The sequence below is a fragment of the Saccopteryx bilineata genome, chromosome 5 (assembly GCF_036850765.1).
Source record: "Saccopteryx bilineata isolate mSacBil1 chromosome 5, mSacBil1_pri_phased_curated, whole genome shotgun sequence".
NCBI lineage: Eukaryota > Metazoa > Chordata > Mammalia > Chiroptera > Emballonuridae > Saccopteryx > Saccopteryx bilineata.
Window position 1 is genome coordinate 214,664,338 of NC_089494.1, and position 265,792 is coordinate 214,930,129.

General features: G+C 36.1%; 3 protein-coding genes across 5 annotated transcripts; all 3 read left to right on the forward strand.

The window, feature by feature from the left end:
- The first annotated feature begins 49,649 nt into the window (after positions 1 to 49,649).
- TMPRSS11F (transmembrane serine protease 11F) lies at positions 49,650 to 125,437 on the forward strand. The gene is made up of 10 exons (XM_066279759.1): positions 49,650 to 49,798; positions 76,416 to 76,573; positions 91,348 to 91,466; positions 109,043 to 109,107; positions 111,076 to 111,239; positions 113,841 to 113,879; positions 114,367 to 114,568; positions 118,531 to 118,790; positions 120,255 to 120,397; positions 123,266 to 125,437. Exons 1-10 carry the CDS (start codon positions 49,788 to 49,790, stop codon positions 123,422 to 123,424), a joined length of 1,320 nt encoding a protein of 439 aa, XP_066135856.1. The 5' UTR covers positions 49,650 to 49,787; the 3' UTR covers positions 123,425 to 125,437.
- Positions 125,438 to 140,959: 15,522 nt separating this feature from the next.
- On the forward strand, positions 140,960 to 168,819 carry LOC136306172 (transmembrane protease serine 11G-like). Its single transcript, XM_066232509.1, is given in 11 exon segments — positions 140,960 to 140,998; positions 141,000 to 141,046; positions 151,457 to 151,578; positions 152,145 to 152,263; positions 155,285 to 155,352; positions 155,990 to 156,150; positions 159,348 to 159,386; positions 161,086 to 161,257; positions 162,206 to 162,465; positions 165,450 to 165,592; positions 166,614 to 168,819. Coding segments are annotated over 11 exon segments (1,332 nt in total). The 3' UTR covers positions 166,776 to 168,819.
- Positions 168,820 to 176,361: 7,542 nt separating this feature from the next.
- On the forward strand, positions 176,362 to 235,726 carry TMPRSS11A (transmembrane serine protease 11A). Of its 3 annotated transcripts, none has more exons than XM_066279728.1 (10): positions 176,362 to 176,573; positions 188,006 to 188,127; positions 190,311 to 190,429; positions 211,109 to 211,176; positions 213,356 to 213,516; positions 218,221 to 218,259; positions 220,174 to 220,345; positions 225,406 to 225,665; positions 229,936 to 230,078; positions 232,137 to 235,726. In XM_066279728.1, exons 1-10 carry the CDS (start codon positions 176,563 to 176,565, stop codon positions 232,296 to 232,298), a joined length of 1,257 nt encoding a protein of 418 aa, XP_066135825.1. In that variant the 5' UTR covers positions 176,362 to 176,562; the 3' UTR covers positions 232,299 to 235,726. The 3 variants fall into 3 exon arrangements, with proteins under 3 accessions (XP_066135825.1, XP_066135824.1, XP_066135826.1); XM_066279727.1 differs by lacking the exon at positions 176,362 to 176,573 and adding an exon at positions 178,482 to 178,564; XM_066279729.1 differs by lacking the exons at positions 176,362 to 176,573; positions 218,221 to 218,259 and adding an exon at positions 178,491 to 178,564.
- The last annotated feature ends 30,066 nt before the right edge of the window (positions 235,727 to 265,792 follow it).

The following is a 265,792-nucleotide window of genomic DNA, read 5'->3' on the forward strand; positions in this document are numbered from 1 at the left end:
TAGAGCCAGGGTTGGGGCCCCACAGCTTGCGGAGGTCAGTCAGTCAGGTGGTCGCACATCCTCTTATGAGTGTCAGCTCTGGGTCTAGGAAGTGGTTTTCCAGAGGCAACAGAGATGAGGATCCATGCAGATAGAGCCCAGGATGTGCCTAATCTTCTGGGTGGAGCAGGGTTTCATGGTGTGCAGGTGCCGCCCCACTCATCTCAGGATGGCTTCTGAGCTTCCTGGAAAGGGCTTAGTTGTCGCGCTGGTTTTGCATCTTCAAGAGATGTAGGGTGCCCTGATTTCCCTCATCTAACTGGCAGAAGAAGTAGTGCAAATGGTCCAGGGCCTCGTGACCATGCATATGGGGGCCCAGAGAGAAGCAAGTAAGGGAGGCCTGCAGATTTAGGCTGAATGGGCTCTGATGGCCACCACTACATCAGAGGAAAATTTTGGCTGATTTGAGGGCTCATGATTCATTGGTGATTAGGAGCCAACCACACACACACACACACACACACACACACACACACACACACACACACAAATGGTATTCATCGGTCTCAGAAGTGGATGATGGAATGAACAGGAAGATGACCCTAGAAGCTGCACTGGGGGCTGAGGGGAAAGGAGGGTAATTGGAGACTGGAGAGCATCCTGACCTGACCAAAGACAGATATGCATGTTGTGCCTGTAGTTGACTGTTTTGTAGAGGAGACTTGTTAATTACTGGCCATATCCTTGGTCTCAGTTTGTGGAACTGAGCATGGAGTCCTGTTTTATGAACCATACAATCTTTATAAAGTGACTTTAGTTTGTAATATTCATCTTTGAAGAATAAAAATTTTTATCAGTCTTTACTGAGAATTTGACTCAGAATTTTCACAAAAATCCTTATACAGTATTTAAATTTTACTTAAGCTTCAACTTCATGGATTGAATATATGAGGAAATGTTTTAATTACTGAACTTTCTCCTCCCATAAAATATGAATTTTACTCTACTGATAAGCACTTTCCATGTATCAAAGATCTGGAATAAATACATATTACATACAACCCTATAATTTAGTTGTCCCTGAGTTTCATAAATTTGCTTTTAAATAGCAATTTTAAATTCTTTTCTATCATATATAATACCAGTTTTTAAAAATGTTCAGAGATCAAAGACTCTTAAAGTAGTCTTAGCATATTAAATTCAGTTATTAACTACCTTGATATTTAACCCATTTAGTTGTTTAACTAAATTAACATCCAATATTGTATTATTCATTGTCATAAGAAATTAAACAATAAAGTTCAAGATTTATTGAGTTCTTACTATGTATGAGACACAATTCTAATAACCTTATATGTATTATCCCAGTTAATTCTTGTGTTCTATAAAGTATACCACTATTATCCTAAGATTAAAGATAAGGAAACTGAGACAAATATTTTAACAACCTTGGCCAAGGATGCAGAATAACATTTATCCTACCTCATTCTGCCTCTCCAACCTACAGGAATTAAGTTAAACATATAGTGAGAACATAGAAGATAAGACAGATCAAAAAAGATAAAAGCCAGAAATGTGTCTAGAAATAGTCTCACATTTCTCCAGCTTTGATATACTTCAGATAAAAGACTATGAACATATGTCATATTTCTCAAGGCATCTTACTAGAGGAAAATCTAATATAAAGTTGAGATAGATATCTAAAGAAGTTATACATAAACCAAAATGACTAGACCCTCATTTGTATTCGGCCCGTAAAATTTGCAATGGTTTCTCCCAATAAAAATAATTATTTTCACTTTTCTTTGGTCATCTTATATTATCCTATTGCTCTGTACTTTAAGAAGATTTACAGAATATATGCAGGAATTCTTAACCATATCAATAGGAAGTAGACTTGAGTTTCATTGCCAGAACTCACCCAGTTACGGTGTACCCAAATGACTTCCCTTATAAGGAGAATAGTGATATAAAATCTCTTTATTTTGTTATTATTAATATCAAAAAGCTTTTTAGAAAAAACTAATTTTATATTCCCCTAGACATGATATTTGAAATTTACATAAAGTATAAGAATTCAATGTATTACTCAGTTACCTATTAATTATTCATTGGAAAAGAGGAATAAATTCAGGGTTCTAAAAGGATGGAATAGAAACTTAGTTACCCAGATGATTTTCTTTTGACTAGGAGCTGAGGGTCATGTGATGAAGCAAAGAAAGATAACACTCAGAAGTTTCAAAGGAACCTAATTTTCTTTTTAGAATGTAGGCTCACTGGAGTAGAAAAATAAGTCATACCAAGAAGTTACTCAAACACATATGAATAAAAAAGAATAATTCATTTTCAGAAACTGTCAAATCACCCTATTTTGGTCATGGTGACATGTGCATAATCTCTCTGACAATTGCTCCGATGAGCTGTTAAGAAAGAGGAAGAACAATAAATCTTTTTTCAGGAAGATTTAGAAAGAGTCAAATAGAGATTGAATACTTACTCATCCAGAGTGGGTGAAACGATTCAAGGATTTGATTTCTGAAGTGGTGGTAAGATTAGAAGTAGAAAACAGTGATACTAGTGACATTGATCTAATTTTAGTATAAGGCTGCTGAAGCGAGCACCAAATACCAATTCTAAATAACTATAGTTTGTCATTCTTTTAAAATAAAATGTTGTTTCATGACAAAAGTGGTGAGTTCAGCATGCAAATCATACAATTGTTCAAGTGCCTTCCTTCAGGACAGCCATTTTAATTCAATATGCAGCAAAAGTGCTTGTTATTTCTTATTTTGTCATTCACAATATTACTGAAGATATGTACTCAGCATGAAAAATTTGTACAGCTCATAGTTTTTAATGTTTCAACCTGAAAAATTTTAAATGGAACTAGGTTTTTTATCTCCGTGGATATGTGGCAGTGAAGAATACAATGATGCAATGACTCTTGGTATCGTTTGATTCCACTATCTTGATTTGCTAAGGTGCCAGCAGTTTTAGCCACAATTGCATTGCAGCATTGGTTTGATTTCACAGATCTCCTGAAAGGGTCTCAGAGACCCTCAGGGGTATGTAGACCAAAATTTTAAAACTACCGATCTATGCTATGTTCTAAAGGGAAGTAAGTGTATATTACCAACATCTACAAAAAAATTGCATCAATCCATAAATGTCCAATTGTCATTAAATCCTATAGTTATCTATGACCCAAGCATGTGGAAGAGGCAGCTAATCCAGAAAAGTGATGGGGGCAATCAGAGCTGAGATAAGATGAACAAGAGGAAGCCAGGAAAAGACTTCCTGGTGAAAGGGTGGAGGTGCTTGCATAGAGCATCCAAGAGACACATTGTCAAACACCATGACTGAATATAGCATCATGCATTAGTCAGGATAGACTAGATTATATTGTGGTAACACACACCTGAATCTCCATAGCTTAACACATCAACATTTATTTCTCACCCCCCTACCCCTGCCCCAACTAGGAAACTCTCCAAGACAGCTGCATCAGTAATCCAAGCTGCTTTTGTCTTGTTGCTATCCATGTGAATATGTGGCCTCCACAATGTCTATGGCAAGTGAAGAGAGAGCAGCTAGTAGAGCTATTAGCAGAACTGAAAATATAGCCACTAATGCTCCTAGACCACTCGTCAGAACTCCTGAAGCGGGCCCTTCTAACTTTAAGGAGGCTGAGTGATACAAAAAAAACACTTGGAAATGTAGAGAGGAATACATTTCTTTGTCCTACTCTAGTTCCTTAAAACAAATCCTAGGCACAAATTTCTTTTACCCATTTTTTTTTCTTTTTTCTGAAGCTGGAAATGGGGAGAGACAGACAGACTCCCGCATGCGCCCGACCGGGATCCACCCAGCACGCCCACCAGGGGCGAAGCTCTGCCCACCAGGGGGCGATGCTCTGCCCCTCTGGGGCATTGTTCTGCCGCGACCAGAGCCACTCTAGCGCCTGGGGCAGAGGCCAAGGAGCCATCCCCAGCGCCCGGGCCATGTTTGCTCCAATGGAGCCTTGGCTGCGGGAGGGGAAGAGAGAAACAGATAGGAAGGGGGGGGTGTGGAGAAGCAAATGGGCGCCTCTCCCATGTGCCCTGGCTGGGAATCGAATCCGGGTCCCCCACACGCCAGGCCGACGCTCTACCGCTGAGCCAACCTGCCAGGGCCTCTTTTACCCATTTTTGATTGGATTGTTCATCTTCCTGGAGTTGAGTTTTACAAGTTCTTTATAAATTTTGGTTATTAACCCCTTACCAGACGTATTGTCGAATATGTTCTCCCATTGTGTAGTTTTTCTTTTTATTCTGTTCTTATTGTTTTTAGCTGTGTAAAAGCTTTTTAGTTTGATATAGTCTCATTTGTTTATCCTGTCTTTTATTTCACTTGCCCGTGGAGATAAATCAGCAAATATATTGCTGCAAGATATGTCGGAGAGCTTACTGCCTATGTTTTCTTCTAAAACACTTATGGTTTCACGGCTTACATTTAAGTCTTCTATCCATTTTGAGTTTATTTTTGTGAATGGTGTAAGTTGGTGGTCTAGTTTCATTTTTTTGCAGGTAGATGTCCAATTTTCCCAACACCATTTGTTAAAGAGGCTGTCTTTACTCCATTGTATACTCTTACCTCCTTTGTCAAATATCAGTTGTCCATAAAGGTGTAGGTTTATTTCTGGGTTCTCTGTTCTGTTCCATTGATCTATATGGCTGTTCTTATGCCAGTACCAGGTTGTTTTGAGTACAATGGCCTTGTAGTATAACTTGATATCAGGAAGTGTGATACCTCCGCTTTATTCTTCCTTTTCAAGATTGCTGAGGCTATTTATGTTTTTGGTTCCATATAAATTTTTGGAATATTTTTTCTATATCTTTGAAGTATGTCATTGGTATTTTAATTGGTATTGCATTGAATTTATAAATTGCTTTGGGTAATATAGACATTTTAATGATGTTTATTCTTTCTAACCATGAGCACGGTATATGCTCCCACTTGTTTGTATCTTTCTTGATTTCTTTTATCAATGTTTTATAATTTTCCAAGTATAAGTCTTTATTCTCCTTGGTTAAATTTACTCCTAAGTACTTTATTTTTTTGGTTGCAATAGTGAAGGGGATTGTTTCCTTAATTTCTCTTTCTGACAGTTCATTGTTGGTGTATAAAAATGTCTCTGGTTTCTGAATATTAATTATATATCCTGTCACCTTGCTGAATTCATTTATCAGGTCCAGTATTTTTTTGACTGAGACTTTAGAGTTTTCTATATACAATATCATATCATCTGCAAATAATGATAGTTTTACTTCTTCTTTTCCAATTTCGATGCCTTTTATTTCTTCTTCTTGTCTGATTGCTGTGGCTAGGACTTCCGGAACTATGTTGAATAAGAGGGAGAAATGGGGTACCCCTGCCTTGTTCCTGATCTTAAGGGTATTGCTTTTAATTTTTGCCCATTGAGTATGATGTTGGCTGTGTATTTGTCATAGATGGCCTTTATCATGTAGAGGTATGTTCCCTGTATTCCCACTTTGCTGAGAGTTTTTATCATGAATGGGTGCTGGATTTTATTAAATGCCTTTTCTGTATCCATCAAAATTGTCATGTGGTTTTTCTCCTTTCTTTTGTTTATGTGATGAATTACATTGATTGATTTGCAAATATTGTACCAGCCTTGCCTCCCAAGAATAAATCCCACCTGATCATGATGTATGATTTTCTTCATATATTGTTGGATCCGGTTTGCTAATATTTTGTTGAGGATTTTAGCATCTAAATTCATCAGGGATATTGGCGTATAATTTTCTTTTTTGTGTGTTGTCTTTGCCTGGTTTTGGAATCGGAATTATGCTTGCCTCATAAAAGGAGCTTAGAAGTCTTCCTTCCTCTTGAATTTTATGAAATAGCTTGAGAAGGATAGGAGTTAGTTCTTTGAATATTTGGTAGAATTCACTTGTGAAGCTATCAGGCCCAGGACTTTTCTTTGTTGGGAATTTTTTGATAACTGTTTCAATCTCATTTGTTGTAATCGGTTTGTTTAGGTTTTCTGATTCTTCTAGATTAATTTTTGGAAGATAATATGTTTCAAGGAATTTGTCCATTTCATCTAAGTTGTCTAACCTGGCATACAGTTCTTCATAGTATTTTCTTATAATATTTTGTATTTCTGTTGTGTCAGGTGTTATTTCTCCACTCTCATTTCTAATTTTATTTATTTGTGTCTTCTCTCTTTTTCTTGGTGAGTCTGGTTAAAGGTTCATCAATCTTGTTTACCTTTTCAAAGAACCAGCTCCTGGTTTCATTGATCCTCTGTATTGTTTCTTTAGCCTCTATGTCATTTATTTTTGCTCTGATCTTTATTATTTCCTTCCTTCTACTAGCTCTGGCTTTACTTGCTGTTCTTTTTCTAGTTCTTTTAGATGCAGGGTCAAGTTGTTTATTTGAACTTTTTCTAGCTTCTTAAGGTATGCCTGTAATGCTATGAACTTCCCCCTCAGTATTGCTTTTGCTGTGTCCCATAAATTTTGAGTTGATGTATGCTCATTATCATTCATTTCTAGGAAGTTTTTAATTTCTTCTTTGATCTCATTGTTAACCCATTCATTATTTAATAATATGGTATTTAGTTTCCAAGTGTTTGACTATTTTTAAGTTTTTCTGTTGTGGTTGATTTCTAGTTTCATGCCTTTTTGATCAGAGAAAATGCTTGATATGATTTCAACCTTCTTAAGTTTGTTGAGTCCACTTTTGTGCCCTAACATGTGGTTTATTCTAGAGAATGTACCATAAGTACTTGAAAGAAATGTATATTCTGCTGCTTTAGGGTGAAAAGTTGTGAAGATATCTATTAAGTCCAGTTGATCTAGTCTGTCCTTTAAGTCTGCTGTTTGTTAATTTTCTTTCTTGAGGATCTATCTAGTGATGTTAGTGGGGTATTGAAATCCCCTACTATTATAGTATAGCTGCTGATTTCACCCTTTATATCCATCAAAGTCTGCTTTATATATTTAGGTGCTCCTATATTAGGTGCATAGATATTTATAATGGTTATATCTTCCTGTTGGATTGCACCCTTTATCATTATGTAGTGACCTTCTTTATCTCTTACTATAATTTTTGTTTTAAAGTCCATTTTTTCTGATATAAGTATTGCTACCCCAGCTCTTTTTTTTTTCATTTCCATTTGCATGAAATATTTTTTTTCCATCCTTTTCCCTTCAGTCTGTGCATCTTTTATTTTAAGGTGTGTCTCTTGTAGACAGCATATGTATGGGTCTTGTTTTCTTATCTATGAAGCTACCTTATGTCTTTTGATTGGATCATTTAAGCCATTTACATTTAAGGTTATTATTGATATGTAGTTGTTTATTGCCATTTTATTTTTTAAAGCTGTATTCCTCTTTTGCTATATTCTTTTTCCCCTTTTGATCTGTTTACCACAGGTCTCTTAGCATTTCTTGCAGCATTGGTTTGGTTGTACTAAATTCCTTGAGTTTTTTTTTTTTTTTTTTGTCTAGAAAGCTTTTTATTTCTCCTTCAATTTTAAACAATAACCTTGCTGGATAAAGTAGTCTTGGTTGTAGGCTCTTCCTCTGCACTACTTTGAATATTTCTTGTCGTTCCATTCTGGCCTCAAGTGTTTCTGTTGAAAAGTCGGATGTTATCCTTATGGGGACTCCTTTTTAGGTGATAGCTTTTTTTTCCTAGCAGCTTTTAATATTTTCTCTTTATTGCTTAGCTTTGGTATTTTAATTATGTGTCTTGGTGTAGATTTCTTTGGGTTTAATCTTTAATGGAGTTCTCTGTGCTTCTTGAACTTGTGAGAGTTTTTTATGCATTAATTTAGGGAAGTTTTCAGCTATGATATGATTGAACAAAGTCTCTATCCCTTGTTCTTTCTCTTCTTCTTCAGGAACCTCTATGATGCAGATGTTATTTCTCTTCATGTTGTCACAGAGCTCTCTTAGAGTTTCCTCAGACTTTTGGAGTCTCTTTTCTTTTTTCTGCTCTGCTCTGTGCCTTCATTTATCTTGTCCTCTAACTCACTGATTCGATCCTCAGCTTCATCCATCCTGTTTTTAATTCTTTCCATTGTGTTTTTAATTTCTGATATTGTATTTGTCATTTCTGACTGATTCTTTTTATTATTTCAATGTCCTTTTTATATTTGCTATGTCTTTGTTTAGGTGTTCATAATGACCATCTATTGTAGTTCTAAGACCTTTGAGCATCCTAACAATCGTTATTTTAAACTCTGCATCTGGTAAATTGGTTATATCTGACTCATTCAGGTCTTTTCTGGGGATATTTGTTGATTCATTTGTGTTGTATCTCTCTGCCTTCCCATTTTGTCTGTGTATAAGAAGGTTTTGGCCACTGCAGTCCACTGGGTGTGGCCTCTGTGTTCCCTAGGTGTGGTCTGTCTGCAGTCCTGCCACTTCTTCTGCTGCTGCTGCCTAGGGCATCTGGGTGTGGGCGTTGCGGGTCCCAGCCCGCTGGGGCTATCGCTTTGGTTTCTGCCTCTCCTTCCCCAGGAGGCGCTGTGATCACGTGCCCTGGTCTACAAGCCTGGTGGCCTCAGCCTTCTTCCCGCCTCCACAGGTGGGGTTATGTGCCGCACCCGGGCACAAACCTTGGCACCGCAGGCAGGGGTGAGTAACTTTGCTCAGTTGTAGGTCTACACCTGTTTCCAGGCTTTTGCCCTGCCCCCCCTTCCAGGAGCCTGCTCAGGTTGGTTGCAAGCCTGAGGGGCCAGGAGGGGCTGTGTACCCATTCTCAGTTGCAGGACTCTGCCTGTTCTGGGATTTCTCCCTAAGCCTGGGTTCCACGGGCCTGGCAAGGCTGCATACCCATGTGCCCTTGCACAGTGGGGGGTCTCTGCCCCTTCTGGGGCTCCCGCCCTTCCCCCGCAGGTGGGACTGCAGGCAGACGGGCCCGCAGCTGGGCCTGACAACTTTCTCAAGTCCCCTATGCCCCCACCAGGCAAGACTGAGCTCACACTGGGTCTCAGTTGTGGCCGGCCAGCTTCTGCTTTTGCCAAAGGAACCATGCCTCCATGGTCTGCCGCCACCAGCCCTCCAGTGAGCCCTCAGCTGTGTGGGTGGGGGCACTGCAGCTCAGACTCTAAGACTCACTACTGTAGTCCTGAAAGCTCCCTCTCCACTAAACTCACTTCCCACCACACAAGTTTTCTCCAAACTGCCCTTTGCTCCTGGGAGCTCGGCAGCTCTCTCCTTGTTTCTGCTTTTTCTGTAAGTCTCAGTGTGGCTTCTTCGGTGTTCCTTGGTTAAAGAATCCTCTTAGTTTAGTCCAAAGTTGGTTTGTCCAGATGATGGTCCTTAAAATTAAGTTGTAATCGACTTTGGTTCTGGGAGGTGGATGTTGGTACGTCTGCCTACTCCATCGCCATCTTGCTGCTCTCTCCTGCGGGTACTTTTTTATTTAAAAAAATAAAAATTTAAGTATATGTATCTATATCATATATACCATATGTATACATATTAACATATACACAAAACATTAATATTTAAACTGCATATAATTGTTGGCATTTTAACTTAAAAAAAGAGAAAACTTGCTGTGTATACATGCAAAACCTTGAGGTACTACTCTCAGATCTTAGGCAGGTCTTCGCAGAGCTTTGCTGATTTGTACATTTGTTTTCTTCACAAAATTCCATCTGTCATCCAGACTGATGGGAGCATTCCTGATGACGTACTGCAGTTATTACTTTTCAACCTTCTGTTTCTCCATGCCATCAAGGACTGTGCATTTTTGGGTTTATTCACCCTGTGATGCTACCTTAATAAACATTCTCTAATTCCCTTGACTTTTTTGGGTGGAGATGACCATTGTCTTCTCTCCTCTGAGGACTTTTTCTCTCTTAACAGAGTCTCTCTGACACTTCTGAATCTCTCTGCCCCTTCATCCCCCAAAACGCCACTCTGAAACTACATCCTGGTGGTCAATTGTGTGTGATATGTCATTGGTGGACTGAGAGCTGCCTTCCTCTAATACCCACTCATTTGTTCTAGCTTTGGCCTGAGGAATGCCACAGGATAGAATTGACTTCTCTTCTCTTGGTGGCTCATCAAGCAGCATTCACGTACCCTTCAAATTTTTCTTGCAAACAAATCCTAAGCATAATTTATAGCAGACATATCAGACAAAGAGACAACTAGCTAGTCAAAAGGGGAAAACTTAAGTTAATCTAATAGCTGTTTTGTTTTCACAAAGGAATAAAGTCAGTTTTCTTTTTTCACGTTCCCCCAAATTTGTTTATGAACACAGTTTATAAATTTAAAGATACAGAACTTTTCATAAAAATAATTGAAGAATCAGCTTGCATAGTATTGAACTTGACAAAAACAACTGTATTATCTCTTTGCCTTGGTTTTAGACTCTTTTCCAACACTTAGAACTGTTATACTTTAGTTATCTGGTATAAAATCATGTTTGCTCCTTGATATATTCATTCATTCTACAAACAGTTACTAAGGATCACCCTGTGCCCATGCTATGTGGTAAGTTTTCAAAAACATAAATAAGAAACAATCCACATTTTCTCTCCGCTTACATGGAGACAAATAAACAAATACATAATTCAAAATAAAATGATATGCTTTCTGTTAGGCAAACATGTGTGTAAAAAGCTTAGTTGCACATTAGGCTTAGTCGCATGTACTTTGCCTGATTGGTGCATGAGCACAGGGCAGCACTGTGTGTGTATAGTCTATGTAAGAAAGCACGGTTCTGTCGGCAAGAGCAGAAGCTAGCTGGCCTCAGGGTGGCAGATTATAAATTACAGATTGCCTGCTGCCATTGGGAGGGGCCCTTGCTTGCTATTAATTGCCAGAGAAAGGGTTTCCGCCCTTCCCCCAGCCTGTTTTGTTTGTGAGTCCTGAGAGGGAGAGAGAAGGAGAAGCAGTTTTTCCCCACCTGCCTGCTCATCTGCAGTACTTTTTGAATTTAGATGTGTTCAGAACAGTCAACATTGTTACTGAGTCTGGTCAAGAATCACAATGTAGATGGTCTTTCCCTATAAAATTGGGAAGTATAAACTAAAATACAGGGATGCACAAAATAGATATACAGTTTTGAGTACATGAAACAGAGAGTTTAATTATTATACTATTTATTATTATTCACCTGCTTTTGCCCACTCCTGTATATAAAATCCTAATAGACAAAGCAAGGCAGGACCAAGTAGGGAAGTGGACTTCCTGAAGCATTCGAAGAAGGTAAGATCAGATAAGATGGAATAATTGACCCAGAATGGTCTGGGAAGGCACACCAGAGTTGTAGTTTAAAGCATGGACACTGGAGTCATCAAACTTGTGTGGGAATCTTGTCCTTGCCATTGCCCAGCTATATGAACATAGGCAAGTTTCTTCAACTCCCCAAGTGCCCACATCCCTGTCTACAAAGCAGCAGTGATTATATATATAAAATAGTATCAAAGTTTGTTTGTAACACAATCCATATAAAGCATTTAATATGGTGCCTAGCACATACTAAACCCCCTCACCCCCCAGCCCAGGTGATCTGTTGTTACAGTAGCTAAGCCTTGATGAGAAGGAGAATCTGGACAAATCTGGACAGGTAGAGAGTTTGTGAAAAGGCTGGCATTTCAGATGAGGAGAATAATGAGCTGGAATTAAGCAATGAATATGGTACATTTGAGTTCACCAAGAAATAAGTGCACATGAAGGAGTGGAGGGATAGGATTGGGCATATTGGGTTGATCTAGCTGCTTCCCAGCTTTGCAGCCTTAAGGGAAGAAGTGAAATGTGTAGTTATCATAAGGAATCCTCATACCCATTAGTGTTCCAAACAATACTTTAAACTAAATATAAATTACTTTCCACCTTTTTTTTTATTCAGTAAGAGGAGGGGAGGCAGAGACAGATTCCTGCATGCACCCTGACTGAGATCCACTTGGCAATTCCACTAGGGGGCAATGCTCTGCCATCTGGGGTTCTTGCTCCATTGCTCAGCAATCAAGCTCTTCTTAGCACCTGAGGCAGAGGCCATGGAGCCATCCTCAGTGCCCACAGCCAACTCGCTCCAATTGAGCCATGGTTGCAAAAAGGGGAGAGAAAGAGAAAGAGAGAGAGAGAAGCAAGAGGGGTTGGGGTGGCGAAGCAGATGGTTGCTTCTCCTGTGTGCCTTGATTGGGAATTGAACCCAGGACATCTACATGCCAGGCTATGCTCCACCACTGAGCCAACTAGCCAGGGCCAACCTACCACTTTCAAATACATATAGTTGCTGTTGAAATTAATAAAATATAATTTTATTTAAGAGTCATTAAATTAATAACTTTAAAATTTTTCAAATAATTCTGTTCTTTGATTTCAACTTAAATTTCACATTTTTGGAGAGATATTTCTGTGTTTCAATACTTAAAATATGAGTGGCCCATGCCCACTCATTTGCTAATCCTTATTCTGTTTAATTTGCTTCCTAGCACCAAATGCAAGCTGCAATTGTAGTATGTATTTATTTGTATACTTCTTGTCTCCTCTCTCTGATTATAAACTGCTATGATGGAATTCACTATTTTCACTCTAGTATCTAGACCCAAGTCTCTAATATGTACATGGTGGACCTCCAATAAACATTTAATGAATAAATGAACACTTCTACAAAGTATAGCACTAGTTTTGTGTTCAAACAAGGCATATGAATTGATAATGTTATATGCAGTCATTTGTATTTTCTCAATGAATAATTTAAATTAGAAGAATATCAGAAGACCCTTCACTTCTTCTGTATGGTCCTCATTGACTCTTCGCTAAAATGAGAATTTTGTATTAATAAAAGAGATGTCACCGAAGACTTGCCCAATTATGAGACACATAAGAGGGAAATGAGTCATTGTTCTAAAAGGCTGTAGCTTAACATGTGGAAGAAAATTGCTTTTGCGATATAAATACATAGCATAGCTATTAATTTCAGTGTGCGAATGATAAAGACATTAATCAGAGTTTCCCGTAAACCCAGACAGGTTAAACCTCTAATCTATTACGTAAAATTAGGTAATGTGTTTTGTCACTTAGATACCTAGTCATCCAAGTGATGGTACATTCTGAACTCCTGAAACCTCAGCCATGAACATGTGTCATGAAGGTTACTTAAAGGTATAATAGAAACAAGGTCTGTGCTTATATATAGTAAGGAAGCAGGTCATCAATGGATATACTGAATATTTGGTGAGAGACTTGATGTGACCCAAAGTACTTAATAAAGACCATTATGTTAGGAGACATGTGAATTTTTAAAATCAATGTTACATTATTTGATCTACTGTCTTTACCTTTGATCTTTATGCTGATATTTATAGATACATATTGACCACTAATTATAGGACAAGAGTTGATAGCTCCACTAAAGTATTTTATGTATCTGAACTTTTTTTCCCAAGAGTTTGATGGAGTTGTCTTCACTTCATTTCCTTCCTATGGGAGGAATGGAAATAGTGGTCATACTGTGCTCTTTTTTTTTCTCCCATTTCAGGCTGTTATTTTTTAAACACAGTTCATTAACAAATTTGCTCTGGATATTTGGCCATGAATACAATGCATTAATATAGGCCCAGGCCGGTTGGCTCAGTGGTAAGGCATTGGCCTGGTGTGTGGATGTCCCGGGTTCGAGTCAGGCTAAATAGGAGAAGCAAATATTTGCTTCTCTACCCCTCCCCCTCTCGCTTCTCTCTCTCTCTCTTTCTCTTTCCCACCCACAGCCAAGGCTTGATTGGAGCGAGTTGTTCCCGGGGGCTGAGGATGGCTTATGACCTTCACATCAGATGCTAAGAATAGCTCAGTTGCAGAGCAATGGAGCAACACCCAATATGTAAGAGCATAACCCTGTAAAGGGCTTGCCAGGCAGAGGTGGATCCCAGTTGAAGTGCTAGTGAGAGTCTGTCTCTGCCTCCCCTCCTCTCACTTAAGAATAATATATGTATATATATATATAGTATTATTATCATGATAGTAAGAAACATAAGATACAAAAAGCTCAGATACATAAAACACTTTAGTGGAGCGATCAACTTTTGTCCTATAATTACTGGTCAATATGTATCTATAAATATCAGCGTAAAGATCAAAGGTAAAGACAGTGGATCAAATAATGTAATGTTGATATTAAAAATTCACATATATAAATATATATAAGTAAGTACATAAACAAGCACATGTAAAATAACCTGTTTATCTGTATAGTCATATATTGCTACATCAGAATTATTTCTGATATGTCTGTACCTAAAAATTCCTAAACTCCACCTCTTGCAAATCAAGTAAGATATTTTCAGTACTAGTGATTTGAATAGTTGCATGTATAACTCCTTTCCACCCACTATACCATCTGTTACCTATGAAGCACAGACATTAGTCAAAATATTATACTTATGATTCTCCTAGTGGGACAACCTCCTCTACTTTCTTGGAGCCCAGTAAATGATTCTCTCTTCTGTTTCTCTTTTGTCTCTCAATCAAGTAAGTATAATTAGGCCCCAAAATTTTCTGTTTCTAAAATTTAAAGCTATTGCCAATCTTTTCAAATAAGATGAATAGGATTTGACTCCAAGAAAAGAAGCTAATGGTGGGGTATCTTAAGATCACTAACTATCTTAGTCTAGATTTCTGAGAAAACAGAGCCTGAGGGTACTTACTTGTGAGGGTACAATTCTGGGGAAGAAGTAAAGAAGGAGCACCAATGGAATAAGAACAAATGGAGAACAAAAGCAAGGGTTAGGTTACCAATCTGGATGAATCTTTATATCAATCAAGCTAGGTGAAATATCTCCAGCAGTCTATATAAGCTATTGTGTTACTGAATAGTCTGACCAGGGAGAGAAAAGATGAATTTATCTTATCTTCCACTATCTGCCTGTGAACAAAGCTTAAACTATTATGAATCAACAATGACATGCTTTTAGGGTTTACCACTTGGCCTTCCAGCAGCCATGGGGAAGCTAAATTTCAAGACAGCAGTGACAGCACCCACAAGCAGCAGTCACATTGCACTGGGTGACCTAGTGAGCAGCAGCAAGTCAGTGATACGTCCCACTTGTCCACATATAGACTTCAGGCAAGCCAGTGTACCTCTCATGTGTCTCAGAGGCAAATGAAGAGCCCCAGGTGGAGAACAAGAGGTGCAGAGTAAAAATTGCTGTCAGGTTTTGCTTGAGATCCCATGAGGGACTAGGAGCAGACTTATCAGTGGAATGGGCTGGCCAAGCAGGTGGAGTGCCATAAAAACATAGCCCCCTCCATGAAGATATCAGCAAGCTTCCCTCCAATAAAGCCTGAGATTCTACTCCATGGTATACGCTTATGTGGTAGGTGCCAGGCAGTCATCTGAAGAATTTTCAGGAGCATCCTGCAGAAAATTACAATGTAGAATCCAAGGGATGAACAAAAACTGGGACCAGCCATGAACCAACAAAGCTGGAAGGGAGTAAGATTCTGATAGAAGTGGTTGTAGAAAATTATATATATAATATATATATATATATATTATATGTATGTATGTATGATGTACGTATATGTATATTTATGGAAATTCAGCTCATAAAATAAACAGGGAAATAACTTATTCTTAATCCTCCAGACAGAAGTGCTGAAAGAGGTCATTGTTCCTTTTCTGAGTCTTCCCCCCACAGAAAGCCATATCTGAGTCTCCATTATCCTGGTTAACATTGTTAGCTTTTCCCTTTTGATTGCAGGAGACCCCCCACCCACCCAACCCAAGCTTTTCCAGTAATGTTTTCATACAAACTGCCTGTCTCTGTTCATGATTTAAACTTTTTGGAACTCTCTCAAACAACCAACAGCTGGCTTTGACTCACAGTTTTACTTGCGTGTGGCAGGTAAAAACCAAGAGGGATATCTCAGCTTCAGAGGTCCCCCCCGAGAAGCAGTCAAATACCAGGCTTCAGTGGCGGGAAGATAAGTCCCATAACTTCTGGATGTAAAAACCAGCAGAGATTGTGGCTGAGTGGGATGGAGGGCTGCTGAAGTTCCAGGCATTCTCTTAAAGGGTCTGCACAGAGCCTTAGTCAGACTCACTCACTCTGAGCTCCAGCACTGGGCAGTCGTTCGAAAGGCACCAGGGGCATATGGAAAGGAACTGAATCATCTGGCATTAGGATGAAACTAAAGGGGCAGCCTTCCTCCAGACAGAAGTGCTGAAAGAGGTCATTTTTCCTTTTCTGAGTCCTCCTTCCACAAAGAGCCATATCTGAGTCTCCATGATCCTAGTTAACATTGTTAGCCTTTCCCTTTTGATTACATAAGACTCCCTACCCACCCAACCCAAGCTTTTCCAGTAATGTTTTCATACAAACTGTTCATGATTTAAACTTTTTGAAACTCTCTCAAACAACCAACAGCTGGCTTTGATTCACAGTTTGGCCTCTATGGGCACCTCCAAGCCCAGCAAAAGTAGTAGCCATCTGCAGATCACTTCGTAGCTCATGCCAAATGGCCCCAGGTAGAAACAGGTAGCAATTGCCCTTGGCCTTCATCTCCCAGTAGGCCCCAGAGCTTGTGCACCTGGCGTATAGCTTCAGATAATTAGAATCATCAACCAAACTCCTCCACAGGCAACACACTCAAAAGGAAGAATTAGTGGTCATCAGTATCACATTGAAGTAAGTCCTGCTCCATGGGGTCGGCCTATACACAGCTAATCCTCCACAGTGAGCACAGCCAGTCCTTGCAGCCAATCAGGCTAGCAGTAAACCCTTCCCTTTGAGGTTCCAAGATCAATCAAGGCTCTACAAACCAGAAGGGTGTACACAGCCCACATAGGGGGTACACCTGGAGTGCCGAGCTCAAGTGATTGAGAAGGCTGTACCACTGGACGCTACAGGGCTTCTACTGCATAAGGCCACTCACTCAAGCCAGGAAGATATAGCAGCTCTACTTAATACATAGAAACAAACACAGAAAAGGATTCAAAATGAGGAGACAAAATAAGATGTGCCAAGTAAAAGAACAAAACAAAACTTCAGAAAAAATAAACGAAGTGGAGGCAAAAGAATATACCAGGTAGAGTTCAAAACACTGGTTATAAGAATACTCAATGTACTTAGGGGAAGAGTAGATGAACTTAGTGAAAATTTCAACACAGAGAAAAGAAATATAAAATAGGAACTAGAAAACATAAGAAAGAACCAGTAAGACATGAACAACTGAAATGAAGTTTCACTAACTGAAATGAAGAATACATTATAAGTAATCAACAGCAGAGTAGATGAAGCAGAGGATCAAATCAGAGATTTGGGAAACAAAGACATGTAAAACATGCAATCAGAACAGCAAAGAGAAAAAAAAAGAATAAAAAAGTATGAGGATAGTATAAGGAACCCATGGGATATCTTCAGTAGTGCCAATTTTTGCATAATAGGGGTACTAGAAGGAAAATGAGAGAAAGCAAAGAATTGAAAATTTCTGTGAAAAAATAATGACGGAAAAATTTCTTAATTTGGTGAAGGAAATAGACACACAAGTCCCTAAAGTACAGAGAGTCCCAAACAACATGAACCCAAAAAGGCCCACACCAAGAGACATTATAATTAAAATGCAAAAGTTAAAGACAAAGAGAATCTTAAAAGCAGCAATAGGAAAGTAATTACCTACAAGGGAGCTTCCATAGACTTTCAGTTGATTTCTCAACAGAAAGTTTGCTGCCAGAAGGGAGTGGCAAGAAATATTTCAAGTGATAAAATGTAAGGATCTACAACCGAGATTACTCTACACAGATTAGCTATCATTTAGAATTGAAGGTCATATAAAGAGCTTCCTAGACAAGAACAATCATCACCACCAAACTAGTATTACAAGAAATGTTAATATAAATAATAAAGTGACAGTAAATACATATCTGTCAACAATTAATTTAAATGCAAATGAGTGAAATGCTCTAATAAAAAGGTATATAGAGCCCTGGCCAGTTGGTTCAGTGGTAGAGCATCACCCAACATATGGATGTCCTTGGTTCAATTCCCAGTCAGGGCACACAGGGGAAGTGATCATCTCTTTTTCCACCCCTTCCTCTTTCTCTCTCTCTTCCTGCAGCCATGGCTTGACTGGCTTGAGTGAGTTGGCCCAGGTGCTGAGGACGGCTCTATAGCCTCAGCCTCAGGTGCTAAAAATAATTCAGTTGCCAAGCAATGAAGCAATGCCTCAGATGGGCAGAGCATCACCCCATAGGGGGCTTGCCAGGATCCTGGTTGGGGTGCATGTGGGAGTATGTCCCTGTGCTTCCTCTCCTCTCACTTAATTAAAAAATAAGATATATGGAGGCTGAATGGATAAAAAATAAGACCATTACACATGAGACTCACTTCAGATTGAAAGACACACAAAGACTAAAAGTGAAGCGATGGAAAAATATATTTCATAAAAATGAAAGTGTTGGGCAAATGAGGTATAAAATCTGTATTTTCTGGTTTTGCTCACTCTTATTATTAAAGATGGCCACTGCTCACGTGAAGATGCTTTCATGTGATACAGCTAATTGCCTTTCTTCTTGGGAAGGGGCTTGGTTATGCTAATGTGTGCTGGGGGAGGGTTTTTGTGCTGAAAAGTTTTAAAAGGAGGAGCTAGGAGGCCATTTTGGGAGGAGAAACCATGTTGTTGTAGAAAAGGAGAGGTCATGTGGAGGAGAGGAGGCAGCCAAAATGGAGGCATGCAGAGGGGACTGAGTGAGGCTATGAGGCCTTTGATTCCAGCAAAAACTGGAGAAAGTCAGTGGCTTTGGGAGCCCTAAATGAAAAGGGAAGTGTTTTCCTGCTGTGTGTATTTTCTTGCCCCACCAGTTGCAAGCAGGAATAAAAGATGGCCCACCATCTTTTGGCTCCACTGTTTCTTTACCATCTGTCTGAATTCAATGAGAACCTGGAAGGGCCAAGCAGCTGTGATGATGGCCACGGCTACTGGCACTACAGGAAGCAACAAACAAAACAAAAAGGTGTAGTAGTAATATTGGTACCAGACAAAATAAACTTTAAAACAAATGTTATATAACAAGAGGCAAAGAAGGATCAGCAATTCCATTTCTGGGTATTTATCCAAAGAAACCAAAAACACTAAATCAAAAAGACCTACACATTCATATGTTCATTGCAGCATTATTTACAATAGCCAAGATATAAAAGCAACCTCAGTGTTTATCAATAGATGAATGGATAAAGAAATGTTGCATATATATACAATGGATTATGACTCAGTCATTAAAAATAAAATCTTGCTATCTGCAGAAAGATGGAATGGTGTGAGTGAAATAAGCCAGAGAGGGAGACAAAACCATGTGGTTTCACTTACATGTGGAATCTAAAAAACAAAATAAACAAAGAAGCTGAACAGAAACAGACTTATCTTAATTACAGTTTTCTTTTCAAAATAAATTTAAAATTAGAGAAAATCTGTAATTATAAGAACTTTTTTTTACATAATACGTAACATGCAGTTTACATGTCTAATCACCCTCACATACTGTAGTGTATATTTCTTACACAAATTGAAACATTATTCTAGTACAGTAAAACCACCAAAATCAGAAAGCTAACATAAATACAATACTACTTCCCAATCCAAAGACCATATTTCAGTGTCAACAGTTATTCTAATCACATTAGCTATAGCAAAGGGACACAAATCACCTGAAGACTGATTATTTGGTGAGTTTGGAAATTTACTTCTGATTCACTTCTATTTCTTCAGTTAAATTAGACTCCTTCAGTCTAGAAGAGTTCTCCATTCCTTCTTTGACTTTCCTGACCTTGACATTTTTTAAGACTATAGGCCATCTATTTTGCAGGTTATCTCTTCATATGAATTTTTGTATTTTTGGCAAAAATTTCAGAGAAATAATGCTCCATGTGATTGTTATCTTCTATCAAGTACGACACAATTTTGATTTGCCCCATTGCTGGTTATATCATTTGATAAATTAAAGTGTTTGCCGGGTCTCTCCACTGTAAGACTTTTTGTAACTAAGAAGTAAATTTGTGGGAGATATGTTGAGATTATACAAATATTGTTTTTAGATTTAGTATGTTTTTGGTTAAATGGATCACTGTTGTAATAGTTATCAAGAGGTAACTTTTCTAATTCTATCATTCTTTTTACATTCATAGGTAAACATTCCACTAAAAGGAAAAATTATTCTTTATTTATTTAGATATTTATAACAGAACTGTTTTGTAGCTTCATATTTTATTTAATAGATTATCATCTGGTACTATATTTATTTTTATACTAAATTATTCTAAATCTGGCCAATGACAACCCCTTTACACTGGCTTTTGTGCCTTTGACATCTTCCTGTTATTCTTTTATTACTTCCATACTTTCTAGGAAAACAAATGTTTCAAGTTCACCTTGTATTTTATGGGAGTCAGACTGGAAATCATCCATTTCTTAAAGAGCTTTGGTTACTTTAATAAAGAATACTATTTAGAAACCAAGACCTGAATGCTACCTGTAATCCTTACTATTTAGGTATTGCTTCTCCCAAGCTCTCTTAGTGAACAAAGCTAAAGAACGTATGTGCTTCTATATCTTTAATTATAATTATCTAAGTACATGTATATCATCTTTACATCTATATTTTCATATCACTATATTGAAAACTATGAATACATACCAATAACTTCATTTTAAATACAAAATCACATTTCACTCAAGCTTTCTGTCTTTTAATGTTTGGAACTTCCTTCTATTGTGAGAAATATGGCTCTTATTATCCTCCATACATTTATTTACTTAGTTGAGTTACCACTGAGTAATCAATCACCTGATCTTTTGATGAACTGCTGCTTCTGCCTACTACTCTCCATTCCTGAGCCTGTATATGGATACACTCTACTGGGCTTCAACCCTGAGTCAGGCTGCCGCCATTACGACCTCCCTGCATGAATGCCCTCATCCAGCCTGGACTCTCTCTAGGCTGTCACATATGACAACTACCTCACCCAGCCCCACTTAATGAATCTGGGAAGGAATTATGAAAGAAGGAAAGAAGAAAGCAACCAACGAAGGAGGGAGGAAAGCAAAGAAGAAAGGGAGGAACACAAGCTTAATAGATTTTAAAATCAAGATCTTGCTAACATTTCGAAGATGTAAGAAAAAAGTTAATGCCTCCCCCAGCAGTATCTGAGACTGTCTTCTCCCCATACCAGGGCTAAAATCTGGTATCAAAAGTTTTAGTAAATGCTCGTTTAATAGATGGAAATGATGTATCTCCTATTTAAATTCAAAGTTCCCTGATTTCTATTGAGGTTATATATTTTTCCTATGTTTATTGGTCAACTGTGTTTCTTTTTTTGGTATTATCTCTTTACTAGAAAGTGATAATTCTTCATAAACATTTTGCTCTAAAGTACAGTAGAAAAATGAGCCCATTGCTTAAAGAGGAGAAGGATTTTCTTTATTTCTCAAAAATAAGTTTATTTAACATGTTTGTGTGCTAAAAGGGACAATCCAGTACCAAGTAGAAAAAGGCTGATGCAGGAGAGAGGGGCTATCAATTGCTAAAGAGATATCCTTTGAGAGATTAGTGAAGACCAGCTCAAGGGGAATGGCCTTGGATAAAAACAGTTGAGTTGTGCATCCACAGAAAACAGAAGAGAGCATAATGTGTGAATTCAGACGAAGACTGATTATTTAGTGAGTTTGGAAATTTACTTCTGATTCACTTCTATTTCTTCAGTTAAATAAGTAATAAGGCCACCAGCCAAGTGTGAATGAGAAAGATGTATTTAAAAAGAACAGATGGTCTGAAATAATTGTCTAGGATAGTGTAAGAATGTAATAGATATGTATAGTAGAATTATTGAATAGTATCCAGGGGCCACTAGAGATTAGCTTCATGAATTTAAAGAGAGAAGAGAGTTAAGAGTGTATACAGAGAATGTTATAAAGAAGGGCCGTGCAGTTTATACCTTGGTAATGAAGGACATGAGACCTTTATGGGGGTGAACAACCCTGAAAAAGGAGGTAGGGCCAATAGATTAAAGATCCTAAGGGGGTCAAGAAATTGTTGGAATCAGGTTACAAAACAGAGTGAGTTGAAGATATAAGGAGTGAATGCAAAATGTGTGCATTTCTTCCTCCCTCTTAAATAATAATATATCTAGAAAATAAAGTTGTAGGTTCTGTTTTCTTATATACTACTCACAAAAATTAGGGGATATTTCAAAACGAATATGAAGCAATAAAAAAGAGAAGCATTTGATTTTTTTTTTTTTGTATTTTTCTGAAGCTGGAAACGGGGAGAGACAGTCAGACTCCCGCATGCACCCGACCGGGATCCACCCAGCACGCCCACCAGGGGCGAAGCTCTGCCCACCAGGGGGCGATGCTCTGCCCCTTCCGGGCGTAGCTCTGCCGCAACCAGAGCCACTCTAGCGCCCGGGCCATCTTTGCTCCAATGGAGCCTTGGCTGCGGGAGGGGAAGAGAGAGACAGAGAGGAAGGAGGTGGGGGTGGAGAAGCAAATGGGCGCTTCTCCTATGTGCTCTGGCCGGGAATCGAACCCAGGTCCCCCGCACGCCAGGCCGACGCTCTACCACTGAGCCAACCGGCCAGGGCCAATTTTTTTTTATTAAACAAGAACATCAGAAAATCAAATGACAAGTCAAAGAAAGTTGTCTGATTATGCAAATGAGATACAAAACCAACTTTTATTTCATTGGTGAAAATGCACTATACAAAAAGCTGAAAGTACTGGAGTATCTGCATGTACCCTGATCTTCTAAATTTTGTGAACAGTATATATTTTAAAGATATTACTCTTTTTTCCTCTTTTTGCATGTTATGTTTTTATTTGTTTGGGTATTTTTTCTAGCTATTCATATTCATAAATTTTACTGAAGTATTTTAAAGGAGGACTTAAAAAAACAGTTTATCATACTTTAAATTAAAAAAAAAAATTTTCATTTATTTTTAGGTGAAAGGAGAGGAGACAGTGGGGCAGACTCCAGCCTGTGTCCCAGCTGGGATCCACTGGGCAACCTCATCTGGGGCTGATGTCTGATTATAGAGCTTTTTTTAGCTACTGAGGCTGATGTGCTTGGCAATCAAGCTATGCTCATCCATGGCCCCTCTAACCAAAGCAGTCACTGGCTGTGGGAGAGTAAGATGAAGAAGGGGGAGAGGAAAAGAGAAAGAAGCAGATGGTCACTTCTCCTGTGTGCCTTGACCAGGAATAGAACCTCAGACTTCTGTATACTGGGCCAATGCTCTATTCATTGAGCCATGGGCCAGGGTCACTTTAAATTCTTTAGGCCTTTAATCTACAGATTTATGTCTTCAAGAATGTTTGACTTTTCTTCTAATATCGTCTCACTCCATTATTTTTAATTTTAATTTGTTTTTTAGTGAGAAAGAGAGAAAGAAAAAGAAACAGGAAGGGAGAGAGATAAGAAGCATTAACCCATAGTTGTGGTATTTTAGTTGTTCATTGATTGCTTCTCATACATGCTTTGATCAGGAAGCTCCAGCTGAGCCAGTGACCGCTTGCTCAAGCTAGTGGCCTTGGGCTCAAGCCAGCAACCATGGAGTCCTGTCTATGATCTTACACTCAAGCCAGTGAGCCTGTGCTTAAGCCTATGAGCCTGTGCTCAAGCTGCAGACCTTGGGGTTTTGAACCTGGGACTTCAGCATTCTGGGTCTATGCTCTATCCACTGTGACACCACTGGTCAGGCTCATTCTGTTATTTTCTTTCTTTCTGGTTTTTTTTTTTTGCTTGGTTTTTTTGCAAGCGAGACAGAGAGAGTAACAGATAGGAACAGACAGACAGGTAGATGAGAAGCATCAATTCTTCACTGTGGCACCTTAGTTGTTCATTGATTGCTTTCTCATATGTGCTTTGACTGAGGGGCTACAGCAGAGGGAGTGACCCTTTGCTCAAGCCAGTGACCTTGGACTCAAGCCAATGACCTTGGGCTTAAAGCCAGAGACCTTTGGGCTCAAGTCAGTGACCACAGGGTCTGTGATCCCATGCTCAAGCCAGCAACCCTGCGCTCAAGCTGGTGAGTCCACACTCAAGCTGGATTAGCTCTTGCTTAAGCCAGCAACCTTAGAGTTTCAAACCTGCGTCTTCTGCATCCCAGGCCAATGCTCTATCCACTGCACCAATGCCTAGTCAGGCTTTATTATTTTCTTACAAAACTTTTATGAAATATATTTTTTTATTTTATTCTGTGCCTTTATAAGTATTTTAGTAAACACTGTTGCCATTTCTAAACAAGCAATCTTTGTACCCAGAATTTTAACTACCATAGTTAAATGAATCTATTTGTTCTAGATATTTATCAATAGCATTACCTGGAGGTGTTCTTTAACTAGAGACTTTAAAAGATGAAAAAATACTAAACGAGACTACTTAAAATATTATAAAATACTTTTAAATGTACAATAAATTATATATAGTATGTTAAAAGTTCACTAGTTAGAGGCTGAATATACAAATAGGCAATGGCCAGAGCACACATAAAAATGTAATCCTGACCCATTACCTTCAGCAATCAGCCCAGAAAGCAATTCACTATTGCCAACAATCAGTTCAAGAGGCCAAACAAGAAAGCAGTCAGCCTCAAATGACTATGACTTGATTAATAATTTGGTTGATAACTGATACTTCTCTATTTGTTCCCCCCCCACCATGAATTCTAATTTAAGACCACCCAGAGAAAGCTAAATATGCACTTCCGGTTAGCTTTCCTACAGCTTTCCCATGCCTACAGTTTTCAATTAGGACACCACCTGAAGCCTTCCCTTTTTTACATGATAAAGCTTTCCCCCTGTTCTGCTGACCACTTTGCTATAGCTGAGTAAATAGCCTTTAACTGTTCTCATCTGGTTGGTTATGTTTATTAGTACCATATATATGGAAAATTTATAAATATTATGTAATTTGGTTTCAACATTAAATTCCAGTGGTTTATTATTAAGAAACTGTGCAAACCTTGGTCACAAGTAATAGTAGAGGAGCTGCTTCAAACATTAGGTTTTATGTATAATATTTATATACAAACCTTATGAATGAGCAATTGATTAATATGCCACTTCACCAGTATTTACAACTGTTGCACATACTAGACAAGCGCCTCTTATATGATATACATTTGAGCAGAGATGTGAGCGAAGTGAAGGAGCAAGATTGAAAGGATCTGCAGAAAACTTTCAAAGGAGAGAGAATAGAAATTATAAAGGCCAAGGACAACATAGCTGGAACTGAGAGGAGATGGGGTTGAAAAGATCAGAAGAGGTAACAGAGCAAGATTACATATGGTCTCATATGCTATCATAGGTCTCAATTTTATTCTGTGTTGAAAGGTGCTGGGGGTTTTATGCAAAGCAGCAACATAATCTGTCAAATAATTCAATAAGATTACTCGGACTGTTGTATGCATGATTGACTGAATGGGGCCAATTGTGAAAGAAATGAGTGATGCCAGTTAGGTGATTGATGATCAGATCACTGATTAGGATGGTATTGATGAAGATGGCAATAAGTGGCCAGATTTGAATTTACATTTTGAAGGTAGAAACTCTAGAATTTCTTAATGAAGTGAATGGGAAGAGGAGTCTAGGATTACTGCAGGGTTTTGTCATGACCAGCTCGGTGAAAAATGGTGCCACTTGCCACCTACTGAGTTTGGGAAGAGTGGAAAGAGCAGTTATGAGAATTAGGGAGAATTAATTTAGTTTTGGACATATGAAGTATAAGATGTCTATGTTAAAGACAAGTGAATATATTGGATAGAGATTTAGATATGCAAATCTGGGGTTCAGAGAAGAGATCAGGGCTGGAATGTGTAAATTTGAAAATCATGAACATATAAGTAGTATATTTGAAACAAAGGAAGTGGATGTGACTCAAAGAGGAAGTGTAATAGAGAAGATACATGAAGACAGCCCCGAGAATTTGCAAAATTTAATGTTTGGAAAGAGGTAGACAATTTAGCAAAAAGTTTCTAAGTTGTCCTTTAAAAGCACAGCATAGTGTATACTAGTCTGAACATACCTCTTTTGTTAATTAGTGATAAATTAAAGCCAAAATGTAGCTACAAATTACTTTTTTGGGGTATTTGTTCAATATCTTTGAAACATTAAATCTCTTTAATCAACTCTAAAGGTACTGTGAATAATTTAATTTAAATAATAAAAATGTCTGCTCAATTCTTTAAAAGTTTAGTGCCTAAAAGTGTATCTTAGAGTAGTAAGAATGAAATATATATTAATTCCATGCTTAATCTTTCATTGGAGAGATACTTAATAATCACAAAGGCATTTTATGTACAGCAAAGAACACTTTAAGAATTATTACTGTAGGGGATATTCCCCATTCATTTTCTTCAGCAGCATAAAGGAATCTGAATGAGAAAAAAAGGTATTTCTTAAAATAAGGAGCCCATATTCAAGTTCTTTCATCAATATTTTCACTTCTAACTTACTATGAGGCTTTAGTAAAGCTGCATAACCTTTGTATAGTACAATATGAGTATAATGTTTTCTCTTTTTACATGAAGCTGTAAGACCTGATAGTCTGTGTGCTGTCCTCAGGGCTCTCTGGACGACAGCCAGGGATAATGATAATGAAGATTACAGGTGTATTAAAAAATAACTCATTGATTAGCTGTTGATTTTTGAATGGCTTTATGATTGGCTAAAGAAAGATGGCATGTGACTACCTTCATAATGGCAAGAACCCTTGTGAAACCATGGTCCATGCCTGACACAGATTTAAGTCCTGGGAAGAGATTAACTCAGCCTTGTCTCTCATATGCCTTGGCTCTCAGAGGAAAGATTCCAAAATTTTATTCTAGGACCATTTTAACAGCTGCCAGACAAAGAAGTAGATGCCATCTAATGACGAAACCACTTCCAGATTATAAACTACAAGGTATGGAAAATAATAGGGGATTTATGCATATTGTTAAGTCTTTTTGTTTTCCTCCTTATGCTCTGTTATAGTTTCCTATGGCCTGATATATTTTTTAGTTTACTTCTTTTGCTTACATTTTAAATCTGTGCTGTTCAAATTTTATTCTCTCTACTGAACCTTAAGTGAGTGATTAGGCATTTAAATTTATTGCTTAGAAAGATATGTCCAGTTAATTTAAACATATCTCAGGAGATTTGTAAAAGCATTTGTTTAGTTTGAAAAGTTTACCTGGCCAGGTAGCTCAGTTGGTTAGAGTGTCATCTGAATATGCCAGGATTGTGGGTCGATCCCTGGTCAAGGCGCATACAAGAATCAACCAGTGAATGCATAGGTAAGTGGAATGACAAATCAATGTTTCTCTTTCTCTCTCACACCCTTCCTATCTCTCTCTAAAATCAATAAATAAGAAAAGAAAAAGAAAAAAAGAGAAAAGTTTAACTCAGTTTTTCTCAAGAACCATGGTCTCCTGTTGAGCCCTGAGATGTCATGGACTGCTGACATAAAAACTAAGATCTCATCTGCATTTTCACCATGTTAACATTTGCACTGATGGAGCAAAAGCAATATGGTCAAAACTGCTGGCACCTTAGTGTGAATCGAGGCAGTGGCACCAAACTGCACCAGGAGTCTTTATACTTTTTTCTTTCAAATACAACAGAAAAAAGAATTTCAGTTTCACTTAAGAATATTGTTGATGAAGTAGTAAAAACAGATTAATTTTATTAAATCTTGATTGTTAGACACAGATCTCCTTAAATATGGTAGTCAATAAAATGAAACATATATGTAAACACTCAGCTGCATACTGAAGTACAATGGTTGTCCTGAGGAATGTTTCAGACATTTGAGTTGAAAGCTGAAATATAAGTAGCTATTTTTTTTGTATTTATTTATTTTTCGAGAGAAGAGAGAGTGAATGAGAGAGAGAGGGAGAGAGAGAGAGAGAGAATGGGCGAGGAGCAGGAAGCATCAACTCGCATATGTGCCTTGACCAGGCAGGCCCAGGGTTTTGAACTAGCAACCTTAGTGTTCCAGGTCGATGTTTCTTCCACTGCGCCACCACAGGTCAGGCTAAGTAGCTATTTTTAACATATACCACCATGTTTATCTGATAGAGTGACTGACAAACTAATCATGGTTATTTAAACTTGGTTCTTTGGCAGACAGTTTATTAAAAATTAATGAAAAGAGCCAGTCTCTTTAAGGAAAACAACTACTGTAATAATTTGTTGTTTGTGATCAAATTTAAACTCACTAGTGAAAATAAGAATTTTGAAAAACTTGTATAGTCCCTTGTAAATCTGACAACTTCTCAAAGACTTTTCATAATGAGACTGGCTATGGAATATGATTTTTTGATATTGTATAATAAAATGTGTAAACATTTAGGACATCTGCATAACTATGTGAAATAAGTGAATTGATACTTTATACATAGTTAATGCACAATATTATAAAATTATATCAATAAAAGATTCACTCAGAGTATAACAGAGACTGATATGTTTTTACATAAAAAGTATGAAATTTCATTGATATCACTTCAGAGTCTACATTGCAATAACTAATCTCTTAGAAAATACCACTTTTCAAGTTTTGGTGTAAAGTCAAAAAAATATTTCCAATTATTTAACAAGGGTATCAAAATACTTCTTTCCAATTATATCTTTGTGTGAGACATAATTTTCCTAAAATATTTGCATCAAAACAACACACTGCAATATAGCAAGTTTCAAAGCACATAGACATAGAATGAGTTTCATAATTTTTTTGAAATATTATACATTTCCTAAAAAATGAAAATATTATTTTAAATGGCTTATTATTTTAAATAAATAAATATTTTAATTTTTTTACTTTTAATTACTAAGAAAGTAAATATTAATAGATAGCTCACATAAACCATAGCTGTTTAGGGTCCTCAATAATTTTTAAGGGTATGAAGTGTCCCTGAAACCAGAATGTCTGAGTACCTTTGATTTAATTCTTTGCAAGGGAGAAATCAGCCAGAACAGAACTATATATATAGTTATAGGGTATTAATTTATTAGCCTTGAAGCTGTGTTTTAAAAATATATAAGTCCACAAAAGTGTTATCTGTATTTTTTCATTAGCGAATCAGCCCACCATATATTTAACATAGTGATTATGAATCTAATGACTGTGTAGATCAGAAACTTTAAAAAGTATAATGCCACTGCTTAGGTGATACTTTTTTGTCTTAATGTTTATGTCCTGGCTCCTAGCATTTAACACAATCACTTTCACTGTCACAATAAAGATCTTTAACAATACATACTTTGATGATTAGAAATTTATTTGACCCTACTACAAATAATCAGGTTTGGCATAGTCATGTGATTAAAATCCTGGAATTATAATTATTTCAGAATTATAATGGCAGAAACAGAAATAGAGGCCCAGAGAAGAGTAGCTGACATATAAGGTTATTATTCTCAAACTAAAATCTGGGTTCTTAGTCAAACTCTCTTTTCAGTAAATTGTTGTTTATTCTCTACTGATCTTCACTTTCTGATAATGTGAAATCTTCTGCTTTTGAGTGCAAAACTTCGAATTACAATGTTCCAGCAGCAATTCCATAGACCTAAGCTGACGTTCTGTGAAATTTTCACCCAATCCCTCAGTCCACTAGGAGGACCCAATTTTATTACGTCAGTGTTCTGAGGTATTAAATGAGAGGTAGAAAGACAAAATACTGCAAATTAAATTTAGAATTTTAGCTTAATTTTCCAGGCATTACTGCCCTAGTTGCTGCTACCATATCTCTTTCATTTTTTAAAATTATTTACTGTGATGATTTGGGTAACACTGCCACACTGGAACCTCTGAGAGATTATAAATAAAAAGCATTTGAAGAGCCATGATCTGAGAACATTCTGAAGTTTATGCCAAAAGGAACACTTGAGCTTTGTAATCTTCAGAATTTCCTATGCTCCTTCTCTCACTTTTTTTCATTTTATATTGTTTTCTGCCTATTTTCTTCTTTTTCTCTACTCCTCCCTTTCCCCATCCTCAAATCTAAAATAAGTTTTCATATTTTAAAATAATGTTACATTTATGTAATAATTTTATGTGGCCAGTTTTTACATATAAAAATAATCTTAGTCTTCTATAAATGTGTCTCTTTTATAATATTTTTCTGCACATCTTTGAAGTTTTTTTTCTTTTTAAAATGTGTCTACATGAGTCTTAAGGCTATTACTAGTTTTATATATATATTTAATTTTATTTAGAAAATTAAAATTAACTGGGTGACTAGTTACATTTTATACTTTTTGCTTTTTAAAAATATTTTTAAAATTATTTTTTTTATTCATTGCAGAGAAGAGAGAGAGAGAGAGAGAGAGAAAGAAAGAAAGGAGGGAGGAGCAGGAAGCATCAACTCCCGTATGGGCCTTGATTGGGCAAACCCGGAGTTTTGAACCGGTGACCTCAGCATTCCAGGTGGATGTTTGATCCACTGTGCCACCACAGGTCAGGCTACTTTTTGCTTTTAAGAAAGAAATAATTTTATTATTTGCAGTAAGCTAATATTAATAAAGTTATTAAGTATGGCATATTTACTCTTTGAATCAAGTCAGTTTTTAAATCTTTATTAGTTTAGCAGTTTTCTCCTTAATTAGCTTGGGTATTCTATATAAAAATACTATTTTTGGATCAAAGACCTAAATATAAGATCAGAAATGATAAATTATGTGGAAAAAACACAGGTACTAAATTCATGAACCTTGGCTGAAGAGAACAATTTATGAATTTGATCCCAAAGGCAAGGAAAGTAAAGGCAAAAATAAATAAATGGGACTATATCAAACTAAAAAGCTTCTGTACAGTAAAAGAAACTGACAGCAAAACAAATAAACAGCCAACAAAATGGGAGATATTTGCAAACAACAACTCTGATAAGGGGTTCATAGCCAAAATACATAAAGAACTCAAAAAGCTCAGAAACAAACAAGCAAGCAATCCAGTTAAAAGAATGGGGAGAGGACCTGAACACACACTTCTCCCAAGAAGACACACAAGTGGCAAACAGATACATAAAAAAACGCTCATCTTCACTAGCAATTTGAGAAATGCATATCAAAAACTACAATGAGATGCCAGCTCACACCTATTGAATTGGCTGTTATCAACAAGACAGGTAATAAGAAGAGTTGGAGAGGCTGTGGAGAAAAAGGAACCCTCATTCACTGTTGGTGGGAATGTAAATAGTACAACCATTATGGAAGAAAGCATGGTGGTTTCTCAAAAAGTTAAGAATAGAATTACTATATGTCCCAGCAATCCCTCTAAGGGGTATATTCCCCCAAAACTCAGAAACATTGGTATGTAAAGATACATTCACTCCCATGTTCATTGCAGCATTGTTCACAGTGGCCAAGACATGGAAACAACCAAAGAACCCCTTGATAGAGAATTGGATAAAGAAGATGTGGTACATATATATATTATGGAGTACTACTCAGCCATAAGAAATGATGACATAATATCATTTATGACAACATAGATGAACCTTGAGAACATTATACTGAGTGAACTAAGTAAATTAGAAAAAGCTAAGAACTGTATAATTTCACACATTGATGGGATACCAAGCTGAGACTCACGGGCATAGATAAAAGTAGAGTGATTACCAGTGGGAGAAGGATGTGGGCGAGGGATAGTAGGGGTGGGGAAAGGGTGTAAAGAGGGACAAATAAAATATAAGGTGTCAAAAATGATTTAACTCTAGGTGATGGGTGTACAACATAATTGACTGTTTAAATGCTGTGGAGATACTTACCTGAAATCCATGTATTCTTGTTGATAAATGTCACTGTGTTAAATTTAATTTTCTAAATAAAAGAAAAAAATACTATATTTACTTACCAGCCTTTCAATAGTTAAATGTACTCTTACAATTTCTTGCCATATCATATCATCATGAACATAGAGAAAACTGTTAAAAAATATTTTAACCCTTCACTTCAACTATGATAAAAACATAGCTCAGAGAAAATAACCTATGTTAATACTAGCTGTTTAAAAAGATATACATATTAATCTATAACCAATTTCTAAAATCCCTATTGAAACAAATTTAAGGTAATCTTATCACTTACTGAATGATTACTCATATAGAACAAAAATAAGTCATCTTTTTTAAATTGTTGACAAGTGAATTTGATAAAATTTTAGTTGTTTACAATAAATTTCTAGAAATAGTATAATAACGATTAAATCTCTCTACAACTGGTATCTACCCTATACCAATAAGTAGATAAAAAGAATAACTTGTAATATTTGAGATGCTAATTAGACATCTAAAGTATAGCTTTCATGAGGAAGCCCAACCAGCCAACATTTCATCATAACTGATTTCATTTATGAATTATGGGAATAAAGAAACTCTTGCAGTGAGAAATACTTAAACTATGCATAGATGAGAGATAATCATGGAATTAGTACATTCACTGGAGATAAATGAAACATAACATGTGGTTTAAAAGAGATGGAGATTGATAAACTCCAGTGTTATGTGAATTTGAAATGTTATGAGAAATTGGCCTGAATTTAATGAGAATAATAAGTACATTTTTAGATAGGGCATGAGATTGGGGGAGAAGTGAGTTGGGGCTCAGGTAAGAGCCAGACTTGAGAAGATAAACTCCAAAGAATAAACATGGTAAGTCTTTGGGTGACACCTTCCCTTCAGCATGGATATTGGCTTTGAAGTACTATTATCTTTGTTGTCTCTGCCTACTAGTGTAGAGGTCAAAGAAAATAAATGAGTTCACTTAATTTCTATTTTACCACTTAATATCAGAAGTCTAGTTTAATTCCAATTTTTAAATTGTAGCTAATAGGACCCCTGGAAATAATTTATTTTAGAACAGTTTCTTGGTAATTCTAATTTAGATGGTTAAGGATCAAATTAGAGAGATTCTTTAAAAAAATCTGTGGCATTACCTGATGGTACTAAAGATGACTGTATTGTGACACATATGTATGTATTTGTGTGGGTAATCCTCAATAATAACCAGGAAAAATCTAATGCTCACAAAGATAACTTTAGAGCATGATATAAGAGGTAGGGTGGGAGTGGGGCATTAGTGGGAGGAATATTTCATCAATGATGTTTAGAATTGCCGGTGCATGGTGACAATGATAACCATACCAATTTCAATCAGATTCTTTTTGTTTTTAAATTCTTTACAGACAATGTACCCTCCTGTTTCTTGCATGTAGAACAAAGTGCTTATACAACTCCTGACTCCAGTCTTGGTGTGCCATTATTTAGTGGAAGTTCCAAGTTATTACATATCAAGTCTCTTTTGTCATTATCAATAGGCAATGAGCCATTTATGAATAAAATATAAGCCACTGCAAAACTTAGATCAGTTACTAATAAAGAAGAAAAGTATTTAGAGGAAATGGCTATTCTGATTTTTTTAAAATTGTAATTTATTAGAACATTTCTTTTTCTTAGCAGCTTAGGAAGACAGAATCCTTAAAAAGCTCTGGAAAGCTAACAATACAATTCTTACAGATAGATTTTTTTTTTTTACTTTTAAGATGAAAGAAAAAAAGAATGAAATATTATGATGCAATTCCAACTTCCAGAAGTTATATATAGGGTAAAAGTGAATCATAGTTTGGAATGGAATAAAACAAATCAGTCAGTGAATATTAGCCACTTATATCAGATACTAAAAAACATCTCAGAAGCAAAAGATCCAGTTTTTGGGTTTTAGAATTTAAATGTAGTTGAAGAGATGAAACTAGAATACCTAAGACAATAACAATGAGCACAAAACTGCATATTATTAAGGGATAAATTATGTGTCATAAGTTCTAAGTGTTAGAGAAGTTTAACGGAGGAGAAGCTTGAGTTCTGGAATAGTTTACTAACACTGCTAAACAATTCATGAGGATGATGAAGATGATGTAATGTTTATTGAAATATTTACTGAGTGATTACTTTTTTTAAGATACTTTTCCAGGTAATCTACAATCATTTTCTCATTTACTACTCACAACTATTCCAAAAGATAGATGCCATTTTCATTTTAACTGATGAAGAAACTGAGGCACAGTGAGATTAAGTGACTTCATTACAGTTATAAAGTTAGTGGCAGAACAAAAATTTGAATTAAAGCAGTTGGTACCTAGGAACTGCACTTTGAACTGCTATTGTAAACTACCACGGATTTCATTAAGGAAGTGGTAATGGGGTTAGGCTTTTACCAAGTGTCATATTTAACTGAGAGAAAAGAATAAGAAGAACAAGCCAGTGGAAAGGAGGTTGTGATCATAGAAAATTACAAAATCAGAATGAATATTACATGTTTTAGGGATGAGAAAGGTTGATGAGACTTAAACTTCATCATGTGACATCATGAGAAAGAAAGTCGGAATAAATTTTATTCTTAGAGGGTTTTTTGAATTTCACTGAGTACCTTCTTGATGAAGTAGAAAATTGTGAGCCACGAAAGGATATTTTAGTAGTCACATGATGGAAATTATGTTTTTGGACTATTAGTCTTTAATAAGCAGGAAGGTGAACTTGAAGAAAAAGAGAACAAGTCAGAGAGTTCAGATGTAAAGCTATTATAATCTAAGGTAGGTTAAGAAGAGAAAGAAATATATGGACCGAAAAGACAATTTGAACAAATAATTATCAGAGAATGAAATTGAGCACTGCGTTAAGAATACCTTTGAAGGCCCTGGTCGGTTGGCTCAGCAGTAGAGCGTCGGCCTAGCGTGCGGAGGACCCGGGTTCGATTCCCCGCCAGAGCACACAGGAGAAGCGCCCATTTGCTTCTCCACCCCTCCACCGCGCCTTCCTCTCTGTCTCTCTCTTCCCCTCCCACAGCCAAGGCTCCATTGGAGCAAAGATGGCCCGGGCGCTGGGGATGGCTCTGAGGCCTCTGCCTCAGGCGCTAGAGTGGCTCTGGTCGCCCCCTGGTGGGCAGAGCTTCGCCCCTGGTGGGCGTGCCGGGTGGATCCCACTCGGGCGCATGCGGGAGTCTGTCTGACTGTCTCTCCCTGTTTCCAGCTTCAGAAAAATGCAAAAAAAAAAAAAAAAAAAATACCTTTGAAATTTTGAGTGAAGCTGTTTGGGACACTGGGTGGTGCCACTGATAAAGACAGGGACCTTAGAGGCACAAAGAGTTGCTGGTTCTGAGCTACCTCACTAGACTGTAAAATTCTGAGAGCAAGGGGTATCATATTTACCATTTTAGACTTAGCGATGTAATAGGCATGGTGCCTGGCAAATATCAGGTGATTAAGAAAATATTTTTTATATATACTGGTTGTAATCACAGTAAGATAGTGAAGCAAAAACTTTGTAGGCATCTTTAGGACTAACTAAAACTTCAGTGAGGGAGTAAAGTGAGGACACAGATTTAGGAGTTGTCTGACTAGAAGAGAGTTCTATGAAGTTGTGAGAATGGATTAATATATGAAAGAGAAATTTGTTTTGAAAAAAAAAATCCAAAGGACCTAGTATAGAAACCATCTACTCAAGGTCTTACAGGACTTCTTTCAATTTAAATTATTTTAAAAAGAAATAAATGCTTATTTAGTGTTTGTGTCACAAAATAGTATATTTGGATTCAATCCTGCCTGGAGAGCTTGTGGTGTGTTGATTAGTTTGACCCATTTTTATTTTCAGTCAAACCCAATGAGATATAGCTAATATATCAATATAAGAGTGTAAAGTAGACTAGTCTGAAAAATATTAGTATGTCATAGTCATAGCTTATGCTTTCTCTTTTAGGGATAGTATGCACAAAAAAAGAAGGCAGTGGTCAACTCTGAGTGGTATGGAGACACAGAAGAAACTAAAGAGTTGGTATCAAACCAGGTAGTGATTAAAGTTTAATTATATTTTAGAAGGAGGTAGGATGTATGTATTATTTAAGGGTATGAGAAACAGAAGTTTACACTTGCTCTCATGCTCCTCTGAAAAAGGTAGTATCTCCCAACAGGTCAAATTTCTGTTTGTTTATTTACTATTTATACTCAATTCTTTCTATTTTATAATGAAAGTACAACTAAAACCAGATAATATTATTCATAAACAATTCACCTAAACAAATAAACATAAATTGCAATACAACAAATTATGATGAAAGCAAACCAATAAATGTCAGTATATGTCTATTGAACCCCTAGTCTTTCTTCAGGATATCTGGGATGCCATATGTAATATTATGACCTGACATCCAAGGCTGACTGAAGATTCAGTGTTAAAGTATCAAACATTAGTTATGCTTTGCTTCATTCTTAATATTCTTTAGATTAAAAAAAAATCATAAGCAATAAATTCTAGTAGTTTTCTCCCACACCTCTGCTGATGACCTTGTGCCTTTTTCCTCTCCTGGAGTGTAAGCCCTTTTCTTTGAAGATTATATCAAACTAGTCCAGATTCACTCTAAAGGTTAACAGTTGAAAGTAAATTGGTAAAACTCAAAGCTTGCTGTTGGGAATGGTTCTTCAAAAATTTCTGGCAACAGGAAATATTTCCTAGATGTTATCTTAAACAAAATCAACAGGGCTATGTGAGGAGGTGTTATCAGGACCAGTCACATTACCTTCTGGGATCTACACAGCTTAGGAAAACCAATCTTGGTTAGACCACAAAAACTGAGCTCTCTAAATATCATCATGATATTGATGACTTCATTCAACAAACTGACAGTAGAGGTAAATATTTTTTAAATTCTTTCCTCATTCCCAGATTGAATGTTTCAGACTATATCCTTCTATAGAATTTTTTTTTTTTGTATTTTTCTGAAGCTGGAAACAGGGAGACAGTCAGACAGACTCCCGCATGTGCCCGACCGGGATCCACCCTACTCGCCCACCAGGGGGGATGCTCTGCCCCTCCGGGGCATCGCTCTGTTGCGACCAGAGCCACTCTAGCGCCTGAGGCAGAGGCCAAGGAGCCATCCCTAGCGCCCAGGCCATCCTTGCTCCAATGGAGCCTTGGCTGCAGGAGGGGAAGAGAGAGACAGAAAGGAAGGAGAGGGGGGAGGGGTGGAGAAGCAGATGGGCGCTTCTCCTGTGTGCCCTGGCCGGGAATCGAACCCGGGACCCCCGCACGCCAGGCCGACGCTCCACCACTGAGCCAACTGGCCAGGGCCTCTATAGAATATTTTTAATAATAATAAAATATTAAGAGTAAAATTCAACTTTGAAAATATCTGATACTCCTCCAAGTTTTACTTCCAACTTTACCTTAATAACCTAAATAGACTAGACTCAGCCTCAGAAATTTGTTTATATATATCATTCAAAACTGCATTTTCCTACCCTGGCTGGTTGGCTCAGCGGTAGAGCATCGGTCTGGCGTGTGGAATTTTCCTTGAAACATAGTTTCCCTAATATCTACAAGCTTATGAGTGAGTGAAATAAGGCCATTTAATCACTTAATTTAAATTGCTAGTCAAAAGTTATACAGTAAAAAACAAACAAACAAACAAACAAACAAACAAAAAGCCTGACCAGGTGGTGGCGCAGTGGATAGAGCGTCAGACTGGGAAGCCGAAGGACCCAGGTTCGAGACCCCGAGGTCGCCAGCTTGAGCGCGGGCTCATCTGGCTTGAGCAAAGAGCAAACCAGCTTAGACCCAAGGTCCCTGGCTCCAGCAGGGGGTTACTCGGTCTGCTGAAGGCCCGCGGTCAAGGCACATGTGAGAAAGCAATCAATGAACAACTAAGAAGTCGCAACGCGCAACGAGAAACTGATGATTGATGCTTCTCATCTCTCTCCATTCCTGTCTGTCCCTGTCTATCTCTGCCTCTGTAAAAAAAAAAAAAAAAAAAAAAAAGTTATACAGTAAACTTGTAGTGATGTTACTCAGAAACAAATCACATTAGAATGTGAATGAGGTAGTTCACACACACACACAATCATTTGTAAAATATTAGAACACATTCAATTCACAAACAAATGAACAATTTTGGAAACAAATGACAAAGTTTTATACCTATTTTGTAAAATTCAACTGCAAGGGTTCAATTTAGGAGCAATTTTTAAATTCCATATTATTTATTTATTAAACCACAAAAAGATCAGAATGTTTCTTAATCTGATTACCATATCTTTGTAAATTTCTTCTTAGTATGGACTAAAAATTGCTAAAAATCATGAAATTTCATAGCAACACTTCTCTTCCTTCCCAACATAAGATGTTGAAGAAAAACAAAATCAAAATTACACCTGTTTTACCTTAGATAGCAGGAAGTTGAAATCTGTATTAGAATGATAAAATTTCTTTATCATAGTTATTAATAGTTATCAAAACTCTTGAGTTCAAGGTACTATAATGCCTGAAAGGAAATTAAATAATCACAAATTAAAAGAGTTTCAGGGAACAACACATAATTTGAAGCTATATATACAGTTGACACTAGAAAACTAAGTTTCTTTTTCTAATTCCTGCTATTAATCCTTTAACTTCTTTGTACCTAATATATAAAACAAAGCATTGAGTAAAAATTTCTATTCCTCTTTCATTCTTCATTACTAATTACTAAATTGAGCATGGGATCATAGACATAACCCCGTGGTTGCTGGCTTGAACAAGGGGTCACTAGCTCGGCTGGAACCCCATGGCCAAGGCACATGTGAAAAAGCAATCAATGAACAACTAAGGTGCTACAACTATGAGTAGATGCTTCTCATCTCCCTTTCCTCCTTCCTGTCTGTCTGTCCCTCACTTTCTCTCTCTTTCTTGCCAAAAATAATAAAAAGAATAAACTAGATTTGTCTTTAAAATACTGTACTCTATAGAGTTTTATATTCATATGTCTCACAAAGCTTTTTCAGAGATTACAGACTATTTAACCTGTCACAATATGAAATGCAAGGTCAGTTACACTTAAACTAATTCAAATACAGTATGAAATAAAACTGGATGTTTTTGTTGACAGGAAATGTTTCTTGTCTGTCTTCTCTGAATCCCGGAGACTTTATGGTAGTATTCAAGTACACTCCTGTAGGAAATTTTTCATTCGCTCTCACAACATAATTTACTATTATTTGCTTGACATTTATTTTCTTTGATGAACTGTAAGAACTTTACATATATAAATTAATCTTCTTTGCTATAGTGTGCTCAGCAATTAGCACACTGGCACATAGTACATGCTCAATAAACATCATTTAATGACAATGCATAAATAAATAAAAGAGTCCAATTCCTAGAAGGATTCTTAGTTTGGAAATTTTTAAAGATGACAAAGTGGTTTCATTATTTTTGATGAGCACATATTTTGGAACGAGAACCATACAGATATAACTACAGAATTATTTTTTTAAAAAGTGCAACCATATAAGATAAATAACAAAATTTTTATAAATATTTTTATTGTTGCCTTATTAAGGATATTGTAAAACTCTTAACTATATGGCCAAGAGAATATATCTGTTGTAATCTAGATTGAACTGTTTCTCCTTCTCTTGCTTTTCTTTTCTTTTTATACTTCCCTTTTCTGCTTATCTTTCTTTTCCTGCTTCTCCTTCTCTGTTTTCTCCTCTTTTTCTCTTGTCTCTCCTCTTCTTGCTTCTTCTCCTCTTGATATTTCTTCTAGAGTCTGAGACATTAATTTTTACTTACACAAGATAGTACAGTTGTATGTATAAGAAAAAAAAGGAAGATAACAGTATATGTGTATAAATATTACCAAGACAGTCCTGAGAATTTGGAAATAACTTTTTTGCACATAAAGAAATAAAGAAATAGTCTCCCCTATGTTATCTTTTTTTTTCAAGAGAGAGGACAGACAGGGACAGACAGACAGGAAGGGAGAGAGATGAGAAGCATCAACTTGTTGTATGTCCCTTGACTGGGGGTGGGTGGGGGGTTTCCACTGATTCAATGACCCCTTGCTCAAGCCAGCAACCATGGGGTCATATCTATGACCCCATGCTCAAGCTGGCAACCCTGAGCTCAAGCTGATGAGCCTGCACTCAAGCTGGTGATCTCAGGGTTTTGAACCTAGGTTCTCATTGTCTCAGTCCAATGCTCTATCCACTGTCCCACCACCTGGTCAGGCCCCTATGTACTTTTTCATGAGGCTTCCAGAGAAAAATAAATTGTCAAATAAATAACTATCAGAGCATTATAGTAGGGGCAGGTTGGGTCCTACACTTAGGACAATAGGAAATACTGATAATCAATCAACAGGACCTTAAAGATCATCTGTTTCAATAGTTCTTAATGTGTTTTATATTGCAAAACCTATGGTGAATATGAAGAAAATTTCCTTAGAATATGCACACACATAACATACAAAGAAATTGTATAGTAATTTAAGTAATTCTAACTGGAACATATCCATGGATTTAAGACCTAGTCCAAACTCTGAAATTTATCTCATCTCATTTCATCTTAGAATGTTTGTTTTTGCACATCTTTGTCATTTTCATAGATTTTCTTTTAAACAGTTACTTTCTTCTCTTTTAAAAACAAAGCTAGTGCCCTGGCCAGATAGTACAGTTAGTTGGAGCATAGTTCCAAAGCACAGAGGTTACCAGTTTGATTCCCCAGTCAGGGCACATACAGGAGCAGCTCAATGTCCCTGTCTCTCTCTCTCTCTCTCCCTGTCCCTCTCTCTCTGAAAAGAGAAAACAAAACAAACAAACAAAAACCTGTAAAAATAATCTAACTATGTGCCTATAAAAGATTGTTTCAGTTCACATGCCTGGTGAAGAAATATAGGATGCACTGGATCAGTGCTATAGAATTTCTGTGGTTATTTCCTATCGTTCTTTTCACCCCTTTGCTGACTCTCTTAAAGAAAACAGTTTTAGCTTCTCCATTTCCAAAGTGACCTCATAATATTTTCAAGTGAGAATATATCCTATATAAACAAGTTGATAGTATTATGCCACTAGTTAAGGTTAAACTAGTCCTACTATTAGTTAAACTCAAACTTGCTCTTGGAAACAGATTAATTGTGCCAAAGCATTTCGGCAATGCTCAGAATGGAACTTGTGCCAGCTGTCCTGCTGACAATTAGTCATGACTTGGAAAATTATCATGGTCCTAAGACAGAATGAATACCAATAAGGAGAATAAAAAACAATGATGACTTCTTTGGTTCAGGAAATGCATCAGTTCTTGGGGAAGAATATTCATGGACAACTGGATGCATTTACTTGTGAAATCATCAGAAAACTAGATGTGGATTCACAGTTATCAGTTTAATGTAAGGATATCACACTGGTGGAAGTATAATCTCACCTACAGTTATGAGCTATATGGCCTTCAGTTTTTTATAATAATGTCAAATATGCCATTCAGAAAGCTTAAAATTTTTTTTTCTGTTGCTGTTCATAATTTTGGCCATTCCTTATCCACTGGCCACTCAGTGATCCAGAGCATTAATTATCTGATCTTTGTGATGATGTTGTTGCAAAAGGCAATATTTTATTTTTTCTTATGGCTGAGTAGTATTCCATAGTATATATGTACATCTTCTTTATTCAGTATTCTATCAGAGGACACTTTGGTTGTCTCCATGACTTGAACACTATGAATAATACTTCAATGAACATAAGGGTTCATATATCTTTATGAATAAATGTTGTTGAGTTTTCCAGGTAGATATCCAAAGGAGGGATTTCTGGGTCATATGGCAATTCAATTCTTAATTTTTTGAGGAACCACCAGACTGTTATACATAGTGACTGTACCAGTGTACATTCCCACCAGCAGTAAATGAAGGTTCTTTTTTTCCACAACCTCTCCAACATGTCATAATATCATTTGTCTTGTTGATAATAGTCATTCTAATTGGGGGTGAGGTGGTATCCCATTGTAGTTTTTTTTTCTACAGATGCTTTTATTCATACTTTAATTTAATAAAAAATTTATTTCCTAAGTAAATCAGAAAAAACCAGGAACTGCATTATTCCATACGTAGGTGGGACATAAAAGTGAAACTAAGAGACATTGATAAGAGTGTGGTGGTTACGGGGGGGGGGAGGGGGGAATGGGAGAGGGAAAGGGGGTGGGGAGGGGCACAAAGAAAACAAGATAGAAGGTGACAGAGGACAATCTGACTTTGGGTGGTGGGTATGCAACATAATTGAATGACAAGATAACCTGGACTTGTTATCTTTGAATATATGTATCCTGATTTATTGATGTCACCCCATTAAAAAAATAAAATTATTAAAAAAAAATTTATTTCCTTTTCAGAGAATACGTATTTGAAGGAAAGATGACATTGGAGATTATGGAGGTGTAAAATTTCTCCTCCCCTTCCAAGTGTCCTTTTGGTATAGCTGTTGACCTTAAGAGACTGTTATGTATTTGTAACCTCTGTGATCCCTAGCATACTGCCTTACACACACACCATCAGTGCCTAATATGTTTGTTGAATAAATCATCAATCAATGGTCACTGTACCATCTTGCATCATTTTTCTTTGCCTCCTTTCCAATAAGAATTTAAGGTGTGTGTTTTCCCACTTGAAATTTATTCTCATACTAGTTATTTTCAATAAATAATCATTAAATACTCACCACTAAAATGGACACTGTTCTAAGAGCTGGGGGTACATCAATGATTAGGCAAAATTCCTGTCACCACAGTGCTTGCATTCCACAGTGTTGTATGTTTATTCAGAGATGAGATCATTATATAATAATTTTTACTTCTTAACTTATTATATGTGCGAGACCAAAAGTGTTCATCTGTACTTCAGCATCATTGTAGTTTTTATTTGAATTTCCCTAATAGCTAGTGAAGTTGAGCATCTTTTCATATATCAGCCGGTTGTTTGTCTTCTTGGAGAGGTGTCTGCTCAGGTCCTCTCCCCATTTTAAACTGGATTGTTTGGTGTTGAGTTTTATGAGTTCTTTTTATATTTTGGATATTAACCCCTTATCAGAGCTGTTATTAGTGAATATCATCTTCCATTCAGTTGGCTGTCTTTTGTTTTGTTGTTAGTTTCTTTTGTTGTGTAGAAACTTTTTGTTTGATAGAGTCCTATTTATTTATTTTTTCCTTTACTTTCCTTTCCTTTGAGATCAAATTCATAAATTGTTCTCTATAGTCAGGGTCCATGAGTTTAGTACCTATGTTTTCTTCTATGTAATTTATTGTTTCCAATCTATATATATTTAGGTCTTTGATCCATTTTGGATTAACTTTAAACACAAGGTCAAACTGTAACCTAGTTTCATCCTTTTGTCTGTGGCTTTCCAATATTTCCAGCACCACTTATTGAAGAGGCTTTCTTTTTTTTTTATTTTGGGGTTGTGGCTCCTTTGTCAAAAATTATTTTCTCAAAAATGTGATTTTATATCTGGGCTCTTGATTCTGTTCCGTTGGTCTGTGTGTCTGTTTTTCTGCCAATTAAATGATATTTTGATTATCATAGCTCTGTAGTATAATTTAAAGTCAGGTAGTATAATTCTTCCAGCTTCGTTCTTTTCTTTCCCTCTCATGGTTGCTTGAGCTATTTGGTGTCTTCTGTAGTTCTATACAAATCTGATGATTTTTTTTTTGTTCTACTTCTTGAAAAAAATAACATTGGAATTTTGATGGAGATAGCATTAAGTCTAGATATTGCTGTAGGTAATACTGACAATTTAACTATGTTGATTCTTCCAATTCATGAACATAAAATATCTTTCCCATTTATTGTGTCTTTTCCAGTCTCTTTTAATGATGTTTTGTAGTTTTTAATATATAGGTCCTTCACATTCTTTATTAAGTTTATTCCTAGGTATTTTATTCTTTTGGTTGCAAATGCAAAAAAAATTTTTTTATTTCTTTACTAAAATATTATTGTTAGTATATAGGAAAGCAGTAAATTTTTGTACATTGGTTTTGTATTTTGCAACTTTACTATATTTGTTTATTGTTCTATGGGTTGTTTTTTTTTTTTTTTTTGGTGGAGTCTTTATGTTGTTCTATATACAGAATCATGTCATCTGCAAAGAGGGATACTTTTACTTCTTCCGTCCCAATTTGAATGCCTTTTATTTACTTCTTTTGCCTGATTGCTCTCTCTGGCTAAGAGTCCCAAAACTATAATGAATAATAGTGGTGAGAGTGGGTGTCCATGCCTTGTTTCTTAGTTCAGAGAAAAACTTTCAGCTCTTCACCACTGAATATGATTTTGGATGAGGGTTTGTCATATATGGTCTTTATTATGTTGAGGTTCTTTTCTTCTATACCTATTTTATTGAGTGTTTTAATTATTAAATGGATGTTCTATTTTATCAAATGTGTTTTCTGCATCTATTGATAAGATATTATTTTTATCATTTGATTATTATTACATTGATCAATCGGCTTATGTTGAAACATCTATGTGTTCCTGGGATAAACCCAACTTGATCATGGTGTATTATTATTTTTAATGTATTGTTGTAATTTTTTTTTGAAGGAGAGAGAGAAAATGAGAGAGACAGGAAGTTAAGAGAAAGAGTGAGAAGCATCAACCTGTAATTGCTCTCACTTTTAGTTGTGCATTGATTGCTTCCGAGGGAAAAGAGGGAGTGAGAAGCACCAACTCATGGTTGCTTCCACTTTAGTTGTGCATTGATTGTTTCTTATTTGTGTCTTAACTGGGGCTGAGTCAATGTCCCCTCACTTAAGCCAGTCACCTTGGCTTTTCATGCCAGCTACCTTTGGGCTCAAAATGGCAAACTGGGATTGTATGGATAATCCCCTTCTCAATCCAGTCACCCTGTGGTGACAAGCCTTTGCTCAGAGCCAGCAATCTGAGGGTTTTAAACTGGCAACCTCAATATTTTGAGTCGATGCTTTTATCCACTGCACTACTACCAGTCAGACTGCATAGTTGCATTTGATTTTCTAGTATTTTATTTTGAATGTTTGCATCTGTAGTCATCAGAGATATTGGTCTGTAGTTTTCTTTTTGTGTGTTTTTCTTGCCTGATTCTGGTATCAGGATTATGTTGCCCTCATAAAATGTGTTAGAAAGTATCACCTCTTCTTTGAATGTTTGGTATAATTTAATAATAAAGCTGTCTTGTCTTGGAATTTTGGGGGAGGTTTTTGGTGGTTGTTTCAATTTTCTCACCATTTATCTAGATTTTCCAATTCTTCATGATTCAAACTAGGTAGGTTATATATTTCTAGAAACTTAACCATTTCTTTCAGGTTACTGAATTTGATGGTCTACAGTCTTTCATAGTATTCTAGTATGATCCTTTGCATATCTGTGATGACTGTAATAACTTCTTCTCTCTCAGCTCTGATTTTGTTTATATGATTCTTTTCTGCTTTTTTTAGTGAGTCTAGCGAGGGATTTGTCAATTTTATCAGTCTTGTCTCACAACCAGTTCTTTGTTGAACAAATTTTTTATACAGTCTTCAATTCTGCTCTAGTTTTTATTACTTCCTTTCTTTTGCTGATTTTGGACTGCCTTTATCCTTTTCTATGGTACTTCATCCCACTGGGAACTACTGGTTCCCACATGGAAAAAACCTACTCAAGACACAAACTTATGTCAAGAGGAAAAGAGAGGGAGCCCTGCTAAGGGAGGCAAAGACAGAGACTTCCTGTATCTCCTCCTTTAGCTTTTATTACCAGAAGCAGAACTGAGGTACCAGGATTATAAGGGAGGGAGATCAGGTGACAAGGAGAAGAATGATTAATGGCCATTTTGCTGACATGGAGAAAGGGCTAAATTGATCAGAATATTCATTTCTTTTGTTAATTAACAAGCACAAAGGAAGGGGCAATCCAGAACCTCTAGGATAACTTTCTAAAGCCTGTTCACATGTATTCCTTTGTGTTTGCACAAAGGTCACTCACTCACAGTTTCTTGGTGTTTGCATCCAAGAGACATTCATTCAGGGTTTTTTTTGTTTTGTTTTGTTTTTTGGTTTTTTTTTTGTATTTTTCTGAAGTTGGAAATGGGGAGGCAGTCAGACAGACTCCTGCATGCGCCCGACCGGGATCCACCCGGCATGCTCACCAGGGGGCGATGCTCTGCCCATCTGGGGCATCGCTCTGTTGCAACCAGAGCCATTCTAGCACCTGATGCAGAGGCCACAGAGCCATCCTCAGCACCCGGGCCACTTTGCTCCAATGGAGCCTTGGCTGCAGGAGGGAAAGAGAGAGACAAGAGAGGAAAGAGAGGGGGAAGGGTGGAGAAGCGGATGGGCGCTTCTCCTGTGTGCCTTGGCCAGGAATCGAACCCGGGACTCCTGTACGCCAGGCCAATGCACTACCACTGAGCCAACCGGCCAGGGCTCATTCAGGGTTTTTAACTAAAGTTCCCCAATCCAAGTCATAGAGGATTCAAGGTTAAGTGGGTGATTCCCTACACTTTTCCTCATTCTTTAAAATGTAATGTTCGGTTGTATACTTGGGATCTTTCTTGTTTCTAAGATAGACCTAGAATGATATAAATTTTCTTCTTATTACTGCTTTTGCTGCATTCTAGAAGTTTCTATATGTTGTATTTCATTCTCATTATCTCTATATATCTTTTGATTTCACCTTTTATTTATTCTTTGATTCTATCATTTTTTAGTAATATGTTATATAATTTCCATATTTTTGAGGTTTTTTTGCAATTGATTTCTAATTTCAAAGCATTTTAGGCAGAGAATATGCTTGTTATAATTTCAATCTTCTTGAATTTGTTGAGGGTAGGTTTTTGGCCCAACATTTGGTCTGTCCTTGAGAATGTTCCATGCACTGGAGAAGAATGTATAATCTGTTGTTCTGGGATGAAAGGCTCTGTAAATGTTAATTGTGTCTATTTGGAATAATGTGTCATGTAAAGCTGGTATTTCTTTATTTATTTTCTGTTTGGATGATCTATCTAGAACTATCAATAGAATATTAAGCTCCTCAACTATGATTGTGTTTTTGTTCATTTCTCCCTTTAGTTCTGTTAGTTGTTTTATATATTTCAATTTTCCCTGATTGGGTATATAAAGAAGTGTTAGGTCTTCTTAATGTAGTGTTCCCTTTATTATAAAATGTCCAACTTTTTCTCTCATTACCTTTGTTATCTTGAAATTGATTTTGTCAGATATAAGTATGGCTACACCTGCTTTTCTTGAAGAATCATTTTTTATGCTTTTACTTTGAGTCTTTTTGTTTTTGCCACTTAGATAGGTCTCCTGAAAACAACATATGGTTGAGTTTTGTTTTTTGGTGCAATATATTACTTTGTGCCTCTTTATTAGGGAAATCAGTCATTCATATTTAGGCTAATTATTTTGGGTACTGAAGAAGTACAATCAATTTGGAAGTATCTCAACTTTCCCCTTGATCACATGGTATAATGTCATCTTATTACTGACTTTTCCTCATTGACATTTTGCACCATACACTCATACTCATTGTCTTTGAAAGACAATAGAACAATCAATAGTGCAACAATAAGAACCAGTATTGTGCTTGCCCACATGTGGCTAAGGGTGCTGAAAATCAGTGAAATAAAATTTACATGTAGTAATTTTATTACTGATACAAATTACTAATGCTTGCTAACCTTCATAATTAACCAATAATTTTTCAGTCTTATAATGATTATTTAAAAATCTTCATATGCTACATTACTTAGAACATAATACATCAATGCTTTTATTTATTACAAGTAAATTAAAGGACTAGACACAATATGTTGTTGAAAAAATATATAGAGAGAAGAGTTTAAAAAATATTACTTTTGAAGTCTATTAAAAACAATGAGCAATATACTGCTAATCCTGTAGGAAAGGAGGAAATGAGAGTAGAGAGAGTAAAGTACCTAATATTTTTAGGGCTTTATTATGGACCAGGAACTATTTTAAATATTTTAAACTTATTATCTCATTTAAACTAGGTACAAGTATTATCCTCATTTTACAGAGAAAGAAACTGAAATGTAGAAGGTTCACACAGTTAGTTATTGAAAGCAGCAGGAATAGAGCCCTTGCATCTCGTCCAGGAACATGTTATCTTCCAGCATTCCACTCCCCCACAGATAATAAAAATGAATCATTTCATATATTCACTGAAAGTAAAATGAGGAGAGAAAACCAAATGTAAACAAAGAAACAGAATCTTTAAATCAAATAAAAGATAATTTGAAAGAATGGTGTAGTGAGAAAGGTTTCTATGGAAGATAGTTAAACTTCTATTTTTGAGTTTTTTTAAAAATAAGATAACTTCTACTGTAATTTTTTATTAATTAAATATTATTTTATCTTTAAATTCCTCCCCAACCCCCACCATATTATGATTCAGTATGAAAATCCTGATTTTTTTAAGTAGAAGAATAAATATCTTCATACTAGCTGTCTCATTCGAGAACCCTCAAAGCTGGTTCTTGTACTCACTTTGGATATTCTTCTTGTTAGTATAGTTTTTTTCCTTAAGCCACAGAGTATATTTTCTATTGTATTATTATTTATTAACTTAAAGAAGTGAGAATATTTTTATGAATTTTAACAAATACTAATGAAAGTGTTTATAAAAAATATTTTAATGTAACCATTAAAACAATTTTAAATGCATATTTGTACATTGGTAATTCCAAATTAGTACAAGTGCTACCAAATAGAGAATCAAACTAATAATCAGTCATAATCATAAACCAGAATAATAAGTTTTTAGGAACTTTTTTGTTAGATTTTTATTATTTTTTACTTTGGAGATAAATCAACCCTCCAGAGAATAAAGTTACTTTTTTTAAAGTAAGTTATTATTCTCAATTTAGATAAATAGTATGTTAAATTTTGTGAACTATTTATTCAGAATTTTTTTTTTCTTTTCAAAATAATGTCACATCTTTTTGTTAAATTGTTGATGACTATACATACTGAGAGTCTGCCTCAGTTTTTTCATTTGCAAAATATGTTAGGAAATGTAATTCATATTAGTGCTTTAGCAGAGTATTTTAATAAAATTTTAATATTTGATTAGTATTGTATTTGTAGCATTTTAAATAAAGGTATTCTGTGTAAACAATAAAATATATGTTTGTAGCTTTTTTTTCTTCTTCTTTAACACCTCCTGGCTCTAAGATTATAAAATTAACTCTTACAATCATGCATCATGCAGCTGTACTGATATTCTTTGGGAGTTCATGAATTCAGACTAAAATGAATGAATACATTATCTAAAGTGACTATATTCCGTATGTATAAAGGGAATTTGCATACACTAAGACTATAATATTTTTCATGGTGGGAAAGAAAAAAGAGGGTTATTTTTTTGCCATTTTGGGGGTAAATAAATTCTTACATTTAAATTTGGGGGGGAAATAAAATCCTTGTTCTTTTTAGAGCTAAAATGGATAGTATTAGAAAAAGCTAATCCAGCCCTGCCATTTTTCTTTCTGAGGAAGGTAAGTCCCAATGAGCTAAGCATCTCTCTTATGTGATATGAAAACAAGCACTCTGGCCTGTAGTCCAGGTCTTTCCTGCACCGTCATACCTCACGGCTCTCTTAAAGGGAAGAGACATACAATTCCAATGAAGAATAAATGCCATCAATGTATTCTAATGTTTTGTTGTTGTTTTTTGAAAACAAATTGGGGCCACACCTCAGTGCTGATCATACCTCCCCAACCGGAAAAGTATGACCTTATGAATCATCACCAGTTGCACGTTTTGTGCCCTTGACTGCTTGAGCTTCTCTGTAGGACCAGCTGTCACAACATTGATCATGTTCTTATCAGACTATATCTCAGCTGCAGACCTCAGTCACTAAACCTGTCAGACTTGTTGCCTTTCTTGTTGCCAATGACTGTCATTATTTTCCAGCTTCCCAGTCCTGACCTGGCTGATATAGATCAGATGGTGACTGGATAGAGGCTGCCCCAGTGCTGGGTCCATGATGTATGCGTAAGTACTCTTGAGGCTTTTCTCAGTCCGGGTTATCAACAGGGACAGAGGTTCACAACTCCTGCGGTAGGCTGGACAGATGTTGGCTGTTAGAAAGTGCTATAAAAATAAGAGTTTTTCATGTGTTGTTGTATTTTGTGTTAAAGTTTTATTTTGTTGTTTTTAAATGTAAGAGTTTTTTTTTAACAACAGAAACCAATGTAGTCAGTCCTTTCCTTCTAAGTAATAGAAATAAAAATTATATGCAGTAATAAATTAACTATATTATATTTAACCATTTAGAAAAACATGCTTCATAAAGTAAAATTTTTGATAGAATTTATTAAATTTTTCTAGCATAATAAATAGTTTGGTATAAATGTTTGTCATGTTATTTATGGAAACATTCTCAGAAAACTAAATATAAATGTAAGAGCAGAGTCTATTAGAATTTTTTTAAACTCTAATATAAAGTATGGTAGCAACAAGAATATTGTATATATCATGAGTGAAATGATAAAAACTAAAATTTTTTGTGGCTAAAAATTACTAAGTTAACAAAAATCTAGACTCTGTAACATTTATCATAATTGAATTTCAAGATAATTGATCAATTATGAATCTAAGGTAAAGAATTTGTATATATTTATATTTAGGCAATTTCAGGCTATTGTTTTACAGACTCGGAAATGAATAACATATTTGGTTAGAGTAATTTCATTCAAACTCCTGCTTAATCAAACATTGCTTCACAATGGGGTTCTTGACTTCTGAATAGACACAAATTTCCCATATGTTCTGCATTAATATGCCAAATTTATTCATGATTTTATGATAATTATAATTGTGCAATTATTTGATTTTGTCTTTAATTAAGTATAGTACTTGAAGCCTGTAGACTCTGACATTAAATGATGGGTGTTCTTGCCCTTTAAATAACAGCATGAGCCTGAGGAAGACTGGTGTCGTGGACAAAGCTTCCTCCTATGGACCCTTGCATGAGAGCATGATGTAGCATATTATCTAAAGTCCTTACTAAATACAAGCAAGTGTATTTCTTGTTTACCAAGACAAGGACAGAAAGTAAGATAAAGCATCCAGTGGAAAATACTACCTGTTATATTGAACAAATTTTCATACAAATATGATGGGCTAACAATTTTAGTTTAAAAAAAAATAGTGAGCAAAGAGCTTGAAGTTCTGTTGTTTTCATTCTTTTCAGATTTCTGCAGTATCGTTTTTCTATCAACCTGGTTCTTCTCTTCCCAATTTATGACATCATCTCTACTCATTCATTTTTCTACTCAAAGTATCATTGGAGACATGAAATTCCTGAATTCATCAGCTTTAATCCAGTTTATAGTTCTGAGAATTTTAAGTATACTTTTTAATTGCATTCCAAATCAGTATTATTTTTAGCACAGATAGTGTAAAAAACTATGGATTGTGCCATAGAGATAAGATTAAAAGATTATTAACTGAATTAATTAGTAAAGGTATTTTACCCAAGGGATATAGTCTTAAAGAGTAGGAGTTAGAAATGGAAACCTTCTTAGCAGACGTTATATCTTTCTTTGCACTGGCCGGTTTCTCAGTTTGTTAGAGCATCATCCTGATATGTCAAGGTTGTCAGTTCAATCTCTGGTCAGGGCACACACAAGATTCAACCAATGAATGTATAACAAAGTGGAACAACAAATTCATATTCTCTCTCTCTCTCTCTCCTTTCTCTCTCTCTTAATCTCTTTGTCTAAAAATCAATAGCTCTTTAAAAATGTTTTAAAAAGTTATGTTTTTCTCCTTGTGATATAGTGGAAGGAGTACTAGCATGAGATTTAGATGAGTTTAGATCCAGCTTTGCACTCTTTGTTTGAACAGGTTACCTCTCAAGACTTTATATTTTAGTCATAAAACTGGGAAGAGTTCACAATAAAATAACTAGGGGAGAGGTTGTCATCATTAATGGGACTTGAAATCATTTTTGTTGATAAGCACAAAGCTATTTTTGGTTTATTTGATACTATTAAATTTAGTTTTTATTTTTTGTGTATTTAATAATAATAAAATACTATCCAATATTGATTTTTGTTATATTTTTACTATATCCTAAGTACTAAAGCAGTAAGTGAAAGTATTATTTTGTGAAACTGTTGTTTCAGATATATGATTATGTGTGTGCTCTAAGCTGTGATATAGAACATTTTTATTGTGAGTCATGGTCAAAAATATTTCTTTTAACATTGCACTAGATAGCCTTAAAATTCTTTAGAAAATTTAAATTTCATGTTTTCTAAAGAGTTAATGGCTAGATAACATGAAGAACGTTAACTTTCTTAAGAAATCCTAGAGGAACATTTAAATTATGCCAGAGTATAATTTTTTTTTGTTTTTTGTTTTTTTACTAGTCCCAATATCTGATTCCCTCTACTGTGAGGCAGAGATAAGAAATGTGGTTACCAGCAAGTAGAGACCTCAGAGGCAAGAAGCAAATCAATAAGCACATGCTAATAAATGTAAAAAAAGAAGTATAAACAAGTGTTATGGAAGTGTCCACTTGATCTCATAAAAGCTTTTCTGAATACATAATTACTGAGTTAAGTTTTAAAAAGTAGAAATTAGAAGAATAAAGAAAGAAAGGGGTATTCTAGTCTTTGCAAAGGTCAAGAGACTTGAAATATACGCACAAATAGCTATTGGAAATTATCAGGTGAAACTGAAGTGATCAGTCAGATTAAGAAAGGCCTTTTAGGCCCTGGCCAGTTTGCTCAGTGCATAGCCTGTTGACCTAAAGTATAGATGTCCGAGGTTCGATTCCCAGTCAGAGCACACAAGAGAAGCAACCATCTGCTTCTCTTTCCCTCTCTCTTCCCCTTCTTTCCCATTTCTTCTCCTGTAGCCAGTAGCTTGATTGAGTCAAGCATTGGCCCCAGACAGGAGTTGCTGTGTGGATCTTGTCAGGATGCATGTGGGAGTCTATCTTACTCTCTCAGCAACTCTCACTTAAAATAAAAGCACAAATAGAGAAAGGTCTTTTATACCACATTAAAATCTTTGAACTACATTAGAAGAGTTGAGTGAAAGTTAAACAAAAGGAAGACATGATGAAATTTGTAATTTGGAACGATAGGATGGACCATCAAAGCAGATTGATGGTTTAGTTGCCTTCTGGGTACAGTTGCAGACCTAAAGGAATAGAGTGGCAGGAAGACCACCTATATATATACCTATATACAGTATATATATTCTGCCTACAGTGAACAGTCCTTCTCACATTCGGTAAGACACTATAATCATCCTTCAAGATTCTAATCAAAGTTAATTGTGAAAATTTTCTCCTACCTTCACATCTTGTACCTTAATTATTTCTTAAACCCAGCCATCCTATTCAAACCTACATAACACATTGTATATACTTCTGTTGGCACTATTCTGTATGGTTAATTATTTGTTTTCAATTATACCTTCTTAGCTAAGCAGAGTGCTTAATGTATGTATCCCCAGTGCCAAACACAATGCCTGGCCCCTTATAGACTCTCAACATTTGTGTGAAAATATTCAATAAAATATGCCTAGAGCCAAAAACCAGAAGATGAGGAAGAGGAAAGGTTAAGAGTAAATAAATAATTTAAGTTAATTTTTTACATATTTATTCAAGAAAGCCTATGATATATTTGAGGTGGAGTAATTCAGAAGGTAAATAAAAAGCTAAACAGTGGAGAGAATTCATTCCAAGTAAACATATAATGGGAATTTATTGTAGAAGTGATGAGAGCAGCAGATAAGTACTTATAGACTAGACTTTTAAGTTTCATTTATTCATTAATTCAACAAATGCTTATTATTCTAGCTGATAGTATACTGGTAGCACACCACATACACATAATTATTATATATACCTATATACATTATACATACATGTGTTGGGAATATATATTACATATGTATATATATACATATCATATGCACATAAATACACATATAGACACACATATAAATAAAACATATTCTCTACTTTTATGATGTTTACATTTTAAAGACAGAAACATAATAAATAACTAAACAAGCAAATGGATGTGAATTATAAATGTGATGCATAAAGTTTTTGTACTTTTTTCCAAAACCTTTTTTAATTCAATTCATTTATTTTATACTTGGATTTGATGATAATGCTGGTAGTGGTAACTAATGGCTGTGCTTTACAATAGGCTTTTAGTTTATATTATAACACTCTGCAGTGCACTTTTGTTTATCTGCAAGATAAATTTGTGAAATGTATTTTTTTTTTACCTCCTTTATTCTCCTGCTCCCTACCTCCATACCCCCTTTCCCTCTGGGAACTGCTACCCTGTTATCTGTATCTATATGTTATGTGTCTATAACTTGGCTAATTCCTTCACCTTCTTTTGATTCTATCCCCACATCCCTCTGACAGTTGTCCATCTGTTCCCTGCGACTCTGCCTCTGATTCTATTTAGTTCCTCAGTTTATTGTGTTCATTAGATTCCACATATAAATGAAATGTATTTTTAAAACACTAAATACTAAAAAAGTTTTCTATGGTGTTTAATAAGTCTTGTGAAGACCTAAAAAGAACCTCTTAAAACTATTCAACACATGTAGAAAGACAGCATGGAAACCAATATTTGACCAAGATAAGATTGCTTTGCTTCAAATAGTTATTTGCAGTAGTGTTTAAAAAGAATATTGTGTCTTGGAGTATTATGTGATTTGGGTTGTGTTGGTGAATGGGTATTTGGGGACTAAAAAGCAGAAAGTTTTCACATTGTTGAGTCATATAATCACTATATAAATTTATTATTTATTATGAAACATTTGAACCCTTAGCTTTTTAGTAATGCTTATATTCAAACTCCTGATTCAAAAACCAACTCAAAGACAAATCAGAAATATTTGCATTGGGTTCTGTACATTATATTTTCTTCCAACAATGTATATAAGTAAGCTTTAACTGTTACCTGACTCTCTACAGTTTCCAGTATTTAAAATATATTAACATGGCCCGACCTGTGGTGGCTCAGTGGATAAAGCGTCAACCTGGAAACGCTGAGGTCGCCGGTTCAAAACCCTGGGCTTGCCTGGTCAAGGCATATATGGGAGTTGATGCTTCCTGCTCCTCGCCCCTTCTCTCTCTCTCTCTCTCTCTCTCTCTCTCTCTCTCTCTCTCTCTTTCTCTCTCCCCCCCTCTATAATGAATACATAAAATCTTAATATATATATATATTAACATGTCTTGAAATCATACTGCAAAGTTTTTAAGATTTTATAATTAATTACTTATTATTGCTCAAAATTTGAAACGGGCTACTTTAAAAGATACAACATTTATACTACATTATCATTAGATAAAGAGAGCAGCCCACACCTTGGATATTTTATAGAACATAAAAATACATTAATTTAAAATATAACCATAGAAAATATACAGTAGCACAATCTACTAGTAGGACCATATGAAATCAATCTTTTTCAGGTTAAAATGGCTGAATACTAGAAATTTCATGTAGTTCAAAGTTATCAAGTCTGTTCCAGATACCGTTTTATTTATTCTAGAATATAATATATGGAATGACTAATGCAAGTTTCAAATAATATAATTTAAAAAACTATCAACGTAACATTTGAAAAATTCTTTGTACTATCTAAAATACAATGGCTTAAATACTAAAATGTCAACCAATCTTGAACACACATCCCAAAAGGTAAAATGTGGTAGAGTAGTTTTGCAAGAATTAACCTCTGAAAATAGAAAATAAATCCAATGCACAACAGGGTGTAGGGTGTGGCTAGATACTACTGAAGCAAAAATGGAAGGAAATCCAGTTAATTTTTTGATCTACATACAAGGTATCAAAAATTATCTTAACTGTTTTATCTGTCCCCTTAGACCCATTGAGAGATTCTTGTATAATCAGCCAATGAACAGTCTCAAGTATTTAAAATTATTGAGGCCTTTGTGTACTATGTAGTGTCAAATCTTAAGACAAATGATACAAAGTAAGGATCTACAGTTTCATCTTGATAAAACTTTCTAAAAATAGATTAAAAGTCAGGTCAGTTATGTTGCTCCTATTGTTCGCACTGAACTTATGGTTTCAGTCATGCGTGTAGACCTGAACAAGTTGTAGAGACATGTTAGAGATTGGAATTGACAATTTGCACAGACACCGCCTCGAAACTGCATCTTTTTACTAAGGTTATGAGGCATTTCCTGCCCCATTATGACCCTACTACTTACCTTCCCTACCACTTATCATTTTTACTTCCATTATCGTCTCTCTCCTTGATGCTAACTGGTCTCTGATTATACCTTCATTTTCAATATCAAACTTGGGTTGCTTTAGGTAGTATTAGTCTTTATTTTGCTATTGATAAGGTAGACAAAAGAGCAATTCTTTACTCATTGTTTATATATTGTATTACTTTTAAGAATATATTAACTCATGGGATATTATGATTGGGTACTTGAGATATTATCAGATAAAATGATTGAGACAAGTACCTTCACCTTTTCACATTTTTAGTTAACTCAAGTAATATGTCCTTAGAAGTAAACACATACTAATATTCCTTGCCTTTCATGAGTTATCTTTTTGAGGGCAACTACATTTTGCTTAAGACTGTTCCTGTGTTTTGAGTTTACCTCTTGGTTCAATAAAAGCAGCAAGAATTGCCTGACTAGGCAGTGGCACAGTGGATAGAGCATCAGATTGGGACATGGGGGACCCAGTTTAGGAACCTCGAGGTTGCTGGCTTGAGCACGGGGTCACTGGCTTGAGTGTGGGATCACTGACATGACCCCTGGCTTGAGCCCAAAGGTCACTGGCTTGAAGAAGTGGTCACTGGCTCTGCTGTAGCCCCCTGGTCAAGGCATGTATGAGAAAGTAATCAATGAATAACTAAGGTGCCACAACAAAGAATTGATGTTTCTCATCTTTCTCCCTTCCTGTCTGTCCCTCTCTCTGACTCTCTATGTAAAAAAAAAAAAAAAGGCAGCACAAATTTAGTCAGTATTTATTTCTTTAAAATTGGAAAAACAATTCATTTCTCATTCTTTCAGCTGGTCAGCTGCCATCATTCTCTTGCTGACAACAGCTTTTAAAAAACATTAAACACTACATATTACTAAATAGTAGTAACTTGGATGATATAGCTTATTAAACAAGAACTTCATTCATGAATTTATAAACTTTGAATCAAATTTTTAGCAGTGTTGTATCTATCCATTTGTGTTGTAGGGGATCTATTTGTCCTGACTCTTTCTGGACCCTCCATTAGTTGAAAATTTGAATGGTTTAGGTAGAGTTGCAGTTGATTTTCAAGGGAACATAGTAATGCTGAGTTCAGATTTAAACATCAAAAGAAATCTTCATGATTGCCTTTCTATAAGTGACTGAATACATTTTAAAAAGGATGTATTCATTCAACAGGTTATGTATTAGTAGTTCTCTGCTTCAATTATGTTATCTACACATTAGAATAAATAAATAAAGATTAGTTATAATGTAATCTACCTATTAGAATTATATTTTCTTTGATTCATATACTAATGCTGCATCTATAATATAACTACTTACCTGCAATGAGAATATACATGAAAATAGATTTCAAATCCCACAATATACCTAATGAAATATGACTATTATAATGAATATAGATTTAAGCTTTATTTCTGTAATTCCTTTTTAGAGTTTTTCTGTAGCCAGATATAATACTATATAGAAGTTAATTTCTGCTAATCTATTTATGGAAATAAAAGTAGGATCTAATAGAATAGGAAACTCAAAAATAAAATTGTAGGTATTCTTACAAATACAAAATTTAATACTTATGTTGCTCAAACTATACAAGTTGTAAGTATTCTGGAAAAGCTCAGAAGTTAAGATTCAATTATTCTATGTGATTTCATAGCTACATGGTACGACTTTTCAAACTTTTGGGAATTAGATGATTTTATTATAGCAATGAGTGAATCACTTAATATGTACTCAGATATTCAAAAAATAAAAAGAATTGCTGTTTGAAAAAATAATAAATCTAATGAAATAGCCATTGGGTTGCATATTTTCATTCATTAGTCAATGACAAAGCAATGCAGCCTTTGAGGGGAAAATTTCAAGAATGAAAAGCTCTTAAATTTCTTTGTATGCAGCACTCTAACCTACTCATTACTTCTTTTACATATGGCTCTTCAGCAATGTGACAAAGATTCTGGGACATGTTAATTTTGTTTATTTAATATGCAGATTATATCAGTTGTAAATGAGAACATTGTTGATCTCTTTCATCTAAGTCATTTATATCTTAATCATAGCTCCTCCCTTTTAACTGGATTGCAACATACCACTGAAATATAAACCTTTATACCAGTCGATCATACAGGAAGCTAAGAGAAAAATATTGGCTGCTTGCTGAAATAACTTCATTTTAAAATACATATTTATCCATTTAATTAATTAGTTTGCCAGAAACTGAATAATAATAGCACATTCTGTTTGGTATCTGCCATATACAGAGTTTAGCAAAAGTAGGTTTACAGAATGGAAAATAATACAAAAATAAACTGTGTTTTGCAAACTCACAACTATAAACCTACTGTATACATAAAATAGAGCTGGCATTTATTGAAGTTTAAATTTATTGTAATCAATAACACTTTGTATAGCTATTTGGTCTGTAAAAAGTAGACAAAATATTAAAGATATTTTTAGGGATGGCATGCCATAAATTTTAAGTCTGTTTTTGCCCCCTCATATATACTCTCAAACTCAGTGGCAACTATCAAAATGGAATTTCTCAAGAGGCATTTATGCTGTGTCGGATGAGAATGGTTTAGTTGAAAGAAAGGTACTTGAGTGAAAAAGAGAATTTATTCATATGCCACTGGGCTATCTCATAAAACTAAAAAAGAAAAAAGAAAGAAAGAATGGATATCGGAGGCATGGACCCAGTATGGATCCAGTCAGCTGGGTGTGTGAAACAAAAAGGGAATCATTTAGCATTTTCTTCTTCAATTTTTCTTATGTCAATATTTGAAGAGAGAATTCCTGGCTTTTTTTTTCTTTTTTTTTTTTTGTATTTTTCTGAAGTTGGAAACTGGGAGGCAGTCAGACAGACTCCCGCATGCGCCCGACTGGGATCCACCCAGTATGTCCACCAGGGGGCAATGCTCTGCCCATCTTGGGCATTGCTCTGTTGCAATCAGAGCCATTCTAGCGCCTGGGGCAGAGGCCATAGAGCCGTCCTCAGCGTCCGGGCCAACTTTGCTCCAATGAAGCCTTGGCTGCGGGAGGGGAAGAGTGAGACAGAGAGAAAGGAGAGGGGGAGGGGTAGAGAAGCAGATGGGCGCTTCTCCTGTGTGCCCTGGCTGGGAATTGAACCTGAGACTCCTGCACGCCAGGCCGACACTCTACCACTGAGTTAACCGGCCAGGGCCTGGCTCATTTTTGAGAAAAAAAATAAATGTCCTGCCCATTACCTGAGCTGCAGACCAAATATCTAATGGAAGTCTCATTTTCGTCTTTATCGTTAGACGGCATCTGTTACATTTGATCAGTCTCAGGGGATAAAATAAAACCTCAGACCCGAGATTCTTTGATTCTGGGAAGTTATTGTGGTTTTCTCTTAATTGTTGTTTGTCAAATGTTGTTTTCTGTTCTCCTTGATTTTGGGAAATGCTGGCAAGTTATGAATCTGAGGTACATTTTGGTTCATTTTCATAGTTAACATTTTTCAAGTCACAGAGATTCTCTGACTAACTGCTCTGCAAGGGTGTTTTGGAAAGGTAAGAAAAGAAGCAGAAGACAAACCACTGCCCTTCAGGAACTTACAATCTTAGAGAAGTGAACTTTACACACATAAGCAAACAATAAGTTAGCGTGCAGTTAAGGGTAATAAACTATATACTATATAGCACAGGTGAAAAGGACAGAAGAATGTTAACATGCCAGGGTGTTTATATATAATCACCACAGATAGTATCTGTATAATTTGTATATCTTTTGTCTGTATGGTATCCCTGTTAATATTAAGTATTTCGCCTGACCTGTGGTGGCACAGTGGATAAAGCGTCAACCTGGAAATGCTGAGGTTGCCGGTTCAAAACCCTGGGCTTGCCTGGTCAAGGCACATATGGGAGTTGATGCTTCCTGCTCCTTCCCCCCTTCTCTCTCTCTCTCTCTCCCCTCTCTATAATGAATAAATAAAATCTAAAAAAAAAATTAAAAAAAAATATTAAGTATTTCCAGGTTTCACAATTACTAGTTTTAAAAATATTCAGAGTAATGTGATAAAATTCTATATATTTACAATATTGTTCTTTAATAAACTTTATGTGATATGATATTGGCCAGATTTATAAAGCTAATTTTGCACATTTAGACACAAAAATTTTTGTGTGATTATTTTACATATCTCCTTGCCGTGACTTTGGGCTGTTCTCTTTCATGCTCATTGTTTCATCTACACTAGTCTTATTTCAATATATGAACTTGACAAGTTTCTACTCACCTAACACAGGCCGCATGCGTTGCTCCCTCTAAGCTTTACCTAATTAGATAATCCTTCATATTTTGGTTTAAATGTTCCCAGAGAAACTTTCCCTGATCTCTTTCTTTAGATAAGTTTTCCCCATTATATGCAACTTGCATTTTGCTAGCATTTCATAATAACTAACACATATTCTTATAATATTTTTAATGTCTGTATCTCCTCCTCGACTGTATACTCTAAGAGTAGTCTGATTAAACATTCTACTCTCAAACAGTAAAATTTTCAATAATTATTTTTAATGAATATATAAACATCAGAATTATTTTTTTTACCTAGCATAAAAGGAAGACCTGATTTCAAAAAAGTACTGGGAATCTTTTGTAATTAGCATATCATGCATATGTAATGGATGCTTCCAAAGTGCATGAAATATAGACAAAACTTTCTTCAGTGGGTTATAGTATTTTCTTTTTAAGTGTTTCTGTATGCATTTAATACCAAAGCAATACTGAGTTATAATATAGCTTGAATTAAATCTTCTTTGAGTTTCAAAAGAAATTTTTCATATTCTTGTTAGAAGCTATGTGATTAACATTTAAATATGTGCATTGGTTTGATTTTTAAAATTATGATGAACTAAAAACCCAGCCTCTAACTTACTGAAACAAACAAAAAATAATTTAATATAACAGTAAACCAAAGGCAGGGCTAGTCTCAGTGGTGTGTGATATAGCAGCTCAGTTGTATTATATAAGAACCAAGTTCTTTCTTTATCTCTACTTTGCTGTTCTTAATAAGTCAGCTTTTTTTCTCAGTCGGCTCCTCTCAGAGTTGCAGATGGCTAGAGCAGGGGACAAACAATGTCCAGAGGGAAAGAAAAGGAACCATTTCTTAGTTTAACTTATTTTAAAAGAAAGAAAACTATTTGCTAGCAGTGATCCCAACTGACTTTCCTTCTCAGATCACCAATGGCCAGGATTGAATGAATGGCTATTTTTGAACAACCATTTTCTAGGAAGGTGGAAGTATCAGGATTAACTGACATTAATTACCTGGGGGCTAAATATATGTAGAAATGTGATTTAATGGAACTTTTGTCCCTGTATCAATGATAATTAATATTTCTTTTTATAATTCAGTGAATTGATGATTGAGAATTCTAAGAGGCAAAACTAGCCAGAAAGTTATTTCAATTAAGGTGTACAACTTTCTAATTAAGATAATATTATATACCAGATCTAATTGGTTATTTTTTAATTAGGTGCTCAGATTTCTTTTTGGTGATATCTTTCTTTTTCTATTATTTCAGATAGCCATACAAAATTTCAAGAAGTTACCTTTACTCACTACCATGTTAGAATATTAATATAAAAAGACATTTGACTTTGTTCAGTCTGTGGACATGATCTTAACACTATTTCTTTTTCCCTTGAGAGAATAACTTCTTCCCATTTGATACTTAAGATAATTGAAAAATAAATATTCTAACTACAACTTCTATCGCCCAATTGGGAAAATGATAGGTTTCCTCTAGTCTCTAATAGAGACATTTCAAATTAATAAGCATTGAAAATTTCTTATACCATCGTGCAAGATTAAGATAAAGTATATTTTATGATTTTTCTCTCTCCTTGTTATAATTGCATCTGTGGAAATGGAATGGTCTAAGCCTTATTGAAACATTCAACTAGTGACAGTCTTACAGTGGTACCTTGACACACAAGTTTAATTCATTTCATGGCCAAGTTCATGACTCAATTTGCTCATGTGTCAAATCGAATTTCTCCATTTAAATTAATGGGAATGCAATTAATCCATTCTGGCCCCCCAAAACCACACAAATTCTTTGTTTTATATGCTTTTAAATAAGAAAATGTACTTTATAAATAATAAATACACATACATACACATATATATACATAATAAGAGAGAATGTAAAGAAATAAACTGGTTTATGAAGTGTATTTATCTTCGAGGTCAGGCAAAGATGCTGGCATAAGGGTAGGAGACATTAGCATAACAATGGCCCTTCCCAAGCAGGAAGGTAATTAGCAGTTTCACAGCTGCCCAGCACCATTCTTTTAAATACAGGGACAGATATAAAGTCAGAGGAGGGATAGATAGGGACAGTCAGACAAGAACGGAGAGAGATGAGAAGCATCAATCATCAGTTTTTTGACACCTTAGTTGTTCATTGATTGCTTTCTCATATGTGCCTTGACTGTGGGCCTTCAGCAGACCGAGTAATCCCTTGCTCGAGCCAATGACCTTGGGTCCAAGCTGGTGAGCTTTTGCTCAAACCAGATGAGCCTGCGATCAAGCTGTGACCCCAGGGTCTCAAACCTGGGTCTTCCACTGCGCCACCAGTCTGATGCTCTATCCACTGTGCCACTGCCTGGTCAGGCTGCCCAGCACCATTTTAACAATAAAAGTGAGCAAACTCAGAAAATACAAATTTTACAAACTCATGTGTCCAACAATCATCATTTCTTTACTGCCTTTTGGCTTTTTTGCCACATTTTCCTTGCTTTCACATAGAGGCCCTTTCAACAAAAACCTTACCATGGAAGTTTGTTTCTTCCTCCCTTTCAGAACGTTCAGCAGGCTAACTAGTGGAGGGTGGAGGAAGTTCATTATATGGCCAGTAGTCGTGGCTGTTGTGGCCATACATATTTAGGTTCCCATTAGATTCAGGCAAACAGTAAAGAAACAGTAGACCCAAAAAATGGTGGGCTATTCCTTTATTCAAGACTTGTACCTGCCAACGAGCAAATACACACAGGGCTCCCAAAGCCACTTATACCTTCTCTGGTTCCACAACCAGGAGAATCTCTGGTTTTTCCTAGAATCAAAAGCCCCCACTAGTCTCAGTCACCTCTGGTTCCCCATCTGCACACCTTCTCCCTTCTACTCTCTGCACAAACCGGCTTCTCCTTCAGCACCCTGCCATCTTGGCTCCTCCTTCAGCACTCTGCATCCTCTTTGCTATCATGGCTTCTTCTCTTTCTCCTTCTTCTCTCCTTTCTAAAACTTTTCTGGTGCCAAAACCTCTCCTCCAGCCAATATTAGCATAACAGTGGCCTTTCCCAAGCAGGAAAGTAATCTGCAATTTGCAATCAACTGTTCTGCTCCAAGGGCAAGCACACACGTGGCTGCCCAGCACCATTTTTAATAATAAAAGTGAGCAAACTCAAAAAACACAAATTTTACAAACTCATTTGCCCAACAGTCATGATTCAAATATCCGCTCATGACTTAAAGCAAAAAATCCCGTGAATGACCACTCATCTCTCAAATTGCTCGTGATTTTAAGTGCTCATGTGTCAAGGTACGACTGTACTAAGAAGAAAGGTTCTAGTTAGAAGAGAATCTTAACATGAAAAAGTATACACACGACTTTCCATAGAGATTTGTCATATATGCGTGGGCCCCACAAAAATACTTGTTACAGAAGAAAATTAGCTTTCCTTTTATTTATATAACTTATATTGAGGAAGGTTACATAAATAAAAGTTTTTCTTATATAAATCTTTTACAAATTTTTTTAGAGTAGTATTTAAGAATTTCATGCTTTTTTAATGCTGTTGTATATGGACCATTGTTGGTGATTTAATTCCATTGTGTCCTATGTCCGCGGCTGAACACTGAGTCTATGGATATTGCTGCCACTCAAAAGTTCCTTTGGGCATTCAAAACTGCATTTAAAACAAATGCTGTGTTTGTTTTCTGTTGCTACTTGTCTCCGTCTCCACTAGCACGTGTGTATCACTACCTGTGTGTTTGTTTCAAGGAAGGTTGTTAACCTCAGTTAACCCATGTCATTAAGAAGGTATTACTAATCACAGGCATTCCCAGAAATGAAGGCTTTTTGGCAAGAAGTAGGGAGAACTGTGCCCAAACAGAATATCTAATGTGTATCTGTGCTTCAGGTTGAACACAGATATGTTAAGACACATAAGAGATAAAAAGAATTTCCCCTGAGGGCTGCTGCCTGGATAACTGATTAGCATATAAATATTTATATTGCTCTTGGAGCAGTGTACCTCATTCACCTTCAGCTTGATTATTTACATTTCTTTAGTAGCAAGCATAGTCAGGTATTTAAATTCTCATCTTGATGGTATCATGTATCTGATGGATTCATTTCACCCACTTCAGATTAATTGTACAGGGTTTCCTTGTAACATTTTAATGACATTAAGAATGAGCACAGAAATGTTTCCAATGAGGAAGTCATGAGAGTGATAAAAATATTTGAATAATATTGGTCACAATTATTAAGGAATGCTATAGAGTCCTCACAAAATAACTTCTCTTTTGTACTTTAAACCTTTGGCCAACTCATTTTTCTTTTCTTTGTGTTACTTGGTCAAACCAATATATAACTTTCTTCTCATTGCTTCTTGGCCTTTTGGCTAAGCGTAAGTGTAATATATAACTTTCTTAAACATAAACTCTTGGCTTTCTGTTTCTAATTTTGAGAGGCATCACTTAGTTGATTGATCATATTATTTTTCATTAATTTTTTGTTCTTTTAAAAAATTTTTGTTATTTGATTTTAAAACAAAGCCATATCCTTAAATTCTGAGTGTAAAAAGCAGACTTATAGCCTGAGCAGGCGGTGGTGCAGTAGATAGAGCGTAGGACTGGGATGTGGATTACCCATGTTCGAGACCCTGAGGTCACCAGCTTGAGCGTGGGCTCATCTGGCTTGAGCAAAAGCTCATCAGCTTGGACCCAAGGTCGCTGGCTCAAGCAGGGGATTACTCAGTCTGCTGAAGGCCCACGGTCAAGGAACATATGAGAAAGCAATCAATGAACAACTAAGGTGTCAAAACGAAAAACTGATGATTGATGCTTCTCATCTCTCTCCGTTCCTGTCTGACTGTCCCTATCTCTCTCTCTCTCTAACTCTCTCTCTGTCTCTGTTAAAAAAAGAAAAAGTAAAAAGCAGACTTATGAAGTTCTCAGGGAGATGTATTAGCATTATTCATAGTCACCTGTTATATAATTCCTATTAATATTTTTCAATTCTTGGAAGAGATAAAGGAAATACTTTCTTAACATGTTCCTGACTGTTTTCCAATGACAGTAAGGGGATTTGGCTAACTGGTGGAAGGAACTGGAAATGTTCACATGATATTAGTTTATGTGACAACAGGTACCTAGATTTGTTCCTCAGTGAAGACACAGTGCCTATAATGGTGCTGGGTACACAGTAGGTGCTCAATAGGAACTTGTTGAATGAATACATGTGACAGAAGGGTTAGATTCATTTTGCATGATCCTAAGGAAATATAACTAGTGTAATAGATGTAAACTCTAGCAATGCATTCCTATAAACAATCATCAGGTTATTCAAAGGTGAGAGAAGTTTCCTCAGAAAGTAAGAAAGAAGGAATTTAAGAATAGGCTGGCCAACATTATAGTAGTGATATAATGAAGGGGATTTTAGCTTTGATGATTGAAAGGGATTGATTATAAGTTATATTTAATTATGAATCTGAGATTCTATATGGATTTCTGGGTAAAACCAAGAAAGAGGTCTTCAAATTCCTACCCTCATGTTTACAAATACATTTGGATCTGCAACCAATTTCAGAAGAAGTAGGTCCCTTTGTCAAAGACTATCTTCTCTAGATTTCAGCCTCTGCTACCTATTCTGAGGCTCTGGGACAGAGAGAAAATAAATGGCTCATGTCTATATGTACTGCGTGCCTGCTGGTTTCTTACTTATAGGTCAAAGCCTGCCCAGGAGTTTCCTTTGTAGACAAGACTTTTTAGAGGTGACATTTGAAAGATGAAAAGGTACCGCTTGGATGCGTGGCAGGTAAAGGCTGGAGGATAGACTGTAAGAGAGATCAGTAGAGGCTGTGTGGCAGACCAGGCTGCTGAGGGCTATATCATGAGGGACCATGGATGATGCTTAAGAGTTTGTATGTCAATTTAAAATTCAGCATTAATTCTTGCAAATGGGCCTCAGTGAGTGATTACATACTGGCAGAGTTCTGTACAGCCTCTCCATCCCAGAATAGCTCTGTTTTAAATTGATGTTATACATTCGAGTTCAATAAAAGCATTAATTTGAGAAAGGGGTTTTACCATCTCAAAAAATTGCTTTCCCTTGCTCTGGCTAAATACCTTGGAATCCTCCTCACCTCTTCTTTCATGTATTCTGCAACTAGTTTATCAGCAAAGTCTGTTACTTCTGCTTTCAAAATATATTCTGAATCCAATTATACATTCTAATGTTCTCAGTGTTACCATCCTAGTCCAAGCCATCATTTTCTCTCACCTGAACTGTTCTTACAATAGTTCCCTAACCGTTTCCCTGCCTCTGCTATACTTCATGCTACCCTCGCCGCTCACTACGGTGTATTCTCCACAAAGGGAGATTTTTAACAAGATGATTCCATTTCACTGATCAGAACTTTATAATGGCTTCCCTTTTCACACAAAATAACATAAAAAAGGTCCTTAATGTACCTGCTAGGTTATGATCTGGCTCATGACTCTGACCTATCTCTTCTTCCCATTTCTGCTTGTTCTCTGCACTCTGGCCACATTGACCTCACTCTTTTGCCAGCACACCAAGTCTGTTCCCACTTCAGAACACTTGGATTTATTGTTCCCTTTGCTTCTAGTACTTATCATTAAATATTTGCATTACTCCAGTCTTTACTTTGTTTATGTCTCTGTTTAGATGTCACCTCTGTAGAAAGGTTTTTCCTGATTCTCTTAACCCGATCACATGCCAACTCATTCTCCATCCCCTTACCTGACACTTTCCATTTACATATAGCTTTTTTTGCTGCTCACTATCTCCCCAATCAAAAAATGCAATGTCAAAGAATATATCCTCAGTCCTGCTATATTTCTACTGCATAAAATATAAAATAGTGTCTGAAACAAGTAGATGCTCAATGAACATACATTGAAATGAATGAAATTAAAGGTGTCTTATTAACAATATGCTTGGTAGTCATGGTAACCATAAAGTCTTCTTTAGGCAAAGGTTGTTGTTGTTTTTTTGTTGTTGTTGTTTTTTGCATTTGTCCGAAGCTGGAAACAGGGAGGCAGTCAGACAGACTCCTGCATGCGCCCGACCGGGATCCACCCGGAATGCCCACTAGGGGGCGATGCTCTGCCCATCTGGGGCGTTGCTCTGTTGCATCCAGAGCCATCCTAGCACCTGAGGCAGAGGCCACAGAGCCATCCTCAGTGCCCGGGCCATCTGTGCTCCAATGGAGCCTCGGCTGTGGGAGGGGAAGAGAGAGACAGAGAGGAAGGAGAGGGGGAGGGGTGGAGAAGCAGATGGGCGCTTCTCCTGTGTGCCCTGGCCAGGAATCGAACCTGGGACTCCTGCATGCCAGGCCGACACTCTACCACTGAGCCAACCGGCCAGGACCCTTCTAGATTGTTTTTTTTTAATACAATTGCAAGAGCCTGGTATGTTTTTGAAGGAAATGAGGAAACTATATAAATGTTATTCATATTTGTAGGAATTAAATTACTAAATATTGTTGCTTGTGTAGCTGTTTTCAGAGGTCAAGCTGACCTTGCTGATCTTATAGCCTGGGAGGAGGTTGTTTCCAGGTGCTTACAAGATGGCAACCATAGTTTTAAAATAAAGGTCAGCTATAAAGGGAGATAGAACTTGTGCTGGATATAGAATTAATAGGTCTAAAAATAGTTTTTAAAAAAATTTTTGGAAACCATGAAATTTTTATCACTAATAGCCGAAATGTCTTATATGCCTTTTACTATTATATTGCACTATGTAAATAGGCTTTAATAGAACTAATATTCCCTCTGCCCATCCCATCATGTAAAGAGTTATACACATTCATTAAAGAAGCAAGATGCTATGCAATTTCTGCCCACACTCTGCAACTTTGCTCTTCTCTATTGCTTGCCAAACTAGTCATGTCTAGCTGATAGGGAAGCTAATTTTGATGACTAACTCATATTTGAAATTTCCATTTCCTACCACTTTTTAAGTTCTTTATTCTTCTGTAGTCATATTATTGTTTTTAGAATATTCCCTGATGTACCTTTCAGACCAAATCATGGATATTTCTTGGCAGAGTCTTTGATTTGTGTTCCCAGTCTTGAAAATTCTCATTCTCAAATAATAGTATTTTTAGGACTTTATTTTGATGTGCCATTATTACTTAGACAGCTATATCATTTTAAATATTGCAACAACACACTCAGTTCCTCTCTTTTACTACACATCATTTGCCAGTGTTTCTGATTCACGTGTTCAAGAATTGCGGAAGTCTTCCCACAGAAAGGGATCTCCCCAAAAATTCCACTGCTATCAGTTGAACTAAATTAGACTGTGTAAATCATTAACATAGATTCCAAAATTCTCTTACACCTAATATTTCTCACTTTCTATCTAAAATATATAGTTTTATTTCTTTAGTTAATTGATTAATTTTTCTATTGAGTGAGCATCTTAAAAATGCTATTAGTCAAAATTTTTCTTTGACTTACAAATAAATTCATGGTCATATTCATGTTATGATAATGAGAAGTTGTTGTGCTTGTGAACAACAGGTCATAGGTGCAGGATATACTTAACCAGTATAACATACTGGGGAACTCCCTCTATCTTTCAAGGACTAGCTCAGCTGTCACATTGTCTGAGATGTCTTTTCTATACCCATTTCTGTCCCATTCCCAAACAACTTTCTTACTCAACCCTCCATGTTTTTTTATAGTAGTACTTGGTAAGCCTTTATTTTCCATGACACTACACTGATTCTATTATTTTATGTCTTTTTATTTAACATAAACCCCTGGGATACAAAATCTATGTTATTTTGTTTTTTAAATATTTTTGTATTCTGAGTGTTTAGAATATATTTGGCATATAAGAAAATGTTCTTAAGATGAATTAAATTAAGTATTAAAAAAGGACATGCAACAATCTAGCTGACCATAACACACATCATGTGGCTCTGAGTAGGTTCCAAGTTGAGTACGAGCTGAGTTTTGTCTAGAAATGGCACATTTACATTAATAAAACTATTGTCATATTATTAATATGTAGTTTGGGGGCCATTTTGCATGAACTCAATGGTCACATTGTAAAACTATGATGAAGGAAAATTACTGGTAAAACTCATAATCTGTTTGGAGTTCAGAAAAAGTAGATGATAGCCAAGATTACAAGGCTTAGACCAAGCTTTGCCTCTGTAACAACAAATGAAATACTGTAGTTTTAGTGATATTTATTATTAAATGGCTCTATTCTATATATACATATATGCATATAAAATATATCTATTAACAGCTTTGTTTTATAGATTCTCACATGAAGATTAATGATATAAAAATATACTTAAATTGAGGCCTGAGGGACTGGGATGTGTCCACATGATATTATATTTCACATATATTTATATGCTATATATTGTAAATGTATTTTTGTTATGAGATTTACACTTTTTCTTGAATTTATTGGGATTACATTGATTAATAATGTTATACAAGTTTCAAGTGCACAATTCTACAACACTTCATCAGTATATGGCATTGTGTGTCCACCACCCCAAGTCAAATCTCCCTCCATCACCAACTATTTCCTGTCTACCCTCCTCCACCTGTTTCCACCTCTTTCCCTCCTGCAATTCCCACAGATTAAGTATATTTTAATTTAACTCTTTAAGAGGAAACAAACAGATTAACTTTGGGAATTCTGGAATAAGACTCATTTAGGCATGAATAGGCTATCTTCATTATCATGATTTATTTGTAATTCATTATTCTCTAATCTGGTGAAAAGTACTATGATTTTTTATTTTCTTATTTCATTGAATTTTTGAATAGTTTTAATTCATGGATTCTCACATTAAGATCAGTAATCTAAATCATACACCTAGACTGAGGAACTGGGGCATATCTTAGTTATATATATAACAATCTCTCCATTGTGCCTAACATAAGAGAGACACTTGTGCTATTTAATGCACAAATATATGATGAAGGTAACTTACTTTTGCACACTTTAACTTAAACTACATAGTTAGAACTCCAATTAATTTGTCAAAAATATCTCTATTCTAAAAAAAATTCTATAAAAAAGAGCTATGCTAATTGCTCAAATAAACTTCTTAAAAGTTCAAGACTAAACTAGCCATAGCTTTTCTCTAATAAGCAATTGTCATATGTTCAACAATCAGCCATCTCTGATATACCAATATACTTATTACAGCTCATTACAACTAGTGCTATAGTTATTAGGAGGGGCCAGGCTTTTTAACCTATTTATTTAGGTATGATTACAGTGCATATCATTAAAGATGCTGCCTCTAAAGCTTAATTAATAATCTACACAGGTGGCACTTTGGAGGGGCAATATTACAGGTACAATAGCTCTCTTGAACAAATTATTGTAAGGCTGTCTAGAGAGAACGGTGTAAGACTGAGCTTTTTAATACATACAACTTTTTGGTCTATGATAATGTAGTTAGCTTACTGTATCTGGCCAAGTTAAGTCATATGAATGAAATAGTAGCTTAGACTCAGAAAAAATGTAAGCAGGGGCTACCTCTGTAGGAATATAGGAAGGATGTTTTCTGCTAAAGAAACTGAAATGTTTCTTTTAATAACAAAATTTTTAAGCCATGAAATATTCACTGGTTTATAGCTGCTTCTCCATAATAATGTTTTCAGTGACCAGTTCATCCAACAGGTCAAGTTATTTTTCAATGCAAGCACTTCGCACAATTTTCATATGCCAGGAACAGACTTGCAACCATCCTCCACATGTCAGATCTCTTCTTACTCTTCATGTATTGGCAAAAATGTTACCTTCACAGAAAGGACTTTCTTACCCAGTTGTAGAGCGTCGGCCTGGCGTGTAGAAGTCCCCGCCAGGGCACACAGGAGAAGCGCCCATCTGCTTCTCCACCCCTCCCCCTCTCCTTCCTCTCTGTCTCTCTCTTCCCCTCCCACAGCCGAGGCTTTACTGGAGCAAGGATGGCCCGGGCGCTGGGGATGGCTCCTTGGCCTCTGCCCCAGGCGCTAGAGTGGCTCTGGTCACAGCAGAGCGACGCCCCGGAGGGGCAGAGCATCGCCCCCTGGTGGGCAGAGCGTCGCCCCCTGGTGGGTGTGCCGGGTGGATCCCGGTCGGGCGCATGCGGGAGTCTGTCTGTCTCTCCCCGTTTCCGGCTTCAGAAAAATACAGAAGAAAAAAACAAAAACAAAAACAAAAAAGAAAAGACTTTCTTACCCACTTTTTCCAAGTAGACTTCTTTCCCAACCCAACCTATACCTTCTTGTTTTTGATCATGGACACCATATTCATCTGCTTCCTAGCTCTTACTACCAGTCATAAGAATCTCTATGTTTACTAGTTGTATCTGTCTCCCTTTTTTTTACTGTAAGCACTATGACAACAAGGACTATGTATTTATAGTTTATTTACTGTGTGTTCAATAACTATTAGTACCTAAAACATGGTGAATGTTTATGATACAAATTATTTGTTGAGTATTTAATAATAACACTTAGGTTTTAGAATTCTTTAACTTTTATATGAAAATTATTCTTCTAGATCTAGGATCTAGACCGCATTTTTAAAATTTATCATTCATCCATTTATTCCAAGAGCACCAAAATTTATTTAAGGAATTATGCTGGATATTAGAGTTGGATAAGAAGTGATAGAATAATCTGTTATTTTTTCTCAATGATATTTTTCTGACAATTTTTATTTCTATAATTTTTCAAAAATTATCAATTACCTCTACGTGATTTATAAAAAAGTTCTCACAACAACCTTGAGAAGTGAAGGATATTATTACCCAATTTTAACACACAAGGGTTTCTTAGAATTAAGATAACAGGGTCAGTATGTAATTACACAAGGTTTAATTCTTCAGATTTCTGATGCTGAATTTTGTTTCTTTTTTAAATTCTCTTTTCACTTGTACATCATTACTATAGCCATTATTTCAGTTCTATTTAAAATACCAAAAGTTTGAGTTACTGTTTTTTATTTTAATAGATTTCTTTAGAATGACATGGACTTCCAAACATTGACAGTTATTTTATCACTACACTAATGTAATATCATAGCAATGCCATTTTTATTTGATGTCTGCATTGAAGCATTAAATCATAAGGCATTTTCCTAGAATGTTATTAGAAAAAAAAGTTGTGGATTTTATTTTAGATATTTTGGGTTTCTTGTTTCAGGCTGAGCATTATGCTTTTATTTTAAATCTGCTGAATGGTTAGTATGTGGAACCAGTTGAACTAGTCTGAACATTTTTATACTGAAAACAAATAGATTTACATTCTCAATGTTTATGCATTTAGAAATAAGTTTATTATTAATTTTCAAATCTAGAAACAATGATTTTCATAAATATATAAAGAAAACACATGAGGCCTGACCAGGCAGTAGCACAGTAGATAGAGTGTTGGCCTGGAATGCTGAGAACCCAGGTTCAAAATTCCAAGGTTGTTGGCTTTAACATGGGCTTATCCAGCTTGAGCCTGGGCTCACCAGCTTGAGCAAGAGGTCACTGGCTAGAATGTGGGACCTTAGACATGACCCTATGTTTGCTGTTTTGAGCCAAAGGTTTCTAGCTTGAGCAGGGGTCACTGGCTTGGCTGGAGCAGCACCACCCCAGCCCATCAAGGCACCTATGAAAAAGCAATCAATGAACAACTAAGGTGCTACAATTATAAATTGATGCTTCTCATTTCTCTTCTTTACTGTCTGTCTGTCCCTGTCTATCCCTCTCTCTCTCTCTCTCACTAAAAAAAGCAACACATGAGTAACTTTGAAAGTAATTGTGTTGAATTACAGATAACTCTGGAGAAAATATGGAAATATACAATAAACTGTCAGATCATCTAAAGAATTATACTTATATTTTTTAATTACAGCTGATATTCACTATTATTTTATATTAGTTTCAGGGGTACTGCATAGATATTAGACAATTAAATAATTTGCAAAGTACTCCACTGACAATTTTAGTACTCACCTGACACCATACATAGTTATTACAATATTATTGACTATATTCCCTATGCTGTACTTTACATCCCTGTGACTCCTTTGTAACCACCAATTTTTTTTGAAGATTTTTTTTTAAAGACAAAACCCAAAATGGAACAAAATAGAGCAAAACAAAGCCATTAGCTTCTGTGAAGGCAACAAATAGGACTATCCTCTCATAGTTTATTTGTATTATTTATTTGTACTATTTTGGATCCTAACAAAGCCATAAAAGGTTTCTATTCCTCATTTCACAGATGAGAAAACTAACTAACTTGCTATTTTAGCAAAACCAGGATTAAACCCAGTTGATTTGTGTTTATTTCTGTAATAAAAAGGCAGTCACTGTCTAACACGCCATTTTCCATTTAACCTTGAAAAGGTTGCTTTAATGGAGGAATAAGTTTGAGTTGTCTTTTCCTTCTCCATTTAAATGTTTCTCCATTTTTATTTCCTTTATTAGGAAGAAAATAAAACAAGGCTAAACAGACAACATTTCGCCCAAAAAAAACTAAACACTAAAGAACTAACTTATGCTTCATGCTCTCCTTTATACAGAGTCAATGCAAGGTACTGTTAAAAAGTTCTATTTAGATTAGACTTATTCAGAATAAATGAATAAATAATTGTCCTGTACAAATCAGAAGAAACATATAGGACTATATAAAGAGGTTTTAAATATTATGAAAATAAAAAATATTTTTCAAAGTTTGAACCAGTTGCATACTTAAAATCATATTTCTAACTTATAGCCCAGTTCTGAAAGTTTATCACACACTTAAGACTGCCTTAAATTTTTATTTAGGGAAAACACCACGTCCTTTGCGCTTTGGTATCTGCTGTCTCCTCCTGCCAGCTATACTTTAAAGCACAGAAATGAATATTTGGTAAAACTTACTTCAACTTCCACATGAAACAACAGTCAACATTGCAGTATATCAAACTGAGAATAGTGAATTGGCAAACAAAACTCATTTTAAAATTAAATACGACCATGATGAAACCTCCTTTACAATGATCCAGTGTTATTATGATGTCATATGTGGTTATCATCCCCGTAACTATGACAGAATTTTATTTTTGTCATTCTTTACTTCTTGAAGGGTTTAGGATACAGCAATCAAATTGAAAAGACTTAGGAAAAAAAGAAAGTGAGGATTTAAACAAATTGCAGCAACCAAAATATTCACACAATAAATAATCAGAAAAACTTAATACCATTGCTTTTGGAAGTGGTAACATCACTTAGGTGAGAAGGTAGACACTGTACATGGGGGCATTAGAAACTTATTTGTTTTTTTCTGGGTCATGTGGCACTAGCTAACAGTTCATTAGGGTTATGCAAACAGGTGTCAGGTGTCAGAGACACAGCAAAAATAAAATAAATCAAGGACCATTGGCTCAGACCCAGGTGTAAGGACACAATCATTTACTTGGACATTGAAACAAAGGATCTATTAATTCTTGTCTTGTCACATAGATAGACAATCAGTCAACAAAACTCAAGGGCTGGAACTAAATTTTCTCCTTTCTACCCCACTGCGTCAGCCTCAGTTCTGGCCCTCACCATCTTTCTCTTGGATCTTCAAAATGACCTCTAAAACAGTCTTCCTGCCTGTACTTTGACTCTAATTCCCATCTTCATTCAGAGCTCTGCGATTATTCTAAATTCTCAGTCTTCTTAAAACTTTGTATTGGCTCTTTTCTCCTGCAGAGTCAATTTCAATCTCTTTACTTTGAGTTATGAGATTGCACATGATCTGGTCCAACCCAGCAGCCTTACCATGCCCTCTTTCTAGGACAGTGGTGCTATGAAAGACTTGCAACTGTGAGTGAACATACTTTAAGAGACCATGAAATCTTGGAAAACAATAGCCATTTTATGTACATATTCATATTTCCAGTGTTAATTATTTGTAATAAATGTTGTTTCACATTGTCAATTTCTGTGTTTTGGGTTTAGTTTTTGTTCCACATGCTATATTTTCTTTTTCTTTTTTCATACCTGAAGAACTTTTATCACTCAAAGTTTTAATTATGATGCCTTCTTGATGAAATATTTCAACACTTACAGATCTCCAAAAAGTAGTTTTCTTGTATAGAGCTTTATTTTGGTACAGTCTACACTATACATTAAATACTTGTTTCATTCAGCATCTGTATTTTTTTTTTGGAATTGTGGGTATCCTAGGATTAAAAAAGATATCTTAAAATCTTTATACCTCTAGGGCCCTTGAACAGTTTCTGAAACATTATTAAAATGTGGTAGGTACTATTCTAAAGACTTCCTGTTATCTCATTTAATGAATAAAGTTCATAAATAAATACTTAATAGATAACATTAAAAACAAGAATGCTTACAAAAATCTCACTTGCATAATATTAAATATTGAATATCATTTGAGGATTCAGAAAATAAGTAATACCAACTTTCAAGTTGGAGAAAAATAATGTAAATGGCTTAAAATATTTTGGGGTAGGCAGGTAGTGCATGAGTTAGTTGAAAGAGGTAAGAGTCAAGTAGAAATAAAATCTTTATAAGGACTGGAGTCTTATCAAGTACAATTCACAATTTGTGATTTCATGGGTAGGTGCTAATAAAATGTGAATAACCATGATCAAGTCTTCAAAAATAATGCTGCTACTTTTTAAAAAGGACATTACAAAAAATTTAAAAGTATTAAATTAAAAGTATTTATGTTAAAATCTTTTAATTTTAATCAAATAAAACTGATAAAATTATTATGTAACTTTGCTGCTAAAAACTCCTATATTAAAATATGAAAATATTATTTATATATTACCTTTCATATTTGTTTTTCACCACCCAAATTTCAAGTTGCCAATATATAACACAGAATGCAATGGAAAGATGGTCCCATTTTTATGTCAACATCAGAAAAGCTTTAACTAAAAGTAATACTGTGATTAGGATGTTGGGGAAGGGTATACAAATTAAAATCTGTGTTCTTTTCAATATCTAAGTATCCTATTATTATTTAGTAGTATGAACTATTTTCACAGAGGATTAAAGCAAGTAAACATACAGTACAGCCATATGAATACTATTTTTACTGTTTTTTTTTCTTTCCATTATCACAGACCAGTTGAATTTGAATTTTCAGAAGCTGATTATCCACCAGTTGAATATCAAAGAAAACAGCAATATTGGGACTCTATTCGGCTAGCTATTTTCACATTGGTAATTGTAGCAATCATAGGAATTACAATTGGTATTGTTGCTCATTTTGTTGTTGAGGGTAAGTATCCAGGTCACATTTCTATTGCTTAAGTGCTCTATGACTTAATATCTTGAGATTGTCAGTTATATAAAAAATTCAATTTGTATGATATCAACATTTTAATTAGTAATCCTTTACTGGTGTTAAATTATATTTTTCTCTGGTATTGAGCTCTGTGTTATATACTTCCAGCCAGTGAAGCTTAAAATATTGATAGACACATCTGAAAAACATACATATTTAAAAATAGAAATAAAGTAAAAGATAATTTTCAGAATAAAGAAAATTACATCATGTTTTGAGTTTAATATACTTTTAATCAAAATTCATATATTGAGTTGCCCCAAGAAAAGCTGATGATATGAGGAAAGTTACCTAAAACACATTTTTAAAGGGTTAAAGAGCAAACATTATTTCTGAAGGAAAAAGAGATTGTTTCATGACTGGGAAAGAAAAAAAACTTAGGTATAATTCAACATTATGTGCAAAAATGGATAGTTAATACCACAGTAAAACCAAGACACAATCAACCAAGATTCATTTAATATGTACATGTATAATCACATGCGACTGTAACTTTGCCTAAAATTTTACAGAATCATATGACTTATAACAATAAAACCATACTTGAAAGAACTCCCAGGAAGAGATGAATATTGTCTAGCATGTCCAGCTTAATTTTCTACCCACTTTTTGCTGGAATGATTATATCCATTTCTTAGACTCTCATAACATAAAAGGATAAACCAAGTTACCCTATCAATTGTGTTTTTGTTGTTAATTATCTTCTTTGTGTTAAAATGCAATAAACTAGTTTTGTTTTTAAAATGCTTTTCACCCCCCCAATATGGCAGGTATTCAAAAAAGTAAAAGTAAGAAGATAATAAAAATGATGGCAAAAAAGTATTTTACAAGATATCATAGAGGTTGTGGTATGCTGAATAATGCCCCTATCACAAATCATCTGTCTTATTTCTTACAATTTATCTTATATAGTAAAAGAGACTTTGTGGATGTGATGAAATTGAAGATTCTAAGAGAGAAAGAGTGAGAGAGAGATTATTCTGGATTTCCCAGATGAGCCATAAATGCAACCTAAATGTTTTTATAAGAAAGAGTCAAGAAGGTCAAAGGAGAATAAGGTCATGTGACAAAAGAAGCTGAGGGAGAAGAAGACAATGTGATGTGTGATTGCAGGCCAAGAAAGAAGGATAGTCTCTAAGAGCTGAAAAAGCCAGGGAAAAAGACATCCCCTTGGTACCTCCAGAAGGAACCAGCTCTACCAACATGTTTATTTTAGCCTTGTAAAATTCATCTCAGACTTTTGACTGCCAGAACTGTGAGAGAATTCATTTGTGTTGTTTTAAGCCACTGAATTTGTGCAAATTTGTTACAGCAGTAATAGGAAACTAATACAGAAGTTAGTACTCAAGAATTTAAGAAATCTATCATGTGATAGATTTCCATGCAGTTAATTATGCATGGCCTAATTATAGATGGAAATTTATTAAGACAAAGGAGAAGATAGTCTATGAGAAAGGATAAATAAGTGGAAGGGGATAAAATAGAGGTATCTAAGATGACACACACACCCAAAAAAGTAACTTACGTATTTTTATAGCATAAAACCAAGTCAATGTAGAAAATGCCATTGTAGTAACCAAGATAACATTAAGAAGAAGAAAAATAATTTAAAAATAGTAATTTTAAAGAGTGAAAAAGAGTAAAAATAATGAAGTATGTGAAATAATCAAAACAGAAGTATGGATTTTGGCAGATTTGATAAAATTTACATAATCAGAATTAAATTGTATTTGATGGAGTTATTTTTATTCTAAGGAGCTCAAAAACTATGAATGATCAGCTTTCATTGTATATAATTCTGACCAATTATTTACTGTCTGATATATAAGAAAATTTAAAATAAAGATCATAAAATAATACAATGATGTTTAGAATATTAACAGTTATCCTCCAACCAGTGACTATCAGGAACACATCTATAGTTGGAGTGATTACATGTTGCAGGGAAGGAAGGTATATGCACATGCCATGGGGAACCATGGGATAGGTTAGTCAGACATTGTTAGAAAAGACAGATTATGAGGTTTTTGACTTGTGGTAATTCTTTTGGGAGAGGCTTTTCTCTAGATTGAATGCTGTCAGGATGTTGGACTAATTCTATGATTTTATATCTTAATAAATCTTATCTATAAGGCAAAGGCATTGAAGTGAGGGTAAAATTTTAACTGTTAGAGAAGGAACAGTCACTCATAATAGCCAAGATAAGGAGATGTTCTATCGTCTTTGTTTGTTTGCTTGGATGGTGTTTTTGTTTGAGCTCAACATATCTGTGGAATGGTCTAGTGTTTGTCATTGTCTATTTTGTCACAGGGTTGCTTTGTCTAATATTGACATTCTATGAAACTGTTTATGTTCAAGGGGACAATACCAAGGCTTAGGTGATAGTAGTAGGCCAGCACCTGAATGTCAGGGGCCATGTTTTCTCTTTCTCAGGTTTTTTTTTTCTTTCTTTTCTTTCTTTCTCAGGTTTTATATTTACAAGTCCATATATTCTTGGATATCACTTGAAAAGATAGTTTCTATGTTACTAATTAAATACTCAGTACCAGGCATTAATATTTCTAATGTTTTTCCTTTTTATTCTTAGAATTTCCATCTGGATTTTCTTTTTTTATTTAATTGAAGGAAAATAAAATTTTTAAAATGAAATCTCATTAGAACATGAAATAAATGTAACAACATTATACATATTTTTGGAGACTTGTTTCTACTCAATAGTGTTGGAGTCATCTACTCTTTTGTAGGTAGATTTAGCTCATTTATCATATTTTTAATATTGACTATTAATATTCTGTTGTCTTAAACATGCCATAATTGACTCATCTCTTCAAATATTCATGGGCATTTGGGTGGTTACAAGTTTTAGACACTAAACAATACTGCTATGAACCTTCTTAAGTGTATATCTTGGTACACATGCACCATAGTTTGTCTAGGGGACATTTGCAAATATAGAATTGCTGGGTCCATGGGCATGTGCTTTTATAACCTTATAGATATTACCAAGTGATTTCTATCAGGGCTGTATAGGAGTTCCTGTTGCTTTAAATGTACACACTATCACTTGCTGTTGGCATTACTTTATATATTTGCTAATTTGGTGTACACTGTAGTGCTATCATTGTAATTTGAATTTTCCAGATTACCACTGATTTTGGACACCTATGCATGTATTAATTGATTATTTTAATTTTCTATTTTTTTTAATGGGGTGACATCAATAAATCAGGATACATATATTCAAAGATAACAAGTCCTGGTTATCTTGTCGTTCAATTATGTTGCATACCCACCACCCAAAGTCAGATTGTCCTCTGTCACCTTCTATCTTGTTTTCTTTGTGCCCCCCCCTCACCCCCTATCCCTCTCCCATACCCCCCTCCCCCCCGTAACCACCACACTCTTATCAATGTCTCTTAGTTTCACTATTATGTCCGACCTACGTATGGAATAATACAGTTCCTGTTTTTTTCTGATTTACTTATTTCGCTTTGTATCATGTTATCAAGATCCCACCATTTTGCTGTAAATGTTCCGATGTCATCATTTCTTATGGCTGAGTAGTATTCCATAGTGTATATGTGCCACATCTTCTTTATCCAGTCATCTATTGATGGGCTTTTTGGTTGTTTCCATGTCCTGGCCACTGTGAACAATGCTGCAATAAACATGGGGCTGCATGTGTCTTTATGTATCAATGTTTCTAAGTTTTGGGGATATATACCCAGTAGAGGGATTGCTGGGTCATAAGGTAATTCTATTTTCAGTTTTTTGAGGAACCACCATACTTTCTTCCATAATGGTTGTACTACTTTACATTCCCACCAACAGTGTATGAGGGTTCCTTTTTCTCCACAGCCTCTCCAACATTTGCTATTACCTGACTTGCTAATAACAGCTAATCGAACAGGTGTGAGGTGGTATCTCATTGCCGTTTTGATTTGCATTTCTCTAATAGCTAAAGAAGATGAGCATCTTTTCATATATCTGTTGGCCATTTGTATTTCTTCCTGGGAGAAGTGTCTATTCATATCCTCTTCCCATTTTTTTATTGGATTGTTTGTTTGTTTGTTGTTGAGTTTTATGAGTTCTTTGTATATTTTGGATATTAGGCCCTTATCTGAGCTGTTGTTTGAAAATATCATTTCCCATTTAGTTGGCTTTCTGTTTATTTTGTTATCAGTTTCTCTTGCTGAGCAAAAACTTCTTAGTCTGATGTAGTCCCATTCATTAATTTTTGCCTTCACTTCTCTTGCCATTGGAGTCAAATTCATAAAATGCTCTTTAAAACCCAGGTCCATGAGTTGAGTACCTATGTCTTCTTCTATGTACTTAATTGTTTCAGGTCTTATGTTTAGATCTTTGATCCATTTTGAGTTAATTTTTGTACAGGGGGAGAGACTGTAGTCCAGTTTCATTCTTTTGCATGTGGCTTTCCAGTTTTCCCAGCACCATTTATTGAAGAGGCTTTCTTTTCTCCATTGTGTGTTGTTGGCCCCTTTATCAAAAATTATTTGACTATATATATGTGGTTTTATTTCTGGACTTTCTATTCTGTTCCATTGGTCTGAGTGTCTATTTTTCTGCCAATACCATGCTGTTTTGATTGTCGTGGCCCTATAATAGAGTTTGAAGTCAGGTATTGTTATGCCCCCAGCTTCATTCTTTTTCTTTAGGATTGCTTTGGCTATTCGGGGTTTTTTATAGTTCCATATAAATCTGATGATTTTTTGCTCTATTTCTTTAAAAAATGTCATTGGAAGTTTGATGGGAATTGCATTAAATTTGTATATTGCTTTGGGTAATATAGCCATCTTGATTATATTTATTCTTCCTAGCCAAGAACAAGGTATATTCTTCCATCTCATAATATCTTTTTCGATTTCCCTTAACAATGGTTTATAGTTTTCATTATATAAGTCCTTTACATTCTTTGTTATGTTTATTCCTAAGTATTTTATTTTTTTTGTTGCAATCGTGAAGGGGATTATTCTTTTGAGTTCCTTCTCAGTTGTTTCATTGTTGGCATATAGAAAGGCTATTGACTTCTGTATGTTAATTTTGTATCCTGCGACCTTACTGTATTGGCTTATTGTTTCTAGTAGTCTTTTTGTGGATTCTTTGGGGTTTTCGATGTATAGGATCATATCATCTGCAAAAAGTGATACCTTTACTTCTTCTTTTCCGATATGGATACCTTTTATTTCTTTGTCTTGTCTGATTGCTCTGGCTAGAACCTCTAGTACCACATTAAATAAGAGTGGAGAGAGTGGACAACCCTGTCTTGTCCCTGATTTAAGGGGGAAAGCCTTCAGTTTAGTGCCATTTAATATGATGTTAGCTGATGGTTTATCATATATGGCCTTTATCATGTTGAGATATTTTCCTTCTATACCCATTTTGTTGAGAGTCTTAAACATAAAATTGTGTTGTATTTTATCAAAAGCCTTTTCTGCGTCTATTGATAAGATCATGTGGTTTTTGTTCTTTGTTTTGTTGATATAGTGTATTACATTAACCGTTTTATGTATGTTGAACCATCCTTGAGATTCTGGGATGAATCCCACTTGATCATGATGTATTATTTTTTTTTTAATATGTTGTTGTATTCGATTTGCTAGTATTTTGTTTAGTATTTTAGCATCTGTATTCATTAGAGATATTGGTCTGTAGTTTTCTTTTTTTGTGCCATCCTTGCCTGGTTTTGGTATGAGGGTTATGTTGGTCTCATAAAATGTGTTTGGAAGTATTGCTTCTTCTTCAATTTTTTGGAAGACTTTGAGTAGAATAGGAAACAAGTCTTCTTTGAATGTTTGATAAAATTCACTGGTATAGCCGTCAGGGCCTGGACTTTTATTTTTGGGGAGGTTTTTAATAGTTTTTTCTATTTCTTCTCTACTGATAGGTCTGTTTAGGCTTTCTGCTTCTTCTTGACTCAGTCTAGGAAGGTTGTATTGTTCTAGGAATTTATCCATTTCTTCTAGGTTGTTGAATTTAGTGGCATAAAGTTTTTCATAGTATTCTACAATAATTCTTTGTATATCTACGGTGTCCGTGGTGATTTCTCCTCTTTCATTTTGGATTTTGTTTATATGAGTTCTTTCTCTTTTTTCCTTGGTAAGTCTTGCCAAGGGTTTGTCAATTTTGTTGATCTTTTCAAAGAACCAGCTCCTTGTTCTATTAATTTTTTCTATAGTTTTTCTGTTCTCTAATTCATTTATTTCTGCTCTGATTTTTATTATCTCCTTTCTTCAGCTGGTTTTGGGTTGTCTTTGTTCTTCTTTTTCTAGTTCCTTAAGGTGGGAAGTTAAGTGGTTCACTTGGGCTCTCTCTTGTTTGTTCATATATGCCTGAAGCGATATGAACTTCCCTCTTATCACTGCTTTTGCTGCATCCCATAGATTCTGATATGTCGTATTGTCATTTTCATTAGTCTGTATATATCTTTTGATCTCTGCGCTTATTTCTTCTTTGACCCATTCATTTTTTAAAAGTATGTTGTTTAGTTTCCACATTTTTGTGGGATTTTTTTCCTCTTTTTTGCAGTTGAATTCTAGTTTCAAGGCTTTATGATCAGAAAATATGCTTGGTACAACTTCAATTTTTCTGAATTTGCTGATGTTGTTTTTGTGGCCCAACATATGCTCAATTCTTGAGAATGATCCATGTACACTGGAGAAAAATGTATACTCAGTCACTTTGGGATGAAATGTCCTGTAGATGTCTATCATATCCAGGTGCTCTAGTGTTTTGTTTAAGGCCACTATGTCTTTGTTGATTCTCTGTTTGGATGACCGATCTAGAGCCGTCAGCGGTGTATTGAGGTCTCCAAGTATGATTGTATTTTTGTCAGTTTTTGTTTTAAGATCAATAAGTAGCTGTCTTATATATTTTGGTGCTCCTTGGTTTGGTGCATATATATTAAGCATTGTTATGTCTTCTTGATTCAGTGTCCCCTTAGCCATTATGAAATGGCCATTTTTGTCTCTAAGTACTTTTCCTGTCTTGTAGTCAGCATTATCCGATATGAGTATTGCTACACCTGCTTTTTTTGGATGTTATTTGCTTGGAGTATTGTTTTCCAGCCTTTCACTTTGAATTTGTTTTTATCCTTGTTACTTAGATGAGTTTCCTGTAGGCAGCATACAGTTGGATTTTCTTTTTTAATCCATTCTGCTACTCTGTGCCTTTTTATTGGTGAGTTTAATCCATTTACATTTAGTGTAATTATTGATACTTGTGAGTTCCCTATTGCCATTTTATATCTTGCTTTCTGTTAGTTTTGTGTCTTGTTTGATCCTTCTCTTTCGTTTTTCTATCTTTTGTTTTTATTTGGTTGTATTCCATACATCTTTCCTCTGTTGCTATCTTTTTTATCTCATGTGCTTCTGTGGTGGTTTTTTCAATGGTGGTTACCTTTGAGTAATGAAAAGGGTCCCTACCCTGTTCATTGTAGCGAACTATTTTGTGAGTACTTTTGCACTCCATCGTCCTTTGCTACTGTTAATCTCCATCTTCTCCCCCTCTTTCTTTTTGTTGTTGTCACAGTTTAAATTTGGTTTTATTGTGTTCTTCTTGGAGCTTTTACTTGTGGCTCTGTTTTTTTTTTGTTCTTTGTATCTGATTGGAGAACCCCCTTTAGTAATTCCTGGAGTGGGGGTTTTCTGATGATAAATTCCCTCATCTTTTCTGTATCTGTGAATGTTTTTATTTCTCCTTCGTATTTGAAGGATAGCTTTGATGGGTATAGTATTCGTGGCTGAAAGTTCCTCTCTTTCAAGACTTTAAATATTGGGGTCCACTCTCTTCTAGCTTGTAGAGTTTCTGCTGAGAAATCTGATGATAATCTAATGGGCCTTCCTTTATATGTTGTATTCTTCTTTTCCCTGGCTGCCTTGAGAATTTTTTCTTTGCTGTTGGTTTGTGTCAATTTTATTATGATATGCCTTGGAGTAGGTTTGTTGGGGTTAAGAAAACTTGGAGTTCTGTTTGCTTCTTGAACTTGAGGCTTTAGTTCTTTCCACAGGCTTGGGAAGTTCTCATCTATTATTTGTTTGAGTATGTTCTCCATTCCATTCTCTCTCTTCTCCCTCTGATATACCTATTATTCTTATGTTATTCTTTTTGATGGAGTCAGATAATTCTTGTAGGGTTATCTCATTTTTTTAAATTTTTGAGTCTCTTTCTTCTTCTCTCCGTTGTGCCTCAAGTTGCTTGTTTTCTATTTCACTAATCCTCTCTTCTATCTGACCTGTTCTATTAGCTAAGCTTGTTACTTCGTTTTTCAGCTCGTGAATTGAGTTTTTCATCTCTGTTTGATTTGTTTTTATAGTTTCAATTTCTTTGGACATATATTCTTTGTGTTCATTGAGTTGTTTTCTGAGCTCCCTAAATTGCCTTTCTGTGTTTTCTTGTATATCTCAGAGGATTTTTAGGATTTCTATCTTGAATTCTCTGTCATTTAGCTCCAAGGTTTCCAATATATTAAATTTTTTCTCCATAGATTTTTCCTCATCTAGCTGTGTTACCTCTCTTTCTTTTGTATCCATGATATTCGATTTTCTCTTCCTTAATGGCATCTGAGGGTGGTTTTGTTGATAGTATTAATGAGATTTAATAAAGAATAAAAAGTAAAAAAAAATAAAAAAATTAAAAATCGAAAAGAGTTGTTTTTTTAAAAAAAATTAATAATGAAATAAAGAAAAATAAAATAAAAATTTTTAAAAAAAGGAAATTATTCCCCCCCTCCTTTTTTCCTCTCCTCTTCTCTCCCCTCTTTCTTGAGAAAATCTTGTGGTGGACTGTGAATTATAACAAACAGTGCCTGTGATGGAGGGCCTGAATTGGGGAAAAGTAATAAAGGGGCAAAAAAAAAAAAAAGAAAAAAAAAAAGGAAAAAAAAAAGAAAAAAGAAAAAAAAACAGCGTATGGACCCACTAAAAGCAAATAAGGAAAAAATTTGGGTCAAGAATAAAATGATTTGCTTTTAGGTGTTGGTTGTCTAAGAGTTATGATGAGAGGAATAAGAGGAAAACGGAAAAATGGGGGGACAAATTAAAAAATTACTATTGTATTTAGTGGAACAAGAACTAGATAATATGGAGAGCCAGGGATGGGAGCACTGCTAGTGAGTTAAAAAGGTGAAGTAAAAACCCCCCAAAATGCCACAAACATAGGTTTGAGTCCCAGATAAGATAATTTGTTTGTTATTGAGGTTTGAATGAGAGGAGATGTAAAGGAGAAAGGAAGAAACTAATATAGAGGGAGAAAAGAAAGAGAGAGAGAGAAAAAAAGAGGGAACCACTAAAAGAAGAAAAAAGAAAGGAGAGAGAGAGAGAGAGAGAGTTAAGGGTTTTGGAGTGCAACCCTCATAGAGAGAAAGGAAGAGAAGAGAAAAGATAATGGGAGATGTAACACTTATGGGTAGTGTAGTTCAAGGAAAGGAGAGAGTAAGACCAGTAGAGAGTTAATCAGCCGAATTGGAGGAGGAAAAAAAAGTCTCAAGAATGAAGATAAGAGAAACAAACGAACAAATATAATAAAATGGGATAGGTTATAAAGTCTGCAGATTATTCTTGATTTTGAGAGGTTATCTTCTTGCTTTTTCTTTTCTCTCCCTCTTCCTGGTTGGTGACTCTGTACCCCGGGTTCTGCCCCTTTGGCATGCTCAGGTAGAGGTTTGCAGTTGATAAGTCTCTATGGCAATGTCATGTATTGTGCTTTAGTCTCATTGGCAGTCGAAGCTCATTAGCATTTATAGGCTCCGACAGTGAGAGAGTCCGTGTTCCTGGAGCCTTTCTCCTAGTCTTTCCTTCCTCAATTAGTAGCCTGATAATCCAGCTATGGGGTTGCTGCTGCCTCTGCCTGGATAGTAAGAGGCTCAAAGAGCTGGCAACTCCCCACTCTATTTCCACTCAGCACAGGGCTCTGGGTAAGGCTCAGTCAGTCAGAGCTGCTAGCATAATCAGGCAGGCTTTCCGCCCACTGAAAGAACTCTGGCTCTGCCACTCTGTCCGGTAACACAAGCGGGCGCCCACTTCCGGGGCGCTTGGAGGAAACTCTCACTCACTGTCTGCGACCAGGATATCCAGCCAGCAGTCTCACGCTCTGAGTGAAACCCCCAACCGCAGGGAAAAGTTGCAGCGTTGGAATTGAGTCTCGCTCCATCCCCGTGTGCGGCTTTTGCAAGGCGCTGGGGCGGCTCGAGATTCCGCTTTGGCCCACACAAAAGCCCCTGACTCTGCCCCTCTGTGTGATAACATGGGCTTGCACTGCCGAGGCACTCGGAGGAATCGCTCACTCCTTATCTGCGCGCGCACACCAGGATATGAGGCCGGCCGCGGTTCCCTCTGAGTGAAACACCCTCCAACACGGAAAATCTCTACCGTTGAAATTAGTTCTCACTCCCTCCCGTGCGTGGCTTTCCCAGGGTGCTGGGGCTGCCCAGAGACTCTGCCCTCGGCCCACAGAAAGGCCTCTGACCCTGCCTCTCCGTGGGGCAACACGGGCACCCACTCTCGGGGCCTAGGAAGAAATTCTCGCCCACTAACTGCGCACCGACCAGGAGACCGGGTAAAATGGCCGCTCCGCTTGTCTTTCTTTGTTTGGGTTTGGCGCGAGTGTTAGCTTGTATTGCCCGGGTTGCCACAGGATCAGATTTTCCTCGGCTTGGATCTGGTGTGCCACAGCCTGGTTCGGCCGTTTGTGCCGCGGCAGCCTGGATCTATTCACCCCCTTTGCCCGCCTCAGTTTCTATATTCACAGTTACCAGAGAAAGCCACCCTGTTTAGGTTAGTGAGGAAGGCGGAGCATTTCTTACTCCCTATTTCCTTTGGCGTTTGGTTATATATTTAGCCAATTTTTCACTCAATCATACCTTTGGGTGTATTGCGAAGCATCTGGAAGCTCCAAGTATAGGTTTTTCTGTTTCTGGTTGAAGATCTTGTTGAGTTTTGGGGGAGATTTATCGGTATCGCTTCCTACCCCGCCATTACTCTGACGTCATCTCTAATTTTCTATTTTTGTGAAGTGGGTGTTCAGGTCTTTTCTCCATGTTTTATTTGTCATCTGTTTTATTGATTTGGGTAGGTTTTTTTTTTTATATTCTGGATAGCTATCCATTGTCAGTTATATGTGTTACAAATATGTTCTGCCAATGAAAAATATAATGGGACATATATATTTAATGGTAATACCTTCATGATTATATGAGAATCTTTTAATATTAGTGATTAAAATACCACTACTGTTCACATGAAATATGACATTAACTAGAAAAAATTCAAACATTGAGTTCCTCATTATCTGGTTTTTATTTTTTTTATTTACCTAGGATTACATTTTTAAACAAATATTTTCATGATTCAGATTAATTTTTTTAGTATTATTTATAATCTTAGGATATCTTTTGTTATGATGTAAAAACACATCTGTTTTGTAAAGAGATGCACAAAATATTTTGAAGAACAGTCTTTAGCATTGTATTTTTACGAAATCCAGAAACTCAGTTTTCTAAACCTATTTTTAAAGCTTGACTTTTTGAGACCTACTAGTAAAGTCTGAGTTAGAGTAGCATCATTTGTCTTCCCATTCTGCAGAACTGGCTTCACTTCCAGGAATGTAGGAAATATATTATCTTCTGAGATTTAGAGTCAAATCTAAATATTTTAATATCAGACCCACCATATACTAGTTGGGTGATGTTGGGAATGTTACTTTTTTACTTTACTTCAGTCAATTAAAACAATATTTTTTTAAAAAAGAAAGATAAGCAAAAATAATATCAGTTACTTCTAGATGTTAGAGTTATAGATCATTTTTATCCTTTTATATATTTGTCTGTTAATTCCAGAGTTATTGATATCACATTTGTCATTTGAAAATGTTATAAAATAAATAATTAATTAAAAATTAGGATGCTGAGCACAATTTCATAAAATGCACTTATAAATGTTGAATATTAATTAATTAATTGCATTTTATAAAGCTTGAGGCACTTTTTTCTTTATTTATATTACCTGAAGTGGTGTTTGCATTTCAAATGCAAAAAATAAGTATGCAAATTTAGACAAATGCTTAGTTTGTGGTAGTTTCAATATAAATTCTAAAGGGAACGTGCAAAGAATATGCTCAAGAAGTAGGCAGCATCTAGATCAAGAAAAACCTCTGTAGGTCACAGCAAAGAGCTGAGACTCCTTTTCATATGCAATGGGGAAAAATCAAAACATTTTTTTAGAGAAGCAAATTAGTCAATTTTTTAATTCAAAAAGATTTTTCTGCTACTATGTTTGTAATAGATTTAAGGAAAACAGAACTTGAGGCTAGGTAACAGAAAGCTGTTACATTTTCTAGACAATAAATAATGAGGAAATGAACTAGAACACTGTTGGCAGTAGCATTTGTGAACATAGGATGAATTTTTAAAATGTGAGTGATAGGGTGGCGCAGGGGGATAAAGGATCAACCTGGAACACCGAGGTCGCCTGTTCGAACGCTGGGCTTGCCTGATCAGAGCACATATGGAAAGTGATGCTTCTTGCTCCTCCTCCTTCTCTCTCTCCCTCCTCTCTCTCTCTCTCCCCCCCGCTGAAAATTTAATAAAGTCTTAAAAAAACTTTAAAAAAATTAAATCAACATCAAAAAAATAAAATAAAATAAAAAATAAAATGTGAATGATAACATTGTCAGAACTTGCTGATAATTAGGAAGATAGCAAAAGTAACTCCAAGATTTCTAGTCTAGGTGATGAAGTAGATTGTAATGGTAGCATGTAAGATAAATTATCTAGAGAGGAGGACTTTTTTAAATAGAAAGTCATTTGGTTTGGATAAACATTAGCTGGGTGGTTGATGAAGACCTGAATTAAGGATGTAGCTCATCTGGATGGAATAAAGGATTTGAGAATTATCAATAGGTTGTATCCATAGAATTTAAAGACTGCAAGAATGATTTGATGTTGAAAATGAGGATGACACCAAGCTTTGGGTGATTGTGTGGATGGTAGCACTGTTCATGAAGACAGAAAATGTAGGAAGTACTGCAGATTTGAGTACAGGTAAATTATTATTTTCCTTTGGAAATATATATGATTCTTATTGGATATCCAATAAATGGTCCCTTGTAGTTAGAGAATTGAAGCTCATGGCAAAAATCTGGTCTAGCAATAAAAATACTGAAGTCATTAGCCCTGGCCAGTTAGCTCAGTGGTAGAGCATCAGCCCATCATGTGGCAGTCCCAGGTTTGATTCCCAGCAACGGCACACAGGAGAAGTGCCCATCTGCTTCTCCAATCTTCCCCCTTTCTTTTTTCTCTGTCTCTCTCTTCCCCTCTAGCAGCCAAGACTGCATTGGAGCAAAAGTTGGCTGGAGCTCTGAGGATGGCTCCATGGCTTCCACCTCAGGTGCTAGAATGGCTCTGGTTGCAATGGAGCAATGGCTTAGATGGGCAGAGCATTGCCCCCTCGTGGACATGCTGGGTGGATGTCAGTCGGGCACATGTGGGAATCTGTCTCTCTGCCTCCCCACTTCTTCTTCAGAAAAATACAAATAAATAAATAATAAAAGAATATTGAAGTCATCAGTTGTTAAACTAATTAAACAGGGAGGTTATTGGACTGAGGTTGTTCTAATGCCTTGGTAGCTTATGTAACCAACAAAAACCTAAACCACAGTCAAGGCATTCTTATTTGAGAAAATTAAATTTAAAAACAACCAAACACAACAGCCTTTCTCATATAAGGCAACCATTTAAGCTGTAGCTAATCAAATAATTTCCTTGCTTTGCTTCTGCATCTTCTTCATAAAATTTCCCCCAAGTCCTGTTGATGGAGTAACCCTAACCATTTTTGATTTGGCACTGCCCCATTGGAATTGGTGTTTGCACAAATAAACTTGAAATTTTAAATATGTTTTGGTTTATCATTTAATAACAAATAGTTGATGGTTGAGGCCCTCACAGATAAGATCACCCAGAAGGAGTTATTTAACATGATGAGGTTAAGGGTAGAGCATTGGATGGCTCAGTAGAGAAATAGGAATACAGAACTCTCCAAAGAGTAGCCAGGGAGGAAGAAAGTATATTAGAAAATGGCTTCATAAAGCTAAAGATGAAGTTTCAAGGAACATGGTTAAGGCTGCAAAGAAATCAAGAAAATAAAGAAAGGTGGCTATTTGATATTACAGCTGTGGTCCTTGACAATGGCAGTTTCAGTGGTATGTTAGTAGATTACAGAGAATTGAGAAGTAAATGGGCAAAAAGAAAGTGAAAGCAATAAATACAGTCTTCTATTTAAATAAGCTTATCAGTGGTTTAAAAAATAAATAATAGTCCTTTTGGTGTATCTTCATAATATACCTTAGCTGTGATATATCTATATTATAATTCTTTGAGGACATTGATAATTTTATATGACTTTTCACAATTGCTTTTAATATTTACTTTTTATTGTACATTGCATGTCCAATTGTATGAATATTTTGATATGCATCCACACTCTAAGTGAGGTATTCTGAAAGTATAATTTGAGGTGTGAATTTTCTATTTTAGTGGGCTACAATGATGAGGTAACTAAATATTTGAAAAAATGTTCATAATAACTTTTGTACTAAGAAAAAATAAACTGCGTTATTGTAAACCTGTTTCCTGAGGTTGAAGGACAGGAACCCTATTATATTTATGCATAAATTTTTTGTTTATTTTTACCTTTCAGATGACAAGTCATTTTACTACCTTGCCTCTTTTCAAGTCACAAACCTAAAATATAGAGAAAATTATGGATTAAGAACCTCAAAAGAGTTTATACAAAGGAGTCATCAAATTGAGAGAATGGTAAGCCCAACAGAAATTTTTAAAGTTTATAAATGTGTTTTTCTGTTTCATTTTAAATGTGGTTGTCATAAGTACTGTATTTCCCCATGTATAAGACACACCTTAATTTGGGGCCTGATATTTGAAAAAAATATATATTACATAAAGTTATTGAACTAAAGTTTTATTCGTCATAAAATTCATACAACTCCTCATCACTGTTAAAACTCCCATGCATTAGCTTGTCCTCATGTGTCTGATGACAAATCACTGTCTTCATATATTGCCTCATCCTCAGTTTCATCTATGGCATTTGAAATGCCACAACCATTGTATAAGACTCACCCAGTTTTTAGACCCCAAACTTTTTGGAAAAGGGTGCATCTTATACATGGGAAAATATGGTACTTAGCCTCTCCATGACTCAATTTCTTTTCCTGTGAAATGAGGATAAATAGTATCTAGATTATACAGTTATGAGGATTAAATAACAATATATATAAAACATTTAAAATAATGTTCTTTACCATTAAATATATATAGATTAGAGTAGGTAACTAATTAGCACTTGAGAAGATTGTTAATTGAAACAGATGTTTTCCCTATTTTTAACTTTATTTTCATTCTTGATTCATTTTCCCTAATCATTTTTTAATATAACAATTAGGATGGCCATATTTGCTTAACTATTTTGTTGATTTTGCTTTTAAAAGCATGTAGATAGTCACATACAAGGATATGTGTCTTTAATTCTTGCTCAAAATTAGTAATGGCCTTCAAATATTTTGGTTGCCTTTGAAAACTTACACATTTATCAAGTCATTTATAATTTTTAAAGTGTATTAGGCAAGGTAAATTTTTACCTATCATAGCAGAAAGTCAAATAAAATAGTCTTCCATTTTTGTTCTCATGAAAAGAATGTCATTAGTGACCATAGATTTATTTAGAAAAATCAGTATTTTAACCTAGAATACACTTCTTTTAGCTTATGAGAGCTATTAGGGAAAAAGAAGTAATGTGTATCTATGGAAAAATAATGTTTCTATGATTAGCTATAGACACTGTCTCTTAACCAAACCTTGAACATTAAGCCCTCTAACAGTTCATTCATTGAACTCACATTTCTCTTAATTATTAACAATGTAGGGAACTATTTGCATGGTGTTTAGTTATCTTTATATAGGTTGATTTTAATGTTGAAAATCGATAAATAATATTTTCCCTTCCACAGCTATTCAGTGTTTGTTGCTTAACATAGCAGTGTTTTTACAATTATGTTGTCACAATTTTATTTTTTTCTCATTTTATTGATTGGTTGGTGGGTTTGTTCAAAATTATTTTCAGATTATTTTATTTTTTATTAAAATATAATTGATATATAATATTATATTAGTTTCAGATATACAACATAATGAGTTGATATTTGTATTTATTACAAAATGATCACCACTATAAGTCTACTTAACATCACACATAGTACTTTTTTAAATCATCATAAGAACTTTTAAGATCTACTCTCTTGGCAACTCTTTCAAATAGAGTAGTTCCTTCAGTAATGTCATCTGTTATAAGGGTGATGAGAATGCATAGGAACTTAACTCTTATTTGTATCAATTAGTCTATGGTAAAATTTGTTTCCCTTAAAGTCACGAAACCTATCAAAAATGTTAAGTGAAAACTTACTGTACAATACAGTGTTGTTACCTATAATCACCATGCTGTACATCACATCCCCATGATTTATCTATTTTGTAAGTGGAGGTTTGTACCATTTAACTACTTTCACCCATTTTGCCCATCTTCCCTCCCCTTCACTCTACTTCCTAAACTGATCTCCACATTCTCCTGGGGAACATCAAGTAGTTAGTTTGCTCCTGTTATTACACCAAACCCTAGGGCCAGTGCTTTAAAAACCTGTTTGTTTACATAAAAATGAATATAGATTGAAGTTCTGATATTTTCCAAACCCTCTATGAAACACTGGCTTTACTTTGGATATCAATGCTCAAAAAAATCCAAAAAACTAATACTATAAATGATATAATAATTATTGTTGGATAGGAAGATAACTTTTATGAACAGATAGTTTTAATATTGAAAGGTTGTTGATGTTGGCTCTATACCTTTCTAAACTCATGTCTTAAAACTAGCTTTCTATGCCTGACCTGTGGCGGCACAGTGGATCAAGCGTCAACCTGGAAAACTTGAGGTCGCTGGTTCAAAACCCTGGGCTTGTCCAGTTAAGGCACATATGAGAGTTGACATTTCCTGCTTCTCTCCCTCTTCTCTCTCTCTCTCTCTCTCTCTCTCTCTCTCTCTTCTCTTCTCTAAAAAATGAATAAATAAATAAAAATAACTTAAAGAAAGGATTAAAAAAACTAACTTCCCACCAGAATCCTCTTGATTGTTTTCTTTGTGTTCTAAAACTATTACAACTAATTTAGAATCCTTAAAAAGTTTTTTCTCTATCTTTTTTTTTCTACTTTAAGGAAGTAGCACAATATAGAAACACCTTTGGAGATACATAAAATTCTCTCTAAAAACACTTTTCCATTAAAGTTTATTAAATCTTTTCCTGATTACAAGTTAAAAACCTCATCTGAAAATAGAAGATGTGGTGCCAATCTTCCAAACAATGGGCACATCCAAACAGACACACAGCAGAGCATTCTCTAGCTCTAACTTGTTTATCCCTGGACAGATCAGATCCCAAAAAGCACAGTCTATGAGGAAGATTCTTAGTTAAGTGATTTATTAAACTTAACCAGAAAAATCTTGTAAGAAAACATGGGCAACAGGAAAAGACAGAGTAGGAAGCCAGACGAAGATGTGGTTTCACAAGTGCAGTGCAGCCTCAGCTTGATTTCTGAGGAAGATCTGAAACCTGAATTACATCACCCAGGTGGTTCTGCACAGAAGTAAGAGGGCTAGGCTGTTTGTCTTATAACAATAAGGGCTGCCTGGGAAGGTGGAACATTAGATACCAGACATCGCTGAGAAAGGTGCTCTGGTCAGACAAGGGCAGGTCTCAGGGAAGTGTGGGTGTGAGCTGTTGTCAATCAAGATTTATAGAAGCTGGGATACGGGCATGTCTGTCTAGCAGTTTGGGTAGGGAACACATGTCTACTACAATTGCTCATCACAATTCATCATCACCTAAGTAAATTCAGCTTCTTAAGACATTTCTTAATCCTAATCTTTCCTTTGCTTCCTTTTTTTTCCTTTGGCTTTATAAATGATCTCATCCTTTCCCATGATAAATAGGACACATTTGGTAAAATATATCTATATATCTATATCTATATCATATCTATATTTATATCTATCTATCTATCTATCTACATATATATTATATATACATATATATATGTCATACATATATATATATGACAGAAACCCAATTAGATGATCGAAGAGAGAAAGAAGGAAAGAGAAAGGTAGGCAGGGTTGGAAAGAGAGGGAAGGAAGGAGAGAGAGTAAAGAAAAGAAAAAGTGAGGGGGGAAGGAAGGAAGGAAGGAAGGAAGGAAGGAAGGAAGGAAAGGAGGAAGAAAGGAAAAAAGGGAGGAAGGAAAAAAAGAAGACAAGACTTGGAAATATATAGAAATTTATTTGGTTTGGGGTATGCCTGGAGTCAAATGCTCAAACAATGTTCTCAGGTTTTAATTAAAAAAACAACACACAAATATATATATATATATATATATATATATATATATATATATATATATATATATTATGCATGTGGCAGATAAGATAGTGAACTGGTACACTTTCCCAGGTTATTAACTAAAGCAGGAAAAGACAATTTTCCATAATAGTCCTTGGAAGAAAGTATGGAGAACCAACTAGTTGGCCAAATTTGGAACACCTGCCCATCCCTACATTAGTTGCTTGTAGACTAAGAGAATAAAATTGTGCCTCCCTTGTGGGAGCCAAGAGGAGGGGGCAACTTTAGCTTTATTTGAATGATATAGAATGAGTTCTCTATAGGAAAAAGGGGACCTCTTAACGGAAAAGGGGAAGTACTGACAGATATACAATAATTCTAATTTCAAAATTTTAATCACTAACCCAGATTTCTCTGAATCCCAGACTTATAAGGTCTATTGTCTATGTGACCTTCCAGTTGGATCACTCGCAGGCACTTCAAAGTTATCATATCTAAATCAAATTCTTGAGTGTTGCTTCCCTATTCCATTCTCTTATTTCTATATTTTACCCCTCAACAAATGGCATCACTGTTCATCTAGTTGCTAGATTATCTACATTTCCCTTATCCTTATGTCTAATTCTTTAACAAGAGTATTTCTACTTTTTTATTTATTATTTTATTGAACTTATTGGGATGACATTGATTTGTAAATCCACAAGGGTTTCAAGTGTACAACTCAACAAACCACCAAGTACCCATCACATCATCCACTTTCTGCCCCTAGAAGCATTATCTCCATCCTAGGTCTAACACATTTCTTCATATGGGAAGCTTCCAGTTATCATTGCTTCTGCTGCAGGCTCCCTCTAATATCTCATCTACATAGCAACCAGAATAATCTTTTAAGAACACATTATGTTACAATTTTGCTTAAAATTTTGTAAGTGGCTTCTGAATGTGTTTAGAATATAATCCAAGCTCCTCTGTATTGATGAGTCTGCTTCTGTTTTGTTTGTTCATTTATTTTGCTCTTTAAATTTCACATAGAAATGAAATCATATGGCATTTGTTTTTGTCTGACTTATTTCACTTGGTATAATACCCTCTAGGTCCATCCATGTTGTCACAAATGCTATGATTTTATTCTTTTTTATGGCCAGGTAGGTACAATACTAGACTTAACTAGGTGGGGGGGAACACTTCATAAATCATATGAATGTCTAACCACTATGCTGTACATTTGAAATTAATATAAAATAATATTCAGTGTCAACTATAATTGATAAATTGTTTTAAAAAATTATTCTTCTGACATAAAAAAATATCCAAGCTGCTCATGAAGTCCTCCAAGGAGCTGAATATTTTGGATCTAACTATTGCTCCTACTTTTATATTTTCCTCCTACTCACTGTTCTCTACCCATGTTGGCCTTCTTTTGGAGTCTCTCTGCACATGCCATTTCTTTTCCTGGAAGATTGTCCCATAGCGCTGCTCTTTCTGAAGCTTACTCCTTTCAATTCTTCAGCTATCACTTAAATGTCACCTCCATGAAGAGCCCCTCTCTATTATAGACCCCTAGCCATTTTTCCATATGATTTTACTATAATAGTTGGCTTTTTATTTATTACTGTTTATCTTGGTAGTATGTGAGTCCAGGGACCACAACATTTTGTTCACTACTCTTTATCCAGTGTTATCACCATGCCTGAAATGTAGGAGACTCCCAAATAAATGAGAAAAAGGCAAAGAGACAGGGTGCAGTGAGAGAGTCATGAAGGGATAAAAAGCCAATTTTTCCCTCACAAGGCTGTTTCTTCACACTGTTGTTTAAGATTAATTATAGTTGAAGAATTCATCAATTAATACAAGTGTTATTTGGGCAATACTGTTGAAGAATACCAAGATCTGTGTAATACAGATTATTCCTTATTGGAGCATATAACATAATATATGTATGGAAGTCTGTCCATGGAAAATAATACAAATTAAAACTTAGATGACATAAGACATAAAAACATGATGTAACATTGTGAGAGCTGCCACTGTGCAGAATGTAGTTGTCAAATATATGACCCAATGATCAGTATTTTAGGAGTCCAGAGGAAGGAAAAATTCCTTTAAGCTAGCAGAAAACTTTCTGGAGAAAAAAGGGAAGTGGAATTTGTTTTCTTGATGTATTTGTCCTCTGCTGGTACATAGTTCTCTGACAGTAACAGGAAACCTGCACACTTGCCTGACTTATTTTCATAGGTGGATCTGGAAAGGGATTCCCTAGTTGGCATCTGGTAACTACTGCTCTTCCCTGAGGACTTAATCTGCATGTAGATCTCAGCCAGAGGGAAAGGCACAAACTCAATCTTGCCAGAAACAGCACTAGATTCACTATTAGTCAGAGCCACGCTATTGTTTCAAACATGTTATATTGTTTTTTTAATGCTGGAGTTTAAACAAGGACTACAGTTGGTATCTGAATTTACAAAAGAGCTTTTCTACTTTTACCATGAGCTAACCCCTCTTGTCTTAAATAGAATAATCTCTAACAAAATAACCTGTTCTTTACTGTGTGGACCAGAGAAAGGGAAGAATACAATTAACTTTGTAATCTGGCCTGACCTGTGGTGGCGCAGTGGATAAAGCGTCGACCTGGAAATGCTGAGGTCGCCGGTTCGAAACCCTGGGCTTGCCTGGTCAAGGCACATATGGGAGTTGATGCTTCCAGCTCCTCCCCCCTGTCTCTCTCTCCTCTCTCTCTCTCTCTCTCTCCTCTCTAAAGTGAATAAATAAAAGTAAAAAAAAAAAAAAAAAAACTTTGTAATCTGGACTAAGGGCACTAGTGAGTTCTTATTAGAAAAGTATTAACATGAGTTAAACATTTCCAGAAACTGAGTACAATAAATAGGTGTCTGGAGAGTAGCAGCTTCCTTAGCCTTGTCAAACAACAGCTACCTCCCAAGAGGCTACCTGTGAGACTTAGAGTAAGGAAAAAAAAAGATATGAGGCCTTCTTAAGGGTTTCCTCTCTATATACACCTACCCGAACATCTGTGGTCCAAAAGATGCTGAATGATGTTTCTAAAATCACTTTCTAGTAAGAGACAGCTTTAGAAATTGACAATGTACTTAACCACTATGTTGTCACATCTTCAGACTCACTTATGTTTTTCTAATTCTTCATCTACATGTGCAGTTTTTTCTTTTTTTAAAATTTTATTTAGAAAATTAACTTTAATAGGGTTACACTAATCAATAAGAGTACATAGGTTTCCTTTCTGGGTTCTCTGTTCTGTTCCATTGATCTATATGCCTGTTCTTATGCCAGTACCAAGCTGTTTTGAGTACAATGGCCTTATAGTATAACTTCATATCAGAAAATGTGATACCTCCCACTTTATTCTTCCTTTTCAAGATTACTGAGGCTATTCATGTTCTTTTTTGATTCCATATAAATCTTTGGAATATGTGTTCTATATCTTTGAAGAAACCAGAAATAAACCCACACCTTTATGGACAACTGATATTTGACAAAGGAGGTAAGAGCATACAATGGATTAAAGATAGCCTCTTCAACAAATGGTGTTGGGAAAATTGGACAGCTACATGCAAAAAAATAAAACTAGACCACTAACTTACACCATTCACAAAAATAAACTCAAAATGGATAAAAGACTTGAATGTAGGCCGTGAAACCATAAGCATCTTAGAAGAAAACATAGGCAGTAAGCTCTCCGACATCTCTCGCAGCAATATATTTACTGATATATCTCCACGGACAAGTGAAATAAAAGACAGAATAAACAATTGGGACTATATCAAACTAAAAAGCTTTTGCACAGCTAAAGACAATAAGAACAGAATAAAAAGACAAACTACACAATGGGAGAATATATTCGAGAATATGTCTGATAAGGGGTTAATAACCAAAATTTATAAAGAACTTGTAAAACTCAACACCAGGAAGATAACCCAATCCAAAAATGGGCAAAAGAAATGAATAGACACTTCTCCAGAGAGGACATACAGATGGCCAATAGGCATATGAAAAAATACTCAACATCACTAATCATTAGAGAAATGCAAATTAAAACCACAATGAGATATCACCTCACACCAGTCAGAGTGGCGCTCATCAACAAAACAACACAGAATAAGTGCTGATGAGGATGTGGAGAAAAGGGAACCCTCCTGCACTGCTAGTGGGAATGCAGACTGGTGCAGCCACTGTGGAAAACAGTATGGAGATTCCTCAAAAAATTAAAAATCAAACTGCCTTTTGACCCAGCTATCCCACTTTTAGGAATATATCCCAAGAACACCATAGCACTGTTTCAAAAGGAAAAATGCACCCCCATGTTTATGGCAGCATTGTTCCCAATAACAAAGATCTGCAAACAGCCCAACTGTCTGTCAGTGGATGAGTGGATTAAAAAGCAGTGGTACATATATACTATGGAATACTATGGGGCCATGAAAAAAGAAGAAAATCTTACCTTTTGTGACAACATAGATGGACATGAAAACTATTATGTTAAGTGAAATAAGCCAGGCAGATAAAGAAAAATATCATATGATCTCACTCATTTGAGGAATCCAATGAACAATGTGAACTGAGGAACAGAATTGATATAGAGGAGAGATCAAAGGGACCAGAGGAAAAGAGAACAGAGGGAAAGGGGATGATAGAATGGGATAAACCTGAAGGGAAGTGGGGAGGTCGCTGTGGGGAGGGGGGCAAGGGAGATGTTGAAGGGAATATGGGGGAAGGGAGATGCATTCAGGGCAACACTAGAATCTATGTAAACACAATACATTAAAATCAATAAAAAATGATTTAAGAAAAAAAAGAGTAGACTGGTTTCAGGTAAACATTTATATAGCATTTGGCTGTTGATTATGTTGTGTACCCATCACCCAAAGTCAAATCATTTCCGTCACCTTATATTTATCCCTCTTTATACCCTTCCCTCTACCCTTCTTCCAACCCCATCCCCCACATCTTCCCCTTGGTAACTACTTCACTTTTATCTCTGTTCACCTATGTATAAAATCATACATTTCTTAGCTTTTTCTGATTTCTTTAGTTCACTCGTATAATGTTTTCAAAGTCCACCCATGTTGTCATAAATTTCACTATGTCATCAATTCTTATGGCTGAGTAGTATTCCATTGTATATATGAACCACATGTTCTTTATTCAATCCTCTATCAAAGGACACTTTGGTTGTTTCCATGTCTTAGCCACTGTGAATAATGCTGTGATGAACGTGGGGATGCTTGTGTCTTCATGTGTCAATTTTTTCAAGGTTTGGGGGTAGATACCCAGTAGAGGGATTGCTGGGTCAAATGGTAATTTTATTCTTAATTTTTTGAGGAACCATCATACTTTCTTCCATAATGGTTGTACTAATTTGCATTCCCACAAGCAGTGAATGAGGGTTCCTTTTTCTACACAACCTCTTCAACATTTGTTATTACCTGTCATGTTGATAATAGCCAATCTAACAGATGTGAGGTGGTACCTAATTGTAGTTTTTATTTACATTTGTCTAATAGCTATTGAAGATAAGCATCCTTTCATATATCCATTGGCCATTTGTATGTCCTCCTGGGAGAAGTTGTTCAGATCCTCTTGCCAATTTTGAATTGGATTCTTTGCTGGTTTGTTGCTGAGCTTTTTGAGTTCTTTATATATTTTGGATATTAATTCCTTACCAGAGATGTTGTTTGAAAATATCACCTCCTATTTAGTTGGTTGCCTATTTGTTTTGTTTTCAGTTTCTTTGGTTGTACACAAGGTTTTTAATTTGATATAGACCCATTCATTTATTTTTGCCCTTACCTCCCTTGCCTTTGGGAGCAAATTCATAAATTGTTCTCTACTGCCAAGGTTCATGAGTTTAGTACCTATTTTTCTTCTATATAGTTTATTGTTTCAGATCTTATATTTAAGTCTTTGATCCATTTTGAATAATTTTTGTGCAAGGGGAAAAACTGTAATCAAGTTTCATTTTTTTACATGTGGCTTTCTAATTTTTCCAGCACCATTTATTGAAGAAGCTTTCTTTTCTCTGTTGTGTGTTTTCAGCTCTTTTGTCAAACATCATTTGCCTATATATATGTGGTTTATTTCTGGGGTTTTGCTTCCATTCCATTGGTCTGTGTATCTGTTTTTCTGCCACTACCATGCAGTTTTGATTTTCATGGCTCTATAGTATAAGTTAGTCAGGTAGTGTAATACCTCAGGCTTTATTCTTTTTCCTCAGGATTCCTTCAGCTATTCAGAATTTTTTAATGGTTCCATACAAACCTTGTAAATTTTTTTCTATTTCTTTAAAAAATGACACTGGAATTTTACTGGGGATTGCATTAAATATCTATATTGCTTTGGGTAATATGGCCATTTTACTGTGTTGATTCTTTCAATCCATGAATACTGAATATTTTTTCATTTCATTGTCTTCTTCAATTTCTTTCAATAATGTTTTGTAGTTTTCAGTATACAGGTCCTTCACATCATTTGTTAAGTTTATTCCTAGGTATTTTATATTTTTCTTGTAACTGTAAAAGGAATTGATTTTTAGAGTTTATTTTCTAATGTTTTATCATTGCCATATAGAAAAACAGTGAACTTTTGTATATTGATTTTGTATTCTGCAACTTTACCAAATTGGTTTGTTTCTAATAGATTTTTGGTGGAGGCTTTGGGGTTTTCTATATACAGGATCATGTCATCTACAAAAAGTGATCATTTTACTTCTTCTTTCCTGATATGGATGCCTTTTATTTCTTTCTCTTGCCTGATTGCTCTGGCTAAAACTTCCAAAACCATGTTGAATAGAAGTGGAGAGTGGGCAACCTTGTCTCCTTCCTGATTTTAGAGGAAAAGCCTTCATTTTTTCACCATTTAGTATAATATTAGCTGATGGTTTGTCATATATGGCCTTTAGTATGTTGAAGTACTGTCATTCTATTCTGATTTTATTGAGTGTTTTAAACATAAAGGGATGTTATATCTTATTGAATGCCTCTTCTGCATCTATTGATAGGATTATATGATTTTTGTTCTTTTTTGTTGTTGATGTGGTGCATTATGTTGATCAATTTCCATATGTTGAACCATCCTTGTGCTTCTGGAATGAATCCCACTTGATCATGGTATATTATTCTTTTTAATGTGTTGTATTCGATTTGCTAGTATGTTGTTTAAAATTTTTGCATCTCTATTCATTAGAGATATTGATCTGTAGTGTTTTTGTGTGTGTGTGTGTGTGTGTGTGTGTGTGTGTGTGTGTGTTGTTCTTGATAGGTTTTGGTATGAGGGTTATCTTGGACTCATAAAATATGTATGTTAGGAAGTATTGCTTCTTCTATTTTTTGGAAGACTTTGAGAAGGATAGGTACCAAATCTTCTTTGAATGTTTGGTAGAATTCACCATTGTAGCCATCTGGTCTTGGGCTTTTGTTTTTAGAGAGGCTTTTGATAGTTGTTTCTATTTCCTCCTTGCTTATAGGTTTATTTTGGTTTTCTACTGCTTTGTGACTCAGTCAAGAAAGACTATATAGTTCTAGGAATTTATCCATTTCCTCTAGGTTGTTAAAGTTGGTGGCATATAATCTTTTATAATATTCTACTATGATTCTTTGTATATCTATGATGTCTGTGGTAATTTCTCTTCTTTCATTTTAGATTTTGTTTATATAAGTCCTTCCTCTTTTTCCCTTAGTGAGACTAGCCAGTGATTTGTCTATTTTATTGATCTTTTCAAAGAACTAATTCTTTGTTGTATTACTTTATAGTTTTTTTGTTCTCTATTTCATTTAATTCTGCTCTAATTTTTACTATTTTCTTTCTTCTGCTGACTTTGAATTGCCTTTGTTCTTTTTTCTGTTCCTTAAGGTGTGATGTTAGGTTGTTTACATGGGATCTCTCTTGTTTCTTGATATAAGCCTCTAATGATATAAAATTCTCTCTTAATACTGCTTTCACTGCATCCCAGAAATTTTGATTTTTATTTGTTTATATATATCTTCTGATCTCTGATTTTATTTCTTCTTTGACCCAGCCATTTTTAGAAGTATGTTGTTTAATTTTCATGTTTTTTTGTGGGTTTCTTCACTTTCTTTTTACAGTTGTATTCTAATTTCAAAGGATTATGATCAGAAAATATGCTTGGTATAATTTTAATCTTCCTGAATTTGTTGATGTTAATTTTGTGGCCCAACATATGGTCTATCCTTGAGAATGTTCCATGCACACCAAAGAAAAATGTATAATCTGACATTTTGGGATGAAATGTCCTAAAAAGGTTTATTATGTCCATTTACAGTTAGGGTAAATAGTGACCCTTAAGGGTTCCCTATAGCCATTTTATGTTTTGTTTTCTGGTAGCTCTGTGTCTTGTTTGATTCTTCTCTTTTTTTGTGTCTGTCAGTTGTTTTTGTTTGGTGGTATTCTATACTTCTTTCCTCTGTTCCTGCTTTTTTTAAGCTGTGTGTTTCAGTGGTGGCTTTTTTGTGGGTGGTTACCATTAGGTGATTAAGAGAAAAATGTTCATATGTATAGAGTCCTTTGTCTTATGAGAGCTTCTGCACTGCATCCTCCTTTGCTACTGCAGATCTTTATCCTTTCCCTTTTTATGTCATTGTTGTCACTGATTATCCTTGGTTTTTATTGTGATCTTGTTGAAGATTTTACTTGTAATTTTTTGTTTTGTTCTTTGTATCTGATAAAACAACCACCTTGACTATTTCCTATAGTAGGGTTTTCTGGTGATAAATTTCCTCAGCTTCTGTGTGTCTGGAAAAGTTTTTATTTCTCTTTCATATTTGAAGAATAATTTTGATAGGTATAGTATTCTTGGCTGGTAATTGCTCTCTTTCATTACTTCAAATGTTTGGGTCCATTCTCCTGGCTTATAGAGTTTCTGCTGAGAAGTCTGACAATAATCTATGGGCTTTCTTTTCTATGTTATTTTTCTTAGCTGCCTTGAGGGTTCTTTCTTTATAATTGATTTTTGACAATTGTATTACTATGTGCCTTGAAATTGGTCTGTTTGGGTTGCAGTAACTTGGCATTCTGTTTACTTCTTGGATTTGAGGCTCTAACTCTTTTCATAGGCTTGGGAAATTCTCACCAATTATTTGTTTGAATAAGCTCTACATTCCCTTTTCCCTCTCTTCTTCTTCTGATATACTCATTATTCTTATATTGCTCTTTTGGGTGGAGATAGACAATTCTTATAGAGCTCTCTCAGTTTTTTTTTTTAATTCATGAGGCTCTTTCTTCTTCTCTCTGTAGCGTTTCTAGTTGCCTGTCTTCGATGTTACTGATTCTTTTTTCTACTAAGCTTGTTCTGTAATTTAATTTGTGTATTGAATTATTGATTTATTTTTAAAGTTTAAGTCTTCTTGGTGAGGTATTTGTTTTTTTTTTATTAATTTGTTGTCTGAGCTCATTAAGTTGCCTATTGGTGTCTTCTCACATCCCATTGAGTATATTCAGAAGTTCAATTTTGAATTCTCTTTTATTGAACTCCAAGGTTTCCATGTGATTGAGATTTTTTTTTTAGAGATTCTTTTATTTTCTTTTTGAACTATATCTCTGTCTTGTGTATCCATGCTATTAGATTTCTTCTTCCTTGATGGCATTTGAGAGTGGTATTTTTAAGAACCCTAACAAGCCTGACCAAGTGGTGGTGCAGTGGATAGAGCATTGGAATGGGACACAAAGGACCCAGGTTCAAAACCCAAAGGTTGCAGCCTTGAACACAGGCTCATCTAGCTTGAGCATGGACTCAACAGCTTGAGTGTGGCATCACTGGCTTAAGCATGGGATTATAGACATGACCCCATGGTCACTGTCTTGAACCCAAAGGGTGCTGACTTGGAGCCTAAAGTCACTGGCTTGAGCTCAAGGTTGCTGGATTGAGCAATGGGTCACTGGCCCTGCTGTGGCCCCTCAGTCAATGCACATATGAGAAAGCAATCAATGAACAACTAAGGTGCTGCAACTATCAGTTATGCTTCTGATCTCTCTCTTTTCTGGCCTGTCTGTCTCTATGTGTCCTCTCTGTTTCTCCCTCTCTCTGTGTCACATAAAAAAGAACACTAACAAAAAAACAACTAAAAAAATAAAAATTAAAATAGAAAAAATACAAAAATATAAAAATTTAAAAAATTATGACATAAAAAAACCACAGAAAGATAAAAGCAAACAAAAAAATCAGAAACAGAACACTACAAAAAATAAGGATAAAAATATGATTTAAAGAAGATAAAATTCACAAGAAAAAAAAAGAATAAAAAGGAAAAATAGAAAAAAGGAAAATAGGGATAAAAAGGAAAAATAAATTTTGGTTTTGAGAGGTTTCTTCCAATAGGTGTCTCTGTATTACAACTTTTAGCTCTGTGATGTTCTCAGGCTGGCCATTGCTGAGATGTTCCTGTCAATAATGTAGGCAGGGCTGCAGTCACTTTGGTGGGTGGGGTGTGTTGTGAGGGCATTACAGCTTTGGCTTTATGGCTTCAGCTTTCTGGCTTTACAGCTCTAGCAATAGTGATCTTAGGCTTCCGGTCGCTCCTTCCCACATCTCAACAGACTTGGGGACCAGACGTGGAGCACCTCCGTTCTCCAGAAAGTGACTCTGGAGAGCTAACTGTGGGGTTTGTCTTTGCCACTCTTAGTACTGAGAGGTGAAGGAAGTGGGATCTGGGAACTGGAGGCCGCACTTTAGTTTTCTCTCTCTGATGAGTGCGGGCTACAGCCAGACTGCAGGAACACTGGCCGTGACCCTGCACTCTGGGTGCTGTGGTTTATCTCCCCCTCTGTCTCGCCAGTCCTCCTGGCAGAAGAAAACTCAGTCACTCTGAGTTTCCCTCTCCATATCCCTCAGACAAAATCCATAGAGCCCAAGCTTCCCTCCTTCCCACAGTCTACACAGAGAAAAAAACCCAGTCACTCCAGGTTTCTCTCCTCTCCACTTCAAGGCCCACTGTGAATGCATTTTATCTTCTGCCCCACCTTTTCACCTTGTCCCACCTTCAGTCCATTTGGTGTGTGGATCTTTCACACATGTCTATGAGCCAGCTGGGGTTCCTTTGCTTAATTTGTTGAACTTTCAAGGGGAAAGATCAGGAGTGTTTCTCATACCACCATTACTCTGATGTCATCTGCATTTTTTTTTGTATATTTTTTCATTTTTTTTTCAATTACAGTTGACATTCAATATTATATTAGTATGAGGTGTGCAGTTAAGTTCAAAATTACCACTTACTAAGCTATCTTGGACAAGTTGGCTTAAGTGTCCTGAGCCTTAGTTTCATCTATAAAGTGGATCTGTTGAGGATAAATAAAATACTTTCTTCAGAAGGTGGTGTGAGGTGTGAACAAAGGAATCAGTCCAATGCCTACTGGGTAGTATGGGCTTAATATATGTGAACTCTTCTTAATGGTCATACCAATAATTTGCTGTATTAGAATCTATTCATTTAAAAAAATGGGTTAAGACCTCAGAAGAACTATGATCTTGTTACTATCACATTTTAGTTTGAAGAGATTCTTGGTGTTTTTTATACTCTGATATGACAGAATCTTGACCTTTTCCAAAGTGCCACTATGTACAAAGTTCAAAATTTCAGAGCACATTTATATAAAATGCTAGAGATGCTAGAGACCTTAAAATCAGATTTTCTCCCTGATCTTTGAGGAATGGGAATAAAGTGAGCATAGAGAAGCTCAGTAAAGTCAAAATCATAAGTGCTATAACTCAGAACTGATTAAATGCCTGAATGACCATCCATGTTTAAGTCACCACTGACATCTCTGAGCTCTGAGCTCACTTTAGATTCCCATGGATTTCTACTTATGTTTGGCAACATGATTTGCAGATAAAACAAAACAATGTGTTACCTTCTTCCCTTCAGTGTTGATTCTTCCTTCATTTACTCATGTATTCATTTATGGATTTACTCATCAAACATGCATTTAATGCTTACTGTGAGCCAAGCTGGAGATACAAAAATGAATCAGACACAACCTCAGCTGTCACACAACTACACAACTCAGAGTCTAGATTGGGAAAGACACAGCTGCCAACTGGCATGACAGTTGCTATAAAAGAATAGTGTGCAAGATGCTGAAGTGGTCCAAATAAAGGAGTGTTCAGCTTCAAAGAGAGCAGGTGAAAGATAACTTGGTTGTCACTGGAATTTATAAAAAATTACAGTATTGAAGAAATATGGCTGAGGAAAAAAAAAGTGTATTTAGGAAAAGGGAAATGAATGTGTAAAGTCATAGACGTATGAGCCAATTTAATGGGTTTAGGGGAAAACAGGCCATTCAGCAGATAAAAGAATAGGGTTTCAAAGTAGGGGCATGGCAGGGGCCAGTGAAAAACTAGGAGTATAGAGCTCAAACTGTAGGAGACAGCGGGCTTGATGCAGAAGTATAACATACTCAGATTTGTACTTTATAGATATCCTGATAGCTAGCATTGTGGGGGAATAAATGAGGGGAGAAAAGGTAGAGCACAATCACATAAATGTGCCAGTGAGGGGTCTGTTGCAAAGGCAAGTTTCAAGGGAGATGATTTTAGAGCATAGCAGTGGAATTGAAAGAAAGGATATAGAATCAATAGTTAGGGGATAAAAAAAAATCTACTGATCATTGTTACTAGTTTAGAGGAGTCAGGGAGAAGGAGGAATCCTATAGGGAAGAAGGCAATATTCCCTCCTCCCAGAGGACATAGTAATTGGGGGGCAAGATTGACCATGGACATGGGCCTTTGTAAAAAAAATGTGGACCTGTAATTTCTAACTCCCAGTCCAGTACTTTTTTTTAGCTCTAAGGTAGTGCCTTAACAGTCTTTTGGGAATCAGGGCCCTTTAGGAAATCAGTTCAATAAGCATCCAAAATCTTTCAATGATTCAGACCAGAAAGCTGAGTAATAACATGCCTACAGTATGGAACACCATGAAACCTACTTCTAAGTCTAGTACCAGTTGTGAAAGCCTGGCTGCCCTAGAGAGATGACTAACAAGTGAGGTGTCAAAGTCACACAGTAGATGTTACATATTATATTAAATGTAGTCATAGGATAATCATTTAAGAAATCAAGGCCCTGGCCAGTTGGCTCAGTGGAAGAGCGTCAGCTCAGCATATGGATGTCCCAGGTTTGACTCCCAGTCATCCTGGTCAAAGCACACAGGAGAAGTGCCCATCTGCTTCTCCACCCCTCCCCCTCTCATTTCTCTATCTTTCTCTTTCTCTCCCTCCCCCTCCTGCAGCCATGGATCCATTGGAGTGAGTTGGCCCCAGGTGCTGAGGATGGCTCCATGGCCTCAGCCTCAGGTGCTACGAAGGGCTCGGTTTCTGAGCAACCAAACAATATCCCAGATGGGCAGAGCATCGCCCCCTAGTAGCCTTGCTGGGTGGATTCCAGTCAGGGTGTGTGTTGGAGTCTCTCTGCTTCCCCTCCTTGCACTGAATAAAAAAAAATCAGAACATTAATATTGATAATAGAGTATAAGTTATAGTTGAGTATAAGGCAAACTTACGGTGGGTTTTCTTAAAAGTGAAAATGAGGCCTTAAAAAAATAGTTCAGATATTTTAATCATTTGATGATAATCATAATGAACATTTCAATAGTTTACAATATGCCAGGCATGGTGTAAAATGTGTGATATATATTATTTTATTTAATCCTCAAAACAATTCTATTAGTAGATATTTTTATTATTCCATTTTACAGAGGATTACCAAAATATTAAACAATTTGTTAAGATTGTTTAGTTCTATAAGAATTAAAGCCTGGTTTAATCTTACCACTGTGAATAGTCTGTTCACATACCTGAGATAAACGAAAATTCTTGCCGTTGCCTCGTCTCTAAATAAGACAAGGAGTAACATTTTTCTTAACATTAATACTTTTTAATATTTTTCTAATCAGATGTCTAGGATATTTCAACATTCTGGAGCAGGTCGGTTTATCAAATCTCATGTTATCAAAATAAGGTAGGTAAACTTGATTTGCAACTTCAAACAAGTATAAGAAGCATTGGATCAATACAGTTGTTCATCTTACCTGAGCAAATGTTTGCAGGTACACAAAGATGTCATGACTCCTGAGCAGCCCAACTTATACTGCCTAGCCATTTCCCAGTTACAAAAAGATGTAAAATGCTGTGACAAGAGATAATGCCACTGATTGGATTAAAAATAAAATTACTCTGCAAAAGAAAAAAATACAGGAAGAGGAGGGATGGTGCTGCCAACATACCCTGCTCCTTAATCTCAGGAGAATTTAGTCCAGTTCTTTTTGATTGTCCTCATTTTAAGCCTACCCAACAACCAGCCTATGACTTTGTCTGCAATAGGTTTTCTTTTAATGCCATTGCATTTATATTATTATTTTTTAATTTTTAATGCTTTCATTTTTATATTCTAATGAAAGGTAATATCCATAAATTGAACATGCACTTGTTGTCAGGGACTAAAATAAATGACCAGAGTTCATCCTGAATGTGCATGCCAAAGATTTGGCATATATTAGAATAATACATCCTTTTACTCATTTTGATGAAAGTTATTAAACTTTTCTGTGGATATAAGTTAATATATAAATATATATATTTGTAATGCTTGCTTGTTTGCTCTACTTTTGATGGTAAATACACACATGGTTCAAGAGCTCACAACTTTTCTTTTCCTCTCCCCCTCAATGTTTGTTCCTTCCTTACTTTCCTTCTGCCTTCTCTTTCTTTCTTCCTTCCTTTATTTTTTATGTTTCCAATTAAAGTCATTCTAGAAAGGCAACAGGTTTTCTAGACCTATGCATTATGTAAATGAATATATTTAAAACTCTTTTCAAAAGATTTCCTTTTATAATTGCTTTGTATAACCATCTACTTACCAAACATATATTAACTAACCATCCATACCCAAATATCAATAGTTTAATACAATAAAGGTTTATTTCACTTTGGTGGCTCGGTTCAGAGAGTCAGAAGTGGCAGCAGGGCACATGAGTGCAGGCTGGGACAGTGGAATTTCCCACTGGATTGTCTGTGTCTGGTTGGCAAATAAAGGAAGAATGAAGGCTTTAGGATAGTGTGAGAGCCTGACCAGGTGGTGGTACAGTGGATAGAGCATTGGACAGGGATGCAGAGGACCCAGGTTCAAAACCCCTGAGGTCACTGGTTTAAGCATGGGCTCACCAGCTTGAGTGTGGGGTCTCTGGCTTGAACATAGGATCATGAACATGACCCTATGGTCACTGGCTTGAGCCCAAGGTCACTGGCTTAAGCAAGGGGTCCCTCATTCTGCTGTAGCCCCCTAGTCAAGGCACATATGAGAGAGCAATCACTGAACAACTAAGGAGCTGCAACAAAGAATTGATGCTTCTCATCTTTCTCCCTTCTTATCTGTCTGTCCTTATCTGTCTCCCTTTCTGTCTCTGTCCAAAAAATTAATAATAATAAGATGGTGTGAGAGGTTTTCAGGTGCTGGGCCTGGAAGTGAGGTACATCATTTCTGTCCCCATTCTATTGTTCCATTGTCTAGACTTCACTAGAGAGTTTCAGTAAACTGCAAGGGAGACTAGGAAATGAAATCTAGACCTGTGCTCAGGAGTCAAAGGCAACTGGGTTTGGTGAACACAAAGTGCTGTCTCTTTCACACCACTACTGAAGAATAATGATGGCTACAACTTTGGCTCAAAACACCTTAAAAAGAAAACCCTTTAAGTGTATGTGAAGCATGATTTCATAAACATCTCCTTCTCCTACAACCCCTCTGGACTATGAACTAAGTAAGTGCAGAGAACAATGTTTTTTTAGCTATGTATCTTAACCATTATTTCTAGAGATAGGTCATCCATTCTGTTTCTTTAAATTTAGTGTGAATCTTAGTACCTCAAAGTAATAAATGATTAGAGAACTGGCTTTATTATTATTTCTATTTATCTGCATTTTTGTTCTTCAGTCCAGATGAAAATGGTGTGAACATTCTAATGGTACTCATGTTTCGATACCCATCTACTGGTAGTGCTGAGCATTTCAGGAAAAGAATTGAGAGGACTTTATATCAAAGTCTGAAGACAAAAAAGTTGCCTTTTACTATAAATAAACCATCGTTTACACTCACATGTAAGTCCTTTTACCATCTTTGTAATTCCCTTTCCTGCAATCCGCTCATAAGAATTTAAGCCAGTGTATCCTCTCATTTTAAGAATTCACCACTGATATGCATAGATCAGTGTGGAATAAAACTAAGATAAAAATTCTCTGTGAGAGAAAGTTTAGTTTTATGAATATTTGTTTTATATTTGATTTTAGCCTCTGCTATAGTTTCTAATTTTTTCCCATATATTATCATGTTAAATTTTGCAGAAGCATAAAATAGTGGGTATTATTTTTGTCATTGTAAGGAAGCTGAAACTCAAGGAAGATACAAGACATGAAACTACCAAGCCTTGTGGCCAAATCTGGCGCAGGTATTCTAAGTATCAGAGGTCCTAACAGGTCAGTTACGGGGGTTAGCCTCTGTAGTATCAATCTTAGTGAAGGTTCACACCTGTAGGAAGAACCACGGACACGAACTGTGGGCTGTGAAGAGGTTCTCCAGCTTATTTCCAATTCAAAACAGACATTTTTATTTATCTCTTTATTTATTCCTTACAAAACAAAACTAGGAAAGTGGTTGTTTTGTTCCCCCCCCAAAAAAAATGAAAGAAAATTAAGTTCAAAAAGATTATGAAACAAACAAAAAAAACCACCTCAAAGCTAGTTGGTACCCTAGTTGAGAGGCATTTCTAATTTTTATGCCAATAATTAGAGAAAGTAAAATCATGTGTTTCAAACAGAATTGTAAGTGTCATTATCAGGGACTTTGTGTTTTTATTTTCTTATCCCTCCCCCTCAAACTCTAGCATATGTCTCACATACCATAGGTGTCCCAGCTCTGTTCATTGCTTCTGCTTAAGGATTTCAAAGTTCAGTTACTTCTGGTTTAATTTCAAAAAGTAAGGCTTGCCTTTTGGGCCTGAAAGAATTTCCCCTGCTAGCAGCCATGAATTTTAAGAAACAGATGGTCTAAACTTGATTTCCATGTTGTTAGTAATGGAAACTCATTTAAATACATGTTGAGATGGAATCCCCACACACATTGACAACTCTTTCAAGAAGTAATTAGAAATAATGAAGAGTATGGTATCCACCTTTATTATCAATCATGGTATTTTTTAAGATACTATAAATGATAATCTTAAACTAAATCTAAATTTCTGATAATATAATTGCCCTTAATGCATGATCAACGCATGCTAAAATAAAATATCTATCATAAAAGAGATGTTAAAGTGTAGAGTTTCTCATTTTACAATTAAAAAAATTTTTTCACCCTTTTTGGTCACCTACACTGAATTTTTATTATACATGTTGCTTTAATATTGAAATAACTATATTCTATGATGGTACTCAATAAACAAAATTCTATTCCATATATTTTTCCTGCCATATACATATCTCTTGTTAAATAAAGAGAAATGAAATGTCAAGGCAACCTCTAGTAGGATTTGGGACTCACATCCTTCTTTTAGGAAAGTCAGTGTTCCTGAGCAACTTATCACATATTTCTCTATTTTTGCACTAAAAATAACCAAAATGAAACAAACAGCTAATCACCAAAAGTTGAATGACACTGAGCTTAAATGAACACTAAGATATATTTGAAGAGAAAAAGATATTAAAAAGGGAGATAAAACGTGGAGGAGAGATTATGGTGTGAGTGAGGTGCCTGTTATGACTGTATATAAATAAGAGAGCTACAGGCTGTAGTGCCTGTGGTCTTAGCTACAAACTTCTACCATAGTCACCATGAGGGAGAATCCTCAGTGAGAGAAAGCTACTAACCTGCATTAAGTGAATTCCTACCCTTTGTAGGCCAGGGCCTGAAAATTGGGCTGTGAGGGGTCTGCAATTCCTTTAGCTAACTGAAGCTGTCTTTCAACACAATCACCAGGCTCACTAACACACATAGGCTAGTTCACCTGATATAGTGGACACCAATTTTGATAGGAATTGGAGATTGCTTTACTTGGGTTATCCTGGAGCTCCCAAAGAAGGCAAACAGGAACATTTATCATTACAATTCTTTCCTAATTTTCTAATTTTTTGAAGTGAGAAGAGGGGAGATAGTGAGATAGACTCCCACATGAACCCCAGCTGGGATCCACATTGCAAACCCTGTCTGGGGCAATGCTCAAATCAAATGAGCTATCCTCAGTGCCCGAGGCCGAGGTTCAAACCAATATACATGCATTGCCTGCAAGTGAGAAAGAGAAAGAGAAAGAGAAAAAGAAGGGAGAGACGGAGGGGAAGAGAAACAGTTGGCTACTCCTCATGTGTGCCCTGACCAGGGATCGAACCCAGAATGCTCACACACGCCAAGACAACACTCTATCCACCGAGTCAATCAGTCAAAGATAATTTTCTAATTTTAGTTTCTAATTTTTCAGCAAAAATCAAGAACAAAATGCTCTCTTTTTATATATTTTAAATTAAAATTATACATTTTGGATCAAATCACAGTAGAAGGTTTTTTATAACTTGGCTATGAAAAATTTCATGCCCTCTTGAAATATACATGCTTTGGATAATAAACATTTCTTATAGTGGCTATTTGAACAAAATTACATGAAAATAGGAACATATTATTCTACCAACTAATTCATGTTTTGTTTATTTCAGCTATCGACAGCAAAAAGATGAGGAATCTTCTCAACAGTCGTAAGTTCCAAAACTCACAATTAATTGTCACTTTCATAGCAAAGATTATGAAAAGCCATAAAAATCTTAGTGAAATTTACCAAAGTTTCTTTTTTCTTATTGAGGTCAAGTTTCCTTCCACCACTATTTATCTCCCTATAGTCTCCCTTCCTAACCCCCTTTTCCTCTGGTAACCATACACAATCTGTGCAATGTTGATGCTCAATAAATTATCTACCTATCTCTTTATTCATCTACATATGCTTTATCTAGAAAGGCAGAAGTTGATTTTTGGATTGGATGCTTTAAAATATTATTAAATATTTCTTCTGAACCTCAATAATATCAGTAGGACCCTTACAGATAACCTCAGAGACTGTGTGCTAGGAATGGGTTACAAAGTAGTGGCTGCAATGTCTAATCATCAGCACCCAATGCAAGTCAGGATATATATACTTTTTTCCTCCTTCTTTTCATGGAAACAAGCTAATGTATATTTCTGTGATAGGCTGTGGAATAAGGATGACATCTTCAAACATGCCAATACCAGCATATTCTTCCAAAGAAAGGATTGTCCAAGGAAGGGAAACATCGATGGAAGGGGAGTGGCCATGGCAGGCGAGCCTCCAGCTCAAAGGGGCGGGCCACCAGTGCGGAGCCAGCCTCATCAGTAACACGTGGCTGCTCACAGCAGCTCACTGCTTCCGCAAGTAAGTTCACCAGGGCTGTCAGGAGTCTTCTTTCTGTAGTAATCAGTTGCCATTAATTGATTTGGTGCTTGGGAAGAGTCTAATCTCACTAGAGTATGCTCTGCTCCATTATGGATGGACCCTCCTCTGTTCCTTATGTGCATTATGCTTGCTCTATGCCCTAACAATGTTCATTTCCTCTCCCTGCTCTGAATATCTATTATATTTGGTTTATATCCTTCTTATAGTTCTCACCATGTATCTTCCCATATTATCAGGACATTAGTGTTATCTTCCCTACTATATAATAAATTTCTTTAGTGTGAAGACTGATTATTATACATGCAACAAGCTTAAACTTTTCCATATATGTGAGGAGAAAATGCAGCCACCTCTCTGCTTTTTTTTTCAATTATGTTAATCCCTTTGTCCTCCTACAATCCCACAATCAACATTCACTGTCATTTTATAAATAAAAAAAAATCAAAAGTTCTTTTAGCAAGAGAGACAGATAGACAAGGACAGACAGAAGAGAGATGAGAAGCATTAACTCATAGCTGTGGTACCTTAGTTATACATTGATTGCATTCTCATCTGTGTCTTGATGGGGGAGGGGTTCCAGCCAAACCAGTGACCCCTCACTCAAGCCAGTGACCTTGGGCTCAAGCCAGCCACCATCCTGTCTCTCCCCTCACACTATAAAAGACTGGTCATATGGGACTTGAAAGGAACAATTAGCTTGAGCTTTCACAGTTGTAGCTCTTAAAGCTCAACTATATCTGTCATGTACACAAATATTCACAGGCACCCTATTGCCCCGTGATCAGGGACACATCTTCTCTTCTCTCTGCAGTTCACTATCAGAGTACAGAAAGTTTTTCCTTTTAAACTCTCAAAAGATAAAAGCTCTGAATGAAGTCCTGGCCATTGGGACTTGACACATCCTTTCAAGAAAACTACTTTTGCTGAGTTTAGGATTCTCTGACCATCCTTCTAATGCTAACATACAAATGGGTCAAATGTACTTACACCTTTATTTATGGGGTAGACGTATAGTGAGAATGACCTACTGAGTTTAAGATGATTGTCACCCTCCCACGAGAGAAAAGAGACTCATTATTTATATTTACAGAATAACTAGCATCATGCTTTAGGTTACTTTGAGTTTCACTAAATTTTTTTTTTTTTTAATTTTTCTGAAGCTGGAAACAGGGAGAGACAGTCAGACAGACTCCCGCATGCGCCCGACTGGGATCCACCCGGCACGCCCACCAGGGGTGATGCTCTGCCCACCAGGGGGCGATGCTCTGCCCATCCTGGGCATCGCCATGTTGCGACCAGAGCCACTCTAGCGCCTGAGGCACAGGCCACAGAGCCATCCCCAGCGCCCGGGCCATCTTTGCTCCAATGGAGCCTTGGCTGCAGGAGGGGAAGAGAGAGACAGAGAGGAAAGCACGGCGGAGGGGTGGAGAAGCAAATGGGCGCTTCTCCTGTGTGCCCTGTCCAGGAATCGAACCCCGGGTTCTCCGCACGCTAGGCAGACGCTCTACCGCTGAGCCAACCGGCCAGGGCCAGAGTTTCACTAAATTTTTAAGGCTTTCTGATCTTTTGTTCACGTGGTGCTCCAATTTTTACATTTGTTTTTGGGAGTATCATTGATTTTTGTTCATAACTGATCCCTGTTTATATAAATGGAAAGTAAATCCAGATGCCAATTTATTAATATTAAGTGAAAAATCCTCTCTCCTCTCTCTCTCTCTCCCTCTCTCTCTCCTCTCTAAAAATGAATAAATAAAATAAAAATAAAAACAAACTTTAAAAAAAAAAGCCTGACCTGTGGTGGCACAGTGGATAAAGCTTCGACCTGGAAATGCTGAGGTTGCCGGTTTGAAACCCTGGGCTTGCCTGGTCAAGGCACATATGGGAGTTGATGCTTCCAGCTCCTCCCCTCTTCTCTCTCTCCTCTCTCTCTCACCCTCTCTCTCTCCTCTCTAAAAATAAATAAATAAAATAAAAATAAACTTTTAAAAAAATATTAAATGAAAAATCTAAGCTATAGCGATTGAGATACATGCTTCGGGAGCTCCAGTGTAGTCTCTGTGTGCTCAAAGACCCAAATGGGAAGTGACCATTGAGTTTGGTAAAATAGAGATAACCTTGATAAGAAAAATTGTGGTGATATGATGGGGATTTGGCTAAACTAAAGAGAGAATAGAAGAAGGTTTGGATGCAGTGAGCTTAGATGCCACTTTCAAAGAATTTTTAAATAAAGGAGAACCGAGAAATTTAACAGGTGACAAGGGTTGTGGACTCACAGGAAAGATTCCTTAAAATATGAATGATGGCAGATTTTATGCCAATAATAATAATATAAATGAGTTGGGAAATATAATGATCTGGAAAGGGTACAGTATGGGGCAATAAAAATTTCATGTTCTTGCACAATGACATATACTGTTGTGAAGGAAAAATACAGGGTACTTTGAAGACACCATTACAGTTATTCAAAGAGTTCTTAAATTTTTATGTTTTTTTTTCATACAGTTACAGTGTATTTTAAAAAATCATGTTGAAGATAAATGTTAGCATCTTTATGTCCATAAAAAAAAATCTCAGTTTTTGTGAAATAGTGTAGGTGGGAGAAAACATTTTGACAAGATAACATGAGACCTGGGCCCTCACTCTCTAACACTAAGCAGCTGGATCTGTCCCTCACCTGGGCAAGCCATTCAGTTCCTGAGTTTCAGTGTCCTTACCCTCAAGCATGTTGAGTGGGGCTTGTTACATGAGGCTTCCTTTCTGGCTGACAATGCCCTAAGATTTCATCTTTGAATGAAAAATTTCTTTAAAGTATAAGTAAGTAAAATAGCTGAGAGAGGAGCCCCCTGCATCTCCCAGTCCCCACCCTGGTCTCTGCCTGCTCATCCCTGCCTAGTACTTTGAAAACCACTGACCTTTCAGGTTTTCATTATACTGCAACACCTATGATTCACCAACACAGTAATCCTGCATGCACAAGGAAATCCCCTTTTTGAATTCTGTACTGCGTGGTTTCCATCACATAATTTTCCTCTACATAAAGAATTTCAAGTTTCTATATTTTTTCAATCATTTTTGATGGGGATAATTGGGAAAATAGGGATCTGGGCTTTGGGGGAGAATAGAAAGACAAGGAGATGGTAGTACTATATAGCAGTTGCTTGTGATTTCCCTTTGTGGGAGAGAAAAGCATCTGTTGTGAAGGGAGAGCCTCAAAAACAAAAGGAGGGACTGACTGGGCCAGATCAAAGGGAAATTAGAGCCCTAACAGCATGACACTGAGTCAGGGCTGCTGTGTGCTTAAATATCCAGACAGGGGTTGGGCATAGATGTTAATCCTGTATATACACAACCCTGTATACACACAAGAGTTTGTATACACAAGAAACCAATCACACTGCCTCAAGGATAACAGTAAGACTGAGTAAACAACAGCTGACAATTGAGTCATAAAATAAGAATAGACGAGTCTCTGATACAGAGGAAAAATGTATAATATCCAAATAAATCAAAATTAATACCCATACATTTCATTGAAATTATAGAAGACAGAAGATCTAATAAGTTTCTAATGAACAAGGAATTAAAAGATTGAAAATTAATTGTATAGTATTCATTACTATTGTATAGTATCCATTACTATTGGAAATTTATTCTATAGTATCCATTACTATTGTTAACCCAAATAAAGCATGAAAATTCCACTTAGTTGCTGTGCTGTTTTTAATTTTAGAGGATGTAAAATATTTTAAGGGCTTTCATATTCTCACTTCTACCATCAGCTTATTTAAGCTTTTTTTTTTTTTCAGTAAAGTCATCGATTGCAAATTTTCTCACCATCAGGACTCTTCGGGTGCATAAATCCAAGAGTTGGAGAGAAATAGAGTCTCCATCTTAAAATATAAAGTTAAGCTTCATAAATTTTACCTTTTAATGTTTTGCAGAAATAAAGACCCAAGTCAATGGATTGCTACTTTTGGTACAACTATAACGCCGCCCATAGTGCAACGAAATGTGGGGAAAATTATCGTTCATGAAAATTACCGTAGAGAAACCAATGAAAATGACATTGCTGTGGCTCAGCTCACAACTCGAGTTGAGTTTTCAAATATAGTCCAGAGAGTTTGCCTCGCAGATTCATCTTTAAAGTTGCCACCTAAAACAAGTGTGTTTGTCACAGGGTTTGGATCCATTGTAGATGATGGTGAGTAAATTAACATAACAAGTGTGTCTTAAACCTTGACAAGCTAGCTAAAAGAATCCTTCTTTAGATTTTTTGTAAAAATAATATTGATGCTTTTAATATATATGGCCCCAAGACAAGGGCAGGAGGTGTGTTAGAAAGTAAAGGATCAGGTCCCTAGCCTTGAGGAGTTCACCATTAATTGAAGCAGTGGTGAGAAAAAGGAGAGGCCAATATAGAAGAAAAGAACAGACTGTTTTATAAGAAGGGACAAAATACTATAGGAGTACATAGGGGAAAATGATTCCAAATTGTACATTTTCCATATGTAAACATTCCTAGTTAACATATACTTCAAACCACAATCTTCTTTTTCTTCTTCTTCCTCTTCTCCTCCTCCTCCTCCTTCTCTTTCTTCTTCTTTTTTGTCCAAATTCTTTCTCATGTTAATGAAGATTTATGGTCATCTTAAACATGAAAGTGCTTTGTGAATTTTCATTTTAGTTAGTTAATAGCATCTGTATTTATTTTTCTGTGTCCTACTTCCTAGGGGACTTGAAAGACACCAATTCTAAAATTTTATAAACTGAAGGCCAGAACTTAAGATCTCTAGGTACTAGTTCTTTACACTTTAGAAAGAGAGATTTTAATTATTGTAAGGTGGGAAATAAGAAATGTTTAAGGTTCTTTTAAGGATAATCCTTAAGAAACTGAAAGACAAATATTAATATACCTTAATCTGGTTTTTATTTATTTATTTTTGACAGAACTTGGTGATATGTAAAATCTCCCAAGTGCTCCATGCACCTCCAACTTAACTTTCTGAGAGGTTGCTATAGGTCTTCAGTCTTCCCTCCCCTTCCCAGTAGCTCAGGGCTACTCACTGACAGCTTGAATCAAGAGCCCTGAGCTACTCCCTTTCTCTTTCTGTACTCAGTTGTACAGTATTCTCTCCTTCTAACTCCAGGCCCTGCTATGCTGGCATTCAATTTCTATCATATACTGGACATTTCTTCTGTTTCTCATACTTCAGGATTCCCCTAAATAACACACTACAGTATAGAATAGGGAAAATAGCTCTGTACAGCTCATATCCTGGTCTCCACTTAAAAAGCTTTGGGGAAATGCCTTAATTTCTTTATACAGAAAAATATGCCAGTTGGACAAGATCAGTGTAATGGATCCTCTTCTCATGGAAAAAAAATAACGTGTAGAGAGATATAATATATTGCATGTAGTAGTAAGGATTCCAATAGTGTTTGAACATTCACTGATATGATATAATATTGGGTTGTATATGTTTAAGGTTCCCCAAATGTAGACATTTATGAAAGAGAAAATAAAATTAGGCAACAATTAGAGTAATAAAATAATATTGTGCTTTCACTCTTAGGAATATATGATTTATGTGTCTTCCATGTGTTAGATACAATTGTATTTAAAGAACATGTTTTTTGTTTGCCTGGTTGTTTGTTTGGGTAATAGGACCGACACAAAATAAACTTCGGCAAGCCCGAGTAGAAACCATAAGCAGTGATGTGTGTAATAGAAAGGATGTGTATGATGGCCTGATAACTAAAGGAATGTTATGTGCTGGATTCATGGAAGGAAAAATAGATGCATGTAAGGTAAGTCCAAAGTCAAGGTCAAAACATTACAAGGAAACTTTCTATTAGCTATTTCTAAGTTTGGCATATATTTCACTTGGGAGGAAAAAAAAGAGAAATCTATTTCACCAAGGACTCAGTTTACTTAATGATCATAATAACAGAAATTATTATATTGAATGCTTACTGTGTGCCAAGCAAAGTACTGGGCACTTTTTATACATGATTTTATTTATTATGAGATTGAAACAGTACTATAATTATATTACTAATTTGTAAATTAAAGCCTGTTTCTTCAATTACTCTTATGGTCTATTGTTATTTACTTAAACAAACTTGAAAACAAGAAGACAGAAACCTTCCCTCTAAGGACCACTTTATTCAACTCTGTCATTATCTCTCATACATTCATCCACCACCTCTGAGTTTCTCTCCTTCCTCTCATTCTGTAAGGGCTTTGACCTCTGAAACAGGTTTTTCACTCCACCCAATCCCTGCAGCATTCATACCGATGCATCTAATGTCTGGGTTCTTAGTTCCTAGATCCACCTTCCCATGATCTTCACCCTTTTTCAGCCACCAATCCTTAGGCCACATCTTGACCCCTGCCACCCCAAACTGCTCCAACTCCATAAACATGAATTCCCCAAATCTTCCTATTTAACATCTCTCCCAAATCCTTCCTGCCTGCCTGCTTTTTATCTACCCCTGCTTCCTCAGCCACATCCCTGTGTTACAACCCAACCTACCAACCCTCATGCCCAAGCACAACCTACACATGTATTCTTTGTGTCCCTTCTCTGTTTTATCTTTATCTTTAGCTCTTATCACCATCCAATATAATTTTTTATTTCTTTTTTCCCCAAATCTACCATTCTCTGAATTCTTCCAACTTTTTCCACATTCCTCAACTTCTATTTTTATTTTCTACCTCTTTATTCTCAATTGATGATTTTGTTTTCTAGTTTTCAAAGAAAATGAGTAGTCATAAGAAAGGACTTTCCCGTCTTCCCAGCACCAGGCCTGCAGACTTGCCTTCGTCTGGACTCAATTTACACACACCTTCAGTTTAGGTCACAACAAAGAAGCAGCTTCTTTTCTCTCTCTTTCTTTCTTTCTCTCTCCCTTTCTTCCTTCCTTCCTTCCTTCCTTCCTTCCTTCCTTCCTTCCTTCCTTCCTTCCTTCCTTCCTTCCTCCCTCCCTCCCTCCCTCCCTCCCTCCCTCCCTTCCTTCCTCCTCTCTCTCTCTCTCTTTCTCTCTCTCTCTTTCTTTCTTTTTTTTTTTGTAACAGAGACAGAAAGAGAGAGACAAAGAGAAGGACAGATAGGGACAGAGACAGGAAAGGAGAGAGATGAGAAGCATCAATTCTTCATTGCGGCACCTTAGTTGTTCATTTATTGCTTTCTCATATATACCTTGACCAGGAGGCTACAGCAGAACAAGTGACCCCTTCCTCAAGCCAGCGACCTTGGGTTCAAGCTGGTGAGCTGTGCTCAACCCAGATAAGACTGGACTCAAGCCGGTGATCTCGGTGTTTCAAACTTGGGTCCTCTGCTTCCCAGTCTGACACTCTATCCACTGTACCACTGTCTGTTCAGGCAGAAGCTGGGTTGTTTTTTTTTTTTATCTAAGGCTGATCATTTCTCCTCTGGACATGTTCTTTTTTTTGTTGGCATTTTGGGAAAGTTTTCACTAGCAATTTTGCCCTCTCACCCTTTTTATAGTCACATTTCTTTTGTAGTTAGATCTTTCTTCACCAGATCTCTCAAGTTAAGAAAGAACCAAAATCCAACTCTTCCTTGCCCCATAATGCCTCCAGCTAGCACCCTGTCATCTCTTTACCATCAAATATTCGGGGAAATGTCTATACTTATTGTCTTAATCTTCTCCCTACTGCCACTACTTTCTCAAACCATTTCTATGTGGTTTCTGTTTTATCACTTTATGAAAAATAACTCTTCCTTAAGTTTTCAGTAAAGCACCAACGATCTCCAACAAATGATTTTTTAACTCTAACCAGCATTTAACAGTGCTTACCACCCCCTCTTTTCTGAAATACTGTCTCCCCTTGGCATTTAATGATTTTTCACCCAATATGTATCTCTGTTCCTTTGCTGCCTCCTTTTCAGGATCATTCTCTTAATCCCAGATATTAAATTTTGGTCTATCCTATACTCGTTCCTCTTTTTACTTTATGCTTTCTTCCTAGAGGATCTATTTCTCTTCCATAGCTTCAATAATTATCTTTTTGCAGAAGGTTCACAAATATAAACTATTAGGCCCCTGACCTCATGTTTGTTCTTCAGACTTACGTATTCCCTCAACCTCCTCTTTCATTTCCAGACTTACAAGTATATTCTACTCTACTTGGATATTTCAAAGGCATCTCATTCAAAATGTTGCTCCTGATTCTACTCTTATTCTTCTTTCCACCTGATCTTTTTCTTATGTTCTGTATCTCTTTGAATCCCTTTTATTCTGTTAAGCAAGCCAGAAGGCCAGAAGGCATTCTAACTTTGCTTATCTGCACGCAATACTAACCTCATATTAAATATTTAGTATACATATTTATAAACCATACATAAAGTATCTAATCAAACTAGAAAGAAAGAAATCAAGAAAACCAAGGATGCTGAACCAGAAATAATGTAACCACTCAATATTAATGTTAGTTTTTCTAGAAAACAATGCACTTTAAAGTTTAACACAAAATTTTAACTCAGTTGAGAGATACATTAAATGTATAATATATCTCTGGTTTGGCTGCATGTTCTTTGTACCAGTTTTATTTTTATTTTTCCTGTTGAAGAGAGGTGATTGCAATGATCTTCCTACTGAATTGTATTAGAGTTAACAATTTTAAATGCATTTTTGTTTTTTTTTCCCTAGGGTGATTCTGGTGGACCTCTGGTTTATGATAGTCATGATATCTGGTACCTTGTTGGTATAGTAAGTTGGGGACAATCATGTGCTCTTCCCAAAAAACCTGGGGTCTATACAAGAGTGACTCAATATCGAAACTGGATTGCCTCAAAGACTGGTATTTAGTGTGAACTGCCTGTGAATTATATCCGTGACACCAGAGCAAAAACTCCTGCATATTGGACATTATTTATATTCATGTGGTTTGGATTAGTGCTTTTGCTGGAGGTCAAGAAGTCCTCAGGCTCACGCCAATTCACTATTTTGAAGTGGACTTTGTGACAAAACTGTTTTTCTACCTTGAGGGAAGAAGACACAGCAAATGACTTGTAGTACTGACTCCTCATTCACAAGTGAAACTGTTAGTCTTACTTATTAATAAGATGAATATTTATAAATGGTTTGCCTCAATGGAAGATGAGGACCATCATTTTCCACAGGATCTGAAGAGCTGCCAGGGCTGCCAACATCTTACCTCATATAATATCTGGAGCACCTAGGATTCTTCTAGCAAAAAAGTCAAACAACAGTCTTTCTTGAGAAGTCAGGGTTTCCATATTCTAGCACTGAAAATTGGATACTCAATGACTAGAATGAAGAAACATGGATTTGCAATACAATTTGAACTCTAACCTAGGTTCCTAAGTAATAATAGAGAGCATTGTCATTAACCACAAAATTGCCATTTAAAAGATGTTTAAATGTATATGAACTGCTGATAACATTGTTTTAAACACAAATGCACTAGCTTTAGGATTCATATTGTATTGTTAATAAGCATTTTGGATTCATTCTATAACAGCATCATCAATTGGTGTTAGGTGGGGGGGGTGGGGGAGGATTGCTGGGAACATTTTTCCATGGGTACAAGGAAAATAAAAAGAACTGATGTGAGTCAGGCTAGCAGAGGTGGTTTCAAATTACTACTAAAGGACAAAGTCTAAATTGTTGAGAGAATTAACTACCCAATTATTCATTTAGAAATATCTTCATGAATATATGGTAACAGATGCTTTTGTAAGTCTTTAGCTACCCGACAGGCCACATGTCCATCAGACTGTCAGGTTGGGAGAGCTGGTCTGAATAAAGCACTTAGAAGAGTGCCTGGTACATATCATGTACTATAAAAATGTTTACTATAATGGAAAGTAATACTTCTGTGAGTTTTAAGATAAATTAACTTAATTTGTCAAGTCAGCAAATGACAGTTCAAAATCTAATGGTGGAAAGCACAGGGTTTGGAATCAGGCTGCCTGAGCTTGAACATTGCTTGTGCCTTACATGAGTGTTTGTCACTGCTCAGGTTTCTTCACATCGCTGTGCATTGACTCCTTCATCTTCACAGTGGGAATAAAAGTGGCGCCTACTCATATGACTGTTATGAGATGGAAACACACTAAACGGAGTAAAGGAAGCACTTGGAACAGTGTCTGCACACAGTAGGCCAGGGGTCCCCAAACTTTTTACACAGGGGGCCAGTTCACTGTCCCTCAGACCATTGGAGGGCCGGACTATAAAAAAAACTATGAACAAATCCCTATGCACACTGCACATATCTTATTTTAAAGTAAAAAAACAAAACGGGAACAAATACAATATTTAAAATAAATAACAAGTAAGTTTAAATCAACAAACTGACCAGTATTTCAGTGGGAACTATGCTCCTCTCACTGACCACCAATGAAAGAGGTACCCCTTCCTGAAGTGCGGTGGGCCGAATAAATGGCCTCAAGGAGCCGCATGCGGCCGTAGTTTGGGGACCCCTGCTGAGTAGGCTAATAATGTGTACTACTACTAGTAACTATTCCTAGTGTGCTTTGGACTCAATAAAACAATACTCTTTTAAAAAACTGTACCTCATTTCTTTAAAGTCATCTAATCAATTTCAGAATACTTTAAACTACATTGTAAAAAAATTAGGTGACATTAGATTTTCAAAATCATTTTTTATGTCCCATTAATATATTTTGAACTATCTTTACAAGCAGACATAGCTCAAAATATAGGCTGCATGGCTGGCCATCTGGCCTCAGGGTTGTGACAACAGAGATGCAGCTGTGTTCATTTTCAGGTCTCAGTGCTAGACCTCAAGTGTTAGATTTGTTGCTCTGATTTATCAGGGAAAAATTTAGTCTCTCTGTTTCTTTAAGGACTGAAATTTTTGTTAATTTATGTATATGTGTTTATATGTAACATATGTAAACAAGATAAACATAACTAAAAAAATTTTCTAGTTATTTATATCTTAATACTAAGATATCATAAACAGAAAAGGATTTTCCATGCATACTTTCCTTTTAAAAAGAAAATGACACCAAATTTCTCAATGGATGACTGCTAATAATTAAATATCAACCAAAAAAATGAAAACTTAAATCTTTACTTTTCTTTCTATATGAAGAAAAACATCCAAAGCTTCTTGGAGAATATTTAGTACATTCAAGATGTGTTTTAATGACAATAGACCTCTTTAATATCAAAACTAAACACAAACTTTGGTAGAAACAGGAAAACAAATCTATCTACAAAAAATTTTTTCTACTATGTAAGTTCTATTACAAGGGTTATGTGCTTTTGTTTAACTATATTTATATTTCAGAAGACTGTGATAACTTTTGCACATGTGTTTGTAAAATTATATATACTGATTTAAATAATTCTATACTTAATTCAATTTAATTCAATGACATTTTAACACAAATGAGAGGAGTAAATCCAAAAGGCCATAAATAAATTTAAGTAATGAAAAAGTAGTTTTTTAAAACAGTATTTATATGTATTATTTCCAGGTCGATTATGTCTGACCTATTGAATGGTGTTATAGGAATCATGCAATAATATCTTTCCTCAAGTTTTCCATCTACCAAATGGGACATTAAGCTATTAACCTCATGGCATTATGAGGCCTTTTTTTTGAGGTAATAAAATTGAAAAATCAAAGATTGGTCAAAACTTGCTCAAAAAAGTGCAAAGTATATTATTGTAAACTTATATCAGTACAGATGCTGCTGCTAATGCATTAAGATTGTAAAGAATTTTTTACAGTGTTAGCATTTTTATTTATCAATACTCTTGCTTTGTGAAATTTGCAAATATATAGTGATTAGAAACAAAACAAAACAAAAAATCTGGGCTTTGCCTCTTATGCTGTGAATGCTCTAATAATATTCAAGTCTTTTTATATTAAAAAAAGAACAAAACTTTTGATTTGTCTGACTCGTTGTTTGAAAAGACAGGTCAGCTCTTTTAGGCTGACAGTAAACACTACAGCACATAATCCCTGTGAGATTTGGATAGAATTTTGGGTGCCATGAGAAAGAACTAAAGAGTTAGTTTTTAATACTAGGACAAGATTGAACCAAAATTTTTGCAAATTCTTAACATATTCTCTCAGTGAAATGTTCATGATTCAACAACAGTAAGAACAAAAATATGTTAATAGGAATCTATCTCTTTCAACTGAATAAAGTTGTTGCTTTGTTAGTATATTTATTTGACAGGGTGGGGGAATGTGTGGGAGTCATTCCTTCATGCAATCATGGAAATGGAAAATAAACTTGTAACAAAGTATTGAAACTAAAACTACAATTAGAGTTGTTAGAGTCTGGAAGGACCTAAGAGCTTATCTACAACAAGCTCCTTTTTTGACTGCTGTGAAATCAAAGCCAAGAGAATTTTTCCAAGATGTACAGTAGGTGATAGCCAGTGAAAAAGCAAAACCCAGAAGGCCCTTGCCTCTAAGCTAGCTATCTCTCCATCACTCCAATCCAAGTTATTCAGGGTCACTAGCCAGGAACACTGCAGCTCTAGAAGTCACTGGGATTAAATGATTGTTACTAAACTAAGTTTTCTCCTTGCAAAAGTGTGAGGTAAATTGAATTCATATGGTGTTTAGCAAAGCATATCAATGGAGAAAATCAGTTTTACAATAAAGACAGACACTATATCTAATTAGCCCTAAGGAAATGAAGGATAATTTTAATGTAGGCAAAGTTGCAGAGCTAGTAAATTGGCAAGTCAGAATACTCCAAGTTTATCCCCAGAATTCCTACCTTACTCATTCCCTTTCACCCTCCACACTAAGCTTTATAATTAAGTAATTTAAAGCCTTGATGTGGTATAAATTAAATCTACAACATATTTTAAAATAAGGAGCAGCAAAACATTTTGTAACCTCCTAAAAATCAAATGTTTGACTTCCTTTTTGCTATTTTAATGGCTTATTAGATAATCTGTTTTAAAATCAAATAAAACTACAGGAAGCCCATAAAAAAGCAGCAAACTACAAAGTTTTTATTAAGTTGCTTCTGTAAATGCTTACAATGAGACTTCTTTTACAGAATTTAATATTGTCCTTGCCTAAAACTTTTAGCTATGACTAATAAGAAATGAGAGAAATGTAATCACATCACACAAAATTTAAAATTTTTTTATGATTTTAATTTATTGTGTTTACATAGATTCAAGTGACCCATGGAATATATCTCCCCCTACCCCCATAAGCCCCTTACCCCCCCTTTGCCCCCTCTCCCCAATGCCTTCCCCCCTTCCCTCCAGGATTGGCTGTCCTGTTCTCTATAATGCTGTGTTATGTGTATATAATTTCATTAATCTCTTTCCCTTCTCTGATCTCATCTTCTCTTCCACTTTCCCTCTGACCACTTTCCTCTGGTCCCTTTGATCTCACCTCTGCCTCTGTTCCATTCCTCAGTTCACATTGTTCATTGGATTCCTCAAATGAGTGAGGTTATATCATATTTTTCTTTCTCTGCCTGGCTTATTTCACTTAGCATGATAGTTTCCAGGTCTATCCATGTTGTCACAAAAGGTAAAATTTCCTTTTTCCTCATGGCCGCGTAGTATTCCATTGTATATATGTACCACTGCCTTTTAATCCACTCATCTACTGAAGGACACGGGCTATTTCCAGATCTTGGCTATTGTAAACAATGCTGCAATAAACATGGAGATACATTTCTTCTTTTGAATCAGTGATTTGGCATTCTTAGGATGTATTCCTAAAAGTGAGGTAGCTGGGTGAAAGGGCAGTTCCATTTTTAATTTTTTGAGGAATCTCCATACTGTTTTCCACAGTAGCTGCACCAGTCTGCATTTCCACCAGCAGTGCAGGACGGTTCCCTTTTCTCCACACCCTCTCCAGCACTTATTATGTGTTGTTTTGTTAATGAATGCCATTCTGACTGGTGTAAGGTGGTATCTCATTGTGGTTTTAATTTGCATTTCTCTGATGATTAATGATGTTGAACATTTTTTAATATGCCTATTGGCCATCTGTATGTCCTCTTTGGAGAAGTGATTGTTCATTTCTTTTGCCCATCTTTTGATTGGATTGTTTACCACCTATATGGACAATTGATATTTGACAAAGGAGGTAAGAGCATATAATGGAATAAAGACAGTCTCTTTAACAAATGGTGTTGGAAAAATTGGACAGGTACTTGCAAAAAAATGAAACTGGATCACCAACTTACACCATTCATAAAAGTAAACTCAAAATGGATAAAAGATTTAAATGTAAGTCATGAAACCATAAACATTTTGGAAGAAAACATAGGTAGTAAACTCTCTGATATCTCTTGTAGCAATATTTTTGCTGATTTATCTCCACGGGCAAGTGAAATAAAGGACAAGATGAACAAATGGGACTATATGAAACTAAAATGCTTTTACACAGCAAAAAACACCATTAACAAAATAAAAAGACAACCCACACAATGGAAGAATATATTTACCAATATGTATAATAAGGAGATAATAACCAAACTTTATAAAGAACTTGTAAAACTCAACATCACACAATTTAAAAGAGAAATAGTCCTTCGCTCTAAACTGCTCTCAACCTGTCAAGTGCAAAATTATCTACCTTATAATGTTGGGAGAATTTCCTTTTGAATAATAAAGATCTAAAGTCAGAGAATGTTTTAAACCTGTTTGTAAAGTGCAAGGTTTATTATTATAGCCGGATGTCAGTTCAGCTGATGCTGCACATGCACTAAAATTGCCATTAGGTCTTCAGAGCATTGGTATTTTCATTTATCAGTGCTGTTGCTTTGTGCATTTTGAAAATTCTACTGTTTGTTGAAATTATATTTAGCATTTTCTTGAAATAAATGATATTTAATATAGCTCATATGGTTAATACTAATTTATTAAAAAAAATACCAGGCAAATCAAATAAGTTTTTGTTCATTTAATAGCTTTAAGAATGGATATTATTCAAATTCATTTTATTTAAAGCATACTTTATTATAGTATCTGAGAGAACTCTGTGATCATCCACTGGGAACATTTTTCGAGCTATTCTGTAGCTGACAGTGGAAAATCTCAAAAGCAGTCCAAAGTTAGCATTTAAAGTATATTTTACAGATTCAGCTTCATAATATTTTAATTTATATTCTGAATTATTAAAGGTTTTTTAACTTAAGTCACAAAGCTATGCAAGTGTATGTTAACTAGATATCATGAATTTCCTGTTGAAATTTTATTTTTATACATTTTGTTACCTAGTCTGATTCTGTTTCCCAGCTCTTCCTTTAAAACAGGGGTCCCCAAACTACGGCCCGCGGGCTGCATGCGGCCCCCTGAGGCCATTTATCCGGCCCCCGCTGCACTTCTGGAAGGGGCATCTCTTTCATTGGTGGTCAGTGAGAGGAGCATAGTTCCCATTGAAATACTGGTCAGTTTGATGATTTAAATTTACTTGTTCTTTATTTTAAATATTGTATTTGTTCCTGTTTTGTTTTTTTACTTTAAAATAAGATATGTACAGTGTGCATAGGGATTTGTTCATAGTTTTTTTTATAGTCCGGCCCTCCAATGGTCTGAGGGACAGTGAACTGGCCCCCTGTGTAAAAAGTTTGGGGACCCTTGCTTTAAAAGGTAGTCTTGTAGATAAGGAGATTATCTGGCTAGGTTTTCTTTCTCTCCACTTCTAAATCTAGGTATGCCCTCTAAAAAATGTTCAAATGCTACCTTTTAAATATTTCCAGGAAGATAAATTTCATAAATGCATAAGATTGCCTTCCTAATAGTTTTAATAACTGCCTTTTGTCTACTCAAAACAATAACCTTTTGTTCAACCTCAAACTTGCATCTTCCTTTTTAGAACTAGATACTAATTACAAAATTGGGGGGATAATTTTTAAAATCCACCAGTGTTTTCCCTATAAGTATCATTCTTTAGGGAATGTAGATTAGAGGGTTGAATGAACAGGCTGAGGTGCACAACGAACCAAAGGAGAAAATAAAAGTGAAAAGGAGAAACAAAGAGAATCTAAAAGTAAAATGAAGCCATTGGAAGGACAAATAATAAACCACAGCTACCTGACAAAAGTTTCAGAAAAAAATAGTTGAACCACAGAATAAAAATTTTTATTTTTAATTATTTTTATTTTTAAATTATTTTTATTTATTCATTTTAGAGAACAGAGACAGAGAGAGAGAAGAGGGGAGGAGCAGGAAGCATCAAATTTCATATGTGCCTTGACAGGGCAAGTTCAGGGTTTTGAACCAGTGAACTCAGCATTCCAGGTCAATGTTTGATTCACTGCGCCACCACAGGTCAGGCCAAAAAAAAAATTTTTTTTTAAAGGAAATATATGATTGATTTATCCCCATTATAAAAAAAACTACAGGGGAGGATGATGTCAGAGTAATGGCACGGTAGGAAGCGATACCGATAAATCTCCCCCAAAACTCAACAAGATCTTCAACCAGAAACAGAAGAACCTATCCTTGGAGCCTCCAGATGTTTTGTAATACACCCAAAGGTATGGTCGAGCGAAAAATTGGCTAAATATATAATCAAACCCCGAAGGAAATAGGGAGTAAGAAATGCTCCACTTTCCTCACTAACCTAAACAGGGTGGCTTTCACTGGGAACTGAGAATATAGAAACTGAGGCGGGCAAAGGGGAGGGGGTGAATAGATCCAGGCCGTGGCACAAACGGCCAAACCAGGCTGTGGCACAGAGATCCAGGCCGAGGAAAAACTGTTCCTGTGGCAACCCGGGCAATACAAGCTAACACTCGCGCCAAACCCAGACAAAGAAAGACAAGCAGGGCAGCCATTTTCCCCGATCTCCTGGTTGGCGTGCACAGATAGTGGGCAAGAGATTCCTTCCAAAGCCCCGAGAGTGTGCGCCCGTGTTACCCCACAGAAAGTCAGAGTCAGAGGCCTTTGTGTGGGCCGAAAGTGGAATCTCCAGGCTGCCCCAGCACCCTGGGAAAACCGCGCACGGAGAGGGAGCGAGAACTAATTCCAACACTGGAACTTTTCTGTACGGGAAGGGGATTCACTCATAGGGTGAGGTGACTGGCCTGACATCCTGGTCGGTGCACACAGAGAGTGAGCGAGAGATTCCTCCCAGCACCTCAGGAGTGGGCACCCGTGTTACCCCACAGAGGGGCAGAGTCAGAGGCCTCTGTGTGGGCTGAAAGCAGAATCTCCGGGCCGTCCCAGCGCCCTGGGAAAGCTGCGCACAGGGATGGAGCGAGAGCCAATTCCAACAGCAGAACTTTTCCATACGGGTGGGGGTTTCACTCAGGTGAGACTGCTGGCCTGATATCCTGGTCTGCACGCGCAGATAGTGAGCGAGAGATTCCTCCGAGTGCCTCGGCAGTGCCCGCCCATGTTATCCCACAGAGGGGCAGAGTCAGGGGCCTTTGTGTGGGCCAAAAAGCGGAATCTTGGGCCGCCCCAGCCCCTTGAAAAAGCCGCGCCCGGGGACGGAGTGAGAGCCAATTTCAGCACTGGAACTTTTCCGTGCAGGTGGGGGTTTCACTCAGAGTGTGAGACTGCTGGCTTTATATCCTGATCTGCACGCACAGATAGTGGGCGAGAGATTCCTCCAAGTGCCTCGGCAGTGAGCGCCCATATTATCCCACAGAGTGGCAGAGCCAGAGGTCTTTGAGTGGGCGGAAGCCCTGCCTGATTATGCTAGCAGCTCTGACTAAGCCTTACCCAGAGCCCTGTGCTGAGTGGGAATAGAGTGGGGAGTTGCCAGCTCTTTGAGCCTCTTACTATCCAGGCAGAGGCACCAGCAACTCCATAGCTGGATTATCAGGCTACTAATTGAGGAAGGAAAGACTAGGAGAAAGGCTCCAGGAACACGGACTCTCTCACTGTTGGAGCCTATAAATGCTAATGAGCCTCGACTGCCAACGAGACTGAAGCACAATACACGACATCGCCATAGAGACTCATTTGTTGTCATCAGTCTGTTTAGGTTTTCTGATTCTTCCATTCTGATTCCAGAATGATTTTTAGAATATTATATATTTCAAGAAATTTGTCCATTTTATCTAAGTTGTCTCAATTTTTGGCATACAGTTCTTCCTAGTATTTTCTTACATTCCTTTGTATTTCTGTTGTGTCAGTTGTTATTTCTCCACACTCATTTCTAATTTTATTTATTTGAATACTCTCTTTTTTTCTTGGTGAGTCTGGTTAAAGCAGGGGTCGGGAAACTTTTTGGCTGAGAGAGCCATGAATACCACATCTTTTAAAATGTAATTTCATGAGAGCCATACAATGACCCATGTACATTACACATTATCCAATAAAAATTTGGTATTGTCCTGGAGGACACCTGTGATTGGCTCCACCACTCACAACCATGAATATGAGCGGTAGGAAATGAATGAATTGTAATACATAAGAATGTTTTATATTTTTAACATTATATTTTTATTAAAGATTTGTCTGCGAGCCAAATGCAGCCATCAAAAGAGCCACTTCTGGCTCATGAGCCATAGGTTCCCGACCCCTGGATTAAAGGTTCATCGATCTTGTTTACTCTTTCAAAGAACCAGCTCTTTGTTTCATTGATTCTCTGTATTGTTTCTTTAGCCTCTATGTCATTTATTTTTGCTCTGATCTTTATTATTTCCTTCCTTCTACTACCTCTGGGCTTTACTTGCTGTTCTTTTTCTAGTTTTTTTTAGATGCAGCGTTAGGTTGTTTGAGCTTTTTCTAGCTTTTTAAGGTATGTCTGTAGTGCTATGAACTTCTCTCTCAGCACTGCTTTTGCAGTGTCCCATAAATTTTGAGTTGATGTATGCTCATTATCATTTGTTTCTAGGATTTTTAAAATTTCTTCTTTGATCTCATTGTTAACCCATTCATTATTTAATATCATGCTATTTAGTTTTCATGTGTTTGAGTATTTTTCAGTTTTTCTGTTATGGTTCATTTCTAGTTTCATGCCATTCTGATCAGAGAAAATGCTTGATATGATTTCAATCTTTTTAAATTTGTTGAGAATGCTCTTGTGCCCTAACATGTGGTCTATCCTAGAGAATGTTCCATGAGCACTTGAAAAGAATGTATATTCTGCTGCTTTAGAGTAAAAAGTTCTGAAGATATCTATTAAATCAAGTTGATCTAGTGTGTTTTTTAAGTCTGCTGTTTCTTTGTTAATTTTCTTTCTGAAGGATCTATCTAGTAATGTTGGTGGGGTATAGAAATCCCCTACTATTATAGTATTGCTGTTGATCATGCTCTTTATAACCATAAAAGTATGCTTTATATATTTAGGTGCTCCCATATTAGGTGTATAGATATGTATAAGGATTAAATCTTCCTGTGGATTACTCCCTTTATTATTATGTAGTGGCCTTCTTAATCTCTTACTATAGCCTTTGTTTTAAAGTCCATTTTGTCTGATATAACTATTGCTACCCCAGCCTTTTTTTCATTTTCATTTGCATGAAATGTTTTTTTTCAATCCTTTTCCCTTCAGTCTATGTGTATCTTTTGTTTTGAGATGTGTCTTTTGTAGACAGCATATGTATAGGTCCTGTTTTCTTATCCATGAAGCTACCCTAAGACTTTTGATTAAGTCATTTAATCCATTAACATTTAAGGTTATTATTGATATGTAGTTGTTCATTGCCATTTTATTTTTTAAAGCTATCTTCCTCTTTTACTATATTCTTTCCACCCTTTGTTCTGTTTACAACAGGCCCCTTAACATTTCTTGCAGCATTGGTTTGGTTGTACTAAATTTCTTGAAGGTTTTTTTTTTGTTGTTGTTGTTTTTGTCTCAGAAGCTTTTTATTTCTCCTTCAATTTTAAACAATAGCCTTGCTGGATAAAGTAGTCTTGGTTGTAGGCTCTTGTTCTGCATTACTTTGAAGATTTCTTGCCATTTCCTTCTGGCCTTAAGTGTTTCTGTTGAGAAGTCAGATGTTATTGTATAGGGGCTCTTTTGTAGGTGATAGTCTTTTTTTCTCTAGCAGCTTTTAATATTTTCTCTTTATATCTTAGCTTTGGTATTTTAATTATGATGTGTCTTTTTTTATAATAATTTTATTTTTTTAATGGGGTGACATCAATAAATCAGGTTACATATATTCAAAGATAACAAGTCCAGGTTATCTTGTCATTCAATTATGTTGCATACCCATCACCCAAAGCCAGATTGTCCTCTGTCACCTTCTATCTTGTTTTCTTTGTGCCCCTCCCCCTCCCCCTTTCCCTCTCCCATTCCCCCTCCTTCCCCCCCATAACCACCACACTCTTATCAATGTCTCTTAGTTTCACTTTTATGTCCCACCTACATATGGAATAATGCAGTTCCTGTTTTTTTCTGATTTACTTATTTCGCTTCGTATCATGTTATCAAGATCCCACCATTTTGCTGTAAATGTTCCGATGTCATCATTTCTTATGGCTGAGTAGTATTCCATAGTGTATATGTGCCACATCTTCTTTATCCAGTCAATTTATGATGTGTCTTAGTGTGGATTTCTTTGGGTTTCTCTTTAATGGAATTCTCTGTGCTTCTTAAACTTGTGAGACTTTTTCCTGCATCAATTTAGGAAAGTTTTCAGCTATGATTTGATTGAACAAGGTTTCTACCTCTTGTTCTTTCTCTTTTTCTTCAGGAACACCTATGATGTGGATGTTATTTCTCTTCATGTTGTCTCAGAGCTCTCTTAGAATTTCCTCAGAATTTTTGAGTCTCTTTTCTTTTTTCTTCTCTGCTTCCATGCCTTCATTTTTCTTGTCCTCTAACTCGCTGATTTGATCCTCAGCTTCATCCATCCTGCTTTTAATTCCTTCTATTGTGGTCTTCATTTGTGATATTGTATTTGTCATTCCTGACTGATTCTTTTTTATTATTTCAATATCCTTTTTTATATTTGCTATCTCTTTATTTAGGTGCCTGTTATGTTCATCTATTGCTGTTCTAAGATCTTTGAGCATCCTAACAATCATTATTTTAAACTCTGCATCTAGTAATTTGTTTATATCTGACTCTTTCAACCCCTTTTCTAGGTATTTCTTTTAATTCATTTGGGTTGCATTTCTCTGTCTTCCCATTATGTCTGTGTATAAGAAGGATGTGGCCCCAGGAGTCCAATGGATGTGGCCCCTGTGTTCCCTAGGTGTGGTCTGTCTGCAGGCCCACCACACCCTCTGCCGCTGCCTAGGGAGTTCGGGTATGGGAGTTGTCATTGCTGGCCCACTGTGGCAGTCACTGCAGTTTCTGCCTCTCCTCCATGGGAGGGACTATGTTCATGTGCCAGGATTACAAGCCCTGTCCAGCCTCGGCCTTCACTCTGCCCCCTAGGGTGGGGCTGCGCACCTATACTCAGCCACAGGTTTCCACCTGTTCTCTGGTTTTTGCCCCACCATGAGAGTGGGGCTGCGTGCTGCACTGGGGCCACAAGCCTTGGCACTGCCAGTGCAGGTGGGGCCATGCTCCTATGCTCTGCCATAGGTCTCCGCCCGTTCTCAGCTTTCACCCTGCCCCTGCAGGTGGGGCAATGCTCGCGTGCCGGGAAGCAGGCCCTGGCTCCCAGGCAGGTCTGTGCATTCCATTCAGCTCTGGCTCTCTGTGGGTTCTCAGGCTTTTGCCTGGCTTTCATCTTGCCCCTTTGGGTGGGATTGCAGGCCAAACCGCTCTTGCTCAACTGGCCCGCAGCATCGTCGGACCGCTTTCATGCACTACTTCTGCCCCCACTGGGTGGGACTGAGCTCACACTGGACCTCAGTCATGGCCGGCCTGGCTTCCACCCCTGTCAACAAGTCCACACTTCTGCATCCTGCTGCCGCCCGCTTTCCGGTGAGCCCTTAGCAGTGTGGGTGGGCGTGCTGCAGCTCAGACCTTAGCATTCAATACTGTATTCCTGATGGCTTCCTCCTTCTAAGCAACTCTGCTCTGAGTGTCATGAGAGAGCTTTTTTGGCTGGTGTCCTGCTTCACTTTGCTGGTATTGCTGGTTCTAGGGGAAATGTTCACTTTAGATTTGGGGAGTGACTCAACCCAGGGGTTAAGGTGGCTGTCCCTCAAACTGTTTCTCCCTGTGCCTCCTAGAGGCTACTCTGGTCCTCTCCTCTCTCCCCATTCCCCAGAGTCTCGGATGAGTGGTTATTAAAGAGGTTTTCTGTGTGGTCCCTTTAAGAAGAATCCTGGGTCTGAGAAATCTCTCTTTCTCACAAACAGTATCCTGACTTGTTTTGCAGCTAAATACTGTCCATATGCCCTTTCTAGTCTCTGGGGCTGCTGCAGACTGGGGCTTTGGTCCTGTGGCCCAGGACCCTTCCCTCTCCCTTAAACTCATTTCCCACCACACCAGTACCTCCGGGCTTTCATTTACTCCCAGGAGCTGGGCAGCCCTCTCCATGTTTCCACTTTTCCTACTAGTCTCAGTGTGGCTTCTTCAGTGTTTCTTGGTTAAAGAGTCCTCTTACTTTAGTCCAAAGTTGGTTTTTCCAGATTATGGTTCTTAAAATAAAGTTGTAATCCACTTTGGTTCTTGGAGGTGGAAATTGGTACGTCTGCCTACTCCGTCATCTTGCCGCCTTCGGTATAATTGTCATTTTTAATGACTATCTTTAACTTGATACATCAAACAATTATAGTACATAGACTTTGACCAGAATACTAGTCTAGCTTGATATCATCTAAATTTTATACCCAGGTTATAAACAATAAAGAATGGCTCCTCCTCTGCTATGTTCCAAAAACCCTCTAGGACCTCATCCAATCAGACCCCCTGTGAACACCTATACTTTCTTCTACTTTGTTTCTTCTCCACAATGACTGTGGTTTCTTCTCCTTGTACTTCTCTTTGTCTTCCCTACCAGTTTAACATCTTTCTACTTCTCTCTTTCTCAGCTTGTTCCACTGAGTCTTCCTTGCTTCTTTTTCTTAAAAATACATTTAATTTCTTCACAGAATGCTCCCTCACTGTTTTACTAAAGTCTGGATATCCATATCTAAAACATTCCCTTATTGCAATTATCTCAAGTGATTGCTCTTTATCTCTGGTTCTAATATTGAGTCGGAATTCTTCCAACTCCCAACTAAAAGCTTCCAAATACTTATGTACTCTTCCAACAATTACTGCTGTAAAATATTATAAAAATAGATACTATTTTAGTGTATAGGCTCATGCCTCTAGCTATACCACACACTGCCCTTCCTAATTACTGCCAACTTCTTAATTGCTACCCTCATCTATTGAGATACTAGACACCTGCTCAACATAGCCTTTCTACCTAACTGCTGTGTTCATTGTGGTCGATTTTAACATCTAAGTGGATCAACAACACCTAGATTCAATTCTTTGAACTCATAATTTCAAATGACTTAAACTTCTATTCCACACCCAACATCACTAGTCTGGACTGTTTTCCTTCTATCATTTTGATATCTTCTTGTTCATTGTCCAGTACCTGTTCCAGATACCTCTAATTTATCTACCTCTTTTTGGAGAGATAGTTAATCTAGGGCCCAAAAATTTGATAGGAAAAAAATTTATTTTTATTTTTAAGCCCAATAACATAAGCTGTATTATTGATTTTATAATCACTAATCAAGAGAAATCATAGATATTTTCATCTGACTTAACAGTTATATATGTATCAAAATATATTTACACTTACTACAACTTTCTAATTATACTAGATTAATTTCCATATGATATTATTTAATGTTAATAGAGAAGCATACTTATTAATAAATCACAAATTTTAGAGATATTTTGATAATCATATTGCCATGTGTTGATTTCTGTATATTTTTATGCATTCTAATTTATGAATTTTAAAATGTTATAATGAGAAGAGGCTCATAGTCTTCACCAGATAGACAAGGATGGCCATGGTACACACACATACACACACACACACACAATTTGACCTATAAGGTAAAGACAAAGTATATTTTTTTTATTGTACAAAATTTTCAAAATTATCCTCTTCCTATTTCCATTTTAGTCTCCATCCTGGTTCTTCCCTTTTGCTATTCTTCATGTTAATTCTTAATGAATTACGTCTCATGGTCTAAACACACTATGATGCCTCATGAACAAATGAATCCCACTGTATAGAAGCTCTTCTCTCCTATCACTTCAGAAAGTTTGCTTTCTAAAACCTTTGTATCAACTGATCCTATCCCCATAGTATGTGAATGTTGAATTTGTATAAAAATTTATTAACATTATTAGACCTATAGTTTAAAGATAGAAAACAATATTTTTTTATTGATAAGTGAGAGGAGGACAGATAGAGACAGATTCCCACACATGCCCTGACTGGGATCCACCCTACAACCCCTATTTGGGGCTGATACTCTGCCTATCTGAGGTCATGCTCACAACCGAGCTATTTTTAGTACCTGAGATGGAGGCTTCACAGAGCCACCCTCAGCACCTGGGGCCAACATGCTCGAATCAATGGAGCCATGGCTACAGGACGAGAAAAAAGAGAGAAAGAGAGAGAAGGGAAAAGGAGAGGGGTGAAGAAGCAGATGGTTGCCTTTCCTGTGTATCCAACTAGGAATAGAACCCAAGCTATCCACACGCCAAGTCGACACTCTATCACTGAGCCAACCGACCAGGGACAATATTTTCTTTTAGTATTGTGGTAGGCAGAACTCTAAAATTCTAAGTTTCTGCATTTATGTCTCTGTAAATACAATGAGATATCATACCCATGATTATGTTACATTACATGGCAAAAGGAAATTTGTAGATGTGATTAAAGTTACTCACCAGCTGACTTTAAGTTAGTCAAAAAGGAGATTTTTTTTTCCAGGTGGGTCTAATCTAATTCTTTAAATGTAGAGTCCTTCAGCAGTAGAGAATTCTCTCTCTCTCTCTCTCTCTCTCTCTCTCTCTCTCTCTCTCTCTCTTATTTAGTAACAGAAAAGCCAGGGACTCTAAGTGTAAGAAGATACACTATTGTTGGATTAGGGAACCATGTGTCAAGGAATGCAGGCAGCCTTTAGAAACCAAGGTCAGAACAGGCTGACAGTAGCAAAGAAATAGAAAATTTCTGTAAAAAACTTGATTCTGCTCACAGCCTGAATGAGCTGGAAAGTGATTCTTCACCACAGCCTCCATGTAGAAATCCAGACGAATCCACACCCTGCTTTTAGCCTTTTGGCACTAAATAGAGAACAAAGTTGAGCTTACACAGATTTCTGACTTACGAAATAAAAGCAGGTAATAAATGACTGCTATTTTAAGTGGCTAAGTTTGTCATAATTTGTTATTACATGAATAGAAAATTGACAACAGTATAGACTTTTTATTAGCCAATTTGAACATTTTTATATGCTTATTTATTCATTGTAATTATATGTTCTTGTTTTGCCAAAAACAACTTTTTCTGAAACAAAAGAGGGACTGAATCTGGATATTGATTTTCAAATCAACTGAAAGAAAGATGCAGTTAAGTATTGAATGTTGAAGTTTTTTTGCCGAGATGCTGGTACATTCATTTAATAAAAGACATCACAGTTTTTTACCTCAAATATTTCACTATCAGAAAGGAGAAATTGGTCTATAAACATGAAAGTAAGAAAAACTAAAACTGGTTTTCCTTAAAGGGAACGCATGGGTTACAGGTTGTTCAGATTGTACGAGAGCTGGGAAATTACAGGGAAACATCCTGGAGGACTTATCTTCAGAGTCTATGTACCCTATGTAGACAGAATCTGAGTAAGTTACTTGAATCTTACATGAGGTAGACTTGAAATTAAGAATTGTGCTGTAAAGAAGGGAAATGATAATTTAGGCACATGGGCAAAGACACACTAGAAAGGAAAGGAACAGGATCAATAAAAAACTCAAAGTGAAAGAAGGTAGACACTGGTATGACTACAAAGAAGAGCACAAGGTGAGGAGACAATGAGTGGGTAAAGCTCTTTAAAATGGCAATTGGCACAACTATATTTTTATTTTCCCTCCTTATAGCCAGATTCTCCTTTAGAGTTCATACAAAGGAATTACTGAGCCAGACGCAATGAGTACACGTACCATTAAACTAAGAGAGGCAGTCAAGGGCATCAGATGCTTGATGAAAACTTTAGATCTTGCCTCTGCAAGAACTGAATGGCAGGGCCTGAAGACCTGGCTTGTCCTGACTCAGAACGAAGACTGCCACCTCTTGAAAGTCAAACACAAAACTGCAAAATATTTAAGGGTGTTGCTTAGGTTTTGAACATGGTATTGTTTCTCACTTACATAGCCAGAACCAGGAAATTTTTCCTGCAATAAAGACTTATCAAATGATTCACCTCAAACCATAGTATTGGTTAATGCTTACCCATCCCAGCATGTCAAACTAGTTTATTTTAAATTCTTAAACGTTTTTTCTGTAGTCAGCTTACAAGTCTGAAAGAATGCCAGGATGCTACTCATTTGACGAGAAATCACAAAGCAGCACGGAGGTGCAGGAGTTTGCATTCTCAACAGTGTATGATGTATCAGTAAGTTGAACTTTATTTCATGTTTAAAAAGATTAGCTTCAGATTGTGGTTTTCAATTCAAGTAATCATTCCAAATTGGAAATTTGTTATTATTATTATTAATATTATTATTTTACTTTTGTTGTTAAGAATAATTACATAGAAATGCTAATACTTTTTATTTCAGGAAACTATGCTGGCAATTTTACATTTTGTATTTGAAAAGTTTTAACTGGGAAGTTTAATGTAAAAATAAGAGAATCACAGAGAGGGAGGAGAACCGGAGAGCCTAAGGTAAAATATCGTAGACTTGGCACAGTGGAAGGATGGGGCACGGAAGAAAGTGTTTTCTCACTCTCAGTTCTGAGTTTAGAATATATAACGCTATTTGTAATCTCTCTAACCGATTCATTAAAAATAGAGGAAATATATAAATTATATAGTATTATATTTAACCGCTATTATGAAATTGATAAATATAATAAAAACTTCAAAGTATAATTTAGTGTCCTTTGAGAAATTCTTTGCCTTTTAAAATAAAATTTTGAAAAACCATATAAGAGCATTTTTAAAATAAGGATATTAAAGTGAGAAGCAAATAGATAATCATAAGATTTTTGTATTTTAATAGACTTGAAATGATGTCTATAGAAATTAAAGGGACAAAATTTAAGAAACAGAAAAAACAGACTAAAATAAAAATCCAAGAAAGAAGAAAAATAGACTGAAATAAAAATTGAAGGAAAACAAAAGACCTACATCTGGTAATAGACCAAGAAACTATTTAGATCTCTTCATATCTATTACTTTTTATATTCAAGATTTTAAAAATTATCTCCTCTAGGTCTAAAATCCTTGAAAAGTCTATAGTTATATTCCATATCAAGATAAACAATTATGACTACTTTACATTATTTATTATTATTATTATTATTGTTTTGCTTTGGTTTTCCTTGGCTTTGTAGCTCAGAGAGAAAGTAAGGAGTGAGAGTGGAGGAGTGGGTGAGGAGGTGCTGTTGAAAAGCAGTCCCCATTCTTCCCATTGATAATCTGTGCCTCAGAGTAATTAAATCAGAGGACTTCCTTCATTTAAATACTCAAATAAAACGTTATTAGTTTTTGTCACCTCTGAGTAATGTGAAGAAAATATACCTTATTCTTGTTGCACATGCTAGTATCTAGTAGAATACTTGGCACATGTATACTAGTTGAACCATTTAATTTTTATTCATATTTATTTGGGACCAATAATTTCCAACTAACAATTTATTACCTATTGGTTGTTTCAATATTCTTCATTGGACTTAATTGAATTTCTTTTCATGTTTAAAGACTTCTTTTTACACTGAAATACTTTGTTTGCTTTTATAGTAAGCTCCTCTGTATTTATATATGATATAAATAGGTATAAATATATTTATAATATTTTAGTCTCTGGTTTCTTTCCAAAAAAAATGAAATAGATTCCTTGGATTATTGTTTTTCTTCAATGAAGTTCTGAAAAGTTTTATATTTCTCTTTGCCTCACTGAAAAATATTAGAGTCTTTTTTTATTGTGATATAATTGATATATATTAGTTGTAGGTGTACAATATAATAATTCAATACTTGTATATATTGTGAAATGATTCCCACAGAAAGTCTAGTCAACATGTCCCCAGAGATAGTAACAAATATTTTTCTTGTGATAAGAACTTTTAAGATCTACTTTCTTAGCAAGTTTCAAATCTAATACAGTATTAATAATTATAGTCAGCATGCTGTACATTATATCTCCATTACTTATTTATTTTATAATTGGAAGTTTGTACATTTTGACCACCTTCATTTATTTTGCCTAATCCCCTATCCCCAGCTCTGGCAACCACTGAGTTTTTTTCATGTAGTAACACCCATTAGTGGATTTTAAGTTAATTCCCACATTGATTATTAAAATCAAGTTTAGGTTTTATAGAAATAGGCATAAAATGACTCTGTCAAGTGAAAACATATACTTGTCAATTGAAAAAATATAAAGTAAAAAATAAAGTAAATAATTACTTAAAAATAAAATAAAATAAATCAATAGAGCCTAATGGTTTAAATTTGTAAACGAACCCTGTCATTTAAACAAGAGGCTGCCCTCATTTTCTGTAGTAATGTACTGGACTCTAGGAGTTCAGTACTGACAATGGAAAACTAGAACTGGATACAAAAAATAAAAGATAGGTGGTCCCAAAGATGAAAAAGAGTAGTTTTGAAGTAGCAGAATTTCAAGTTTAAAATGCAATTTAAGTTTTATCAGAACATATACACATGTATTATGCATACATACATACATGTTCATGTTTTATCATATATTAAAAAAATAAGTGGTAAGATACAAACATATCTGTTTTATATATAGTTAAGTAGTTTTACCAGAAAAATGTTATGATACATGATCTTCAACTTAAACATATATTTTTTATTTTTTAATGTTGGCAAAATTGTAAATAATACATTAATAATAAATATCCTTCTGGTTGATTTTTGCACACACTCAAAGTTGTTTTCATAGGATAAATTATCTTCTGCACTTTCACAATTTCTACAAAGCCATCCCATGATTAACAAACTACTCTGTGTTCTAAACTTTTTTTTTCTGAATATTCCTTATATATCTAGAAAATTGAAATATAGTTTTCTTTTGTTTTTCCCTCAGGACACAGAATTTTTACAATTATTTTTCTTCTTCCTCCTTATTTTCCTCTGTGGTTTCCAGGATTCCTGATTGTTTATCCATAACTTAAATATTATTTTCTTTAGGATTCTACTCTGATTCTTCCTCTTTTTATTATTTCAATAAAAATTATTCTTGAGCAACTACCATATTCCAGGTGCTAAAAATACAATAACACATTTCATAAGACTTGGCATTTTAAATGACAAAGTAAAATGAAAAGAAAGAAATTCATATTTAATGGCTTTGTATTCGTGTTGATAAGTTAAATTTTCCTTTTCATATTTTAAATATATAACTTACAATTTGGCATTTGACTTTTACTTTTGAAAATTTGATAAACAGAAGATTTGATGTTATCATTAGTTTTTTTCTTCCTTTTTAAAGTAGTTCAATTATTTATTGTTTTCCTTGATGATTTCTGCCTCCATATGTCATTTTTAAATCTCTCATTCATAAATATAAAGTAAAAATAAACCATAATCACGTCATTGATTTTTCTAATCTCTGAGCTACAAGATCTTTACAAGCAAAGACAATAAAACAATGAAAAGTATATAATTTATACAAATCTAGCAGTTTTTATAAGGAGAGTTATCTTCTTCATGTGAAATTTAAGTTCTACAATTTATGTTTCTTAGACAAATGTTGACTTAGGATAATACTTAAATGCTCCTGTAAAAATAAGTAATGTGCAAAAGTTATTTTATAGACTTATTATATAAAGGCAGTTTGTAGCCTGAAATTACTATTGCTAAATCCATCTGCAGTTGAATTTGTTTCATAAATTCACAGCACAGGCTATATTTTATTTCCCAATTTATCAGTAATATAAAAGTAAATTCCTCTAAATTTCCTCGGTATTGACATATTACTGAATTAGAATGCAGTCATGATCCTCAGGTCTGGTAATTGAACAAGACAGAGATTTTCATTATTTATAATAGCCAAAAAGTAGAAATAATCCAAATGACCAACAGTTGATGAATATATAAGTAAAATATAGTATATCCATAAAATGGAATATCATTTCATAAAGAAAAGACATGGTGCTTTAACTCCCACTATGGAAAATAGTATGGAAGTGACACATGCTATCACATTGATAAATTTTAAAAATGTTATGCTATGTCAAAGAAGACAGGTACAAAAGACCACATATTATGTAACTTTATTCATATGAAGTGTCTATAATAAACAAATCCATGGAGCATAAAGTAGATTAGCAGTTGCTTAGGTTTAGGGGCAATAGAGAGTATCTATAATAGTAATGGGTACAGGGTCTCTGTTTGGGATAATAAAATGTTTGAAAATTTATTTTGGAGATGATTTTACAACTTTGTGAATATACTGAGCCATTGACTTGTACACTTTAAATGAGTAAAATGTCTGGTATGTTATTTATATGTCAGTATATAGATACTAAAGAAATAAATGAATAAACATAAGAGGCAGGAAGAAATGCAGAAAAAAAGACCCCAAAAGGCGTTGGAAGCTCACTAGTGTGTTTTAGATAAAGGCAAAAGTTCCTAGCAGTTATTGTCCACTGAAGCTGTCGAGGTCACTTAACTATCATTATCTTTCCTTTTTGGCATTCATGTGACATCTTCAGCAAAATCAAGTAGTATATTCAGTAGTTCTTTCTGGCTCAAGAAGGGCCTTATTTAATTTTCCTTTCACATTTCAAATTTCATTTTTTAAATGAAAACTATTTTTGCAACTGTCAGATACAGTAACAGTAGAACTTGTTCATTAGAAAAGATTTGTAAGGCCCTGGCCGGTTAGCTCAGTGGTAGAACATTGGCCTGGCATGCAGAAGTCCTGGGTTTGATTCCCGGCCAGGGCACACAGGAGAAGTGCCCATCTGCTTCTCCATCCCTCCCCACTCCTTCCTCTCTGTCTCTCTCTTCCCCTCCCACAGCCAAGGCTCCATTGGAGCAAAGTTTGCCCAGGCGCTGAGGATGGCTCTGTGGCCTCTGCCTCAGTCGCTAGGATGGCTCTGGATGCAACAGAGCAATGCCCCAGAGGGGCAGAGCATCGCCCCTGGTGGGCTGCCAGGTGGATCCCAGTCGGGTGCATGCAGGAGTCTGTCTGACTGCCTCCCCGTTTCCAGCTTCGGAAAAAGACAAAAAAAAGAAAAAAAAAGAAAAGATTTGTAGCTAAGACATTTTTTCCATATATTAACATTCCAAACAAGTCCTAATTTCTTGTAGAGGTCAACATTTGCAGTAGGAAGTAAGATCATTAAGGAGAAGTGACGATTAATTGAAAACATTAGTAAAAAAAAAGCAGGAAAATGTACCAAAAATCTGAAACAATATTGGCCAAAGTGGGTGGGAAGTTCTGGCCTGGACACTCAAACTGGCAACCTCTGCACTTCCAGATGATGCTCTAATCAACTGAGCTATATAGCCAGGGCCTTTGGAACTCTTTAACAACTAAAATCCCAGTTACTTTAATTCTATTTTAATTATGACCTCAATCAACTTATCATTTATGAAACGTCACTCTTACTTGTATAATATGGGGTTATAAAAACAAGACACACAGCTTATCAAAACATGAAACAAACAGAAGTACAAATATTCATTTAATCTTTTGCACAACTTTAAGGATTCCTACTCACATCACAGATTTTATCAAAGTCTCATCATATCTGGTGGTACAATTAATATGATCAACATCATCATAGTTAAGCCACTGTTATTATGAATAATATCACCACCTCCTGTTATTTTCATAACAACAATCTTCCAGAGTCCTGTCTTTCCTAGGCAGTGGATTAGAACCCCAGTTACATGATTCACCTATCTTCTCTTGTCTTAAATTTTTTTTGTCCTCCAAGATTCTTTCCCTGTGGATGCTCCAAAATGAGTTCCCCACATGATGCCTATTTGTGAACCTGTGATTACTCTTGAAGGGTCTGGTGATCCCCCTTTCTCTAAGTTTGACATCTCTTATCCACTATAATGTTCCTTGGAGAATGTAAGGGCTTTGCTAGGCTCCAAACTGCTTCCCAATCTGTACATACTTTGTACTCAGTTTGTCACTCAGATTCCAAGGTCCTGGGCACCAGTTCCTACCTCTTTCTTTCAAGAGTAGCACATCAACCATCCTACACTCACTTTCCATCAGCTCACTACACTCCATTATGTACTTCTTGGTATCCTTTCCCTGCTGCTTTTGAAAATAAAAATAATAAAATAAACAAAACTCCTAAGTCCTCACCATGTTTTAGTTACTGTTTAAGTGCTCTTAAATGTATTAACTCATTTGTCTTTGCAAAAATGTGCCATACCCACAAGGTGGGTATTATTACCCCCATTTTATAGACAAGGAAGCTGAGACACAGAGCGGTTGGATGACTGTCAATGTCCTATGGTGGGCAAACGGGGATAGAAACTCAGATCAGCTGGCTGCAGGACCCACACTCTTAACCACTACATTGAACAATCTCTTTCAAGACCACTAGCTCTTCAAATCATGTGGCCACCACTGTAGCAGAAAGGAATATAAAACATTTGACAAACTCCAGGAAAAATAACAGTCAAATAAGCCAGTCAGAGAAAGACAAGTACCATATGATTTTAGTTATATGTGGGATTTAAAGAACAAAATGAACTAACAAACAAAATAAAGACAGGCTCATAGATACAGAACAGGCTGACAGCTGTCGGTGGGGGCGGGGGTGTTGGGGACAGGAAGGAAGTAGAGGGATTGAGCAAAAGGAAGAAAAACTCTTGGGCATGGACAACTGTGTGGTGATTGCCCAGAGAGAGGTGGAGCGTAAGTACAGGAGGATATAGGGGAGATAAATGGAGATGGACGTGACTTGACCTGGGTGGTGAACACACAATACAGTGCACAGATAATGTTTGTGGAACCAAGCACCTGAAACCTGTATAATTCTGTCAACCAGTTTCACCCCAATAATTTCAATAAAAAGGAAAAAATAAATAAATAAAATAAAAATAACAGAAGTCATGAGAGCTATCTAATGGAAAAGGACCTGAAGATGTACCTTGGAAAAGATTGTTACATTGAAAAAAAAATTGCTGACATTAAAAAGCAAGAAGAGTTCATTCCATTCTGTTGAGGTTCAAGAAGTACCTCCCCATGAGGCAGTTTGAGTAATGTGTCACTCAGAATTTAAACAAAGTAGGGGAGGGATTAAAAGGAAGACACTTTTCAAAATGCATTAACTCTTATGAAAGATTTTCTAGACTGACCTGTTGAGTAGGTGGCTTTCATCACTGCTCCTCTTTGCTTTGGCAGGAATACCTCAAAGGTGAGGTCGTTTGTTTTCCTTTTGCTTGAATGTCAAAGTTTCTCTAAGACTCTATTTTCTTGCACTACAATAAACCTGTTTAGTCATCTTGCAGGAATAGTCTGACCAAAATTAAGTGTTTTGAAGTGAAATGGTTAGGGGGAGAAAGAAGCCAAGATAGAAAGAGAATTGTCCTTTAGCAATTTGTAAGTACAAAACTTGTTTCTTGATTCCAGATAACTGTTTAATCTTATCTTTCCTGTTATGCTTGAAAAAAATTATCTCTCACAAAACTCTGATAAAAATAGTTTTTGTGTTGCAATAATTTAATGTTACCTACTACCTGATGACACATTCTCTTATTTAGTAGACAAACATTGCTCAAGTATGTATAAAGTGCAAGCTCCAAACAATATGGAATAACCACTGAAATTAGCCATTGAAATTAGTCAGTATATAAGTTAAAATTATCTTAGTACTAAATAATAGGGAGAAATTTTTATTTTAGGTTTTTAAAATACCTAAGCATAAATATTGTATGTAGGTCATGGTTGCCTGGTTAAGAAAATAAATTCAAATAATTTTTTACTTGTACTCATACATGAACCCTGAAAAGAAAGATTCATTTGATGTAAACCTGAAAAAAAACTTATCTGTTGAGATGGACTCCCCGTGGTCAACCAGGGGCCCAAATTTTATAAATAGTAAAAGCTGGGCAGCCATTTGCTGACAGGGGTTTCTCAGATACTTTGTACATAAGGAAGAAACTTAGACTGAACTCTCAGCTTCCCATACTACGCCCCACTTGTTTAAACTGTGGACCATTGCAGGGGAAGCCTTGGTTTCATCTTTCTACGGAGAACTTCCTCATCCAATCAGAACAACACAATTCAATAATTCATTTATATAAAATGAACTTAATTGAGAAACTGGATGGGAACTTTCACTATACAAGGCAGCCTGTTCCTCCTTGTCTCTGGGAAACTAAACTTAAGTTCCTTCCTGAATCTGTGTGTGTCTCCCACCTTTCAGCTCTATTTGCTCAAATAAATGCTTTCTATTCTTCATTACAGGCTTAAGTTAATTTTGATTTACACAAAGTTAAGGCTGTAATTCAGTCACAATGTTTAGTGGAAAACCATATCCTTTCAAAAATTAGAACTTTGTTGTAAAACAAGCTCCCCTTTTAGGAATGGTTTCCCATAGCTGACTTAGAAAAGACAATGAGAAAATGGATCCAGCATTTTCAGGTTTAAAAAATTATCACTATTTTTTCAGTCACTATTTCTTTCAAACAGAAATCATTAGTCTTTCTTAGAATTTCTCTGCAATTCTGGTAGCAATTTGTAGGCATTGTGCTCCTTTTCCTCTATAAGATTTTGTTTCTTGAGAAAAAGATCTATTTAAGATTCTTTTCATATTTGCTTATGTGGTACATAATAATGCTCAATAAATATCTACTGAGTTAACTAATGAATACATGCATTAAGTTTACTTCTATTCTTGTTCATAAACTTTACTTTCTCAAGTATGTCTTTGAGCAATTCTTGTCCATGTCTCATGTTTTTTTTGTTTTGTTCATTCTGTTCCCTTTCCCTGTGGTACATGTCATCCTTGCCCATTTTCTCTCCTCAGCCTTCAAGGTCAAGTTCAAAGGTCAACTGCTTTAAGGCAAAACTATTTGTACCTACTTATCTTTCATAGCATATTGGAAATAATTCCATTATGACATTTTTGTATTTGTATTACAGCTGTTACTTAATGTGTCTCTAGATTGTTCATTCTTGAAGATGGGAGTCTATGTCTTACTCTTGAGCAAAAAGTGTTGGGCACATAGAAGAAATCAGTAAATGTTAACTGAATGAATTCATGATTGCCCATGACCTTCTATTAATAAAGGTGATGAATACATTCATCAGCTCTTGCCTGTGCCCCATTGGGACCCCAGCTTTCTAGAGACACTGCAAATATTTGCAGATTGTTGTAGGTACTCTTGTCTTGCTACCAACCAAAGAGTAGCAGGCCAGAGTAACTTTGGATCCTTCCAGAAACACAGAATTAATACTACCTGAGCTACTTGTCAGAGCTCAGGTTATAGGTTCTGGGTGAGAAACTGCTTCTAGCTTCTTTGCTCAGACACAAGGATACAGGAGCTTGTGAGAAACTGCTTCTAGCTTCTTTGCTCAGACACAAGGATTCTCACACCATCCAGATCATTTATACCAAAAGGCACATTTAATCTATATCTTCAATTATTTAGCTGGGGCCTATAATTTCCACTTTAACACTACCAGCTACCAATTCCCAAGAAGGTAATTCCTTCTTCTTCATTTCCATGAGTATGTTTAACAGAAAAAAAAAGTCATAATGGAATTATTTCTAATATGCTATGAAAGATAAGTGGATACAAATAGTTTTGCCTTAAAGCAGTTGTTCTTTGTACAGAACTGTACATATTCCTGTACAGTTCTCTTGTGAATTAGATTTTCCTGGACACCCCTGTTGGTTTGCTTCTGGCCTACCTCAATTCTATAATTGTTCAGATTTGGTCTTTAGGTTATAGGCTCTGAAACTGGGATGGGAAAGGGGCTCTGTGGCATTTTTCCTGCTTCCCAATGGGGGTTATCTGCAAGCCACTTTCCTACTTTGTTACCATATTTGCATGCTACTGCTACTATTGTCTTAATATTTTTATTTAAGTTGATTCATTATTTATTCATATAAATGTGACCTTATGCTATGCAGTATCATTTATAAAAAGCACAGGTTTGAATTTTATAATTCTGTGAAGCCATGAAGTTTCTGGCTTGAGCTATCACTATTTATTTGTTCATTATATAAATGATCTCTTCTTGGTTTGTTTATTATTTCTTCCTTATTGTTCTCATCTATTTTCTTCTACTGTCCTGTTTTAGATGCTCTTTGTATGCATTGCAGGTTACTTGCTTTATAAATGGAGACTATGGGTTTAAGCACAGATGTGTGAAAAAAAGAAAGCCCTTAAAGCCCACATTCTAATTCTAGCTCCTCTAATATTCAACTTTGAGATTTTAGTAGTCACTCTGAGCCTCTATCTGCTTGTGTTAGAATGAGAGCACTGACCCATTTGCCCCACTCTTATAGGCTCATTGTGATTTGAAGCACATGAACAAAATATATGGTATTAGCTCATTTACAAAGAAAAACCTTCAGAACATCTAGTTAATGGACTTGGAAATACATGAAACAGTAGTCACTATAGTACAGTTCTGACTTAAAAATCAAAATATAAAGTCAAGCATCAGTGAATGTTTAACAATATTTTTCTAATTTTTTTTGTAGAAAAATATATTCAAATGTTACCAAATGCAATATGAGCTAACCATGGATTCTAGAAGAAAAAAAATTCTATGCCAGAACTATGTGAAACTGTGATTCTAGTGTTTAAGTTCCATTTGTTATTAATTTACAACTCTCTCAAAAGGCCACCAATACGAGGCAGAAGAACAAAATCCTTGAAACCATGGATGATTGCCCTAATTATTGCAGCTGTTGTGTTGGTTCTAGCAATAATCATCAGTCTCCTTGTTTATTTTTTGTTATTTGGTAAGAATTTATCTCATTGTACCTTTTTGAAATTTTAAATATCAACTCCATTATTTCAAAACCTTAATATATTCTAATATTTTAAAAGATATTTTTTATTGCAGCAATAATTTGCATCAATGTGCAAATATTGTATAATGTAACATTGATTTGCATATATTGATCTACATTTTGGAAATAATAATCATTTGTGTATAAAAATAACTTCTAGCATTTAAAATTTTACATGTTTCACAAAATATTATCTCTTGACCAATGCCATAGATTTACATCCTATGTCATTTTATGTACTAATGTTATTTAATGTACTAAGAATTTAAAAAGTATTTTAGTAGCAATTCTAAATTGTGGTCAACTTGTATCAGGATGCAACTGAAAACTACATGACTAAGGGAATATCTAATCTTAAAAAAGAAGAGGAAAGTATTGGTCACAGCTATTGAATGTTCAATTCTCAGGAGTTCTTCAATTATAGGACATTTTTGCATGCCATCTCCTCCATTTCTGTTATTTATATAACTTATATGAACTAAAGAGAAACAATGCATTTTTATTCTCCCTTACAGATCAGAAGCCACACTATTACAAAATCTCCTTCCTGATCCCTGGAACTGAATATAATCCTGATTTTTCAGTAGAACACTCAAAAGCTAGGACTGACCTGCAACAAAAAGTAAATAATGAGGTAAGTCTACATTCTATTGGTATCATTCCTACCATGACAATATTGTTGGGATGAAGGAGGTTACAATAAAGTAAGAAGCAAGTTCAGATCTCACCAAATTGCACCTATGTTAGGTTTGCCAGATAAAATAAAGAATACCCAGTTAAATTTTAATTTCATATCTTTCTAAAAATACACTTCAGTCCATGTTTTAAACTTATACTAACAAAATCATTTACTGTTTATCTGAAATTAAAGTTTAACTGTAATTTTATTTGCTAATCCTGGCAACGCTAACCAACATTATCTCAGATACTTTGAAAAAAGAATATTTGCCCCAAACACTGAACAACAAAAGCTATAAAGAAAAATAGCATAAATATATATATAATGTGTGTGTGTATATATATATGTGTATATATATATATATATGAGAGAGAGAAAGAGTATCTAGAAACATAACTCAACCATTCAAGCACAAACAACATTACCATATATAATTTATCACACACCTACTGTGTGTATAACCCTAATACATTTCCCGTTCAGCAATTATATTGAACATTTACTTATTTCTAAAATTAGAGCATAGAAACACAGAGACTCCCACTGAAGACTTTAGATGTATAAGTTGTATACACAGCCTCTACTGAGTCTGGCATTGACCAAAGCACTCTTGCCAGGTTCAGAAATATTTCTTCAGTCATTTCCCAACCAAAACAGAAGGTGATGAAATGAGTTGAAAGATGCAACTAAATGGGGGTGGCTGGATATAGAATATTTTGTTACAGGAAGACATATATTGAATTAGAGACAGTCTAAGCTTTGAAGTCAGACATCTACATTCCTATCTCAATCTTACCCTTTGTCAGCTTCTCAGTTTTGGGAAAGTTACTTGAGCGTTCAAGGTTTGCATTATAAAATTAGGTCAATCACACCCACCTCTCTGGATTATTCTTAAAATCAGTTTATGTTACAAATAAAAAGTATGAAAATCATGTCTGAATGAAGGTTAGCATCTGTTTCTTGTGCTCTCACAGAGCTTCTCACACATCTATTAGAGCACCTGCCACCTTGTGACATCATTATTTTATATGTCTATGCCCTGCTAGATTTGTGAGGGGCTATGTCTACTTATAATTCTGGTGCTTGGCACAGTGTCTACCACATGGTAAGATCATAAAAATGCTCATCAAAGAGATGACTAGCAAATAAATAGCCAAATCACTAATATTGGCCCTGTCTTCTAGAGTATAAATGGTGACAATATAAAGAAGTATTATAATTTAGAAATGCAGTACAAAAGTACAATAATTTAAACCAGGAGTTGGCAATTTTTTTTCTGTAAAATGCCAGATAGTAAGTATTTTCAGCTTTGCAGGCCATAGAGTCCTTTTGCAGTAATTCAAATCTGTCATTGTAATGCCATTGCAGTCATAGAAAATATGTCAACAAATGAATGTGGCTATGGTCCAATAAAATGTTATTATGGACACTGAAAGTTAAATTTTGTTAAATTTTTGGATTTCACAAAACATTATTCTTCTTTTGATTTTTTTGACTATTAGAATAATATGAAGACCATTTTTAGATGATGGCCACACAAAAATAAGTGACTGGCTTGATTTGTCCTACAGGCTATAAGTCACTGATTCCTGATTTAGACTGTGAGTTACATTCTAGCAAACATTTTTTTATAAGAAATGACTAAAATCAATACCTAAAATTAAATTTAGAGATGTCTTGTGGAGTTCAATAATCATTCTAGACAATTTATATGCTCAATTGCCATGGGCAATAACATGGTTCACAAAGCTTTGATTTAAAAAGAAACAACAACAAAAAAATAATGAAATGGAAAAGAGAATGAAAGTAGACAGAGAACTTATGATAAAATATATAAATATCCAAGTAGAAAATCTGGAAGTATATATACCAAAAATGTAAATAGCAGATTCTTCATAGTGATTTAGAAATTATTTCAATGCTTTTCCTTATACTTTATTATATTGCTAGTTTTCACAACTTTTTACAATGAATATGTATTAGTTTTGTCATATAAATGTACATATATACAGAATGAAACTATTTCTTTAAACAAGCATTTTTTTCTTTAATAGTTAGAAGAAAAGCACATGACCACTGATTTTTGAATAACTAATGATTTCTCAATAAACCTATCTAAAATGATATGACAGGGTGATTTATCAGAGAACATTTTATAAATTAAATTAAATGAGTAAAAAGCACTAGTTCAACACACACCTAGTTTCACAACTGGCAGCTCTTCTCATCGGATTTGAAGAAATAATCATTGAACTCGGGTTTACTTAGGGTTTGGCACATGATCCATCTTTTGTTCTGAAAAGCCAAGTTGATGAGTCAATGCTAATGAATAAGATTGTGAAACCACAGATTCTGTAACAAGCTGTGGTTTTAGTAAGAAATAATTTTTTATCAGATTTTTTTCTACAGAGAAATTAACTTATAGAAGTCTAAAATGACACACAAATAGCATAGTCTTATTCTTAGTAATTATTTCATGAATTTTCTTGATGAGTATACTCACTTTAAAGAAGTATTCAATAAATATTATTCTTCTCTACTCCATTTACCACAGGATCAAAATATGGCCTAAAAAGTTTCAGTAAATTCTAAAAAATTGATCCTACAATCATTTCCATGAGGTTGACTACTGAGCTTGAATGATAGTGAATGAAAAATCCATACTACCAAATTTTCAAAGAAACTCAGTCTCTGTGTATATTTCATACTGACTATTGAAATATCTAGCTTAATTCAACTACATGGCAGCCATCGTTAACTATTTGACAAGCTGTACGATAATCAACACCTAATTACAAAGATGACCTTTCTAATAACAGAATTATGCCCCAGTGAGCTTTCTGGGATAGGTATAGATAGAATTAAATGCTATTTGAATCACAGCATATTTATACAGACTTTGTCTGTGATATATTTAAATGTGTGAAATTCATATTTAACCAAGTTTTATACTCTTCTTTTTTCTTCTTTTCTCAGATAGATAATATATTTCAAAGATCCAGTTTAAATCACCATTACATCAAGTCTCATGCAGTTGACTTTAGGTAATTATAACTAATCAATTTGTATAATAAAAAGGCAACTTTGTATTATTTAGTTATTCATCAGTTATTTGCTTTGTGGACAGAATTTAAAAATCTTATACTGAAAAAATAATTTAATATCAATACATTTCATTGTTACTCCTCTTATATAGAGTACCTATAGGGTGAGACTTTCTTAATTTGGGTAGAAATAAAATATATTCTACTGGCTGTTCTTTTAAAGATTTGCATTTCAGTTAAAGATTCTCACCATCATTAAATGATTTTACTTAATTTTTAAATTTTACTTAAATTGTAAACAAATAGATATTATAAATTTTTAAATATCATGAAAATATATGTGTAAATAAAATTGATGGATTTAACACGTACCTTTAATTTATTTTTCCAGAAAACAATTATTCTAGAACTCTCAGTTACTCTCATCTCCTTGAATATGATCAATTTTTACAGGCAGGGAATAATTTAGGTATTAACATCTATTTGATACAGGAAAGAGAAAAAACAATGATAATAAAGAGTATAAAATATTTATATTGTATTTTTGAAGATATAACTGATATTTAAATAATAAGATAAAATAATAATTACCATGGCAATGACCTTACTCATTTATTCTGGTGTTTTCATTTTTCAGGTCAAGTAACGATGGTTTGAAAACAGATGTAGTACTTAAATTTAACTTTGTTTCTAACAATGCAGAAACAATAAAACGTCAAGCTGCTAAAATTTTGCATCAGAAGTTAGAATTTGATGAAAGCTTCTTGAAGATAGATAATTCATCACCTTATCTTAAAGGCAAGAAATACTATTTTTTTTCTTGTTATAGTTCATTTGAACTATCATCTGATCTACAGAGAAAGCATTTTTCTTTCACCATAAAATGAAACCACTTTTCATTTCTAACTTTATCATTTACTTGATAATAAACAAATACTCAAACAATCAACACTAAGATTATCTTCCTTTGGTTAATACTCAGTTATAAATATAACAAAAATGTACAGAATTTGTATACTAAAAGTTAGAAAATATTGATACTCAATATAGTAAAGATGTCAGTTCTTCTGAAATTGATCTGTAGGTTAGCAAAATTTCTATCCATCTCTTGGCTGGTTTCTTTGTAGAACCAGACAAGATTATTCTAAAATTTATACAGAAAGGTACTAGATTATTCAATACAATTTTGATAAAGAATAATAAAGAGTGAGAAATTATTCTTCTCAATGCTAAGCCTTGCTATATAGCTGCAGTGATCAAGAAGGTGTGATCCTGATGGAAGGATAGACAAGTAGATTGAACAAAATGTAGGACTTCAAAATAGATCTACACAGAAATGCCCAAATAATTTTTGACAACAAAGAAAAAAGATTCAGTCAAGGATGGACAGCTTTCTCAATGAACAGTCCTGGAGCAATTGGGTATCCATTAACAAGAAAGTGAGCCTGTACCTAAACTTCACAGCTTCTACAAAATTTAGGTCAAAATGGATTATATATAGATCATAATATCATGTAAAACTATAAAATGTATAATAATAAATATAAAAATATTTAAAAAGTATAAGTAAAATTGTAAAATTATAAAACATATAAAAGAACATAGGAGAAAATTGTTGGGGACTCAAAACTAGGGATCAAGTTAGATTTACTACCAAAAGCACAACTGACAAGAAGAAAGTTGGATTAATTTGATCTCATCAATAATTTTTTATATTATGTCCTTAACAGATTTGGCTCACAATATTATTGTGAAGATATAATAAGTAATGTGAAATGTTTGTCACAGTCCCTGGCATGTAGTACTTAGTAAGTTATTAGTTATCATTACTGCTCATCTATTCATTCAGCTAATATTTATTGAGAATCTTTTTGTGCCAGGAACTAAATTCTCTGTCCTCATAGAGTTTACCTCATAGAGTAAGAAAGATAATGATCCAGGAAACAAGGCAATAACCTAAAACTTCAGGCAGAGAAGAGAAAGCTAATTTAGATTTGCTTATCATGGAAGGTCTCTTTGAAAAGAGTATTTTTGAGCCGAGATCTGCATGATGGGGAACTAGTTTCCTCCTCCCCCCAGATAAATAAGAGACCAAGGAAAGAACATTCTGGCAGGAGGGGCAGCTAGAGCAAAGAAAAGGAAGAAATACCTTGGCACAGTCAAAAAATGGGAAGGCCAAGGTGGCAGATGGGTTGGCTAAAAGCAAGAGTAGTTCAACATGAGAACAAAGACATAAATAATCAAAGACATGCCATGCAAATCCAGGTAAGAAGTCTGGGTTTATTCTAAAGGCCAGGAAAGCCATTAAAGATTATTATCATTGGTGAAACCTAATTCTAAGGGACCTACTCTAATAAACTCCCAATCCATAGTTATCTGCAGATAAATGCTATGTTCCTCTTTAGAGTTTGACCTACATTAAAGACTCATTCATTAATTTGCAGGCTTAGTGAATCTTCACACTAGCTTTCATTGTAACAAAATATGGGTCTAGATTGCTCATTATACTATCTGGCATAAAAAAGAATTCATATAATTGTGGTGAATAGCTACCGATCATGCTTTTCTTCTAATCTTCTTCATGAAAAAATGACTAACTGTAGGGCCAGTAGCTGTGGCCCTCACGGCCATGCACATGTAGGTTCTCATTGATTTTGGGCAGACAGTAAGGGTACAGCAGAGCCAGAGAATGGTGGGCCATTCCTTTATTCTAGCCTCGCACCCGGTAGGCGAGTAAAAACACAGGACTCCAAAACACATTCACACACATTCTCCGGATCCACAACCAGGAGAATTTTCTCCGGGTTTTCCTAGAATCTAAAGCCCCCAGCAGCCTTAGTCACCTCTGGTTCCCCATCTGCACATCTTCTCCCTTCTCCTCTCTGTACAAACTAGCTTCTCCTTTAGCACCCTGCCATTTGGCTTTCTTCTTCTCTTTCTTCCACACAAACTTTTCTTGGCGCGAAAACCCCTCCTCTTGCACACATTATCATATCAAAGCCCCTTCCCAAGCAATAAGGTAATTAGCAGTTTCACCTGGCAGCACAATTTATCTGGACAGTAGCCCCTTTTAACAATAAAAGTGAGCAAACCCAGAAAATACAGATTTTACAAACTCATTTGCCCAACACTGACATATTTTGAGGATTTTTTAGTACATCTGTGGACCGACCTAAGATGCCAAGTTAAGATGCTTGAAGGCCTTTATAGTAACACTACTGCATGAGAGAGGACAGAGGAGAATGGTGTGCAAAAACATGGTAGTACACATGTAAAAGTGGTCTTAGACCCTCTTTTGTTTAACTTACATTTTAATAAGTTGGTGTGGCGTTTTTTTTTTTTTTTTGGTATTTTTTCTGAAGTTGGAAACGGGGAGGCAGTCAGACAGACTCCCGCATGCACCCCACTGGGATCCACCCGGCATGCCACCAGGGGGTGATGCTCTGCCCATCTGGGGCATTGCTCTGTTGCAACCAGAGCCATTCTAGCACCTGAGGCAGAGGCCATAGAGCCATCCTCAGTGCCCGGACCAACTTTGCTCCAATGGAGCCTTGGCTGCAGGAGAGGAAGAGAGAGACAGAGAGGAAGGACAGGGGGAGAGGTGAAGAAGCAGATGGGCGCTTCTCCTGTGTGCCCTAGCGGGGAATTAAACCCAGGACTCCTGCACGCCAGGCCAACACTCTACCACTGAGCCAACCGGCCAGGGCCAGTGTGGCATTTATTAATTAGATGTTGTCCTCTTCCATGGCAACCAATATCCTTCTTTCTGCCAATGTTTTTATAATTATGAACCAGAATTTCCTTGGAGTCCCAATATAGTAGTCAGAGAAGAGTTTAATTTTTAACTAAGCCTCTCCTTTTTGTAGGATTTTATTCTCTCTCCTTTAAATTAAATATTTCCTGCCTAATTCAGTTCCTCCCAAAGAGAAATATTCATGTCATGTAGGCATTATAACTGTCCCATTGTTGAATGATCATCTTGTGTTGTTTTCCAGATATACGTGAAGCACAAGCAGAGCACATTCTGAACAGTGGTAAGTCCAAGAATATCAATGAAATGTTTGTAACCCAAAGAATAAAACATAAAACACTTGTAAGAGTTTCTCTATTCCTATGCTTACTATTTCCCAAAGTATATTATATATCTGAATAGATACATGACTTAACTCTCCTCAAGGAAAAATAATTACTACTAATAATTGGGAATGCCATATGGACTCCTTGGAAATAACCTCCTTACAGAAGGTTTCGCTGATGTCTTCTTTTAACAATTCTGTTTTATTTTAACTTATTTAGTTTTATTTGACTCACTCAGTTAAAGTAGAAAATATTGCTTAAATATAAATGACACCCATTAACTTTAATGTATAAAATTGACATTTATACTATAGTAATGTAATGGTTGTAATATTTGACAAGGGTTTTAAAGTAATACAAATAATATTTTTATGAAATAATTACTGTATATTTCACAATCAAATTTGAAATATCACTGGAGTAAATGCTGTATATAAGAGCATGACCCCAAATATATGAAAAATCAATTAGGTAGCCTGACCAGGCAGTGGTGCAGTGGATAGAGCAGGGGTCCCCAAACTATGACCCACAGGCGCATGCAGCCCCCTGAGGCCATTTATCTGCCCCCCACCACACTTCCGGAGGGACACCTCTTTCATTGGTGGTCAGTGAGAGGAGCACAGGATGCACTACTCCTGGAGTACTGTATGTGGCAGCACCGCAAAGCACGGCATCACTCACGTACAGTACTACTTCTGGTGATGTGGGACGCATGCGTCACGGCTCCAGAAGCATGTCATATCACTTGTTACGGCTAGCAGTGACAAATATGGAACCAGACATTGACCATCTCATTAGCCAAAAGCAGGTCTATAGTTCCCATTGAAATACTGGTCAGTTTGTTGATTTATATTTCCTTGTTCTTTATTTTAAATATTGTATTTGTTCCCATTTTGTTATTTTACTTTAAAATAAGATATATGCAGTGTGCATAGGGATTTGTTCATAGGTTTTTTTTATAGTCCAGCCCTCCAATGGTCTGAGGGACAGTGAACTGGCCCCCTGTGTGAAAAGTTTGGGGTCCCCTGGGATAGAGCATTGGACTGGGATGCAGAGGACCCAGGTTTGAAACCCCAAGGTTGCCAGCTTGAGCACAGGCTCATCCAGCTTGAGCAAGGGCTCACCAGCTTGAGCAAGGGGTCACTGGCTTGAGTTTGGGATCATAGACATGACCGCCTGGTCACTGGCTTGAGCCCAAAGGTTACTGGCTTAAAGCCCAAAGTCACTGGCTTGAGCCCAAGGTCATTGGCTTGAGCAAGAAGTCACTGGCTTAGGGTGTAGACCCCTCTCTCCCCATCAAGGCACATATGAGAAAGCAACCAATGAATAACTAAGATGCCACAACAAAAAATTGATACTTCTCATCTCTCTCCCTTCCTGTCTGTCTGTCCCTATCTGTCCCTCTCTATGTTCTCTGTCTCTCTCACTAAAACAACAACAACAAAAAAACTAAGTAAAATTTTTCAAATACAGTGGGGTGTTAAGTATTTTATTTTTTAATTAATCCTTTTTTTAATGTCAATAATTATTATTCTATCATATAATTTTGATCAATATTTTAGTCAAGGCAAACTTATGAACATTTTTATCTTTTACTATGTACCAAACACACACATTTGTTACTCTAGAAATAACCATCTTATTCTCTTTTGACAGGTTGTGGTTTAGGGAGGGACCCACCATCCATGGAAAAAATTGCTGACGGTTATGTGGCAGGGAAAGCTGATTGGCCATGGCAAGCAAGCCTGCAAATGGATGGTATGCATTTTTGTGGAGCATCTTTGATCAGTGAGGAGTGGCTCCTCACTGCTGCCCATTGCTTTGACACGTAAGTCCTCAAGTCTGTACCAACAGGGTTACCAATTCCACTTCTTTTTCATACCTTTACTTACTATAATTCTTTTTCTTTTTTTATTCATCATTGTAGGCCCCTTCAATTGTGCTCATGATTTTCTGGCCAGCTTAGAAAAAGTAACACTTACTGAATAGTAGAAAAATATTAGTGAGACTATCTTCAGCTCTAACTTCATATATATTCCCAGCAATCTTAACTTTAAGAATGAACCAACACTTTCAAAATGTAAACACAGTCACCAGTGTTTTTGAGATATATTGTGATATTTTTTAAAAACTCTGCTAATAGTATCCCAACCCACAAATTTACATCTGATTATCCCACATGAGTATCTTTGGTGCTCTACTTTTAGTACCTATATGTTGATTGAAGATTTAAAATAAGACACTTGGAGACTATTAATAAAGTAATATAGTACCTCTAGTAAAATTAATGTAAAATGGGAAAATATTCTGAATAAAAATATTAACCAAAATGAAAGGATGAGAAAATAACATATCAATTGTGGTTCTAATTTTACCATCTCTCTCTCTTTTCTTCTTTCTCTCAGCCTCCCTCCCTTTTCCTCTCCATAAATGTGTCTATATGTGTATATATGTGGGTTCACAACTCTAATTTTTATTTATTTATATTTTCTTTAAAAATAACAATAATATATTATTTCCTTTAAATGCATTGTACAGACATCCCCTGGAGGAAAATAATTTAAGCTACATTAGAATGGGGGGAATTTGTTATTAGCCAAATGAATGCAAAGCAGTCCCAGGGGTGAAGCCATAAATAAGAAGGTGGGAAAATCCCAATTAAGTATCACCTTAAACAATTGGCCCTGCTCTCACCTTATGTACCGTGCTCATCCAGAGTCCTGGGTAACTTTAGGTCAGAAATGAACCAACCATAATCCTTTCCATTTGTGATCAGTTACAAAAACCCCAGACTCTGGATGGTTAGTTTTGGAACAACTCTGAGCCCTCCACTAATGAGAAGAAAGGTGCAGACAATAATTGTTCACGAGAATTATGCTGCCCATAAGCACGACGATGACATCGCTGTGGTGAAGCTCTCCACTCCAGTCCTATTTTCTGAGGAAGTGCACAGAGTCTGTCTCCCAGATGCTAATTTTGAAGTCCCGCCTAAGAGTAAAGTGTTTGTCACTGGATGGGGAGCATTACAAGCAAATGGTGAGTATCTCAGTAAAAACAGATAAGCAAAAAAATAAAAACCTTCATTTGAGTGGAGATATAAAATACGATACCCAATTAAAATACAGAAAACAAGAGATGAAATCAATGTTCCACGAAAAATACGGCAAAAACAACAAACAAAATTTGTTTCGGTGAATTATGAAAACTTTGACTATTACTGTTACCATTACACAGTATCTATGTTTATTGTCTTCTTAATGGGCTACTCTAAAAACTAGTTATAACTTTCTTTTCAAACATAATTAAAGCATATTTTTCCATATGATTTTTTGCTTTTGTTGCTTATTTCATATGTAGAGATTCTGTTATGGCTGCATAATTCTTAAAGTATGGTATTTGTGAGCAGTAGTAATGATAAGCTTCTGTAATGCACATGTAAGTACATAGAAACAGTCTTGAGTGAGCAATTTAAATGGCATTCTTGATGCTAAATATTAAATGGGAGCTCTCTGATCCATGTATCTATGAAATAATTTTGAGTTTGAGAGTTTATAAGGTTGAGAAGTATGATATTTCACTATACTTACTAACAGACAATAAACGGCTGATAGACATTTAGATACTGATATGAATCTCCAGCTCTTTTAGCTGCACTTTTTACATATGGTTTAATCTACCCTTAAATTTCCAATTCTTGTTCCAGGCTCTTATTGCAAAGTTATAGTCTTATTTATGTTCTTGTTCATAGTACAATTTTTATCTACTGAGTCTTCATCAGTTGATTTTTACAGAAGTCTGCTTTCCTCAAGATGCACTCCAAAATTCTGACATGGGCTTCAGGTTGATACACTGTTGTTATAACCTGAGAGTCCTTTTCCTCATCTCTGGGGAATCTGCCTTGTTCTATAGGCAATGATGATAAGTATTAAGGGTAATTAAATCCTTTAGGATTAGAAAAGCTACTAACATGGAGTATAAACATATAGCATCTACCATTAGGGCAGGGCCATTACATTTACTCTAGAATCTAAGTAATTAAGCTTAATGCCTTTCCTTTCCAGAATACTAGTTTGGGAGTGATTTGTGACTTCATCATAAATCATTCAATGCCCATTAGTGTGCAGATTACTATTACTAACAAGCTGCAAACTTTTCAGAAATAACATTATGAATTTGTTACACACATCAGACTAAAGTTAATTATTAGATATTTCTTTGTTTTTTTTCTTCTGCATTTTGAAACTGAAACAAGGACTACCCAGATTTTCTCTTACCTTCCAATATTTATCCTGTTTTATTTAATTAGAAATCTCACTACCAGACAGCTTGTCTAATAAAAACTCCCTACTCTGGATAGTTTCTTCCTTGAATAGTTTGATAATGTAAAATAGCTTGTTATATTGTTAAGCACTTAGGTTGACTTTTTAAAAGTTGAGTTTAAAGAAGTAAAAACGTTTACAATTTAAAATGAAGCATGCTAAAATAAAAATAAGCCAAGTGAAATTAAAATTAGTTGAAATTTAGTACATTAAAGCCTTTGAAAACCTATAAATTTCAAATGCCAATTAGAGACAACAAAAGAGATAGCACTGAAATTGCTGACACACATACACAAACAGTTCGGATTATTTAAAAAACTGTATGAAGAGCAGATGGTAAGCAAATTCTCTTACTGAGAGCATTTTAAGCAAACTCAGAGATGAAGTGAAAAGAAAATGGTCCTATAAATGACCCTCTCATGCTTAAAACTGATGACTGAGATTTATTTATGAAGAAGACCAAAATCCCTAGTAACCTAGATTTTCTTTTATAAAAGCTCTTGTTCTCACCATCTATCATTCACATTGAAGTGCAGCTGTTAGACTATGAGGGTTTTAAATACATATGTAACCATAATCCCAATAGCTTCCATTGATTGAAATCTGAATATGAAACAGGGCATTATCACATCTGACTGTATTCATTCTTTTTTAATCCTCGCAATAAATATGAGATAGGTATCATTTTTTTCTTTTTTAGTGATGAGTAAAATGGTGCTAAGTAAGATTAAGTAGCTTGTCCAAGGCCAAAAAGCACATAAGTTTTCAAAATGTACACACTTGTATCTGCTTCCTTCAAAACCATATCCTTTGCATAGAGTTACCCAGACTTGTTCCTGAAATCAACAGCATTGTCCTCCCTCACCCCCTTGATTTCTTTGAACCTGTTATAGGAAGAGTATTATCTTTGCATGAAGAACTAATAAAGTCTTTAAAATAGAAGCTATTATGGTGAAATGAAAATATACTGGCTAAAACTATAATATGCACAGCTAAATAATACTTTTCATATAATAAATCATAAATGTGTAGGTCATTAATGAAATATGATATAGTTCTAATCTTGGCATTTGTTACTTACCTTGGTATTATTTTTGGATAGCAATTTGAGTTATTGTTAATGTAGAAATGGTCTTTTTTTTAATGAAGCAATAATATTTTATCTTTTTAGTTTTGAAGTTACTTCCTGACAGTACAGACTTGCTCTATATTACTTTTCCTAAAGATTCTCAATTCCCAGTATAAGTGTGTCTTATGTAGAGTGATAAGGCAAATATCCAGGAAAATTAAGTAAACTGTCACAGATTATCCCAGGTGGTGATAAGTGCTCTGAGTTTAAATCTAAAGTTATCCTCATTTAGCTATCTCTGATCATAGCAAGACTCATGACCAGACATGTCTGAAAAAGAGAATTCATCTGAAAAAGAGAATATTCATCTGAAAAAGAATATTCGTATTTATCCTTAGTTGTTACTAGGATTCAATAAGATAGTGGAAGTAAATGTGCCAAGAATGATACCTAACACATAGTAAGCAAGAAGGCATTCAAAAAATATAACTTGACTGTAAGTGCTGTGACCACGCTCAGAGTCCCACAACTTCCAGACATATGTTTAGTCATTGATCTATCCTTCGCAAGACCCAATTAACTATCATAAGCAAGAATTTGGAAATCCTTCACCTATTTTTTTTCTATTTTAGGTCCCTTCCCCAATACTCTGCGACAAGTTGAAATAGAGACCATAAGTAATGACGTATGCAACCAAGTTCACGTATATGGCGGTGCTGTGTCATCAGGAATGATATGTGCTGGATTCCTGTCAGGAAAATTTGATGCCTGTGAGGTAAGACAGACTCAAATCCACAAAAATGAATCTATTGAATAGCCAGTTGTATTTGAGTTTATAAGAGAGTAGATGTCTTCTTTCCACTGGTCCATGCTGTCTTGCTTTTGTTACCACTAGCATACTGAGGACTTAAATGAGAATGTGGGCTTACAGGAGGATAGCTTTTGGTAGACCAGAGTTTTCGTACTCTGTCCACCATGCACTGAGGTGTACTAAGAAGCATGCTAAGGGAAGAGAGTTAAAGGCACAAGACTAGAAGACCTCGTGCCTCCTTCAAACAAGACCGTTTCTCTTATGAAAAAATAAGTCTGCAAGAGGCTTCCACAGAATACTACTTGAGGAATGAATAGGTTCATTGCTAAAAGATAAAATTACATAACAGTTGTCCATACCTAAGGTTAAACACATGGAAATCCTCATGATTCACAACCTTCAAAGCATCTCACTAGGGCTAAGATTCCACCTTAGTTTGAAATCAGAATGGTTCACATTGGCTTGGGGTGCCCTTTGCATATCTTGCTCCTCTCAAACCTACTGCTGCTCAGTGATGCAGCATCCAGGACACCTTCTTACAAACTGGGGTGAGGGGAACAGGTGAAATTTAAACTGAAAGCAAGAGAGAATTTTATGTAATAGAGTTAGGAGAGGTTTCACTGCAGAGGGGCCATTTAGCTGAAGCTTGAGGTGATCATTTACAATACATAAGAAGTGGAGGCCTAAATTTAGATATAGTTTACATTCTGTTTAGATAGGGTAAAACTGAAAAGCTATACAAGGTTAGAACCAAAACCTTAGCTTTATTCACACTTTCTTTCCAGTGAGGACATTAATAGAGATAAGCAGAGATAATAAGGTAAGTAATAAGCACAACTATCATATTGATCCTGATATCTAGTAAAAATAGAATATTTTACATACTTCAAAATATCAGTTTACAGACATTCAGATGCTTATTATCTGTCATTCTGATACTCCTTTATTTATTGTATTGACAGTATTTTTTCTTCTTTTTCTCTAGGGTGATTCTGGGGGACCTCTGGTTATAGCACCTGATAGAAATATCTGGTATCTTATTGGAATAGTAAGCTGGGGAATAGACTGTGGAAAAGAAAACAAGCCTGGAATTTATACAAAAGTGACTCGTTACCGGGACTGGATTAAATCTAAAACGAACATCTAAAGCAACAACCATCTACCTCCACAATGTAAATGTCATGTGTGGTCTCTTACAAATCGTACTTTGTCATGTGTTGCCACAGATGCTGTCATCGAGTTTGAGATGCAAATAAGCATGATCTGACAACTCTCCCCTTACACACGAGAAAAAAGGTTTCTTTCACACAATCTGAAGAGACAAAATACTCTCCTCAGTGATCCACCATTGCTGCTCAGTGTCTTTGATGACCTCCCTGCTCATCTTTCTGTCCTTACTGCACACTTCTCATCTGAGAATAATCCAGAAGTTTAAGCAGACAAGTACCAAATGGCTATGCATTCTGTATTTTTTTATTTATTTTTTTGCCTGACAGAACATACTGTCCTTCCCCAACTCCATAGTTTTTACCTTCCTCATCAAATAATTCTCATTAAGAATCTGTAGCTTCATGTACTAGACAAATCAAGGTAATTTGTTTTGGCCAATGCCGACACAAATGATGGAGGGGCACTAGACTTGAGACAAGGACGTAGGAGATGGCACTACTGTAAGTCCCTCCCCCTTTGTCCTCAGAGGCATGCTCAACCTCTCTTTGAAACTTGAAAGAAGCTGTCATTCACCTTTACATCCAACATTGCAGATTTTAATCTTTTAAACCAACACTAAGCTTTACTTTGGAATAATAACTACATTCTTTGGATCAGACAGTAGGAGAACTGAAAATATTGCCTTGCACTAGATTTTGTTTTAAACTATGCAAAAATGCCTTTCTGTATTCAGAAAATAAAAGTAAAGCTTATTGGTTTTTTCACTGGGTGGGAATGAGAAGAGACAAGGGCTGGGTAGAAGAAGCTGCTTGCTTTCTCTGAAAATGGGACAAGTTCCAATCTCGGTGTAAATTTACTTCTCAGGTTTCAGTTTATTTATTGCCTAATGCAGTTTATTTTCTAAACAATTTTATTTTCAGTCAAGTCCAGAACAGTTAAGGAACTCACAGAATAAGAAGTCAATATAAATTAGATATTCATAAATAACTCACACAAGACGGCAATATAAAATGAGACATTCATGGACAATTTGTTACAAGATTTTAGGGAAGACCTTATTGTACATTTCAATTTTCTGTTAAAAAGTCAGGCTTTCTTTGAAGAATGGTATTTATAGAGAATATTCAAATAGTCAGAAAAAGCATATTTGAAATGGTTTCGTTATTATGATAAAATAATCATTTTCATAGATATTTAAATGCATTTTTATGGTGCTGTACCTGACATTACTAATGATCAACAAAACCCAAACTTTTTTTGTGCATCTAAACTTTATTTGCTCCCCCTTTACAATTAATTTGGTTAGTGAAATAACTGCCAATGTTACAATTTTTCTTTTTTAGTTTTATATCAAGGGCGAGTCTCTCTTGCTCCATATAGTATGTTGTATACATTAATATATATTTATAATAATAAATTTAAAATTATTATTTTTGAATCATCACTAGACTGCAGGGTTTTTCATTGTTGGTACTACTGACGTTTTGTCAGAGATACGTCTTTAGAGGGCATGGTGCATGGAGGGGCGGCAGCTGTCCTCTGCTGTGTGCAAGGGTTAGTAGCGTTCCTCCTCTCTACACACTGGATGCCAGAAGCACCCCACCGAGCTGTAACACACAAAAATGAGTCCAGGCATTGCAAAATATCCCGAGGGGCAAAAGCACCCTCAGTTGAGAACCACTGCCATGGGATCCATAGTCAAAAGAAAACATGCCCTCTTAAAAACCTTACACTGTATTCCCTTACATAAGTTTGGCTGGTCAAGTGTGACTGGTCAAGCATGGAACAACCACTTTCAGACCCTCTTTCCTAGGGGCACTGGTCACCTAGTAGAGAGGTGACTCTGTATGAGCAATAACAGGCCCACCAGAGATCCACAAATGGATGGACCTTCCAAAGATCCTAGAACTTCCCCACTTAGTTGCATATTAAAGAATCAAAAGAGATTTTGATACTTTTTAAATAAACAGGGAATTTCTTATAATCCAGAAATATATTAATGACAACCAAAGATAAGAGTATCAAGTAATGGAGAAGTATCACAGTGACTTAGTCACAAAGTTGAAAATTTCAAATGATGTTTTAAGCAAGAAGACAACCCACATAAGACAAGGATGGAATTGTGCAATCTGTTAACGTCATTTTGGTTGCAGGGGGGTGTGAGGGGGTAAGGTGAGAAGTAAAAAAAGTGAGAGGGAATAAGAGACACAAACTTCCAGTAATAAAATAGAATAAGTCACAAGGCCCTGGCTGGTTGGCTCAACAGTAGATTGTCAGCCCAGCATGTAGAAGTCCGGGGTTCAATTCCCGGCCAACACACACAGGAGAAGCGCTTATCTGCTTCTCCACCCTTTCCCCTCTCTTTTCTCTCTATCTCTCTCTTTCCCTCCCACAGCCAAGGGTCCATTGGAGCAAAGTTGGCCTGGGCGCTGAGGATGGCTCTGTGGCCTCTGCCTCAGGTGCTAGAATGACTCCAATTGCAGCGGAGCAATGCCCCAGAGGGGCCAAGCATCACCCCCTGGTGGGCATGCCGGGTGGATCCCGGTTGGGCGCATGTGGGAATCTGTTTGTCTGCCTCTCCCCCACTTCTCACTTAGGAAAAATACAAAAATAAAATAAAATAAGTCAGAATAAGGTATAGCATAGAAACTATAGTTAATGATATCATAATAACTTTGTACAGTAACAAGTGTTACTAGATTTATTGTGAAGATTACATCATAATATATAAATATATAAATGTTGAATAACTATGCTGTACACCTGAAACTAATATAATATTGTATGTCAACTACACCTGAATTAAAAAAAAAAAAAAAAAAACACCACTGCAAGGCACTAAGAAACTTAGACCAAAATATGTTATTATGCTGCCCTCTCCTGGGCCATGTTATTTTTCAAATATATTAAATTGTCATCCAAGCTGTAATTCACTAAACTACCGTATTTTACTCCAAAAGATGCATTTTTTTTCCCAAAAAAGTAGAGGGGAAAATGACCGTACATCTTATGGAGCAAAAAATACAGTATTTTATTAAATATTTTAACACACCATTTAGTTCAGAATATTTTTTCTTATTTTCCTCTTTAAAACCCTAGGTGTGTCTTATGGTCAGGTGCGTCTCATGGAGTTAAAAATACAGTATGTGTCAACACAGAGTAATACAAAGAAAAATCGGGCTATCTCTCCCCAATTTTCTCCTGAGTTAATCAAAGTTTAAAGTTTTCTATATCCTTTCATGTTGTTCTGTCTATATAAACATAAACAGCCTATTCACTTATAAAGAGTTTACTCACATTCTTCAAAAATGGCATAATTTGGAAAAAAAAAGGCATAATTTTATATGCACACACATTTTATATTCATTTACATATATAACTGGGCTTTCATTTCTGCCAAAATGGTGAACTAGCATAGGATACTTATTCCCTTCAAATCAACCCAATCAGATAGATAAACTATAGAAGAAAGAATTCTAGGCCAGGAAATGAAAATAAAAGTGAGAGACTAGGAGACAGAGGCTATCCTGAACTGGAGGGTATGAGAAGGGTGGGTCACTAGAGCCTAGAGTGGAATAAGAGAGCTTAACCAAAACACTTTCTAAGTTTTACTCTCCTGTCTCCCCAGCCCCCTGGCTGCCTCCCCCATAATGTCTTGAGACAATGTTGCCTGCTTTTCATACCAGAAACAAATCAGCTACGTTCAGATATTTTCTTCCTCCCTTACCCCTCCAGACCTCCAAGGCTAGTGCAGTTTCCTCCCAATGTGGCCTCACTCTAAGCACCTAGCTCTGCAGCTGCTCCTCCTTAAGTCAGCCTTCACCTGCGGAGAAGAGCCACCACTGAACTTCTTAGTTATGCCTGAGCCCCAAGCACCAGCTCATCTAGTGGCTTTGATAAGTGGTGTGTGTCCTGGGCCATGTCATGGGACATACCCCTGATGGGACTTCCAGCTTCACATACCACATCTGTTCCGTGTACCTCAGTCTCTTTACTTTCTCCACTCTTCACCAAGACAAATAAGGCATTCCTGCTTCACTGAGCCTTGGCTATTGCTTTCTTCAGGCTAAAAGCCACTCTAGCAGCAAGTTTGCCCAATCTCCTTGGGTCCTTGCCAGTGTGTTAAATAGCATATCCCGAGAATGTCAATGAATTCTTATTTATTCAGTCTTCCATTCAGCTATCCTTTATCAAGCACCATCAAAACCCAACACCAGAAACAGTACTCCTATGTTGGCATATATTCACTAATTTTATAGCATTTTCAGTACGTAATCGACTTCCCCTTTATCGGGCCTCAACGTTAGCTCAGTTATTGGCCTGTTTGTCAGTTAAGAAGGTGGAAAGATCTCTTGAGGAGGAACCTGCTATTTTGTAGGGGAAAGGGCTCTGCAGCATCCTTTAGCACGGAAGAAGGGGCAGGCTCATCCTAAAGAGTGAGGGACTACTTCCGCCGATGCTGAGGGTTCAGGGAATCTGCCGATTCAATATATTCATGATATCCATCCACTTGTCTCCATCTTGCATCTCAAGGTCCTAGGTTTTTCCAACTGGGGACCTGACCTAAGCATAGCAGACCTGCTTTGACAAAGCAGTCAAATAACTCTGGCGTTCTAACTATTAGATCTTCAGCCTGCTGCTTAGCTGTATCTACCATTCCTCTGTAGAAAATTAGGACCTCTTTTTAACCTTTAACTGATTATAAAGAACCCTCAGTTTCTCCTTATACAAAGCAACAGTGCAATTCAGCACTAACCTGCCACTCCACTATCTTTGTAGGTATATTTCCTTCTCGTTTTTCAATTGTTGGACCATTATATCTGCAATGTTGTCCCCTCTACCAGGAAGTTTTTCCAGGTCACTGCTGATGAAATCTTTAGTGATTCAGCCACCATCTTATGACAGGCATTATCTGTGCCCCACCTGCTTCTCAAGATGGTGTCCTCTTTACCCAGTGGGCAGTGAAGTGAGTCAGTCAGTCTTAAATTTCCTCAGACCACTCAATCAGATCACAGGTGAGATTTGATGTGAAAAATGTTTATTGAAATAAATTTCTGTGAAGAAACACAGTTCAGGTCTAACCCTTGTCAGTAAGGAGGGAAGAAAGAAGAGTCATATAGGAACAGTCTCACATAGCAGTGCAGCTCCAAGAAAACTTGGTCAGGCCTATGGGGAGTCCATAAGTCAAAGTCACCCATCAGAGGAGTCCCGCATCTCCCAGGAATGGGACTGTCTCAACAACACTGCTGGGCTTGTCATAGGGTGGGAGAAGCCTTTTAGGAAGCCAGGCCACAGTGTGAGTGCAGTGGTGGGCTCAGAGCACAGCGGTGGGGGCTATCTGTCAGTACACTGTCCAAAGCTGTCTATCTAAGAGGCACATTTCCATCACCATCACAGTAATGTATCCTGGCTTACAACTATGCACAAAGGTAGACTCCAGAAATTAATTAGAAACACAAGTGAGAAGGATTAAAAAAGAATTATATACATATATATGAATGAGATGAATGATGTATATATATATATATATGAATTCATATATATAAAAATGATTGTCTTTGTGACTCAGGATAAGCAACAAATTGTTGAAGTCAAGCATACAGAGTATTAACTGTGAAGCAAAAAAATAATATATATACCTGTCTGTTTGTTGTTTCAGCTGGGTAAATAAGAGCCATAGAATGGGTAAAGATATTTAATGTCCTATGACCCTCCAAATTCTATAATTTAATATATTATGCACAAAGTCAGTTTCAAATTGTATCCCAGTACATTTTCTCCTGATTAGATTAGCTGAAAAACTTTTAATTTTCTCCATAAAATTTCAAATGCAAACCAAACATCAAGAACATGGGAATTTTTCATTGGACAAGAGTTTCACTCTGGAAATAGAATACGTATGGCAGAAGAAAAAACACACATTCTTAAGTAATGCTGATAGTCTTCATGGTTTTCAGAATCAATGACCCATCTTTATTTAATTGTTAAAGGAATGAGAGAGTTTTTCTCAGTTTGAATAAACTTCTCAACATTGTTAGAGTAAGTAGTAATGGGTTAATTTGACATTCTACATAAAATAACCAACATAGATTTCACCTCTCAGAAGTGCAGGCAGTAAAAAGAAAGATGTTGTACCTTAATCTTTTCTTTTAAATAGATTCACATTTATATAACTTATACTTGCAACTAACTGCACTAACTGGCAACTTTGAACAAAATAAGTATATGAACACATTCCTTCTTCTTTTCTTTAATTAAAAGTGTGGACAGTATGATAGCTATGCCTGTGATAGTCTGGATCAGTATCCAAGCCATGCCTTTTCTTTTGCATGAAACAGAATACACAGTCTCCTCCTAAAACCTCTAGGACAATAGCTTTCACAAAGAACATTCCTTGGGAGATGAACAAATGCCAGTGAGTGGGTTTCCAGGTATGTTCTGCTTACTTAAAGCAGAAGTACTTCACGTGCTTTGCTTCAGCATAAAATTCAGTTAGAACAAATGGTTTCACTGCTTCATCCACCCCCATCCCAAATAACTGCTCTAATTCATTGTTTTAGAAAGACATTTGTTATATATTTTGACCCAGTTTAATAGAACGGGAAGAGACGCAGGGTACAGATTCTTGTTTAAATGGGAGGGAGACTGTGAAGAGAATCAGTGCAGGTCATGACAATTCATTGGCTATGGGAGACCCCAGAATGGATGGATGGGAATTAGAGAACAATATTTTGTTTAAGACTATTGAATTTGAAGTGTCAGAAACAGATTCACATATAACTATTCCTGGAGCCAGACCTTTAATGCAGAAGAATTATAATATATGTGTAAGATTTGTGGGTCAAATGTATATGAGTGATATTTGGATCTGTGACAGTCAATTATAAAATATAGGGGACAAGCTTCATGATATTAAATTTTGTAATGATTTATTGGGCATGACACCAAAAGAACAACAAAATAAAAAATAGATAAACTGGATTACATCAGGAATCCGTCAGAGGACACTATCAACAGAATGGAAAGACAACCCACAAAAAGAAAATATTTGCAAATCATATATCTGATATGGAATTAATAACCAGAATTACTAAAGAGCTTTTACAACTTAACAACTAAAAAACACACAAATTTTAGAATGGGCAAAGTATTTGAATAGATATTTCTTCAAAGAAGATACACAAATGGCAATAAGCACATGACATGATATTCAACATCACTAATCTCTAGAGAAATGCACATCAAAACTATAGTAGATACCACTTCACAGTCGGTAAGATAGGAAAAAGAAAAACAGAAAATAAGTATTGTGCATTCACTGCTGGTGGGAATGTAAAATGGTATATAACTGCTAGGGAAAATGGTATGGCAGTATTTTATCTCACTCTGGCTACCGTAACAAAAATACCATGGACTAGGTGGCTTAAACAACAAAATACTTATTACTCACAGTTATGTAGTCTGGGAAGGCAACAGCAGAGTGAGTGCTTGGTAAGAGACTGCTTCTTGGTTCATAGATAGTCATCTCCTAGCTGTGATCTTACCTGGAAGAAGGGACAAGAAAACTTTCTGGGGTCTCTTTTAATAGGGCATTAATCCCATTCAGTTATTAGATATATACACAGTACTCTCTAACTTAATCCTTACAATAGTCTGGAAAGCGATCACCTCCACATTCAGAGTTGGGAGCTAAGGTGCAGAAGGACAAGGCAGCAGGCGTGTGGGGGAGCCAGGAGGTGCAGACAGGTGGACTTCCCTCCAATGTCTGAGTTTAGGAAATGAACCAGGTCTTCTACCCCCTGCAGTGGAAGCTGCCGTTTAGTATCAGACAGTGTTCTAGGCAGTGTCACATACATCATGTCATTTAATTGTCACAAAATTCCTACACGTAGAGGGTATTAGCTCATTTCCTACAGGCAGAAACATGATGAAAGGGTTTAAGTGGCCTGTCCAAGTTCACCTAATGAGCAGGAAGTCAGAATTCCGTTCCAAGTCCATGCATCTTTTCCCTATTCCATGAAGTTCTGTGTCAGAAAAAGAGGGAAAGATGGAAGGAAAGAAACCAAAGGGAGGAAAATGAAAGAATGAAGCTATGTGTGCTCTTTCTTCATTAGTTCAATCGAATGAGCTTCACTGTTTCTCTGTGAAACAGTTGCTAAGAAAATGTATGCAAATAAACTAAGAAGTCCTAACATTATTAGCTAATATTTCTGTAGTACTTCCACTGCACAAGGCGCTAATCTAAGCATTTCACATATGTTAACATATTTACATTTTAAAAAGCTCTCAAAGGTAGTCACTAGTATTATTTCTATATTACAGACTGCTAAGATTTGAACCCTGGCACTCTGATTCTAGTCTATCCTCTTAAAGCACTATGTGTGTGGTGTTATCTATGGTTATTTCAAATGTACTCTCCTTAACCATTAGAAGCAATGATTGTGGAAAACCTTTACTTAAAGTAGTCTTTTCTTTTAAATAAGTACAATTTAGTTGTAGATTATATATAATCTAGGCTAAATGGTATGTTCATAATTTATGTAGTTGTAAAAAGGAGAAGGTAAATCTGTTCCCCAATATAGAAAGTGTTTCAAGGACCTGGCCAGTTGGCTCAGTGGTCAAGTGTTGGCTTGGCTTATAGAACTCCCAGGTTTGAATACCAGTCAGGGCACACAGGAGAATCAACCCTCTGCTTCCCAGTAGTGGGCTTGCTGGGTGGATCCTTCGGGGCACATGCTGGGTGGACCCTGGTCAGGGCACATGTGGAAGTCTGTCTCTCTGCCTCCCCCACCCTTCTCTTAATTAAAAAAAAAAAGTTCTTCAAAATATTAAGTGAAAAAAATGCAAAAGGATGTGTACAATATAATACTGTTTAATTAATCTTCATGTGTTTTTTGTAGATATTAGTGTGTATGCATGTAAATTCTTAGTATATTCTATAAAATGATGGGTCTTTTTAGGACAAGATCAAACAGAGCTTCAGTTTCATTTCTAATGTTTCAATAGTCACAAAGAGCAGATATTTATGTCATTTGTCTAATTAAAAATACTGTTTCTTTGATCTCTTTATTTTATTCTGGTAAATCTTCGTGTGTGTGTGTGTGTGTGTGTGTGTGTGTGTGTGTGTGTGTGTAATGTAGACCATAAATGTAAAATTTAATACATATTTATTATGTTAAGTCATTTTGGTAAAAATCTGATTTGATATAATCTGTATGTACTCTCAGGAGTAGGTATTTTTTAAAAGAAAAATTATTATATATTAATAAACTCATGCTACATGGAGATAGCTATTTTTCAACAAAAAAAAAGTAGTGAATATTTTTTTATTTATATTATGAATATAGGTTCTAAGAATATCTGGATGTTTTTATTGAGAACTTTTATGTAAAGGTTTCTTTAAGATAGCTGTTTACCTACCAATAACCTTTTTTTAAACTCTTAATCCTAGTGCATTCCTTAGGTATTTCTCATTCAAATCCTTGCAACCAGTTTCTTCCCCTTTGATGAAATTAGTCAATACTAAAAAAAATGCATTGCTTTCTTGTTGGGACTATGCTGTCTCTGAGCTTTCTTCAAGCTAGTCTATGGGTTGAGGCTTCTCTGTTCAGACTTGTTGAACTAGTTTCATTTCAACTACTTGTAATTTGTTTCCTTATTTTTCTAGTTGTAGACCTTAAATGTATCTAGAGATGTCATAAAGTTGATTAGAAAGTCGAGTTCAGTGGGTGCATGCTTCCAAGACCATATTTTTCCTCCTGTAGATGATGTATCGGTAAGTTCAGTTTTGTTTGGTAAATGGCTTGTTTGCTCTACTGTTTGACTGTCAGTGGCTAGATTCTTGGAGAGTCGGAGAACTGCCTGTAAGGTGTTCTCAGTGGATTTGATCTTCATTGGATTTTGTAAGATATCTGAAATTATTATAGCAGCTGGATTAATTAATCTCTGTATTTGAAATCAGTATTTTTGTGTTAAGAGGTCATTATCAGCATTATTTTATGTTGCCAAGTTTGATAGTTTGAATTTTAGAAGTTAAGGAAAACTATATTACATTGCATACTGATTGATATTCATTTGGGGGGGGGGAGGAGAAGGGGTTAATTTGTTTTGGAAAGCCTGTTAGCAATCTAAATTTAGCTTCTATGCCACTTTTCCTTTATCTGTTTTCCCTTGTACCTTAAAGTCAGTCCTCGGGAACTAACTCAGCTTGGGAGGTCAACAGATACAGAGACACCTGCCTTCGTTATAGAAATGTCAGGACTCCGTGGGGGGAAGAAAGAAAACAGGAGACCCAGATTTGAGAAAACATGCCTATTCTCCAAAAGTTTTTCTATGGAAATATTAAGAAAAAAACCCTGTGAATTACTTCAAGGGTTTGTTTTTCAAATAGGGTTTGCTATATACAAAGGAGAAGAAAAAGTAAGATTTCTTGACAGAGCATTATACACAAATAGAATAGTGTATATTTAATTAAATAGAATTAAATATTGATTTAACACATCCATATTAAATGTGATGTGATTTTAAGCATCCATGATGACAATAATATTTTATTTTTTAAGCAACCACCAAGCTCATTCCTTAGATTTATGCTTTTAAAAACATTTTTATTAATGTTATTTCATTTAATAGCCAGAACACCCTTGTGAGATCAGTAGAACAGGTGTCATTAATTCCCATCTTAAAGTGAGAAATGTGAGGGGAACAGGAGTGAAGGGACCTCCCTAGGTCTACAGAGCTGTGTGATGACAGAATTGGAGAACTGCAATGCACAGTTTCCCAAGTCCAGTCTTCTCGGACTCTTGCAGACTCTCCAGATGGTAAGGATTCCACCTGGGGAATTTCAGAGATGAGAAATTGACACTAGATCGGCCATTGAGTTAATGAACTTCCCGGGGCTTCCTTTCCCACTAATAAAACACATATTTGTATCAGCCCTTTAATGAGCACATTGTAATTATCAAAGGGTCTTTGAGATCCTTAGAAAGGGTTTAGAATGCTTCACACATCATTGGCACTCCATAAATATTTGGTGAACAAATGAATGAGTAAACAAATGTAAATATCTACCATTAATGTTTTACTTACTAAAAGTCATTGATTTTGAAAAAGCATATTCCATGTTTATGGACACTATGATATTGTAAAGCAGTAGTTCCAACCTTTCATATTTTACATTCCCCAAATTACCTCTTAAAAATATGAAATCTCATGATTATAGACACCAAAAGTCATCTTTTCTAGTGGATATTTGTATTTATAGGAATAATTTCAGTTTTAGGGAAATAAATTACAGGAATAATATTGGAAATCATTGCTCTTGTTCAGGACATTCATGACACTTGTTGCTAAAAAAAAAATGAAACATTAGGAAATATCAAATGTTTATGGTTCCTTTAAGACAGGGCTAACCTATGGCTAGCAAGCCAGATGTGGCTCTTTTGATGGCTGCATCTGGCTTGCAGATAAATCTTTAATAAAAAATAATAATAATGTTAAAAATATAAAACATTCTCATGTATTACAATCCATTCATTTCCTACCACTCATGTTCATGGTTGTGGGTGGCTGAAGCCAATCACAGCTGTCCTCTGGGACAACACCAAATTTTTATTGGATAATGCATATGGCTCTCACGGAATTAAAATATGTGGCATTCATGGCTCTCTCAGCCAAAAAGGTTCCGACCCCTGCTTTAAGATAAACTCAAGGAACACTAAGCCAGGATTTAGAGGATTTGCAGGAGATGGCCAGTCACACTAACAGGTGAGTTTAAGGATTGAGGCAAAGCTAATGCTTAGTAATCACAGGTCTCTCCCAAGTTTATGTTACGCTACTTCACTTTTACAAAAGATCTATATTAGTACCTGTTTTTAACTGAAAGAAACCCAAAAAGGATTTCACTTTTACAGGAAAAAAAAACCGTGAAAAGCAAAACTAGCATTCGGTGCTTGTTTTGCAGTGAGCCGTCGCAGAGGCAGCAGGCACCCTGAGCGGTGACAGTGAAACCAGCAAGCTCAATCTACTTTATCCAGGCAGTGCATTTATCATCATCATTCCTCTTCTTACTACTTACTCAAAGTTCTTACGACTTACTATATTAGTGTTAGGTTAGGTTTTATGTGTTATTTGATAGGTTATCTGGGGGGATCTGGGAATTCTCATTTTTTTTTCCATATCAATTAATGATAAATGCTTCTTTGCTTTATACCATTTTGTCTTACAAAAAATTTCCTAGGAATGCTCTACTTCTGAGAATGGGGGAAACCGATACTATAACACCCTATGTCTCACCTACATTAATTCTGCAATACATCCTATGCCTCTATTAACAAGAAATACAATGTGGAACCCTTGTCAAAATGTATTTTATGCCTAGGCATGTATCTCAGTAGGTTAGAGCAACACCCTGATGCACACCAAGGTTATGGGTACCATCTCCACTCGGAGCACATACAAGAAAAAACCAATGAATGTATAAATAAGTAGAAAAACAAAATTGATGTCTCTCTCTCTCTCCTTCTCTCTCTCTCTCCCTCTCTAAAATCAATGAATAAAAGATTAATTATAAAATATGTTTGATTCATCTGTGTTCTGTTTCTGCTGTACTGAATCATGGATCTTCTTTCTACATCTCAGAGATACCTTTAGTGTGTGGACCCTGCTGTGAGTATTCCTTTGTATTTGCCTTTAGCAATATTCATGCCCCTTCTCTTCCCTTAAAATTTATAAATTGGGTGAATTGCTCACTTAAAATCTCAATTATTTCTCTTGTGAAAGATTAAATACCAAATGACTGCTTCATCTGAGATTGTTGTCCTTTTCGCAGACATCTTTCTCCCTCTCTCTCTTCCTATAGCTCATTATTTTGGGCATTGCTTAATAAATGCAAAAATTAGGTTTCTTCTCTCCATTATCATCCTTTAGCAAAAAAGTAAGTTCTGGGAAAGTCTTTGCAAATGTTCTGTTTTATATTATAATTTCAGTATGAATACTTATTTTAAACATCTTGTTAATTTGCCAAATCCATCCTCCAATATGTTCAAAAACTCTATCTTCAGAATTAAAATCAAAACAACAAAGTAAAACCTTCAGGTTTCTCACTGAATTATTAAACTTTGAATAAATTATCAATTAAATTTTACTGTTTTGTTAGTTTTTTTGGCAAACTCATAGTGCTTACTATGTGCTGTATACATGATACATTATAATAGCTCATTTAATTCTCACAACAATCCATGATTAGGTACTATTATTATCTCCATTTTATAGAGGAAAAGGTACCTGAGCCCACATCATCACAGGCTAATAAAATAAAGAGTTAGGATTTGAGGCAGTCTGGAATCAAAGCTCAACTATTAAGATATTCTGTTTTTCCCTTTTTATTTTATTTTTTATCATTTTCAAGCAAAAATATATTTTGTTTCTTAATTTAAAATTGGAGTAAAACATCAGAAAGCTGGGATGACTGTCACATGAGATAACCCCTATGAAAACTCCTGACTCAGAGAAGAAATTTGATACAGGTAGAGACCTTCATTACGCACTCCATTGCCTCACCTCTCTAGGCAGTATTTATTGTTACATTTTTAAGGTGGGACAACTGACATTCAAAAGTGTCTCATAAATTTCTCAAGATGAATGTTACAGAGTTACAAGCAGGACTGATGGCAAGCTCTTATAGCCTCAGAGACAGGGCCATACCTGCAATACAGTATGCTGACAGAAGATTTGTCTAGGCAGGTGAAGACTTCAAGGAATTTTTTACCCTTTGTCTTGGAAAAACTCTGTGTGTGTGTTTTTTTTACTTTCTCATGCTACCATACTCACAGTACTTCCTACACCAGCTGTGTGGGGTTTTTCCCCCACGCAATTCTCCAGCACCAGCTGTCAAACAGTTCAGTTCCGTTCTGACACTAACCAGAGTTAGCACAGATTTCACAAGTTAAGTGCACAGTCCCTAAACGAGCCCTGGCTCCACTTCAGATGTCAATTGAGAGTTCAGGCTGTTATCTGTACTTCTGACCAACTGCCTGTAAACTGGAGTTTCTCATAATCCTCTCTACAGAATTGATTATTTTGCTAGAGCAGCCTTGACCAGATAGTTCAGTTGGTTAGAGCATCATCCTGAAGCACAAAGGTTGTGGGTTTGATCCCCACTCAGGGCACATACAGGAAGAGGTTGATGTTCCTGTCTCTCTTTCTCTCTCCTCTCCTCTCTTGCTAAAATCAGTAAATAAATGTTTTTAAAAGTAGTTAATTATTTTTTTTTAATTTGACAGAGCAGCTCACAGAACTCAAGGAAACAGTTTACCTTCTAGATTGGCACTAAGTACAAAGTATATTAAAGGATATGAATAAATAGCCAGATGAAGAGATAACATACCAAGGCCCACAGGGTCCTGAATGTAGAGATTCTGTTCTTGTGGAGTTTGATTACACTACCATCCCAATGTATGGATGTGTTTACCAACCAAGAAAGCTCCCTGAACCCTATACTATTGGGATTTTTATAGAGGCTTCATCACATAGGCATGATTAATTACCCTGCAATCTTCAGCTCCTTTTCCCTTCCCAAAAGATAAGGAGAATGGAACTGAAAATTTCAAGTTTCTAATCAAGCCATGAACTTCTTGGTGACTAGCACTCATTCTGAGTCTATTCAGAATCGCCCAAGAGTTACCTCATCAGAACAAAAGACATCCCTAGTGCCAGGATATATGAAGGGACTTAGGAAAGGAGAGAAAGGAATTCTAACTTCTTGAAAATTCAGGAGAATTTAAAGCCAGTAGAAAGATATGAAAGCAAAAACAATTCAAGACTTAACCACAATGAAAATGGGTGGTCTCTCTGATTAGTAAAATAACCTCTTCCTTCACTTTATAACTCTTCACTTGCTTTAAAAAAAATCTTTTCTTAAATTTATTAGGGTTATATTGGTTAATAAAATTATATGGGTTTAACATGTACAATTCTATAATATGTCATCTGTACATTGCATTGTATGTTTACCACCCAAAATTAAGTCCTTTTCTGTAACCATAAATTTGTCCTCTTTCATCCTTTTCTACCTCCTTACATCCCTTTCCATGTGTTCATCACTATACTGTTGTGTCTATGAGGTTTTTGTTTGTTTGCCAAAATCATATGGTTTTGACTTTTTCAGACTTATTTTGCTTAGCACGATAATCTCAAAATTTAGTTATATTGTCACAAATGACAGTATTTCATCTTTCCTGTGGCTGAGTAGTATTCCAGAGTATCTATGTAACACATCTTCTTTATACAATTACCTACTGAAGGACACTTAAGTTGTTCTCATGTCTCAGCCACCGTGAATAAGGCTGCAATGAACATAAGGATGCATATATCTTTGTAAAAGGATGTTCGCAAACTTTCTTGATAGTTGCTCAACTTTACTAGCTATGAGGGAAATACAAATCAAAACTACAATGAGATACTATGTCATGCCTGTAATAATGGCTATTATCAACAAGACAAGTAATAACAAGTATTGAAAAGGTTCTGAAGAAAAGGAACCCTTATTCGCGGCTGGTGGGAATGTAAACTAGTATAGCCACCATGGAAAACAGTATAGAGTTTCCTCAAAAGGTGAAGAATAGTGTTACTTATATGCAACCCCTCTTCTGGGTATCCATTCACTTGCTTTTTATGCTGCTTGAAATTTCACACATAATTTATTTGGGTTCATAGGAAGCCTATTCTGAAAAAGAAAAAAAAATCACTTTCAGAAGGAGTTTTGACTGGAAAGCCACATGCAAAAGAATGAAACTGGACTACAGTTTGTCCCCCGTGTACTAAAATTAACTCAAAATGGATCAAAGATCTAAACATAAGACCTGAAACAATAAAGTACATAGAAGAAGACATAGGTACTAAAATCATGGACCTGGGTTTTAAAGAGCATTTTATGAATTTGACTCCAATGGCAAGAGAAGTGAAGGCAAAAATTAATGAATGGGACTACATCAGACTAAGAAGTTTTTGCTCAGCAAGAGAAACTGATAACAAAATAAACAGAAAGCCAACTAAATGGGAAATGATATTTTCAAACAACAGCTCAGATAAGGGCCTAATATCCAAAATATACAAAGAACTCATAAAACTCAACAACAAACAAACAAACAATCCGATAAAAAAATGGGAAGAGGACATGAGCAGACACTTCTCCCAGGAGGAAGTACAAATGGCCAACAGATATATGAAAAGATGCTCATCTTCTTTAGTTATTAGAGAAATGCAAATCAAAACTGCAATGAGATACCACCTCACACCTGTTCGATTAGCTATTATTAACAAGACAGGTAATAGCAAATGTTGGAGAGGCTGTGGAGAAAAAGGAACCCTCATACACTGTTGGTGGGAATGTAAAGTAGTACAACCATTATGGAAGAAAGTATGGTGGTTCCTCAAAAAACTGAAAATAGAACTACCTTATGACCCAGCAATCCCTCTACTGGGTATATATCCCCAAAACTCAGAAACATTGATACGTAAAGACACATGCAGCCCCATGTTCATTGCAGCATTGTTCACAGTGGCCAGGACATGGAAACAACCAAAAAGCCCGTCAATAGACGACTGGATAAAGAAGATGTGGCACATATACACTATGGAATACTACTCAGCCATAAGAAATGATGACATCGGAACATTTACAGCAAAATGGTGGGATCTTGATAACATTGTACGAAGTGAAATAAGTAAATCAGAAAAAAACAGGAACTGCATTATTCCATACGTAGGTGGGACATAAAAGTGAAACTAAGAGACATTGATAAGAGTGTGGTGGTTACGGGGGGAGGGGGGAAAGGGAGAGGGAAAGGGGGAGGGGGAGGGGCACAAAGAAAACTAGATAGAAGGTGACAGAGGACAATCTGACTTTGGGTGATGGGTATGCAACATAATTGAAAGACAAGATAACCTGGACTTGTTGATCTTTGAATATATGTAACCTGATTTATTGATGTCGCCCCATTAAAAAAATAAAATTATAATTAAAAAAAAAAAAGAAGGAGTTTTGATATCACAGGAAAAATGGGCTTCTGAGTGCTAGCAGCCAAAATTAGACTTTAACTCTGCATACTGGCTGTATGAATTGAACAAGTTATTTGCTTGTAAAATGAAGATAAATAATTCTACTGACAAGAGTGTTTAGAGGATGAAATGTTACAATATATCAAAAACTCATGGCCCTGGCTGGTTGGCTTAGAGGTATAGCATCAAACTTCGCTCGGCATGTGGAAGTCTCTGGTTTGATTCCCTGTCAGGGCACACAAGAGAAGCGACCATCTGCTTCTTCACCCCTCGCCCTTGTCTTTTGCTCTCTCTCTCTCTCTCTCTCTCTCTCTCTCTTTCCCTCCCACAGCCATGGTTCAAGCAAGTTGGCCCCAGGCACTGAGCATGGCTCCATGGCCTCAACATCAGGTACCGAAACAGCTCTGTTGCCAAGCAAGGGAGCAGATGGGCCCCAGATGGGCAGAGCATTGATTGCCTCATAGGTGGCTGGATGGGTGGATCCTGGTCAGGCGCATGTGGAAGTCTGTCACTCTGCCTCCCTGCCTCACTGCCTCTTGCTCAACAACAACAACAATAAAAAAACACAAACAAATAAAAACAACTCATACAAAGTCAGCATTAACTAAATAGTAGCTCTTGTTCTTATCACTTTTAGTATTAAATAGTCATTCTAAAATAGTCACAGAGTACCCAGGCAGATATTCACATATTAGGTCCCTACAAAAGGATGCTTTTCTGTAACAAATGACTGGTTTCAGTGGCTCAGAGGGAATGATGATTTTCATTGGTGAAAGTTTGGCACTTTGATTCCATCAGAACTTTCCTCCATGAATGGGCACCAAGCTAGAAAAAGAGAAACAGTTTTATGCACCAAACAGCTCCAAGGAATTTAGTGCATTTAGCACCTTTGTTTAATTATGTTTGGAATTAAATAGACATTTATGTTGCCATGGAAAACTAACCGATAATTTCTTTTTAAACCAGATAGTATATTTTAAACATCAAAAACTGTCTTTATGAAGAGTTCTAGAAATACAACTTATCGGTAAAGTGGTATTTATAAAACAATCACATGTATCTATATTTGTATAATGATAATATGTATCTACAAGAAAGCAGAAAAATAATCCTAAAAAAAGAAAAGATTTGGAGCTTGTACATAAAATTATAAAACGCATGTGGTTGACTGTGGAATAGGGCTAACGTGCTGCCTTCAGGTAAGGTTTTTCTAGAAACAGCCATGTGGAGTATGGGGTATTAGCTAACTCGAGTCATTTGTGAACTCACATATATAGACCTCTTTAGCTTGGTTGCTGAGGAAATGACTATTCCAACTCTGATCATTAACAGTTCATATTGCTCTATATATTTTCCAAGATGTGTATATTTCAGTCTACAAGATTGCAGAAAGTGAAATCACAAAATTATTTATTTATTTATTTTTTTACAGAGACAGAGAGAGAGTCAGACAGAGGGAGAGACAGGGACAGACAGACAAGAACGGAGAGATGAGAAGCATCAACCATTAGTTTTTCGTTGCACATTGCGACACCTTAGTTGTTCATTGATTGCTTTCTCATATGTGCCTTGACCGTGAGCCTTCAGCAGATCGAGTAACCCCTTGCTCGAGCCAGTGACCTTGGGTCCAAGCTGGTGAGCTTTTGCTCAAACCAGATGAGCCTGCGCTCAAGCTGACGACCTCAGGGTCTCGAACGTGGGTCCTCGGCATCCCAGTCCGACGCTCTATCCACTGCACCACCGCTTGGTCAGGCGAAATCACAAAATTATTTAAATTATCACCCTGTTTGCATTGACAACATCTTTGGAAAAATCACGCCATGAATACACTGAATAATCAAGCTTAATGAAGATGTAATGTATATGAAAAATGAAATTTCATGGAATGCAGAGTGTCAATTAGATCATGATAAGGGATTAATACTAGGTTTCTTCCCATTTTAGTTTCCAAGAGTTAACTTTGTATTCCCCCAAGTTATTAATCAAAAAAATATCACTTAGTCTTCTAATTGCGTGCCTAATATAGAATTCCATTGTAATGAAATTGTTCTCCACCCTTACTCCACAATTATTAGAAAAGAGTTAAATTACAAATGCTTTTTTTGAAGGCTGTAGATTTTTGTCCAGTTTTATGAAAGTTATAACTTGTCATAAAATTCTAAAATGTACCCCAAAATTCCCATCTTTTGGTGTACTTACTCCTTTCCCCAGTTATTCAAACACTAATTTAGGTGCTCTGTGAAGGAATTCTGCAGATATAAATAAAGTCTAAATCAGTTGACTCGAAGATGGGGAAATTGTCAGGTGACACCTTTAAAAAGGACAAGGCTCTACCTGCGGAGAAATTCAGAATATGAGAGAGATTTGATGCGAGGGAGACGCAGCACTGCTGGCTTTGAAGATTGAATGGCCATATGGCAGGAAGATAGATCTCAAAGTTCATAAAACTCCATGAGTTCTAACTTTTGTCCTTTGGTCCTTTTCTGGTGCTTTTAAATGACTTGGAGAGATACTGATAAGATTCTCTAAGAAGTCTACTAAATGAAGAATGAATGAGTGAATGACTAAATGAATATATAAATAATAAATATATTAACAATAAAAATGCAATCAATGGAGAGGCAGTCTGGCACTGGGAAAACTTACGTCCTAGAAGTGAGAATTCAGGAGTTTGGAATTACTGCTGGTTCTATTATATTGGAGAAGTCACTTATTCATCTCTGAGCCTCAGTTTCCTCATCTAGAAAATGCATTTGACTATACTAAGTGGTCTCTATTCTTTCACTTTTGAATTTTTTAGGTTTTAAGTCATTTCAGTGACTAATTACTGCCACTCCCCATGGAGCTTCCGGTTCTAGCATCTAGCACCTGACTCTTGTCCATCAGAGGACACACTGCTTTCCACAGCCAATTAAAAATAAAAGATAAAAAGTTGATAAGAGCCTTATGACCCAGCAATTCCACTTCTGGAAATTTATCCAAAAAAACTCAATATATAGATTCAAAAGAATATATGCACCCCTGTGTTCACTGCAGTGTGATTTATAAAACCAACATTTGGAAGCAGCCCAAGTACCTATCAGTAGATGAGTGGATAAAAAAGCTGTGGTACATTTACACTATGGAATACAGGGGGTCCTCGGGTTACAACACAGTTCCTTTCCTACAATAGTGATGTAACCCAAATTTGGTGTAAGTCGAAACATACCCTAGGCTAAGTCACTTACCTGTCCTAACACAGTTGTAAGAATCATAATCTAGAACACAAAGATACAACTAAGCCACAGAAAAAGAATACTGCGTATTCTTCCACCACGTGCAACCAAACAAAACTAGTTCACCCACGTAGTCCATAAGTATGATGCTAACAGTGTAAGCTGAAACACTCATATCTCAATTTTTTAAAGTTTTTATGGGAGTAATAGTCATAAACTCAAAACATCATATGTTGAGACTGTTGTAACCTGAGGACCCCCTGTATTATGCAGCCATAAAAAAAAAAAAAAAGGAAATCTTCCTTTGCAACAGCATAGACAGACCTGGAGAGCATTATGCTAAGTGAGATAAGCCATTCTGAAAAACTCAAGTATCATATGATTTCAGTCATATATGGAATCTAATAAACAAAATGAACAAGAAAAAATTAAACAGACTCACAGAGAGAGAGTAGGCTGACAGCTGTCGGGAGTGGAGACTGGGAGGAGTAAGTAGTATAGGAATTGAGCACAAAAGAAAAAAAAAGAGTAAAGTAAATGAGATAATAGATTTGAAATCACTTTATAAGCTCTAAAAGGAAAGACAGATAAAAGAGATCTTGTTTAAAGTGTTGGAGAAAGAAGGAATGGTCCTTTTTCAAGTATATGTTATATGTGCTACTTTGGACCACACTGTTAAAAGAGGTCAGAACTGGCCACCACAGAGAGCTATCAGTTGCCTCTAGAAATAGAAAACAGAAGTAATATTGCAGATGTCAAATTCTGATCTTTTTTTACACCTCCCCTCACATCAAGATGACCTTGACCAAAACTGAAGACAAGTGTCATCTTGCTGGGAAAGGTAGGCTAAAGCAACTGGTACTTATTCAAGGAAAACCGGAAAGCCTGTAACCACTACATTGTGAGAGTAACTGGTGAGTTTCCCTTTATGCAGAGCAATAGGATTTGGCACCCGAAGCCGACGTTTGAAACCATGGATGATTGCCCTTCTCGTTGTGTTATTACTGATTGTGGTGGCAGTGACCATCGGTCTTCTGGCTCACTTCTTAGCCCCTGGTATGTAAAATTACGGACTTTTGCTCTGTTTGAGTTAATTTTTCCATACAACTTTATTTGCATGTATGTAAATATAATTTTATTTTAAAAATCATTTGTACTTTCACCTTGTAAATGCCTACATTTTGAATATTTTTATCTGTTCAATTATTTCATCAACAAATAATTACTGAATGCCTATTATATGCAAGTTCTTTTCTGGGTACTTAGAATACAGCCTTAGGCAAATCTGACCAATTTCCTGTCTCCTTGGAGTTCACAATCTAGTATTCTTTTGAGAAGCTACACAAATCAAAGAACTCCTTGGAGTTCACAATCTAGTATTCTTTTGAGAAGCTACACAAATCAAATTAGTTTAAAATTTATTAGTAAACATAATAAATGTCTAATTATTCATTATATATTCAAATGAAAACTATGATAAATTAATTACTAAAATTGGCTCTTTTACTCATTGTTTTGCTGTCCACCAACATTTCAAGAGTAAAATAAAAGCACATGTCCAATGAAATAACAAATTTTGAAGTGACTAGCAAACTATAAATATAACACATTTTTTACTTATTTTTAGAAAAATTTTTTTTACTCTTTCTAAAATAATATTCAGGAATTTTTTTATTGCCTGGCATATTTATAATCACACAAGTAATCGATTTTAGAATCCTCTCTCTTTTTATTGCATCTTTCTCTGCAAAGTACAAACAATTTCCATATGACAAATCTCTACAATGTAGCTCTGACCCAGATGTATGTGATGAAACAACTAGTTCAGGCTGCTAACTTGCATGGTCTTATCCATTGTCGCCTTCCTCAGACTTGACAAAGGAGTGAAGACTATTAAGAGCTTTAAAGGGCTTAAGAACATAATTCTGGGTTCCATATAATAACCCCAACTATAGTTTACACAATGGCAAGAGATTAGGTCAGTTATTCTGATTGCACAAAAGCATCTTAACAATGAGTGAAAGGGTTGATAACAGTATGGATTGTATAGATGAGTATCAGGGGGACCAAAAAAGCATTACATATCCAGAGATGTCCCACTTAGGAGACAGACCATCCTGAGATCCCTGCTTTCTCCTAGGCCCATGGGAACCCCTCATTGGATCCTCCCTGAGCCAGGCTCCCCAGAGAGAAAGGTTGTTTTGTGGTTGGTCTGTTCTCAGTTTCTAACTCTTATATAGCTTTCTTGCTCACTCCATCCTCCACCCCTAGGCTTTACTCCTAAGATGAACAAATTCCTCAGGAGTTTCTACCATTGCTTGTTTTCTTTCCATTCCATCCCCGTTATACACTGTTCTCACTCCCATCCTCAGACAGCTATTTTCCCGCCTTACTTTTCATGTATTTCTTATTGTGCCTGACTCTCACATTAAAAATAGAAATTTTAAAGGATGTTAATTTACCTCTACTTCCAGTATAATATAGAATGGTAGACATTTCATCTCAGCAAAGGGTAATATGGTAATTAAATGTTCCAGCCTAGAGCCTGACCAGGCAGTGGTGCAGTGGTTAGAGCACTGGACTGGGACATGGAGGACCCAGGTTCAAGACCCCAAGGTCGCCAGCTTGAGTGCGGGCTCATCAGGTTTGAGCAAGGCTCACCAGGTTAAGCCTAAGGTCACTGGCTCGAGCAAGGGATCACTCAGTCTGCTGTAGCACCTCGGTCAAGGCGCACATAAAAAAGCAATCAATGAACAACTAAGGTGCTGCAATGAAGAATTGATGCTTCTCATCTCTCTCCTTTCCTATCTGTCCCTCTCTCTGACTCACTCTCTCTCTCTCTGTCACAAAAAAAAATGTTCCAGTGCTAGAGACAGATTGTCTGGGTATAAAACCTGGGTAGATCACTTAACACTTGCATAGAATAGAGCAAGTTACTTAACGGCCCTGAGCCTCACTTTTCTCGTTGATGCAATGATGATGATTATAAGCTTAGAGAGCTGCAGTGATGAATTAATATATGTAAAGTGCCCAGAACAGGGCTTGGCACATAGTAGGCACTCAATAAATAAAAGTTGCTGCTAATAATATAAAACATTAATTGTAATTTTTATTATACATTTTGTGAAACTAAATTAGAATCTCAGCAATATATTCAAGACCATGTAAGCCTCATTACGGTTGGATCCTGAATTCTACGCCAAAACCATTTAATATCTTGCTTTCCCTTTCCACCACAGGTGAGAAAACAGAGTATTTTCATGGGACCTTTAACATTTTAGATCTACGAAAATATAGCAATTCTGGACAAAATGGCACCTATCAACTTAAGGACTTAAGAGAAATAAGTGAAAACTTGGTAAGCCAGATCAAATTCTTTCTAACATAGAATAATGCAGTTAGAGGGGTTTTGTACATCATTTCTTTCACTATTGTTCAAAACGTAATTTCCAGACTACCTGCCTCAGAATCAACTTGCAGGTCTTTACGTCCCACTCCAGATCCACTGAAGCAGTGTCTGATGGGATAGGGAGGTAAGGGTAGGGGAGCAAGGTAATCAGCGTGTCTAACAAATGGGTGATTCTGATAAACCGCTCTTTCTAACTGTACTACTTCATTTAAGGTGAGAGAACAGAGGCCAGGGTATCCCATTGCTTCCTGCCTTCCACCACAATGATACCCAATGGAAAAGCTTAACCACATCAGATGTGGCTGTTTGTAAGACGACATGCCTCTTTTGAGAGACCACATTTGAAAATTTAAAATATTTTTAAATATATGAGGAAGCACAATAATAAATGTTCATTTTATCTTATAAAGAAAGAAAGAAAGTGTAATCACCCAGACCTGCTGTATATTATGCAAAATAATGTTAACAATTTTGTTAAAATTAAAATAAAGGGATGCTCCCAAAGGAAAAAAGCAATCTTGGCTGTATAATAATTCTGCTCGAGATATCTGTGAACCCTCACTTAAACATTAAGCTCAAGTAACTATCCTGGTAAGGAAACTTAAGAGCATGGTTATTTTACTTTTTTTTATTTAGTTATTAAATTTAATGGGGTGACATTCATCAATAAGATTATGTAGGTTTCAGGTAAACATTTCTATAGCATTTGAACTATTGATTGTGTTGTAAGCCCATCACCCAAACTCAAATTTTCCATCACCATATATTTGTCCCTCTTTACTCCCTTCCTCCCTCCTCATTTCACTTTTATCTATGTTCATGAGTCTCAGTTTTATGTCCCACCTATATGTTCTTATAGTTCTTGTATTTTTCTGGTTTACTTATTTCACTTAGTATACTGTTCTCTTTTTTTTCTTATTTTTATTAATTTTAATGCAGTGACATTGATAAATCAGGGTATATATATTCTGAGAAAACATCTCCAGATTATTTTGACCTTTGATTATGCTGCATACCCCTCACTCAAAGTCAAATCATCCTCCGTCACCTTCTATCTGGTTTTCTTTGTGCCCCTCCCCTCCCTCCACTCCCTCCCTTTCCTTCCTCACCCCCTCCCCACCCCTCCACCCCACTCCCTGTTACCATCACATTCTTGTCCATGTCTCTGAGTCTCATTTTTATGTCCCATCTATGCATGGGTTCTTAGTTTTTTCTGATTTACTTATTTCACTCCATATAATGTTATCAAGGTTCATCCATGTAAATGATCCAATGTCATCATTTCTTATGGCTGAGTAGTATTCCATAGTATATATGTACCAAAGCTTTTTAATCCACTCGTCCTCTGATGGACACTTGGGCTGTTTCCTAGTATACTGTTCTCAAGGTCCATCCATGTTGTCGTAAATGGCAATATTGTCCTCATTTCTTATGGCTGAGAAGTATTCCATTGTACATATGTACACATCTTAATCCAATCCTCTATCAAGGGAAACTTTGGTTACTTCTATGTCTTGGCCACCATGAATAATACTGCGATGAACATGGGGGTGCATATGTCTTCATGTACCAATGTTTTCAAGTGTTTTGGGTATATACCCAGTAGAGGCATTGTTGGGTCATATGGTAATTCTATTATTAATTTTTTGAGGAACCACCATACTTTCTTCCATATCTATTTGTTGTTTGTATGTTTTTATGGGAGAAGTATCTGCTCAGGTTCTTATCCCTTCTTTTTTTCTGGTTTTTTTTTTTTTTTTTTTCAGACACAGAGAGAGGGAGTCAGAAAGAGGAGAAAGAGGGATAGATAGGGACAGACAGACAGGAATGAAGAGAGATGAGAAGCATCAATCATCAGTTTTTTGTTGCGACACCTTAGTTGTTCATTGATTGCTTTCTCATATGTGCCTTGACCGTGGGCCTTCAGCAGACCGAGTAACCCCTTGCTCAAGCCAGCTACCTTGGGTCCAAGCTGGTGAGCTTTGTTCAAACAAGCTGAGCCTGTGCTCAAGCTGGTGACCTTGGGGTCTCAAACCTGAGTTATTCGCATCCCAGTCTGAAGTTCTATCCACTGTGCCACTGCCTGGTCAGGCATCTTTCCCCATTTTTTAATTAGACTGTTTGCTTGTTTTTTGCTGAGCTTTGTGAGTTCTTTATATATTTTGGATATTAACCCTTTGTCAGAGCTGTTTTGTTTTTTTTTTAACATCATCTCTTATTTGGTCAGCTGACTTTTGTTGTTGTTGTTGTTAGTTTCTTTTGCTGTGCAGAAGCTTTTTAGTTTAATATAGTCTCGTTCATTTATTGTTGCCTTTACTTCTCTTGCTTTTGGGGTAAAATTCATAAAATGTTCTCTATGGCCAATAGTACCTATGTTTTCTTCTATGTAATTTATTGTTTCAGATCTTATATTTAGGTTTTTGATCCATTTTAAATGAATATTTGTGCATGGAGACAAACTGTAGTCAGTTTTAATTCTTTTGCATGTAACTTTCCAATTTTCCCAGCACCTTTTGTTGAAGAGGGTTTCTTTACTCCATTGTGTGTTTGTGGTCTTTTGTTGAAAATTATCTGTCCATATATATGTGGTTTTATTTCTGGGCTCTTGATTCTATACCATTAGTCTATATCTCTGTTTTTCTGCCAATACCATGCTGTTTTTTTTTTTTATCATAGCTCTGTAGTATAATTTGAAGTCAGATAGTGTGATACATCTGGCTTTATTCTATTTTCTCAGGAATGCTTTGGCATAGTTATATTAAAGGGGTAAAAATGACAGGTGTATTGATTTGTTTTAGTCTAAGAACCATTATTTTCCTTCAAAAAATATCCTTGCTTTCTCAAATCAATTTTCATTTTCTATAACACTATTTAATCTTTGTCCTAGGCATACTCAATTAGAAATCAAAACAAATATAGAGATAAAGTTTATAATTTATCATTTCAATTATCATTAAATTATGCATACTTTTTCTATATTGCAGTTTCATCTCCCAAATCAATAATTAACATTTATGGATTCATACATGTCTTTACATTATTTTATATTCATAGCACCCTAGAAAATAGAATTTGCAGTCAGTTCTTAAGGAAAGCCAGGTAAAAACTTAAGACATTCTCCAGTACTTTCTTTATTCCTTTAATCCTGAGTGACTCCACATAACATCCTCAATGAAAAAAATTAGTATGCCAGATTCAGAAGATGGCAGCAGAGTAGGCGGATGCACAGATGCCCAGCTCTCAACACCAAACTGGAATACAAATCAATTTAGAAAAAATCATCATGAAAAACCAACACTGAACTGCAAGAACAGCTCTCAAAAACCAAGGAGCAAAGAGGAAGCCACAATAATCCTGGTAAGAGTGCCTGAATCTCCTCTGCTTACAGGAACGGAAGGGGGGGAGGGTGAGGCTGAGAGCCCAGAGAGGATTTCACAGAGGAAAAAGAGCAGAAACTACTGCTCAAAGCCACTTACCTGGCGACCACGGAGCAAGGTGGGTTGAAAAGACCAGCTTATCTCCCAAGTGGAAAGGACAAGGAGAGGGACAGACTGTGAGGGGCTAAGGTATACAAGAAACGAAATAAAAAAGCTGACTCATTCGTGCTGGAGGCGGCCATAGCTGGGGAAGGGACTGAACCTTTCACAAAACAGAGCTGAAGTGCTTCCGGATCAGAGATCTCCAGACATCTATCCAGCTCCAATCAGCGCAACAAGACACAGCTGAAAACAAGAAGTGGGGAGGAGGGGCAGTAACTCAGGTCTCCATGGAGATCTGAGATACACCTCCCCCTACTGAAGCTGAGAAAAAACCCTATCCCCAGTGAGATTAGTTGGTGGAAGAGACCTTCAGCGTCTCAGGTTACACCCACAGCATTCCTGGTTACAGTTTCAAGGAAGCCCCCTGCTGAGATCAGTTAACAAGACTATCACCTGTTAAGAAAACAAACAAATCAAGACTTCAAAGCTGCCCAAATCCGAAAGTGGATTACAAATAATAGCTGATACCAACCCAAGAAGACCTAGAAATAACACAACTGAAAACTGGAGGCAGACAACACCAAGCCTAGACTCAACCAACTCTACAAATAAAAAAAAAAGAAGATGAGAAGACAAAGGAGTGCAATCCAAATGAAACCACAAGAGACACCTTCGAGAGATGAACTGAGTGATATGGAAATAATCAAACTTCCAGATGTGGAGTTCAAAATAATGATTGTAAGGATGCTTAGGGATCTTAGAACAACAATGGAGGGGCAGTTTGAAAACCTAAATAAAGAAATAGCAAACCTAAATAAAGAAATAGCAAGTATAAAAAAGAATCAGTTGGAGACGACAAATACAATATCAGAAATAAAGACCACAATGGAAGGAATTAAAAACAGGATAGATAGAGCAGAGGATCGAATCAGCGAGTTAGAGGACAACTGGAATGAAGGCATGAAAGCAGAGAAGAAAAGAGAAAAAAGACTCAAAAAGTCAGAGGAAACTCTTAGAGAGCTCTGTGACAACATGAAAAGAAATAACATCCGCATCATAGGGGTTCCTGAAGAAGAAGAAAAAGAACAAGGGATAGAGACTTTGTTCAATCATATCATAGCTGAAAACTTCCCTAAATTAATGCAAGAGAAACTCTCACAAATCCAAGAAGCACAGAGAACTCCATTAAAGAGAAACCCAAAGAAACCTACACCAAGACACATCATAATTAAAATACCAAAGCTAAGCGATAAAGAGAAAATATTAAAAGCTGCAAGAGAAAAAAAAATATCACCTACAAAGGAGCCCCCATAAGGATGACATCTGACTTCTCAACAGAAACACTTGAGGCCAGAAGGGAATGGCAAGAAATATTCAAAGTAATGCAGAACAAGTACCTACAACCAAGACTACTTTATCCAGCAAGGCTATCATTTAAAATCGAAGGAGAAATAAAAAGCTTTCCAGACAAAAAACAACTCAAGGAATTCATTACAACCAAACCAATGCTGCAGGAAATATTAAGGGGCCTGGTGTAAACAGACCAAAGTGGGAAAAGAATACAGAAAAAAAAAAAAAAAGGAATACACCTTTAAAGAAGAAAATGGCAATAAACAACTACATATCAATAATAACCTTAAATGTAAATGGATTAAATGATCCAATCAAAAGACATAGGGTAGCTGCATGGATAAGAAAACAGGACCCATACATATGTTGTCTACAAGAGACACACCTTAGAACAAAAGTCACACATAGATTGAAGGTAAAAGGATGGAAAAAAACGTTTCATGCAAACTGAAATGAAATAAAAGCTGGGGTAGCAATACTTATATCAGACAAATTAGACTTTAAAACAAAAGATATAGTAAGAGATAAAGAAGGCCACTACATAATGATAAAGGGAGTAATCCAACAGGAAGATATAACTATTATAAATATCTATGCACCTAATATAGGAGCACCCAAATATATAAAACAGACTTTGATGGATTTAAGGGGCGAGATCAACAGCAATACTATAATAGTAGGGGATTTCAATACCCCACTAACATCAATAGATAGATCCTCAAGAAAGAAAATTAACAAAGAAACAGCAGGCTTATTGGAAACACTAGATCAACTCGATTTAATAGATATCTTCAGAACCTTTCACCCTAAAGCAGCAGAATATACATTCTTTTCAAGTGCTCATGGTACATTCTCTAGGATTAGACCACATGTTAGGGCACAAAAGTGCTCTCAACAAATTTAAGAAGACTGAAATCATATCAAGCACTTCCTCTGATCACAACGGCATGAAACTAGAAATGAATCACAGCAGAAAAGCTCAAAAATTCTCAAACACATGGAAACTAAATAGCAGGGTGTTAAATAATGAATGTATTAAGAATGAGATCAAAGAAGAAATTAAAAAATTCCTAGAAACGAATGACAATGAGCATACAACAACTCAAAATTTATGGGACACAGCGAAAGCAGTGCTGAGAGGGAAGTTCATAGCACTACAGGCACACTTTCAGAAGCTAGAAAAAGCTCAAATAAACAACTTAACCCTGCATCTAAAAGAATTAGAAAAAGAACAGCAAGTAAAGCCCAAATGTAGTAGAAGGAAGGAAATAATAAAGATCAGAGCAGAAATAAATGACATAGAGGTTAAAGAAACAATACAGAGGATCAATGAAACTAGGAGTTGGTTCTTTGAAAAGGTAAACAAGATTGATGAACCTTTAAGTAGACTCACCAAGAAAAAGAGAGAGAGGACTCAAATAAATAAAATTAGAAATGAGAGAGGAGAAATAACAACTGACACAACAGAAATACAAAATAGTGTAAGAAAATACTATGAAGAACTGTATGCCAAAAAACTAGACAACCTAGATGAAATGGACAAATTCCTTGAAACATACAATCTTCCAAAAATCAATCTGGAAGAATCAGAAAACCTAAACAGACTGATTACAACAAAGGAGATCGAAACAGTTATCAAAAAGCTCCCAACAAAGAAAAGTCCGGGGCCCGATGGCTTCACAATGGAATTCTACCAAATATTCAAAGAAGAACTAACTCCTATCCTTCTCAAACTATTTCAAAAAATTCAAGAGGAAGGAAGACTTCCAAGCTCCTTTTATGAGGCGAGCATAATTCTGATTCCAAAACCAGGCAAAGACAACACAAAGAAAGAAAATTATAGGCCAATATCTCTGATGAATATAGATGCTAAAATCCTCAACAAAATATTAGCAAACCGGATCCAACAATATATGGAAAAAATCATACACCGTGAGCAAGTGGGATTTATTCTGGGGAGGCAAGGCTGGTACAATATTCGTAAATCAATCAATGTGATTCATCACATAAACAAAAAGAAGGAGAAAAACCATATGATAATTTCAATAGATGCAGAAAAAGCATTTGATAAAATCCAGCACCCATTCATGATCAAAACTCTCAGCAAAGTGGGAATACAGGGAATATACCTCAACATGATAAAAGCCATCTATGAGAAACCCACAGCCAACATCATACTTAATGGGAAAAAATTAAAAGCAATACCCTTAAGATCAGGAACAAGGCAGGGGTGCCCCCTTTCACCACTCTTATTTAACATAGTCCTGGAAGTCCTAGCCACAGCAATCAGACAAGAAGAAGAAATAAAAGGCATTCAAGTTGGAAAAGAAGAAGTAAAACTATCATTATTTGCAGATGATATGATATTGTATATAGAAAACCCTAAAGTCTCAGTCAAAAAACTACTGGACCTGATAAATAAATTCAGCAAAGTGGCAGGATATAAAATCAATACTCAGAAATCAGAAGCATTTTTATACATCAACAATGAACAGTCAGAAAGAGAAATTAAGGAAACAATCCCCTTCACAATTACAACCAAAAAAATAAACTACCTAGGAGTAAACTTAACCAAGGAGACTAAAGACTTGTACTCGGAAAATTACAAAACATTGATAAAAGAAATCAAGGAAGATACAAACAAGTGGAAGCATATACCGTGCTCATGGTTAGGAAGAATAAACATCATTAAAATGTCTATATTACCCAAAGCAATTTATAAATTCAATGCAATACCAATTAAAATACCAATGACATACTTCAAAGATATAGAACTCATATTCCAAAAATTTATACGGAACCAAAAAAGGACACGAATAGCCTCAGCAATCTTAAAAAAGAAGAATAAAGTGGGAGGTATCACACTTCTTGATATCAAGTTATACTACAAGGCCATCGTACTCAAAACAGCCTGGTACTGGCATAAGAACAGGCATATAGATCAATGGAACAGAACAGAGAACCCAGAAATAAACCCACAGTTCTATGGACAACTGATATTTGACAAAGGAGGTAAGGAAATACAATGGAGTAAAGACAGCCTCTTTAACAAATGGTGTTGGGAAAATTGGACAGCTACCTGCAAAAAAATGAAACTAGATCACCAGCTTACACCACTCACAAAAATAAACTCAAAATGGATAAAAGACTTGAATGTAGGCCGTGAAACCATAAGCATCTTAGAAGAAAACATAGGCAGTAAGCTCTCCGACATCTCTCGGAGCAATATATTTGCTGATTTATCTCCACGGGGAAGTGAAATAAAAGACAGGATAAACAAATGGGACTATATCAAACTAAAAAGCTTTTGCACAGCTAAAGACAACAAGAACAGAATAAAAAGACAAACTACACAATGGGAGAACATATTTGACAATACGTCTGATAAGGGGTTAATAACCAAAATTTATAAAGAACTTGTAAAACTCAACACCAGGAAGACAAACAATCCAATCAAAAAATGGGCAAAAGAGATGAATAGACACTTCTCCAAAGAGGACATACAGATGGCCAATAGGCATATGAAAAAATGCTCAACATCACTAATCATTAGAGAAATGCAAATTAAAACCACAATGAGATATCACCTCACACGAGTCAGAATGGCGCTTATCAACAAAACAACACAGAATAAGTGCTGGTGAGGATGTGGAGAAAAGGGAACCCTCCTGCACTGCTGGTGGGAATGCAGACTGGTGCAGCCACTGTGGAAAACAGTATGGAGATTCCTCAAAAAACTGAAAATCGAACTGCCTTTTGACCCAGCTATCCCACTTTTAGGAATATACCCCAAGGACGCCATAGAACGGCTCGAAAAGGAGAAATGCACCCGCATGTTTGTGGCAGCATTGTTCACAATAGCGAAGATCTGGAAACAGCCCAAGTGTCCGTCAGATGACGAGTGGATTAAAAAACTTTGGTATATATATACTATGGAATACTACTCAGCCATAAGAAATGATAACATCGGAACATTTACAATAACATGGATGGACCTTGACAACATTATACGGAGTGAAATAAGTAAATCAGAAAAAAAACTAAGATGAATCCATACATAGAAGGGACATAAAAATGAGACTCAGAGACATGAACAAGAATGTGATGGCAACAGGGGCGGGGCGTTGGGGGAGGGGGTATGGGGTGTAGAAGGAGAGAGGGGTTAGGGGAGGGGAGGGGCACAAAGAAAACCAGATAGAAGGTGACAGAAGACAATTTAACTTTGCGGGAGGGGTATACAGCACAATCAAATGTCAAAATAATCTAGAGATATTTTCTCTCAACATATGTACCCTGATTTATCAATGTCACTGTATTAAATTTAATAAAAAAAAATAAAAAAAAAGACAACTCCAACAGCAGTTTCAGGCCTTCCTGGTCTGCCTTCAAGCTCATTAACAAGGGGCCTGCGAACCCAGCACTGTGATTGTCAGTCATGAATAAAGGTGGAGCAGAAATAAAAAAATAAAAAAAAATTAGTATGCCTTAGTTAAAAAGATACACAAATTTTTTGAATGTTGGGAAATGTTACAATTTATTGGAACAGTTAAAAATCTGTTTTCTTGGCCCTGGCTGGTCGGTTCAACAGCAGAGCATCGGCCTGGCCTGTGTGGAAGTCTCAGGTTCAATTCCCAGCCAGGGCACACAGGAGAAGCGCCCATCTGATTCTCCACTTTCCCCTCTCTACTTCCTCTCTGTCTCTCTCTTCCCCTTCTGCAGCCAAGGCTCCAATGGAGCAAAGTTGGTCTGGGCGCTGAGGACCGCTCCATGGCCTCCGGCCACAGCGGAGGAAAGCCCCAGATGGGCAGAGCGTCACCTCTGGTGGGCGTGCCCGGTGGATCCCCGTGGGGGCATGCGGGAGTCTGTCTGACTGCCTCCCCACTTCTAATTTAGGAAAAATACAAAAAAAAAAATCTGTTTCCTTTATGTTTTCTGCCCAACATTGTTGCTGTTGTTTTACTGAAGTGAATGGACAAGAATGCAATAGATACTTTAAAAGGAAGTGAAAGAAATGCTCAGGTACATCTGTAACAGAAACTGTGTTTGAAAGTAGACTTTTTAGTTTCAGTACAGCATTCATTTCTAGGAATGAAGGAACCACAGAGGCAAAGGCTATTAGGTAATGACACATTATCATCATGAGCACATGCAAGGCGCTTCTCGTCATTATGTTATCCTTTATTCTTGTAGCACACTCCCACTCATCTCACCCTGCAGGCAATCATTCTGTATTTCCTGTGTAGTCTTTGTTTGAATTCATTTTTGCAAAAATACATTTCATTGTTATCTGTGCATATGCTTTTAATGTTTCTTTGTGTTATAAATCACTTGTCTTAGTTAATTCTGTCTGCTCTTCCAAAGTACAATAAATTGAGTTGCTTATAAACAACTGGAATATGTCTCTCACAGTTCTAGAAGCTGGAAGTCTAAAATTGGGGTATCAGCATGGTCAGGTTCTGGTGAGGGCCCTCTTTTGTGTCAGACTCCAGACTTCTTGGTGTGTCCTCATGTGGTGGAGATCGGAGAGCTGAACAGCTCTCAGAGTCTCTTTCATAAGGGCACCAATCCTGCTTATGGCCTAATTACCTCCCAAAGGCTGCATTTCCTAATAAGTATCTTTACATTGGGGGTTGGAATTTCAACATGTGAGTGTGGGAAATAAACAAATATTCAGTTCATTGTACCACTTTTTTTTTTTTTTCATTTTTCTGAAGCTGGAAACAGGGAGAGACAGTCAGACAGACTCCGGCATGCACCCGACCGGGATCCACCCGGCACGCCCACCATGGGGCGACGCTCTGCCCACCAGGGGGCGATGCTCTGCCCATCCTGGGCGTCGCCATGTTGCGACCAGAGCCACTCTAGCGCCTGAGGCAGAGGCCACAGAGCCATCCCCAGCGCCCGGGCCATCTTTGCTCCAATGGAGCCTTGGCTGCGGGAGGAGACGAGAGAGACAGAGAGGAAAGCGCGGCGGAGGGGTGGAGAAGCAAATGGGCGCTTCTCCTGTGTGCCCTGGCCGGGAATCGAACCCGGGTCCTCCGCACGCTAGGCCGACGCTCTACCGCTGAGCCGGCCAGGGCTTATTGTACCACTTTTTGTTTCATACTTTTTAACTCAGAGTTGTTAAGATGTAGCTAAGTCGTTAAATGAATATCTAATTAATTGCTCGTAATGGCTACATGATGATACATAGTTATATCTACCATGTTTTATCTCTCGCATTATCCCAAGAAATGCTGCATTAAACAGTCTTCTATTTATCCCTTTACGAACTAATGCAAACTCTTCTGGAAGCAGAATTACAGGGTCATTAAGTGCGCATACACTTAATTTGACTGATTGGTGCTGGCTTGCTCTTTGGAATGGCTAAATCAGTGTGCACACTCATATGCAGTGCATAAGGGTCCCTGGGTCCCTACATCTTTGCTAACACCTGGTTTTAGTTGGCGTTCTAATTTCTGCTAGTCATTAAGTTTTACTTTATTCATGATTTAATTTGCATTTTTCTAACTACTCATGAGTTTGTGCACTGTTACATATACCTGTTAGTCTTTTGGGGTTTTTGTTTCTATAAATTGCCTATACTTATCCTTTGCCTGTTTTTCTACTAAAGTTTTGTTTTGTTTTGTTTTATTAGTATTGCTTTGCAGGAGTTTTTTATGCTGTGATATGAATAGTTTGTTGATTATAGACATTATACTTAACCATTCTGTCTGCTATTAATTTGGACCATGTTTTCCTTCATGAAACAGAGATTCATAATTTTGAAATAATAATATTTATGAATTTTCTTTGCTTTATGGTTGTGTTTTTAAAGAAGTCATTCTTCTTTTCTAAGTCTATATTAAAATATTCTACTACATTTTCTTCTATTAACTTTACAGTTTGACCTTCTACATTAGGTCTTTAATGCATGTGGAGTCCATCTATAGTGTGATGTTAGGTAAGGACCCAGCTATTACTCTCCATATGGTGAGCCAGTTTTCCCAATGTAACTAAACATCTGTTTCCCCAATATATAGTATGATTATTCAGCTCTTTACATTTCTTGGCATCTGAGTTTTTCAGGAAAGGAAACATGATCTGTTCCTTCAAGCTGCTCCCAATCTCTTTGGAGAGATGAGAGTAACACACATGAAATTGAATAGCGTGACAAAATATAATTAAGGATTAAATCGTATGTTGAGGAAATAAGTACAGAAGAACTTCAAAGAAAAGGAAGATCAATTAGGGTTCCCATGGTCAGGAAAGGCTTTGTATTATTTTAGCCCTATTTAATTAAGAGAGGTATCCCTTTCCCTCCACTCCCCACTGAGTTACCTTAAGAATTACTGGAAGGGTTCATGCCTCATCCTGAGCCACTCCTATTTATTGTTGTTAATCCCAATGAATAAAACCAGATTCTTCTCTCTACTTTATATGGGTGCTAACTAGACAGCCAAGAAAAACAGGTTGTAGGTCCTGTTCTTATTAATTTGGGATTTACTGGTTTGAATGCAAATAGAGATATAAAAGTAAAATGAATTCATGCTTGGATACTGCTAAAACTTATCCCAGTTCTCTGAGATATATCTCATCTTTCATATCAATCTTCAGAGAAGACTTCAGTAACCAGATACCAGTAATTCATGATACTACCAAATACATAGGTCATGATTGTTCATTATTATAATAAGTTTGAATAGGGTCACTGACAGAGGGATAATATATTTTGGAAATATCAAGAAATATTTTTAAATTACAGTGTCATTACAAATGTGAAAGTTACAAACTTGTAACACTGTGACAATAAAAATAGCTGACATGTATTAAATGTTAAGCACTACACTAAGCATTTTATATGTTATTTCAAAAATAGCCTTATGAAGTAGGTACAATTATTATATAGTTTTTCAGAAAAGATAACCAAGATACAGAAAAATTAATTTACTCAAAATCATACAACTAGTAAATGATATAGTTAGGACTGGAGATTGTGTGTTCTTAAAAAGTTTTCATCCATAAAAGATACCTACATGATTTTGTTCCCATCTACCATCTCATAAGATACCAGAAATAAAGTACTTATTACTGGTACATTAGTCTTATCCAACTATGCTATTAACATGGGCTAGTGATTATCATCTGCATTAACAAAGGCAAGAGTTGTAAGCAGTTCTAAATTTTATCTTGTTTGTACCCAAGAACACCAAGAATAGGACCTGAAATAATCCTCAAACTACCCATGAGACTATATTAGAAGCAAAAAATAAACAAATAAATAAAAGCCCAACATGAAAACAGAAAGTGATGCAAGGAGATGCCTATAGTTAGTCTCTCTCTCTAAATGAATTGCATTAGGTAAGAAAAATAAAAGATGCTTAATGCTTGGTGAAGGGCGACAGCCCTATGCTTAGAGATTGCAGATTGGATTTTGGAAGCTTTAAGAAAAAAATAAACAGATGTTGTCAAGAAACTTTATGTTTAGAAGTTAAAAAATTGGATATAGAGAGTGGCTGGGTCTTTATTTGAGAGCTCAGACTAATATTTATTTTGTAATTAAAGATTAGGTATGATGAAAAGAGGAAGATGTGCAACACTACCTCTACCTTCAGTGTCTTTAATTTGAACCCTGAAAGAAAAAGCTAGTTTTGTATATTTCAAATCAAATCTTCACTATAGCACTGTAAAGGAGGCATTATTATCCACACTTTACAAATGAAACAACTAAGCCTATGAAGTTAAGGTCCACAACTAGAAAATGATGGAGGGGAGAATTGAAGTCATATTAACTCAAACATATGCTCTCTTCACTAAATTATTCTTCTAATCAAGAAGGAACTTAGGTATGATAGGAAACTCAGTGTTATGCCAATTCTCTCATTTAATATTTAAATCCATAAAGATTATAAATTTCATATATAGTACTAGATTACTTTTACCTAAGCACACATTGTGTTCACTTATTATATAAAAATGTCTTTATCCTTACTTTCTTTACTTCCTTATATGAGTTTTTATTGATAAGTAATTGACATATAATATCATATAAGTTTAAAGTGTAAAACATGTTGATGTGCTACACTTATATACTGCAAAATGATTATCACCATAATAATATGCCAATCCATGAACATGAGATAGCTTTCATTCTGTTTTTGTCTTCTCCAATTTCCTTCATCAAAGTCTTATAGTTTTTAGTGTAGAGATCTTTGACTTCCTTGTTTAAATTTATTCCTAGGTAGTTTATTATTTTTGATGCTACAGTAAATGGGATTGTTTTATTTCTTTTTCAGATATTTTGTTGCTAGTGTATAAAATGCAACTGATTTCTATATATTAATTTTGTCTCTTGCAATTTTACTGAATTCATTGATTAGTTCTAGTAATGTTTTGGTGGAGTCTATAGGATTTTCTATATGCAAGATCAAACAAATTTCTGAAAATAAAGGCAATTTTACTGTTTTTTAATTTGGATGCCTTTTATATCTTTTTCTATATCATATTATGTTGAATAGGTATACTTAGAGTCAGTGCTCTATTTTCTTATTTCTGATCTTAGAAGAAAAGCTTTCAACCTTTCACTGTTGAGTATGATGTAAACTGTGGGCTTGCTATATATATGACCTTTATTATGTTAAGGTATATTCTTTTTATATGTAATTTTTTGAGCATTTTTATCATAAAAGGTGTAATATTTTGTCATCTGCTTTGTCTGCATCTATTTAAAATAATCACATGATTTTATCATTTATTCTATTAATGTGTATATCACATTTATTAATTTGTGTATATTAAACCATTTTTGTATACTGGGAATAAATTCCACTTCATTATGATGTAAGATTCTTTTAATGTATTGTTGAATTTGGTTTAGTAATATTTTGTTGAAATTTTTGCATCTATGTTTATCAAGAGTACTGGCCTATAGTTTTTTCTTCTTGTAGTATCTTTATCTGGTCTTGGTATCAGGGAAATTCTTGTCTTGTAAAATAATTTTGGGAGTGCTCTTTACTTTTCATTTTTTTGTAAGTGTTTGAGAAGGACTGGTATTAATACATCTTTATTTTTTTTAAGACTATTCATTTAGAGAAGAGGGGGAGAAACACACACACACACACACACAGAGAAAGAGAGAGAGAGAGAAGGGGTGGGAGAAGCAGGTAGCATCAACTCTCATATGTGCCTTGACCAGACAAGCCCAGGGTTTCGAACTGGCGACCTCAGCATTCCAGGCCAATGTGGGTTTTTTTGTTTGTTTGTTTGTTTTTTCTGTAATAAAGTTTTTTTTTATTAAATTTAATGCAGTGACATTGATAAATCAGGGTACATATGTTGAGAGAAAATATCTCTAGATTATTTTGACATTTGATTGTGCAGGCCAATGTTTTATCCACTGCACCACCACAGGTCAGTCTTAATTCATCTCTAAATGTTTGGTAGAAGTAAAAACATCTGGTTCTGGGCTTTACTGTGTTACAGAGTTCTTGATTACTGATTCAATCTCCTTACTCACTATTTTTTTTAATTGAATGTATTGAGGTAACATTGGTTAATAAAATTAAATAGGTTTCAGGTGTACAATTCTATAGTACATCATCTGTACATTAATTGTGATTCTTTATATTTCTGTAATATCAATTACAATGTCTCCTCTTTCATCTTTGATTTTATTTACTTAAGTCTTCTCTCTTTTTTCTTAGTCTAGCTAAAAGTTTGTCTATTTTGTTTAACTTCTCAAAAACCCAGATCTTGCTTCCCTTTATTTTTTGTTCTTATTGTATTTATTTATGCTCTCATCCATATTATCTTCTTGCTTCTGCTCATTTCAGGCTTAGTTCTTTTTCTTGTTCTTTAAAGTGTAAAGTTAGATTGTTTATATAAGAATGTTTTTTCCTCCTAATGTAGGCATTTTTTGCAATAAACTTCTCTCTTGGAACTGCTTTTGTAGTATTCCATAAGGTTTGGTATATTGTGCTTTTATTTTGTTTCAAGTTATTTTTTTATTTTTCTTTAAAACATTGGTTATTCAGAAGTATGTTGCTTCATTTCCACGTATTTGTAAATTTTCCAGCTTTTCTTCAGTTATTGATTTCTAATTTTATACCATGATAGTCAGAAAAGATACTTGGTATCATTTCAATCTTCTTAAATATTTTCTAAGATTTGTTGTATAACCTACCATATTATCTATTCTGGAGAATTTCTGTGTGCACTTGAGGTAGACTATGTATTTTTCTGCTATTGGACAGAATGTTCTGTTAGGTCCAGTGGTCTGAAGTATGGTCAAGTCCAGTGTTCCTTTGTTGATTTTCTGCCTGGATGATCTAGCCATTGTTGAAAGTGAGGTACGGAAATCCCTTACTATTTTTGTTGTTGTTGTTGTCTATTTATCTCATCAGGTCTACTAGTATATACTTTATTTAGGAGTTCTGATATAGGATGCATATATATTTATGATGGTTACATTTTCTTAATGAATTGACCCCTTTATTATTATTCTTTATCTCCTGTTACTGTTTTATGTTTACAATTTCTTGTCTGTGTCAGTCTTTGAGAAGAAAGACAACAGTTAAGTCAACTAATATAGAGAGGAAGAAGGTTAATGATTTATTTGCATATGATGTCTAGCATAAACAATCTATGTTTGTAGGAAAGATATGGATGGGTGCTTTCTCAGGAAATTTTTTTTTAAGAAAGAGGCAATATTAGCTATCTGTAAAAGCTGATAAAGAGAGATAAAGCTGTAAATATTGCATAATCTTCACTCTACTGAATAACTTATTTAGATTATTATTCATGATTCAGGCACTATAAGAGAGTCTAGAGAAATTATTCTCTTTCTCTCTTTTCGAATAATCAAATTTAGAAATTTTGAGGACAACACACTTGGAGAGGACACAAATCTCCTAAAGAATAATTTTTCTCTTGTTTTGAGTGCTATGTTTAAATATCTTCCCATTCATAAGAAGGAATTGGGTAATAGCCTGTGAAAGGCAAGGGCATAGCTAAGACTCAAAGGTAGCGGAGGTAGTGGTGATGCTGAAGGTGGGTTGGGCTCAGAGGCAGATGGTGGAGCCCTTGAATATCTGCCTTTATGACTAAAGACTCAAATACAATTGTGCCAGACATACAGGAAGAGAGAGAAATGAGAACCATCATTTCTTTATTGTGGCACCTTAGTTATTCATTGATTGCTTTTTCAGATGTGCCTTGACCTGGGGGGCTCCATCAGAGTCAGTGACCCTTTGCTCAAGCCAGTGACCATGGGATCATGTCTATAATGCCACACTCAAGTCACCCATCCTGAGCTCAAGCTGGTGAGCATGTGCTCAAGCTGGCAACCTCAGGGTTCTCTGTGTCCCAGGCTGAACGCTCTATCCACTGCACCACCACCTGGTCAGGCAATTGTTTTGTATTCTTTATTTCTACCTTTAAGTCCAGCTAGGCAACATCCATTAAGCCTTTTTTAGGGCTAAGGGTGTATTTTTTAAAAGCATCTTATATATATCTTTTGTATGGTACTCTTATTATAATTAGAAGAAAGCAACAGGATCTGAAGTTTTCTTTATAGCATATTTGGTTTTTTTAGTTCCCAGGCGTTTATCTGGTGTGCCAATAAAAAAAATTGCTTTGGCCAATCTTCAGTGGCTTAACTATTTGAAGCTTGCATTCTTAGCTCTGAAACTCCCCCTATGTAAATACAAAGACTGCTGTGAGAGGATTCAATGGGGAGCAACTAACAGAGAAGGGCAGGCTACATGTGTAAACAGAGTTTATTTAGGAATGATTTTTGAATGGTTGGGTGAGGTCTGTTTGTTTGAGTAGATAGCCTCTCCCTAACTCTTTCATTAAACACCCAACTAACCTCCAATTGCCCTCTTAGAAATTCATCTCAGTGCAATTACCAGAACTTTGAAATCATCAAACTTAAAGAGGTACTACCCTAAAAGGGAGTCTTTGCTCAATGTTTCCTAACTATCTCCAACTACAAAACTCTACTAATGCCCTGGCCGGTTGGCTCAGCGGTAGAGCATCGGTCTGGTGTGCGGGGGACCTGGGTTCGATTCCCGGCCAGGGCACATAGGAGAAGCGCCCATTTGCTTCTCCACCCCCACCCTCCTTCCTCTCTGTCTCTCTCTTCCCCTCCCGCAGCCAAGGCTCCATTGGAGCAAAGATGGCCCAGGCGCTGGGGATGGCTCCTTGGCCTCTGCCCCAGGCGCTAGAGTGGCTCTGGTCGCGGCAGAGCGACGCCCCGGAAGGCAGAGCATCGCCCCCTGGTGGGCAGAGCATCGCCTCTGGTGGGCGTGCTGGGTGGATCCCGGTCGGGCGCATGCGGGAGTCTGTCTGACTGTCTCTCCCCATTTCCAGCTTCAGAAAAATACAAAAAAAAAACAAAAAAACAAAAAAAAACAAAAAAAAAAACACCTCTACTAATGCCCCAGATAGGAAGTAGGATAGATGTACAAATCACTTACTCTAGTAGGTGGTATAAATAATACATTTATAACAAGCTGGCAAACAGCTTAAAAAAATTTCTGGTAATTTAGAATGCCAAAAAGTGTTCGCAGATAAGGTAGGTCTTAATCTGCCAGGGAAACATGATTTCAGGGTCTCTAAAAAGCTAGTTCACACATAATGCCAGTCAGCAAGAAAATTTACATTCATGTTTTCTCTGATTTTCTCCGTTATAAATTTTTTTAGTGTAGGAACCTGTTAGGTGGTCTGCACCCTAGCATTTCTCAGAGTGTTTTCCTCAGGCTACCTGATCGCGTAAAGATCCTGGCCCTGACCGCAAACCTAACCACAGAGGCAGGGTTCTGGAATTTGAGTTATAAAAAAGAAACTTCTTTATTTCTATGATTACTGAAGTTACTTCTTTCTAGATTCTTTTTATGTGATTATTTCAGCTCTTGTCTTCCCAGACAATAGAACCATTCAAAGGTGAAACTGATGCTGGGTTTAGATATTCTTCTCAGCAGGCATGATGCCATTTGAATGATGTCATCTGGAATCAAAAACTTACTCCAGTACTTTCACCAACAAATTACAAAGGATTAAGGGGTCAAATGTGGCTGAAATTTCAGAGGATAATTGCAAACCAAATTGTTTAAAATAATAAGCTCTTATTAACTTTTCTTCTTTTTAATATTTGTCACTTTTGTCCCTGGTGTTTTTGGTTTGCCTTTGCTTTTCTTTTGGAATTCCCCAGAAAACTGAGAAATAGGACTGGTTATAGGTGACAAGAAGAGAAATGATTATAACACTGTCACTCTTGCAAAAACATATCTTTCAAAAACAGTTTCATTTCTAGAATATAAACCCCACACCTCCACAGTCCCTTTACGTTTTTCTTATGTAAATGCAAATAAAAGTGTATTCTGGATTCTAGCAATTTTCCTGTTTTCTAAGTACTGCTTTTGACCTTTCATGTACAGCTATTACCAAATGCATATCTTTACAACTTTTATACTCTATTTTTTAAAGTCAACCAACTAGTTACTTTATCGTTTATTATTATTTGTTCTATAAAATAAATTGAAGTAAAATGTACATATCATATTTGACAGGGAGGCTGTGTCTTTGACAAGAGATGGACCTACTGACTGAAGACCTAGGTTAAAGTCCCAATTTATTATCCACATGATGCCAGAGAAATTTATGTAATGTATCTGAGTCTCAGTTTTCTATTTAGATAAAATAAGAACCAAATTAATTTTCAGTTCATAGAATTATTGTAGAGATTAAAGGGCATCACTAAGATTTTGGTACTCAAATATTTATGAATACCTGATAATGCTAAGGAAGTTATAACTTGTTCTTTTGATCCTTAAAAGAGTTTCCTACTTATTTATTTATTTATTTATTTATTTATTTATTTATTTATTTATTTCAAAAAGAGAGTTGGTCTTCTTGCCCTTCCTTAGGGATGCAGGACATATTTATTTGCAACTGTGGCTCATCTACTATCAAATGTGAAATGCAGTGCCAGCATTCTGATGACACTGTTGCCACCATGTGGTCATGGGGGATACTGCCAAAGCCTAATGATGCTATGACAGTCAGTTAAAACTGTGCATATGGACCAAAGCAGTAGCTTTTCTTCTCCATTCTTGGTGACATAAACTGAGTAACTCAACTTTGATCTAACCTGCAACAACACAACATACTCTTTCTTCTTCCTTGATCTACTCTAAAGCCCTCAATCTACAACAATTTAGAAATTGTTGTCTCTCTCCTAAATCCCTCATCCCTCTTTCCTGTACATACAGATGAAGGCCTGCAAAGGAATCTGAGACCTGAAATGCCCAGGAAGCACCAGCAGTTGACTGCCATAATGTGTCCAGCATTTTATATGTGCTCAGTCTTTAAAGCCCTTTGTTTTATAGGTTAAGAAACTAAGGCACAATTTGGCTCAGTTTGTGAGCCTCAAGATGGGCTTCAGACTGAGAATGGAGGGAGCCCCAGTTCCCTCTACCACCTCTCAGAGCCTCCCTCCATGTCCCATGTCTGTGTATTTATCTGCTTTGCTGAGGCTTAGGTATCTTCTACCCAAAAATCACCTGGCAAAATTCTTAAAATATGAATGAATGCCCAAGTCCCTTCCAGACCAATTATAACTAAAACTCTAGATGATAATCCCCAACACTTATATATTTTTTTTTTAATTCTGTAAATGATTCTGTTGCACTGTGAGGTTAGAGAACCACTGGTTTAAATAATATTATTTATGTTATAATGTTTTTCTACATTTAATTAGGGGTATATTCTTATTATAAAACACCTTGTTAACACAGTTTCTCTCTTATTTTAACAACAGGTGGATGAGATATTTATAGATTCGGCCTTGAACAAGCATTACATCAAGAACCAAGTAGTCAGACTAACGTATGTATGTTTGGGTAAAGACAGGTCACAGCCTAAAGGGACAAAGGGCAGAGGGAAAGGGACCCTTATATATTATGAGCTAGGCTCTTGGCTAGGGTTTCTCATGAACATTATCTCTACAACAGTCTCACAGATAGCATTGACCACCACCATTTTTTAAAAGAGAAAACTAAAACTCGGGGAGGCTAAGTGATATGTTCAAAATTCCCCAAGTGACAGTTTCCCCAAGTGACAAAACCAGGATTAAAACGCCATCAACTGATCGCAAGGCCTGGAACTGCCAAACCTGTGGTCTTGGGAAAACCCAGCAGCATGTCACTGCAGGCACCAGATGGGTTTTTGTTTTTTCTTTTTTACAAATACGTCATTTCAAAAAATATTAAGAAGGCAAAGTTGACTACAATATGGGATCAAAAGTTTTACCTGTAACAATGCCCCAATGTCAGGAGGCATACCTAAACAAAAAGATGTTTCAGTTTTAGTAGATTTTCTGTTTGTTGTGGTGGAGGGGGAAGACTCATCAGTGGCAGAAACTGCTCAGAGGTTTCACTTGTGTTATTTGGAAAGCACATAGCAGAATATATACGTAACAGGTGCAAACCTATGGGCCTATATGACTCATCTTCTTAAAGAAAATGAATGTATTCAAACAGATTTATTGAAAGGAAATAATCACTCTTCCACCAATAGACTAATGCCTATTAACAGACTTCTTCCAAGTTCCTTACACATTACTGAATAACCAGTGACTTACAGAAGAATTTTATGTATAAATTGGGTAAATTCTATAATATTTAGGACATAAAAAGCATATACTTGCTGAAACTTTCTACATTTCATACACTCTGTTTTCAAATTCTGATTTGCCATAACATTCTAGTATCATTATCAAAATCTTATGAAATCCTTTGAGTTTGTACTCATTATCAGTGAATTTTTGTATGAGTCCAGAAAAATTCTACCAGGTAAACAATGTCTCCCTTGTGATTAAATAGAGAAAATTACTTGGTTATATGTTTGCCAATTTGGCATAAAATTCTTCTTATTTACATTTTCATATTCCAGATACTAAATGGACCACAGTATATAAAAATGTCCAGAAATGCCCTGGCCAGAAAGCTTAGTTAAATAGAGCACCATCCCAAAGCACAGAGGTTGCCAGTCAGGGCACCTACAGGAACAGCTTGATGTTCCTGTCTCTTCCTCTCTCTCTTTTCTTCTCTAAAAATCAATAGAATAAACAATTTTTAAAAAATAAATGAACTACAGATTTTTTTAAATGTCCAGAATTAATATGGGTTCCTTTTTTTAGTCAAAGGATTCCAGAAAATAGGCCATTTGTATTGTTTAGAGCTTGAATGTTGTGAAGAATAAAGATAAGAGACATGGTAGATCAATACATTTTTATTTTTGAAAGAGATTTGTTTTGTTTTTCTATTTTAAGAGTACGTAAAAATTCAGTGCCACAGGTGAATGAACTTGAACCTGTTTATACACACACACACACACACACACACACACTCACTCAAGAAACTGGACATGTGTAACCTGGAGAAGACTCAGGGACCACCACAATATCACTACCTTCAAATATTTTATGTGGAAAAGGGAATTGATATATGATATTATGCATGTCCCACTTCATAGACCTCAGCTTAATGAATGGAAGACATACGAAGACATATTTCAACTTAAAACAAAGAACTCTCTTAAAATCAGAGCTGACTACAGAGAAGTAAGCTTCTTCAAGAAAGTAAATTTTGGATTATTCTAATTCTTGTGCTGGGGTTAGAGGACCACTTGTCACGGAAGCTGTAGAGGTAGTGCAGGTATCAGATACATGAGGGACTGGCCAAAGAGATCACTAACATTTCTTACAATCCCCGGAGTTTATGATTTCAGTAACAGTTTTTGATGTCTGGGTCTACCCCAACTGCTCCAACAAGCCTTCAAATCAATGGGGAAAATGCACTCAAAACATAATGAAAACTTGAAGAAGAAATATATGAAATGGCCTTGGCTCAGAAAATGGCAAATAAAAGAGTGTCAGTGTGAGAGGATTAGTGCTTAGCATTTTCAGCAATTGAGGCACAATTTAGGGGAAGAAAATATAGGAAAGAATGAAAGATGATACTAGATGCGTTTTTTTTTAGTAATCATCTTTCTCTGTGTCTCATAGTCCAGAGGAAGATGGTGTGAAAGCAGATGTCGTTATGGTGTTCCAGTTCCCCTCTGCGGGACCACAGGCAGTATGGCAGAAGAAAATCCATAGCATCTTAAACCAGAAGATAAGGAACACAAGAGCCTTGCCAATAAATGTCTCATCAGTTCAAGTTAATGGTAGGTGGTAGGTAGGTAACTTTCTGTGTGGTGTAAAATTCTCTGTGAGGTTCATTTTATGTCTAATCTTAGATGTCATGACATATTTTTATTCCAAATACTAGCTAGAATTTAGATGAAAAAAAAATCAAGGTAAAAAAGTAAAATTTTGCCTGACCAAGTAGTGGCACAGTGGTTAGAGCGTTGGACTGGGACACAGAGGACCCAGGTTCGAAATCTCAAGGTCGCTGGCTTGAGCACAAATTCATCTGGCTTGAGCATGGGCTCACCAGCTTAAGTGCCAGGTTGCCAGCTTGAGTGTGGGATCATAGACATAACCCCATAGTTGCTGGCTTGAGCCCAAAGGTTGCTGGCTTGAAGCCCAAAGTTGCTGTCTTGAGCCCAAGATCGCTGGCTTGAGCAAGGGGTTACTGGCTCAGCTGGAGCCACCCCATGTCAAGGCACAATGAGAAAGCAATCAGTGAGTCCCTATCTGTCCCTTCCTCTCTCTCTAAAGAAAAAAAGGTAAAACTTAAGGTGTTATTATTATTTGGTTAAAGCGTGTCTGGAGTTAGTTGTCAAGTGGATTTTCCTGTAGTAGTTGACTAGTGCTCATCCAAAATAAAGGCAAACTTTTATCATTAACAAAGTGTTAATCTGACCCAGTCACTGCCTCCATGACTAAGTAAGTGAAAATACCAAGCATTTAGTTAACAGCTGCTTTTCTGGGTGGGAACCTTCCTAAAACATAAATTCATGTGTTGCCTTTTTAAAATATGGGTAGTGTCTGTATATAGTAAAATTATGAAATCTTTGTTAACATTTTTCCTGTGGGCATTTTGAAAAATGGTAAGCCAACTTTGGAGCCACTAGATCTATCTTATAAATGATATGTAAAAGTCACTATCCTAGAGAAAAAATTTACCAGAACCATTATACTGTTATCAAGTCTCTAAAAAAGAGAATCAACCTTTATCAAGGCCCTTTCTACATCCTTTGTATGCATTGTCTAATTTCTAGATTCCCGTGAAATAAGCAAATTCACTTTTATAGATGAGAAGGAAGTGCTAAAAATGTTGCCTCTAATTATTAAAAGGAGATGAGATTGAAATCTAGATCCCCAATCTCTTTAGAGACCATTTTGAAAGGTTCTATGATCAAACACATTTTAGAAATTCTGTCTTAAGATTCATTTCTTGAAAATCCATTTCTTCTATTAGCATATTAAAAGCTTTGAGGGGTCCAGTAGACAGAAACCTTTGTACCTTAAGCTGCTTCCACAAGTGTCTACATCTGGCAGACAAGAGCAGATTCCCCTACAAATTCCAGTGGACACCATTCTTAGTCACAGATGAGAATTAGAGTGATTAAACAGATGTAAAACAGGATGCCCTGCCCTTGTAAGGGTCTGGCTGACTCTTCAAGAGGAAACCTGACCAGGAAGTAAAAGTCTGAGCAGGTAGGATGGGCAGGAGTTTGCTAACGTGGCAGAGTCAGCTACTCAGGGAATAAAACTGAGGACCTCTCCCAACTCAAAAGGGAAGAACCTGTCAAGGGCTTAATCCACCTTCCTTGTTAGGTAGGGAAGCAAATGAATCAAGGTTACGAAATAGTAGCAATCTTTGTAAGTTACATGGTATATTCTATTTAATTTCCAGTAACCAGTTAATTTGCCAGGAATTTAAAAGCCTGATAACTGAAACCTGAAACGAGGCATGAAATGGTCATAGACTGCTGGGCCTGCTTGTTTCTTACAGGCTCAGTTTCTGAACTGTGTTTATTTTAATGACTGGAGTAGATTAAAGGGCAGGATGTGCTGATGGAGAACCTGATTTGAGAAAGTTATCTAATTCTAACTCCATTGAGTCACTGCTGGACCACCCAAGTAATAGGCCCAGGTCTTTGTCTCTATTTTCTCCATTTTCTCATTTATAAAATTGCAATGTTTGTTCTTCCTGAAATCATAGAAATACCATGGGATATAGAATATATATCCATTATACTGTTATATATATAATTATATATATATAATATGGAACATATAGGCCCGTGATGGTGGATGTTTTTATAAAAACCGCCCACTTTTGCAGTGCTGGTCAACCTGGTCCCGCCCACCCACTAGTGGGCGGTCCAGATTTCATGGTGGGCCAATCGCTGCGCCGTTTGGGCGCTCCGCTACCACCCACCATAAAAGCTGGAACGCCCACTAGTGGGTGGGAGGGACTAGGTTGACCAGCACTGCAAAAGTGGGCGGTTTTTATATAAAACGTTCACCATCACGGATATAGGCTGTTACCACTAGGAGGAAAACTAGTAAATTGTGTATATGCTTTGGAAACCTGAAAGCATTCATGTGAGTGATTGACTGGTAGTAGAAAAAAGCTAGAACCTTGAAGGTTTCTAAATTTCTTAATGTAGAAAGAGTAGTGTCTACCAGCACTTAGGAAAGAGTTTAGGGGAAAGCTTAGTAAGAAACTTTAAGGCAGCTCTTATAGGCAAAAAACATTGCTCTCTAGGAACACTTAATTTGGGGGACTCCCAATGAATGGAAAACTGCAGGCAAAGATTTAGCCATTGTTTGTCAAGATATGTGTTTTGTTTTTGACAAATAACTATGTGGTGTGGGTCTTTTATGTAATGCAGTGTGTCAAAGCAAAGCCAAAACCAACATGTTTGCATTGCAAACTCCATGGCCATGGAAGAGCAGCTCACTGCCTACATGCAGTGGGTGTGGGCTCCAGGTCCCAGCACGTTGCCTGCAGCATGCAGAGCCCTGACTAATAACTCCCAGCTCAGGAATGTCTTAGGGAGCTACTTTGAAGACCAGGGTGTTAATGTGTCTTAACTCCTAGATGTGGAAAGTCAAAATACTGAACACAAATAGAAACCTTCAACAGCTAGTTACTGTATAGGTAATTTATTTACCTCCAGGTGAAATCATGCTTCCTGAAAATTCAACCCTTAAAAATCCAATTACACTCACAACCATTACACTTAACCTGTATTATTCCTGGAAAAGGGATACCGTATTCCCCATGTATAAGATGCTTCCATCTATAAAACACACCTTAATTATGGGGTCCGAAATTTGAAAAACAAGATATATTACATAAAGTTATTGAACTTGTCTTAAGTTTATTCATCATAAAATTTATACAGCTCCTCATCCATGCAAAAAAACAGGAAATGCAAGTGAAAAATCTACAACCACTGTATGAAATGCACCCAGTTTTTAGACCTCAAATTTTTCAAAAAAAGGTGTGTCTTATACGTGGGGAAATACATTTAGCATTTGCATCTTGCTCAAGCTAAGCTGAAGAAATTTTTACTAACAAATTTTAACAATTCTCTATCTCCCCTCCTCTCACTTAAAAAAAAAAGAATTCTAACATTATAGTATTTTTCATTTTAGTTCATGACTAATATGGGGCATATTAAATTAGTTTTTTTTTAACGAAACAAGAAATTTACTAAAAACTATGACAGAAAATTGTGCTCCTTTCATAGAGTAAGCATTAAGAATCAGTCCTAAGAAATTGATTATTCACTATATAATGATTAGGGCATGCCTTGTTTTTCTGTGTTTGTTGTCTTTTTATTGAATTTACTGGGATGACAATGGGCAACAAAATTATACAGGTTTCAAGTGCATAATTCCACAACACACCATCTGTGTACAGTACTGTGTGTTCACGCCCTAAGTCACGTCTCCTCTGTCACCATTTCTCCTCCCTTGACCCTCCTCTTTGAATTCAATATTTTTTAATCTTATTTTTATTAATTTTAATGCAGTGACATTGATAAATCAATGTACATATGTTCAGAGAAAACATCTCCAGGTTATTTTGACATTTGATTATGTTGCATACCCCTCACCCAAAGTCAAACTGTCTTCTGTCACCTTCTAGCTGGTTTTCTTTGTGCCCCTCCCCTTAGAGAGAGGGGGTGAATTCAATATTTTTAAAAGCCCAACTTCGCAAAGTTCATCATTGCTAGTTTCATAAGTGGGATGGATTTATAGAAGGTGAGTAGAAAAACAATTCTTATTTTGCACAATGAGAAGATAAACGCAGAGAACATGAGTCTAAGAAACGTGCCACTGGTGGAAATTTGTAAAGCAGTTTATCTCCATTCTGCTCAGTAAGCAATTTTATCCTGCAAATCATCAGTTTTTAGGCAACTTTCCCCCAACTTAAGTGTTCATGTTTTCTTTATCAAATCTCTAGCTTTGTTGGGAATTAACAGAACTTAATCTTAGTCTATGTCCAATAATTGGCCTTGACCAATACTAGGTAGATATTGGATAGGATTATACAGTTACTTATTCAGAAAAAAAAAATGGGTTGAGGCTGAGTTGGAGCCTCGAAACCCCATTATCTCCTTGCTTCCTCTTTCCCCACTTTCTCTATATAGTGAGGCGAAATCCAAAGAGGCTTGATCCTGCACCATAAGAAAACCACTGTTCTGTATGAATACAAACTATTTGTAAATTTTAATCATCCACTATTTGTGCCTTTAATCACCCACCTAACTGGAAGTTGCATATAAGTCTCTACAAAAAATTGTACACATACCTTGTTATATGAGGTAGCCATTCTCCTGACTGATGAGTATGTTCAACTGTCTAGAATCCATATATGGTTCATACTCTCTGATAACTTCAGGTCATTAAGGCCAACCAGGAGAATATCAAATTATTATTCTTTGTTCTATTTTGTTTTTCAGCAATGAGCTCATCAACAGGGAAGTTAACTGTCCAAGCATGTAAGTCTAGTTAGCTTATAAAAACAAGTTCAATTTCCACATCAGAAAGGACAATAGTTTCAAATATTAGCTCATAATTCCCCATCCATGTCCCACTTTTCTTTGAGAGAGAATAACAATTGGGCAATATGAAAATTCTTTTATTTCTAACTCTGAGACTGATCTTTTATCATGTTTAAGAAAAATGTTTCAATGGTTGAAATACTGGAGCAATTTAAAGAAGTTATATATATATATATTTCTGGTTTGGAATAAATGGACTTGCTTTTCTAATTTTTTAAATGCTATGAAACATACTTTCTGCTGATAATGAAAATAATGAGAAAGTGATAAATGGGGAGGACATACATCCCATTATCTGTGACCAACCTATGAAATTTGCTTAATATAACTCACCTTCATGGTTGACAGCAGCTCTACTTGCTTACTTTATATTATTGTGGCCAAAATTTTGAAAGATTTTATAAAAGGGGCGATGAATTTGAGCAAATGTGTTTAAGCATTCACCTATGTATCTTGCAAACACACCAAACTATACATTTTTATTAATTCATTCACTCAACAAATATCATTTTAATATCCACCAAGTGCCAGAAAGTGAATATCATTCTGAATAAGACATGATCCCACTTCTAAAGTTGAGTTTGAAGGTAGGGAAAGATATTAATGAATTAGGAAATGTTAAAATGGTGTGATAAATGCTATGACAGAGAAAGTGCACACCTCTATGAGAGTCAATCACAGAGTCAGCTTACCTCATCTGGTAGAGTCAGAAAGTGATTTGAGACAGCAAAGAGCAGAGGCCATGAGCCAAATGACAAGAGGATGGTGTCTTGGGCAGGGGAAGTAGTATGCAAAAATGTCTTCTGAAAAGAAAGTACATTGTTATTTCCTGTAATTGCAAAATGTCAGTGAGGCTGGTACATAGAGTGGAGGTGGAGGGTGTCGGAAAGAGGAGTGATTAATGGTGATCAAAGACCAGAATCATGATGAAACATCTCAACTTTATTTGGAGGGCAGTGAGAAAACACTAAAGGGTTTCACTCACACCAAAAAGATCATTTACTTTTCAATGTGGAGAACATATTCGAGGAACAACACGAGAGGCAGGGAGATCAGCTGGGGAATGGCAGCCGTCTTCCAGATGAGAAAAGTGGTTGTCTAAACTAGAGTAATGGCAGAGTGATGGTGATTTCTAAAATGGCCACAGTTAGAGTGTAATCAATACCAGTAAAATACATTTTCTTTTTGATACCTAATTAGTTGGAACATGAATTGAAACTGACATATTTTCTTTATGAGCACCATACTCTAAGCAGGCTTAATCCATAGTGGGTACCCTAAGTAGAAAACTAATCTCTGCTCTGATGCATGTAATAGAGTACATATTTAGTAGTGAAGATGATGTTTATGTAGAAACATGGAAGCACTCTATCCTGAAGAGTGGGTCATGATAAATTAATTCATGCATACTTTAAGAAATACTCACTAGGAAAAATACATGGAAAAAGGAGTTCCAACAAGTAGGCAATTACTTGTCTAGTCAGCCCTCTTGTGAGCAGTTTATATCAATGTGACACTGTTGAATCACCTAAAACTGAGAAACAATCATTTTAGTATGAGTTCCCAGGACATGTAGATAATTGACATCATAAGTTCAGTGGATACATATTTTGTAGTCTGTCAGCCCTTTGCAGAGAGGTACAGAGCTTTAATTTTTTTACACATCTATAAATGTAGCGGGAGAGCAAAATATCAGCATATCAGTGCATACAGAGGATAGATATTAATATCGTACATGTATAGATGCAATATTTGCATCTGTATAATGATAGATTGCAGAACTTTATTAGGTCTTTGTATAAAAAGTTATAGATATATATTTTTATAACTTAATAATCTCATCTCTTTCAGGTTGTGGTAAACGAGTTGTTCCATTAATAGTCAACAGAATAATGTCTGGAAACATTGCAGCTAAGGCTGCCTGGCCATGGCAAGCTTCCCTTCAACGTAATAACATACATCAGTGTGGGGCCACTTTGATTAGTAACACATGGCTCATCACTGCAGCACACTGCTTTAAGAAGTAAGTTATAGCTTTAAGTTGGACCCCATTACTTATGTTCTGAATAATAATCAATGTTCTTAGTAATAATTAATGCCCTGAAATATTACTGAGGTCAAATGAGAAACTTTTTTCAGGTTCTTTTCTAAAATAATGCTACATTTGCATACCTTTTTTGGACAGTTGGGGGGGTGGTATAGTAGTCATTATTCTAGTAATCATTGATCAAGTCCTCAGAGTTTTAAAGCAATTGTGTAAAGAAACAAAAGTCATCCTAACACAAAATATTTACTAGTAACATATATAATAAATCCTTTCTCAAACAATCCTCACCACTTAATACTAGTGTCTGTTTCTGACAAACACTTGGTCCAGTTTTATGCTGTACATAAATAATCAATGAATTATGAATTGGAATCTTCAATGAATGTAGGAAGTTGGTAGCTGTGATACTGGAGAATTTCATAGCACTGACATGAAGATCTGATGGAATTAGAGCAGTTCACAACCCGAACAAGAGAATTACCAAATGATAAAAATAGCCACTTCAAAAGAGATTTATTTGAGTAACAAAAGATCACTCAATGAGACCTTCCTATAATACAGAGCCTCTTGACAATGGCTGCAAAAGGCAAACAAGAAGGAAAGCTAGCATTTGTATCATATAATCATTTCAAATGAAAAGTTAACTATTCTTTATTTATTCTGAGCATGGTTACAATATGATTTTTTTTAAATTTAAGATAGACAGCATGTTTTCTAGGCTCAGCAGATGATGTGGACATTATGCCCAACAAAGTAGCTGATGACATACACTGGAAAGAAAAAACAAATATGTGAATAAGAAAAACAGACATTTCAAAACAGCTTACTGTTACAGTTTAAGCAAGAACTAAATGATGAAATTTAGTAGGTATAAATGGAAAGTTCTAACTTAGATTTTAAAAATCAAAGTTTATCAGCACAGAAAGCAGATATGTGCTTTAACATGTGACAATTGCTTAGAAATTTTTGTTGGAAGATAGCCTACTATCAGTCAGTTGTACACAAAAGTACATTGTGATTTAGATTACATTAAAAGAAATGCAGAAACCAGGATAAATGAGATGTCAGACTCTTTGTTGGTCAGATCCCGCCTAGAATAGAGACTTCTGTCCTGGACAATAACTTAAAATTTTTTTATATTATTATTCATTTTTAGAGAGGAGAGGGAGAGAGAGAGAGGAGAGACAGAGAGAGAGAAAGGGGGAGGAGCTGGAAGCATCAACTCCCATATGTACCTTGACCAGGCAAGCCCAGGGTTTCGAACTGGCGACCTCAGCATTTCCAGGTCGACACTTTATCCACTGCGCCACCACAGGTCAGGCAGCTGGACAATAACTTAAAGAGAACTTCACACAATGAAATGCTCTTGGAATAGTAGAGAGTCCTGAGTGGTAAAGAAAGATACTGTTACATTCATCAGACCTTGCTACTGAAAGCATAAATTCAGAGACTAGCAGCATTGACATAACTAAGGAATCTGTTAAAAATGCAGGAATCTCAAGCCCCATCTCCAGCTCTCAGAATTAGCAGCTGCATTTTATTTTTGTTTTGTTTTGTTTTGTTTGGTTGGTTTTTTTTGTATTTTTCTGAAGCTGGAAACCGGGAGAGACAGACGACTCCTGCATGCGCCTGACCAGGATCCACCCGGCACGCCCACCAGGGGGCGACGCTCTGCCCACCAGGGGGCGATGCTCTGCCCCTCCGGGGCATCACTCTGTTGCGACCAGAGCCACTCTAGTGCCTGGGGCAGAGGCCAAGGAGCCATCCCCAGCGCCCGGGCCATCTTTGCTCCAATGGAGCCTTGGCTGCAGGAGGGGAAGAGAGAGACAGAGAGGAAGGAGAGGGGGAGGGGTGGAGAAGCAGATGGGCGCTTCTCCTGTGTGCCCTGGCGGGGAATCAAACCCGGGACTTCTGCATGCCAGGCCAAGCAGCTGCATTTTAGTCAGCTCCCCAGGTTGTTTGTTTGCACAGTGCAGTTTCAGAGACTGTCGTAGGAGACAGAAATTTTATCCTGAGAAAGCTCTGGTAGAGATGATACATAGTTATAGTCCTACATCTGATTCTTTCCTGTGGGAAAGCATTAGGTAATCAAGAACAAATTTGTTAACAGTCAGAGATGCTCAAAGATTAAAGAGATTCCAAGGCAAAGTAAGGGATTTTAAGGCAAAAATGCCCCCATCTGCAGAAGGGTTCAAGCGTAGACAATCAGCACTTAATAACCTGTTACCATTTATTATGCTCCCGTATGCTACAAACATTTGATTAGGGCTTAAGGCTTGTTTTCTATGATTCTTACACCAACCTTGCTTGCTAAACCCTGCTTGGTAAGCCCTTTTCCATGGAGGGAAGTAAGGAAAGTTACATAACTTGCTCAAGATCACTATGTTAGAAGATAGTACAGTTGAATAAAAGAACATGTCTCCCTCATCACATTTTCCATCTCTCAAGCACCGGATCAGTGAGAGGACTAAAGGACTTTTATGGCCTTTTCTACTCAGATAATTTGATATCGTTATAGTCTAATATTGAGGTAATGTTTTGAGAATCTTCGTTTTATGATTTAAAGCTAATAATCAGCAAAATCCCCAGATCCTTTTTATAGGGATGGTTTTCAGACCAGGTGTCACAACTTTGCATTTTTATAATTTCTTTGGGGATCTAAGTTACTATTTTATATATATCATCAATAAATTGCATCCTGTTGATTTGGGGCCCAATTTTAAAAATGTTAAGTCCATTTGCAATTTTCTTTTAGTATCCCTCATTTCAGGTCTTTATTTCTGGTTTGTGATCTACATATGAAATAAACACAAACTGTATTAAATAATATAAAGCCATTGTTGAAAAGTGTTAGAATGTACACTCCCATTTGAGTAAACACAATTCTCTCCTTTGCATTTACAAGCTCAAAATATCTAATTTATATGAAGTTCACCTAGGCATGATTAAGTTGAGATCACAGTTTGGCACCACTAAATCTTACAAAAGACTGATTTACAAATAAAAATGTCAATATATTTATGCTATATGAACTATTATGTTTATAAACCAATCTTTATTTATATTTTATCATTATTTTTTGCAATTCAAAATTGTGCATAAAAATAAAATTTTACTCTGACTGGCTGGTTCAGTAGTAGAGCATTGATTGGCCCAGTGTGTGGATGTCCCAGGTTTGATTCCCAGTCAGGGCACACAGGAGAAGTGACCATCTGTTTATCCACCCCTCCCCATACCCCTTCGCTCTTCTCTTCCCACAGCCATGGTACAATTGGTTCGAGCAAGTTGGCCCAAGGTGCTGAGGATGGCTCTGTGGCCTCTATCTCAGGTGCTAAAATATAGCTCAGGTTGCCAAGCAAGAAAGCAATGGCCTCAGATGGGCAGAGCATTGCTCAGTAGGGGGCTTGGCAGGTGATCCTAGTGGGGGTACATGCTGGAGTCTGTCTCTCTGACTCCTCTCCTCTCACTTAATAAATAAATAAATTAATTAATTTTATTTTAAATTGCCTCAAAAATAAAAATAATAATCCCAGCAGAACTAATAGCTTTCAAATTGTACTTAAGCACCAAAGATATGTTCATATGCCTCTTTCTATAAAGCTATTAAGAAATAATTAGGTTGACAAACAAAAATGCTATACATCAGCAGCATTTTCTCTGTGCTTATCCCTATGGACAATGTTCAATTAATTAGTTATCTTGCTATTAATAAATAGATTTTGGTGGGAAACCACATCCTCTAAAGAGAAGACCAAAGAGAAGCAAAAAGACTTATGGTATTATGCAAATAGGGATAGCAAATAGTTTAACCCATTGAGACCTGATTTTCTGTAAGTATGAAACACAGGCTTTCCTCAATGATCTCTCATTACTAGATGACCTGTCCAATCCCTAGATGTACCATTATGTGTACCACCAGCTAGAAGTTACACACAACTGACCATCTCTCACAGGACCTCTGACAGCTTTTATCTCACTGGCTCTTACCCCCCAACAATCTATTCTCCAGAAAGAACCAACATGGTTTTTTTATTTTTATTTTTTAGGGGTTTTTTAACTTATTAATTTTATTAATTTATTAATTTTTAGAGAGAGGAAAGAGACAGAGAGAGAGAAAGAGGGGGAGAAGTGGAAAGCATCAACTCATGGTAGTTGCTTCCTATATGTGCCTTGACCAGGCAAGCCCGGGTTTTAAACCAGTGACCTCAGTGTTCCAGGTCGACACTTTATCCACTACACAACCACAGGTCAGGCCCAACATGATTTTTTTTAAATATAAGTGAGACTAAAGTACTGTCATCTTAAAATCACCCAGTGAATGACCATATCACTTGAACAAAATCTATGCACTTTACTTATGACCTATAATAAACTCTAAAACCTGGTTCCCACCTACTTCTCCAACCTCAGCCCCCCGCCCCCGTTTTTCCTTTGCATCCTGAACTGCAGGCTATCTGGTCTAAAGCCTTGAGAAGTATTTCTGGACACTCGACTTCCCATTCTCTCACACTTAACTCCTTGTCAACCACGTACTAGCCTAATTGTCACGTCTCAAAAGAGCCTTCCCTGACTATCCTCTAATACTCTAGTCCACTGATCCATTTTATTTAATTCATAGCCCTTATCACTGTTTGTTTATCTATTTGTTTGTTAATTTGTTTCATTCTTTTTCCTTCACTAGAATCTAATACTCTCATCTCAGAGACCTTTCTGTCTTGTTCAGCACTTTATCCTCAGCACTTTAAATCTGGCTCAGCACAAAGATATTCAATATATATTTGCTGAAGAGATAAATGAATGATACTTTATGTGCTTTACAGTTCTAAAATTTAATAATTCTGTATTAGATTCAGCTCTAAGATGCTGTTGGCATATGTTTTATCTTTCAAAATAACAGCAGTAGACTGCATTTAAATTGTCAAAGAAAGTTATTATGGCAACCAAGTATTTTCAGGATGGTATTTTCTCTTTTATTAGCCTACATACAATTATTGTAGGGCAGCTTATATATGCTGTTCATTTCTAATCTTTTCTAGTAATGCAAATCCTCGTCCATGGACTGTTAGCTTTGGAACAACAATCAACCCTCCATTAATGAAAAGAAATATCAAAAGAATTATTGTCCATGAGAAGTATCACTCCCCAGCTAGAGTGTACGACATTGCTGTTGTGCAGTTTTCGCCCAGAGTCACCTTTAGCGATGACATCCGCCGAGTTTGTTTGCCAGAAGCCTCTGCATCGCTCCAGCCAAATTCAACTGTCTATATTACAGGATTTGGAGCACTTTACTATGGTGGTGAGTATCTCCAAAAGGATCACAGAGTACTAAGCCTTCTCTCAGACAGTGTAATTTAAGCTCCATCAAGATTATCCTGCCAGTCATTTCCACTGAACTTATTTGGATTAGTTAGGGTTCCTGTTTTGGAAGTGACAGAAACTCAACTCCAATTAGCTAAAACAAAGAATAATGATAAAATAGCAAATTTTTCCCTTGTAATTTGGAAATCAAGAGGGGAGATTATTCTGGCTTCAGACACAGCTGGATTCAGGACTTCTTTTTTGTTTGTTTGTTTCTGTTTTTGTATTTTTCTGAAGCTGGAAATGGAGAGAGACAGACAGACTCCCGCATGCGCCCGACCGGGATCTACCCGGCACGCCCACCAGGGGCAACGCTCTGCCCACCAGGGGCGACGCTCTGCCCACCAGGGGGCAGAGAGAGACAGAGAGGAAGAAGGGGGTGGGGGGTGGAGAAGCAAATGGGCGCTTCTCCTATGTGCCCTGGCCGGGAATTGAACCCGGGTCCCCCACACGCCAGGCCGACGCTCTACCGCTGAGCCAACCGGCCAAGGCGATTCAGGACTTCTTATGTTGTCAATAGGTTCTAAATTTCTGAATTGTTCTGTTTCTTAGCTCTGTTTTCCCTTTCACAGAGAGGAATTCTAGCTCAAAAGGTGGCCAATAGGGTTTATATCTTCACCTAGTAGATCCCAAGGGAAGAACATGTCTCTCTCTTAGCCAATTTCTACATTAATCTCTGAAAATAACTCTCTGGCCCAGCTTGTGTCCAGGGGTACTTGGATGACTGGCTATCTCAGATATTCAAACCTGTGCCTATAACAAGAAAGGTAGAGTGTGAATGGCAACTTGGTCAGAAAAGGCTGGGCTTTAAGGAAGACATAAAAGATGCCTTTAGCAACACTAAAATCTATATCTATTTGCTGTTCTCAATGTAGTGCCAGGTAAACATCAAATATGTTGTCACCCTCACACCCACTTTCACTCCAGGACTCCCTCACTTTGATCCCTCTCTCTGTGAGCCTCCTTTATCCTTTTCATCTCCTCCTTATTTTGCTCCATCACTCATTTTCACTTCCCTCCATCACCTCGCAAATGTTTCCTTTACTGAGCTATAAACTCTATTTGCAGCAGAATCTGCTTCAGAGGAAGCTAATTTAAGAGTGATCAGGATTAAGAATAATACTGTAGAAGAGATAAATACTCTCTGAGAACATAGGTTCCATTGCCCTAAAATGATTTAACTTGATAATACTAATTTAATCTCTTAAGAAATAAAAAGGATTTTATTTTTGAATGCTTTTGGGCATACTTAGACACACTCTGAACTACAACATCTGGCCCAGGTACATATAAACACAACAGGGAGAGCTTTTTTTTTTTTTTAACACTGAGCTTGAGAAGCTAAGAAGGAGCTTTCTGAGAATGAAAAAAATTCATTCATATACCTCTATACAGTTTATATACAATAAACTCTAAAGAATGAACACTTAATTTTCAGTCTCTACCAAGAAACTAGGAATACATTTCACTAACGTGGCTGAGAATAGATGTCCCCTGTGATTTCATTCCATGTTATACAAGCTGAGAAGTGTGTTGCTTTCTTTAGGGCCATATTACCAATCACAGAAATTACTACCTATAGTTTCTCAATTCCAGGGTGGCTGAATAGAGCTGTAAGCCTGACACCTTTATGTATGCACTCTACCTGATGGGTTTGGTCCTAAGACAGAGTTTGCACTTTCTGTTTCAAAATGACGGAAGAGATTTTTCAGCTTCCCTTTGGTTTGGTGGGAAGAAACATTCCTGGCCCAGGGTTTGAGGCTGGACAGAATTATACCTGGCATAATACCTTTGAGTAGCACCGGAACCTAACTGACATGTGTAGAACACTGTATTAAACATAGGTTCCATTGCGCTAAGATGATTCACCATGATAGACCATATCTAGCTTCATAAAACAATTCTCTATAAATTTTAAAAAATTGAAATCATACATAGTATGCTCGCTAATCCTAATGAAATCAAACTAGAAAGTAGTAACAGAAATAACAGAAAAATCTCCAAATGCTTAGAAATTATCATACTTCTAAACAACTCATAAGTCAAAGAGAAAGTCTTGAGGAAAATTTTAAGTACACATAGAATTGAATAAAAACAAAAAACAACATATCAATATATGCAGAATTCAGCTAAAACATTATAGAGAAGGAAATGTACAGGTAATATATAACTTAGAAAAGCAGAAAGGTCTCAAGTCAATAATCTAAATTCCCACTTCAGGTAACAAGAAAAGAGCACCAAAATAAACCTAAAACAAGAAGGAAAGAAACAATAAAGATTAGAAATGAATAAAAACCAAATCAAAAAAGCAATAGAGAAAATTAATAAAATAAAAAGCTAATTCTTTGAAAAAAAAATCAATATTTTGTGAGAATGTCATTCATCATTCTTGCAATAGTTGAGAATTCGTTCAGAGAGCTCCAGGATTTATTTAAGTCATCAAGGTGTTAGTGGAGTTCAGCTTTTTGCAGCTGTAGAACTTGGGGTAGCTTGCTTCTTCAGTGCCATTGGGAAAAAGTCTTTAAATCAGGGAAGGCCTAAGCAGGCATGGCCAACAGTTTTAGCCCCCAGGCTAGATTAAAAAGAAAACTTTATTCATGGGTTGGATGAAATATTAAAATTAAAAAATGTTAAATACAAAAATGATTCATTTAAGTAAATAAAATTTTATTATGTAATTTTTTATGAATAAATGCGAGTGAAAAAATTTTAATATCTAATTTATTTTAATAAAAATATAATTATATACCGTATAAATATCCAAACTATCGCAATCAATCGAAACAATATTTAATTAATAGAATGAACTTGAAGGGGTTATATCGCAAATAAAACAATTATTTCATTTTACAAACAGCCTGGACACGTTTTCAGTTATCAACTGCAGCTATTGTCTATGCTACAATGCCACTCAGCACAGTTGACCACAAAAATAACGAATATTTTGACCTTGGGTGTGCACTGGTAAATTCCGCCTAAAAGAATGTGGGTTTCACATTGCCATTAAATGTCAAACAGTTCATGTCGAGTATAGACGAGTACAAAAGTTGTAAATCTTTATAATGGAATTTTTTAAAAAAATAAAGAAGTATCGCGAATCCATTCAACCAATTATTTAAAGTTAACCTTAGATTAGTCACACACAGAATTCTTTTCCACATATCACTACTTTTTAAATATCTTGATTTCCAGTAATCAAAGACGCTTCCGCTTCTGAGTAGCTGAGATTTTAAAGTAGCGGAAAATATTAAAAATTTAATCACAGTCCACATAAACTCATTACATGGGCCGGATTTGGCCCATGGGCTGTATGTTGGCCATGCTTGCCCTAAGCCCTTTTTTAAAAGTATTCACCTGATTAGGTCAAGCCCACCTTGGATAATCTCCCTTTTAATGAACTGAATGTCAAATGAAATTCATCTTAATTACACCTAAGAAAATTCCCTCATCTGTGCCTAATACCATAACCTAATCACAATAATGACATCGATTGTATTCACAAATTCCACCCATATTTGTCAGGGAAAGGAAATCCCAAAGGAATCATGGGGATAATTACAGAATTCTGTTGATTACTGTGTCAACTTCCCAAGGACTGTATGGCTTAATACAAAGCATCTGTGAACGTTTGTACCACAAGCATTTATCTTTCTATCATAATACTGGTTTCTATAACTCAGGATCTAGTTTATAATCTAGAGTCCCAAATATACAATACATTAAAAAAAATTGTTGCCTTTTAATATAATTTTATGTGTGAAAGTTCATCATAAAATGTAAAGGATAAAATAAATATACATTCTATTACAGTTATTTGATCAAGTCAAGAGAAAAAATTATCTAGACCTATAGAGTATCTGGGAATAATCTACAATCCACAAATGCAAACTATATTTTTATAAAATGAAAGCCTTCCTAAATATATAAACTGATTGTCCTTAATGTAAAGATATAAAGATTGTCCAGGAAAAGAAACAAAATGGCTTTCCTTGCAAGTATAGGTATTTATAAAAATGTTGGTAAGGATAAAAATCATTTAAGTGTGTCAGATTTTAAACAAATTTTTTTCCTTTGAATACTGCCAACATTAACCTCATGCTATATTGACAATTTTATTATAAAAAAAGATTAGAAAAAAATCTGCTCACTTCATTCTAGCTAAGGATGCTGATTGTAAACACAAAATTTACTTTGTTTTTTTCCTTAAGGTGAATCTCAAAATGATCTTCGAGAAGCCAGGCTCAAGATCATAAGTGATGATGTTTGCAAGCAACCACACGTGTACGGCAGTGATATCAGATTTGGAATGTTTTGTGCTGGATATCTGGAAGGCATTTATGATGCCTGCAGGGTAGGTGGAGAGAGATTATTTTGATATCATTAACTCAAAAATTTTTTACCCAGTTTAATAAATATTCTATGTTCTCTATACTAGTACTAAAGAAAGATATCTTATCAGTTCAAGAATTTCTAAATGCAAATTTTATAATCTACGTATTTTTAAATCTTTTGATGCTATCAAACAAACTAACCAGTAAACTCAAATTTTCTTAATACCAGAAGTTCAAAGGTTTATAAAACTCTTTCATTAAAGAGCTCATGTCTAGAAAGGAAACAGTCATGAACAATGAACTATGATGTGATGTGATAAATGGTATAATGAAGAGCAAATATTTTTCACTTTAACAGAACATTTTTAGAGCAAGGATCAGATTACATTTAAATTAAGCCTGAAGGGTAAATAGCACTTGCCCAGTTATAGAATAAGAAAAGAACATTATAGAAAAGAGAAAGAGCATGGCCACAATTATGAAGGGTTGAAATTGCAATTTATATTTGATGGATGCCAGGTAATCTGCTGGGTCTCAGCATAAGAAGGATGAGAAGTGAGAAGTAGCAAACACTGAGAAGGTGGATTAGGCCATGTTGTGGCCATCTAGTGCCCTGGCCAGTCCTCCTCTGTCATCCAATATCTGCTGCATAACGTCTAACAAGGTATAGAAGTGTGGTTCTTCCTGGAGGCACTTGCTTTATAATGTGAGATCTTTGAAAACTCCAAGGAGGTGATCCCACCTAATGGAATGGTATTGATATCAGGTGATAACAAGCCCTTCCCAGAGTCCCACAGATTGCAAACATGGGCAACCTCTGACAGAAAAAGATATTCTACCTACATCTATATCAGGGGTCTCAAACTCGCGGCCCGCCGAACAATTTTGTGCGGCCCGCAGACTAATCCACAAAGTTCAAAATATTTTGGATAAAATTAAGTAAGCCTAGGGGCCTACTTGTATTTTTCATTTCTCTAGCATCCTAGCTAGATATTAGCTTAGTTAACAGCAGTTGTGATGTGAACTACAGTTTCTGGTCGTTTTGTGACACTGAGTAAACTGCATGTACGATTGTGCTTGTTGTACTGATTTTTTTTTTGTTTTCAACTGCAGTGAGAAAAGTGTTGCATAACAGTTGCCTTTTGTAGACCTAGTGCGGCCCGCCGAATGGCTGTGATCTTGCTCTGCGGCCCACATGCTGAGTTGAGTTTGAGACCCCTGATCTATATATATGTAGCACATAAACTGGGCGAGAGCAGGCTCTGACACACATCTAGCCTCAGTTGTTAAGAATGTGGAGGAAAGCATCTAGAATTCAGGGAATCTAAAGAGAGGTCCATGCCATGACAGACAAGTGGAAGGTGGCAACAGAAGTCTAGCAGCAGACAAGATGTGGGAATCTAGGCAAAAGGCGAGATTATTGATAAACCTCAGGAAAGACTGATGGTCACAAAGCAATGTCCCTGGATTGGGGAGCAAGGTAAGATTCCTAACCCATGACTGCAAAATTGAGTAATAAGACAAAGCTGAACTCATAGAAATAGTGGGAAAGTTATTGAGGAAGGGACTCCAGCACAAGGGTTCAAGACAAGAATATAGCGATTGTAACTGCAGTACATGATGTAGAGCTTAGTCTGTCTGAGAAAACAGAAGCCCAAGCACCCTACTTAGATTCAGAAGAAAAGCAACATCAGCTTGATTTCCTGTATTATATAATTGAAATTTGCCAAGAGTAGATCTTAAGCATTATTACCCCCACACACACACAGACACACAAGGTAACTATGGGAAGATGATTGTGTTAATTAACCTGATGTTGCTGGTCATTTCACAAAGTACAATATGTCAAATCATTTAAATATATACAATATTACCTATAAACTGAAAAATTAAAATGTGAAAATTAAAACTTTATAGACTTTTTAAAAGCTTTTATAACTTTTTAAATTCTTGTTTCAATTAATTATCCTATAATTGGTAACCTATACATATGTCTAATAATAAAAGATATGGTTCATCAGAACATCTTAAAGAATAAGCTTTATATTTAGTTAATTTTTTCCTTTTTTTATTTTCAGGGTGATTCTGGGGGGCCTTTAGTCATAAAGGATCTTAAAGATACCTGGTATCTCATTGGAATTGTGAGCTGGGGAGATAACTGTGGTCAAATGAACAAACCTGGAGTCTACACGATGGTGACTTACTATCGAAACTGGATTGCTTCAAAAACGGGCCTTTAGATTGCTATAAAAGTTAAACATCGAGAGTTGTATGCAGGCCATACATGTATAAGAATCAAATATTGAGTGAATGTGGTTTAATGAACTGAGATTAAATTACTGGACCTAGCAACACAAGACACATGACATGATTTATTTTAGAATCACTTTTTACCAACCAATAACAAATAGCTAATTCATAAAGAATTTAAACTTGTAAAGCAATGGGTCAATTTAGCCTGGCTTTGAAAAATACAGCAGAGATATTCAGGTCTTTAAATCCTATAAACTGGAGTCTGAAAGAGGAACAATGCAGTTTTTTGAAAATAATCTATGGGATTTGTCCGGGGTGTCACCTTAAGTAACTTTTAAACTCTGAGAGCTCAGGAAACTTTTATATAATCTTCAGAGCTCACAAATACTGTTCCCCACCCCCCATTCTTCTAGGTTTTCCAAAGACATTTTCCAACACAAGAAAATAATTTTTTTACTTATAAACTTATTGGAGGTATTCTCATAAAAGTAAGTTATATCTGGGAAACAAAGCATGGTGATAAATCAAGCCAGAAATCTTTTAACCTTTTCCTGTTTCTAACCTCCTTAATTTTTAGTGATTTTTAAAGCACACACACACACACACACAGAGATATTCCTAGCCTACAGATATACCCAAAGAAAGCCTGTTTAATGAATAAGTATATATATTAATCAAAAATATATTTTTGTTGCAAGAAATTTTGAGAAAGGTGATGGAAATGTCATGAGCAGTCCAAAAACAGTGGCCCAAAATGTTATTTTATAGGTGCATTTACATGTTAGAACCACCAGGAGGTGACTTTGTACATTATTATTGTAAAGTCAGACGCCTAGAAAAAAATGGGAATTTGCCATTACATTGAAGAATCAAAAAGCATTGTCTTTCTAGAGAGCAAGTTCCTTTGTATTGCTGCAGCCGATTGTCCCCTAAAGTTTGTGGCAGCTGCCTGACTTTTGCAACCATGAAACTCTAGTTTAAAAAAAAAAGTGTTTTTAAATAAACATAAAATTTGAGGACCTAGCACACAGTACTCATGAACAAAGTGATCTGAAAGAACAAACATACCCCTAAATAAGTGTCTTGTGAAGACATTAGGAAAGGCAGGCACATGCATTCCATGATATAATTAAAGAAGGCTTTGGGGAAACTTACTCTGTGTAACATCAGCTCTGCGGATGGGGTGTCGTTAATTCAGGTAGTCCAAACTTAAGCCAAAGCCCTGGGAAATTGAGTTACTTTATAATTTTCCTGCATGTGCAATTAGAAAGATGTGAAAATAATCCTAAAATAATGGAAAAAAGACTTATAATTTACTGGGGGGAAAAAAGATCCATAACTTAGACTCATAGAAATTTAAGATGTAGAAAAGACTGGACAAGTCATGCATGCAAGCCAACATGCATAATTCAGAGAAATGAAGTCAGGGAGCATAAAGGATGTGGTGAAGCTGTAGGTATCCTGCGTCCACCATGGGCCACCAACCCACGTACCAATTACACATGCCCTATTCCTCGTGAAGTATTTTATGATCACCTGTATTTATTGAACAATCAGATCTAGAAAATTTTCAGCAGGTGTTATTATTAAATCTATGTTAAATTAGGATGCTCTTAAGAATTTTAAATGATGGCACTCACTTAGGCAGCTGGCTGCCAATTCTCTGAACTCACTTCAAGACAAAGTTGTTTCTTCATATATAAAAATATACATGGCCACATAAATTATTCTATATTTGGTGGTATATAATTCTGAGTTTTAATGTTAAGATTCAAGAAATGATGTCAAGTTATAAACTTTGTATTTTTTTATTGTTTTTAAATTGTCAACTGCTCTTAAGAGTTGCATTTCTTTTAAATAACTATAGTTCAGCTCATTCTGAAACAACATTTCTCAGCCTCTGTGGTGCTGACATTTTGGCCTGGCTAACTGCTGTGTGGGGCTGTCCGGTGTAGTTTAGACTGTTTAGCGGCACCCTGATGCCTACTAGATGCCTGTGACACACACCTTCACCTGAAACTGTGATAACCAAGAATATCTCCGTGCAGTGACAAATGTTCCTTAAGGAGTAAACCTGTCACCTGTTGAGTACTACTGTTTGATTTGGATCTTTTTAAGAAATGCAATAGATACCTCAAATTTTTACAGTGAGTATTCAAAAACTATAGTCTCCTGACCAAACTGAATGTTCACTATCAAGTTCCTAAAGGAAATAGCAGAATAGATGACTGATGTTTCAGTTCAAATACAAATTGATCTCTGCCTAACACAGTGCGCTTGAAGGATTTATCTCATACCTCTGCCTAGACTAGAGTATAAGCATAGAGCACATTAACCATGATCATAAAGGTAGGTTTTAATAAATATATCCTTTAGTAGAGTATCTCTATGTTGACCACATCCCCAGTAAGAAAAATACTTTATTTTCTTACATTAGTTTCATAAATACATAATTATATATTAAAATTTAAAAAGATTTTTATAAAACAATACCTTACTAAATTCAATAAAAGCTAATATTTTCTATTTTATCCTTTTTTTAAAAGGCTTTACCCCATCAACTAAATTTATTGCATAATCTAACAGGTCATGACCTGCAATACCTGTAACATACTCTGGAATAATCGTCCACTATTATTAACACCGAGTTGTTATGGTCTCACCTACTCCCACCATTCTCCCTACCTTCAACCTCTCCCTACTCTATTTAGCAAATAGTGACTAAATATGATGCTATTCAACAATGTTATGTCCACGCCTACAGATATTCACTGCTTTCCCCTTTGTGTGACAAATAGACTCTCAATCCATGTCACCATAGCTTTTAAGGACCTCTACAATTTTCCACAACTAATAGAATTTTTGTTTCACTTATACTCAGCGCTCCTGTAACACTGAATGTTCCTATTTCCTGAACACATTGTCGCCTCTGGTCCCGTAACATTCTCCTTACTCTGTAAGAGCTAGTCTCAATATCATCTCTGCTGAGAATAGTTCTATTTTCCCTGACAAAAATCACTCTCTATTCAAACCATTTTGAATTTTTCTGTTCCTCCTCTGAAGTGTTTCTCATACTTTTCCCTGTATGATAGTATTTATGTTCATGTATTATCTCTAAAATTGTTTAAAGTTCCATAAGATTAAAGACTGCTTTATTCATTTTTGTATTTAAGACAATATTCTGTCTATATTATGTTTAGTGACAGTTTAATTAACAGAGGTTAATTGTAATTGCTGTGAAGGAAAGAAATCTCAGTTCTCATTATCTGCTGCCCCCATGATACTTTCCACCCTGTACTGGTCCTGCTTTGCATATTCTTGAATGTTCGTCAAGACTTCCTGCTCTCTGCCTACACTGGAAGTAGCCAAAATACACGGAGGCAGCCTTTTGTGTGTGACAATGACCTTTCAGCAGCCCCTCTAACTCAAAAACTTTTACCATATTTTCTTAAGTAAGCACACTGCAAACCCATAAAGATATCTGAAAATATGGCCTAAAAGCAAACTTGCCATTTCCTTTTTTGTTTTTGTTTTTATATGATCTACTAAGACTGTTCTTTTTTCCTGTCCCCCATGGATCTCAAAAAATGTATTTCCAAATGGCCAGGTTATATATCCATGATTATATTCTGGTTAAAGCCCTTTCTTGTTAAATTTGCCTAATAGGAGACCGTAAAGATGAAACTAAAAATCATATACAATATGTTCTTTTTAAAAGCTCACAGAAATAAGCCCTGGCCGGTTGGCTCAGCGGTAGAGCATCGGCCTAGCGTGCGGAGGACCCGGGTTCGATTCCCGGCCAGGGCACACAGGAGAAGCGCCCATCTGCTTTTCCACCCCTCCGCCGCGCCTTCCTCTCTGGCTCTCTCTTCCCCTCCCGTAGCCAAGGCTCCATTGGAGCAAAAGATAGCCCGGGCGCAGGGGATGGCTCCTTGGCCTCTGCCCCAGGCGCTAGAGTGGCTCTGGTCGCAACATGGCGATGCCCAGGATGGGCAGAGCATCGCCCCCTGGTGGGCAGAGCGTCGCCCCTGGTGGGCGTGCCAGGTGGATCCCGGTCAGGCGCATGCGGGAGTCTGTCTGACTGTCTCTCCCTGTTTCCAGCTTCAGAAAAATGCAAAAAAAAAAAAAAATCCTTAAAAAAGCTCACAGAAATAAAGCAATTTGAGTTTCAGAGAAATAATACTTGGTTCATCAATTTTAATCATCCATATTAGACCTTTTTTTTTTTTAATTTTTGTTAGTAACCAAGATTCAACAGGTAAAATAACTTTTTAAAAATGTCTTGTTATTTTCCAAGTGCAGGAGACTCCTCTCACACCAAAAGTCACTCAATTAAATAAAGGGGTTAAAATTCTAAATGTCACACTGAAATTCAAAAAATACTAATAGAAATGTTCTAGAGATAATGGGCTAATAAAGAACTGAGGAGTGAGTGAGTGTTAAGGCTCTTGATATCAGTAAGTACATGCCTCGAACACCCAAGCTTGGATAAAGATACTACATGTTAGGCTCAGTAACTGAAAAATCACTTGTTCATAAACTGTGGTATCTGAGCTAAAGTTGGAATGGCTGAGATCATGTTTTGGAAGAAGATAAATCAAAAGCCATCTTCCACATTGTTAATTTGAAGATTTTAGCCAGTAGGGAGGGGAATCTAGATACAAATCCACTTACATAGATACAAAGAAAGTCTGGAAGAGAATAAATTCAAAGAAAGTTTGGAAATTCAGAACCTTATTCTAAGACCAACTAATGGTAAAATGAGGCAGATTTTAATAGAGTAATATTATAAAATACGTTATTTGAAAAAATTAGGATGGAAGAGTTAAAGATATTCTTAGGTTTAGTCATTGAAAGGCCTGTATGTGCTTGCTACATTTCCAAGGTGGAAACTAAGTTACAGCAACATCTTCCTCTAGCCTGTAGATCTTTCTCTAGCAGTTAGCTGGGACCCTCTTCATAGACGTGGGTTTTCTGCATTACTCAGGTTATTATTGTTGGTTTATGTAGGTATAAGCTAGAGTGGGATCTTAGTTCATTGGCAGGAGGAGAGCTGAGGAAGAAAGAAGTGTTGTCAATGACTGGGGCAACTAAAGCTGAAAAGACGATTAATATTAATATTGCCATCCCCTCAAAGAGACCTAGCAGACATTTAGACCCTACCCCTAACCAGAGGGATACACAGAAATTATATTTCACACAGCAGTCTTTTTGAAGAATGTTGTACCTTCAACAACACCACTGACACCTGATCTTGGTACCCCAAACACTTGTTGGTGGCATTTCTGTGTGGCCTATAAATTTCCCACATGCTGAACAGTTACCATGAGAATGCAAAATGGTATAGCCATTTTGGAAGAAATTTTGAAGATTTCTTAAAAGACAAAACCTATTATTACTACCATATCACCTAGCAATTGTGCTACTTGGTATATACTCAAACGAGTTGAAAACTTACATCTGTACAAAAACAAGCACATGATGTTTATAGCAGCTTTATTCATACATTTCCAAAACTTGGAAACAAAAGAGATGTCCTTCAGAAAGTGAATGGATAAATAAACTTGTTCATCCGGACTACAGGATATTACTCAATAATAAAAAGAGTTATCAAGGCATGAAAAGACATAGACGAATTTTAAATGCATATTACTTAGTGAAAGAAGTTTGTCTAAAAAGGCTACACACTGTGTGATTCCAAGCACATGACATTATGGAAGAGCCAAACTATGGAAACAATAAAAAGATCAGTGGTTATTAGGGACTGGGAGAGAGACAGGGGTGAATAGTTGGAGTAGAAAGGATTATTGGGTTGTAAAACTACTCTATATATACTACAATGGTGGTCAAAATCCACAGAATATCAACACCAAGAGTGAGTCCTAGTGTAATCTTCGGGCGTCAGGTAAAGATGTGTCAATGTAGATCCATCCGCAATTAATTGTAAAAAATGTACCACTCTGGTGGTACATTTGGGATGTTGGAGATGTTGATAGTTGGGGAGGCTGTGTGTTGGGTGCAGTGGGTATGTGAAAGCTCTTTATATTCAATTTTTCTGTTCTAAATATAAAGTCTATGTTTTTTAGAAAGGTACCAAAGCCTCCAAGGCCCCTGGAGATGTGGTAGAATAGAGGAATATTGAGTTCTAGATAACAGAGCGCAAGAAGTTAGTATAAGGGGATTGCTCTATAACTAAAGAATTCTTCTGTGAATAAATTATGTTGTTAACAGAAAATATAAAATAGGAGATATTCCTAAATTCCAAACTGAAACTCTTTTTATTAATAGACTTAGGAAGAGAATAGGGATAAAAACTATTTTTCCTACAGAAATAGCTGGATATTATGCAGCTTAAAATGCCATGGAAACTGATGGTGATAAAGGATCACTGCAGGGAGTAACAACTTCAGGAAGGGCATTGGAGGCCTCCAGGACAGTGCTACGCCAGTTAGTGGTGGAAATAAATAATAAATCATAGGCTTCAAGAGTCAGAGAAAGAAAGAAAGAAAGAAAGAAAGAAAGAAAGAAAGAAAGAAAGAAAGAAAGAAAGAGAGAGAGAGAGAGAGAGAGAGAAAGAGAGAAGGAAGGAAGGAAGGGAAGGAGGGAGGGAAGGAAGGAAGGAAGGAAGGAAAGAAGGAAGGAAGGAAGGAAGGAAGGAAAGAAGAAAGAAAGAAAGAAAGAAAGAAAGAAAGAAAGAAAGAAAGAAAGAAAGAAAGAAAGAAAGAAAGAAAGAAAGAAAGAAAGAAAGAAAGAAAGAAAACTGAACAAACAGCAGTTCTCCAGAATACCCAAATCTGTCCTTAGCCTTGAAGTAGATGTTCTGGTTTGGGGCATGCTAGACGATGTTATGTAACAAGCAGAGTCACTGAAAATCCCTGTAAAACCTGTTGAATATTTTGTATGGGCTACAGTGCTCAACTAGAGTAGCATCATAGTACAGAACACCTCCTTGACTGAGTTATGTGGTCATGGCCCTCATGGCATAGATTGTTCTTTGGGCCTCCCAGAGCTGTCTCAGGAAACTCTGGCACTATTATCCACGGGAGTTCCCCTGCTACCCTTTGAGGGATTGTCTGCTTTAGCTGGAACTGGAGGCTAGATGACATCCACATTCTCAAGGAAATGTTTTATTTACCCATCCCTGTAAACCTGGCTTCCAGGACTGGAGGAGTAGTCTGGCAGGTTTGACTGTCTACCCCAGTGATGTTAATGTACCGGAAGAAATAGTGGCAGTCACCATGGTAGTATAGGCCATAGATTCCACGATGCTGGTTCTCCTCAAAGGAATATTTCTAAGTCTCAAAAATATGCTTAATCTTAAAGAAAGAAGTTATTTTATCTTATGGGAATACTTTCCTGGAGAATTTGGTATGAGCAGAGAGGTTCCTGAGAAAAGATAGAGTTTTAGTGATGGAAAGAGGGCTAATTCAGGGAAGGAGATTGGGGTAATCCCTGTCATTATATACAGGAACTACAGTTATCTCTGCGGTTCCAGACAAACCATTTTACCACATAAAGGTTGATTTTTGGAAGGTGTATGTGTATGTGTATTTAGAAAAGTATGAAATGAGTCAACGGGGAACACTAAATGTTTTGATCAACGTTGAAGATTCACACTTATAAAATAATTTTCAGTTATCTTGCTGGAATCATGTCCTAGATGAAGAGAGTATTTGGGTTCCTATAAGTGCTCTTCCTGAAACTAATACCAAAAAGGGTAATGTAATCTCGCTCCCTCATATACCACACCATGGCTGTCCAGAACAAGGCTTTACCTGTGCCTTCAACACTCAAAGCTCCCCAGCCTCCCCAGGAGTCGGGATGGACAACTGGGAAATAGAATGTCGCATGGAGAAGCCACTTCTAGGTCTACAGTCATCCTCAAAGCTGACGACAGCTCTGCTTCCTCTCTCCCACTTTGTCTGAGACAAAGAATCCTATTCCCAGTACAAAGCACAAACATTACCCTTGCTGTTTCGTGAAAAGTTCTCTAAAAACAGTGTAGCTCTCAATTGCCATCACTGGGCCATTTAAGAACCTAAAAACACACTCTGATTACATCACATCCTATTTTATCCATATTTCTTATTTCCTTCTCGTTTAGATGTCTCTGAAAAAAAAATGGGATCAACAGATTATAGCACAGGACAAATGACGAAAACAAACAAAAATAAAACCCACACACTAGATTTCAAGGTGAGCTGGATAGGTTCTCCCTGATCCATGACTGTAGACTATTCCTAATCCCAGAGAACCATCACAGTATTAAATGTTCCTGTTCAAAAGCCTTAAAAAAACAAATAAGAATGAATCAGTAGAAATGTCCCTGTATTACTAAAAAAGAAAACAATCCAAGTTCATGTTCTTCTAATAGTAAGAACTGCTATCTTGCATCAGAAGGGCGTTGTAATGTATTTTTAGGGTTTCAAATGACCTCAAACCCTGTTCACATACTTCACCACAGTCACATATTTCAGAGTTTGGTAAAAGAATAAAACACTAATACAAAACCTGGCCATTGATGACCACTTGAACCAATTGAAATATTGAATATAGGTTCAAATAATCTTTTAAAATATTTATAAAAGATTACACTACCAAATCACACATTTGTTAGCTGGTGGGTAGCATGACATAGAGGCAAACAATGTGAAGTTAAACAGAATCTATTTTAATCCCAGCTCCACAATCTACCACTGAGTAACAATAGATTTGTTATTTGAATTCTGTTATGATTAGTTTTACATATCATTTTGATTGGGCCACTGTGCCCAGATAAGTAGTCAAACATTATTCTAGATGTCTCTGTGTGCTATTTGTATGCTGTTAATATTTTTCCAGGTTTACTGAGATATAATTAACAAATAAAATTGTATAAATTTATAGTGGACAGCATGACAATTTGATAATATGTATACATTGTGAAATGATTACCACGTTAAGTTAATGAACACAGCCATCACCTCACAAAGTCACCTTTACAATCGAGTATTAACTAGACACTATGCTGTACATTAGGTTGACAGGGGCTAATGTGCAACCCTGTCAACCTAATGGGGGAAATGGAAAGATGCTAGTTAAAGGGTTCAAACTTTTAGCTATTAGATAAGTCCCAGACTCTGATGTTCAGCATGGTGGCTATAGTTAATGACACTGTATTGTATACTTGAAGGTTGATAGAAAGTAGTGCTCTAATATTTTTATAACAGTAACAACAATAAAATTGCAATTACCTAAGTGAAGGAGGTGTTAACTAACCTTATTGTGTAAATATTTTGCAATATATATGTGTAGTAAATCATCACATTATGCATATTAAACTTACACCTTGTTATATGTCAATTATATTTTCATAAAGCTGGGGGGAAATAAGTAGATTGTCTTGAATTTAACAGTAAACATCCAGAAAAATAAATGGAAAAATTAACTTATTTAAAATAACAACAACAAATCCAACAAAACAAAATCAAAAAATTTGCTTTGACAATTCTCACTGTCAAAACAGGATAAATGCCAAATTTGATGAAAAATTTAAAAGATCTATTAGGACATGCTATATATATTACAAGTAAAACAAAAACAAAACAAAACAGTATTTCCACATACCAACCCCAAACTGAAGATCCATAAGAACAAACACTCTATTATGAGGGTTTGATTTGTAATCTACATAAGCAACCTCATGAAGCTTTTTTCTAGAAAAGATAGACCCATGGGTTTACTTATTCAAATATAGTTAATAATCTCTCACAGTTACATTGGTATATTATATATTTCTTAGTATTCTATCAAACTTTTTATTAACCAAGATGATACCACCATTATAAAATTCACTGAAAACTTTTCAGCATGTTCTATACTTAGGAACAGTTAAGGTAGCATAGGAAATTACTATTTCTGAGAAAACTATGAGTTAAGATAGTTTTAGGAAAATTTGTAATATATTTTCCATTTCTCTCATGGTTATTTTTCTGTGAAATTTCCTAGCTCTTGAATCAATTTCAATAATTTGCTTTTTATACAGAAATTATTTTCTTGAGATTAAATATTTTTGTGTAGTTTCTTTGTTCTTTTTTTTTCTAACTTCTTTTTTGTTTTAGATGTGTATCCAGTGGTGAAATTCAGCTGGTTCACACTTAATTTTTTGTTGAGTTTGGCAAAACAGTTGTTAAAATGCCACTTGTAATCAGGATTCTCTCTAAGGTGGGTGCCTGGGCAGCCGCCCAATGTGGAAATCATAAATTTACATTCCTTACTCTTTTTTAATGTTCATCTGCATAACAGCATATTCTAAATGTCTGTAGTGATGTTCATTCTGTCCATAGGTGAAAAAAAAATGCAAGTGAGGACGTCAATCAAGAAGCAATATGGAAATATCTTAAATCAGTGGTCTCCAACCCCCAGGCCATGGACTGGTACCGGTCCATGGGCCATTTGGTATCAGTCCGCAGAAAAAAAATAAATAACTTACATTATTTCCATTTTATTTATATTTAAGTCTGAACGATGTTTTATTTTTTAAAAATGACCAGATTCCCTCTGTTACATCCATCTAAGACTCACCCTTGACGCTTGTCTCGGTCACATAATACATTTATCCGTCCCACCCTAAAGGCCGGTCCATGAAAATATTTTCTGACATTAAACCGGTCCATGGCCCAAAAAAGGTTGGGGACCACTGTCTTAAATAACAGTCTATTGTTCTTTCTCAGATATTATTTAATATTTTTCATTAATATTTTTAAACTCTTTCTTTTTTTTTTTTTTTAATAAATTTTTATTAATGGTAATGGGATGACATTAATAAATCAGGGTACATATATTCAAAGAAAACATGTCTAGGTTATTTTGTCTTCAAATTATGTTGCAAACCCCTCGCCCAAAGTCAGATTGTCCTCCGTCACCCTCCATCTAGTTCTCTGTGCCCCTCCCCCTCCCCCTAACTCTCTCCCTCCCTCCCTCCCATGTCCTCCCTCCCCCCCCACCCTTGGTAACCACCACACTCTTGTCCATGTCTCTTAGTCTCATTTTTATTAAACTCTTTCTTATATTTATAACATAGTCTAGTTTTGTGTACCTCTTTTATTTTTTATTATTTAAGTATTAAATGCATGAAATAATAAACTACCTTTTGGTATATTGTTCTTTTATATTTAAAATGGTTTCAGGGCAGAGAACCAGTTGTTAAATTATTTGAATCGCAGCACAGTGTGTATCAGATAATGTTTAGAAAATGTTTAGAAAGTTCAGGTAACTGGATTTTCTTTTTAAAAGTTTCAGAAGAGTCTTTGCCTTTTACAACATATGTTGAAATTGTTTGTGTATATTGGCATAATTTTGACATTCTGTATAACTTGTGTCACTTTTCTTTCTACCATTTGTTTTGTATGTGTGTCTTCTTGCTAAATTCGTAATTATCTGTATAGAGGGGGAAAGTAGGTTTATAGCTATGTGTACAAAAAACACAGAGTTTATTCTTGCATTATTATTTATTAATTATTGTATTACTTTTCATATGAACAACTGTAAAACTACTTCTGCCCAATCCTGTATTTTATTCCCAGATACCTGTCTCCAAAACTATAGAAACCCTAGCAAATATTTCTAAGTCTTTCTCTCCCTTGGTAGAAACTTTTCTACATCTTATTCATAATAGTCTAATGACTCTGTTTTAAACATACATAAATTCTTTCTTTCTCTCTTTCTTTCTTTCTCTCTCTCTCTCTCTTTCTCTCTCTTTCTTTCTTTCTTTTCTTTTTGTATTCTTCCGAAGTGAGAAGCTGGGGGGAAGGCAGAGAGACAGACTCCCTCATGCACCCAACCGGGATCCACCCAGCAAGCCCACCAGGGGGCAATGCTCAGTCCCTCTGGGGCGTTGCTCTGCTGCAATTGGAGCCATTCTAGCACCTGAGGCGGAGGCCATGGAGCCATCCTCAGCGCCCGGGCCACTTTGTTCCAATGGAGCCTTGGCTGCAGGAGAGGGAGAGAGAGAGAGAAAGGAGAGGAGGAAGGGTGGAAAAGCAGATGGGCGCTTCTCCTGCATGCCCTGGCCGGGAATCGAACCCAAGATTTTCACACACCGGGCCAATGCTCTGCCGCTGAGCCAACTGGCCAAGGCCCATAAGTTGTTTCTTTTAAAGAACTTAAAATCAAAGCAGGAAAGAAAGTCTTTATGCCAATATTTAATGTAATTTATTTTCCACAACATTTTCACTTGTCCCCCCCTCCAGTAAAATTTCTCTTTGCCAGAGGCCTAGCTTATATTCTTATGGAAGTCATAATGATTCCCAGTGTTAAAAAGAACACTCCATGGGAACCCATACTGATAATTTAATGCCAATAATTTAATGAATTATATGTCCCTTTAATTATAACATTGCATAGCTTTAGAAATATATTTTTAATTACTAACTTAAATATATTACCACATATTCAAGTTAATGCATTATAAAGCATTGTCTCTAAGATTATAAATTCCTTTTATTTTATCATCATCTTTGCTATCTTTCATGACATGAATTGATGTTAGAAAGAATCTTCTAAATAACTTTTAATCCTGACCAAGAACCATGTCTAAATGCTTGTGAGATTTTTATACTATCTTTGATACAACTTTAATATCATTTTAAAATATAAATGCATGGTCTTATTATTGCTCAAGAGTACTATTAAAATGAAAAGATAGATACAAAAGATATGACACTGGGGAAAAAAACCCACATCACACTCCAATTACACTTAGTCATAACCCGAAAAGAACATAGTTTATAAGAAAAAGCAACCTAAAAAAAAAACCTGTGACTTCTCTGGATTTTGTCTCTACATATCAAAAAAGTAAAGATAAATGACAGGTGTTATTGCCAGACATTTTTATTCAACTTCCAAATGAGCAGGACAATATAAGTTACTTTTAATGACTTGTAATAATCAAAATAAAAGCAGATTATTAAAGAAGTTTCTCCAGGAAAAATAAAATTCTACTCCTGATTATAAGGAATCTACCCAGTTAGAAGAACATTTACAACAATCTGGGTGGTGCTGCTGGCTAAGGTCCTCTGAGTAGACCAACAAACTCATACCCAGAATAGGTTTCTATTTCTATGAGAAAGAAAAGCTGGTCCTTCCAGGATGGAAGGGGTTCAATGTAGTTGAATTGCTATTAATGGCCACTTGGTCTTCTTGAGGAATAGTGTCATCCTGTGGGTTCAATGTTTGTCCCTGTTGATAATAGGTTGGACATTCAGAGGAGGAGCTAGATTGATGTTGGTAAATAGGAATTTATGCTATTGAGCCCACACAGGGCCCTCTTCTCTTCCACTGTGGCCATATCGTTTATGTGTCCTTTATGCCAACATTTAGTGATTCTGGCTCAGTGACCAACTTTGAAGTCTGCCTGGACTGAGGAGGCTCCCAGAACACTGGACTTTCTATTGTAAAGCCTAGAAAGTCCTGGGCAAAGTGGAACAAGAATGGTGACCCTCTTACTAACACATTTCTGATGACCTTGGTAAAAGGTGTATTATCTGGAGCCTTCCATGAATATAATATTCTGTTGGGTCTTCTGGCTTCACATAATTTATCCATTCCCTTATGCCCACTTTCCTGAGCTTCTTAATCTCTTGACATCCATTGTCTTCCACAAAAATTCTGGCATTTCAACCTCACTTAGCATGGCTCATCATTTTTCCAGATTTCTAGAAGCTACTCCAGCAGTGAGTTTACACCATTTCCTGGGCATCTTGTCAGGTGTTATGCATTTTATACAGAGAGACTGCTCATAAGCCATAAACTCTTTTTATCCAGCCTTATGTTCCAACTGCTTTGACCAAGCACCCTCAGAATCTACTCCCACAGAATGAACAAGAATAGACTCAAAATGGATAAAAGACTTAACATAAGCTGTGAATTGATAAAAATTCTAGAAAAATATATAGGCAGTAAAATCTCAGACATCTCTTATAGCAGTATTTTTCTGATATATCTTCTTGGGCAAGTGAAACAAAAGAAAACATTAACAAATGTAACTACATCAAACTAAAAAGCTTTTGCACAGCAAGAGAAACCATCAACAAAAGGAAAAGACACCCTACTGAATGGAGAACATATTTTGCCAATACATCTTACAAGGAGTTAATATTCAAATTTTATAAAGAACTCAGTCAGATGACTCAACACCAAAAAGACAAATAATTCAATTAAAAAACAGGCAAAGAACCTGAATAGACACTCTCCAGAGAGGACACACAGATGGCCAATAGACATATATGAAAAATGCTTAATATCATTAATCATCAAAGAAATGCAAATTAAAACCACAATGAGACATCATCTCACACCTGTCAGAATGGCAATCACCAATAAATCAGCCAACAACAATTGTTAGCAAGGATGCACAGAAAATGGACCACTTGTGCGCTATTAGTAGGAATGCAGATTGGTGCAACCTATATGGAGTTTCCTCAAAAAATTCACCATGGAACTGCCTTCTGACCCAGCAATTCCACTTTAGGGACTATATTGTAAGAATCTCAAAACACTGATTCAAAAAAATGTATGTACTATGTTTATTGAAGCATTATTTATAATAGCCAAGATCTGAAAACAGCCCAAGTCTCCATTAGTGGATGAGTAGATAAAAAGCTGTGGTACACATATACACAATGGAATACTACATGGCTATACAGAGGAAGGAACTCTTGCCTTTGTGACACCATTGATGGACCTGGAGATTATTATGCTAGGTGAAATAAGCCAGTCAGAGAAAAACAACAGTATGATCTCACTTATATGTGGACTCTAATGAACAAAATAGAAAAAAGGCATGAACACATGGAAAAGACTGGCAACTGTCAGAGGGAAAGAGGGGGGCACTGGATGAAAGATGAGGGAAATGAAGAAAGAAAATCCACATTTTAAAACACAAACACTCATACTCTTTGCAGCTGAGCAGATTATTTAACGGGATGATCTGAAGAGCATCTTCATGTCTCTTACAAGCATGAATTTTTAAAACAGCTCAAAAATAGTTGCAGTATTTAAGGAAGCAGTAATGTTTTATTTACTATTTCAGTCAGTAATTCAGAAATTGAATGAATGCTTAACTACACAACAATAATGAACTGGAGTGGAAATGCACTGGAGTGGAAAAAAGCTAAGAGGCAGAGAAGTTTAAATGGCAGAAATTCAACTAAGAGATGGTAGTGGCCTGGAGTCATGTGGTGTCAGTGAGAATAAGGACGAGGTAACAAATGGGTTTAATAAATATTTATGCACATAACCCATTGAGAGGAGAGATGGAATCAATGATGACACATAGATTTCTGAGAAACTGGGAGAATGGGAGGTGATTTCTGGAGCTATGATAGGAAACACTGAAGAAGCACGTTTAGAAAGAAGAGGGGGAAAGACATGAATATAAAGCACAAGTAAAAAGATCAGCCTTTGAAAGAAAACCTCTCCCATTGTAACAAAAGCGCAGGGGCAGATGTGTAATATTTATAGATATGACAATAGGAAATTAAGAGAGTGTCCACCTAAGGATGTTCTATTTTTTTCTAATAACAGAACTATTAAGTTGAAAACAAGGGCAGGGAAGAAGGGATAGAAAACAAACACTTGGGGAAGTGTAGAGAAGATTTGAAAGGTTTTTGTAAACACTGAAAACGACACTGACTGCATTGGCTGTTTGCATTGCTGGGCAGTATTAAGAGCCAGTTAATGGAGGTGGAGTGTGAGGGTGTTATACTGAGTGGGACACTTGAATCCATGTTAACACAATAAATTAAAATTAATAAAAAAAATTTTTTTAAAGAGCCAACTAAGACCAATAGTCTTAAATTTATAATGGGATCAAAATAAATATGACTTGTTACAGTTATTTACATACTGTTCTTGCTATTAACAACATAAAAGATCACTTAGAGGCCTTTTGTGGATATATTAGAAAATTTTAAGTGAGTTTATCATCCAGACCTTTCAGCTGGTGACATGACTTACAGAGCTGTATGTTAAAATGTATTATATTTATTTGCCCTGATTGCTTTTCTGAATGTGGAGGAAAAGTGCAGGAGTCAAATGTATTTATGTAAACAGGAAGGCGGGACTTACCCTCTGTAAGAGAAAACACCTCCCGAGAACCCAAAGGAGACTGAGGTGGAGAATTTAGGAGAGAGGTAAAGAATAAGCCAGGCAGAGAAAGAAAAATACCATATGACCTCACTCATTCGAGGAATCCAATGAACAATGTAAACTGAGGAATGGAACAGAGGCAGAGGTGGGATCAAAGGGACCAGAGGGAAAGCGGTCAGAGGGAAAGTAGAAGAGAAGATGGAATCAGAGAAGGGAAAGAGATTAATGAAAATATATATACATAACACAGCATTATAGGGAACAGGACAGCAAATCTTAGAGGGGAGGGGGGACTGTATTGGGGGGGCATGGAGGGGCTGAGGGCAATAAAGAGGTAGGGGAGATATATTTGGTGGGACACTTGAATCTATGTAAACACAAATTAAAATCATAAATAAAAGAATGTTTTTCAAGATTTCAAAAGTAAAAACTACATGTAGAAAGCACAAGAAAATAACTAGATAACTAGTTGTCAACGTGAAAGTCATCACAGCTTGTGATGAGCTTTGGATTTCTTAAACCACGTTTGACCAAATGGTTTACAAATACGATTGGTTTGGAGAAGCCAAATCACATGTATGTATCTGGGGAGCAGGGTATTTTAGCAACATCCAGGGTCATTTTCAAACTGTACATGCTCTCCACAGCTTGACATTGTGACTCCTACATAAATACACACACAAACTGCTTTGAAAATTAGTGCTGAAGGAATGACTATGTTACATATTGCTGAACATGCCAGGTGCTTTAAACTCATTTGCTCATTTGACTTGATTGAAATTAATTTTCACAATTCTATGAGAATGTTATTTTAACTCCATTTGTGCTCATAAGAAAACTGAGGCTTTCAGAATAAACAACTTTTCTAAACACAGCTGAGCAGTTAAGGAGAGTGAAGATTTGATTCTAGGTATTTTCACTCCAAGAGCATATTGTTTCCACCACAACAAGCCTTCTGAATAGACAAAAGCCTTTGAAACATAGTGAGTTGTACTTATTTTCTTACCTCCAACTATCTATATGTGATAATCCACAAAATTAAACTTGGATACACTTACAAACTTCAATTATTATCTAATTTTTAAATGTACATTTACAATAAATGTCAAGCTTTTATACAAATATATGACAGTACTTCCCTGAACTTGAATAATCAAACCCCAGATTCAGAGAGAATACTACTGGCCCACACACTCTTAGATCATCTGCTTTTTAATTGTTTTTTTTTTCCTGCTCATATTACTATGACAGAGTCGACTGAATAATTCATATTTCTTCCAAAGTTAGGTCTATTAACTGATATTTGCATATTTGGAGCTATTCACTTTACTGTGTTCTCTCCCTCTCAGTCTAGGCAGGCCAAGGAATCAATTTTACTAGCTCTTACACTGCATGGTTTATTCTTCATCAAAATTAATTTTCTCTTGTATTTCCCTGAAAACTGTTCCTGTCAGTCTTCCTAGGTCTGGTTGCCATGATTGTGTAAATGTACAACTAGAAGAATAAAATCAAGCCTATGACAGGAAGGGAGAGGATTCTGATCATTTTTGTGTATCATTCTATGTTCACCATTCTTGCAATGGTTATCCCTTACGAATAGAATGGTCAAGGTCTATACTGCCACTTTCTGAGGATCTTTAGATTAAGAATCGTCATCTTTTGGTAAGGATATGAAGAAAACAAAACTCATGTGCACAGTTGGTGGGATTGTAAATTGTTGCAGCCACTATGGAAACAGTATGAAGTTTCTCAAAATATAAAAAACAAAACTGTCATATGAGCCAGCAATTCCACTTCTGGGTATTTATTCAAAGAGATACAAAACATTAATTCAAAAGATACATGCACCCCTATGTTCACTGCAGCATTATTTACAATAGCCATGATGGAAGCAACTGAAGTGTCCATAGACAGATGGATGTGGGACATACTTGCAATGGATTATTACTTGGTCACAAAAGAGAATAAAATCTTGCCATTTGCAACAGCCTGATATTACTGCAACCTGGTGATGATGGTATTATTATGCTCAGTGAAATAAGTCTGGCAGAGAAAGTCAAATGCCATGTGATTTCACTTATATGTGGAATCTAAAAAACAAATGAACAAACAAAAAAGAAACAAACTCATAGATACAGAGAATAAATTAATGGTTGCCAAATGGTAGGGGGTTTGGGAGAGAGGTAAAAATGGTAAAGGGATTAAGAAGTACAAGTTGGTAGTCATAGAAGTAGGCACAGAGATGTAAAGTACAACATAGGAAATATAGTCAATAATATTGTAATAACTACATATGGTGTCACATGGGTACTAGACCTGTCAGGGTAACCACGCCATAAGGTATATAAATGTCTAAGCAGTGGAGTGACGTCACAGAAATGGCGCCGTGAGAAGCGCGTCCGACAGCTCTCCCCTAAATCACAACAAATTTATCAACTAGAAACAGAAAAATTTATCCTCGGAGCATTCCGGAGTTCCACACAAACTGAAAGCAAAAGGACTGTTATCACTTGAATCTGAGAGACGAGGGTGTGGAGGAAGCTACCGCAGCAGCGATGCTCATTCAAGCCGCGAGGGAGTGCGCCTGCGTGCTATCAATAAGACCACCCTCAGATGCCAATAAGAAAGAGGAAATCGAATATTATGGATACAAAAGAAAGAGAGGTAACACAAATAGATGTGGAAAAATCTATGGAGAAAAGACTTAACATATTGGAAGCCTTGGAGCTAAATGACAGAGAATTTAAAATAGAAATCTTAAAAACACTCAGAGATATACAAGAAAACACAGAAAGGCAATATAGGGAGATCAGAAAACAACTCAATGAGCACAAAGAATATATTACCAAGGAAATTGAAACTATAAAAACAAATCAAACAGAAATGAAAAACTCAATTCACGAGCTGAAAAACGAGGTAACAAGCTTAGCTAACAGAACAGCCCAGATTGAAGATAGGATTAGTGAAATAGAAGACAAACAACTTGAGGCACAACAGAGAGAAGAAGAAAGAGACTCAAAAATAATAAAAAATGAGAAAGCCCTACAGGAATTGTCTGACTCCATCAGAAAGAATAACATAAGAGTAATAGGTATATCAGAGGGAGAAGAGAAAGAAAATGGAATGGAGAATATACTCAAACAAATAATAGACGAGAACTTCCCAAGCCTGTGGAAGGAACTAAAGCCTCAAATTCAAGAAGCAAACAGAACACCAAGTTTTCTTAACCCCAACAAACCCACTCCAAGGCACATCATAATAAAGATGACACAAACCAATGACAAAGAAAAAATTCTCAAGGCAGCCAGGGAAAAGAAGAGTACAACATATAAAGGAAGGCCTATTAGATTATCATCAGATTTCTCAGCAGAAACTCTACAAGCTAGAAGAGAGTGGACCCCAATATTTAAAGCCCTGAAAGAGAGGAACTTTCAGCCAAGAATACTATACCCATCAAAGCTATCCTTCAAGTATGAAGGAGATATAAAAACATTCACAAATACAGAAAAGATGAGAGAATTTATCAACAGAAAGCCCCCACTCCAGGAAATACTAAGGGGGGTTTTCCAACCAGATTCAAAGAACAAAAGAAAACAACACCACAAGTAACAGCTCCACCAAGAACACAATAAAACCAAACTTAAACTGTGACAACAAAGGAAAAAAAGGGGGGAGAGGATGGAGATTAACAGTAGCAAAGGATGATGAAGTGCAGAAATACTTATAAGATAGGGTACTACAATGAATATGGTAGGTACCCTTTTCATTACTTAATGGTAACCACCCTTAAAAAAACCACCACAAAAACACTTGACTTAAAAAAGGTAGCGAAGATGACGTCAGAGTAATAGCGGAGTAGGAAGCGATACCGATAAATCTCCCCCAAAACTCAACAAGATCTTCAACCAGAAACAGAAAAACCTATACTTGGAGCTTCCAGATTCTTCGCAATACACCCAAAGGTATGATTGAGTGAAAAATTGGCTAAATATATAACCAAACCCCGAAGGAAATAGGGAATAAGAAATGCTCCACCTTCCTCACTAACCTAAACAGGGCGGCTTTCTCTGGTAACTGTGAATATAGAAACTGAGGCGGGCAAAGGGGGTGAATAGATCCAGGCTGCCGCAGCAAAAACGGCCGAACCAGGCTGTGGCTCAGAGATCCAAGCCGAGGAAAATCTGATCCTGTGGCAACCCGGGCAATACAAGCTAACACTCGCGCCAAACCCAAACAAAGAAAGACAAGCGGAGCGGCCATTTTACCCGGTCTCCTGGTCGGTGCGCAGTTAGTGGAAGAGAGATTTCTTCCTAAGCCGCGGAAATGGGTGCCCGAGTTGCCCCACGGAGAGGCAGGGTCAGAGGCCTTTCTGTGGGCTGAGGGCAGAGTCTCTGGGCAGCCCCAGCGCCCTGGGAAAGCCACGCACAGGAGGGAGTGAGAACTAATCCCAATGGTGGAGATTTTCCATGCTGGAGGCTGTTTCACTCAGAGGGAACCGCGGCCGGCCTCATATCCTGGTTTGCGCGTGCAGATAAGGAGTGAGCGATTCCTCCGAGTGCCTCGGCAGAGCGCGCCCGTGTTATCGCAGAGAGGGGCAGAGTCAGGGGCCTTTGTGTGGGCCAAAGCGGAATCTCGGGCCGCCCCAGCGCCTTGCAAAAGCCGCACACGGGGATGGAGCGAGACTCAATTCCAACGCTGCAACTTTTCCCTGCGGTTGGGGGTTTCACTCAGAGCGTGAGACTGCTGGCCGGATATCCTGGTTGCAGACAGTGAGTGAGAGTTTCCTCCAAGCGCCCCGGAAGTGGGCGCCCGCTTGTGTTACCGGATAGAGTGGCAGAGCCAGAGGTCTTCGAGTGGGCGGAAAGCCCGCCTGATTATGCTAGCAGCTCTGACTGACTGAGCCTTACCCAGAGACCTGTGCTGAGTGGAAATAGAGTGGGGAGTTGCCAGCAATTTGAGCCTCTTACTATCCAGGCAGAGGCAGCAGCAACCCCATACCTGGACTATCAGGCTACTAATTGAGGAAGGAAAGACTAGGAGAAAGGCTCCAGGAACACGGACTCTCTCACTGTCGGAGCCTATAAATGCTAATGAGTCTCGACTCCCAACGAGAATAAAGCACAATACATGACATTGCCATAGAGACTTATCAACTGCAAACCTCTACCTGAGCGTGCCAAAGGGGCAGAACCCGGGGTACAGAGTCACCGACCAGGAAGAGGGAGAGAAAAGAAAAAGCAAGAAGATAACCTCTCAAAATCAAGAATAATCTGCAGACTTTATAACCTATCCCATTTTATTATATTTGTTCGTTTGTTTCTCTTATCTTCATTCTTGAGACTTTTTTTTCCTCCTCCAATCTGGCCGATTAACTCTCTACCGGTCCTACTCTCTCCTCTCCTTGAACTACACTACCCATAAGTGTTACATCTCCCATTATCATTTCTCTTCTCTTCCTTTCTCTCTATGAGGGTTGCACTCCAAAACCCTTAACTCTCTCTCTCTCTCTCCTTTCTTTTTTCTTCTTTTAGTGGTTCCCTCTTTTTTTCTCTCTCTCTCTTTCTTTTCTCCCTCTATATTAGTTTCTTCCTTTCTCCTTTACATCTCCTCTCATTCAAACCTCAATAACAAACAAATTATCTTATCTGGGACTCAAACCTATGTTTGTGGCATTTTGGGGGGTTTTTACTTCACCTTTTTAACTCACTAGCAGTGCTCCCATCCCTGGCTCTCCATATTATCTAGTTCTTGTTCCACTAAATACAATAGTAAGTTTTTAATTTGTCCCCCCATTTTTCCATTTTCCTCTTATTCCTCTCATCATAACTCTTAGAAAACCAACACCTAAAAGCAAATCATTTTATTCTTGACCCAAATTTTTTTCTTATTTGCTTTTTGTGGGTCCATACGCTCTTTTTTTTTTCTTTTTTCTTTTTTTTTTTTTTTTTTCCTTTTTTTTTTTTTTTTTTCTTTCTCTCTTTTTTGCCCCTTTATTACTTTTCCCCAATTCAGGCCCTCCATCACAGGCATTGTTTGTTATAACTCACAGTCCACCACAAGATTTTCTCAAGAAAGAGGGGAGAGGAGAGGAGAGGAAAAAAAGAGGGGGGGGAATAATTTCCTTTTTTAAAAAATTTTTATTTTATTTTATTTTTCTTTATTTCATTATTAATTTTTTTTAAAAAAAACAACTCTTTTCGATTTGTTATTTTTTTATTTTTTTTAACTTTTTATTCTTTATTAAATCTCATTAATACTATCAACAAAACCACCCTCAGATGCCATTAAGGAAGAGAAAATCGAATATCATGGATACAAAAGAAAGAGAGGTAACACAGCTAGATGAGGAAAAATCTATGGAGAAAAAATTTAATATATTGGAAACCTTGGAGCTAAATGACAGAGAATTCAAGATAGAAATCCTAAAAATCCTCCGAGATATACAAGAAAACACAGAAAGGCAATATAGGGAGATCAGAAAACAATTCCATGAACACAAAGAATATATTACCAAGGAAATTGAAACTATAAAAACAAATCAAACAGAGATGAAAAACTCAATTCACGAGCTGAAAAACGAAGTAACAAGCTTAGCTAATAGAACAGGTCAGATAGAAGAGAGGATTAGTGAAATAGAAGACAAGCAACTTGAGGCACAACAGAGAGAAGAAGAAAGAGACTCAAAAATTAAAAAAAATGAGATAGCCCTACAAGAATTATCTGACTCCATCAAAAAGAATAACATAAGAATAATAGGTATATCAGAGGGAGAAGAGAGAGAAAATGGAATGGAGAACATACTTAAACAAATAATTGATGAGAACTTCCCAAGCCTGTGGAAAGAACTAAAGCCTCAAGTTCAAGAAGCAAACAGAACTCCAAGTTTTCTTAACCCCAACAAACCTACTCCAAGGCATATCATACTGAAATTGACACAAACCAACAGAAAAAAAAAATTCTCAAGGCAGCCAGGGAAAAGAAGAATACAACATATAAAGGAAGGCCCATTAGATTATCATCAGATTTCTCAGCAGAAACTCTACAAGCTAGAAGAGAGTGGACCCCAATATTTAAAGTCCTGAAAGAGAGGAACTTTCAGCCACGAATACTATACCCATCAAAGCTATCCTTCAAATACGAAGGAGAAATAAAAACATTCACAGATACAGAAAAGATGAGGGAATTTATCATCAGAAAACCCCCACTCCAGGAATTACTAAAGGGGGTTCTCCAATCAGATACAAAGAACAAAAAAAAAAACAGAACCACAAGTAAAAGCTCCAAGAAGAATACAATAAAACCAAATTTAAACTGTGACAACAACAAAAAGAAAGAGGGGGAGAAGACGGAGATTAACAGTAGCAAAGGACGATGGAGTGCAAAAGTACTCACAAAATAGTTCGCTACAATGAACAGGGTAGGGACCCTTTTCATTACTCAAAGGCAACCACCATTGAAAAAACCACCACAGAAGCACATGAGATAAAAAAGATAGCAACAGAGGAAAGATGTATGGAATACAACCAAATAAAAACAAAAGATAGAAAAACGAAAGAGAAGGATCAAACAAGACACAAAACTAACAGAAAGCAAGATATAAAATGGCAATAGGGAACTCACAAGTATCAATAATTACACTAAATGTAAATGGATTAAACTCACCAATAAAAAGGCACAGAGTAGCAGAATGGATTAAAAAAGAAAATCCAACTGTATGCTGCCTACAGGAAACTCATCTAAGCAACAAGGATAAAAACAAATTCAAAGTGAAAGGCTGGAAAACAATACTCCAAGCAAATAACATCCAAAAAAAAGCAGGTGTAGCAATACTCATATCGGATAATGCTGACTACAAGACAGGAAAAGTACTTAGAGACAAAAATGGCCATTTCATAATGGCTAAGGGGACACTGAATCAAGAAGACATAACAATTCTTAATATATATGCACCAAACCAAGGAGCACCAAAATATATAAGACAGCTACTTATTGATCTTAAAACAAAAACTGACAAAAATACAATCATACTTGGAGACCTCAATACACCGCTGACGGCTCTAGATCGGTCATCCAAACAGAGAATCAACAAAGACATAGTGGCCTTAAACAAAACATTAGAGCACCTGGATATGATAGACATCTACAGGACATTTCATCCCAAAGTGACTGAGTATACATTTTTCTCCAGTGTACATGGATCATTCTCAAGAATTGACCATATGTTGGGCCACAAAAACAATATCAGCAAATTCAGAAAAATTGAAGTTGTACCAAGCATATTTTCTGATCATAAAGCCTTGAAACTAGAATTCAACTGCAAAAAAGAGGAAAAAAATCCCACAAAAATGTGGAAACTAAACAACATACTTTTAAAAAATGAATGGGTCAAAGAAGAAATAAGTGCAGAGATCAAAAGATATATACAGACTAAAGAAAATGACAATACGACATATCAGAATCTATGGGATGCAGCAAAAGCAGTGATAAGAGGGAAGTTCATATCGCTTCAGGCATATATGAACAAACAAGAGAGAGCCCAAGTGAACCACTTAACTTCCCACCTTAAGGAACTAGAAAAAGAAGAACAAAGACAACCCAAAACCAGCCGAAGAAAGGAGATAATAAAAATCAGAGCAGAAATAAATGAATTAGAGAACAGAAAAACTATAGAAAAAATTAATAGAACAAGGAGCTGGTTCTTTGAAAAGATCAACAAAATTGACAAACCCTTGGCAAGACTTACCAAGGAAAAAAGAGAAAGAACTCATATAAACAAAATCCAAAATGAAAGAGGAGAAATCACCACGGACACCGTAGATATACAAAGAATTATTGTAGAATACTATGAAAAACTTTATGCCACTAAATTCAACAACCTAGAAGAAATGGATAAATTCCTAGAACAATACAACCTTCCTAGACTGAGTCAAGAAGAAGCAGAAAGCCTAAACAGACCTATCAGTAGAGAATAGAAAAAACCATTAAAAACCTCCCCAAAAATAAAGGTCCAGGCCCTGACGGCTATACCAGCGAATTTTATCAAACATTCAAAGAAGACTTGGTTCCTATTCTACTCAAAGTCTTCCAAAAAATTGAAGAAGAAGCAATACTTCCAAACACATTTTATGAGGCCAACATAACCCTCATACCAAAACCAGGCAAGGATGGCACAAAAAAAGAAAACTACAGACCAATATCTCTAATGAATACAGATGCTAAAATACTAAACAAAATACTAGCAAATTGAATACAACAACATATTAAAAAAATAATACATCATGATCAAGTGGGATTCATCCCAGAATCTCAAGGATGGTTCAACATACGTAAAACGGTTAATGTAATACACCATATCAACAAAACAAAGAACAAAAACCACATGATCTTATCAATAGACGCAGAAAAGGCTTTCGATAAAATACAACACAATTTTATGTTTAAGACTCTCAACAAAATGGGTATAGAAGGAAAATATCTCAACATGATAAAGGCCATATATGATAAACCATCAGCTAACATCATATTAAATGGCACTAAACTGAAGGCTTTCCCCCTTAAATCAGGAACAAGACAGGGTTGTCCACTCTCTCCACTCTTATTTAATGTGGTACTAGAGGTTCTAGCCAGAGCAATCAGACAAGACAAAGAAATAAAAGGCATCCATATCGGAAAAGAAGAAGTAAAGCTATCACTTTTTGCAGATGATATGATCCTATACGTCGAAAACCCCAAAGAATCCACAAAAAGACTACTAGAAACAATAAGCCAATACAGTAAGGTCGCAGGATACAAAATTAACATACAGAAGTCAATAGCCTTTCTATATGCCAACAATGAAACAACTGAGAAGGAACTCAAAAGAATAATCCCCTTCACGATTGCAACAAAAAAATAATAAAATACTTAGGAATAAACATAACAAAGAATGTAAAGGACTTATATAATGAAAACTATAAACCATTGTTAAGGGAAATCGAAAAAGATATAATGAGATGGAAGAATATACCTTGTTCTTGGCTAGGAAGAATAAATATAATCAAGATGGCTATATTACCCAAAGCAATATACAAATTTAATGCAATTCCCATCAAAATTCCAATGACATTTTTTAAAGAAATAGAGCAAAAAATCATCAGATTTATATGGAACTATAAAAAACCCCGAATAGCCAAAGCAATCCTAAAGAAAAAGAATGAAGCTGGGGGCATAACAATACCTGACTTCAAACTCTATTATAGGGCCACGACAATCAAAACAGCATGGTATTGGCAGAAAAATAGACACTCAGAGCAATGGAACAGAATAGAAAGTCCAGAAATAAAACCACATATATATAGTCAAATAATTTTTGATAAAGGGGCCAACAACACACAATGGAGAAAAGAAAGCCTCTTCAATAAATGGTGCTGGGAAAACTGGAAAGCCACATGCAAAAGAATGAAACTGGACTACAGTCTCTCCCGCTGTACAAAAATTAACTCAAAATGGATCAAAGATCTAAACATAAGACCTGAAACAATTAAGTACATAGAAGAAGACATAGGTACTCAACTCATGGACCTGGGTTTTAAAGAGCATTTTATGAATTTGACTCCAATGGCAAGAGAAGTGAAGGCAAAAATTAATGAATGGGATTACATCAGACTAAGAAGTTTTTGCTCAGCAAGGGAAACTGATAACAAAATAAACAGAAAGCCAACTAAATGGGAAATGATATTTTCAAACAACAGCTCAGATAAGGGCCTAATATCCAAAATATACAAAGAACTCATAAAACTCAACAACAAACAAACAAACAATCCCATAAAAAAATGGGAAGAGGATATGAATAGACACTTCTCCCAGGAAGAAATACAAATGGCCAACAGATATATGAAAAGATGCTCATCTTCTTTAGCTATTAGAGAAATGCAAATCAAAACGGCAATGAGATACCACCTCACACCTGTTCGATTAGCTGTTATTAGCAAGTCAGGTAATAGCAAATGTTGGAGAGGCTGTGGAGAAAAAGGAACCCTCATACACTGTTGGTGGGAATGTAAAGTAGTACAACCATTATGGAAGAAAGTATGGTGGTTCCTCAAAAAACTGAAAATAGAACTACCTTATGACCCAGCAATCCCTCTACTGGGTATATATCCCCAAAACTCAGAAACATAGATACGTAAAGACACATGCAGCCCCATGTTTATTGCAGCATTGTTCACAGTGGCCAGGACATGGAAACAACCAAAAAGCTCATCAATAGATGACTGGATAAAGAAGATGTGGCACATATACACTATGGAATACTACTCAGCCATAAGAAATGATGACATCGGAACATTTACAGCAAAATGGTGGGATCTTGATAACATGATACGAAGCGAAATAAGTAAATCAGAAAAAAACAGGAACTGTATTATTCCATACGTAGGTGGGACATAATAGTGAAACTAAGAGACATTGATAAGAGTGTGGTGGTTACGGGGGGGAGGGGGGAATGGGAGAGGGAAAGGGGGTGGGAGGGGCACAAAGAAAACAAGATAGAAGGTGACAGAGGACAATCTGACTTTGGGTGGTGGGTATGCAACATAATTGAACGACAAGATAACCTGAACTTGTTATCTTTGAATATATGTATCCTGATTTATTGATGTCACCCCATTAAAAAAATAAAATTATAAAATAAAAAATAAAAAAAAAAAAAGGTAGCAACAGAGGAAAGAAGTATGGAACACAAACAAACAAAAACAAATGATAGAAAAACAAAAGAGAAGAATCAAACTAGATACAAAACTAACAGAAAGCAATTTATAAAATGGCAGTAGGGAACCCACAAGTGTCAATAATTACACTAAATGTAAATGGATTAAACTTACCAATAAAAAGACACAGAGTAGCAGAATGGATTAAAAAGGAAAATCCAACTATATGCTGCCTACAAGAAACACATCTAAGCAACAAGGATAAAAACAAATTCAAAGTGAAAGGCTGGAAAACAATACTCCAAGCAAACAACACCCAAAAAAAAGCAGGTGTAGCAATACTCATATCTAATAATGCTGACTACAAGACAGAAAAAGTACTCAGAGACAAAAATGGTCATTTCATAATGATTAAGGGGAAGTTGAATCAAGAAGACATAACAATCCTTAATATATATGCACCAAGCCAAGGAGCACCAAAATATATAAGACAGCTACTTATTGACCTTAAAACAAAAACTAACAAAAATACAATCATACTTGGAGACCTCAATACACCGCTGACGGCTCTAGATCGGTCATCCAAACAGAGAATCAATAAAGATATAGTGGCCTTAAACGAAATACTACAACACCTGGATATGATAGACATCTACAGGACACTTCATCCCAAAGCGACAGAGTATACATTTTTCTCTAGTGTACATGGAACATTCTCAAGAATTGACCATATGTTGGGCCACAAAGACAATATCAGCAAATTTAGAAAAATTGAAATTGTACCAAGCATATTTTCTGATCATAAAGCCTTGAAACTAGAATTCAACTGCAAAAAAGAGGGGGAAAAACCCACAAAAATGTGGAAACTAAACAACATACTTCTAAAAAATGAATGGGTCAAAGAAGAAATAAGCGCAGAGATAAAAAGATATATACAGACAAATGAAAATGAAAATACGACATATCAGAATCTCTGGGATGCAGCAAAAGCAGTAATAAGAGGAAAGTTCATATCACTTCAGGCCTATATGAACAAACAAGAGAGAGCCGAAGTAAACCACTTAACTTCACACCTTAAGGAACTAGAAAAAGAAGAACAAAGACAACCCAAAACCAGCCGAAGAAAGGAGATAAAAAAAATCAGAGCAGAAATAAATGAAATAGAGAACAGAAAAACTATAGAAAAAATCAATAAAATAAGGAGCTGGTTCTTTGAAAAGATCAACAAAATTGACAAACCCTTGGCAAGACTCACCAAGGAAAAAAGACACAGGACTCAAATAAATAAAATCCAAAATGAAAGAGGAGAGATCACCACAGACATCATAGAAATACAAAGAATTATTGTAGAATACTATGAAAAATTATATGCCACCAAATACAACAATCTAGAAGAAATGGATAAATTCCTAGAACAATACAACCTTCCTAGACTGAGTCATGAAGAAGCAGAAAGCCTAAACAGACCAATCAGCAGGGAGGAAATAGAAAAAACTATTAAAAATCTCCCCAAAAATAAAAGTCCAGGCCCAGATGGTTATACTAGTGAATTCTATCAAACATTCAAAGAAGACTTGGTTCCTATTCTACTCAAAGTCTTCCAAAAAATTGAAGAAGAAGCAATACTTCCAAACACATTTTATGAGGCCAACATAACCCTCATACCAAAACCTGACAAGGATGGCACAAAGAAAGAAAACTACAGACCAATATCTCTAATGAATACAGATGCTAAAATACTAAACAAAATACTGGCAAACCGAATACAACAACATATTAAAAAAATAATACATCATGATCAAGTGGGATTCATCCCAGAATCTCAAGGATGGTTCAACATACGCAAAACGGTTAACGTAATACACCATATCAACAAAACAAAGAACAAAAACCACATGATCTTATCAATAGATGCAGAAAAGGCTTTTGATAAAATACAACACAATTTTATGTTTAAGACTCTCAACAAAATGGGTATAGAAGGAAAATATCTCAACATGATAAAGGCCATATATGATAAACCATCAGCCAACATCCTATTAAACGGCATAAAACTGAGGACTTTCTACCTTAAATCAGGAACAAGACAGGGTTGTCCACTCTCTCCACTCTTATTCAACGTGGTGCTAGAAGTTCTGGCCAGAGCAATCAGACAAGACAAAGAAATAAAAGGCATCCATATCGGAAAAGAAGAAGTAAAGCTATCACTTTTTGCTGATGATATGATCCTATACATCGAGAACCCGAAGGACTCCACAAAAAGATTATTAGAAACAATAAACCAATACAGTAAGGTCGCAGGATACAAAATTAACATACAAAAGTCCATAGCCTTTCTATATGCCAACAATGAAATATTAGAAAACGAACTCAAAAAAATAATCCCCTTCACGATTGCAACAAAAAAAATAAAATACCTAGGAATAAACATAACAAAGAACGTAAAGGACCTATATAATGAAAATTACAAAGCATTGTTAAGGGAAATCGAAAAAGATACAATGAGATGGAAAAATATTCCTTGTTCTTGGATAGGAAGAATAAATATAATCAAAATGGCCATATTACCCAAAGCAATATACAAATTTAATGCAATTCCCATCAAAATCCCTATGAGATTTTTTAAAGAAATGGAACAAAAAATCATCAGATTTATATGGAACTATAAAAAACCCCGAATAGCCAAAACAATCCTAAGGAAAAAGAATGAAGCTGGGGGCATTACAATACCTGACTTTAAACTATATTATAGGGCCACGATAATCAAAACAGCATGGTATTGGCAGAAAAATAGACACTCAGACCAATGGAACAGAATAGAAAGCCCAGAAATAAAACCACATATATATGGTCAAATAATCTTTGATAAAGGGGCCAACAACACACAATGGAGAAAAGAAAGCCTCTTCAACAAATGGTGTTGGGAAAACTGGAAAGCCACATGCAAAAGAATGAAACTCGACTACAGCCTGTCCCCGTGTACTAAAATTAATTCAAAATGGATCAAAGACCTAAATATAAGACCTGAAACAATAAAGTACATAGAAGAAGACATAGGTACTAAAATCATGGACCTGGGTTTTAAAGAACATTTTATGAACTTGACTCCAATTGCAAGAGAAGTGAAGGCAAAGATAAATGAATGGGACTACATCAGAATTAAAAGTTTTTGCTCAGCAAGAGAAACTGATATCAAAATAAACAGACAGCCAACTATATGGGAACTGATATTTTCAAACGACAGCTCAGATAAGGGCCTAATATCCAAAATTTACAAAGAACTCATAAAACTCAACAACAAACAAATAAACAATCCAATAAAAAAATGGGAAGAAGACATGAACAGACACTTCTCCCAGGAAGAGATACAAATGGCCAACAGATATATGAAAAGATGCTCAGCTTCATTAGTTATTAGAGAAATGCAAATCAAAACTACAATGAGATACCACCTCACTCCTGTTAGATTAGCTATTATCAACAAGACGGGTAATAGCAAATGTTGGAGAAGCTGTGGAGAAAAAGGAACCCTCATTCACTGTTGGTGGGACTGTAAAGTAGTACAACCATTATGGAGGAAAGTATGGTGGTTCCTCAAAAAACTGCAAATAGAACTACCTTATGACCCAGCAATCCCTCTACTGGGTATATACCCCAAAACCTCAGAAACATTGATACGTGAAGACACATGTAGCCCCATGTTCATTGCAGCACTGTTCACAGTGGCCAAGACATGAAAACAACCAAAAAGCCCTTCAATAGAAGACTGGATAAAGAAGATGTGGCACATATACACATGGAATACTACTCAGCCATAAGAAATGATGACATCAGATCATTTACAGCAAAATGGTGGGATCTTGATAACATTATAAGGAGTGAAGTAAGCAAATCAGAAAAAAAACAAGAACTACATGATTCCATACATTGGTGGAACATAAAAATGAGACTAAGAGACATGGACAAGAGTGTGGTGGTTACCAAGGGTGGGGGGGGAGGGAGGACATGGGAGGGAGGGAGGGAGGGAGAGAGTTAGGGGGACGGGGAGGGGCACAAAGAACTAGATAGAGGGTGACGGAGGACAATCTGACTTTGGGCGAGGGGTTTGCAACATAATTTGATGACAAAATAACCTAGACATGTTTTCTTTGAATAAATGTACCCTGATTTATTAATGTCATCCCATTACCATTAATAAAAATTTATTAAAAAAAAAGTCTAAGCACTATACTCTACACTTGAAACTAATACAATATTGTATGCCAACTGTAACTGAAAATTTAAAAAACAAAACAAAACAAAACACCTTTTTTAAAAGAATCAACATCTTTAGAACTAGTCCCAATTAAGAGAAAATCCTTGGCCTTACAAACTATAATTTCATGCCCCACCTCTCCTTCTGTGTTGAGCTCATTACAGACAAGCAGGAAGTCACTTTCAGACTGAGTGCAGTTTCCCCCATGCCACTCTCCTGACTCACTCCCAAGTTGTTGTGACTAGTGATGGGACACCCGGATCTGCATTAATTCATTTAGTTATTGGGCATTCAAACAATATGTTTTGACTAAGCACCTATTCATTAAAAAGTGTCCTTTGCTGGGTACTCTAGGAAACAAAGATGAAGAAGAAAGAGCATGCCTACTTGGGCGAAAGTGCTGTCAATAAAAACCAGAAGACAATACTTCACATCCTTGAAACTATTATTACTAAAGTGAATTTTTAAAAGCTATTAAAATATTTATATAATTAGCTGAATAACTTTTTATTTCAAAAAAATGAGCATTAGGGCAGGGAAAAAACTTTGTGAAAGGATTTTAAACAATTTTTAAAAAGTCTAAATACTTTATATTAGAAGATGGGTTCAGGTATTTTATGAAATATCATTAAGCATAATATGATTCACTCTTTACAATACAGCCACTAAAACAATAATTGATGAATCTAGGTACTACATTTGCAAATTTTCTGTAAGTTTGAAATTATATCAAAATAAAAAGTTATACTTTTTATACAGCTATTGTATACATATATAGCTACTAGAAATTATACAGCTACTAGAAATAAAAATTAGTAATACATGGATATACTTATGAAATAACATTAAATAGAAAACTTATAATAAAATTATATAATAACTGTGAAAAATACCTGTACATGCGAAAGAATGTTTTATTTAGTAAAGTTTGTTCAGCAGTTTAAAAAATGTTTCTTTTTACTACAAAAAGAAAAAAAAGTCAGAATATCAGGCATGAGATACAGGATCTGATGAACAAATATCAGGGAAAGCAAGGGAGGAACATACTCATTCCTGCTCCTATTGTTTGTTTGGACATTACATAAAAAAATGTATAATTGAATAGTTCTCAAGTTGTAGACTGGAGAGATTTTATCAGTTATTAGTTACCAATGACTTACAAGGTAAAGTCATAGAATTTTAGAGTTAAAAACATCCTCTAAGACCACCTGCTTCGTCTTCTTGTTTCTCAGTAGATAAATGAGATTCTTAGAAGAATGAGTGTTGTTTTTTTTCTTCTTAGGCTACTTAATTGGTTAGTGAGAAAGCTGAGAATAGAATTTAAAATTCTATTATATATACATTCCAATTATTTTAACATTCATTTTTTTCCCCTGAAGTAATCCCAGCATAACCTTCCAAATTTATCTCC

Bases quoted from the DNA above. Each gene is read 5' to 3' on its own strand.
- TMPRSS11F (XM_066279759.1), top strand. The intron at 109,108-111,075 runs GTAGGTAAACTT...TTTGTTCTTCAG, and splicing joins TCTCATGTTATCAAAATAAG to TCCAGATGAAAATGGTGTGA. The intron at 120,398-123,265 runs GTAAGTCCAAAG...TTTTTTCCCTAG, and splicing joins GAAAAATAGATGCATGTAAG to GGTGATTCTGGTGGACCTCT.
- TMPRSS11A (XM_066279727.1), top strand. From the start codon at position 178,545: ATGGCCAGTCACACTAACAG. The intron at 220,346-225,405 runs GTAAGTTATAGC...AATCTTTTCTAG, and splicing joins GCAGCACACTGCTTTAAGAA to TAATGCAAATCCTCGTCCAT. The intron at 230,079-232,136 runs GTAGGTGGAGAG...TTTTATTTTCAG, and splicing joins GCATTTATGATGCCTGCAGG to GGTGATTCTGGGGGGCCTTT.